We start from the raw sequence: 288,358 nt of genomic DNA on the forward strand, positions 1-288,358 counted from the left end.
TAATGGAGAAGCGGACATAGGTGTTATGGGGCAAATGTACCGCGAGTGGAGTACAACTAGGCCACTCGTGGTTAATGTTTAATTTAACAGCCCACACTCTATGTTCGGTTTCTACACTCCAGGGCATTCACAGTTGATTTAATGAGACACAGTAGCGGCTGCATGAGCACTAGTTAAATAGCGCTACAGTGGACTAGTGACTCTGAACGATATAGAAGTGTAAATTTGTATGTAGAGCAGCACTTCCATACCTTATTGACTCAAATTAGGAGATATGCATCAGCCTGCCTTAGGTCCCCAATCTACAGTAGCCCACCTATAGACGTTCAGTTAGTAGATGACAGCAGGATTGTTCTCCATTAATTCTTTATTAGTTGTTAATCCATGATATAAGTACAAAAAGGACCAATAAAAACAGCAACGTTTGTCAAGCTCAGTATACAGTGCTTACTCCAAACATTTATACCATACATGTCACCCCCTCTGGTTCACACTTCACCAATCACAATAGGCATCTGTTAAACATCCACCCCCCACTTGGAAAACTACCAATGGGGTCATACCTGTAGGCAATTAACAAACTTGTGTACCTGCGTTTAATTATCAAGGTACCTTATCCACCAATGAACATCTCACCTCCCATGTCCACACACTGCTTGGCCTTTCCAATTATTGACTGCACATGTCTCAACAACTGTGCGTCATCTCTACTGCTCACGTCATCATAGCCACCCCCAGTAGCTCTTTTGCTAGTTTTCATTCAGGTCCGATCTACAAAGCCTCCGTACATCCTTCAGAGCGTATTGCTCCCTACTCCTCCCCTTGATCATGTAACTCCACTTGAGTCACATGATCGGCTCCTCCGCTCTCCACTGTTTATACCAGCCTGTCTCTGCAATTTCAGGAGTCATGTTACCTAGGTAACTGACGTCATAGATAATAAACCTGTATGTCGGACCATATAATCGAACAATACATTCTGTAAATAAATAAATCGCGACCTTCATGCCTGTCTGTGTAGAGCTTCTATAGAAATAGTCAAAACATACATTTCAGATCGCCAGCCGCATTAGGACATGTATGTGAGATGTTCAATGTTGTTCACCATTAACCCCTGCAGGAACAAAAGGGGGGAAAAATGAAAATCAATATAAAAGTAGCAACATACTACAGGTCAATACTAATGAAGAGTGATTGGTTTGATATTGAGCTTGATTTGCAGAAGTTTTTTAGAAGATTAAGAATAGAGATGGCCCGAACTATCCGACGGCGAACAGTTCCCGGCGAACATAGCTTGTTCGCGTTCGCCTCTGCCGGGCGAACACATGCGATGTTCGGTCCGCCCCCTATACATCATCATTGAGCAAACTTTGACCCTGTACCTCACAGTCAGCAGACACATTCCAGCCAATCAGCAGCATACCCTCCCTCCCAGACCCTCCCACCTCCTGCACAGCATCCATTTTAGATTCATTCTGAAGCTGCAGTCTTAGTGAGAGGAGGGAGACTGTAACTGCTGCTGATTTAATTGGGAAATCGATAGCTAGGCTAGTGAATTCAGTGTCCACTCCAGTCCTGAAAGACTCATCTGATCTCTGCTGTAAGGACAGCGTCCTGACAGCACCCCAAAAAGCCCTTTTTAGGGCTGCAACATTAGTCTGCTTTTTTTTTTTCCTTTATATACATATTGCAGTTGCCTGGCCTGCCTGTGTGTGAGGAGCTGCAGGCCCACAGACTGTAGTGTGCCCACTGCCAGTGCTCACCCCTGTCATTCCGTGTGGCACAGGACTTTGCTTAAAAAAAGGCACTTAATTTTTACACTTTAATCTAAGGTTAGTTGCCTGCCAGTGTGTGTCAGGCTGACTTCCACTGACTGTAGTGTGCCCACTGCCAGTGCCCACCACTCATACCGGCTGGCACAGGACTTTGCATAAAAAAGGCATTTAATTTTTACACTTTAGTGTAATTTCAGCTGCTTGCCTGCTGCTAGTGTGTGTCAGGCCGACTTCAACTGACTGTAGTGTGCCCACTGCCAGTGCCCACCCCTGTCATCCCGTGTGGCACAGGACTTTGCTTAAAAAAAAGGCACTTCATTTTTACACTTTAATCTAAGGTTAGTTGCCTGCCAGTGTGTGTCAGGCCGACTTCAACTAACTGTAGTGTGCCCACTGCCAGTGCCCACCCCTGTCATCCCGAGTGGCACAGGACTTTGCTTAAAAAATAGGCACTTAATTTTTACACTTTAATCTAAGGTTAGTTGCCTGCCAGTGTGTGTCAGGCTGACTTCCACTGACTGTAGTGTGCCCACTGCCAGTGCCCACCACTCATACCGGCTGGCACAGGACTTTGCTTAAAAAAGGCATTTAATTTTTACACTTTAATGTAATTTCAGCTGCTTGCCTGCTGCTAGTGTGTGTCAGGCCGACTTCAACTGACTGTAGTGTGCCCACTGCCAGTGCCCACCCCTGTCATACCGAGTGGCACAGGACTTTGCTTAAAAAATAGGCACTTAATTTTTACACTTTAATCTAAGGTTAGTTGCCTGCCAGTGTGTGTCAGGCTGACTTCCACTGACTGTAGTGTGCCCACTGCCAGTGCCCACCACTCATACCGGCTGGCACAGGACTTTGCATAAAAAAGGCATTTAATTTTTACACTTTAGTGTAATTTCAGCTGCTTGCCTGCTGCTAGTGTGTGTCAGGCCGACTTCAACTGACTGTAGTGTGCCCACTGCCAGTGCCAACCACTGATACCGGGTGGCACAGTAGCTTGCCGATAAATAAGGCATTTAATTTTTAGACAGTAGTCTAAATTCAGTTGCTTGCCTGCTGCCAGTGTGTGTCAGGCCCGCTTCCACTGACTGTAGTGTGCCCACTGCCAGTGCCAACCACTGATACCGGGTGGCACAGTAGCTTGCCGATAAATAAGGCATTTAATTTTTAGACAGTAGTCTAAATTCAGTTGCTTGCCTGCTGCCAGTGTGTGTCAGGCCCTCTTCCACTGACTGTAGTGTGCCCACTGCCAGTGCCAACCACTCATACCGGGTGGCACAGTAGCTTGCCGATAAATAAGGCATTTAATTTTTACACTTTAGTGTAATTTCAGTTGCTTGCCTGCTGCCAGTGTGTGTCAGGCCCGCTTCCACTGACTGTAGTGTGCCCACTGCCAGTGCCAACCACTGATACCGGGTGGCACAGTAGCTTGCCGATAAATAAGGCATTTAATTTTTAGACAGTAGTCTAAATTCAGTTGCTTGCCTGCTGCCAGTCAGTGTGTCAGGCCCTCTTCCACTGACTGTAGTGTGCCCACTGCCAGTGCCAACCACTCATACCGGGTGGCACAGTAGCTTGCCGATAAATAAGGCATTTAATTTTTACACTTTAGTGTAATTTCAGTTGCTTGCCTGCTGCCAGTGTGTGTCAGGCCCGCTTCTACTGACTGTAGTGTGCCCACTGCCAGTGCCAACCACTGATACCGGGTGGCACAGTAGCTTGCCGATAAATAAGGCATTTAATTTTTACACTTTAGTGTAATTTCAGTTGCTTGCCTGCTGCCAGTGTGTGTCAGGCCCGCTTCCACTGACTGTAGTGTGCCCACTGCCAGTGCCAACCACTCATACCGGGTGGCACAGTAGCTTGCCGATAAATAAGGCATTTAATTTTTAGACAGTAGTCTAAATTCAGTTGCTTGCCTGCTGCCAGTCAGTGTGTCAGGCCCTCTTCCACTGACTGTAGTGTGCCCACTGCCAGTGCCAACCACTCATACCGGGTGGCACAGTAGCTTGCCGATAAATAAGGCATTTAATTTTTACACTTTAGTGTAATTTCAGTTGCTTGCCTGCTGCCAGTGTGTGTCAGGCCCGCTTCTACTGACTGTAGTGTGCCCACTGCCAGTGCCAACCACTGATACCGGGTGGCACAGTAGCTTGCCGATAAATAAGGCATTTAATTTTTACACTTTAGTGTAATTTCAGTTGCTTGCCTGCTGCCAGTGTGTGTCAGGCCCGCTTCCACTGACTGTAGTGTGCCCACTGCCAGTGCCAACCACTGATACCGGGTGGCACAGTAGCTTGCCGATAAATAAGGCATTTAATTTTTAGACAGTAGTCTAAATTCAGTTGCTTGCCTGCTGCCAGTCAGTGTGTCAGGCCCTCTTCCACTGACTGTAGTGTGCCCACTGCCAGTGCCAACCACTCATACCGGGTGGCACAGTAGCTTGCCGATAAATAAGGCATTTAATTTTTACACTTTAGTGTAATTTCAGTTGCTTGCCTGCTGCCAGTGTGTGTCAGGCCCGCTTCTACTGACTGTAGTGTGCCCACTGCCAGTGCCAACCACTGATACCGGGTGGCACAGTAGCTTGCCGATAAATAAGGCATTTAATTTTTACACTTTAGTGTAATTTCAGTTGCTTGCCTGCTGCCAGTGTGTGTCAGGCCCGCTTCCACTGACTGTAGTGTGCCCACTGCCAGTGCCAACCACTGATACCGGGTGGCACAGTAGCTTGCCGATAAATAAGGCATTTAATTTTTAGACAGTAGTCTAAATTCAGTTGCTTGCCTGCTGCCAGTCAGTGTGTCAGGCCCTCTTCCACTGACTGTAGTGTGCCCACTGCCAGTGCCAACCACTCATACCGGGTGGCACAGTAGCTTGCCGATAAATAAGGCATTTAATTTTTACACTTTAGTGTAATTTCAGTTGCTTGCCTGCTGCCAGTGTGTGTCAGGCCCGCTTCTACTGACTGTAGTGTGCCCACTGCCAGTGCCAACCACTGATACCGGGTGGCACAGTAGCTTGCCGATAAATAAGGCATTTAATTTTTAGACAGTAGTCTAAATTCAGTTGCTTGCCTGCTGCCAGTGTGTGTCAGGCCCGCTTCCACTGACTGTAGTGTGCCCACTGCCAGTGCCAACCACTGATACCGGGTGGCACAGTAGCTTGTCGATAAATAAGGCATTTAATTTTTACACTTTAGTGTAATTTCAGTTGCTTGCCTGCTGCCAGTGTGTGTCAGGCCCGCTTCCACTGACTGTAGTGTGCCCACTGCCAGTGCCAACCACTGATACCGGGTGGCACAGTAGCTTGCCGATAAATAAGGCATTTAATTTTTAGACAGTAGTCTAAATTCAGTTGCTTGCCTGCTGCCAGTGTGTGTCAGGCCCTCTTCCACTGACTGTAGTGTGCCCACTGCCAGTGCCAACCATTCATACCGGGTGGCACAGTAGCTTGCCGATAAATAAGGCATTTAATTTTTACACTTTAGTGTAATTTCAGTTGCTTGCCTGCTGCCAGTGTGTGTCAGGCCCTCTTCCACTGACTGTAGTGTGCCCACTGCCAGTGCCAACCACTGATACCGGGTGGCACAGTAGCTTGCCGATAAATAAGGCATTTAATTTTTAGACAGTAGTCTAAATTCAGTTGCTTGCCTGCTGCCAGTGTGTGTCAGGCCCACTTCCACAGACTGTAGTGTGCCCACTGCCAGTGCCAACCACTCATACCGGGTGGCACAGTACCTAGCACGCGTAGTACCACTTATCTAAAAAAAAAATGACAGGCAGAGGCAGGCCACCCCGCAGGGGCCGTCGTGGTCGTGGTGCTGTGATTTCCACTGTCCCTGGAATAATGCCCAGTTTTCAGAGGCCACGTACCCTGAACCCGAAAAATTCAGAGGACGTAGTTGACTGGCTTAGACAGGACACCCAATCTTCAACAGCTTCCGCTAAGAACCTTGACGCACCATCCTCCTCCAACTCAGCTTCGGTCACCTGCTCTCAAGTTACCACGCACCCGCCCGTCGCCACTACCACCACAGCCACCACAGCCGCTTCACTTGATCCGTCAGAGGAGTTATTTACACATCAGTTGGATGCAATTAGTGATGCGCAACCATTATTGCCAGATGATGTAGATTACGGGGATATGTCTCAGTCAGGCAGGATTACACACATGGACGTACAGTGTGATGATGATGATGTTGTACCCGCTGCTGCTAACTTTGCTGAGGTGTCAGATACAAGTGAAGCGGTTGATGATGACGATGTGTCCACGGATGCCACGTGGGTGCCTGCTCGAAGAGAAGAAGAGGGGGAAAGTTCTGAAGGGGAGACAGAGAGAATGAGGAGACGAGTTGGAAGCAGGGGGAGGTCGTCGCAAGGAGTTAGTGGCACAGTCAGACAGCATGTATCGGCACCTGGGGTCAGCCAGACAGCACGCCAGTCAACGCATGCTGTTGCCACCACTAGAATGCCGTCATTGCAAAGCTCAGCAGTGTGGCATTTTTTTTGTGTGTCTGCCTCTGATAAAAGCAATGCCATTTGCAACCTGTGCCAAAAGAAACTGAGTCGTGGGAAGTCCAACACCCACCTTGGTACAACTGCTTTGCGAAGGCACATGATCTCACATCACAAACGCCTATGGGATCAACACATGAGTACAAGCAGCACACAAACTCAAAGCCACCATGCTCCTCCTGGTCCTGCATCTTCAGCCACGTCAACCACTGCTGTCCTCCCTGCCCCCTCTCAACCACCCGCCACTCCATCTCTCACCTTCAGCAGTTCCTGCTCATCTGCCCACAGTCAGGTGTCTGTCAAGGACATGTTTGAGCATAAGAAGCCAATGTCACAAAGTCACCCCCTTGCCCGGCGACTGACAGCTGGCTTGACGGAACTCTTAGCCCGCCAGCTTTTACCATACCAGCTGGTAGAGTCTGAGGCCTTCAAAAAATTTGTCGCTATTGGGACACCACAGTGGAAGGTACCCGGACGAAATTTTTTTTCAAAAAAGGCAATCCCAAACCTCTACCATGTCATTGAAAAGGAAGTCATGGCATCTCTGGCATACAGTGTTGGGGCAAGGGTCCATCTGACCACTGATACCTGGTCTGCAAAGCACGGTCAGGGCAGGTATATCACGTATACTGCGCATTGGGTCAACCTGCTGACGGCTGACAAGCATGGAATGCGTGGCTCTGCAGCGGAGTTGGTGACACCACCACGACTTGCAGGCAGACCTACTGCCACCTCCTCTACTCCTACTCCATCCTCTTTAATTTCCTCCTCGGCTGAGTCCTCTTCTGCTGCGGCGTCTGGCTGCACATCAACTGATTCCCCCCAGCTCCCCAGGGGCTATTCCACATCCCGGATACGACAGTGTAACGCTCTCTTGGGGTTGACTTGCCTGAAAGCAGAGAGCCACACAGGACCAGCACTCCTGTCCGCCCTGAACGCACAGGTGGATCAGTGGCTGACCCCGCACCAACTGGAGATCGGCAAAGTGGTGTGTGACAATGGAAGCAATCTGTTGGCGGCATTAAATTTGGGCAAGTTGTCACATGTGCCGTGCATGGCACATGTGTTGAATCTCATCGTACAACGTTTTGTGTCTAAGTACCCAGGCTTACAGGACGTCCTCAAGCAGGCCAGGAAGGTGTGTGGCCATTTCAGGCGTTCCTACACGGCCATGGCGCACTTTTCCGATATTCAGCGGCGAAACAACATGCCAGTGAGGCGCTTGATATGCGACAGCCCGACACGTTGGAATTCAACACTCCTAATGTTCGACCGCCTGCTCCAACAAGAAAAAGCCGTCAACGAGTATTTGTATGACCGGGGTGCTAGGACAGCCTCTGCGGAGCTGGGAATCTTTTTGCCACGTTACTGGACACTCATGCGCAATGCCTGTAGGCTTATGCGTCCTTTTGAGGAGGTGACAAACCTAGTCAGTCGCACCGAAGGCACCATCAGCGACCTCATCCCATTTGTTTTCTTCCTGGAGCGTGCCCTGCGAAGAGTTCTGGATCAGGCTGTAGATGAGCGTGAAGAGGAAGAGGAAGAGTTGTGGTCACCATCACCACCAGAAACAGCCTTGTCATCATCGCTTGCCGGACCTGCAGCAACGCTGGAAGAGGAGTATGAGGAAGAGGAGTCAGAGGAGGAATGTGGCGGCTTTGAGGAGGAGGAAGACCAACCACAGCAGGCACCCCAGGGTGCTCGTTGTTGTCACCTATCTGGGACCCATGGTGTTGTACGTGGCTGGGGGGAAGAACAGACCGTCAATGACATCAGTGAGGACGAGGAACGGGAAATGAGAAGCTCTGCATCCAACCTTGTTCAAATGGGGTCTTTCATGCTGTCATGTCTGTTGAGGGACCCACGTATAAAAAGGATAAAGGAGAACGATCTGTACTGGGTGACCACGCTACTAGACCCCCGGTATAAGCAGAAAGTGGCAGAAATGTTACCAAATTACCGAAAGTCGGAAAGGATGCAGCAGTTCAAAACCAAACTAAAAAATATGCTTTACACAGCTTATAAGGGAGATGTCACAGCACAACGGGAATCTAACAGGGGAAGAGGTGAGTGTAATCCTCCTCCTACCACGGCGGCAAGGACTGGACGATTTACAGATGTGTTGTTGATGGAGGACATGCGGAGCTTTTTCAGTCCTACTCATCGCCACAGCCCTTCGGGATCCAGCCTTAGAGAACGACTCGACCGACAGGTAGCAGACTACCTCGCCTTAACAGCAGATATCGACACTCTGAGGAGCAATGAACCCCTTCACTACTGGGTGTGCAGGCTTGACCTGTGGCCTGAGCTATCCCAGTTTGCGATAGAACTTCTGGCCTGCCCTGCTTCAAGTGTCCTGTCAGAAAGGAGCTTCAGTGCAGCAGGAGGCATTGTCACTGACAAGAGAAGTCGCCTCGGTCAAAAAAGTGTTGATTACCTCACCTTCATAAAGATGAATGAGGCATGGATCCCGAAGGGACTGACAGTGGGGGATACGTTTGACTAACAAAAGGCCTGATTACATGCCTTGGCCTCAAAATGGTCCCCACGCTGCTGTATTTAATGTCTGCATACCGGATGACTTTCGTGAATTCTCCACCACCAACTAGGGTTCAAGCCGTAATGTTTTAGTCACTTTTCTGCCTGGAAAACATAAATTTTTCCGGCCGCTGCTACAATAGCGTCTGCAACAGTGCCATTATTTTTCAGGCATGTGTACATGCCTAATTTTTCTGTCCTATGGTGCAGCACTGTGGCTGCAAAAACAAACCAAAAAAAAAAGGCACATACAAGTGTCAATTCCCCTTCGTGATCGTTACCTTGTTGTGGTGAAGGGGCTTGCGTATCACAATGAAGCAATCATCATCACCTCTATAAAAGTGTGTTGGCAATGTTGCCACACCCCAGATGATAAGGCCGTTGCTTCATTATGGTCAGACCAAAAGCGATCGGGTGGCCACGCTACTAGACCCCCGGTATAAGCAGAAAGTGGCAGAAATGTTACCAAATTACCAAAAGTCGGAAAGGATGCAGCAGTTCAAAACCAAACTAAAAAATATGCTTTACACAGCTTATAAGGGGGATGTCAATGGGGGATTCGACAATGGTTAATCAATTCGACCGGATAGGGTCCGTAACAGGGATTAAACTGATAGCAATAGTACTAGTTAAGACACCACTCATATAGGGTGTCACAGCACATTGCTCTGTGCACGCGCAGTGCCCCAATTTGGGAGTAAGAGGACCGACCAAGCTGCTTTTTCCATCTCCCGGTTCCTGAAATCAATTCAGTTTAGTGTATGAGAGTTTGGTCTGTCACTGTGAAGGCAGTCGAAGGTACCCGGCCTAAATTTTTTTTCATAAAAGGCAATTCCTGATATGGGACGTAACAGGGATTAAACTGATGAGAATAATACTACAGAAAATACCACTCATATCGGTGGAGGGAGCCAGCGTTTTTTTAACCATCTCCCCGTTCAAAAAATCTATTTAATAAATGGCCCCCAGATTGGGGATGTTAGAGGGATTAAACTGATGAGAATAGTACTACAGAAAATACCACTCATATCGGGTGTGACAGTAAATTGCACGGCGCAGATGCAGTCACCGTGGTTTAAAACAGAGTGGAGGGAGCCAGCGTTTTTTTAACCATCTCCCCGTTCGAAAAATCTATTCAATAAATGGCACCCAGATTGGGGACGTTAGAGGGATTAAACTGATGAGAATAGTACTACAGAAAATACCACTCATATCGGGTGTGACAGTAAATTGCACGGCGCAGACGCAGTCACCGTGGTTTAAAACAGAGTGGAGGGAGCCAGGTTTTTTTTAACCATCTCCCCGTTCGAAAAATCTATTCAATAAATGGCACCCAGATTGGGGACGTTAGAGGGATTAAACTGATGAGAATAGTACTACAGAAAATACCACTCATATCGGGTGTGACAGTAAATTGCACGGCGCAGACGCAGTCACCGTGGATTAAAACAGAGTGGAGGGAGCCAGCGTTTTTTTAACCATCTCCCCGTCCGAAAAATCTGTTTAATAAATGGCCCCCAGATTGGGGAGTCGGGGACGTTAGAGGGATTAAACTGATGAGAATAGTACTACAGAAAATACCACTCATATCGGGTGTGACAGTAAATTGCACGGCGCAGACGCAGTCACCGTGGATAAAAACAAAGGGGAGGGAGCCAGCGTTTTTTTAACCATCTCCCCGTTCGAAAAATCAATTCAATTGACCTTTCGGGGACCCTTGGTGTTGTACGTGGCTGGGTGGAGGAAGAAACCTTCAATGACATCACCGGGACGTGGCTAGCTTGGTATCCAACCTTGTGCAAATGGGGAGTTTGCGGTTGTGCAAATGAACTGTTTGCGGTGCATTAAAAGGGGAGTTTGGTCTGTCAATGTCTGTGATGCGGGCGTAACCCTTACACTACCTGATCGATACAACATCATACCTGATCGTATACACACACTGGATGTTTTAAAGCACGTTATTCCAAACAATTTAGGAATGTTAGTTGATTTATGCCCTTTATGGATTAAAACCCGACTCTGCGTCCACTACGTAATTTTCCATGGGAGTTTTGCCATAGATCCCCCTCCGGCATGCCACAGTCCAGGTGTTAGACCCCTTGAAACAACTTTCTCATCACTATTGTGGCCAGAAAGAGTCCCTGTGGGTTTTAAAATTCGCCTGTCTATTGAAGTCTATGGCGGTTCGCCCGGTTCGCCAGTTCGCGAACATTTGCGGAAGTTCGCGTTCGCTGTTCGCGAACTGAAAATTTTATGTTCGCGACATCACTAATTAAGAATGAAAAGTTTTTTTGCCTTAAAAACTGAAGAGGGGATTGACCCTGGTCCTGCAGGCAATGAAAACCCTTTGGGTCGTAAGAGATTGGGCCTCAGGACCAGAAGCAAATTTTCCCCACCTCAAAATAATCATGTAGTAGAAGCTTACATTGAATTGGTATCTAGACAGATTAATAAATTAAAAGAAGACAATGAAGAGTATTATTCATGCAATGTGACATCCCGGGAGAGGGAGGCTTTAAAGTCCCTGGAGTCGAATAAAAAGATTATGGTGAAACCAGCAGATAAAGGGGGTGCACAGGTTATTATGGACACAGATAAATATATTAGTGAGGTAGAGAGACAATTAGGGGATAGGGAGGTGTATGCAAAATTGATTGGTGATCCACATTTTGAGATTAAGCATAAACTATGGTACATCTTTGATAAAGCCTTGGAAGAGGGCATAGTTGATGGTGACATTATTGAATAGCATAGCAAAGGGTCCTACCACTACGCTAACTATGGTGTGAACAAGGTCTGAAGGTGATGTACTCCAGCTCACAGCCAGGCTTCCACACAAACGCCTAGCAGGACAACTAGTGCAATGTGAACCAAGCCAGACTGCAAGCTACACCCATATCAGACCATGTGATGGAGGTCACCAGGTGCAAAAGAGTGTTTAAATGCCAGGTAAAGGCACATTCACTACATATAAAACAAGACAAAAACACAGAAATATAGTGGCAATACTGGAGGAGCTGCTCAACCCCTAACACTGTAGCGTGTTTTTCATTGGGGGAGCAGCCCCACCGCATGTGGACCGCAGCAAACGACTATCCCCAGCAAAAAATGCATACGGTGGAGGATGTCGGCGCGGTCCACATGCACCACAAGGGCATCCTACACAAAACGGAGCATTGTGCGGATGTAAATACAATCATATAAATCACAGAAAAAATGCACCAAACGGATATGCCACTGACTATACTGGCTAGTCATAAATGCAGATATTAAAAGCTTTTACGCAAATATTTATATGGCTGCTGTAGAGAACTATCTGATGTACCAGACAATGTACATGGAGAGAATCCTGTGCTGGTGGCGCTTAATTGATGATATTTTTTTAATATGGACGGGTTCAGTTGAGGAATTAAATTATTTTCATGAACATCTGAATGGGAGCATCCCAGGATTGCAGTTTACTAGGACGATGTCTCGGGTGGAGCTGCAATTCTTGGATGTTAGAGTCTATGTTGAAGAAGGATGCATTAACACAGATCTGTATCAGAAACTGACTGACAGAAACAATCTGTTAGAATATTGCAGTAATCACCCACACAAAATAGTGGAATCATTACCATGGAGTCAATTGCTCAGAGTCAGGCGGATGGTCTCTGATGAATGGAGATTTGACCTTAGAGTTGAATAAATGTGCTAAATTTTTTTGGATAGGGAGTGTCCCTCCAGGATATTAATGAGGTCATGAAATAAAATGAAAAGAACCCATAGAGATAGTACGCTACACTCTCAGCCTAAAACGGGTACAGCACAGAGGATCCTGTTTGTTTCCACATTTGGTAATCATAGTGGTAAAATAACGAACATTCTAAAAAAAAGGAGTGGCACATATTACATAAGGGTCTACACACCATTCGTGAGTTTAAGTTAACTCCCTTGATGGTGTATAAAAAGAAAGATTGACTTGTAAAAACGGATATACAGTACAGACCAAAAGTTTGGACACACCTTCTCATTCAAAGTTTTCTTTGTTTTCATGACTATGAAGGCATCAAAACTATGAATTAACACATGTGGAATTATATACATAACAAACAAGTGGGAAACAACTGAAAATATGTCATATTCTAGGTTCTTCAAAGTAGCCATCTTTTGCTTTGATTACTGCTTTGCACACTCTTGGCATTCTCTTGATGAGCTTCAAGAGTTAGTCCCCTGAAATGGTCTTCCAACAGTCTTGAATGAGTTCCCAGAGATGCTTAGCCCTTGTTGGCCCTTTTGCCTTCACTCTGCAGTCCAGCTCACCCCAAACCATCTCGATTGGGTTCAGGTCCGGTGACTGTGGAGGCCAGGTCATCTGGCGCAGCACCCCATCACTCTCCTTCATGGTCAAATAGCCCTTACTTTCAAAGTTTTCCCAATTTTCGGCTGACTGACTGACCTTCATTTCTTAAAGTAATGATGGCCACTCGTTTTTCTTTACTTAGCTGCTTTTTTCTTGCCATAATACAAATTCTAACAGTCTATTCAGTAGGACTATCAGCTGTGTATCCACCTGACTTCTCCTCAACTGATGGTCCCAACCCCATTTATAAGGCAAGAAATCCCACTTATTAAACCTGACAGGGCACACCTATGAAGTGAAAACCATTTCAGGGGACTACCTCTTGAAGCTCATCAAGAGAATGCCAAGAGTGTGCAAAGCAGTAATCAAAGCAAAAGGTGGCTACTTTGAAGAACCTAGAATATGACATATTTTCAGTTGTTTCACACTTGTTTGTTATGTATATAATTCTACATGTGTTAATTCATAGCTTTGATGCCTTCAGTGTGAATCTACAATTTTCATAGTCATGAAAATAAAGAAAACTCTTTGAATGAGAAGGTGTGTCCAAACTTTTGGTCTGTACTGTAGGTAGTACACAGATGGAGAGGCAACAGGTTTTAGCTCCATGCAAAAATGGCAATTTCCCCTGTTTGGGATGTTGTAATTGCGGTAATATGTTGAAGGGTGACAGTTTTATGCATTCATATTCAGGACGTAAATTTAGGATCAGAGGATATTTTACATGTAGATCAATGGAGGTTATCTATATGATTCAATGCCCATGCAGGTTGATTTACATAGGAGAGACCACGATAGAGATCAGAGAAAGGATTAATAAACATAAAAGTACTATTAGGAAGAGAATGATGGATAAACCTGTAGCAAAACATTTTATTGAATGTGGCCACTCAATTAATCAACTACGATTCAGAATAATTGACTCTGTGGGAAAGCTGAGAAGAGGGGGGGATAGAGACATGATTCTGAGAAAAAAGGAATTTAAATGGATCTTTACACTAAGAGCACTCCAGCCGTTTGGTTTAAATATTGAGTTCAATGTGAGTGCTGTAGAATAATCTTCTTTAGTATTGACCTGTAGTATGTTGCTACTTTTATATTGATTTTCATTTTTTTCCATTTTGTTCCTGCAGGGGTTAATGTTTAACAACATTAAACATCTCACATACATGTCCTAATGCGGCTGGTGATCTGAAATGTATGAATTGACTATTTCTATAGAAGCTCTACATAGACAGGCATGAAGGTCACGATTTATTTATTTACAGAATGTATTGCTCGATTATATGGTCCGACATACAGGTTTATTATTTATGACGTCAGTTACCTAGGTAACATGACTCCTGAAATTGCAGTATAATTGCATGACTCCTGAAATTGGTATAAACAGTGAAGAGTGGAGGAGCCGATCATGTGACTCAAGTGGAGTCACATGATCAAGGGTAGGAGTAGGGAGCAATGCGCTCTGAAGGATGTACGGAGGCTTTGTAGAGCGGCCGATCGGACCTGAATGAAAACTAGTAAGAGAGCTAGTGGGGGTGGTTATGATGACGTGAGCAGTAGAGATGATGCACTGTTGTTGAGACATGTGCAGTCAATAATTGAAGAAGCCAAGCAGTGTGTGGACATGGGAGGTGAGATGTTCATTGGTGGATAAGGTGCCTTGATAATTGAACACAGGTGCACAAGTTTGTAAATTGCCTACAGCTATGACCCCATTGGTAGTTTTCCAAGTGGGGGGTGGATCTTTAACAGATGCCTACTGTGATTGGTGATGTGAGAACCAGAGGGGGTGACATGTATGGTATAAATGTTTGGAGTAAGCACTGTATTAGTGATGAGCGGGAGGTGCCATATTCGATTTTGGGATATTTCACGAATATTCGATTGAATATTCGTCTAAATCGAATATTTGTCATTATTCTATTTATCGCGATTAATATGCGATTTAATTATTCACGTATTGCAATTTTTTTTTTAAGTCTATAAGACAACTTTCCTATTGTTTGGCTATGGGTGTATTTTATAAATATTCGCTATATTGCTTTATATTCTTGTTTTAGAATATGCCGAATATTCAAAAAAAAAAGTTATAGCAATATAGTTAATATTCGTAAAATACACATATATAGATTGCAATTTAGCTAATATAGTGCTGTAATTTTTTTGTCTCTTCTGAACTTCAGATTTTGAAAAAATTTACACTATTAAAAAAAATACTATAGCACTATATTAGCTAAATTGCAGTCTATATGTGTATTTTAAGAATATTCGCTATATTGCTATATATTCTTGTTTTAGAATATGACGAATATTCTAAAAAACTAAGTTATAGCAATATAGTGAATATATTCGTTATTTAGAATATTCGTCTTTTTTTTTTCAATTTGTACTGTTATTCCACTTTGGCATACTCCTCCCTGACAAGCGTCCCTGTCACCATGGGAACGCCTGTGGGTTAGAATATATTGAGTTCACGATCTCAGGGAAAACTCAGATTCGATGGTATTTTCTAACCCACAGGTGTTTCCATGGTGACGGGGATGCTTGTCGGGGAGGAGTATGCAAACAACTGTACAGATTGGGAAAAAAAATACACTGCTCAAAAAAATAAAGGGAACACAAAAATAACACATCCTAGATCTGAGTTAATTAAATATTCTTCTGAAATACTTTGTTCTTTACATAGTTGAATGTGCTGACAACAAAATCACACAAAAATAAAAAAATGGAAATCAAATTTTTCAACCCATGGAGGTCTGGATTTGGAGTCACACTCTAAATTAAAGTGGAAAAACACACTACAGGCTGATCCAACTTTGATGTAATGTCCTTAAAACAAGTCAAAATGAGGCTCAGTAGTGTGTGTGGCCTCCACGTGCCTGTATGACCTCCCTACAATGCCTGTGCATGCTCCTGATGAGGTGGATCTCCTCCCAGACCTGGACTCAAGCATCTGCCAACTCCTGGACAGTCTGTGGTGCAACGTGACGTTGGTGGATAGAGCGAGACATGATGTCCCAGATGTGCTCAATTGGATTCAGGTCTGGGGAACGGGTGGGCCAGTCCATAGCATGAATGCCTTCAGCCTGCAGGAACTGCTGACACACTCCAGCCACATGAGGTCTAGCATTGTCTTGCATTGTCTTGCATTAGGAGGAACCCAGGGCCAACCGCACCAGCATATGGTCTCACAAGGGGTCTGAGGATCTCATCTCAGTACCTAATGGCAGTCAGGCTACCTCTGGCGAGCACATGGAGGGCTGTGCGGCACTCCAAAGAAATGCCACCCCACACCATTACTGACCCAATGCCAAACCGGTCATGCTGGAGGATGTTGCAGGCAGCAGAACGTTCTCCACGGCGTCTCAAGACTCTGTCACGTCTGTCACATGTGCTCAGTGTGAACCTGCTTTCATCTGTGAAGAGCACAGGGCGCCAGTGGCGAAGTTGCCAATCTTGGTGTTCTCTGGCAAATGCCAAACGTCCTGCACGGTGTTGGGCTGTAAGCACAACCCCCACCTGTGGACGTCGGGCCCTCATATCACCCTCATGGAGTCTGTTTCTGACCGTTTGAGCAGACACATGCACATTTGTGGCCTGCTGAAGGTCATTTTGCAGGGCTCTGGCAGTGCTCCTCCTGTTCCTCCTTGCACAAAGGCGGAGGTAGCGGTCCTGCTGCTGGGTTGTTGCAGTCCTACGGCTTCCTCCACGTCTCCTGATGTACTGGCCTGTCTCCTGGTAGCGCCTCCATGCTCTGGACACTATGCTGACAGACACAGCAAACCTTCTTGCCACAGCTCGCATTGATGTGCCATCCTGGATAAGCTGCACTACCTGAGCCATTTGTGTGGGTTGTAGACTCCGTCTCATGCTACCACTAGAGTGAACGCACCGCCAGCATTCAAAAGTGACCAAAACATCAGCCAGGAAGCATAGGAACTGAGAAGTGGTCTGTGGTCACCACCTGCAGAACCACTCCTTTATTGGGGGTGTCTTGCTAATTGCCTATAATTTCCACCTGTTGTCTATCCCATTTGCACAACAGCATGTGCAATTTATTGTCACTTAGTGTTGCTTCCTAAGTGGACAGTTTGATTTCACAGAAGTGTGATTGACTTGGAGTTACATTGTGTTGTTTAAGTGTTCCCTTTATTTTTTGGAGCAGTGTATATGCAAATATTCTAAATAACGAATATATTAGCTATTTTGCTATATATTAGTTTTTTTAGAATATTCGTAGATATTCCAATAAGAAGAATATATAGTTTGATAAACAAAATTGTGCCTAGACGGGCTTAGACTATTACCTCGGTCAGGCAGGCCAAGCAGGAATAAATATCAGTATGGCAACGGCCGGGTGCAATAATCTAAATCTTTATTTTTTATTTTTTATGATATTCGATTTATTATATTCGTTTATAGTTTCTATTTTTTAACTACTTTAGAATTAGACACTTACGCCACTTGCACACAACCGTATGCCCTTCGAGAAATATGGTCCATGAGCATACCATATGTCCCGGAGCGGCATATAACGATTGTCCTGCACTCATATGAACACAGGACTATAGGCCCACGGGCGGACGATGCAGAGAGTATCATGGTAACCTCTGCTGCTGTGCGCTCCCATGTGCACGATGTATGCTGCTCCGGGACCTATGGCATAAGTAAGTGTCCAAAGTAGCAAAAAAATATAAACTACCCCAAAAAATAACATTAAACTGTATCCGAACTATCTCTAATCCAAAAAACACTATAATTACCATAAACATGTGTAACTTCTGGATTTTGATGTAAATCTGAAGTGTTTATACACCTACTCCACACAATGCACTATGAGTCTGCTAAACAAAATTGCACTAATATTTTATTTTATTTTAAACATACAGTAATCTCTAAATGCCATAAACGAATGGCCAAGTTCCAGAAGGAGCTTCTAAAGGATCCATTGGCTCTCCATAAGCTGCTGTGGCGGGTTTCGAAGAAGGTTCGGAAGATGTATAAGAGGAACCATCAAATAATGAAAGATATAATGGATTCCCATGGCAAACTAACAAAGTAGCCCGAAAAGACAGTTATTGTTAAAATGTTGTAAATTGTTATTGTTAAAATGTTATTAAAAATATTTATCTGCCAAAGACTCGATGTGCCCGATCTTGAAAGTTCTAGCAGTCTAAGGAACGCGTTGTGTCGTGTGTAGCTAATTTTGTACTTCTTTTTCTTGTTGTTTAAAAAAATTATTATTTATTTAAACAAAAATTTTAGAAAGTCAAATAGTGTATTTTTTTTCATGTTAGCCCATTCCTGCTGCACACTTACAACATGATGCTATCAGAGGTGTCTTGGTTTATTTTTGGTGCTGTCCTGGTCTGGTGGGGGCCCATTCCTGGGAACAAATTCCTGCTGCACTTTTCGAACCTGCTGCTGGCTGTCGTGCTGAGTTAGTCCAATTACGGTTACTTACAAGACAATTAGTGCGTTGTGTTTAGTATGTGTTTAAACACTGCCTATTTACATCTAAATACAATAACTATAGATCTTTACGTTAATTATATTTTGGTTTTCTTAGTGATAGTTCGGATGGAGTATAATGTTATTTATTTGGTTAGTTAATAGTGTTTCGGTAGTTTACAGAGTATGTTGCATTTTTTTTATTTTCCTATTACACTAGTTTCTGTTGTCTCCTCATTTTTGCCACTTTTAACCACTTCACGTCCAGCCATTAAGAGTAGGCCTCAGCGGGACGTGACTTAATGCAGAGGGACAGTCTATTACGAACCAACAGACACCCTGCCCCCAGGCATAAACGTTTGTGAACCGGGGTACAAATGCTGCTCAGCAAAACAGGCAGCCATGTTAACTAAGGGCTGCTATTTTTCAGATTCATTACACATGTGCATTGCAGCTCCGGAGATGCAGGGTGGTGGGGGGATCGTGGGATGCTTGTGAATATGTTATGTGTACCAAATTATAGTAATGTGTGCACATATTTACCCTCCTGGTGGGGGGTGTAGACCACTTCTTCCTCCTCTTCTGGAGCTGGGGGGGCAGAATATGGTGGCTTGGAAGTTCCTGCCTTCTCCTCTGTCGCCTCTGTCTCGCGAACATCTTGGGGGGAAGTGGCCTCCACATTTTCTCCCTCCTCCTGCTTCTCACACTCCTCCTCCTCCTCCATGGGCACCTCCTCTGTTTTTTTTTTTGTGTGTGGTGGCGGACGGAGGGAACGGGTTGACCTGTAATAATGACACAATGTTAAGAATTTATACAAACAACTCTGAAATCATAACAAAGGTAAAGATCAAGAAATTCCTATAAAGAGGAATCTGCATGGGATTATGAATCATACCAATAGTGGATTTGCCTCATTTTGTTGGTAAAAAAAAAAGTGTTATAGATGGGTATAACTAGTCTAAGTTACAAGGTAGGATGAGGTAACTTGGGATTTGTTAGGATGGTGCCCTATAGGGTATTGTGACTGGGTAATTGAAGTTTAGGGAAACCAAACAACAGTTTGGAAATTAGATAAGGGGTTATTGGATGGTGTTATGTTGGGTATATAATTTTTTGTGGCTGCCAGTGTTAGACTGTCTGCCAAGCCGCATTTTAAAGATCTGCTGCCAACCTGCCCTCCCTCCCTGTTCATTTAGTTGTCACGGTAACTTTATAATTAGAAGGAGGCTTAAATTCTCCCCTTTAACTGTGACTTTGATGGTGACCGCCCCTTTAACAGTGACTTTGATGGTGACAGCCCCTTTAACAGTGATTTTCATGGTGACCGGCCCTTAAATAGTGACTTTCACAGTGACCGGCCCTTTAACTGTGAACTCCACAGAGCCCGTCAGTTGGCAGTTAGGATTTAAGTGAATGGCTGGCAGGCTTGTATTGGATAATACAGGTCATTTTTTGGGAATATTTCGGGAACGGTACGTCGTAGAGAACCGAGATCCCCGCAAGATTTTTGTTGAAATCGATGGTTGCTTTTTTGAGTTTTTACGGAACATACATACATACATACATACAGTCAGGTCCATAAATATTGGGACATCGACACAATTCTAAAATTTTGGGCTCTATACACCACCACAATGGATTTGAAATGAAACAAACAAGATGTGCTTTAACTGCAGACTGTCAGCTTTAATTTGAGGGCATTTACATCCAAATCAGGTGAACGGTGTAGGAATTACAACAGTTTGCATATGTGCCTCCCACTAGTTAAGGGACCAAAAGTAATGGGACAGAATAATAATCATAAATCAAACTTTCACTTTTTAATACATGGTTGCAAATCCTTTGCAGTCAATTACAGCCTGAAGTTTGGAACGCATATACATCACCAGACGCTGGGTTTCATCCCTGGTGATACTCTGCCAGGCCTGTACTGCAACTGTCTTCAGTTACTGCTTGTTCTTGGGGCATTTTCCCTTCACTTTTGTCTTCAGCAAGTGAAATGCATGCTCAATCGGATTCATGTCAGGTGATTGACTTGGCCATTGCATAACATTCCACTTCTTTCCCTTAAAAAACTCTTTGGTTGCTTTTGCAGTATGCTTTGAGTCATTGTCCATCTGCACTGTGAAGCGCCGTCCAATGAGTTCTGAAGCATTTGGCTGAATATGAGCAGATAATATGGCCCGAAACACTTCAGAATTCATCCTGCTGCTTTTGTCAGCAGTTACATCATCAATAAATACAAGAGAACCAGTTTCATTGGCAGCCTTATATGACCACACCATGACACTACCACCACCATGCTTCACTGATGAGGTGGTATGCTTAGGATTATGAGCAGTTCCTTTTCTTCTCCATACTCTTCTCTTCCCATCACTCTGGTACAAGTTGATCTTCGTCTCATCTGTCCATAGGATGTTGTTCCAGAACTGTGAAGGCTTTTTTAGATGTTGTTTGGCAAACTCTAATCTGGCCTTCCTGTTTTTGAGGCTCACAAATGGTTTCCATCTTGTGGTGAACCCTCTGTATTCACTCTGGTGAAGTCTTCTCTTGATTGTTGACTTTGACACACATACACCTACAGGAGGGAGAGTGTTCTTGATCTGGCCAACTGTTGTGAAGGGTGTTTTCTTCACCAGGAAAATAATTCTTCGGTCATCCACCACAGTTGTTTTCCGTGGTCTTCCGGGTCTTTTGGTGTTGCTGAACTCACCGGTGCGTTCCTTCTTTTTAAGAATGTTCCAAACGGTTGTTTTGGCCACGCCTAATGTTTTTGCTATCTCTCTGATGCGTTTGTTTTGTTTTTTCAGCCAAATGATGGCTTGCTTCACTGATAGTGAGAGCTCTTTGGATCTCATCTAGATAGTTGACAGCAACAGATTCCAAATGCAAATAGCACACTTGAAATGAACTCTGGACCTTTTATCTGCTCATTTTAATTGGGATAATGAGGGAATAACACACACCTGGCCATGGAACAGTTGAGAAGCCAATTGTCCCATTACTTTTGGTTTCTTAACAAGTGGGAGGCACATATGCAAACTGTTGTAATTCCTACACCGTTCACCTGATTTGGATGTAAATACCCTGAAATTAAAGCTGACAGTCTGCAGTTAAAGCACATCTTGTTTGTTTCATTTCAAATCCATTGTGGTGGTGTATAGAGCCAAAAATGTTAGAATTGTGTCGATGTCCCAATATTTATGGACCTGACTGTACATACATACACACATACATCCTTTTTTATATGTGTATATATATATATATATATATATATATAATTTTTGAATCCCATGCAAACTATGTGGGGGATGTTACGTAATGGTCGGGGACTTTGACCGGAATACTGAATGATGTTTGCAGTTTATGTAGATATAAACAAAAATACATATATATATTTATGTGTGTGTGAAAAATATTAAATCATCCGGTGACATCATACATCAGTACTGCGCTGTGTGTATAACAATATATATACAATCTCAGCGAAGTAGAGATGTATGATGTAACTGGAAAATTTTGTATATGTCACACCAGGTATTAAGTAATCATTTGAAAAGGGATGAAATACGGATGTAGTAGAGTTAACACACATGCTTTATGAGACGTGTTATGTAAACTTAATGCAATTAAATATTTTAAGATATTTTATAAAATGGCTTTTGTTTCAAGATTACGTGATGAGTTAAGAAATTTGAGTTAAGAGGTTGTGTGTTAACCATACTTCATCTGTATGGATTAGCAGCATAACTGAATATATACATTACTGTTGTAGAGAGAGATGCAAAATTCATGTAAGCATTGTACCTGGGCATAATCGCTGACTAAACTCTTCTACCCGATCTGGGTGTAGGCTTTTGATGTCAAAATACTTTTTTTGAATGGCCTTGTGGTCTTGCCCTATGCCACTTTTTAATTTTAATTCCGCCCGGACAGACCGTACAATGGCCTCTTTTTCAACCCTTTTCCGGGTCCAAGGATATTCCCGCTCAAGAAAGCGCTGAAAGATAAAGATGAAAGCATATAATCACAATTTTTTTGTTATACAAATATAAAAAAAAATATCCACTACAAAAAAGCAAAAAGTAGTTACGTCTTTAAAGGGGAAATATTAGATGTAAAGTTACCAATATAAGATCGGATTGTATTGCGATTATATGTATGTGAGGTCTGAGCAATCAGATATTGGCCAGCTAAGCTGCGATGTACCTGTCTATTTAAATGACGGTACGGTATTGGGTGTACAGCTGGTTCGCCTCCCATGGTGCACCCTGGGTAACGCTGAATGAACCAGCAAATGCAAAAAAAGCTCATGGACATAAATTTTTATATATATATATATTTATATATATATATATTGTGTGTATGGTATATAGTGTGTGGTATATATTGCATGGCAGGAAAATGGACATGCTATGTGCATGTGATAGATATTTATCTGTTGTCCATACATACATGTAACTGACATAGTGCTGCGAAGTAAGAAGAATACTCAGTGCACCAATCAGTAGTATCTACTATTGGGGGGGCGGGCGGCGGAGGAAAAAAAAATAAAAAAATTGTATCAATGTAGTTCTTTTTCACATAGACGAATATTTAGCAACACTCAATCTACATATAAATAATTTATACATAGATTGAGTGCTGCCGATTTTAATACAGGCAGACTGCCAAACTCCACTGGTAGCAAAACCGAAACCAAGGCACATGACATGTGACACGATTACGTCACTCATAAGATCGCGCTATCAATCATAACATTCCCGATTTTCGGCTAAAAATCGGGAATTCGAATAACAAGATTGATTCCACCCTGCTTCTTGCAATATAGCGAATATTCGAAAAAAATGATGTAGAATCGATCAAATTAGCTATTCTTTGTCTAATAGTTGTAACTTTTTTTCACTTCTGAACTTCAGATTTAAAAAAATTAAGACTATTAAAAAAATGATTATAGCACAATATTAGCTAAATTGCTCTATGTTTGTATTTTATGAATATTCGCTAAATTGCTATATATTCTTGTTTTAGAATATGATGAATATTCTAAAAAAATGAATATATAGCAATATAGCAAATATATTTGTTATTTAGAATATTCTGCATTTTTTTTTTTATATTTGTTTTTTATATGAAAAAATTATTCCTTCCAACTTAATTTGCTTGTGGGCCAATGACTCATTGGCCCACAAGCAAGAAGCAGTGAGGGATCATGTTTTCAGATGTTTAAAATTCACGAATATTCGATATAGCAAATATATAGCACTATATTCGAAATATTCGCGAATTCTCGAAGTTGCGATATTCGCAAAAAAATATTTGTTATTCGAATATTCGCGCTCAACACTTCACTGTATACTGAGCTTGACAAAGACTACACCGTAGTCGAAACATTCCTGTTTTTATTGGTCCTTTTTGTACTTATATCATGGATTAACAACTACAGTAATAAAGAATTAATGGAGAACATTGCTGCCATCATCTACTAACTGAACGATATAAAGTCTGCTACATTGTATTGCATATGTCATAATCAACTGTAGTTAACTATATCTTTTTTTCAACTGGGGTTTACTGACTAGCTGATAGGAAGTATCCCCACGGGATTGTGCTATGCATTGCATACCCCGGCGGTGTGAAGTACCTTCCTCTATACCCCAGTTGATATTCAGAGATTTATACACAATTTGTGATTTGGAGAAGGCTTTTGTTCTCCCCTTATCTTTTTTAAGAAATATACCCAATAAAGATTAGTGTTTTTATTCTGTAACGTCCTTTCTGGCAGTGATAGATGATGAGTATAGAACATAAACAGTACTATTGTTTATCACAGTGAATTGAGATATTTCTGGACCAATTTTTATTTAAAAAATATAACAATGCAGTGTGTTTTTATCATTGGCTACCATCTGTTTACCAAAGTATGATGCTGTCACTTTTACATTACTAATGCTGCCTTTTGTCTTGATGTTAAAGTGTTTAAACAGGGATACACAACTTTCAAAGGCAATTGGGGCACTTTCGATTCAGATCAAGTTTATTTTGACCCCAATCAAATCTGATGACTGTTTCAGACATAAAACACATTTACAGAAATCCTCTAATATCTGGTACCATTGGTAGCATATTGGGGTAAAATGTAATTTTTTATTCAATCTATTGGTGGGTGAGGTAGGTAAATAATAACTATTCTATCAATATTGTATCTTTTTTGTTTTGCTACTTTTGCATTTTAAAATCAAATTTTTACTAAGAATATATATTTTTAAATTTAGAATTGTTATTGTTGGCAAGACCAATAACGTTTTTATTTTTCTATTGAGTAGGCTTCTTTTTTGTATATGGGCTATAATTTTTATTGGTACCTATGACATTTTGTGTTACTTTTTGATTACTTTGACAACATTTTTGGGAGGTGAGGTACTAAAATGGCAATTTCATCATTTTTATTTATTTATTTGTTACAGTGTTAACCATGTGGAATAAGTAACAATATTTTTGTACATCTGGTCATTACAGATGTGATGAGATCAATAATGTGTTGTTTCTTATTTTCACTAGTAATAAAGAACTGAATGGGAGAAAAAGCATGTTTTTTTAAATAATTATTTACATTTTGTTAACTTTTTTCTTTTTTTTACTTAAGTTAAGTTATAATAGGCTAATTGTTGACATAATACCCTACAATGGTTATGGATTTAAGTGCATTTTACATGTCAAAACAAATCAATGTTAAATGTGTTATTACTTCAGGTCTGCAAATATGTAGCTGGATGATAAATGAAGCAGTCACCAAAGTGGCTTATGTACATTATTTTCCCAGCATTCAAAAACTGGTTATGTTTAGCAGAGATGTTTTCATTCTATTTATTTGCTACACTAGAGACAAGCGAACCACTTGAGATTCGGTTCGGTTCAGGTTTGACAAATTATTTTTAAAAAGTTCAGTTCGGACCCAAATTGATTCGGACCGAACCAAAGTGGCCCCAATTCCCCTTAAAATTTGTATATAACACCCTCTAGTCCCCCAGGACTTGTTATCTCTTTCTTTTTAATAAATAAATAAATTACTTTTCCCAAGCTCTCTAATGCAATAACAACAATATTAAATCATGTCTGAGTAACACTGACATACAGTCTTGTGAAAAAATTAGGACACCGTTTGAAAGCATGTGGTTTTTTGTAACATTTTTAATAAATGGTTATTTCATCTCCGTTTCAACAATACAGAGAGATTAAAGTAATCCGACTAAACAAAGAAAACTGAAGAAAAGTCTTTTCAAGATCTTCTGTAAATGTCATTCTACAAAAATGCCTATTCTAACTGAGGAAAAAGATAGGACACCCTTGCCCCTAATAGCGAGTGTTACCTCCTTTGGCTGAAATAACTGCAGTGAGACGGTTCTTGTAGCCATCTACCAGTCTTCGACATCGGTCTGAGGAAATTTTACCCCACTCCTCAATGCAGAACTTTTTCAGCTGTGAGATGTTTGAGGGGTTTCTTGCACGTACAGCCCTTTTCAAGTCACCCCACAGCATCTCAATGGGATTCAAATCTGGACTTTGACTTGGCCATTCCAGGACTCTCCATTTCTTCTTTTTTAGCCAATCTTTGGTTGATTTACTAGTATGTTTTGGGTCATTGTCATGTTGCATGGTCCAGTTCCGCTTCAGCTTTAATTTTCTAACTGATGGTCTCACATGTTCTTCAAGCACCTTCTGATACACAGTAGAATTCATCGTGGATTCTATGATGGTGAGCTGACCAGGTCCTGCTGCAGCAAAGCAGCCCCAAACCATGACACTTCCACCTCCATGCTTCACAGTTGGTATGAGGTTCTTTTCTTGGAATGCTGTGTTTGGTTTACGCCAAACATGTCCTCTGCTGTTGTGTCCAAATAATTCAATTTTGGACTCATCTGTCCAAAGAACATTATTCCAGAAGTCCTGGTCTTTGTCAACTTTATCGCTGGCAAATGTCAGTCTGGCCTCGATGTTTCTCTTGGAAAGCAAAGGTTTCCTCCTTGCACACCTCCCATGCAAGTTAAACTTGTACAGTCTCTTTCTGATTGTAGAGGCATGTACTTCTACATCAACAGTAGCCAGAGCCTGCTGTAGTTCTCGAGATGACACTTTAGGGTTTTTGGATACCTCTTTTAGCATCTTGCGGTCTGCTCTTGGGGTGAACTTGCTGGGGCGACCAGTCCTGGGCATGTTGGCAGTTGTTTTGAAAGCCCTCCACTTGTAGACTATCTTCCAGACAGTGGAATGGCTGATTTCAAAATCTTTTGAGATCTTTTTAAATCCCTTCCCAGACTCATAGGCTGCTACAATCTTTTTTCTGAAGTCCTCTGACAGCTCTTTTGCTCTCACCATGGTGCTCACTCTCACTTCAACAGTCAGGAGCACACCAAACTAAATGTCTGAGGTTTAAATAGGGCAAGCCTCATTCAACATGCAGAGTAACGATCTACTAATTATGTGCACCTGGTGTGATATACCTGTGTGAGATCTGAGCCAATTTAAGAGGGAATACATGTGAGGGTGTCCTATCTTTTTCCTCAGTTAGAATAGGCATTTTTGTAGAATGACATTTACAGAAGATCTTGAAAAGACTTTTCTTCAGTTTTCTTTGTTTAGTTGGATTACTTTAATCTCTCTGTATTGTTGAAACGGAGATGAAATAACCATTTATTAAAAATGTTACAAAAAACCACATGCTTTCAAAGGGTGTCCTAATTTTTTCACATGACTGTACATAGCTATTGTAACTTATCGAGGGCAGATGATGTTAAACCACTTAGGGACCCATGACGTACCGGTACGGCATGGTTCCAGAGTCCTTAACCCCTTAAGGACACAGCCTTATTTCACCTTAAGGACCAGGCCATTTTTTGCAAATCTGACCAGTGTCACTCTAAGTGCTGATAACTTTAAAACACTTTGACTTATCCAGGCCATTCTGAGATTTTTTTTTGTCACATATTTTACTTCATGACACTGGTAAAATGAAGTAAAAAAAATTCATTTTTATTTATAAAAAATACCAAATTTACCAAAAATTAGAAAAAATTTCAAATTTCAAAGTTTCAATTTCTCTACCTCTATAATACATAGTAATACCTACAAAAATAGTTATTACTTTTTATTCCCCATATGTCTACTTCATGTTTGGATCAATTTGGGAATGATATTTTATTTTGGGGGGATGTTACAAGGCTTAGAAGTTTAGAAGCAAATCTTGAAATTTTTCAGAAATTTTCAAAAACCCACTTTTTAGGGACCAGTTTAGGTCTGAAGTCACTTTGTGAGGCTTACATAATAGAAACCACCCAAAAATACCCCATTCTAGAAACTACACCCTTCAAGGTTTTCAAAACTGATTTTTACAAACGTTGTTAACCCTTTAGGTGTTCCACAAGAGTTAATGGCAAATGGTGAATTTAGATTTTTTGGAAAATTTTTCCATTTTAATAATTTTTTTCCAGTAACAAAGCAAGGGTTAACAGCCAAACAAAATGCTATATTTATTGCCTCGATTCTGTAGTTTGCAAAAACACCCCATATGTGGCCGTAAACTACTGTATTGGCACAGAGTAGGGCGTAGAGGGAAAGGTGCGCAAAATGGTTTTTGTAAGGCAGATTTTGCTGGACTGGTTAATTTACACCATGTCCCATTTGAAGCCCCCCCTGATGCACCCCTAGAGTAGAAACTCCATAAAAGTGACCCCCATCTAAGAAACTACACCCCTCAAGGTATTCAAAACTGATTTTACAACCTTTGTTAACCCTTTAGGTGTTGCACAAGATTTAATGGAAAATAGAGATACAATTTCAAAATTTCACTTTTTTGGCAGATTTTCCATTTTAATATTTTTTTTCCAGTTACAAAGCAAGGGTTAACAGCCAAACAAAACTTAATATTTATGGCTCTGATTCTGTAGTTTACAGAAACACCCCATATGTGGTCGTAAACTGCTGTACGAGCACACGGCAGGGCGCAGAAGGAAAGGAATGCCTTGCGGTTTTTGGAAGGCAGATTTTGCTGGACTGTTTTTTTTGACACCATGTCCCATTTGAAGCCCCCCTGATGCACCCCTAGAGTAGAAACTCCCAAAAATTTACCCCATTTTAGAAATTACGGGATAGGGTGGCAGTTTTGTTGGTACTAGTTTAGGGTACATATGATTTTTGGTTGCTCTATATTACACTTTTTGTGAGGCAAGGTAACAAGAAATAGCTTTTTTGGCACCGTTTTTTTTTTTTTTTTGTTATTTACAACATTCATCTGACAGGTTAGAGCATGTGGTATTATTATAGAGCAGGTTGTCACGGACGTGGCGATACCTAATATGTATACAATTTCTTTATTTATGTAAGTTTTACACAATGATTTCATTTTTGAAACAAAAAAAAATCATGTTTTAGTGTCTCCATAGTCTGAGAGCCATAGTTTTTTCAGTTTTTGGGCGACTATCATAGGTAGGATCTCATTTTTTGTGGGATGAGATGACGGTTTGATTGGCACTATTTTGGGGTGCATATGACTTTTTGATTGTTTGCTATTACACTTTTTGTGACGTAAGATGACAAAAAATGGCTTTTTTTACACCGTTTTTATTTTAAATTTTTTACGGTGGTCATCTGAGGGGTGGTCATGTGATATTTTTATAGAGCCGGTCGATACGGACGCGGCGATATCTAATATGTATACTTTTTTTTATTTATGTAAGTTTTACACAATGATTTAATTTTTGAAACAAAAAAAATCATGTTTTAGTGTTTCCATAGTCTAAGAGCCATAGTTTTTTCAGTTTTTGGGCGATTATCTTGGGTAGGGTATGATTTTTGCGGGATGAGATGACGGTTTGATTGGTACTATTTTGGCTACTACTTTTATTACCTTTTTTGGGAAGTAAGGTGGGCAAAATTTCAATTTCCTCATAGTTTTTATTTTTTTATTTTTATGGCGTTCACCGTGCGGGGAAAGTAACATGACCGTTTTATAGATCAGGTCGTTATGGATGCGGAGATACCTAATATGTGTAGTGTATTTTATTTTTTCAATTTTTATTCAGTGATAAATGTGTTTTTTTTTTATCTTTACTTTTTTCACATTTTTTTTTTTTTTTTTGACCCAGACCCACTTGGTTCTTGAAGTGTATTGTACTGTATTTTACTTACACTTTGTCTGAACAGATCTATGCTTTTAGCACAGATCTGTTCAGCACCATGGACAGCAGGATGCCTGAGAAGGCGTCCTGTTGCCATGGGAACCTTCCCCGTCTGCTCAGTTGTGGCCACAACTAAGCAGATAGGGAAGGGGAAGGAGGGGGGCTCCCTCCCTCTGTGGCCCCATCCTATCTGGGGGCTGCAAAGGCACAGCAGCTCCCCGATGGGAGAGGGAGGGAGCTCCCTGACCCTGACTGTTAACCTTTTCCATACAGCGGTCCGTACGGACCGCGATATGGAAAGGGTTAAATGGCTGACATCACAGCACAGATGTCAGCCGTTTATACCAGAGTGTCAGCAATGTGCTGACACTCTGGTATAACCACTGGACACCAATAAATACTCAAGAGGAGGCTGGCGGGGGATCGCGATCCCGCCTGCCGCACCGCCCGCCCGCCTCCCGCATGCAAACCCCTCTTGCACCACCCGCCGGCATAAAATCTTTTAGGGGTGCAGGGGGGGTGAAAAATCAATTTTCGGCATATAAAAGTTTCTGATCCCGCGGTCAGGGACCGCGGGGATCAGAAACTGCAGAAAGTGCAGCAACCGCAGGTCTGGATTGACCTGCGGTTTGTTGCGATCGCCGACACGCCTTTAGCCGAGGTGCCTGCTCAATGATTTGAGCAGGCACCTTGTTCCGATCACAGCCTGCCGGGCGGCAGTGATCGGAACAACACATGACGTACCGGTACGTCATGTGTCCTTAAGGACTCGGAAAACATGCCGTACCGGTACGTCATGTGTCCTTAAGGGGTTAAGGACCCATGACGTACCGGTACGTCATGGGTTTAAAACTCGATTGCGGCGCGGCGGGCGTTAATCGGAACAGGATGTCCGCTGAAATCATTCAGCGGGCATCCTGTCACAACGCCGGGGGGTCATGTGACCCCCCGTATCGGCGATCGCAGCAAACTGCAGGTCAATTCAGACCTGCGGTTTGCTGCGTTTCCGGTCCATTCGGGTCTCCGGTGACCCGATGAACCGGAAAAGGACTGTGATCGGTGGTGTGATTACACACCACCAATCACAGTCCAAGCATTTGGGAGAGGCGGTGCTGGCCGTGGTGCTGATGGCTACTGTCCATGGTGCTGATTGTTGCGGGGAGAGAGGCGGGAGATTCAAACTCCTGGCGCTCCTCTCTCCCCTCCTCTCTCCCTTCCTGTTGCTGCACCTGTACCATCCACATCAGCTCCTGCGATCCCCCCGTTGGCACCCTCCTGCACCCATCACCCTCCAGGTAGGTTAGGTTCAGTGAGGGAGAGGCACCATTAGGCAGGGATAGAAGGGAGATTTATTGTTTTTGGTGGTCTCTGGTGGTTGGGGTCCACAGAACTTAGCTGTGAGACCCTAGACCCACTGCTGCCACTTGCCCCCCCAGGCCCCCCACCACAACAGCCCCCCTCAGCCCCCCACCACCACTTTTTTATTTTTTTTTGCGTGCGTTGACTGTGGCCGGCACTCTTAGCGTCTGGCTACTGTAAGCGCATCGCCCGCCCCCCCGCTGTTTTTTTCTAACACACACTTGTCCATTTTTTGTTTTTACTTTTTAGTACGTGAACACCCGTGCCCCCACACAAACGCACATACAATAAAGTTTTAAACGCACGCACATACACACGCACACACACATACCCATGGCCCGCCGGATGTTCTCGGTGGAGGAGGCATACGCCCAGCTTGCCCCCGAACTCTGAGAGCCCCAGTGAGGATGAGGATGACCCCACGTTCCTCTTGTCATCCGCATCCTCCTCATCATCATCTGATGACGATGAGCCCCCAAGGCGGCGGAGACCCTGTAGCCCACCCTAGTACGAGCCGCCCTGGGGCTCGTACTGGTTTCCCGGCCCACCAAATAAGCCCACCGGAGCCCCCTGCCGGTGAACTTAGCTGGTGTCCCCCAGTGGATTTTGAGCCCGAGATTCCGGATTTTGTTTGCAATCCAGGAAGCAAGACTTTTTAAGGTTTTTTTCAGTTACCCATTTGTGAATTTGATGGTGGAGCCGACGAACCTGTACGCCCAACAGTTTGTTGCTCAGCACCCGGGCTCCTTTTTGGCTAGACCCGGTGGCTGGAGGCTGGTCAGTGCAGCCGAGATGAGGACATTTTGGGGCCTCGTGCTGCACATGGGTCTAGTGCAAAAACCCAGTGTCAGGCAATACTGGAGTGGGGACGTCCTCTACCAGACCCCACTCTACAGTATGGCCATGACACATCCCCGGTTTGAGGCCATCCAGAAATGTCTGCATTATTCAGATAATGCAGCATGTTTCCCCCTGAGGTGATCCTGCCTATGACCGTCTGTATAAGATACGGCCGGTCATCGATCACTTCGGGGCCAAATTTGCGCAGGCCTACATACCTGGAAGGGAGGTCGCGGTTGATGAGTCTCTTGTTGCGTTCAAAGCGAGACTCAGTTTCCGCCAATACATTCCCACTAAGCGGGCGAGGTATTGCGTGAAAATGTACAAAATTTGTGAGAGTACCTCAGGGTACACTTACAAATTTTGTGTGTAAGAGGGGCGAGATTCCCGTATTCAACCCCCAGAATGTCCGCCCACTCTGGGTGTTAGCGGGAAACTCGTGTGGGACCTTATGTACCCACTGCTAGATAAGGGTTACCACTTGTACGTGGATAACTTTTATACTAGCATTCCCTTGTTCAGGTCCCTTGCCGCCAGATCCAGGTCCGCTTGTGGGACCGTGCGGAAAAATCAGCGCGGCCTCCCTGCCCACCCCCTCCAGGTACCTATCCCCAGGGGTGAGACCCATGCCCTTACCAGTGGAAACCTGTTGCTGGTCAGGTATAAGGACAAGAGAGATGTCCTTATACTGTCCACAATCCACGGTAACAGCATCACCCCTGTCCCTGTGCGAGGTAGCGCGGCAACGGTCCTCAAGCCCGATTGTATCGCCGACTACAATCAGTATTTGGGAGGAGTTGATCTCTCTGATCAAGTCCTCAAGCCATATAATGCCATGCGCAAAACCCGGGCATGGTACAAAAAAGTTGCGGTCTACTTGGTACAGGTTGCCTTGTACAACGCTTTTGTACTATCCATAAGCACTGGCAGCACAGGGACATTCCTCCATTCTACGAGGCAGTCCTCAAGGACCATTTTTTCAGACCGGGAAAGAGCAGGCCGGAGTACCTCAGGAATTGGAGGCGCCCGAATCGTCCCTGGCCAACATTTTCCAGGTGTGGTCCCCCATACTGGAAAGAAGGGACGAACCCAAAAAAGATTCAGAGTGTGTCACAAGAGGGGGACACGGAAGGACACCACCACTCAATGTGACACTTGCCCCGATCATCCGGGCCTCTGCATTATCAATTGCTTCAGGGAGTATCACACTTCCATGGAGTACTACATTTTTATAATCCCCAACAGTCCCCTAGAGAACATAAAAAACTATGTCTCTCAGACTTTGGAGACACGGAAACAATTTTTTTCCCCAAAAATATTAGTTTTAGTGCAGGCATCCTCAAACTGCGGCCCTCCAGATGTTGTAAAACTATAACTCCCAGCATGCCAAGACAACCTACAGCTATCAGCAGGGCATGGTGGGAATTGTAGTTTTGCAACATCTGGAGGGCCGCAGTTTGAGGATGCCTGCTTAGTGCCTCCAAAGTCTGAGAGCCACACATATTGGGCATCACCGCATCCGTAAAAATCTTCTCTATAAAAATAACATTTAACCCCCCCCCCCGGATGAACAGCATTAAAAAAAAAAAAAAAGTGTAAAAAAAAGTCATTTTTTATCACCTAACATCACAAAAATTGTAATAGCGAGCGAACAAATTGTCATATGCACCCTCAATTAGTGCCAATAAAACCACCATCTCATCCCGCAAAAAATTAGCCCCTACATTAGATAGTCGCCCAACAAAAAAAGAAAATGTAGCTCCCAGGCTATTGAGATACTAAAATATTTTTTTTTGTTCCTAAAATGATAATATAGTGTAAAATCTAAATACATTTTAAAATGTAGACATATTAGGTATCGCCGCGTCCGTAAGAATCTGCCCTATAAAAATAAAATTTGACCAAACCCCTCGGATGAACAGCGTTAAAAATATAAAATAAAAACATTGCCACAACACCAATTTTTTGGCAAAATTTCCATTTGAATTCTTTTTTTCCGGTAATAAAGCAAGGGTTAACAGCCAAACAAAACTAAATATTCATTGCCCTGATTCTGTAGTTTGCAGAAACACCCCAAATGGCTATATAGCCACACGGCAGGGCATAGAACGAAGGGAACGCCATATGGTTACTGGAAGGCAGATTTTGATGGACTGTTTTTTTTTTTTACACCATGTCCCATTAGAAGCCCCCCCTGATGTAGCCTAGACTAGAAACTCCAAAAAGTGACCCCCATCTAAGAAACTACACCCCTCAAGGTATTCAAAAGTTACTTTACAAACTTTGTTAACCCTTTAGGTGTTCCACAAAACTAAATAGCGAATGTAGAAACAATTTTAGAATTGAAATGTTTTGTTACCTTGCCTCAAAAAAGTGTAATATAGAGCAACCAAAAATCATATTTACCCTAAAATAGTCCCAAAACAACAACCACCTTATCCCGTAGTTTCCTAGATGGGGTCACTTTTATGGAGTTTATACTCTAGGGGTGCAGCAGGGGGCTTGAAAGAGTACATGGTGTAAATAAACCAGTCCAGCAAAATCTGCCTTCCAAAAACCATATGTCCTGCCGTTTAGCCAAATAGTACAGGGTGGGCCATTTATATGGATACACCTTAATAAAATGGGAATGGTTGGTGATATTAACTTCCTGTTTGTGGCACATTAGTATATGTGAGGGGGGAAACTTTTCAAGATGGGTGGTGACCATGGTGGCCATTTTGAAGTTGGACATTTTGAATCCAACTTTTGTTTTTTCAATAGGAAGAGGGTCATGTGACACATCAAACTTATTGGGAATTTCACAAGAAAAACAATGGTGTGCTTGGTTTTAACGTAACTTTATTTTTTCATGAGTAATTTACAAGCTTCTGACCACTTATAAAATGTGTTCAATGTGCTGCCCATTGTGTTGGATTGTCAATGCAACCCTCTTCTCCCACTCTTCACACACTGATAGCAACACCGCAGGAGAAATGCTAGCACAGGCTTCCAGTATCCGTAGTTTCAGGAGCTGCACATCTCGTATCTTCACAGCATAGACGATTGCCTTCAGATGATACGAGATGTGCAGCACCTGAAACTACGGATACTGGAAGCCTGTGCTAGCATTTCTCCTGCGGTGTTGCTATCAGTGTGTGAAGAGTGGGAGAAGAGGGTTGCATTGACAATCCAACACAATGGGCAGCACATTGAACACATTTTATAAGTGGTCAGAAACTTCTAAATAACTCATAAAAGAATAAAGTTACGTTAAAACCAAGCAAACCATTGTTTTTCTTATGAAATTCCCAATAAGTTTGATGTGTCACATGACCCTCTTCCTATTGAAAAAACTAAAGTTGGATTCAAAATGGCCAACTTCAAAATGGCCACCATGGTCACCACCCATCTTGAAAAGTTTCCCCCCTCACATATACTAATGTGCCACAAACAGGAAGTCAATATCACCAACCATTCCCATTTTATTAAGGTGTATCCATATAAATGGCCCACCCTGTAGTTTACGACCACATATGGGGTGTTTCTGCAAACTACAGAATCAGGGCAACCCATATTGAGTTTTGTTTGGCTGTTAACCCATTTTTTCCAGTAATAAAGTAAGGATTAAAATGGAAAATTTTCCAAAAAATAGAAACTTCTAAATTGTTTCTCCATCTGCCATTAATCTTGTGGAACACCTAAAGGGTTAACAAAGTTTGTAAATCCAGTTTTGAATACCTTGAGGGGTGTACTTTCTTAGATGGAGTCACTTTTTTGGAATTTCTATTCTAGGGGTGCAACGGGGGGCTTGAAATGGGACATGGTATAAACAAAACCAGTCCTGCAAAATCTGCCTTGCAAAAACCATATGGCGTTCCCCTCCTTCTATGTCCTCCCATTTGGCCAAACAGTAGTTTACGACCACATATGGGGTGTTTCCGCAAACTACAGAATCAGGGCAACCCATATTGAGTTTTGTTTGGCAGTTAACCCTTGCTTTGTTCCTGGAAAAAATGGATTATATTGGAAAATTTTCCAAAAAATCGAAATTCTTAAATTTTATGTCCATTTGCAATGAAGTCTTGTAGAAGACCTAAAGGGTTAACAAAGTTTGTAAAATCAGTTTTGAATACCTTGAGGGGTGTAGTTTCTAAAATGGGGTCATTTTTGGTTGTTTTCTATTATGTAAGCCTCACAAAGTGACTACAGACCTGAACTGGTCCATAAAAAGTGGGATTTGGAAAATTTCGGAAAAATTTACAAATTTGCTTCTAAACTTCTAAGCTATGTAACATCCCCAAAAATTAAAATGACATTCCCAAAATGATACAAACATGAAGTAGACATATGGGGAATGTAAAGTCATCACAATTTTTGGGGGTATTACTATGTATTACAGAAGTAGAGAAACTGAAACTTTGAAATTTGCTAATTTTTCCAAATTTTTGGTAAATATGGTATTTTTTTATGCAAAAAAATTATTTTTTTGGACCCAATTTTAGCAGTGTCATGAAGAACAATATGTGACTAAAAAACTATCTCAGAACGGCCTGGGTAAGTAAAAGCGTTTTAAAGTTATCAGCACTTAAAGTGACACTGGTCAAATTTTCAAAAAATGGCCAAGTCCTTAAAGTGAAATAGGGCTGAGTCCTTAAGGGGTTAAACACACACGGTGTTATGGGATAAAAAAGCTTTAAAAAGTGGCTTGAGGGACCAAGCTTCCAAAAATTATGTCTTGACGGGGTTAGAATACCTGCCCATACGACACGCACATGTTTTAATTGGGAGCAGCAGCGTTGCAGTGTGATTGTGGAAATGGTACGAATATAAAGGCATGTGGCCGCATTAGTAGCCTAAATTTGTTATTCCGCAAGAATAATGTTGTGCACAGCCCTGCGTATTGTAAGACACGTAATCACCTATATGCTCATTTAAATAATCTAAACAATCCCCCCCAATAAAAAAAAAATTGGAACTGTGTAGTCATAGAAATAAATGGTTTTAGCCCTAATATTACGTTATCACTCACTGATGTTTTGTCCGCTAACCTGGGTATTTTATACAGTGTTTAAAACTTAAATAAAAAAAGTAATAAACTATTTAGAGATGCCCTGACAAGGAGTTTGGAATTGTATTTCAGGTGTTCTGAGATTTCAAATGGTACATCGATGGTAAAACACGTGTTGTACAGTATTGCACTTATTCCACCCCCCTTCTCAAAAAAAGGATTTTTATTAAAATGGGAAATATTTTAAGTAATGTCCTTGCATGTAGCTACTTTTGAGGTTTTCAGCAGCTGCAGTTGTTCTAGGAGGCACACCCAGCATTCTCACTACTCAATCCCTGGCTGAAAGCTTTCCCTGCCTAAATATAGCCTTACCTAAAATGTCTTGTATTCTGGCAGTAGAATACAAGCTTGATTGTGACTTTTGACTGTCCCTGACTCCCTAAGATTGTTTTTTCTGGTAGACATGGTAAGACCCATCCACCCTCACTCACTGCCCAACACAGAATGATGTTCTGCTCATTCTGCAAGGGCACCTCACTGCCTGCTGCAGCACTGATTGGCTCATCCAGGCTATCTGTCGGCCTGTGGGCTAATAAGGACAAGCCCTCCCCTCCACTTCCTCTTAGGATCATGTGAGCAACCTTTTTCTTCGTCCCTAGTGCATTTTACTGGATTAGTCCAAAACGAACCTGAAATAGCTTGAGTTCGTCTGCCAGGTGAAATTTTGAAAAGTTCATAACGAACCCAGTTCATTACTAAAGAAGTGTTTTACTTCCTAAATAAAAGTTTATTTGCATTCTCTGTGAACAGAATGTAGCCTGGATTTAATGGGTCCATTACACTGCCTAATGTTCAAGCAGTGTGAGCGCAGTTGGATGAACACACAGGCCGATTCAAATTTTGAATGTGGAAGGAACAATTGCTACTACCGATGTTCCTCCCTCATTCTCCTCTATTTATTATCTGCAGTACATACTTGCCGATAATGAGACATCCCGGCTGATCGTCACCTTGATTATATGAGCTAAGTGTTGAGAACAAGCTTTCATATGAAGGCTTGTTCCCGATAATTGGCCTGAAAATTGTACAGTCTAATAGGGCTAGGATAATAAACAATGATGGTCTTCTACTGTGGCACCTGTAGAACTGATAATTAAATTTATGTTAGAAAAATTAGGGAAGCCTGATGTAAAATTATTGGAGCGTTAAGCCCCATTCACATTTAGAGAGCAGGATAAGCATTTGTAATCTCAATGTTGAAGTGGGGCTCTGGAAATAGCCAATCATCCTTTTCCAGCTCCTTTTGACAGCCAAAATTGACAGTAAACTTGGCTTTTAGAAAAAGTGTTTTTTCAGATCAATAGCTGATTAGTAATTGATCAAGATTTTATCAAGTTATATTGTTTTCTTTTAGATACAGAAGAATAATGTAGGATGAACATTGACTATGAAATGTTTTTTTTTATTTTTTGTAAAATAAATTAAGTGCATCATACACAAAGCATGCCCTGGGTGTGACCTATTGTACACCAACATTCTGTTGTAAGACTGTATTACATATACCTTTTTCAAGTCAGTGTTTTGGACAGTGATTTCCATTAGTGACTGGGCCAAAACATGGAGAACAGACTATGCAGAGATAAGATATAATGGAAACATTTACACATGCCGCTCTACAGAGCACTAGTGAGACCTCATTTGGAGTATTGTGCTCAGTACTGGAGACCATATCTCCAGAAGGATATCGATACTTTGGAGAGAGTTCAGAGAAGAGCTACTAAACTGGTACATGGATTGCAGGATAAAACTTACCAGGAAAGATTAAAGGACATTAACATGTATAGCTTGGAAGAAAGACGAGACACAGGGGATATGATAGAAACTTTTAAATACATAAAGGGAATCAACAAGGTAAAAGAGGAGAGAATATTTAAAAGAAGAAAAATTGCTACAAGAGGACATAGTTTTAAATTAGAGGGGAAAAGGTTTAAAAGTAATATCAGGAAGTATTACTTTACTGAGAGAGTAGTGGATGCATGGAATAGCCTTCCTGCAGAAGTGGTAGCTGCAAATACAGCGAAGGAGTTTAAGCATGCATGGGATAGGCATAAGGCCATCCTTCATATAAGATAGGGCCATAGTATTCAGTATATTGGGCAGACTAGATGGGCCGAATGGTTCTTATCTGCCGACACATTCTATATTTCTATGTTTTATGTTCTGTGGTTAGACCTGCACCTTTTTTGGGCTAACAGTAACTGATAGAAATCACTGACTGAACACTGACTGTGTGAATAAGGCCTCAAAGTTGTGTTGAATAAGCCATGCTCCTTCGCTTCATTGCACCATCCCTTTCAAGAGGCAATATTCAGAAGCAAGATTAGTTTTGTGAGCCCAAATTTAAGTCTAAAGCAAGTTTTAAGGTAACAGTCAAGGCCTGCTAGATACTTTATATTTCATAAAGGATAAACTATACAGTGCCTAAGTACCAGTGCCACCCAATGTATACAATTCAGTATTTAAATAACAGTGCTACACAACAGTTACAAGCCAGCAGTATTTACCAGCAGTCTGAAATAAGGAACAACCATTATGGCAACATGGGAAGTTTAATATCTGCAGGAAAATTTGCAAAGTTTGTGGTGATTAACAGCATTTGGTACTAGGAAATATGTGGTATCACCTTTAGAAGGGGTGTGTATTATGTGTATCTACAGAAAAAGAATGGAAGTACTTTTTAACTGCCATTCGCTGTACATGTTTGTTGGTTGTCAGCATGTAAACAAATGTTGCCTGTCATTCTACATGTAAGTCTTAAATTATTTATTTTTTTGCATGGACATAAGTATTCAGAGCCTTTGCTATGGAACTTAAAATTTTATGATGAATGACGTTCCAGCACTGCAAAGTAATTGTTGTGTCGCTTGTCTCTTTATTCGTGGTAGCAAAATTACAGCATGTGGATCAAACCTCACACTCCAACACCAGTTTACGCATTTCAGACATTTAGTCCTTAGTCATAACTGATGAAAAATGCAGAGCTCTATAGTTTAAATAGGTGGCTTCCACTTCCTCTCATCAAATCAAGAGAGGAGGAATGAACCATATGGGGGAAGGGTGGAAAACCACCTAGCTAATTGGGCCGGGCATTAGTCATTTTATCTTAGTACAAAAGAATCACACAAGAAATGTTAAAACCATATAACTTCCCAGATAAGACCGTGCAGTTGTTATTACCTAATACATAATTATCAAATTTGTCTAGAAAGCATACAAGATATCCTTTGGGCTTGAATCTCAGGAAAGAATTAATGTATGTTTATTAAGTGATATTCCATTTTGCCAGAAAATAATTTTTTGGTTTTGGTTTTGTTCTATCTGTGCTTAATTAATGATCTATGCCATTTATATTGTGTTTGTCACAATATGTACTATAGAAATCATGGTTTTAGCCTTTTCCCCCTCTCATTTATCCCTTTGTTCAGACTGTGCATTTTTTGCATCTATAGATAATATATGATGCTTTCTACACAAATTTGATAATTATGTATTAAGTAATAACAACTGCACAGTCTTATCTGGGAGGTTATATGGTTTTAGCATTTCTTGTGTGATTCTTTTGTACTAAGATAAAATGACTAATGCCCAGCCCAATTAGTTAGGTGGTTTCCCACCCTTCCCCCATATGGTTCACTCCTCCTCTCTTGATTTGATGAGAGAAAGTCGAAGCCACCTATTTAAACTACAGAGCTCTGCGTTTTTCATCAGTTATGACTAAGGACTAAGTGTCTGAAATGCGTAAACTGGTGTTGGAGTGTGAGGTTTGATCCGCATGCTGTAATTTTGCTACCACAAATAAAGAGACAAGCGACACAACAATTACTTTGCAGTGCTGGAACTTCATTTATCATTGTTTTGCTACCAAAGGACTTACTTACCTGTTCCTTGCACCAGGGGCTTAATAAATGTACTAAAAGTGAGCTGAAATTTTACTATGAACTTTACATTTAGCCTGAAAGGCCTTAATGACCAAGACAGAATTTTGAAATCTGTCATGTGTGACTTTATTAGAGAATAGCTCATTAAAGGTATTACACATCCAAGTACAGTGCATTTAGAAACTCTTTAGACCCTTTCACTTTTTTCAACTTTTTTCACATTTTGTTATGTTTCCTTGTGCTAAAATAATGAAAAGAAGTTAAATTTCTTTCTCAATCATTCTGCATTCAAAATCTCATAATAAAAAAGTGAAAACAGAATAAACTAAAATGTCACATGGATGTAAGTATTCAGACCTTTTGTTATGACACTCGGAATTTAGCTCTGGTGTGACCCATTTCACTTGATCATCTTTGAGATATTTTTACACCTTGATTAGAATCCACCTGTGGTAAATTTAGTTGATTGGACATGATTTGGAGAGACACAACCCTGTTTGTATAAGATCTAACAGCTGATAATGCATATCAGAGCACAAACCAAACCATGCGGAGCAAACAATTGCCTGTTGAATTCAAAGACAGGATTGTGTGAAGGGACATGTCTGGAGAAGGGTACAGAAAAAAATTCTGCTACACTGAAAGTTCCCAAGAGCACAGTCCATAATTTTTTAATGAAAGAAGTTTGCAACCACCAGGGCTCTTCCTAAAACTGGCCACCCCACCAAAATAAGTAAATGGGTGAGAAGGGCCTTGGTAAGAGAGGTGACCAAGAACCCAATAGCTAAGCTCCAAAGATCCTGTGTGCAGATGTAATAAATGTCCAGAGTGGTCTGGACCTCAGACTGGGTCAAAGATTCCAAGAATACAATGGCCCTAAGACAACAAAAGCCATTACTTGAACCTAACTGAACATATCTGGAGAAGCCTGAAAATGGCTGTCCACCGACTGCTTCCATTCAACCTGACAGAGCTTGAGAGGATCTGCTCAGTGGAATGGTAGAAGAGCTCCAAATCCAGGTCTTTAAACCTTGTTGCATGATACCAAGAAGATAAAAAGTTGCAATCACTGCCAAAGGTGTTTTAACTAAGTATTGAGTAAAGGTTCTGAATACTTATGTCAATGTAAGTGAAGACTTTCAATATGTAAACACCCCATTGAGACCTTTCAAACTATTAATTCAAAATATAGACTTACGTTAAGCCCACCACCACAAATACCAACAACAATCTTGTACTGCTGGGGCTGTCTGGTTGTCAGCAGAACAGACTGGCAAATGTTAAGGTCTCAACCCTGGCAGCTGTGATGCACTCAGATAACTCTTGACTGTTAGTAGCATCTGTGGGTCTCTCTTCACTCAACTTTTAGCAAATGGCAGATTTTAGTAAAGCCCAACATTTAATGACCCAATCTGGCTAAGCACAAAGCAGCCCACATTTTGTTAATGAATCACTAAAGTGCACAAGATATGCAATTTGGAGGCATTATCTAGTTTGGAAATGAGTCTATAAAGGGAAATCTTCTTCATTTTGCTGTTCAAGATTTCTTCACTGAAGGGATGATTTATCTATTTATTTATTTTTTTTCAAATGCCTTAACCCCTTAAGGACTCAGCCCTATTTCACCTTAAGGACTTGGCCATTTTTTGCAAATCTGACCAGTGTCACTTTAAGTGCTGATAACTTTAAAACGCTTTGACTTACCCAGGCCGTTCTGAGATTGTTTTATCGTCACATATTGTACTTCATGACACTGTTAAAATTGGGTGAAAAAAGTAAATTTTTTTGCATAAAAAAATACCATAATTACCAAAAATTTGGAAAAATTCGCAAATTTCAAAGTTTCAGTTTCTCTACTTCTGTAATACATAGTAATAGCCCCAAAAAATGTAATGACTTTACATTCCCCATATGTCTACTTCATGTTTGTAGCATTTTGGGAATGATATTTTATTTTTTGGGGATGTTACAAGGCTTAGAAGTTTAGAAGCAAATTTTGCAATTTTTCAGGAATCTTCAAAATCCCACTTTTTATGGACCAGTTCAGGTTTGAAGTCACTTTGTGAGGCTTACATAATAGAAACCACCCAAAAATGACCCCATTCTAGAAACTACACCCCTCAAGGTTTTCAAAACTGTTTTTACAAACTTTGTTAACCCTTTAGGTCTTCCACAAGACTTCATGGCAAAGGGACATAAATTTTAAGAATTTTGATTTTTTGGAAATTTTTCCAATATAATCAATTTTTTCCTGGAAAGAACAAGGGTTAACTGCCAAACAAAACTCAAAATGGGTTGCCCTGATTCTGTAGTTTGCAGAAACACCCCATATGTGGTCGTAAACTACTGTTTGGCCAAACGGGAGGACATAGAACGAGGGGAACACCATATGGGTTTTGGACGGCAGATTTTGCAGGACTGGTTTTGTTTATACCATGTCCCATTTGAAGCTCCCTGTTGCACCCCTAGAATAAAAACTTCAAAAAAGTGACTCCATCTAAGAAAGTACACCCCTCAAGGTATGCAAAACTGGGTTTACAAACTTTGTTAACCCTTTAGGTGTTCCACAAGAGTTAATGGCAGATGGAGAAACAATTTAGAAATGTCTATTTTTTGGAAAATTTTCCATTTTAACCCTTACTTTATTACTGTAAAAAATGGGTTAACAGCCAAACAAAACTCAAAATGGGTTGCCCTGATTCTGTAGTTTGCAGAAACACCCCATATGTGGTCGTAAACTACTATTTGGCTAAACGGCAGGACATAGAAGAAGGGGAATGTCATATGGTTTTTGGAAGGCAGATTTTGCTGGACTGGTTTATTTACACCATGTATCCTTTCAAGCCCCCTGATGCACCCCTAGAGTAGAAACTCCATAAAAGTGACCCCATCTAGGAGACTACGGGATAAGGTGGTTGTTGTTATGGGACTATTTTAGGGGTAAATATGATTTTTGGTTGCTCTATATTACTCTTTTTTGAGGCAAGGTAACAAAAAAATTAAATTCAAAAATTGTTTCTACATTCGCTATTTAGTTTTGTGGAACACTTAAAGGGTTAACATAGTTTGTAAAGTAACTTTTGAATACCTTGAGGGGTGTAGTTTCTTAGATGGGGTCACTTTTTTGGAGTTTCTAGTCTTGGCTACATCAGCGTGGGCTTCTAATGGGACATGGTGTCAAAAAAAAAAAACAGTCCATCAAAATCTGCCTTCCAGAAACCATATGGAGTTCCCTTCGTTCTATGCCCTGCCGTGCGGCTATATAGCCATTTACGACCATATATGTGGTGTTTCTGCAAGTGGCAGGGGGGGGGGGTCTGGAGTCTGAAAGATGGAACACAGAAAGTTTTAGATAAAAGTTCTTTTTTTTTTTTTTTCCTAAACTAACTTTTCCCTTCTTTCCCTGCCTAACGGTGCCTCTCCCTCACTGACCCTAACCTACCTGGATGGCGATGGGTGCAGGAGGGTGATGGATGATGATTAGGGGGGCGCAGGAGCTGGTGCTGGACGGTGCTGCCGGGTGCTTGTGCAGAACAGGAAGAGGAGGGGAGAGAGGAGCGCAGGAAGTTTGAATCTCGCGCCTCTCTCCCCTGCACCAATCAGCACCCTGGACAGCGGCGTTCAGCACCAGGGCCAGCACCGCCTCTCCAAATCTTCGGACAGCGATTGGTGGTGTATAATTACACCACCGATCACAGTCTTTTTCCGGTTCATCAATGGACCGGAAACGCAGAAAACAGCAGGTCTGAATTCACCTGCGGTTTTCTGCGATCGCCGATACGGGGGGGTCAAATTACCCCCCGCGCGTTGTTACAGGATGCCGGCTGAATGATTTCAGCTGGCATCCCGTTCCGATTGACCCCCGCGGCGCCGGAATCCCGATTTAAAGTTAGGACGTACCGGTACGCCCTGAGTCCTTAAGGACTCGGCAAATAGGGCGTACCGGTACGCCCTACGTCCTCAAGGGGTTAAATGTCCAGGATTAACTACTCTTCAATACAATAACATTTCTTGTGAACTTCAGCAGTCAATTTATACCACCACCACCACCATCACCTTCCATCCATCTCTCTAATTATACTGCAACTAACTGCCAGTACCTATATTTTCCCTTTTTCATTGTTTTATTTTGTGAATAAAAAAGAATAAAATAATAATACAAAAAGCATAAAAGGTTCCTTTAACAATGACCACGGCATATTACTTCTTTAGATAATATGGTGCCAAAATATATGCATAGCAGCAACAAAAGAAAAAAAAATACAAAATACTATTCTTGATGTAGGTACTTTAAGAAGCAGCTGAAAATTTAATAGCCTGTTTTCCATTGTACATTTCCCTCACAATTCAATCAAATGTCACTTAGCAGCAATTCCTAAAGTACACTTAATATTTTCATTAAAATCAATAAAACCAAGATATGACAAGGGTACAGGTGGATGCAAGCAATTAAACTCCTCCTGCCTATATTGTCAGGCAGCACTTTAACTAAAGAAACCTATTCAACACCTGTCCCTTCTCTTTTTGAATGGCAGCTAACAGAAATCCACTTAGCCAGCCTTTGTCTGCTTATTTCCCTGACAGATAATGTGAAGAAGTAGGCAGTTATGAGGCCAGTAATTCAGAATTAATTTTCCCTTCACCAGTGATGTGCACAACTGACTGTGATAATGGCTCCTGAACAGAAATCAGGGGGTAAACAAGACAATTTGAGATGATGGGCTTGAAATAAATGCCCTTCAAATGTATGTTCTTTTTGCAGCTCCAAATAAATAGCATTGTGCCTGTCCCCAGTGCTAGTTTGAAGAGTTAATCATTAAAGCATTAATGAGAGCTATTTGCTTGTATATTTCAGTTACAAAACAGGCATGTGAAGACAAAATGTGAAATTGTGTAAAATGACAAAGAAAATGTGTAAGAGGTATGCGCGGAATACAATGTTGAATAAGGTAATAACATACTTCCTGTATCTGTGGTAAATAGACTGTTTATGTGCTTAGCCCTGAAAAATCAACATAGAAAATAATTAGTCAATGTGTCACGATAGGTAGGGATGAGTGCAGCCCTAAACTCTAGCCACACCTTTATCCCTATCTACTTGCACGATCCGTCCTAACAGCGTACAACTGGGTGGAAGTCCCTAGCTTACAGACGTGCAGGGGCCTAAGAAAAGGAACAACACAGAGTGTACACAACAGTGAGACAGATCACACAGAAGCGAGGCTTCCAGGCCGGCACAGAATAGCAATAGAGCAAAGGGCCCAGGTAAAGGATAGGAGGGTACAAAAGCACACAATAAACTATAATGCCAAGTGAATACAACCCGAGGTCAAAAGCCATGAGGTCGCGTCAGTACCAGGGCTAACACCAGGTCAGGGTCAATTACAAGCCAAGGTCAGGAGCCAAAAGATTGCATCAATACAGGGGGTAGAACCAGGTCAGAGTCAAGTACAAGCTGAGGTCGAAAGGTAGAAGTCACACAAACAGGAAACACTTTATAAAGTAAGACCAATCATAGGCAACCTGTGGCCAGCAGATTACCTGTTTAAATAGGTCCACTAGGTGGGTCATGTGACGTGACCAGCTGTTCCTGTTAGCCAGGCCCCTGCTGTATGCGCCGGAATCGGTGAAAACACAGATGCCAGCACATCAACCTCTTCTATGCCGCGGTCAGCGCTGACAGCGACATAGAAGGAGTTTTCTGCGGGTGAGAAGGCAGCCTGATGCCGTTCAGAGGCTGCCCAATGCCTTGCATGACATCGGGACCTGCCTTCTATGAGTGCCCAGGAGATCCAGACTAAGGCTGGGTCTCCTAGGCAATCTGTTAGTGTATTATTCTGTGTAATACACTAACAGGCAATGCATTACAATACAGATGTATTGTAATGCATTGCAGAGGAGATCAGACTCCCAAAAGTTAAAGTCAGAAAGAAAGTTAAAAAAAAAGAGTAAAAAATTGTGTTTTTAATTTAAATAAATAACGTTTCAAGTAAAAAAATAAATGAAACTCCCCTTTTCCCCTGATTTTATAATAAAAAATAGAAAAAAAAAATAGAAAAAAAACACACATATTAGGTATTACTACATCCGTAATAACCGGCTCTATAAATATATCACATGATCCACCCCGTCTGATAAACACAATAAAATTTTTTTAAAAAAGTGTCAAAAAACCCATTTTTGCCACCTTACATCACAAAAAGTGCAACATCAAGCGATCCAAAAGGCGTATGCCCCCCAAAACAGTACCAATCAAACCATCACCTCATCCCACAGAAAATGAAACCCTACTTAAGACAATCGGTCAAAAAATAAAAAATCTATCACTTTTAAGACAATGGAGACACTAAAATATGATTTTTTTTTTGCTTCAAAACTGCTATTATTGTGCTACAGTGAAATAAATAAAGAAAAAGTAGACGTATTAGGTATTGCTGAATCTTTAACAACCTGTTCTATAAAAATGTTACATGACCTGACCTCTCAGGTGAACACCGTAAAAAAAAAAAAAAAAAAGCTATTTTTTGTCACCTTACATCACAAAAATTGCAACACCAAGCAATCAAAAAGGCGTATGCCCCCCAAAATAGTACCATCACCTCATCCCGCAAAAAAGGAGATCCTAGCTAAGACAATCGGTCAAAAAATAAAAAATCTATGGCAGTCAGACTATCGATACACTAAAACATCATTTAAAAAAAATATGCTATTATTGTGTAAAACTTAAATAAATAAGAAAAAGTATACATATTAGGTATTTCCAAGTCCATAATGATCTGCTCTATAAAAATGTCACATGACCTAACCCCTCAGGTGAACACTGTAAAAATAAATAAAGACTGTGCCAAAATTACACATTTTTTGGTCACCTTGCCCCATAAAGTGTAATAATGAATGACCAAAAAATCATATGTGCACAAAAATGATACCAATGAAAACTTCAACTCTTCCTGCAAAAAAAGAGCCCCTGCACAAGACGATCGGCAGAAAAATAAAAAAATAAGGAGTTCAGAAAATGTAGATACAAAAACATTTTTTTTTCAAAAATGCTTTATTATGTAAAACTGAAACAAAGAAAGAAAGTTAACATATTTGATATCATTGCGTCCCTAACAGTCTTCTCTATAAAAATAGCACATGATCTACCCTGTCAGATGAACGTTGTAAAAAATACGAAGTAAAACGGTGCCAAAACAGCCATTTTTTGTTTACCTTTCCTCACAAAAAACATAATATAGAGCAATTAAAAATCATATGTTCCCCAAAATAGTTCCAATAAAACTGGCTCCTTTCCCCTAGTTTCCAAAATGGGGTCACTTTTTGGGAGTTTCTACTGTAAGGGTGCATCAGGGGGGCTTAAAATGGGACATGGCATCTGAAAACCAGTCCAGCAAAATCTGCCTTCCAAAAACCATATGGTGTTCCTTTTCTTCTGAGCCCTGCCGTGTGCCCTTACATCAGTTTACGACCACATGTGGGGTGTTTCAACCACAGAATCAGGATAAAAAATATTGAGTTTTGTTTGGCTGTTAAAAAATGGATTAAAATAAAAAATCTCTCATTTCATTCTTGTGGAACACCTAAGGGGTTAACAAAGTTTGTAAAATCAGTTTTGAGTAGCTGGAGGGGTGTAGCATCTACAATGGGGTCATTTATGGGGGTTTTCCACTATGTAAGCCCCCGCAAAGTGACTTCAGAACTGAACTGATCCTTAAAAAGTGGGTTTTGAAAATTTTCTTAAAAATGTTAAGCATTGCTTTTAAGATTCTAAGTCTTATAACGTCCTAAAAAAATAAAAATTACATTTACAAAATGATGCCAACATAAAGTAGACATATGGGGAATGTTAAGTAATAAATATTTTATGAGGTATCACTTTCTGTTTTAAAAGCAGAGAAATAGAAATTTTGAAAATTGAAAATTTTTCTAAATTTTGGGTAAATTTGTGATTTTTTTCATAAATAAAGGTGAAATATATTGATTCAAATTTATGACTATCATGAAGTACAATGTGTCACGAGAAAACTATCTCAGAATGACTTGGATAAATAAAAGTGTTCCAAAGTTATTACCACATAAAGTGACAAATGTCGGATTTGCAAAAAATGGCCTGGGCAGGAAGGTGAAAACTGGCCCGGAGTAGAAAGGGTTAAGGCCTAATAGAACTGTTTATCCATCAAACAATGTGGACATGCCAATAACAGTTAAATTAGACTGGTTGTTTATCCAAATTTGAGAATCAAAGTGTTATACAATTGTTTATGTATCAAACTAGGTGGACACCCCAAGAACAGTAAAATTAGAAATCTTATTCACCCCAATGGGAGCATCAAGGCGTAAGAAAATTGTTTATATATTAAACAAGGTGGACACCCCAATAACAGTAGAATTAGACAGGTTACTCTTCCCCCACCCCCGATTTGATGGGATGTAATGGAATTGTTTATCTATTAAGCAAGGTGGACTCCATTCAATTAGATAGCTCTGTGCCCTACATTGGGATTGATGCAAACTGCTCTGTCTCCTATGAATCCCATTAGTTTCAGATTACACTCCCTGCACTATTCCTGCCCTGTCCCTGCAGTCTCCCTATGCTCTCCCTATGCTTTCCGTACAGTGTATAAAAACTCTCCCTACGATCTCCCTACACTGTCCCTGCATTGTCCCTGTTCTCTTCATATCCAATATTCTACAATTAAAGGCTTTCTTGACCACTGTCTCTAGCGCTTGTCACGTCTCTCCCCAAGCTCAGCTCACAGTGAAATGGCGGAGACTACACAGGATGAGGCTTTTAAAGGGCTAGCTGTGGATTGGCTGTCTGTACGGCATTATGGGTGATTTCACATTCCCAGGCTTCTTACTTTCACTTCGTAACCGCCATTTTAGGAAAAAAAAGATTCATTACCACAATTCTAGGAAGTCCGAGGAAATTTTTCCTAAGTTTGAATTCCACTTCAGATGCTTCGCGGAACACTAGAAGGCATATTAGTGATCTATTTGTTATATATGGATCTCTTGCTCTTTATTCTTGTGATACTGCTGTTGATTACTTATATTTGCCCACATGTTCCGTGCTATTTTTCTTTTCTTTTTTTTATCCAGGGGAAGGGGGAACCAGCAGTCTGGTTTATTGTTTTGGAGCAGCACCCATACAAGCAGACAATGTGAGTTTATTGCCCATTTAGAATCACACAACCTGTATCTAAATGAGTGAATTTTGACACTGAGAAGTGTTGAAAAGTTGGCACTCTATAGGGTAGATGCAGGGGAGGGTCATAGTATGGAAGATCAGAAAAGTAAAGTAGCTAGCTTGGTAACAGAAAGCGCAGAGGGAAGAGTGCAAGGGAGGCTAGCCCTGATATGACACACCCGAACAAGTTTGCAAGATTGTTAAAAAAGCTCTGAACCCACACTGACTGCAAATATGCCACAATATAACTGACACTCTTCCACAATTATGATTTCCTGGTGGGAGTATGTAAATGTAATATAAATTCATAAGTAGGTACTTGCCACAAGGTTCTGTAAGGACGGGTAAATCCGGACCAGACTGTCCTCACTTCTCCGCACTCCCAGCGTGTACTTCCAGGCTATCACGATGAGACACTCGCAATGTATCTTCAGGCTTCCTACTACTCACATGCGCAGCTCCAGCCGGCCGCTCGCACGTGTGGGAGTAAGCCGTGTTGTTGAACTCCAAGGAGAAGATTCTTCGGTGTGACGTCGCACTCTGCAGGTTATGGATACATCCTAGGTCCACTCTTACTACCAGCGCGTTTAGAAATTCTCACATTTCTTCCTCAGGGAAATGTGGCTTCCTCCCACGCGCGCGAGCGGCCGGCCGGAGCGGCGCATGTGAGCAGTAGGAAGCCTGAAGATACATCGCGAGTGTCTCATCGTGATAGCCTGGAAGTACATGCTGGGAGAGCGGAGAAGTGAGGACAGTCTGGTCAGGATTTACCTGTCCTTACAGCACCTTGTGGCAAGTACCTATTGTGATTTTATATTACATTTACATACTCCCACCAGGAAATAGCTCATCATTGTGGAAGTGTGTTGGTTATATTGTGACATATTATTTGCAGTCAGTGCAGGTTCAGAGCTTTTTTAACAGTGACTTTACACATCTACTGGCGTATAGGCAATAACCTGTGAGAACCCAGCAGCGGCGATAGCATAATACAGCAATTTAGTAGGGTCCTATTCCTTGGCGGCAGCGCAGGTATTTCTCTTGATTTATTCAGTTTATTACGTTTGCAAGATTGGCAGATGCCCCCTCATCTGCCAATCTTGCAAACTTAATGAAATGAATAAATCAAGAGAAATACCCGCACTGCCGCAAAGGAATAAGACCCTACAGCACTGCTGCAGCAAGACACTTCCTCTGCCAGTCAGGAGGATGTCCGCTCCAGTAAGCAGGTCACCAGGAGAGCAGGGCAGGCATGACAGGTGCTGGTAGCAGGAGACTTAATTATTAGGGGTACACTATTGCGTGGCATTATGGGTGCTCCCTCATTCCCTGGCTTCTTACTTTCACTTTGCAACAAGTGCAACAGCCATATTAGAAAAAATGAAATTCATTACCACGAAGCGTGAGAAATTCAGATCCTTGGCCAATTAAATTTTTCCGGAAATTCAGATCAAATTCCACTTCTTTTGCTTTGATTCCCTCAACATTAGTAATAATATTACAGGTTATATTTATGTTATATTTATTAGATTACTGGAGAAGGGTTGTTGATCCAGGGAGTTATTCTGACTGCCTGATTGGAGTTGATAAGGAATGGTCTCCTTGGACTTTATCCAACTCCTTTAATCCCTTAGTGACTAGCCTGTTTTGGGCCTTCCTTTTTTCATCGTCGCGTTCCAAGAGCCATAATTTTTTTATTTTTCTGTCCACATAGCTTTATGAGGGCTTGTTTTTTGTGGGACAAGTTGTAGTTTTTAATGGCACCATTTTGGGGTACACATAACTTTCTGATTAACTTTTATTAACTCTTTCTGCGAGGGAGATGGGAAAAACAGCAATACTGCCACTGGGTTTTTACGTTATTAATTTTATGCTGTTCATTTTTTGGTATATTTTACATAATATCTTTATTCTCTGGGTAACTATGATTACAGTGATTCCAAATACATATATTTATTTTCAGTTTTAGTACTTTTTTCAATAAAACCCCTTTTTTTTTTTTAAGAAAAAAATTATTTTGCATTGCCACTTCCCAAGACCCATAACTTTTTATTTTTCTTTCTATGGAGTTGCGTGAGGGCTTGATTTTTGCAGGACAACTTGTATTTTTCATTGGTATCATTTAGGAGTAAATAGCGCTTTTTGATCGCTTGTTATTAAGTTTTTTATCAAGCAATTCTGTCATTTTGTATATATATATTTTTTTGATACGGCGTTCACCGTAGGGGATAATTACATGATATTTATGTAGTCCGGGTCATTATGGATTCGGCAATACCAAACATATGGTGGAGATATTTTTGTTGCATTTTTTTTCATTGAAAAGCGAATTTTCAATGGGAAAAAGCGTAATTTTTTTATGGGAAAAAAGCATAATTTTTTTTTATTGGGATTTTTTTTATAGTACCCCACAAGGGGACTATAACAGACAACATTCTGATTGATTTTAAAATGTAATGCATTATACCTATAGTGCATTGCATTTTAATATCAGTGCTATTCTTTAATTGACCAGCAGGCTGCGTCAGAAAGGCCTGATGTAAATTACTACACAAGACCACAGACAGCCTTCACACACATCGGCACCCCGCGGTCGTATTTGTGGGGTGCCGATGGAAGACAGAGGGAGTTCGCTCCCTCTGTCAGCACTTTACATGCGGCGGGCGCCATTGCCCGTGCTATGTAAAGTGTTAAACAGCCCATATCAGCACTCCTGTCGGTCTGGGCTGTTAAAACTGGGCCCCTGCTCCCTGCTGCACAGGGAACCCATGCAGCGCTTCAACTGGGACGCCGTAAAAAAGCGGCGGCCCAGCCTAAGGCCCCTTAGTGACTGCTGTAAAAAGGCGTATGGGGGGTTAATTCCAAGACAACAATAGTAATGTAAAATTTACAGCAACATTTATGGCTATTGGTAAACAGAAGCTAGGCGGTGGTAACAAACAGCCTGTGTAATAATAGACTGTACTGTGTGATTGTTTTTGTTGTGATTTCTTTTAAGCCTAAATATTATCAGTTTTTGGTGGTAGATATCTTCATCCCTGTCTTCCGACAGTTACTATTTTGAGCTATTCATCCAAATCACATTTATATTGTACGTATATGTATTATTTTAATTTATTAGTAAGTATGTGTACAGAATGGGGCTATTCAACATGACAAGTATCCAGCTAAACTGTTATGAATAAGACAATCTCACAATTGTAACTAATAATGACTTGAGTGCTTTTCTTATTTGATTTGAATGATAGACCTTGGACTTAAGATTCAGATGCTTTCATAGAAAAGAACAAAAATAAGTCTTACATTGCACTCAGCAGTCTGTTATAGAATAAGCCTATAAAACACCAGTTTAAAAGTATGTATTAAATTACTTTTAGTGTTTAATGGATCAAACCTTTACTAAGCACAAGCGAGCATTAACATCACAGCAAATAGGCTGAAAGAGTTCATGCATTTGATGCTGTCATAGCTTTGAAACTGGAAAAAAAAATTGACAGTGTCTTAACAAGTCTTTGATTTAAGGCCTTCAAAGTGATTTGGCAATTTACTCTTTCATTCCTGCTATTTAAAATCTGCATAATAGTAAATCAGAATTCTTCAAGAAAAGTATGGATGTATATTTTAACTTCTGCAAATAGAAATTAGGCTGTAACGCTTAAAATGTGCATTCATCTGCACCTAGCAATGGTGTTTACTACGGATGAGCGAATTCGGGAAATTGTATTTTACAGTAGAAATTAATTTATGAAGTAATAACTTCAGCTCATCTGAGCCAATGCATTCTTATACTGTACTGCGAACTGTACAGTATTTAAATGAAGTATTATGCGAATCAACTTCTGCTGTTTCATCCGAAGTCGATTCGCTCATCCCTAGTGTTAACACGCGGTGGCAACAAACAAAAAAATGCCATTTCCATATTCTGTGTTCTCACAAATGGTGCCATGGAATACAATTGATAATATTTAAGTATGTGCCATCCCCACAATGCTGTTCTCTGGGGCTATCTCTATCCCTCCTACCTCCCTCCTCTCATGACTCTGTGACCAAGGTCCGAGTTCAGGTCGTCAGTAGAGATGAGCGAATTTCTAAAAAATTAGATTTGGCTGGTTCGCCAAATTTTCCGAAACAAGTTGCTTTGATACGAATATATTTGCGACAAACGGCTATTTTCGGGCTGCATAAAGCCTTTATATGGGTGTAGAACACTGTGCCTTGCAGTAACGCGCATAGGGAGTGTGCTGGGGTAGTGAAATAATACTGTCAGTCAGTATGACATGCAGATGACAGGCGTCGCTATTAGAATCACTGCACACTTCACTTATTTGGGCAGTCACGGGGCCAAAACTGACCAAATAACTCAAGTATTAACTCAGCATTACAGGTCCATGTTAGTGTCAAGAAGAAGCGCACTCCTTTTACACTCTCGTCAGCTGATTCCACATAGATGTCTACAGAACCTGTTCTATTAAATGCTTATACAAGTAGAGCCCCCCCGACAGAGTGGAGAGGGTGTTAGCAGTAAGTTTGTGTTGAAGTCACTGATTATTTTGCCCTTCCTCCGATCCGTGAGAACAATAACCCACAAAAAACGGATCCTGTCTGGGGAGCATACGCCTTCACTCAGTCAGCATTTGGTCAGTAATTCATCAGTATTGGTAATGCCCAAAAAATAGTAGTGGATCTAAGACAGAGATGACACGTGAACCAAATATTTGCATGTCTTCTGTGTTTTCAACACACTCCTGATTTTGACTACCGAATCATAAGCCAATTCTGATGGGACCATACAGGCCTTACAGCTGCTACACAGACAGGATCCGTTGTGCGTCTAATTTTTCCTTCCTTCTGACAGATCAAAAGAAGTGTCAAATAAATGATGATATCAGCCAGGCTGAAAGCCAAAATATTGGACCAGTCATAAAGTGGGGAAGGGTCGGAACAGCATGAGAAGTCCACAGAGTGGACCTATGACATAGTGGTGAGGTGGAAGCAGCATAAGGAGACCACAGAGTGGCCCAATGACAGGGTCTGGATTTGGCAGCACTATGAGGAGACCACCGAGTAGCACAATTGCATAGTCTGGAGGTGGCGGCAGTATGAGGAGGCCACCGAGTGGCACAATGACCGAGTCTGGAGGTGGCGGCAACAGGAGAAACTCCTGCTTTTGGCTACCAAATCATAAGCCAATTATGATGTGACCATACAGGCCTTACAGCTGCTACACAGACAGGACTCGTTGTGCGTCTCATTTTTCCTTCCTTCTGACAAATCAGAAGAATGGTCAAATAAATGGTGATTTCAAGAAGGCCAAACAAGGACAATAGCGACCCCGTCATAGAGTGGGGAGGGTGGTAACAGCATGAGAAGTCCACAGAGTGGCCCTATGACATAGTGGTGAGGTGGAAGCAGCATGAGGAGACCACCAAGTGGCTGTAACAGATGTAGTAGGGGAGAACACCAAAAGACAACAATAAAGGCGAAAGACACTAGGCCTCACCGCTAGAGAAGGAAAAGGGTCACCACCTATAAAACCCTGCTCCTGGCCCTAGCTCCTATCCATATGGGCACCTCTCGATGGTAGAGATGCCCATACACAGTAACCTAGAAAACCCTGGTGACCCTCGGATGCCCTAAAGGTAATGACAGGGCAGAGACAACCTGTTCCTTCCCTGGTGAAGGAACCAGCATCTTGCTGAGGCCTAGTAAACAACCGGAGGGGGGGGGGATACAAAACATAACAAGCAGAACACTTAACTTCTGAGGATGATTGATGAACAGGACTTTAACAAGAACCACAGTACCCCCCTTCTACGGGTGACCTCCGGGCACCCAGGACCGACCTTATCAGGATGAGCTCTGTGGAATGCTCTCACCAGACGATTAGCATTAACATCGGTCGCTGGAACCCACATCTTCTCCTCTGGTCCGTACCCTCTCCAATGAACGAGATACTGGAGAAATCTCCGGAGAACTCGGGAGTCCACAATCCTGCTGATCTGAAATTCTAAATTGTTGTCCACCATGACAGGAACGGGACGGCTCAACAGGTTCGACACATTTCTTTAACAACGATTTATGAAATACGTTATGGATTTTCAAAGCCTGAGGAAGTTCAAGATGGAAGGCTACAGGGTTAACAATGGGAGTGATCTTATATGGACCAATAAATCTTGGGCCTAACTTCCAAGAAGGTACCTTAAGTTTAATGTTTCTTGTTGACAACCACACAGAATCACCCACTCTCAGGTCCAGACCACTCATACGTCTCCTGTCAGCAGCATGCTTATACCTGTTGCCTATCTTTTTCAGATTATTTATCATTTTCCTCAGGAATGCCAGAATTTTGAGCACCAAAAAATTTACCAAACTGTTGATGGAACCCATATGTCATAAAAAAGGGAGACTTATCAGTGGATTCTTGTCTAGGGTTATTTATAGCAAACTCAGCTAACGGCAAAAAAGAAGACCACTCTTCCTGATTCTCTGAAACAAAACATCTCAAGTAAGTCTCCAGATTCTGATTAGTGCGCTCCGTCTGTCCGTTTGCCTGAGAATAAAAAGCCAAAGATAAGGACAATTGTACACCCAGATGAGTACAGAGTGCTTTCCAGAATCTGGAAATAAACTGAGTCCCTCTATTGGACACCACATCAGAGGGAATGCCATGTAGTTTCACAATGTTATCGACAAACACCTGTGCAAGAGTTTTGGCATTGGGTAGACTAGCAGGGTTGAGCGAACCCGAACTGTAAAGTTCGGGTTCGTACCGAACTTTAGGATTTTGGGACCCTGGACCCGAACATTTCCGTAAAAGTTTGGGTTTGGGTTCGGTGTTCGCCGCTTTCTTGGCGCTTTTTGAAAAGCTGCACAGCAGCAAATCAACAAGCGTCATACTACTTGCCCCAAGAGGCCATCACAGCCATGCCTACTAATGGCATGGCTGTGATTGGACAGAGCAGCATGTGACCCAGGCTCTATATAAGCTTGAGTCACGTAGCGCTGCACGTCACTCTGCTGTTACAAGTGTAGGGAGAGGAGGCTGCTGGACTTGTGATTTCAGGGAGAGCATAGGAGAGAATCTAACTCAGTGATCTACAGACAAATAGTTGTGTGGGTGCAGGGCACTATTGTTTTACCCTGCCCATTGACCAAAAAATACAAACTTTTAGAATTCTGTTAGTTAGGTGGTTGGTGGAGGTGGCGGGTATTTTATGCATGCTCAGTGCACCAGCACTGCATCTGAGCTTTTTGGACATTGCAAATCACCATTTTTTTCGGACAAACTACAACATCTGTATTAGTCAGTGTGCAATTTAAGGTAGAAATACACCCATAATTTTTTGGGGTTTTAAAAACATTATTTTTTCAAAAAACTGTATTTTCCAGAACTGCAAGTGTTAAATTCAAGTATAATATCTACAGCTTTCATATTCTGTTAGCAAAAAAATACTTTTTTGGGGCAATCTACAACATCTTTATTAGTCAGTGTGCAATTTAAGGTGGAAATACACCCATCATTTTCTGGGGTTTGAAAAACACACTTTTTTTCTCCAAAAAACAGTATTTTCCAGATCAGCAAGTGTTAAATTCAAGTTAAATATCTACAGCTTTCACATTCTGTTAGCAAAAAAAGACTTTTTTGGGGCAATCTACAACATCTGTATTAGTCAGTGTGCAATTTAAGCTAGAAATACACCCATCATTTTCTGAGGTTTGAAAAACACACAATTTTTTTTTCAAAAAACAGTATTTTCCAGATCTGCAAGTGTCAAATTCAAGTTTAATATATACAGCTTTCATATTCTGTTAGCAAAAAAAGACTTTTTGGGCAATCTACAGCGTCTGTATTAGTCAGTGTGCAATTTAAGGTAGAAATACACCCATCATTTTCTGGGGTTTGAAAAACACACTCTTTTGACAAAAAACACTATTTTCAGGCCTTGCAGCATCAGCACGTGTGAAATTACAGGCTTATATACTGCTGTCAAATTCAGTTTTTAAACAAACACTCATTTGGGCACAAAAAATTTAGTTGGCAGCCTTTGATGCAGATGTCATTGTGAGATACACCCTTAATACATTTGGGTTACATTCAGAGATTTTAAATACCGCCATTTGGTGCACCAATATTGAATTCAGGCCTACACTGGTTCAGGCCCTGTGAGATACCTCCTCTACATATAGGGGTTTGAATTAGGCATTTGAAATACAGCCATTTGAAATACAGCCATTTTGTGCAAAGAAATCTTTACTTCAGGCCTACACTGATTCAGGGCGTGTGTTATCCCCCCTAAAGATACAGGGGTTTGAATTAGGCATTTGAAATACAGCCATTTGAAATACAGCCTTTTTGTGCAAAGATATATCGACTTCAGGCCTACACTGATTCAGGGTGTATGTGATCCCCCCTATACATACAGGGGTTTGATTCAGCCATTTGAAATACAGACATTTGAAATACAACCATTTTTTGCAAAGAAATCTTTACTTCAGGCCTACACTGGTTCCGGACGTGTGTGATCCCCCCTATACCTACAGGGGTTTGAATTAGGCATTTGAAATACAGCCATTTAAAATGCAGCCTTTTTGTGCAAAGATATATTTACTTCAGGCTTACACTGGTTCCTGGCGTGTGTGATCCCCCCTATACATACAGGGGTTTGAATTAGGCATTTGAAATACAGCCATTTGAAATATAGCCTTTTTGTGCAAAGATATATTTACTTCAGGCCTACACAGGTTCAGACCATGTGAGAAACCCCCCTACATACAGGGGTTTGAATCAGGCATTTGAAATACAGCCATTTAAAATACAGCCTTTTTGTGCAAAGATATATTTACTTCAGGCCTACACTGGTTCAGGGCGTGTGTGATCCCCCCTATACATACAGGGGTTTGAATTAGGTATTTGAAATACAGCCATTTGAAATACAGCCATTTTGTGCAAAGAAATCTTTACTTCAGGCCTACACTGATTCAGGGCGTGTGTGATACCCCCTATACATACAGGGGTTTGATTCAGCCATTTGAAATATAGCCATTTGAAATACAGCCATTTTGTGCAAAGAAATCTTTACTTCAGACCTACACTGATTCAGGGCGTGTGTGATCCCCCCTGTACATACAGGGGTTTGAATTAGGCATTTGAAATACAGCCATTTGAAATACAGCCATTTTGTGCAAAGATATATTTACTGCAGGCCTACAGAGGTTTGGGCCCTCTGAGATACTACCTCTACATACAGGGGTTTGAATTGGGCATTTCAAATACAGCCATTTGGGGCAAAAAAATCTTTTATTGAGGCTGTGGCGAAACCAACCTCCCCACTGTGTTTTGGAGGGGGCTCTTTGCCAGCCTCCTGCCCCAGGATTATGGCCCATGCTAACTTTGAAGGAGAAGACTTCCATGGAATTCGGGAACCCCTGCTCGGATCTGGGTGATTTTTGGATATGTTGTTCACCCAGATCAGAGCTATCCATGGATGTATACATTATGGGGATGTGTGGGGTTTTGAGGTGTTTTCTGTGTGTTGGGAAAAATTTGTGTTTTCTGTCTGGTAGTGATTAAGTTAGCCCATTACGTTTGGTAATTGTATTTTGTGGATTGCGTCTCAGACAATGCCAGTGTGTTAGTTAATTGCGTCTCAGACAATGCTCATTGTATTTTGTTGATTGCATTACAGACAGAGGGAAGGGGATTTTGTGTGCAATTGCTGGGAGGGTTTCAATACTGTAAATGCATGTGATTGGCTAAAATATAGAGTTGAGCGAACACCTGGATGTTCGGGTTCGAGAAGTTCGGCCGAACTTCCCGGAAATGTTCGGGTTCGGGATCCAAACCAAACCCGAACTTCGTCCCGAACCCGAACCCCATTGAAGTCAATGGGGACCCGAACTTTTCGGCACTAAAAAGACTGTAAAACAGCCCAGGAAAGGGCTAGAGGGCTGCAAAAGGCAGAAAAATGTAGTTAAATCCCCTGCAAACAAATGTGGATAGGGAAATTAATTAAAATAAAATAAATAAAAATTAACCAATATCAATTGGAGAGAGGTCCCATAGCAGAGAATCAGGCTTCATGTCAGAGAATCAGTCTTTATGTCATAGCAGAGAATCAGGCTTCACGTCACCCAAAACTGGAACAGTCCATTGTCATATATTTAGGCCCCAGCACCCAGACAGAGGAGAGAGGTTAGAGAGGTCCCATAGCAGAGAATCTGGCTTCATGTCAGCAGAGAATCAGTCTTCATGTCATAGCAGAGAATCAGGCTTCACGTCACCCACCACTGGAACAGTCCAATGTCACATATTTAGGCCCAGGCACCCAGGCAGAGGAGAGAGGTCCCATAGCAGAGAATCTGGCTTCATGTCATAGCAGAGAATCAGGCTTCATGTCACCCACCACTGGAACAGGCCACTGTCAGATATTTTTAGGCCCCGGCACCCAGACAGAGGAGAGAGGTCCCATAACAGAGATTCAGTCTTCATGTCAGCAGAGAATCAGTCTTCATGTCATAGCAGAGAATCAGGCTTCATGTCACCCACCACTGGAACAGGCCACTGTCACATATTTTTAGGCCCCGTCACCCAGACAGAGGAGAGGTTCATTCAACTTTGGGTTGCCCCGCAATATAATGGTAAAATGAAAATAAAAATAGGATTAAATGAGGAAGTGCCCTGGAGTACAATAATATATTGTTAAGGGGAGGTAGTTAATGTCTAATCTGCACAAGGGATGGAAAGGTCCTGTGGGATCCATGCCTGGTTAATTTTTATGAACGTCAGCTTGTCCACATTGGCTGTAGACAGGCGGCTGCGTTTGTCTGTAATGACGCCCCCTGCCGTGCTGAATACATGTTCAGACAAAACGCTGGCCGCCGGGCAGGCCAGCACCTCCAAGGCATAAAAGGCTAGCTCTGGCCACGTGGACAATTTGGAGACCCAGAAGTTGAATGGGGCCGAACCATCAGTCAGTACATGGAGGGGTGTGCACAGGTACTGTTCCACCATGTTAGTGAAATGTTGCCTCCTGCTAACACGTTCAGTATCAGGTGGTGGTGCAGTTAGCTGTGGCGTGGTAACAAAACTTTTCCACATCTCTGCCATGCTAACCCTGCCCTCAGAGGAGCTGGCCGTGACACAGCTGCGTTGGCGACCTCTTGCTCCTCCTCTGCCTTCGCCTTGGGCTTCCACTTGTTCCCCTGTGACATTTGGGAATGCTCTCAGTAGCGCGTCTACCAACGTGCGCTTGTACTCGCGCATCTTACTATCACGCTCCAGTGCATGAAGTAAGGTGGGCACATTGTCTTTGTACCGTGGATCCAGCAGGGTGGCAACCCAGTAGTCCGCACACGTTAAAATGTGGGCAACTCTGCTGTCGTTGCGCAGGCACTGCAGCATGTAGTCGCTCATGTGTGCCAGGCTGCCCAGAGGTAAGGACAAGCTGTCCTCTGTGGGAGGCGTATCGTCATCGTCCTGCGTTTCCCCCCAGCCACGCACCAGTGATGGGCCCGAGCTGCGTTGGGTGCCAGCCCGCTGTGAACCTTCTTCATCCTCATCCTCCTCCACCTCCTCCTCATCCTCGTCCTCCTCGACCTCCAGTAGTGGGCCCTGTCTCGCCACATTTGTACCTGGCCTCTGCTGTTGCAAAAAACCTCCCTCTGAGTCACTTTGAAGAGACTGGCCTGAAAGTGCTAAAAATGACCCCTCTTCCTCCTCCTCCTCCTCCTGGGCCACCTCCTCTTCCATCATCGCCCTAAGTGTTTTCTCAAGGAGACATAGAAGTGGTATTGTAACGCTGATAACGGCGTCATCGCCACTGGCCATGTTGGTGGAGTACTCGAAACAGCGCAACAGGGCACACAGGTCTCGCATGGAGGCCCAGTCATTGGTGGTGAAGTGGGGCTGATCCGCAGTGCGACTGACCCGTGCGTGCTGCAGCTGAAACTCCACTATGGCCTGCTGCTGCTCGCACAGTCTGTCCAGCATGTGCAAGGTGGAGTTCCACCTGGTGGGCACGTCGCATATGAGGCGGTGAGCGGGAAGGCCGAAGTTACGCTGTAGCGCAGACAGGCGAGCAGCGGCAGGATGTGAACGCCGGAAGTGCGAACAGACGGCGCGCACTTTATGCAGCAGCTCTGACATGTCGGGGTAGTTGTGAATGAACTTGTGCACCACCAAATTCAGCACATGCGCCAGGCAAGGGATGTGTGTCAAACCGGCTAGTCCCAGAGCTGCAACGAGATTTCGCCCATTATCGCACACCACCAGGCCAGGCTTGAGGCTCACCGGCAGCAACCACTCGTCGGTCTGTTGTTCTATACCCCCCCACAACTCCTGTGCGGTGTGGGGCCTGTCCCCCAAACATATGAGTTTCAGAACGGCCTGCTGACGTTTACCCCGGGCTGTGCTGAAGTTGGTGGTGAAGGTGTGTGGCTGACTGGATGAGCAGGTGGAAGAAGAGTAGGAGGAAGCTGAGTAGGAGGAGGAGGAGACAGGAGGCAAAGAATGTTGCCCTGCGATCCTTGGCGGCGGAAGGACGTGCGCCAAACAGCTCTCCGCCTGGGGCCCAGCCGCCACTACATTTACCCAGTGTGCAGTTAGGGAGATATAGCGTCCCTGGCCGTGCTTACTGGTCCACGTATCTGTGGTTAGGTGGACCTTGCCACAGATGGCGTTGCGCAGTGCACACTTGATTTTATCGGACACTTGTTTGTGCAGGGAAGGCATGGCTCTCTTGGAGAAGTAGTGCCGGCTGGGAACAACATACTGTGGGACAGCAAGCGACATGAGCTGTTTGAAGCTGTCTGTGTCCACCAGCCTAAATGACAGCATTTCATAGGCCAGTAGTTTATAAATGCTGGCATTCAGGGCCAGGGATCGAGGGTGGCTAGGTGGGAATTTACGCTTTCTCTCAAATGTTTGTGAGATGGAGAGCTGAACGCTGCTGTGTGACATGGTTGAGATGCTTGGTGACGCAGGTGGTGGTGTTGGTGGTAAATCCCATGTTTGCTGGGCGGCAGGTGCCAACGTTCCTCCAGAGGCGGAGGAAGAGGCCGAGGTGGCGGCAGCAGCAGAAGAGGCCGAGGCGGCAGCAGCAGAAGAGGTAGCAGGGGGAGCCTGAGTGACTTCCTTGTTTTTAAGGTGTTTACTCCACTGCAGTTCATGCTTTGCATGCAGGTGCCTGGTCATGCAGGTTGTGCTAAGGTTCAGAACATTAATGCCTCGCTTCAGGCTTTGATGGCACAGCGTGCAAACCACTCGGGTCTTGTCGTCAGCACATTGTTTGAAGAAGTGCCATGCCAGGGAACTCCTTGAAGCCGCCTTTGGGGTGCTCGGTCCCAGATGGCAGCGGTCAGTAGCAGGCGGAGTCTCTTGGCGGCGGGTGTTCTGATTTTGCCCACTGCTCCCTCTTTGTCTTTTGCTACGCTGTTGGCTCGGTCTCACCACTGCCTCTTCCTCCGAACTCTGAAAGTCAGTGGCACGACCTTCATTCCATGTGGGGTCTAGGACCTCATCATCCCCTGAATAGTCTTCCACCCAGTCTTGATCCCTGACCTCCTGTTCAGTCTGCACACTGCAGAAAGACGCAGCAGTTGGCACCTGTGTTTCGTCATCATCAGAGACGTGCTGAGGTGGTATTCCCATGTCCTCATCATCAGGAAACATAAGTGGTTGTGCGTTAGTGCATTGTATCTCTTCCACCCCTGGTGAAGGGCTAGGTGGATGCCCTTGGGAAACCCTGCCAGCAGAGTCTTCAAACAGCATAAGAGACTGCTGCATAACTTGAGGCTCACACCACCACGACCATGTCCGCGTCCGCGTCCCTTACTAGATGTTTTCCTCATTGTTACCGTTCACCACAATAAGAAAAATATTATTCGGGCCAATGTATTGAATTCAAATTCAGGCCTTTTTTTTACAGACACCTAACACTATCTGGCTATCTATTTAGGTACCGTATTACACTAATACAGGCACACCAGTAATGACAGATTTAGCTGAATATAAATTTGAGGCCTATTATTTAGGCGCTGGGTGACAGGTATACGTTTAATCACAGAATTAGACTTGGATCTGCACTGTAGCGTGTGTGTGAAGTTCTTGATAATTACCCTATCAGCACCTTGAATCTAACATACCCTTTTAGGGATAGATTTAAAGTAGGCCTGATACAGCAGAAACCACTAATTTTGAGAATTGCAAAATTGGGAATTGTTTTTCAACCCAGAACAAAAACTGTGCTTTGACGGACACTAAAAATAACTTGACCAGCTAAAACAGTAATGACAGATTTGGATGAATATAAATGTGAGGCCTATTTTTTAGGCGCTGGGTGACAGGTATACGTTTAATCACAGAATTAGACTTGGATCTGCACTGTAGCGTGTGTGTGAAGTTCTTGAGAATTACCCTATCAGCACCTTGAATCTAATATACCCTTTTAGGGATAGATTTAAAGTAGGCCTGATACAGCAGAAACCACTAATTTTGAGAATTGCAAAATTGGGAATTGTTTTTCAACCCAGAACAAAAACTGTGCTTTGACGGACACTAAAAATAACTTGACCAGCTAAAACAGTAATGACAGATTTGGATGAATATAAATGTGAGGCCTATTTTTTAGGCGCTGGTTGACAGGTATACGTTTAATCACAGAATTAGACTTGGATCTGCACTGTAGCGTGTGTGTGAAGTTCTTGAGAATTACCCTATCAGCACCTTGAATCTAATATATTCTTTTAGGGATAGATTTAAAGTAGGCCTGATACAGCAGAAACCACTAATTTTGAGAATTGCAAAATTGGGAATAGTTTTTCAACCCAGAACAAAAACTGTGCTTTGACGGACACTAAATAACTTGACCAGCTAAAGCAGTAATGACAGATTTGGATGAATATAAATGTGAGGCCTATTTTTTAGGCGCTGGGTGACAGGCTTAACTTGCCCCTGATGTAGTATATGGCCAAAAAATAACCACACTATTGATGGTTAAATGCACTTGATGACAGCTTGACCCTGATGTAGGCTATAGCAAAAAATAACCACACTATTGATGGTTAAATGCACTTGGGTGACAGGCTCAGCTTGCCCCTGATGTAGTATATGGCCAAAAAATAACCACACTATTGATGGTTAAATGCGCTTGATGAAAGCTTGACCCTGATGTAGGATATAGCAAAAAATAACCACACTATTGATGGTTAAATGCACTTGGGTGACAGGCTCAGCTTGCCCCTGATGTAGTATATGGCAAAAAATAACCACACTATTGATGGTTAAATGCACTTGATGAAAGCTTGACCCTGATGTAGGATATAGCAAAAAATAACCACACTATTGATGGTTAAATGTACTTGGTGGCAGCTTGTGCTGGCGCACCACAAGCCACAAAATGGCCGCCGATCACCCCAGAAAAAAGTGACTGAAAAACGCTCTGGGCAGCCTAAAAACACTGAGCAATTGAATAGCAGCAGTTCAATGATCCACAGCTGTAGATCGATCACTGAATGAAGTCTTTTGGAGGAGTTAATCACTGCCTAATCTCACCCTAACGTCGCAGCTGCAACCTCTCCCTACACTTGTATCAGCAGAGTGACGTGCAGCGCTACGTGACCCAAGCTTATATAGAGGCTGGGTCACATGCTGCACTGGCCAATCACAGCCATGCCAATAGTAGGCATGGCTGTGATGGCCTCTTGGGGCAAGTAGTATGATGCTTGTTGATTGGCTGCTTTGCAGCCTTTCAAAAAGCGCCAAGAAAGCGCTGAAGACCGAACTCGAACCCAGACTTTTATGAAAATGTTCGGGTTCGGGTCTGTGTCACGGACACCCCAAAATTCGGTACGAACCCGAACTGTACAGTTCGGGTTCGCTCATCCCTATTTATGATTTGAGAGGTTGTTGGATATAGGCTGTATGAATAGAAAGAAAGCTGAAAATAATGGAGGATATGTCATGATGTGCAAAAATGGTCCAGATGAAAGAGTTTAATAGAATGGACCAATGAGGTTTTCTTATATCATAAAGCTGTGGTAACCCGAGAGGGGAAACATAGGAAATAAGTGGTTTGATTGGGAGAGGATTTATTTTATTTAGCATATGTGAAAGCTATTGTTTGTATTGAAGTATTTTAATATGATTTGATTGAGTAATGGCTCCCGCAACTTGGGAAGCTGGGCTATTTAAAGGGCCCTACTGTGGACATGCGCAGTTGTCGCCCCTGAGGAAGCCAGAGAGCGAAACCCGGGTCGGGCAGGAACGTTACGGATTTTATCATTGTGACATGCCTATTGTCTACCATTGTTTGTGAGTAGAATAAAACCTTTTTATACTAACTACTAAGAGGGTACTTCACTATATGCCGGTTATCTAACCCTGAAGAGGAGGCGGTCTGAGGAGGATCGAACCCTTTGAGAGAGGAAGATAGAGGCTAATACCCTGATTCATTCACCTGTGTATCGGATGACAAAATCTCAAGCAGCGCGGTTTCAAACTTTTATTATATGATTATCCAGTGTGAACTACCCACCACACTACACTGAAACCAGCAGCGCAAGTAACTGTCCGTGTTTTGGGACACAGGACTGACATTTTCTATTTTATTTTATGATGAACAGCAAGGCTTTTGGAGATACTTTTATAACCCTTTCCAGCTTTATGCAAGTCAGCAATTCTTAATCGTAGGTCTTCTGAGAGCTCTTTTGTGTGAGGCATCATTCACATCAGACAATGCTTCTTGTGAAAAGCAAACCCAGAACTGGTGTGTGTTTTTTATAGGGAAGGGCAGCTGTAACCAACACCTCCAATCTCATCTCATTGATTGGACTCCAGTTGGCTGACACCTCACCCCAATTAGCTCTTAGAGATGTCATTAGTCCAGGGGTTCACATACTTTTTCCACCTGCACTGTGAATGCTTACATGGTGTGTTCAATAAAAACATGTTAACATTTAATTCTTTGTGTTATTAGTTTAAGCAGACTGTGATTGTCTATTGTTGTGACTTAGATGAAGATCAGATCACATTTTATGACCAATTTGTGCAGCAATCCATATCATTCCAAAGGATTCACATAATTTTTCTTGTAACTGTATATATATATACAGTACAGACCAAAAGTTTGGACACACCTTCTCATTCAAAGAGTTTTCTTTATTTTCATGACTATGAAGGCATCGAAACTATGAATTAACACATGTGGAATTATATACATAACAAACAAGTGTGAAACAACTGAAAATATGTCATATTCTAGGTTCTTCAAAGTAGCCACCTTTTGCTTTGATTACTGCTTTGCACACTCTTGGCATTCTTTTTTTTTTTTTTTTTTTTTTTTGATTTTCAAAAAAGTTTTATTTGTAAGAGCAAGAATACAAATAACAGAGGTGCGTAGGAGAGTTATGACAGGTCTCCATGCACCACATAAAAGATAAATAAAATACAGATCACAAGCATTATGATGTAATTAGATCACAAGATGAGTATAAGACATTACGACGTTTATTTTTATTATTAGTATTATTCCAATAATAATATTTCAATAATAGGTAATTACTGTTCTGGTAAAAGGACTATATTCCAAGAGAGGTGTCTCAACCCTGGACCAATTTCTCGAGCCAATGCGACTACTTTCCCACGTAATTGTGTGAATGTGTTTATGTTTTACCGAATGGGGAAGAAAATGTGATAAATGAGAGAGTCCCCACTACCTCTGAGCGACCGGTATCTATTCCTTCCTGAAACCTCTATACGTTTCCCAAGCCAGCCAGACGGATTTAAATTTATGAATGGATCTACATTCCCAGTTAGATATTTCCTCAAGCCTATATATCTGGTCCACTCTAGAACACCATTTTTCAATCGACGGGACTTCTGGTGACAGCCAATTAAGTGGGATCAGGAATCTAGCTGCATTAATCAGTTGTTTATATAAGCCTATGTTTAAGGTTTTAGTGGCTGTAGGAAATAAATTTAACAAAGCTATCTCCGGTTGAGGAGCCAGGGAGGAGGAGCACACTTTGTTACATAACCTAAATATCTTTTCCCACCATTCCTTTAAGGGCGGACACTCCCACCAAATATGTATGAAAGAACCTCTAGCTTTTAAACATCTCCAACAGGTGTCGGATGCTGATGCAGAGTACAGACATGTTTTGTCCGGTGTTTTATACCACCTGGCCATTACTTTAAAGCAGTTTTCTTGGATTCTAACACATCTTGAAGCTCTGTGTGGAGATATCAGTATCTTATCTATTTCTTGTCTGGAGAATGTTTTGTTTAAGTCTCTTTCCCAAAGTCTAATGTACGCCGGGGTAAAGAAAGCCTTTGGCACTCTTAGTTTCTCGTATAGCTGGGAGATTATTTTGGTTGGATATTGTGCACTATCTAAAAGGTTCTCTAGCCAGACTGGTGAACGGGAGAAATCTTTATTATTTATATTTTGTTGAAGATACGATTTTAGGAAAAGTAGAGGGGAGGTATTTGTGTGGTTATATTCGAGCTTGGTTTTCAGGTCTGTTATGGAATAGGAGTTAGAGTCGCTCACTATGTCCCTAACATAAATTGTGGATTTTTTAAGTGAACCCCTCACGCTATCCATTAAGGCCTTAGGTGCCGTGTTCATAATATCTCTAATTTGCATGGTTATGGAAGGGAAGGGTATGCAATGTTGTGAATCTTTAAGCCACTTCCATCCCGAAAATGTGGCCCTCATTAGTGAGGATGCTAGTGGGGGTAAAAATTGAACAGTTCTGTGGCCTAATAAGAAAGCCCTAAAGTTGCCACCCAATAGATCTTTTTCCATAGAGACCCAGGATTTGCCGGGGGGTTCCCTCAACCAATCTATCGCTCTGGCCAGAAGGACTGCTTTACCGTAAATTTCAGGGTCTGGGAGGGCAATACCGCCCCATTTTTTTGCTCTGTTCAAGGACTTGTAAGACAATCTAGGTTTTTTATTAAACCAAATAAATGAGCTAAACAGGGTTCTCACTTTTTTATAAAATAGCGAAGGGACCTGTATAGGAAGAGTTTGTTGTAGGTATGTTAGTTTCGGAAGGATTAATGAGGCTAAAATATTTTTTCTCCCAAACCATGAAAGTATTGGCAATTCCAAGTTTTTAATTATCTTAGTTATTTCCAATAGCAGAGGGTCATAATTCAGAGCAAACCATTGCGAAGGGTCTGTGCTAATTTTAATTCCTAAATAAGTCAAGAAAGGAGCTGACCAGTTAAAAGGGGATGCCTGTGCTAGTTTTTGTTTTGTAGAGGATGATAAGCCCGAGGATATGATAAATGATTTGCTATGGTTTACTTTAAAATTGGAGCAAATTCCATAGTTCTCCAGATGTTGATAGATATTAGGCAGTGCGGTTTTTGGATTGCTGATCATAATAAGCATATCATCCGCGAAAGCTGCTATTTTATGTTCCTGGTCTCCGAGTGATATTCCTTTGATAGTAGAGTCGTTTCTGATAGTTTGAAGAAGGGGCTCAAGAGTCAGGACAAATAGCAAGGGGGACAATGGGCAACCTTGTCTAGTACCATTTTTTATTTTAAACGGGTGTGATATTGTACTATTAACTGAGACAGAAGCGGAAGCATTAATGTACATGGCATCTATTGCGTGTAAAAAGGCATGTGGAAAGTTCTGTGTTATAAGGACTTGCTTCATGAAGGACCAGTTGACTCTGTCAAAGGCTTTTTCGGCGTCCGTGCTGAGAAGTGCCACTTGTAATGATTTCTTTTTTGCATAATGTAAAATATTTAGGACTCTAGCCGTATTATCCTTTCCTTCTCTGCCTTTGACAAAGCCAACTTGGTCCCTATGAATAAGTGAGGGGAGAATTTTCGCTAATCTATTGGCTAATAGCTTTGCTAAAAATTTAAGGTCCATGTTAAGGAGCGAAATGGGCCTAAAATTTTGGCATTGAGTGTGGTCTTTGCCTTCCTTTGGGATAAGGATAATATTAGCTTTTGTCATATCGGTCGAAAGGGGAGTGTTCCTTAGAGATTCGTTGTAAATTGGCAGCATATATGGGATCAAAGTGTCGAGAAAGGCTAAATAATAAGGGGTCGTGAGCCCGTCTGGACCTGGGCTTTTCCCTTTGGGTGAATTTTTTATAATTTCTAACAATTCCTCTTTGGTAAATGGGGTTTGAAGGGATATTCTATTTTCTTCTGAAAGTTTTGAGAGTGAAAGGTCTTTCAAAAACGCCTCACATGGATTCTTATCCGGAGTATCGTTTGTATTTTTTTGGGGGGGATCTAAGTCATATAAGGCCTCATAGTAATTTCTAAATTGAGATGCGATTTTTGAAGGATCAAAGATCCAAGATCCTGATGCCCCTTTTAATTTGTGGACATAGTTATCTAATTTCCTTTTTTTTATTCTCTGTGTGACAAACTTTGAGGCTTTATCGCCATGCGCAAATATCTTCTGTTGTGAGTGCAGAAAGTATTTAGCCGAGGCTGTGTTTAATAAGTTTTTGAGAGAAGTTCTAAGTTTGCTAAGTTCTTCTAGGTGGGTATTGAGAAGCGAGCTTTTATGTAAACCTTCTATCTTTCTAATTTGTTCATAAAGCAAGTCTAGTTGTTTTTCTTTTTTCTTTTTACGGTAAGAGCTGAGATTTATACATTGACCCCTAATGAAAGCCTTGTGGGCGTCCCACAAAGTCTGAGGCAAGATGTCTTGAGTATTATTTAGAGTAAAATATTCCTCTAGTAAGAGATGAAGACGTCCTTTTGTCTCTGGGGTCTCCAATAGGGATTCATTCAGTCGCCAGGATTTGTTAAAATCTCTTTGTTGAGGTGCCAGTATTGATAAATAAATCGGAGCATGGTCTGACAATAGGATAGATCCCACTTCTGCTTCAGAACATAGGCCAATGTGGTTTTTAGTAATAAATAGGTAGTCCAAGCGTTTATATGAATTATGGGCATAAGAATAAAAGGTATATTCCAAAGCTTCTGGGTATAGTGTTCGCCATGTGTCTATGAAATGTGAGTTCCAAAGACAGTTTGATAAAGAGCTAAGGGCTTTTTGAGAATGTACCGACTTACGTGAAGAGGAGTCTAGAAATGGGTTTATTGCTACATTAAAGTCGCCCCCCAGTATAGTGATACCTTCTTGAAAGGGAGTGGCTAAGGACAAAACTTTTTTGAGCCAAATTGTTTGTTTAATGTTCGGTGCATAAACATTAATGAATGTGTATGACTGTGGTCCTATTTTCCCTTTTATCATTAAGTATCTCCCTTCCGGATCAATAATCTGGTCGCTAAAGAGAAAGGGGATATTCCTTTTAAAGCCTATGCTTACTCCTTTTGAGTTAGAGGAGGGGGATCCGCAGTGGTACCAATGAGGGTATTGAGAAAATGAAAGGTTAGGGAGTTTGTTTGTCTTTAGATGGGTCTCTTGAAGGAATAAGACATTAGCTCTGTCTCTCCTCAACACCCCGAATATCTGGCGCCTCTTGGATGGTGAGTTAAAGCCATGAACGTTATATGATGCTATCCGTAAGTCCGCCATTGGGGGAGTGGAGGAGAGCCCGAGCCGTCTAAATAAGCAAAAGTATGGTGTAATGTGTGAAACATCTTACGATAGTTTACTGACCAGATTGTAGTATTAAGGAAGACATGGAGTCGTTTGTCTCTCTCTTGGAATTTTCCTTGTGATCTAGGATCATACATAACACAATAAACAACGTAAATAACATGAACCAAATAATAAACAGGATCAATGATCACTTTAAAGGGGGGGAAAGAGATTCCACTCATTTAGGAATCCTTCCCTACTTAGTATAATGTATCTGGTGGTAGGGGCTAATCCATAAATATATAGACAGCCCCCTCCCCAGGTACCCGACCGTATGCAAATAAATAATCAGAATTCTTAGAAGGATAGTATTCGCAAACTGCCTGATAATACATTAACAGATAGTAGAAACACCCTCTGGCAAAAAACTTGGGTATTACGCCTACCAATAAAAGTATCCTGAATTGGGAGCAGGGGAGGCAGGTAGGTTGTGAGAGTATTATGTAATTAATATAGCTGCAGGATATAGGGAGGGGGGAGAGGGACAAGGGAAGGAGGATTGAAGTAAATAGTTGCAGACGACCTTAGGTGAGTCTACATCAGGAAATATATCTGCGAACATGCGTTATATACTAGCCAGACAAACTGAAATTGTACCGCAACCTAGGGGTTAACATAGAAAACAAACATGTTTATTTGTCTTATAGCGGGATTAACTATGGGCCAAGGGCCTACCACAAAAGTTGAATATACGGAGGCTACGGGTCAACAAATGAAGCAAAAATTTTCTAAGTAATACTACCAGTCCCCTAGAACGTAGATGGATGGCACATCAAGGGACAGGAATCTCGGATTTTCCTCAAGGAGTATGCGGTTCCCGGTCAAAAATAGTCCGCGTTGATCCTCCTGGGTGTCAGAGGGGAGTTCTTCCTCTTCTGGCGTTGTGCTTTGGGTGTTCTTCTGGTTTCAAATGGTGCTGAGTATTGGATCGGCGGGAGCGCTGCAAGGTCTTGTATGCTGTCCCAGTTCTCGATCTTCAGAGGTTGCATCTCTAGATACTCAAACAGCAGGCCCAGATCTGCATGCGATTGGATGTTGAACCTGCGACCTTCTATGGCAAATGAAAGACCGAACGGAAAGGACCAGCGGTATGGAACTTTCTGAGCCCTCAGCCAATCCGTCAAAGGTTTGAGGGTCTTCCGTTTCTTTAAGGTCACTGGAGCTAGGTCTTGATATATGTTAATGATAGCTCCATTGTAGTTTAATTCTGTGGCATTGCGGGATTTAAAGAGGACCGCTTCTTTATCTTTATAGTTGAGGAAACGGCAAATTACGTCTCTTGGCGGTTCTGAGGCGTTAGGTTGAGGCCTCAGGGCTCTATGGGCCCTCTCTAGGATGATTTGCGATGGGTATTCCGGGCCTACGATGTCGGAGCAGATAGCTAGGATTGCTGCTGGGATCTCTGAGGCCGTAACGGTTTCTGGCACTCCTCGAAACCGGAGGTTGTTCCTCCTGCCGCGGTTTTCTTGGTCTTCAAGTGCTGTGTGTACCGCGTTCATATGGTCTTGGCATTTCTTGAAGCTCTCTGATGCCGCCATTTGCCACTCTTGCATGGAGGTTTGGGCTGTTTCCAGATTTTCCACTCTGCCTCCGATGTGTCTCATTTCTTGCCTGAGGGAGGCCAATTCATGTGCGACTGGTTCCAGGGCTTTCGCTAACGTCTTCTTCAGGAACTTCCTGGATATCGGTAGGCTTTGAGACCCTCTCGCCTCTTCATTTTCGCTGTCAGCCTCAGACGCTTCTTGCTCGCTCATGGCATCAACAGCTTGCGGAGCAGGCGCCATTTTGGATTCTCTCGCGGCGCATATCACCGCCGCTTTCTTTATGAATTTATCCATGTCACCCTCTCCAGACGTGGATTTTTGGTGGCGGGTAGCTTCCCCAGCTTTGGGGTTTCCGATTTTCACCATGGTATGTCGGGTATGCTAGCGTAGGCTATGTAGGGAGAGACTCGATGTGACGGAGCTCAAGCACTTGCGACCATTCCCTTCCGGCGCTAGCTCCGCCCCCCTCTTGGCATTCTTTTGATGAGCTTCAAGAGGTAGTCCCCTGCAATGGTCTTCCAACAGTCTTGAAGGAGTTCCCAGAGATGCTTAGCACTTGTTGGCCCTTTTGCCTTCACTCTGTGGTCCAGCTCACCCCAAACCATCTCGATTGGGTTCAGGTCCGGTGACTGTGGAGGCCAGGTCATCTGGCGCAGCACCCCATCATTCTCCTTCATGGTCAAATAGCCCTTACTTTCAAAGTTTTCCCAATTTTTCGGCAGACTGACTGACCTTCATTTCTTAAAGTAGTGATGGCCACTCGTTTTTCTTTACTTAGCTGCTTTTTTCTTGCCATAATACAAATTCTAACAGTCTATTCAGTAGGACTATCAGCTGTGTATCCACCTGACTTCTCCTCAACGCCACTGATGGTCCCAACCCCATTTATAAGGCAAGAAATCCCACTTATTAAATCTGACAGGGCACACCTGTGAAGTGAAAACTATTTCAGGGGACTACCTCTTGAAGCTCATCAAGAGAATGCCAAGAGTGTGCAAAGCAGTAATCAAAGCAAAGGTGGCTACTTTGAAGAACCTAGACTATGACATATTTTCAGTTGTTTCACACTTGTTTGTTATGTATATAATTCACCATGTGTTAATTTATAGTTTTGATGCCTTCAGTGTGAATCTACAATTTTCATAGTCATGAGAATAAAGAAAACTCTTTGAATGAGAAGGTGTGTCCAAACTTTTGGTCTGTACTGTATATGTTAGATGAAAATGTATGGTAAAATCAACTCCCAAGGATGGATGAATAAAAGAGGAGGCTTTACACATGTATCTACAATTGACACATCCAAGACATGGAAAACATCCAAGTCCAGGACGCGTCAAAGTAGATTGTCTGAGGACTTTTTTTGTCCCTTAAACTCTTGGACTTTCTGTAGGAAAACAATGGTGGAGAATCAAATTCAGGAACTCCCCTGATGGAACCAGCAAGAACTGGCCAGTGTCGTCTAATAATATGACTGATGCTAGTGCTAGCCTCAGTGTATGTAGACACAAACGGAATCCTAGACACCATGTTTTTAGTCGATGGGTTGGACAGGATTCTCTGCCTGTCCATCCCTATCACTGTATTGCGATATTCTTCAATAGTTTTATGTGGATAACCACGTTCTTTTAACTTATGTAACATGTCATCTAGCGTGTTTCTGGAGTCAAGATCATCAGAGACAATTCTCTTAACTCGCAACATTTGCGAGTACAGAAGAGAACGTATCATTCTTTTAGGATGACAGCTGCTGTACAGAATGGTTGGATTTTTATCAGTTGGTTTGACATACAATTTTGTACAAAAAGTGCCATTCGAATACAGTACTACTCTATGCTCTGTCCTGTGATTGGTAGTAATGTAATTTTTACTCTGTTATTTACAAAAATGTACAGGTATTAATTAATTATTCTTTTTCTCTTCTCTCTTTACTCACGCAGATATACCATGGTGGATGGCCAAAGGTGCGTGACGAATGAACATGGACTTGCGCAATCATCCAACTACAATCCCCGAACTCCACTAGATGTCCATTTCAGTGTCAATTTCACAATCGCCTATGGTGCTATATATCTTCAGTCTCCTGAGTATGAATGAGTTGAGGAGATCCCTTATTTTGTTACAAGGTCAATGGGGTGGATAACATATGGGAAAGCTGTGATGTTGGCTTTGCCCATGTGATGTCCCCTATATATGTGTCAACTGTTGGTGCCTGGCGGCGATTTGCATTCGACACTGTAGATCTGAATAGTAACGATTTGTTTGTTGTATGCATGCACACCTTATTGGTCAACGTTTGGCACAGGTCATGACGCAGCTCTATACGCGTCTGACCTGGCTTTACCTTTTCCAAGATGGCGGTTTGTACTGGGCGCTTGCAGGTACTAACTTATCGCGAGGCTTTGTTATGACACTGACAGGACATGACGATCTAGCCATAAGCGTGTTTATTTTCGGCGCATGCGCACGCACACTTGACTGTGCGCGTGTTTGTCTGTCGGATGACGTGCCTATTGGACGCATGCGCATCCGGGATTCCAGGACGCGGACTTTGGCAATGGAGTCACATCGGGAATGTATGAGTTGCTTTGTTAGGCGCTTGTATCCATGCCTACAATCATGTGACCTGGCCACTCCCCATGATAGATGTGTGGTAACAGCCCTCTATTTTAACCAGTTGTTATCTGGGTGATTACACATGTGCACTTTATACATATGAATTTTGTATTTATTGGCATAATGAATTCCTGATATATAATTGTATCACGGCTCTATTTGATGATTATGCACTGTGTTCACAAGATTTGTATATGCATATATGTATACTATGTTTTTTGTATGATACTTGTACAGGCATGGGCTAATGCCAATTATGTTTGATGATGTCACTTCCTCACACTAAAAGTATGTTCATTTTGCATTGTTACATTGCTTGGGAAAGGCTTCATGTTGGAGCCGAAACGTCGCGTCACTACTGGGTGAATAAACAGTTTTCTTTTTTTCACCACACTGGAGTGCTGCTCTATTTTCATTTTATATATATATATAATATAGTAAATATATATAATATAATGAAGAAAATCCGCAGCACTCCTTGAAAAATAAAATGTGCTCTTTATTCACACATATCAAGTGTTGACACTATATGTGTGAATAAAGAGCACATTTTATTTTTCAAGGAGTGCTGCTGATTTTCTTCATTGTCTTCCGTCCTGAATCGAGGGACCACCGCAGGCACCCTATATCAGTTTTGAAGGGAGTGCTGCCAGATTTTCTTCATGGATATATATATATATATTCAAATTACCCCCTCTTTCCTTAAAATAATAATACTTAACCAATAATAAAAATAAACATCATGGGCATCTCCATTTGCGAAAATGCCGATACAATTAGGGTACTTTCACACTAGCGGCAGGACGGATCTGACAGGTTGTTCACCCTGTCGGATCCATCCTGCCGCTATTTCGCTGTGCCGCCGGACTGCCACTCTGTCCCTATTGACTATAATGGGGACGGGGCGGAGCTAAGGCGCAGCACGACAGTGCAACGGCGAAAGGCCGCTGCACTAAAAGTACTGCATGTCTGACTTTTTAGTCCAGCGGCCTCTCACCGTGCACTGCCATGCTGCGCCTGAGCTCCGCCCCGTCCCCATTATAGTCAATGGGGACGGAGCGGCAGTCCAGCGGCACGGCAAAATAGCGGCAGGACGGATCAGACAGCCTGTCGGTATCCGTCACTGCCGCTAGTGTGAAAGTAGCCTTAACTTCAGCCCTCACACAGCCTGTACACAAAACTAATAAAAAGTTATAGGGGTCAGAATTATGGTGATCATTTTTTTTTTGTCAAAGGGTTTTCATTTTTTGTCAGTATTAAAACGCAAGAAAAATTTGACAAGTGTGGTATCATTGTAACTGTACTGACCTGGAGAATGAAGATAACAGGTCAATTTTACTGCATAGTGAACAGTGTAAAAAAAAAAAAATCTTTAACAGAATTGCGTTTTTCCCCAATTTCTACCCCATTTGGATTTTTTTGCTGCTTCCCACTACATTGTAATGCAACCATAAATGGTACCATTAGAAAGTACAACTTGTCCAGCAAAAAATAAGCCCTCATTAGGCTATGTAAGCGGAAAAAAAGTTAGGACTATGGGAAGGCGGGGAGTGAAAAACAAAAATGGAAAAATCTCAGGGTCTTCTAAGGGTTAACACTGTCAACCTTGCTTTTACTCACAGCTATATATGTCAGTGTCATTCAAAAATTATTAAAAAAGGAGACCTTGAAGTGTCAGATACCAATTTCACTTTTTGATTAAGTTTGGCCACAAATCAAATTTTTTTTGAAAAATTCAACAAATCAGAAATCAAAATTTCTAAAAGTTCACTTATCTCTAATACAGTACTACTCAAGGGTCAAAAAAGTTGTGGGGTTGCTTAAGAAATACAGGTGAAACTCGAAAAATTGAAATATCGTGCAAAAGTCCATTTATTTCAGTAATGCAAATAAAAGGAATTGCATTAATGCAGCTTAAAATTAGAATTTTGTGAAAAGGTTCAATATTCTAGGCTCAAAGTGTCACACTAGTCAGCTAAGTAATCCATACCCCCTGAGCAAAGGGTTCCTGAGATTGTGACTTTGGGGTTCCATAAGCTGTAAGCCATAATCATCCAAATTATAACAAATAAAGGTTTTGAATGTAATGAGTCTATCTCATATATTAGTTTCACCTTTAAGTTGCATTACTGAAATAAATGAACTTTGCACGATATTCTAATTTTTTAAGTTTCACACTGTATAGCATTCAACTTGAATGCCATTCTTTGTGAATGAAATGATGTCATTTAACTGGCACAATTGCATTTTTCCTATGGACAAAATAATATACTGTAATTTAGACAGTAAAAACAATGACACCCCTATAGTAAATTTCTTTTATCTGTCTTTCCCAATTATTAATCCTAGACTAAACATAATTTCATTGTTATGATCTCTATTTTAATATTATTCATTAGGTACTCTTTCATATAAAAACAGTCTACTGGAGAAAATATTTTTTTCACTCCACACATGAAGAAAACTGGCTCCTGAGGCCGATGAGTAGATCTGCCATGTGTGTTCCTTTTAGAAAGTCTATGAAGTTGGATATTTTCACTTTTTGCTAGATTAAATACTGTGTTCATCTCACTTACATGTAGTAAATCTACTGCCAGTTTTGACTTCCAAATGAAGTTGCACAATGAATGTATTTAATATATGTTAATTGTTAACCCTTCTATTCAAATCATTTTGCTGTTAAAGAATTGTGTTTTATTCACTGGAATGTGGGTGTAAAACTGCTTGAGGAAGAATGCATCACCCACGCAACATAGGATTAGATTACTGTGATTATACCAATATGTTGGATAGTAGTTGAAAATTGTGTGTTAGCTTTCCATATATATCTATTCTTTTGAGCGTAAAAATATTATCTGCTTATTGCAAATGCAGGAAAACAGTTATTTTCCTTACATTCAGATTCTCAATAGGTTCTAAGGGATTACAGAAGAAAACAATAACACATGCAGATGTTTGCTATGAGAAGTAAATTGTAGGCTATTAGAAAAAAGGGAGCAGACTTTTCGGGGATTCGGGAATACTGTATTTAAGTAGGCACAGGCTTTTTTGCATAAAATCTACTCTTCTATGACATAAGTGAATTTAGGAGACATCGGGAGAAATTTATTCAAAACTGGTGCTAAGGAAAACAAACTTAGTTGCTCATAGCAGCCAATCAGATTTCAGATTTCATTTTTCGGCGCTCAGTTGGAATATGAAAGGTGGAAGCTGATTGGTTGCTATGGGCAACTAAGTCAGTTTTCCTTAACACCAGTTTTGATGTATGTTTATGCATAAAAATTGGGAGCTGCTGTAAAAGTCTGCTGCAGAAAAGTTCCTGCCCAGTATAGAGAATGAGATAAAGAAACCAATTCCCACTTAATATGTATGCTAAACGTTATTATTTCTAAACTCTCAGATGAGTTTTGGACTAAGACATTCCCATGAATCCATAACCACACAGCTCTATTTGGGCTCTTACTGGAAATACACCTTCTCCTACTGTATGTCAATGTCCTCTGGCAGCTTACAGCCTCGTGCATATGGCATATTAAAAACTTCATACAGCCGGCAGAGGATAGGGCCATTAAATGTGCCTTCATATCACCCAAGAAATAAGCATAAACACTCATTTGTCAGTTGAACGGATGTATCACGCAGCACCTAAAATTTGTCATGTGCCTCTGACAATATGCAAAGTGAATAGAAGATTAATTGCAATAACAATTGCTCACACCCCTTTTTAATTTTACTTTCTACCACGCGCTGATTGACTTGTATATAGAGCGCTGACCAGACTGTCTATGGTCGATTGGTGCTCATTTAGTACCTGGTATTGGGCTGCATACGAAGACCCTTAGATGTAGGACAAGTATGGGGGTAAATGTAACTGTGTTCACTTAGTGTTTATGTGCATGTAATTGATATGATAGGGTTGATGCGAACACAAACTGTAAAGTTTGGGTTCGTATACCGAACTTTAGGATTTTTGGACTCCGGACCCGAACCCAAACTTTCAGTAAAAGTTCAGGTTTGGTTTGGTGTTTGGTGAGTTAATGGCACTTTTTGAAAGGCTGCAGAGCAGCATGTGACCCAGCCTCTAAATAAGCTGGAGTCACGAAGCGCTGCACGTCACTCTGCTCTGATTAGTGTAGGGACAAAATCTGAAGTGCTTGTTAACTCAGCGATCTACCTAGGTTTTGTTTTGTGGGTGCAGTGAACAATCTTTTTACACAATCTTTTTACCCTGCCCTGAGCCCAGCGACCCAGAAAAATAACTTTTATCTGTCTGTTAGTTAGGTGGGTGGCGGAGGCCATTTTATGCAAGTTCTGTCTACAGCACAGCATATGTACATTTGTGACATAGAAGCTTGAAATACTGCAATTATATTCTGGGTTTGAAAAATCACCAATTTTTGGCAAGACCCTACATCTGTGGCATTTGCAGCATTTTTCTGTGTGCAATTTAAGCTTGAAATACTGCAATAATTTTCTTGGTTTTAAAAAACACCCTTTTTGGGCAAAATAATAAATTTACAGCCCTTGCTGCATCTGTCAGTGTGAAATACAAGCGTTATATACTGCTGTCATAGTTTCTGTTATTAAAAAACCACCCATTTAGAGCAGAATACTAATTTTGGCGGCATTTGATGCATCTGTCATTGTTAAATACAAGCTTGAAATACAGCAATAATTTTCTAGGGTTTAAAAAAGCACCCCTTTTTGGCAATACCCTCCATCTGGGGCTATGCAGGTTTTGTCAGTGTGCTATTTAAGCTTGAAATACAGCAATATTTTCTGGGTTTTAAAAAACAACCTTTTTGGGCAAAATCCAAAATTTTACAGCCCTTTGCTACATCTGTCAGTGTGAAAGTACAAGCGTTATAAACAGCTGTCATATTCTGTATTAAAAAAACACCCAGTATGGCAAAATCCAAATTTTTTCTGAATCTGTCATTGTTACATACAAGCTTGAAATACTGCAATAATTTTCTGGGTTTAAAAAAGCACCCCTTTTTGGCAATACCCTCCATCTGGGGCCTGTGAAGCATTAGTCAATGTGAAATTTAAGCTTGAAATACTGCAATAATTTTCTTGTTTTAAAAAACACCCTTTTTGGGCAAAGACTAAGTTTTACAGCCCTTGCTGCATCTGTCAGTGTGAAATACAAGCGTTAGATACTGGTTTATTGAAAAACAACCCATTTTGGGCCAAATTCAAAATTTGCGGCCTTGGCTGCATCTGTCAGTGTGAGATACAAGCTTGAAATACTTCAATAATTTTTCTGGTTTACAAGAACAAACCGCATTTTTGGCAATAATCCCGTACATCTGGGGCCTATGCTGCTTTGTTAGTGTGACATACAATCTAGGAAATACTGCAATAATATTCTGGGTTTAAAAAACACCCATTTTGGGCAAAATACTAAATTTGCGGCCTTGGCTGCATCTGTCAGTGTGAAATACACGCGTTAGATACTGGTGTTCTATTTTGTTATAAAAAAAAAACATTTTGGGCAAGATACAAAATTTGCAGAGAATGAGGAGAGCGTCGAATAAGGGACGCGGCCCAGGTCGTGGTGCTACTGGTGAAGCTCCTGTTGCAGGGAGAGGAAGTGGTCGATCTGTGCCAGCTACACTCACAACTGAAACACCTTCCTCAGGTGCAAGTAGGCGACAAAACCTTTAGCGTTATTTGGTCGGGCCTAATGCGGCTCTACGAATGGTGAGGCCAGATCAAGTACAGGCGATAGTAGATTGGGTTGCTGACAGTGCCTCCAGTTCCTTCACATTGTCTCCCACCCAGTCTCCTGCTGAAAGAACAGAGTAAGCACCTTCAGCCGATGTCCATCAGTTTTTCACATCACCCCCTTGCAAATCAGCCAAGTAGTCTGAGCCCCAAGTCATGCAGCAGTCTCTTCTGCTTTTTGATGACTCTGCTAGCAGGGTTTCCCAGGGCCATCCACATAGCCCTGCCCCAGAAGTGGAAGATATTGAGTGCACCGATGCCCAACCACTTATGTTTCAGAATGAGTACATGGGAGGACCACCGCAGCACGTCTCGGATGATGACGAAACACAGGTGCCAACTGCTGTGGCTTTCTGCAGTGTGCAGACCGAAAAGGAGGGCAAGGGTGGAGACTGGTTGGAAGATGATGTAGAGGATGATGAGGTCCTCGACTCCACATGGATTCAAGGTCATGCGAGTGACCTGTGTAGTTTGGAGGAAGAGGCGGTGGTCGCACAGAGTCATCAACACAGTAGAAGAGGGAGCAGGGTGCAAAAGCGGAGCGGCCGTCCCCTAGACAGTATGCCTGCTACCGCCCAACGCAGCAAGGGACCGAGCACACCAAAGCCAGCTCCAAGGAGTTCCCTGGCATGGCAGTTCTTCAGATAATGTGCTGACGACAAGACACGAGTGGTTTGCACGCTGTGCAATCAGAGCCTGAAGCAAGGCATAAACGTTCTCAACCTGAGCACAACCTGCATGACCAGGCATCTAAGTTGAAAGCACGAGCTGCAGTGGAGTAGACACCTCAAAAACCAAGAAAGGTCTCTGGCTCCTTCTGCTTCCTCTTCTGCTGCAGTCTCGGCCTCTTCATCCACCTCTGGAGTAACAGTGGCACCTGCCATCACGCAAACAGAGGATCTGCCAGCAACACCACCACCTGGGTCACTAAGCATCTCCACAACGTTCCGCGGAAGCGTTCAGCTCTCCATCTTGCAAACACTGGAGCAAAAGAGGAAGTACCGCCCTACCCACCCGCTATTCCTGGCCCTGAATGCTAGCATTTCAAAATTACTGGCCTTTGAAATGCTGTCATTCCGTCTGGTGGAGACGGAGAGCTTTAAAAGCCTTATGGCGGTGGCTGTCCCACAGTACGTCGTGCCCAGCTGCCACTACTTTTCCAGGTGAGCCATCCCTTCCCTGTACACCCAAGTGGGGGACAAAATCAGGTGTGCACTGCGCAACGCCATCTGTGGCAAGGTCCACCTAACTACGGATACGTGGACCAGTGGACACAGTCAGGGATGTTAAATCTCCCTAACAACACACTAGGTAAATGCAGTGGTGGCTGGTCCTGGGCGGATAGCAGTTTGGCACATGTCCTTCCACCACCGAGGATTGCAGGGCGCTTCTCTTTGCCTCCTGTTGCTTCCTCCTCCTACTCCGCTTCCTCATCCTCTACCAGCTCCTCATCCGGTCAGCGTAACACCTTCACCACCAACTTCAGCACAGCCAGGGGTAAACGACAGCAGGCAGTTTTAAAACTTATCTGTTTGGGGGAAAAAAAATCACACCGCGCAGGAGCTGTGGACGTGCATGGAACAACAGACCGATGAGTGGTTGGTGCCAGTGAGCCTTAAGCCCGGCCTGGTGGAGTGCGATAATCGGCAAAAATCTCGTAGCAGCTCTGGAACGTTTGATGCACATGCCTTGTCTAGCGCATGTGCTGAATTTGGTGATGCAGAGGTTCCTTAAAAATTACCCCGATATGTCTGAGCTGCTGCAGAAAGTGCGGGCTGTGTGTGCCCGCTTTCGGCTTTCTCACCCTGCTGCTGCTCACCTGTCAGCGCTGCAGCGTAACTTCGGCCTTTCCGCTCACCGCCTCATATGCGATGTGCCCACAAGGTGGAACTCCACCTTGCACATGCTGGCCAGACTGTGTGAGCAGCAGGAGGCGATAGTGGAGTTTCAGCTGCCGCATGCACTGGTGAGTCGCTCTGCAGAACAGCACCACTTCACCACCAATGACTGGGCCTCCATGCAAGACCTGTGTTCCATGTTGCGCTGTTTCACCGTTCTCAGCGTTACTATCCCACTACTATGCCTCCTTCAAAAAACGCTTTTGGCGATGATGGAAGAGGATGTGGCACAGGAGGAGGAGGAGGAAGAGGGATCATTTCATAGGGTTTCAGGCCAGTTATTCACAAGTGGCTCAGAGGGTGGGTTCCTGCACCCACAAACACCAGGTACGCAATTGTCCAGCCAGGGCACAGTTCTGGAGGATGACGAGGTGGAGGATGAGGAGATGGAGGTGGAGGAACCGTGTTCACAGCAGGGTGGCACCTAAACCAGCCCATGGCCATCACTGGTGTGGAGCTGGGGGGAAACAGAGGACGCAGACGATACACCTCCCACAGAGGACATCTTGTCGTTGCCTCTGGGCAGCCTGGCACACATGAGTAATTATATGCTGCAGTGTCTCCACAACAACCACCGAGTTGCCCACTTTCCCAACTTGTGCTGATTACTGGGTGGCCACGCTGCTGAATCCCCGTTACAACGTACCATCCTTAATTCCGTCACTGGAGCGTGATCGTAAGATGCGCGAGTACAAGTGCACGCTGGTAGACGTGCTGCTGATAGCATTCCCACCTGACAGCGGGGGCACAGTGAAAGCACAAGGCGAAGACAGAGGAGGAGAAAGAGGTCGCCAGCGCAGCTGGGACACCACCAGCAAGTCAGAAGGCAGGGTTAGCATGGCCGAAATGTGGAAAAGCTTTGTCAGCACGCCACGACAACCAGCACCACCAGCTGATATGGAACGTCTTAGCAGGAGGCAGCATTTCAGCAACATGGTGGAGCAGTATGTGTGCACACGCCTACACGTACTGAATGATGGGTCTGCCCCTTCAAATTCTGTGTCTCCAAATTGGGCACATGGCCTGAGCTTGCCCTCTATGCCTTGGAGGTGCTGGCCTCCCTGCAGCCAGTGTATTATCTGAGCGTGTGTTTAGCACGGCATGAGGCGTCATCACAGACAAGAGCAGCCGTCTGTCCACAGCCAATGTGGACAAGCTCATGTTCATTAAAATGAACCAGGTATGGATCCCACAGGACTTGTCCGTACCTTGTGCAGAGTAGACATGTATACCGGCCTTAAACAGCCATTGTTATAAAATACTACAGCGCAATTGCTCATTGTTGTATTTTGGATATTTCCCACTCTTTTGGAGTGTACCCTAATAAATAAATAAATGTTGGCTACCTCGTCCTCTTCCTCCGCCACTTCCACCTACACCGCTACGTCCACCGCCTCCTCAACCTCCTACTCCATATGGACCTCAACCTCATACATCCAGATAAATTTTTTTTATTTGTACGTGTTATATTTTATGTCATTTCACTAATTAGTCTGTTACATTTTCAGGTGAAATTCACCAATTTTTGGCTGTAATATACCCCTGCTCTACCTAGTAGACAGGTAAATAAATTTCACTACTTTTTCTGTTATATTGTTGGGTGACATTCACCAATTTTTGGCTGTAATATACCCCTGCTCTACCTAGTAGACAGGTAAATAAATTTCACTAATTTTTCTGTTACATTATTTGGTGACATTTTACCATTTTTGCCGTGAATAAAACCCTGCTCTGCATAGGTAACAGGGACCGAAATTTTTTAAAATCATCTGTTCCATTGGTGGGTGACATTAACCCATTTCTGGCGATGAAAAACCCCTGCTCTGCATAGGTGACAGGGACTTAAATTTCTAAAATTTGTCTTTATTGGCCCTTTCATTTGATCCTTCTGCTTTAATAACTTGTCCCACATTTTCACTCGATCACATTGCAGCCATTGACCTCCCTTGTATGTGGTCTCCCTTTCTCATGCTCCTTCTCCGGCGTGGAACCCTGACTTGCCGCTAACCGTGATCAACATGGTAGGTGCAGAAAAGAACATCGAAAGTTGATAGAGAAGATATCCAATTGGATTGTGGACATCACGGGGACGTGCGACATGGTGGAGCAGTATGTGTGCACACGCCTACACATACTGACTGATGGGTCTGCCCCCTTCAACTTCTGGGTCTACAAATTGGGCATATGGCCTGAGCTTTCCCTTTACGCCTTAAAGGTGCTGGCCTGCCCTGCAACCAGTGTATTGTCTGAACGTTTGTTTAGCATGGCTGGAGGGGGTTATCACAGGTTATATTTCCCAATGTTTTGGGTAGTACTCTAATTAAAAAAAATAAAAATTAAAAATAAAACCAAAAAGCAGTGTAGGCTACCTCCTCATCCTCCACCGCCGCTTCCACCTACACCGCCACATCCACTGCCTCCTCAACCTCCTACTCCATATGAACCTTGTTCTCCAAGATCAAGATTATAATTTTTATTTTTAGGTATTTTATGATATTTGAAGTCATATCCCTATCCACATTTGCTTGCAGGGCACTTGCCATCCTCTTAACTACATTTTGCTGCCATTTGCAGCCCTCTAGCCGTTTCCATGGCTTTTTTTACAGCCATTTTACTGCTCGAAAGTTCGGGTCCCCATTGACTTCAATGGGGTTTGGGTTCGGGGTCAAGTTCGGGTCTCGAACTCAAACTTTTTGGTGAAGTTCGGCCGAACCCGTCGAACCCGAACATCCAGGTGTCTGCTCAACTCTAGAAATGAATACAATTCATTTTCTGAAAATCTCTATTCAATTTGGCATTAACGATTTTTAATCAATTTATAAAACCCTAATAAAATTTTCTGTTCTAAAATATGAATACTTGGATACTTTTTATACACATAAAATAATGTTAGTATCCTCAGGCGATATTGGGGAATACTTTTGTCCGACCCCGATTTAAATGATCTCATCCCCCCACAACCACTTGCGACCTACAGAAGAGGTAGATCAATTAGGGACAGACTGTTACATAGCCACTACAGTACTCCACAAAGAAAAGGTACCTGGTTAGATTGAAAACCACCCCGGACCTTTAAATGTGGAAATGACTGCATTTGCTGTACACTAATTCTTAAATCAACTACCTTCAGAAGTGTATCGACAAGTAGGACCTACCAAATGCCTGATTTTGCAAATTGCAAGACTCAATATGTAATCCATCTATGTACTTGTGAATGCCCCCTTAATTATGTGGGTAAGACTAAGCGGGAGCTGAAAAGGAGGGTGGGAGATCCTATTGGGGATATCAACCATCAGCGTGACAAACTCATCCCACGCCACATCTCAGAATACCATAATGGAGACTATAAGACCCTCAAATTCCAAGTAATCAAAGTAATTTGTAAGTCTCCTAGAGGTGGCGATTGGGATAAAAGGATCCTGTGTAAAGAGGCACAGTGGATACACCATCTTAGAACTGTGGATCCACTGGGCCTCAATGAACAAATTTATTTTGCTTGTTTTCTTTAAGACCTCCCTCAATTTTTTTTTGAGTTTTCACTTCTTTTGTCATTCCTGTTATTGTACTTATCCTGTTGTTTACTTATCTGACCAAAATTGGCCATTTATGTACGACTAAATCATAGAGGGGACCCAAGAGTAGGGTTGAGTGAACCCAAACTGTAAAGTTCGGGTTCGTACCGAACTTTAGGATTTTTGGACCCCGGACCCGAACATTTTCGTAAAAGTTCGGATTCGGGTTCGGCGTTCGCCGCTTTCTTGGTGCTTTTTGAAAGGCTGCACAGCAGCCAATCAACAAGCGTCATACTACTTGCCCCAAGAGGCCATCACAGCCATGCCTACTAATTGCATGGCTGTGATTGGCCAGAGCAACATGTGACCCAGGCTCTATATAAGCTTGAGTCATGTAGCGCTGCACGTCACTCTCACTGCTGTTACAAATGTAGGGAGAGGATGCTGCTGGACTTGTGATTTCATGGAGAGCATAGGAGAGATTCTAACTCAAAGACCTACAGACAAATAGTTGTGTGGGTGCAGAGCACTATCGTTTTACCCTGCCTTGAGCTTATTGACCAAAAATACTAACTTTTAGAATTCTGTTAGTTAGGTGGGTAAGTTATGCATGCCCAGTGCACCAGCACTGCATCTGAGCTTTTGGGACATTGCAAATCAGCATTTTTTGGGGGCAAACTACAACATGTGTATTAGTCAGTGTGCAATTTAAGCTAGAAATACACCCATCATTTTCTGGGGTTTTAAAAACACACTTTTTGTTTCAAAAAACAGTATTCTCCAGATCTGCAAGTGTTAAATTCAAGTTTAATATATACAGTATTCATATTCTGTTAGCAAAAAAAGACTTTTTGGGCAATATACAACATCTGTATTAGTCAGTGTGCAATTTAACTTAGAAATACACCCATCATTTTCTGGGGTTTGAAAAACACACTTATTTGACAAAAAACACTATTTTCAGGCCTTGCAGCATCAGCACGTGTGAAATTACAGGCTTATATACTGCTGTCAAATTCTGTTGTTAAACAAACAGTCGTTTGGGCTCCAAAAATTTTGTTGGCAGCCTTTGATGCAGATGTCATTGTGAGATACACCCTTAATACATTTGGGTTACATTCAGAGATTTTAAATACAGCCATTTGGTGCAATAATATTGAATTCAGGCCTAAAGAGGTTCAGGCCCTGTGAGATACCACCTCTACATACAGGGGTTTGAATTAGGCATTTGAAATACAGCCATTTGAAATACAGCCTTTTTGTGCAAAGATATATTTACTTCAGGCCTACACTGGTTCAGACCGTGTGAGATACCCCCCTACATACAGGGGTTTGAATCAGGCATTTGAAATACAGCCATTTGAAATACAGCCTTTTTGTGCAAAGATATATTTACTTCAGGCCTACACAGGCTCAGACTGTGTGAGATACCCCCTTACATACAGGGGTTTGAATCAGGTATTTGAAATACAGCCATTTGAAATACTGCCTTTTTGTGCAAAGATATATTTACTTCAGGCCTACACTGGTTCAGGCCCTGTGTGATCCCCCCTAGATGCAGGGGTTTGAATTAGGCATTTGAAATACAGCCATTTGAAATACTGCCTTTTTGTGCAAAGATATATTTACTTCAGGCCTACATAGATTCAGACCGTGTGAGATACCCCCCTACATACAGGGGTTTGAATTAGGCATTTGAAATACAGCCATTTGAAATACTGCCTTTTTGTGCAAAGATATATTTACTTCAGGCCTACACAGGTTCAGACCGTGTGAGATACCCCCCTACATACAGGGGTTTGAATCAGGCATTTGAAATACAGCCATTTGAAATACAGCCTTTTTGTGCAAAGATATATTTACTTCAGGCCTACACAGGTTCAGACCATGTGAGATCCCCTCTATACCTACAGGGGTTTGAATTAGGCATTTGAAATACAGCCATTTGAAATACAGCCTTTTTGTGCAAAGATATATTTACTTCAGGCCTACACAGGTTCAGACCGTGTGAGATACCCCCCTACATACAGGGGTTTTAATCAGGCATTTGAAATACAGCCATTTGAAATACTGCCTTTTTGTGCAAAGATATATTTACTTCAGGCCTACACAGGTTCAGACTGTGTGAGATACCCCCCTACATACAGGGGTTTGAATCAGTCATTTAAAATACAGCCATTTGGTGCAAATAAATCTTTAATTCAGGTCTACACAGATTCAGGGCGTGTGTGATCCCCCTATTCATACAGGGGTTTGATTCAGCCATTTGAAATACAGCCTTTTTGCGCAAAGATATATTTACTTCAGGCCTACAGAGGTTCAGGCCCTCTGAGATACTACATATACAAACTGAAAAGACTAGCGTGGTATTAGCAGGAGGTGCTCAAACCCACATGCAGTCGTGCATATATATAGGGGAGCAAATCCTGCACTTGTGGCCCGTTGCTAATGGCAATCCCCAGCAAAATGCATACGGTGGAGGATGCCCGCGGCGAACCACAAGTACCACAATAGACATCCTACACAAGGTAACAAGTGCGGATGTGATAATTAACATAACAATATAACAAAATAATAGCAAAGACAGGTGCATGCTGCAATCTTACTAAACCCTCAAACTGATTTTAAAATTGAGAGATTAGTCAACATATCCTACGGTGTAGGACATGTCTAAGCCCGGGCACCACGCCAAGGTTTCTCAAGTAGCCCGGGACCTAACACTCTCCTAACTGAGCCGTATGGGCAATACCAGGAGCCAGTGGGCAAATTACAGGAGCATGAGGCCGACTCACAAACAACTCACCAGTTACCTCCAGCATAAGACCATGCTTGCAGTGGGAGGAGGGAGGAGTCTGCGAGTCCCACTCAAGACTGGCTGATAAAGCCCAGGCTTCACAGGTGCACCTAAATGTGAGCTGTAGATGGAAAACAGGCACATTTAAATTGGAGTTTATACACCTCCAGGGATCTCTATATATACAAACTGAAAAGACTAGCGTGGTATTAGCAGGAGGTGCTCAAACCCACATGCAGTCATGCATATATATAGGGGAGCAAATCCTGCACTTGTGGCCCGTTGCTAATGGCAATTCGCAGCAAAATGCATACGGTGGAGGATGCCCGCGGTGAACCACAAGTACCACAATAGACATCCTACACAAGGTAACAAGTGCGGATGTGATAATTAATATAACAATATAACAAAATAATAGCAAAGACAGGTGCACGCTGCAATCTTACTAAACCCTCAAACTGATTTTAAAATTGAGAGATTAGTCAACATATCCTACGGTGTAGGACATGTCTAAGCCCGGGCACCACGCCAAGGTTTCTCAAGTAGCCCGGGACCTAACACTCTCCTAACTGAGCCGTATGGGCAATACCAGGAGCCAGTGGGTAAATTACAGGTGCATGAGGCCGACTCACAAACAATATATATGGCAATCCCCAGCAAGTGCAGGATTTGCTCCCCTATATATATGCACGACTGCATGTGGGTTTAAACACCTCCTGCTAATACCACGCTAGTCTTTTCAGTTTGTATATATAGAGATCCCTGGAGGTGTATAAACTCCAATTTAAATGTGGCTATTTTCCATCTACAGGTCACATTTAGGTGCACCTGTGAAGCCTGGGCTTTATCAGCCAGTCTTGAGTGGGACTCGCAGACTCCTCCCTCCTCCCATTGCAAGCATGGTCTTATGCTGGAGGTAACTGGTGAGTTGTTTGTGAGTCGGCCTCATGCACCTGTAATTTGCCCACTGGCTCCTGGTATTGCCCATACGGCTCAGTTAGGAGAGTGTTAGGTCCCGGGCTACTTGAGAAACCTTGGCGTGGTGCCCGGGCTTAGACATGTCCTACACCGTAGGATATGTTGACTAATCTCTCAATTTTAAAATCAGTTTGAGGGTTTAGTAAGATTGCAGCGTGCACCTGTCTTTGCTATTATTCCTCTGAGATACTACCTCTACATACAGGGGTTTGAATTAGGCATTTGAAATACAGTCATTTGAAATACATCCTTTTTGTGGAAAGATATATTTACTTCAGGCCTACACTGGTTCAGACCGTGTGAGATACCCCCCTACATACAGGGGTTTGAATCAGGCATTTTAAATACAGCCATTTGAAATACAGCCTTTTTGTGCAAAGATATATTAACTTCAGGCCTTCAGAGGTTCAGGCCCTCTGAGATCCCCCTATACACTGCGTGCAGAATTATTAGGCAAATGAGTATTTTGACCACATCATCCTCTTTATGCATGTTGTCTTACTCCAAGCTGTATAGGCTCGAAAGCCTACTACCAATTAAGCATATTAGGTGATGTGCATCTCTGTAATGAGAAGGGGTGTGGTCTAATGACATCAACACCCTTTATTAGGTGTGCATAATTATTAGGCAACTTCCTTTCCTTTGGCAAAATGGGGTCAAAAGAAGGACTTGACAGGCTCAGGAAAAGTCAAAATAGTGAGATATCTTGCAGAGGGATGCAGCAACTCTTAAAATTGCAAAGCTTCTGAAGCGTGATCATCGAACAATCAAGCGGTTTTATTCAAATAGTCAACAGGGTCGCAAGAAGCCGTGTGGAAAAACCAAGAGGCGCAAAATAACTGCCCATGAACTGAGAAAAGTCAAGCGTGCAGCTGCCAAGATGCAATTGCCACCAGTTTGGCCATATTTCAGAGCTGCAACATCACTGGAGTGCCCAAAAGCTCAAGGTGTGCAATACTCAGAGACATGGCCAAGGAAAGAAAGGCTGAAAAGACCACGCACCACTGAACAAGATCACACAAGCTGAAAACGTCAAGACTGGGCCAAGAAATATCTCAGACTGATTTTTTCTAAGGTTTTTATGGACTGATGAAATGAGAGTGAGTCTTGATGGCCAGATGGATGGGGCCCGTGGCTGGATTGGTAAATGGCAGAGAGCTCCAGTCCGACTCAGACGCCAGCAAGGTGGAGGTGGAGTACTGGTTTGGGCTGGTAATCATCAAAGTAGATGAGCTTGTGGGGCCTTTTCGGGTTGAGGAGTGGAGTCAAGCTCAACTCTCTCAGTTCCTACTGCCAGTTTCTGGAAGACACCTTCTTCAAGCCGTGGTACAGGAAGAAGTCTGCATCCTTCAAGAAAAACATGATTTTCAATGCAGGACAATGCTCCATCACACGCGTCCAAGTACTCCACAGCGTGGCTGGCAAGAAAGGGTATAAAAGAAGAAAATCTAATGACATGGGCCTCCTTGTTCACCTGATCTGAACCCATTGAGAACCTGTGTCCATCATCAAATGTGAGATTTACAAGGAGGAAAACAGTACAACCTCTCTGAACTTTGCAGTGTGTCGTGGGAGGCTCTGTGGTCTGCTGCAAGCACGCAATGTTGATGGGTGAACAGATCAAAACACTGACAGAATTCCATGGATGGCAGGGCTTTTTGAGTGTCTTGCAAAGAAAGGTGGCTATATTGGTCACTGATTTGTTTTGTTTTGTTTTTGAATGTCAGAAATGTATTTTGTGAATGTTTGAGATGATATATTGGGTTTTCACTAGTAAAAATAAATAATTGAAATGGGTATATATTTGTTTTTTGTTAAGTGTGCCTAATAATTATGCACAGTAATAGTCACCTGCACACACAGATATCCCCCTAAAAATAGCTAAACCTAAAAAACAAACTAAAAACTACTTCCAAAAATATTCAGGCGTTTGATATTAAATGAGGTATTAATTTTTGGGTTCATTGAGAACATGGTTGTTGTTCAATAATAAAATTAATCCTCAAAAATACAACTTGCCTAATAATTCTGCACTCCCTGTACATACAGGGGTTTGAATTAGGCATTTGAAATACAGACCATTTTAACTACCCGCCTTTCTGTGCAAATATGTATTTACTTCAGGCCTTCAGAGGTTCAGGCCCTCTGAGATACTACCTCTACAGTACAGGGGTTTTGAAGTAGGCATTTAGAAACATAGAAACATAGAAACATAGAATGTGTCCGGCAGATAAGAACCATTTGGCCCATCTAGTCTGCCCATATATCTGAATCCTATGAATAGTCCCTGGCCCTATCTTATATGAAAGATAAGCCTTTATGCCTAGCCCATGCATGCTTAAACCCCTTCACTGTATTTGCAGCTACCAGCTTCTGCAGGAAGGCTATTCCATGCATCCACTAATCTCTCAGTAAAGTAATACTTTTCCCTTATATTACTTTAAACCTTTTGCCCCCTCTAATTTAAAACTGTGTCCTCTTGTGGTAGTTTTTCCTTCTTTTAAATATGCTCTCCTCCTTTACCGAGTTGATTCCCTTTATGTATTTAAAAGTTTCTATCATATCCCCTCTGTCTCTTCTTTCTTCCAAGCTATACATATTAAGGTCCTTTAACCTTTCCTGGTAAGTTTTATCCTGCAATCCATGTACCAGTTTAGTAGCTCTTCTCTGAACTCTCTCTACAGTATCTATATCCTTCTGGAGATATGGCCTCCAGTACTGCGCACAATACTCCAAGTGAGGTCTCACCAGTGTTCTGTACAGCGGCATAAGCACATCACTCTTTCTACTGCTTATACCTCTCCTTATACATCCAAGCATTCTGCTGGCATTTCGTGCTGCTCTATTCCATTGTCTTCCCACCTTTAAGTCTTCTGAAATAATTACTCCTAAATCCCTTTCCTCAGATACTGAGGTCAGGACTGTGTCAAATATTCTATATTCTGCCCTTGGGTTTTTATGCCCCAGGTGCATTATCTTGCACTTTTAATACAGCCATTTGAAATACAGCCATTTTTGTGCAAATAAATCTTTAATTCAGGCCCACACTAATCAGGCCTACACTAAAGCTCCCCAGAAACAGGGATCCCAATCTAGGATCCAAGCCTCGGCTGAGGCCCGGATCACCTTCTCAGCCTGAGTCATCTTCCTCAGCTTGTTGACAAGCAAGCAGCCATCTCCAGAAACTAAAGATCTCCAGGAAGAAGCCGATCAATACCCTGCCAGCAGTCCTGTGAGTACTTATCCAAAGACCAGGAGAAGCCAAATACCTCATCAGCTAGTCAGCGCAAATCAAGCAGACCAAAGACAGAGCAGAAGATAGATACCTGCCAGATTTCTACTAGGCGTATGTATAAGTAGCAGAATACATATAGATTCCTGCCACATATTGCCACTACCTGCTGGGACCCCCAGACTATTGCTGTACCTGTATGGATCAAAAGCTGCAAGCCACTAAGTAAACACAAGTTGGACCCTATTATCTGTGTGGATTTCAATTATTCCTCAAGTACTCCTGCTAACCACACTCAATTATTGCATGTGAGCCAGGATACAGGAGTCCAGCCGTACCAAGGTAGGGAGACACCGTTGACATTACACAGAGACATTTTCCCCCTCTGGCATTCCTCACTTGGTACGTGAGCTATAAGCATCTTAAAAGCCCCTGTTACAGTACCTGCGTAAGCTGGAATTGGCGTCACGAAGCTAAAAAACTATTAATATTGCGCCAGGGTGCATCTGTCCCAATCCGCTTAACTGGCATATTTTGGCGTCAGCTATGAATCAGGATCGGATTGAATTGTGTGCCATCCCTGTCCAACAGAAACCGGATCCAATTCCTGTGTTAAAATGGATCCCATCGCATATTTCACAGTATTGCAAGAGCTGCAGTTTGTCCAAAAACCTGAAAATTGACTTTATTGCCTTGTTGCTGTGCAAGAAAGCACCATGCGGTGCCCGTATTCGCAAGATGGCGCCGCCTCTCCATGCTTGTCGGAGGCGGGAAAAGACAAGAACGCCCTCTCAAGAGAGCGAAGATGCCAAATACGCGCCCCTGGAAGCGGGAAAACGAAAGACTGCCCACCATGAACTTTGTATTGTGAACCAAGGGAGTGCAGACTCCTCCCTCTGGGCTCCACCCTCACCTCCTGCATGCACCATAACGGAAAAGAAGATGGCCGCCAACCCGGAAACCAAGATGGCCGCCAATGCTGAGTCTGCTCCCGCGGAGGATGCCGCTGATACAGCCGCCCATGCTTCGGACCAGCCTGCACCGCAGACGGTGATTGGACCCCACGATGACCACCAGGAGGCACCGGATCCGGCCGCGACATCAGGTAGGAGCAGACGCGCTCCCTGAGGCCCAGGCCCGGTCTGTACCTGCCCCTGCACGGCTCCATGAGGGTCCCGATACCCCAAACAGGCCTAGGCCTGCTCCGCCAAGGACACTTTCTGGTGCGGCGGAGGCGGCCGGAACTTCCACTCCGCCGCCCAGTGCTGCTACTGCTGCCAGAGCGGGACGTCTCAATCCTGAAGTCCCCATAGTGAGCCCTGAAATCCCTGTGGCTCCAACTCTACAGGTGGGGCAAATAAATAACTCTGTCCTGACTTTCAATCCTAGAGTGCAACCTTACATTCTGCCCTGGAAGCTGCCACAGGCACTCTCAGTTTGCCTACCAGAGTCTCTTCAGCCGGAGGTTTTGTCCACCTCTGCACCGGCAAGGGATCCCGGCTTGCAGCATGTCACAGCTGCATTCACCAGGCTGACTGCTCAGCCAATTCCTAAAGACACCACAAGAGGTCAGTGGTGCACCATTACAACTGCTGAGAGCACCCAGGTTAAGAAAGAACTTTTGTATCCTCAAATATGGGACCCAGGAGGATGTTTTCCAGACTTTCCTGTGAGGAAAACTACCCATTATAGCAATTAACCACTACCTTGTTTGGATTACAAGTGACTTATGGACTTTTTGCTCCTGTCCACAGTCAAGCATCTCAAGTAAAATGACTCAAGTCATATTTGAGTGTATTATTGCATTGATATTTGCATAATGTTTTTGCACTATTGTACCAGTTTACAAATCTGTAAACATTTAAGATAACCTGCCCATTGTGTGTATTCTTATCCTAGGTGCCGCAATGTGAATTTATGCACTGTTTACAATGATTGCACTTAACCATTGCACTTAACAAAAATGTAGCAACTTACTTAAAGTGTGCCTTTTTACAGCTCTTGTTCTCTCCCCCCTTATACGGACTGTCTTTATAGGGACGCTGAATACTAATGGCCTACACCCGGTGATATATACCCATAGATACCCAGGGTAGGACCAAGTGGTAAGTCCAGGCAGGTCCAGATTACAGGTACCCCTGCTGCTTCGGGATTCGTTAGAAGCCCTAGGCTGCTCCTTCCCGCTTGTTAAATGTTCAGGATTGTTCCCATTCTGAGGTGTCTCATTTCCAGGAGCGCACGGGATTAGAGGCCCTCCTCCTGTGACTTGCCAGAAGATACGGAGACGATAAATACCTCCCCTTCTGAGCCTTTTGCCTAAGGTAAGGCGCCTCAAGCCTTTGAGCCATACTTTAGTCATTATAGTGACCGTGCTTCAAGCCAAATTTCTTCAGGCTATGGTGCAGGGAAGGGAATACAGGATAAAGCCACCGTTTCATTTGCGGGCTTTGCATTACACAATGGTGGAATTACGGAGTAAAGACACCCCCATACTTTCTTTGATGTCTACCGAGCTCAGGACATACGAAGTCAGTCAGTAATGTTTGCTTTGTGCAGTATTTAGGTTACCTGGTTATACCAAGAGAAGGAAACTGTGTTGGACACCTTACTCTAGCGGGCAGGAACCTTGAGAAAGCCGTTTCATGTTTTGTCTACGTATGTCATTATGTGTAAATTCACGCAGCACTTTGTATTTATTGGGTACCCAGAGCTGATTCCTCCTCACCCTCCTAAGCATAAGCCGAGGACGGCTTCACTTAAAGTAAGCGGGTATGTAACATCCTGGAGTATGTCACTAAACTCTTTCTCCCTGTTACAACATGTCAGGTGCATATGTATTGTCATCTTGTGTAGTCTAACATTGCATTTTCCATTATATGTACACTGCTCAAAAAAATAAAGGGAACACAAAAATAACACATCCTAGATCTGAGTTAATTAAATATTCTTCTGAAATACTTTGTTCTTTACATAGTTGAATGTGCTGACAACAAAATCACACAAAAATAAAAAAATGGAAATCAAATTTTTCAACCCATGGAGGTCTGGATTTGGAGTCACACTCTAAATTAAAGTGGAAAAACACACTACAGGCTGATCCAACTTTGATGTAATGTCCTTAAAACAAGTCAAAATGAGGCTCAGTAGTGTGTGTGGCCTCCACGTGCCTGTATGACCTCCCTACAATGCCTGTGCATGCTCCTGATGAGGTGGCAGACGGTCTCCTGAGGGATCTCCTCCCAGACCTGGACTAAAGCATCTGCAAACTCCTGGACAGTCTGTGGTGCAACGTGACGTTGGTGGATAGAGTGAGACATAAAGTCCCAGATGTGCTCAATTGGATTCAGGTCTGGGGAGCGGGCGGACCAGTCCATAGCATCAATGCCTTCGTCTTGCAGGAACTGCTGACACACTCCAGCCACATGAGGTCTAGCATTGTCTTGAATTAGGAGGAACCCAGGGCCAACCGCACCAGCATATGGTTTCACAAGGGGTCTGAGGATCTCATCTCGGTACTTAATGGCAGTCAGGCTACCTCTGGCGAGCACATGGAGGGCTGTGCGGCCCTCCAAAGAAATGCCACCCCACACCATTACAGACCCAATGCCAAACCGGTCATGCTGGAGGATGTTGCAGGCAGCAGAACGTTCTCCACGGCGTCTCCAGACTCTGTCACGTCTGGCAGTGCTCCTCCTGTTCCTCCTTGCACAAAGGCAGAGGTAGCGGTCCTTCTGCTGGGTTGTTGCCATCCTACGGCCTCCTCCACGTCTCCTGATGTACTGGCCTGTCTCCTGGTAGCGCCTCCATGCTCTGGACACTACGCTGACAGACACAGCAAACCTTCTTGCCACAGCTCGCATTGATGTGCTATCCTGGATAAGCTGCACTACCTGAGCCACTTGTGTGGGTTGTAGACTCCATCTCATGCTACCACTAGAGAGAAAGCACCGCCAGCATTCAAAAGTGACCAAAACATCAGCCAGGAAGCATAGGAACTGAGAAGTGGTCTGTGGTTACCACCTTCAGAACCACTCCTTTATTGGGGGTGTCTTGCTAATTGCCTATAATTTCCACCTGTTGTCTATCCCATTTGCACAACAGCATGTGAAATTGATTGTCACTCAGTGTTGCTTCCTAAGTGGACAGTTTGATTTCACAGAAGTGTAATTGACTTGGAGTTACATTGTGTTGTTTAAGTGTTCCCTTTATTTTTTTGAGCAGTGTATTTTCTATGCCTGTTTCATATATTATGCTGTAATTTCCATGTACACCAGCAGGTGGCAACAATGTGTTTAGTTCAGTTTAGCATAGCTAGACTGGAATAGTTCATTCCTGTGTTTAGCTCCCCCTCTTCTAGGAGCAGAAGTGGGCTGGTCCCACGCCCTGCAGCAAGGGAGGGAAGAAACCAGTTAGATCCAGTGTGTACCAGCCACCCTCTTAGGGAAGGCTGTGTTGGTAGGAGCTCCCAGAAACAGGGATCCCAACCTAGGATCCAAGCCTCGGCTGAGGCCCAGGATCACCCTTCCCAGCCTGAGTCATCCCCCTCAGCTGGTTGACAAGCAAGCAGTCATCTCCAGAGCTAAAGATCTCCAGGAAGAAGCCATCATACCCTGCGAGCTGTCCTGTGAGTACTTATCCAAAGACCAGGAGAAGCCAAATACCTCATCAGCTAGTCAGGCACAAATCAAGCAGACCAAAGACAGAGCAGAAGATAGATACCTGCCAGATTCTACTAGGTGTATGAATAAGAAGCAGAATACATATAGATTCCTGCCACATATTGCCACTACCTGCTGGGAGCCCAGACTATTGCTGTACCTGTATGGATCAAAGCTGCAAGCCACTAAGTAAACACAAGTTGGATCCTATTATCTGTGTGGATTTCAATTATTCCTCAAGTACTCCTGCTAACCACACTCAATTTATTGCATGTGAGCCAGGATACAGGAGTCCAGCCGTACCAAGGTAGGAGACACCGTTGACATTACACAGAGACGTTATCCCCCTCTGGCATTCCTCACTTGGTACGTGAGCTATAACATCTTAAAGGGCCCTGTTACAGTACCTGCGCAAGCTGCAATTGGCGTCACTAACTAAAAACTATTAATATTGCGCCAGTGTGCATCTGTTCCAATCCGGATTACTGCAGATGATGTGGAGGACGATGAGGTCCTTGACCCCACATGGAATCAATGTCATGCGAGTGACCAATGTAGTCCGGAGGAAGAGGCGGTGGTCGCACAGAGCCACCAGCACAGCAGAAGAGGGAGCAGGGTGCAAAAGCGATAGCGGCCGTCCTCTAGACAGTACGCCTCCTACTGCCCACCGCAGCAAGGGCCGAGCACACCAAAGCCAGCTCCAAGGAGTTCCCTGGCGTGGCAGTTCTTCAGACAATGTGCTGACGACAAGACACGAGTAGTTTGCACGCTGTGCAATCAGAGCCTGAAGCGAGGCATAAATGTTCTCAACCTGAGCACAACCTGCATGACCAGGCATTTAAGTGCAAAGCACGAGCTTCAGTGGAGTAGACACCTCAAAAACCAAGAAAGTTCTCTGGCTCCTCCTGCTTCCTCTTCTGCTGCAGTCGCGGCCTCTTCATCCACCTCTGGAGTGACAGTGCCACCTGGCACCCCACAAACAAAGGATCTGCCAGCAACACCAACACCTGGGTCACCAAGCATCTCCACAATGTCACACGGAAGCTTTCAGCTCTCATCTCCCAAACGCTGGAGAGGAAGAGGAAGTACCCCCCTACCCACCTGCGATCCATAGCCCTGAATGCCAGCATTTCTAAATTACTTGCCTTTGAAATGCTGTCATTCCGTCTGGTGGAGACGGATAGTTTTAAAGGCCTTATGGTGGTGGCTGTCCCACAGTATGTCGTGCCCAGCCGCCACTACTTTTCAAGGCGAGCCATCCCTTCCCTTCACAACCAAGTAGGGGACAGAATCAGGTGTGCACTGCGCAACGCCATATGTGGCAAGGTGCACCTGACTACGGATACGTGGAGCAGTAAGCACGGTCAGGGCCGTTATATCTCCATAACAGCACACTGGGTAAATGCAGTGGCGGCTGGGCCTGAGGCGGATAGCAGTTTGGCGCATGTCCTTCCACCACCGAGGATTGCAGGGCGCTTCAGTTTGCCTACTGTTGCTGCCTCCTCCTACTCCGCTTCCTCATCCTCTACCAGCTCCTCATCCGGTCAGTGTAACACCTACACCACCAACTTCAGCTCAGCCAGGGGTAATCGACAGCAGGCAGTTTTAAAACTTATCTGTTTGGGGGACAAACCCCACACCGCGCAGGAGCGGTGGACGTGCTTTGAACAAAAGACCGATGAGTGGTTTGTGCCAGTCAGCCTCAAGCACGGCCTGGTGGTGTGCGATAATTGGTGAAATCTCGTAGCAGCTCTGGGACTAGCCGGTTTGACACACATCTCTTGCTTGGCGCATGTGCTGAGTTTGGTGGTGCAGAGATTCCTTAAAAATTACCCCGACATGTCAGAGCTGCTGTATAAAGTGCGGGCCGTCTGTGCGCGCTTTCGGCGTTCTCACCCTGTCAGCGCTGCAGCGTAACTTCGGCCTTCCTGCTCACCGCCTCATATGCGACGTGCCCACAAGGTGGAACTCCACCTTGCACATGCTGGTCAGACTGTGCGAGCAGCAGCAGGCGATACTGGAGTTTCAGCTGCAGCACGCAAGGGTGATTCGCTCGGCGGAACAGCACCACTTCACCACCAATGACTGGGCCTCCATGCGAGACCTGTGTTCCTTGTTGCGCTGTTTCGAGTACTCCACCAACATGGCTAGTGTCGATAACACCGTTCTCAGCGTTACTATCCCACTTCTATGCCTCCTTGAAAAAACGCTCCTGGCGATGATGGAAGAGGATGTGGCACAGGAGGAGGAGGAGGAGGAGGAAGAGGGATCATTTCGTAGGGTTTCCGGCCAGTCATTCCCAAGTAGTTCCGAGGGTGGGTTTCTGCACCCACAAACCCAAGGTACACAATTGTCCAGCCAGGGCACAGTTCTGGAGGATGAGGAGGTGGAGGATGAGGGGGAGGAGATGCAGGAGGAGGAACCATGTTCACAGCAGGGTGGCACCCAGACCAGCTCATGGCCATCACTAGTGCGTGGATGGGGGGATACAGAGGACACAGACGATACACCTCCCACAGAGGACAGCTTTTCGTTGACTCTGGGCAGCCTGGCACACATGAGTGATTATATGCTGCAGTGTCTCAGCAACAACCGCCGAGTTGCCCACATTAATGAACTCCTATAAATGCACAGCACGCCAGTGGTGATGTTCATATAAAAGTTTATTAAACATATATGCAAAAAAATACAGTACATTAATTAATCATACAGGGTTAAAACCCAGAAGGGAACTACAGACAAGTGTGGATGAAAATTCCCCCCATAGCCGGTATATACAGTATATCAATGCATAATTATTGTAACAAGTTGCCACTGCCTGTGTGGTGCACCGGAAACCATATCAAGCATACTAGAAATATCAAAAAATCAATCAAGAAACTCCCAAGTGAGTCACCTCAGTGGAGGCACCACCTCATCCCAGGTTAGGGTTACCAGCCTGGGAAACTGAGGAGACCCTGGAGCATAAATAGTATGCAGTACGGTTAAAGCACCGGTGAACCCACAAGCAGCATTAAAGGCATATAAAGTACATAACAATGAAATAACCAACCTGGCTAGGGGAGCGGCCCGACGACCGTTTCGCTCTCTGGCTTTATCACAGGGCACATTTATCACGAGTTGCCCACATTCTAACTTGTGCTGAATACTGGGTGGCCACGCTGCTGGATCCCTGTTACAAGGACAACGTACCATCCTTAATTCGTCACTGGAGCGTGATCGTAAGATGCGCGAGTACAAGCGCACGCTGGTGGCATTCCCACCTAACAGCGGGGGCACAGTGGAAGCACAAGTCGAAGGCAGAGGACGAGGAAGAGGTTGCCAACGCAGCTGGGGCACCGCCAGAACCTCAGAAGGCAGGGTTAGCATGGTCAACATGCAGGGGCGGACTGAGAACCCTCAGGGCCCCCGGGCAAAATAAATCAAGGGCCCCCTTACAGGCCCCACCCATGTTCTGCTGCAAGCCCCACCCTTGTCCCGCCTCCAGCCACACCCTACACAATCTTTAATAAGATTTCAAAGTTAAAGTGACACAAAAGGCACCCAGACCACTTCAGCTCATTGAAGTGGTCTGGGTACAGTGTCCCTTTTGCAAATCGAGCTGCAATGTTCTAGAGAAACTGCATTGTTTACGTTTCAGCAATAAGTCAGCCTCTAGTGCAGCGGTTCTCAACCTAGGGGTCGCAACCCCTTTGGGGGTCGATCGGCCGTTTCCGGGGGGTCGCCTGAGGCTCCCTATTGTGGGTCGCCCTCACAATGGCAGCGGCCCCTTATCCTCGCGCACAGGAAGTGATGTCCTATCACTGCCTGTGCTTGAAGGAGCCTGACGTCTGAAGGAGGCCGTCTGTCTGCTGAGGTCCAAGTTTTTTCGTTAATGACACCGCCGCTGAGCACCACTGCCACCAATGATTTAATTGAGCCTGGCTAATTTTATTTTAATTATTTGGCTGAGCAAGGCTTAATTTATTTGGGGGGACATGAAGCACCGCTGATTTATTTATTTGGGGGACCCTGAGCACTTCTGATTTATTTATTTGGGGGACCCTGAGCACCGCTGATTTATTTATTTGGGGGACCCTGAGCACCATTGATTTATTTATTTGGGGGAAACCTGATGCACCACTGATTTATTTATTTGGGGGTACCCTGAGCACCGCTGATTTATTTATTTGGGGGGGACTTGAAGCACCACTGAGTTATTTATTTGAGGGGTACTGTGCGCACTACTGATTTATTTTTTAGGGGGTATTTGTTGTTTATTATTTATTTTAAAGTTATTTATTTGGTTTACAAATATTTTGTATTTATGCTAAAGTTCTGTGGTTATGAATGAATACTTGTGTATTTGAATTAACATTTGGTGTATTGGTGTCTGTGCGTGTTTTTGGTGGGTCATCATAACAGTAGCAAAATTAGTTATGAGGTAGCAAAGAAAAAAAATTTAATGGTTGGGGGTCACCACAACATGAGGAACTGTATTAAGGGGTCACGGCTTTAGAAAGGTTGAGAACCACTGCTCTAGTGGCTGGCAGCCACCTGAGGGCTTCCTGGATTAAAACAGACCTTTGGTCTGGTATCTGACGCTGGACGTCCTCACACTCTGCATGATGACCTCCAGGGTCAGATTTTTCCCCATAGGAAAGCATTGATTCAATGCTTTTGTATGGGGTGATCTAATCTCAGCGTCCATTAGTGAGCCTCTGTTAGAAGCAGTGTGGGCATAACTACTGTGAAGGGGGCACATATCTGGGCATAACTACTGTGAAAGGGGGGAGGGCCCTTCACAGTAGTTATTAATCCCTTTCAGCAGTCCCCCCTTCCGTGAATGGGGGACTGCTGAAAGGGGTTAATAACTACTGTAAAGGGCCTAGCCGTCTGGGCAACCCCACAGATCATCCCCCCACCCACCTTGTACTTGTTCCACTGATCTGCTACTTACGGGCTACATGGGCATGAGTTCAGTCACTTCGGTGCGCAATCCCATCCTGAGGCGCGTGATCCCGCGAGACCCGTGACCTACAGCGGCAGGTCTTGCGGGATCACGCGCTGCAGGACGGGATTGGCCACCGAAGTGACTCAACTCATTCCCGCGCAGCCCACAAGAAGCGGAACAATTACAAGAGGGGTGGGGAATAGCCAAATAAAAAAATATTTTGAACCAAAAGGTGTTATGGGGGATCTGTGGATGACACACTGTTATGGGGGCTCTGTGGATGACACACTGTTATGGGGGCTCTGTGGATGACACACTGTTGTGGGGGGGGGCTCTGTGGATGACACACTGTTGTGGGAGGGGGCTCTGTGGATGACACACTGTTGTGGGGGGGCTCTGTGGATGACACACTGTTGTGGGGGGGCTCTGTGGATGACACACTGTTGTGGGGGGGGCTCTGTGGATGACACACTGTTGTGGGGGGGGCTCTGTGGATGACACACTGTTATGGGGGGGCTCTGTGGATGACACACTGTTGTGGGGGGGGCTCTGTGGATGACACAGTGTTGTGGGGGGGTATGTGGATGACACATATATAGCAGCATATACAGTGTCATCCACAGATCCCCCATAACAGTGTCCCGAGTGAGTGAATGATCCCCAATACACTGCGCATGCGCGAAAAAGACGTAGAGGTTAACAAAATGCAAACAAAACAAAGGTTAACAAGATGCAAATATCTAGACCTCTTCAGCACCTCTGTGACGTTTAATTGACAGTATTATGTCTATATCGTGGAAAATAGTTTTAAGGAAATGAAATAAAGATTTTAAATTTTATATTAGTCAGCAGTTCAAGCTAGACGTAATGCAAAACTATCTCCCACGATATAGACATAATACTGTCAAGTAAACGGAACACCGGCATCTGGTGCTGTAATGGCAGCGGGGCCCGGTACAGTCACTGTATTCTGTTTACACTGGGCCCCGCTCACTGTAATACTAATATTCCGATATGAACAACTTGAAATTCTCTGCGATCCTCTTCCTCTCTGTACTCACAAACTCAGTAGCAGGCCGGGCGGCAGCGCAACTCACTGACGTCACGCGCCTGCTCCTCCCACTTTATGAATGAAGCAGGAGGAGCAGTTGCGCTGCCGCCCGGCCTGCTACTGAGTTTTAGAGATGGGAAGTTCGGATCTTTTTTCATGAATCGGATCTTCGGTTCACTTCCTGAGCCGGCAGAAGCAAGTGAACTGAAGATCAATGCGCATGCTCAGCTCATCGGATCTTCGGTTCACTTGCTGAGTCGGCTCTCAAGTGAACCGAAGGTCTGGAGGACTCGCTCATGGCAAACACAACTCTGCTGCAGTGGAGCAGACTGATGTAACTACACTGTATAGTTATTGCAGGGATTTAGATAATGGTCTAAGAGTTTATAAAATAATCAAATGAGTCAGAGACTCATTTGATTCTTTGAGTTAAAATAATCCTGTCACCGAGTCCCTGCCAGGCTTCCTGCTCTGCTACATTGCTGCAAGCACCCTGTACACACACAGCTCTGCTACATTGCTGCAAGCACCCTGTACACACACAGCTCTGCTACATTGCTGCAAGCACCCTGTACACACACAGCTCTGCTACATTGCTGCAAGTACCCTGTACACACACAGCTCTGCTACATTGCTGCAAGCACCCTGTACACACACAGCTCTGCTACATTGCTGCAAGCACACTGTACACACACAGCTCTGCTACATTGCTGCAAGCACCCTGTACACACACAGCTCTGCTACATTGCTGCAAGCACCCTGTACACACACAGCTCTGCTACATTGCTGCAAGCACCCTGTACACACACAGCACTGCTACATTGCTGCAAGCACCCTGTACACACACAGCTCTGCTACATTGCTGCAAGCACCCTGTACACACACAGCTCTGCTACATTGCTGCAAGCACCCTGTACACACACAGCTCTGCTACATTGCTTCAAGCACCCTGTACACACACAGCTCTGCTACATTGCTGCAAGCACCCTGTACATACACAGCTCTGCTACATGCAATACTATACCACCCCCCCGGACGGACTTGTCAGGAGACAGGGAGCCGCAGAGCAGGAAGCCTGGCAGGGACTCGGTGACACAATCTCTGACTCATTCGATTCTTTTAACTAATAAACTCAGACGATTCTCTGAGTCCCTGCGACTCCCCCTGTGCTGTGAGTCAGTGCTGGACTGCTGGTCGCCTCTGATTGGTTAGAGGGCGGGGAGGGGCGGGGCTAGCTTCCACTGTCGGCTCCTATTACACTGCCTGCTGCTGCCTCTGCTACTGAGGCTGTGAGTACAGAGAGGGAGAGGATCGCAGGGGATTTCACTAGTACAGTGAGCGGGGCCCGGTGTTATGTTATTCTGGGGCGGGCCCCCATCCCGGCCGGGCCCTCGGACCATGTCCGAAGTGCCCGACCGGTCAGTCCGCCCCTGCCGACATGTGGAAAAGCTTTGTCAGCACGCCACAACAACCGGGACCACCAGCTGATATGGAACGTCTTAGGCTACTTTCACACTAGCGTTCGGGGCTCCGCTTGTGAGCTCCATTTGAAGGGGCTCACAAGCGGCCCCGAACGCATCCGTACTGCCCTAATGCATTCTGAGTGGATGCGGATCCGCTCAGAATGCATCAGTCTGGCAGCGTTCAGCCTCCGCTCAGCAAGCGGACACCTGAACGCTGCTTGCAGCGTTCGGGTGTCCGCCTGGCCGTGCGAAGGCAAACGGATCCGTCCAGACTTACAATGTAAGTCAATGGGGACGGATCCGTTTGAATTTGACACTATATGGCTCAATTTTCAAACGGATCCGTCCCCCATTGACTTTCAATGTAAAGTCTGGACGGATCCGTCTGAAGCTACTTTCACACTTAGAATTTTTTCTACAATATAATGCAGACGGATCCGTTCTGAACGGATCCCAAGTCTGCATTATATAAGCGGATCCGTCTGGGCAGACCCCAGACGGATCCTCTCTGAACGCTACTGTGAAAGTAGCCTTAGCAGGAGGCAGCATTTCACCAACATGGTGGAGCAGTATGTGTGCACACGCCTACACATACTGACTGATGGTTCTGCCCCCTTCAACTACTGGGTCTCCAAATTGGGCACATGGCCTGAGTTTGCCCTTTAAGCCTTGGAGGTGCTGGCCTGCCCTGCAGCCAGTGTATTATCTGAACGTGTATTTAGCATGGCAGGAGGCATCATCACAGACAAGCGCAGCCGCCTGTCCACAGCCAACGTGGACAAGCTCACGTTCATTAAAATGAACCAGGCTTGGATCCCACAAGACTTGTCTGTACCTTGAGCAGAATAGACATTTATACCACCATCAAACATACATTCTTGTACTCAAGTCAAGTGCAATGATTCTTTGTTTTCTTTTTTTTTATTTGTCACAATATTTTGGGGGCTACCTACCCCAATAAAAAATATAAAAAAAACATTGTTGGCTACCTCCTCCTCCTCCATTGCTGCCTCCACCTACAACACCACATTCACCGCCTCCTCAACCTCCGACTCCATATCCACCTCCTTCTCTGAGTTGCAGGTTAATAATTTGTAATTTTCTGTTATTTTATTTCATTTTAAGTTATTTCCCTATCCACATTTGTTTGCAGAGCAGTTGCCATGTTCTTAAGCACATTTTACTGCCTTTTACATCCCTCTAGCCTTTTCAAGGACTATTTTATAGCCATTTTAATGCAAAAAAATGCAAACTTTAGTGCCCTAAATTGAAAAAATTCTTTTTTTCAATTGTCGGGTGACATTTTACCATTTTTGGCGTATACAAACCCCTGCTGTGCCTGGGTGACAGGGGCCTAAATCTCTCAAAATCCTCTGTTCTATTGCTGGATGACATGAACCCCCTTTTGCCATGAATGAACCCCTGCTGTGCCTGGGTGACAGGGGCCTAAATCTCTCAAAATCCTCTGTTCTATTGCTGGGTGACATGAACCCCCTTTTGCCGTGAATAAACCCCTGCTGTGCCTGGGTGACAGGGGCCTAAATCTCTCAAAATCCTCTGTTCTATTGCTGGATGACATGAACCCCCTTTTGCCATGAATGAACCCCTGCTGTGCCTGGGTGACAGGGGCCTAAATCTCTCAAAATCCTCTGTTCTATTGCTGGATGACATGAACCCCCTTTTGCCATGAATGAACCCCTGCTGTGCCTGGGTGACAGGGGCCTAAATCTCTCAAAATCCTCTGTTCTATTGCTGGATGACATGAACCCCCTTTTGCCATGAATGAACCCCTGCTGTGCCTGGGTGACAGGGGCCTAAATCTCTCAAAATCCTCTGTTCTATTGCTGGGTGACATGAAACCCCTTTTGCCGTGAATGAACCCCTGCTGTGCCTGGGTGACAGGACCCTAAATCTCTAAAAATCCTCTGTTGTATTGCTGGGTGACATAAGCCCCCTTTTTGCCATGAATGAACCCCTGCTGTGCCTGGGTGACATGGGCCTAAATCTCTCAAAATCCTCTGTTCTTTTGCTGAGTGACATGAACCCCCTTTTGCCGTGAATGAACCCCTGCTGTACCTGGGTGACTGGGGCCTAAATCTCTCAAAATCCTCTGTTCTTTTGCTGAGTGACATGAACCCCCTTTTGCCGTGAATGAACCCCTGCTGTGCCTGGGTGACAGGGGCCTAAATCTCTCAAAATCCTCTGTTCTATTGCTGGGTGACAAGAACCCCCTTTTGCCGTGAATGAACCCCTGCTGAGCCTGGGTGACAGGGGCCTAAATCTCTCAAAATCCTCTGTTCTTTTGCTGAGTGACATGAACCCCCTTTTGCCGTGAATGAACCCCTGCTGTGCCTGGGTGACAGGGGCCTAAATCTCTCAAAATCCTCTGTTCTATTGCTGGGTGACAAGAACCCCCTTTTGCCGTGAATGAACCCCTGCTGAGCCTGGGTGACAGGGGCCTAAATCTCTCAAAATGCTATGTTCTATTGCTGGGTGACATGAACCACCTTTTGCCGTGAATGAATCCCTGCTGTGCCTCGGTGACAGGGGCCTAAATCTCTCAAAATCCTCTATTCTATTGCTGGGTGACATGAACCCCCTTTTGCCATGAATGAACCCCTGCTGTGCCTGGGTGACATGGGCCTAAATCTCTCAAAATCCTCTGTTCTATTACTGGGTGACATGAACCACCTTTTGCCGTGAATGATACCCTTCTGTGCCTGGGTGACAGGGGCCTAAATCTCTCAAAATCCTCTGTTCTATTGCTGGGTGACATGAACCCCCTTTTGCCGTGAATGACCCCCTGCTGTGCCTGGGTGACAGGGGCCTAAATCTCTCAAAATCCTCTGTTGTATTGCTGGGTGTCAAGAACCCCCTTTTGCCGTGAATGTACCCCTGCTGTGCCTGGGTGACAGGGGCCTAAATCTCTCAAAATCCTCTGTTGTATTGCTGGGTGACATGAACCCCCTTTTGCCGTGAATGAACCCCTGCTCTGCATTGCTGACAGGGGCCTCGTTCTCTCAAAATCCTCTGTTGTATTGCTGGGTGACATGAACCCCCTTTTGCCGTGAATTAACCCCTGCTCTGCATTGCTGACAAGGAACTAAATTTAGTGAAAACATCTGTTACTGATCGGAAGATGCACGACTACAAGCACACGCTGATGATGGCATTCCCACCTGATAGCGGGGGCACAGTGGAAGCACAAGGCGAAGGCAGAGGAGGAGGAAGAGGTGGCCAACGCAGCTGGGGCACCGCCAGCACCTGAGAAGGCAGGGTTAGCATGGCCCAAATGTGGAAAAGCTTTGTCAGCGTTGGAGGTGCTGACCTGCCCTACAGCCAGTGTATAAGTGTGAACGTGTGTTTAGTACCACAGAGAGCATTATCACAGGCCGCAGCCAATGTGGACAAGCTTACGTTTATTCAAATGAACCAGGCATGGATCCCACAGGTCTTGTCCGTAGCTTGTGCAGAATAGACATTTATACCAGCCTCAACCATCCATTCTTGTTCTCAAGTGCACTTATACTTTGTTTTATTTTGTTATATGTCCCAATATTTTGGGGGATACCCCAATTTAAAAATAAAAAATAACACAAATCAGTGTTGGCTACCTATTCCTCCTTCACCGCCGCTTCCACCTACATCGCCACGTCAACCTACACCGCCACATCCACCCATCCACCGCCTCCTCAACCTCCTACTCCTAGATCCAGATTGTTATTTTTATTTTTTTCTGTATTTTATGTTATTTTAAAGGGGTTCTGCACATTCATTTAACTGATGATCTATCCTCTGGATAGATCATCAGCTTCTGATCGGCGGGGGTCCGACACCCGGGACCCCCGCCGATCAGCTATTTGAGATGGCAGCGCCGCTCCAGCAGCGCCGCTCCAGCAGCGCCGCTCCAGCAGCGCCGCGGCCTTCTCACTGTTTACCGCTGACGTCACGACTAGTATCAACTAGCGTGGGCACGGCTGAACTCCGTTGAAGTGAACAGAGTTTAGCCCCGCCCACGCTAGTTGATACTAGTCATGACGTCAGTGGGCCGGCGGTAAACAGTGAGAAGGCTGCGGCGCTGCTGGAGCGCCACTGCCTTCTCAAACAGCTGATCAGCAGGGGGTCCCGGGTGTCGGACCCCCACATATCAGAAGCTGATGATCTATCCAGAGGATAGATCATCAGTTTAATGAAAGTACAGAACCCCTTTAAGTCATTTCCCTATCCACATTTGTTTGCAGAACAGTTGCCATGCTCTTAAGCACATTTTGATGCCTTTTGCAGCCCTCTAGCCCTTTCCAGGACTATTTTAGAGCAATTTTAGTGCCCAAAAGTTCGAGTCCCCATTGACTTCAATGGGGTTCGGGTTCATGGTCAAGTTCGGGTCAAGTTCGGGTCCCGAACCCGAACTTTTCTGAACATCCAGGTGTCCGCTCAACTCTACCCAAGAGTGATGGCATAATTTTCCAGTCATGGTTCTATTATGGCAACCTTTTTCTTATATTTGTGGGCACTCTGGCATATTCACCTTCCTGTCTCCAGTTATATCTAAGCAAGATTTGATATCCACATGTGCAACGCAGGTGATACAACATCTAGACCTAGCTTGCGTTCCACTTCGTATCCGACGGTGTGTTCCACCGACCGGATATGTGTCTCATCTACCTGAAGTAGTATTATTCCCGGTGTAATGTTACATTACCCTACTTCGTGAGATTTCCCTACCTCCTAACTTCCGGTCGCACCGGAAATGACGTGAGGAGGCGTGCCGGAGTTGTGCTGATCTGCGCATGCGCAAAACGACAGTTTAGGGAAAATCTCACAGCGGAGTTGAGCTGCACACCGGGACACTGCGCATGCGCCGGAGAGCCTCAGTAGGGAAATATAACGGCCCTGTGCGCAAGCGTGGCTAAGAGTTAGGAGGTAGGGAAATCTCACGAAGTAGGGTAATGTAACATTACACCGGCAGCAGCGCGTTATCTAGCGTGCTGAATAAGACAGCCCATATTCCCTCTTACAACATATCTTTAGAGGTAAGTTCAGCGCAGCATTTGGGCATCTATTATTCTATTTCAGTATTATTTCTCCACACATCAGCACATTATGTTTACCTATGGAACGCATTTGAAGTTTGGTGGAGTCACAAACCCCACCCGGCAGGATACGCCCCCATGAGCGGGAACACCATTTTCAAACATCTCAGATATATATGGGGCCAGTTTTGGACATGTTAGTGCACCTGACTCATCCTGGTTGCCACCATTTACACCTTATCTGTTGAACTTTTTTCCCCTGAAGAACCGATGATTATCTTCAATGGGGAAACGCGTCGGGACCAACGATTTCAATTTTTTTATGGCATTTCCAGGGTCACTCAGGGTTTAGCCACCGATAAGTGGGATTGCCCCTTTCAGGGCGGGTGCTCCGCTTTTAGGCAGGGATAGCCTAAAAGGGACACCCTGGGACAGTTCATCTCCCGACTTTAACATCTACTGTGGTGACTTTAACCAGTGGGCGTGCCATCAGAACAAACCACAGGAACCGTGAGTAAATCCACATAGTCCACCCTATTATTATGTGCCCAGGAAGTGCCTCAGTATCTGCTTTTGTATCTGGCTACACTTTAATTGTGGGCTTACATTATACTTTATGTTTGTTATTCTATGCAGGGGTATTCGGGATTTTTATATTTATATTAAAAGTTATGTTTTGGAGGGTTTTTTCCGTGTAAGCTAAATTAATTATCTCATTCTGACCACCATATTTCTCAATGTATTTACAGGAAATAAAATAAAATTAGGCACTCCTTGAGGTTTGTTTGAAGTATGTGACGTTTCGGTCCTACTTTGACCTTTTTCAAACACTAAATGACAAAATACAAGAATTCATCAGAGTATGAGAGAATTACGGGAATTGAGAAAACAAGATTATACAACATCAGTCTGTGATATTATAGATATATATACTGTATATAGGATGGCCTAGTAGAGTCAAAATAAGTTTTACAGAGCATATGATATTAAGTTGTATTCCGAGCACTACTGAAGGAGAGTATAAGCGGCAAATGCTGAAATCCTCCTGTAGGGGCTACATTGTCTTATATACATCACATTATGGATAGGTACAAATGAAAATAAAGCTTGTCAAACACAGCAATAGCCAAAAATTGGGAAAGACGACAATGACAAAAACAAAAAATAGGGCAAAGCGTGTAAATATGACAGACATTTGTTTCGGGCTGATCCTACAATAATACGTGATAAGGTATTAATTAGAGATGAGTGAATTTCCCAAACATTCGATTTGGCAAGTTCACCTAATTTTTGGAAAAAATTCGGTTAGATCCGAATTTATTCGCTGCGAATCTCGGTAAAAAAAACTATTTCCTGGCTGCAGAGAACCTTTAGAGTGGTAAAGATCACTGTGCCTTGTAGTAACACGCATAGGGAGTCTGCTGTGGTAGTGAAATAATACTGTGAGTCAGTATGACATGCAGATGACAGGTGTCGCTCTTAGAATCACTGCACACTTTACTAATTTGGGCAGTCACGGGGCCAAAACTGACCAAATATCTCAAGTATGAACTCAGCCTTACAGGTCGATGTTAGTGCCAAGAAGAAGCACACTCCTTTTACACCGTCATCAGTTGATTCCACATAGATGTCTACAGAACCTGTTCTTTTAAACGCTTATACAAGTAGAGACCCCCGACAGAGTGGAGAGGGTGTCAGAAGTAAGTTTGTGTTGACGTCACTAATTATTTTTCTCTTCCTCTGATCCGTCAGAACAATAACCCCCAAAAAATGGATCCTGTTTGTTAAGCATCCGCCTTCACTCAGTCAGCATTTGGTCTAATGATCGAGCATGCTCGGTCGAACACCAGTTTGGCTCGAGCATCTTGATGCTCGGCACATGGCGGTATTCGGCTGAATACAGCATGTGCTCGAGCGCAATGCTCGAGTCTCTGCCCCGCACGTTTCTTGGCCGCTATGCAGCCGATAAACGTGCAGGTAAGTACTGCCCTCACTGTAATGCCGTAGCCATGTTGGCTGCTGGCATTACAGTGATTGGCTGGCTGGAACGCGTCATCGGGTGCTAGATAACACCCGATGACGCATGTTAAGCTCATTCTTACTCAAGGAGAGCTGTGTTGAGGAAGGGACAGACAGTGTAGGGAGTGATTTAAGAATATTTTTACCACCAAAACTTTTCAGAGACCCAAAAGTCCTCTTAAGGACTATTGTGTGTGGCAGCAGCAATCTATATTTTTAGCGCAACCTGTGCTAAATTGCAAAAACTTTACAGACCCAAAAGTCCTATTGTGTATGGCAGCAATATCTATTTTTAGCGCTTCCTGCGCTAAATAGTGTACAATAGTTAGGCCGCTGCAGACAGCGACATTAGCTGCGCCACATTTCCAGTGTAAAGTGTGCGCATCCAAAAAATATCTGTGACATCCAGTGTACTTTTTCCATAGACGGTGTCCGCTGCGGACAGTGACATTAGCTGCGCCACATCTCCTGTGTAACGTGTGCGCATCCAAAAAATATCTGTGATACAACAGGTCCATAAATATTGGAACATCAACATAATTCTAACGTTTTTGGCTCTATATACACCCACAATGGTTTTTAAATGAAACAAACAAGATATGCTTTACCTGCAGACTGTCAGCTTTAATTTGAGGGTATTTACATCCAAATCAGGGGAACGGTGTAGGAATTACAACAGTTTGCATATGTGCCTCCCACTTGTCAAAGAACCAAAAGTAATGGGACAATTGGCTTCTCGGCTGTTCCATGGCCAGGTGTGTCTTATTCCCTCATTATCCCAATTACAATGAGCAGATGAAAGGTTCAGAGTTCATTTCAAGTGTGCTATTTGCATTTGGAATCTGTTGCTGTCAACTCTCAAGATGAGATCCAAATATCTGTCACTATCAGTGAGGCAAGCCATCATTAGGCTGAAAAAACACAAAAATCCCATCAGAGAGATAGCAAAAACATTACGCCTGGCCAAAACAACTGTTTGGAATATTCTTAAAAAGAAGGAAGCACCGGTGAGCTCAGCAACACCAAAAGACCCGGAAGACCACGGAAAACAACTGTGGTGGATAACCGAAGAATTCTTTCCCTGGTGAAGAAAACACCCTTCACAACAGTTGGCCAGATCAAGAACACTCTCCAGGAGGTAGGTGTATGTGTGTCAAAGTCAACAATCAAGAGAAGACTTCACCAGAGTGAATACAGAGGGTTCACCACAAGATGTAAACCATTGATGAGCCTCAAAAACTGGAAGACCAGATTAGAGTTTGCCAAACGACATCTAAAAAAGCCTTCACAGTTCTGGAACAACATCCTATGGACAGATGAGACCGAGATCAATTTATACCAGAGTGATGGGAAGAGAAGAGTATGGAGAAGGAAAGGAACTGCTCATGATCCTAATCATACCACCTCATCAGTGAAGCATGGTGGTGGTAGTGTCATGGTGAGGGCATGTATGGCTGCCAATGGAACTGGTTCTCTTGTTTTTATTGATGATGTGACTGCTGACAAAAGCAGCAGGATGAATTCTAAAATGATTTGGGCAATATTATCTGCTCATATTCAGCCAAATGCTTCAGAACTCATTGGACGGCGCTTCACAGTGCAGATGGACAATGACCCAAAGCATACTGCAAAAGCAACCAAAGAGTTTTTTAAGGGAAAGAAGTGGAATGTTATGCAATGGCCAAGTCAATCACCTGACCTGAATCGGATTGAGCATACATTTCACTTGCTGAAGACAAAAGTGAAGGGAAAATGCCCCAAGAACAAGCAGGAACTGAAGACAGTTGCAGTACAGGCCTGGCAGAGCATCAGCAGGGATGAAACCCAGCGTATGGTGATTTCTATGCATTCCAGATTCAGGCTGTAATTGACTGCAAAGGATTGGCAACCAAGTATTAAAAAGTGAAAGTTTGATATATGATTATTATTATGTCCCATTACTTTTGGTTACTTAACAAGTGGGAGGCACATATGCAAACTGTTGTAATTCCTACACCGTTCACCTGATTTGGATGTAAATACCCTCAAATTAAAGCTGACAGTCTGCAGTTAAAGCACATCTTGTTTGTTTCATTTCAAATCCATTGTGGTAGTGTATAGAGCCAAAAATGTTAGAATTGAGTCCATGTCCCAATATCTATGGACCTGACTGCATACAGTGTACTTTGTCAATAGACGGTGTCCACTTCTGACAGTGACATTACCAGGGCCATATCTGCAGTGTAACGTGTGCGCTTCAAAAATTTATCAGTGACATACAGTGTCCTTTTTTCTCAGACGGTGTCTGCTGCAAACAGTGACATTATCTGCACCACATCTCCAGTGTAAAGTGTGCGCATCCAAAAAATATCTGTGACATCCTTAACTGTGAAAATAAAGAATTTAATTTTTTTTCCAGAAAAAGTTTCAATTTCACAAGAAGTAACAGGACAAAATGCACCCCACATTTTGTTACCCATTTCCCCCCGAATACACCAACACCCCATATGTGCTCAAAAAATTATGTATGGCAGCACAGCAGGCTTCAGAGTGGAAGGAGCACCATATGGCGGTTAGGAGAGAGGATTTAGCTGGAATGGTAATTGGGAGCTATGTCACACATATGAAGACACCCTGAGATGGCCCTATAGTGGAAACCCCCAAAAGTTAGCCCATTCCAGAAACTACTCGCCTGTACGAACATTTTAAGTGGTGGAAAGGGTACATTTTTACCAAACAGGTATCTCACAGAAGGCAGAAATAATAGAGAGAATTTCAAAGCACACATTTGTAAAAATGAAAAATTACTAGCAGACCGCAATTTTTCACTTTCACAAGGGGTTAAAGGAGAAAATGCACCCTAGTATATGTTCCCCATTTTCTCCCCATTTTGCGAACACCCCATATGTGCTCGTAGCCTGCTGTATTGGCGCACAGCAGGCCTCTACAGGCAAAGTGCAAAATATGTTTTTTGCAGGCCTGAATTGGCAGACATGGATTTTAGCTGCCATGTCACATTTAAAAAGTTTCCTGAGGTCCCCAAAAATGAAAAACCCCAAGAAGTGACCCCATTTTGGAAACAGCACTCCCGTACGGACATTTTAAGTGCTGGAAAGGGTACTTTTTACCAAACAGGTGTTTCACAGAAGGCAGAAATACTAGAGAGAGTATTTCAAAGCACACATTTGTAAAAATGAAAAATTACTAGCAGACCCCAATTTTTCACTTTCACAAGGGGTTAAAGGAGAAAATGCACCACAGTATATGTTCCCCATTTTGCAAACAACCCATATGTGCTCGTAGCCTGCTGTTTTGGTGCACAGCAGGCTTCTACAGGCAAAGTGCAAAATATGTTTTTTGCAGGCCTGAATCGTCAGACATGGATTTTAGCTGCCATGTCGCATTTAAAAAATTTCCTGAGGTCCCCAGAAATGAAAAACCCCAAGAAGTGACCCCATTTCGGAAACAGCACCCCCGTATGAACATTTTAAATGGTGGAAAGGGTACTTTTTACCAAATCGGTGTTTCACAGAAAATAATATTTAATGGTTGTAAAAAGAGTCTGGTTTCTTAAAGAATTGGAGTAGGAACCTGCGCTGGTTGCGGTGTGGTCAAGGGTTAAAAAAGATATGCATGTAAAGTGCTCTGAGTTGGTACCTGTTTTAAGAGGACGATCCCTGACGAAGGAGCCCGAGTGGCTCAGAAATGTGTAGGATAGTTTTTGTCCCCTGAAGGCATCCATACAGAGTGCGGTGACGTCATACGCCAAAATTCCCGGACTTCAAACTGGTGGTTCCCTCGCACGAGTGATTCGCTGCCGGCCGGAGCATCACTCATGCTAGAAGGTTGAACCTGAAGCCATCTGGACACCAGCTTCCCTGCAATAACAAGGAGGATACTCCATGGATACATCGTCCTCAGGTACCAACTCAGAGCACTTTACATGCATATCTTTTTTAACCCTTGACCACACCGCAACCAGCGCAGGTTCCTACTCTGAGTCTTTAAGAAACCAGACTCTTTTTATATACGTGTGTTTAAACTTTAGCAGTCAAAGCAGCAGACTGTGTTAGTGAACCTAGCAGTGATTCCCTCACGGGTAAGGAGTGTCAAGTGGTCACGGTAGCGTGAGTAGGCAGATACACTTTATACTATTTAATGGTTGTTGGAAAGTGGATATTCAAGCGAGGTGGACTAAATCAGATATAAAGTGGAAATATTTCAGGGAGCATAAAAATTTATATTTCATGGAAGAATGGTAGATTCTGAAGCAGTCCTGCATGCACAGGCCAGTTTTATCAGGGCAGCTTTCACATTGGTAAATGATGTCTTTCCTTATCCTTCTTTTGTGACACACCCTGCATCTTTTTTGGGTCTTGCTGTCTGGGGGACTTGACCTGGAAAATGTTGCCCTGGTACAACTCGGACACCATGACTTCCTTAAGTACTGTGACCCTCCCCGGCCTGGGTTTGAAAAATTAGGGCCTTGATTACCACCTCTTGGAACTAAAGGAAAGTTCCTGTGTGGCCTGCAGATTGAAATAAGATGTATGATCGGTGCTCAGTGGTTGGAAAATGCACGTATGCTGATGGTGCGTTCGTGCAAAAATCTAAACTGACACTAACTGAAATTGATATACAGTATATATATATATATATATATAACACTAACTACCACTAACTGCAGTTATTTTTTCACACACAATAAAATGTGGAAAAAAAAAACAACTCAAAAATGTGTAGATGCTAAGGAGCACACTACTGATTGGAGCTCTGCAGCACGCATGCACGCACACAGATCGCGTGTGTGTGCAAAAACTGTAGTATAAAACTTTACTACACTGGCTAAAAATTTAACTTATATCTACAGTCAGGTCCATAAATATTAGAACATCGACACAATTCCAAGATTTTTGGCTCTATACACCACCACAATGGATTTGAAATGAAACGAACTAGATGTGCTTTAACTGCAGACTGTCAGCTTTAATTTGAGGGTATTTACATCCAAATCAGGTGAACGGTGTAGGAATTACAACAGTTTGCATATGTGCCTCCCAATTGTTAAGGGACCAAAAGTAATGGGACAGAATAATAATCATAAATCAAACTTTCACTTTTTTATACTTGGTTGCAAATCCTTTGCATTTAATTACAGCCTGAAGTCTGGAATGCATCGACATCACCAGACGCTAGGTTTCATCCCTGGTGATGCTCTGCCAGGCATCTTCTGCAACTGTCTTTAGTTACTGCTTGTTCTTGGAGCATTTTCCCTTCAGTTTTGTCTTCAGCAAGTGAAATGTATGCTCAATCCGATTCAGGTCAGATGATTGACTTGGCCATTGCATAACATTCCACTTCTTTCCCTTAAAAAACTCTTTGGTTGCTCTTGCAGTATGCTTTGGGTCATTGTCCATCTGCACTGTGAAGCGACGTCCAATGAGTTCTGAAGCATTTGGCTGAATATGAGCAGATAATATTGCCCAAAACACTTCAGAATTAATTCTGCTGCTTTGTCAGCAGTCACATCATCAATAAGATGAACAAGAGAACCAGTTCCATTGGGTGCCATACATGCCCACGTCATGACACTACCACCACAATGCTTCACTGATGAGGTCGTATGCTTAGGATCATTCATGAGCAGTTCCTTTCCTTCTCCATAATCTTCTCTTCCCATCACTCTGGTACAAGTTGATCTTGGTCTCATCTGTCCATAGGATGTTGTTCCAGAACTGTGAAGGCTTTTTTAGATGTCGTTTGGCAAACTCTAATCTGGCCTTCCTGTTTTTGAGGCTCACCAATGGTTTACATCTTGTGGTGAACCCTCTGTATTCACTCTGGTGAAGTCTTCTCTTGATTGTTGACTTTGACACACATACAACTACCTTCTGGAGAGTGTTCTTGATCTGGCCAACTGTTGTGAAGGGTGTTTTCTTCACCAGGGAAAGAATTATTCGATCATCCACCAAAGTTGTTTTCCGTGGTCTTCCGGGTCCTTTGGTGTTGCTGAGCTCACCGTTGTGTTCCTTCCTTTTAAGAATGTTCCAAACAGTTGTTTTGGCCACGCCTAATGTTTTTGCTATCTCTCTAATGGGTTTGTTTTGTTTTTTCAGCCTAATGATGGCTTGCTTCACTGATAGTGATAGCTCTTTGGATGTCATCTTGAGAGTTGACAGCAACAGATTCCAAATGCAAATAGCACACTTAAAAAGAATGCTGGACCTTTTATTTGCTCATTGTAATTGGGATAATGAGAGAATAACACACACCTGGCCATGGAACAGCTGATAAGCCAATTGCCCCATTACTTTTGGTCCCTTAACAAGTGGGAGGCACATATGCAAACTGTAATTCCTACACCATTCACCTGATTTGGATGTAAATACACGCAAAATTAAAGCTGACTGTTTGCAGTTAAAGCACATCTAGTTCAAATCCATTGTGGTGGTGTATAGAGCCAAAAATCTTAGAATTGTGTTGATGTCCCAATATTTATGGATCTGAATGTATATATATATATAGAAATATAGAACTCTATATATATTTATATAAAGACCCAACTACCAGTTCTTTTTTAACCAAAAAAATTAAAATAAATTGGCAAAAAAATCACCCCAAATAATCCACAGGTGTTGATCGGGCAGGTACGCACTTGGCGGTCACAGCTCGCACGCAGAAAAAACGATGCAGAGCTGGAAAATGGCAAAAAAATAAAAATAAGATACCCAAAAAAGTGCACGGACAAAATGGCATCCGTAAAAAAAAGGATGGGGGGGACGGGGGGTGGAAAGGGACAGGGACAGAGATGGAGGGATCTAGAACAGCTGCAAATAAAAAAAAATATATATGTGCAGCTATTTCTTCTTTCTAGCATCAAAGGGGTTAAATTTGCAGTGGTGGTGCACTACAAGTCCCAGCAAGCCACAGCAGCACTGAATGGCACAGAACCTCTCTGCAAGCAGTCACCAGCTAGAATGGCTGCTTGCAGGGAAGTTCTGCCTCTTCCTGTGCACCTAATAGCGCTGCCATTGGCTGGAGCGTTGTTCCAGCCAATCGCAGTGCTGGCAGGGGAAAATACTGGTGTCCCCTGCCTCAAAACACTGGTGTCCCCTGCCTCACCTCGGATGTGACTGGTGCTGACCAGTTCAGCACCGACTACTGTCCACTGACCTCCTCCCGACCCTCCCCGCAGCTTCTGACAGCTTCCTGTGCTGCGATGTGATCGACACATTGATCAGCCAATCGCAGCCCTTGGAGCTGCAGAGGGGTGGATTGGCACCATGCTGCTCTTTCCTGGCATGGCTGCCTGCTGGTAAGAGCAGCCATGGTGCAGCAATTCCACCTCGATCTTCCCCCAGAGCCCCGCAGACCTCATGAAGTACATGTACGTCATGGGTCTTTAACCGCCTCCGGACCGCCTAACGCAGGATCGCGTTCCGGAGGCAGCAGCCCTGCGCAGAGTCACGCATATATGCGTCATCTCGCGAGACGCGAGATTTCCTGTGAATGCGCGCACACAGGTGTGCGCGCGTTCACAGGATCGGAAGGTAAGCGAGTGGATCTCCAGCCTGCCAGCGGCGATCGTTCGCTGGCAGGCTGGAGATGCAATTTTTTTTAACCCCTAACAGGTATATTAGACGCTGTTTTGATAACAGTGTCTAATATACCTGCTACCTGGTCCTCTGGTGGTCCCTTTTGTTTGGATCGACCACCAGAGGACACAGGTAGCTCAGTAAAGTAGCACCAAACACCACTAAACTACACTACACCCCCCCTGTCACTTATTAACCCCTTATGAACCCCTGATCACCCCATATAGACTCCCTGATCACCCCCCTGTCATTGATCACCCCCCTGTCATTGATCACCCCCCTGTAAGGCTCCATTCAGATGTCCGTATGATTTTTACGGATCCACTGATACATGGATCGGATCCGCAAAACACATACAGGCATCTGAATGGAGCCTTACAGGGGGGTGATCACCCCATATAGACTCCCTGATCACCCCCCTGTCATTGATCACCCCCCTGTCATTGATCACCGCCCTGTAAGGCTCCATTCAGATGTCCGTATGATTTTTACGGAACCACTGATACATGGATCGGATCCGCAAAACACATACAGGCGTCTGAATGGAGCCTTACAGGGAGGTGATCACCCCATATAGACTCCCTGATCACCCCCCTGTCATTGATCACCCCCTTGTAAGGCTCCATTCAGACGTCCGTATGATTTTTACGGATCCACTGATACATGGATCGGATCCGCAAAACACATACGGACGTCTGAATGGAGCCTTACAGGGGGGTGATCAATGACAGGGGGGTGATCACCCCATATAGACTCCCTGATCACCCCCCTGTCATTGATCCCCCCCCTGTCATTGATCACCCCCCTGTAAGGCTGCATTCAGATGTCCGTATGATTTTTACGGATCCACTGATACATGGATCGGATCCGCAAAACACATACGGACATCTGAATGGAGCCTTATAGGGGGGTGATCAATGACAGGGGGGTGATCACCCCATATAGACTCCCTGATCACCCCCCTGTCATTGATCACCCCCCTGTCATTGATCACCCCCCTGTAAGGCTGCATTCAGATGTCCGTATGATTTTTACGGATCCACTGATACATGGATCGGATCCGCAAAACACATACGGACATCTGAATGGAGCCTTAAAGGGGGGTGATCAATGACAGGGGGGTGATCACCCCATATAGACTCCCTGATCACCCCCCTGTCATTGATCACCCCCCTGTCATTGATCACCCCCCTGTCATTGATCACCCCCCTGTAAGGCTCCATTCAGACATTTTTTTGGCCCAAGTTAGCGGAAATTTTAAAGACATTTATATTCCAGACTTCTTCTCACGCTTTAGGGCCCCTAGAATGCCAGGGCAGTATAAATACCCCACATGTGACCCCATTTCGGAAAGAAGACACCCCAAGGTATTTGCCGAGGGGCATATTGAGTCCATGAAAGATTTACATTTGTCCCAAGTTAGCGGAAAGGGAGACTTTGTGGGAAAAAAATAAAATAAATCAATTTACGCTAACTTGTGCCAAAAAAAAAAAAAATTCTATGAACTCGCCATGCCCCTGTCACAGCTGAGGATGGGGGAAATCCTCAGCCGTGTGGAGCCAGGTGATGTTATGGCTGCTTGACCAAGAAGACAGGATTAGGGAGCAGGTCACCTCCTAAACGCATCCCTAACCTGACCCTGACTCCTAGCTACATGAGCCAACCTTGATGGTAGGAGGGCTCATGCTCCGGAACCTAGGAGTCCCTGCTAGCCCTCAAGATGGCCCTAAGCTAGGAGCTGAGTAAGACAACCCACTCCTCCTAAGCACGGAGGAGCAGGAGTCTCAACGGCCAAGCTGCTGGAAAAGGGGAAACATAAACAGCCTATGTATATGGCAGGTGCTGCACTAGTTCCAGCCACCTGCCACAGCCCTGCTGACTGGATCCGTGTGCAGGAAAGCTAAAGTCCACAAATAGCAGACAGACGTCAGCACAAACTCATCCACACACCGGAACCCAGATACATGGCAGCACTAAATAGTACAGGAAAACATAAACTATGACCACAGTGGTGGCTCTCACAGGCGGATGGAAAACACAGGAGGCTGCTTCAGCTAGCAAGACTGAAGCAACCTACTGAGCCCGGCTAGAGAGAGGGTCTATATAGGCCCAAGTGGCCACACCCAAGGGTTGGACACACCCAGTGACATCACACACACACTGGGAAGAAAATTAACCCTTCCAGTACCACAGAAGGGAAAGACACATAAATGGGAAGTGCACACAATACATACAACGTGCATAACATACACACACCTAACATAAAGGTAGCTAGGTGTGACCGCATGCCAGGGCAGCAAGCTGCCTAGCGACGCTCAGGCTGCTCTACTGCAAAATACAACACTGGTTGCCCGCGGCAACCACAAGTGAGGCCACAGACAAGCGGCCCTCACCCGTGGTTGAACACCCATACAAAACCGCAGGCAACTGCATGCGGTAAAGGAGTCACGGTCATGGGCATGGCCGTGACACTCCCACCCCTCAAAGCCCCCCCACCAAAAAAAAAGGAAACTGGTGAGGAACTCACACAAGGGGATGGGAGAAGGAGACGTCCACTCTCAGGACATGGTTCCCAGGAGGTCACTGTCAGCTGCATCCTCTCCCAGCTCACACTAGCCAGTCCGACGAGGCCTGCAGCCCGCACCAGCGACAAGGGAATGGAACCACAGAGAGTGGACGAGGGGACTCTCCACTCACGTCCCCACTCTAGTCACTGCCAGCAGACCCTCCTAACCAGCACACAGCCGGACCACTTACGGAGTGCTGCCAGCAAACGACCAGAGATGGGAACATGGAGAGGGACGAGGGATCACTAACACAGACACGGAAGGTAAGGTGGCGGGGAATACCACCAACCGTGCTGTAAACAGTGATCCCCCCGGGACGCTCTCCCTCCGGAGAACGCGCATGCAGGCCACAAGGGGATGGCACTGCATGCTGCACCCTCTTCCGAAGGCGTGCAGCCCTACACCAAAAAACACCAAGGTGAGGGGATAAAAATATCAGGGGACGCCAAACGAACACGGTGAGAAAGTGGCGGGGAATAAGCCACTCACCGTGCCGTCAGCGGCGAAACCCCCAGAACGCTCTCCCTCCGAAGAGCGCGCATGCACCCCATCAGCAGACGGCAGTACATGCTACACCCTCTTTCGAGGGAGCATACTCCCACCCCTCAAAGCCCCTCCCAACAACAAAAGGGGAAAGTTGGTGAGGCATAAGAAACAATCGGAGGGGGGGAGGGGAAAGACAAACAAAAGGGGACACCAACACGGACAACGGTGAGCAAGGAATGGCGGGGAATGCCACTCACCGAGCCGTAAATGGTGAAAGCCCCATAACGCTCTCCCTCCGGAGAACGCGCATGCACCCCATCCGCAGATAGCGGTGCATGCTTTACCCTCTTTCGAGGGAACACCACGCGAGAAGCCTCTGTGGTCATACTGTCACGGCTGAGGATGGGGGAAATCCTCAGCCGTGTGGAGCCAGGTGATGTTATGGCTGCTTGACCAAGAAGACAGGATTAGGGAGCAGGTCACCTCCTAAACGCATCCCTAACCTGACCCTGACTCCTAGCTACATGAGCCAACCTTGATGGTAGGAGGGCTCATGCTCCGGAACCTAGGAGTCCCTGCTAGCCCTCAAGATGGCCCTAAGCTAGGAGCTGAGTAAGACAACCCACTCCTCCTAAGCACGGAGGAGCAGGAGTCTCAACGGCCAAGCTGCTGGAAAAGGGGAAACATAAACAGCCTATGTATATGGCAGGTGCTGCACTAGTTCCAGCCACCTGCCACAGCCCTGCTGACTGGATCCGTGTGCAGGAAAGCTGAAGTCCACAAATAGCAGACAGACGTCAGCACAAACTCATCCACACATCGGAACCCAGATACATGGCAGCACTAAATAGCACAGGAAAACATAAACATAAACTATGACCACAGTGGTGGCTCTCACAGGCAGATGGGAAACACAGGAGGCTGCTTCAGCTAGCAAGACTGAAGCAACCTACTGAGCCCGGCTAGAGAGAGGGTCTATATAGGCCCAAGTGGCCACACCCAAGGGTTGGACACACCCAGTGACATCACACACACACTGGGAAAGAAATTAACCCTTCCAGTACCACAGAAGGGAAAGACACATAAATGGGAAGTGCACACAATACATACAACGTGCATAACATACACACACCTAACATAAAGGTAGCTAGGTGTGACCACATGCCAGGGCAGCAAGCTTGAACACCCATACAAAGCCGCAGGCAACTGCATGCGGTAAAGGAGTCACGGTCATGGGCATGGCCGTGACAGCCCCTCATTGAATACCTTGGGGTGTCTTCTTTCCAAAATGGGGTCACATGTGGGGTATTTATACTGCCCTGGCTTTTTAGGGGCCCTAAAGCGTGAGAAGAAGTCTGGGATCCAAATGTCTAAAAATGCCCTCATAAAAGGAATGTGGGCCCCTTTGCACACCTAGGCTGCAAAAAAGTGTCACACATCTGGTATCCCCATACTCAGGAGAAGTTGGGCAATGTGTTTTGGGGTGTCATTTTACATATACCCATGCTGGGTGAGATAAATATCTTGGTCAAATGCCAACTTTGTATAAAAAATGGGAAAAGTTGTCTTTTGCCGAGATATTTCTCTCACCCAGCATGAGTATATGTAAAAAGACACCCCAAAACCCACCCCTTTGCCCACCTAGGCTGCAAAAAAGTGTCACACATCTGGTATCTCCGTACTCGGGAGAAGTTGGGCAATGTGTTTTGGGGTGTCTTTTTACATATACCCATGCTGGGTGAGAGAAATATCTTGGCAAAAGACAACTTTTCCCATTTTTTTATACAAAGTTGGCATTTGACCGAGATATTTATCTCACCCAGCATGGGTATATGTAAAATGACACCCCAAAACACATTGCCCAACTTCTCCTGAGTACGGGGATACCAGATGTGTGACACTTTTTTGCAGCCTAGGTGGGCAAAGGGGCCCACATTCCAAAGAGCACCTTTCGGATTTCACAGGTCATTTACCTACTTACCACACATTAGGGCCCCTAGAATGCCAGGGCAGTATAACTACCCCACAAGTGACCCCATTTTGGAAAGAAGACACCCCCAGGTATTTCGTGATGGGCATAGTGAGTTCATGGAAGTTTTTATTTTTTGTCACAAGTTAGTGGAATATGAGACTTTGTAAGAAAAAATAAAATAAAAAAAAAATCATCATTTTCGGCTAACTTGTGACAAAAATAAAAAGTTCTATGAACTCACTATGCCCATCAGCGAATACCTTAGGGTGTCTACTTTCCGAAATGGGGTCAATTGTGGGGTGTTTGTACTGTCTGGCCATTGTAGAACCTCAGGAAACATGACAGGTGCTCAGAAAGTCAGAGCTGATTCAAAAAGCGGAAATTCACATTTTTGTACCATAGTTTGTAAACGCTATAACTTTTACCCAAACCATTTTTTTTTACCCAAACATTTTTTTTTTATTAAAGACATGTAGAACAATAAATTTAGAGAAAAATTTATATATGGATCTCGTTTTTTTTGCAAAATTTTACAACTGAAAGTGAAAAATGTCATTTTTTTGCAAAAAAATCATTACATTTTGATTAATAACAAAAAAAGTAAAAATGTCAGCAGCAATGAAATACCACCAAATGAAAGCTCTATTAGTGAGAAGAAAAGGAGGTATAATTCATTTGGGTGGTAAGTTGCATGACCGAGCAATAAACGGTGAAAGTAGGGTAGGTCAGAAGTGTAAAAAGTGGCCTGGTCATTAAGGGTGTTTAAGCTAGGGGGTCTGAGGTGGTTAAGTCCCGTCAAGATATGAAGTACATGTACGTCATGGGTCCTTAAGGGGTTAAGAACCAGGGTAAGTAAATCCAGGTAGAATTCTATGTGTGCCTCAGGTATATTAGCCTCTTGTACCAAAAGTTTAGTTGCTCTAATCTCTTTACCATGTTCTATGGACGTGTAGTGACTGCTGATGTCCCAAGTAACAAGTTTTTTCTGAGAGTGGACCTATTTGTTCTATTAATTGGAGAAATGATGCAGTGTCTAGAAGGAATTACCTGGTGTCTTTGATAAGTGGAGTAAGATACTTCTCTAAGAGGATAGATAGAGGAGATAGAATGGAATCCGTGGATGCCACTATGGGTCGTCGCGGTGGTTTCTCCAAAGTCTTATGGATTTTTGGTAATATGTAGATAACTGGAATAATGGGGTGAGGATTAGTTACAAATGACATTCATTGTTCATCAATTATACCCTTCGTGAGGTGTTGTGTGAGGGTTGCCTTGATCTTATTGGAAATTGTTATGGTAGGATTACAATCGAGTTTGTTGTACACAGTATTGTCGTCTAGTTGTCTACGAATCTCCGCAATATAATCTGTCCAGTCCATAACAACGATCGCACCTCCTTTATCCGCCGGTTTGATAATAAGAATCTGGTTTTTGGTCAATGTGGGGAGTGCTTGCCTCTCAACATTGCTGAGATGTATTTACACCATACAGCAGGCATAAATACATTGTTATACCTGCTTCCCTTCAATAACAAAAGCTGACTGCCTGCAGCCACCACAAGTGGGAGCACAGTGAATATGAATCAATACATTTACCATTTACTGGAGTAGAAATAATTAGGAACATTTATCAAACTGGTGTAAAGTGGAACTGGCTTAGTTGCCCATGGCAACCAATCAGATTCCACCTTTCATTATCCAAAAGAGCTGTCCAAAATCAAAGGAGGAATCTGATTATTTGCTATGGGCAACTAAGCCAGTTCTACTTTACATCAGTTTGATAAATGACCCCCAATATCTTTCTATTTGTCATGAAAAAAAAAGGGAGTTCAGCATTGGGCACACAATCCCCTCAGGCCCTGTAGCAGTTGTGTTGTCTGCCTCCATTGAAGGAATGCCACTGCCTGCTAGCCACAATTTCCATTAGTGGCGTTGGAAGTGAGTGTGAGTGGCCCAGCATATTTATCATCTACGCTAGTTAGCCTACCAGAAAGGGATAAAGGCTACTGCAAAGCTCTGCAGGGGAAGGGAGCATAGGAGAATAGGAGTTATAATAGCAGGGATAGTGGCAGTAGCATTCACTCTGTTGCCTCCCTGGGCCATGCAGTGATGGGAAGGGTGCACATTTCATCCCTTCAGGGGTTTTCATGCCTTATGACAATTGAGGTGCCCTTGATGTTAGAGGTTTTGAGGTGCAAGGCAGGGTATGTTGATGCTGCTATGGATTTTGGTGCAGTGGAGCGTTACAGGAAGTAATTATGAGTCAGTTGTGCTGCAGAACAGTTTTTTACTGAAGAATTCATATGCAAACATATTAGGACAGTTCATAACATACACAGAATAGCAGTTGGTATACAACATGCATTTTCCACAGATGTTACAGGTAGTGAGCGAATTGAAGTGAAACAAATTGACTCCGTTCTGAATTTCAAGAAAAATTTGATTAGCTACGAAGCCGAATTTCCTCGCGCTTCGTGGTAACAAATAATTTTTTCCTGAAATAGAGGTAAAAAAAAACTCTGCTGCTGGCGTAGAGGGCCATCACAGCCATCTTGATTGAAGAAACTGCGTAAAATCTTGCGCCCTGTGACGTGTGATGTCACCACATCAGCATACTGGCTGGGCACAGTAACAACATCAGTAATGACATTGCTACGCCCGGCCAGCATGAGGATGTGGTGACGTCATCACATCACCGCACAAGATTTTGCGCGGTTTCTTCAATCAAGATGGCTGCGACAGCCTCTCTGCCAGTAAATGGATGAGGTGAGTATGTACTTTTTTTAAACCATGATTAACCCCTGAAAGGCATCAATGTTAATGTCAGATGATGCAATCAGTGATGAACGCAGCATCTCAGTGGTTCAACGACAGGGGGCCGTGATCACCGTTCCCCATCATTGCACCAGCTACATACAGCCACCAGCTACATGCGGCCAAATCGATTTTTTGATAACTTCGCTCATCTCTAGTTAAAGGTTTCATGGATGCACAGGTAGTTAATAAACCAACATGTCTGTTTAGCGCAATCCTCCTCACACTGCTCTTCTCTAGCTGACTTGTACTAAAACATCAAGGCGTAATACTTCGAGGCAAGGTGTAATACGTCTTGTAAAGCAATGGAACCAACAGGATGGACTCTAAGTGTCAGACTACGCTCTGCACCTTTTTTCAACATGTTGCAAGTCCACATTTTTACTGTGTGATGTTGACAATGTACTCTCACAGGTGATCAAACTGTGATGTGTGTCTATGCACTGAAGGCAAACTCCTGAACCCATGGCAATGGAGACTTACTAGTCTTGGTATTACAGAAATTCTCCAATGATTTTGATGCTACACTCCTTTCTTTTATCAGGCCGGCTTCTCCAGTGGATCGAGTTCTCTTTCTAGCCTAGCTCTGGCTGGTTCCTTTTCCAAAATTGCTCCCACGTCAGCTGCATGTGTACTCTTCTATACTCTGCACTGGACTGCACTGAACTAGAATGTTCGTCCTCTCTTTATAGAGATGGTGACACCAACCCAATTTAGAGCTGGCTGTAGATATGGCCTATTAATACAGAGTGCATACAAAATACAGCAAATGCATATGTCATGCAGTAAAATACATTTTGTGCTCTGCAGTATAACACTGTCCTGCAGTGGGATGCTGCACTACCAGTAAGTGGCATGGCTTAAAATGCACCAAAGTAGACCAAAAATGTGCCAAACTTTTGTTGCAAAATTCAAGTATGAACTAAGCCAACTAATAGGTGGTATAAACTTAGACTAGACAGTCTGATGGTGCCTCCAATTAATCATCCATCATCAGCTTAAAAGTTTATGCTATCTAAAAATGTAGTAAATTAGCCCTATAGATTTCTATATAGAAGATACACTCACCTAAAGAATTATTAGGAACACCTGTTCTATTTCTCATTAATGCAATTATCTAGTCAACCAATCACATGGCAGTTGCTTCAATGCATTTAGGGGTGTGCTCCTGGTCAAGACAATCTCCTGAAATCCAAACTGAATGTCAGAATGGGAAAGAAAGGTGATTTAAGCAATTTTGAGCGTGGCATGGTTGTTGGTGCCAGACGGGCCGGTCTGAGTATTTCACAATCTGCTCAGTTACTGGGATTTTCACGCACAACCATTTCTAGGGTTTACAAAGAATGGTGTGAAAAGGGAAAAACATCCAGTATGCGGCAGTCCTGTGGGCAAAAATGCCTTGTGGATGCTAGAGGTCAGAGGAGAATGGGCCGACTGATTCAAGCTGATAGAAGAGCAACGTTGACTGAAATAACCACTCGTTACAACCGAGGTATGCAGCAAAGCATTTGTAAAGCCACAACACGCACAACCTTGAGGCGGATGGGCTACAACAGCAGAAGACCCCACCGGGTACCACTCATCTCCACTACAAATAGGAAAAAGAGGCTACAATTTGCACAAGCTCACCAAAATTGGACTGTTGAAGACTGGAAAAATGTTGCCTGCTCTGATGAGTCTCGATTTCTGTTGAGACATTCAAACGGTAGAGTCCGAATTTGGCGTAAACAGAATGAGAACATGTATCGATCATGCCTTGTTACCACTGTGCAGGCTGGTGGTGGTGGTGTAATGGTGTGGGGGATGTTTTCTGGGAACACTTTAGGCACCTTAGTGCCAATTGGGCATCGTTTAAATGCCACGGGCTACCTGAGCATTGTTTCTGACCATGTCCATCCCTTCATGACCACCATGTACCCATCCTCTGATGGCTACTTCCAGCAGGATAATGCACCATGTCACAAAGCTCGAATCATTTCAAATTGGTTTCTTGAACATGACAATGAGTTCACTGTACTAAAATGGCCCCCCCAGTCACCAGATCTTAACCCAATAGAGCATCTTTGGGATGTGGTGGAACGGGAGCTTCATGCCCTGGATGAGCATCCCTCAAATCTCCATCAACTGCAAGATGCTATCCTATCAATATGGGCTAACATTTCTAAAGAATGCTATTAGCACCTTATTGAATCAATGCCACGTAGAATTAAGGCAGTTCTGAAGGCAAAAGGGGGTCCAACACTGTATTAGTATGGTGTTCCTAATAATTCTTTAGGTGAGTGTATATGAGAATTGATACCAAACTAAAGGATTCACTTTTTATTAATTTTGGTACCATTATCACATGCAGTTCATGTACATGTTTAATGAGCTGATTGAAAAATATGTACTAACTGAAGACGATTTAAATAAACACTCCAGTGTAGTGCCTTAATTACACTTTAGATTGTAATGCAATTTTTGGCTGTTTAAACTATGATTTAGTAGGAGCTAATTACAAATGAATTTCTACTCTGTAATTAATAAAAACAAAATTGTAATTAGACAGCTGCTCTGGATCAGGATGACAATTAGTGGTTTCTGACACACAATGATTAGCCTTGGCAGATCCTCAAAAATTTCATTTTAGATAGTGGGAGGTGTAGATGTGATAGCCAATACTTTGTTGCAAAACTCTACAGTGAACTAGGAAAAGCACAAACGTTCATGCCAAAGTTAAGAAAATTAAATGGGGGTTAAAGGGTTGTCCGAGTTAATTCCAAAGTTGCTCCATGTCAGTAAATGCTATAAAAAAAAAATCATCCTATACTCACCTGTTATTTCTCCTCCAATCTCTGTGCTGCAGCTCTGGTACTTCTCCTAGTGTTTTTTATACATGGCTACAGCATTAACAAAGAGATATAGGGCATGTGACCACTGCAGCTAAGGCTACTTTCACACTAGCATTTCTATTTTAAGGTATTGAGATCTGCCATAGGGTCTCAATACCCGAAAAAAATGCTTCCGTTTTGTCCCCATTCATTGTCAATGGGGATAAAACGTAACTCAACGGAATTCTCCAAAATGCATTCCGTTCCGTTTGGTTGCATTCCCATAACGGAGAGCAAACCGCAGCAAGACAGTCATGACCCACAATGTAAGTCAATGGGGAGGGATCCGTTTTCTCGGACACAATTTGACACAATAGAAAACGGATCCATCCCCCAATGACTTTCAATGGAGTTTATGACAGATCCATCTTGGCTATGTTAAAGATAATACAACCGGATCCGTTCATAACGGATGCAGATGGTTGTATTATTAGTAATGGAAGCATTTTTGCTGAGCCCTTCCGGATCCAGCAAAAATGCTGGTGTGAAAGTAGCCTAACCTAGAGAGAACCTAGTAGAAAAATGTGTTTTTCTTAACAATATATATGCATTGCCTAAGAGGCACCTGTTTGCAAAGTACGGGTGCACAGTATTGAAGGCCAGACGATGCCCCTCTGGGTTGCTGGGAGAGATATTCAAATGAGCCTTTCTAAACCTATCTGATGCCAGCAGACATGATCATTTGCATATATTTTACCTATAAATCCAGAGGAGCGTTGTCTAGGCTACAAAAGTTGTTATGCGTATCAACTGGTCTCTGTAATAGAAATAGTACCCACCCAGAGGTTCCTCCTAAGGCCTTGCAACTAAAAATGTCATCTGCTTTTTTTTCTGATTAAGGGCCTTTGTCCTGAAAGAACTACTTGCAGATATGAGGCTGACTTAGATATTTTTTTTCTATTGACACATAAGCATGTTTAAAAGACATGAAGGCATCCCTGCCAATTTGCTGTGTGAAAATAATATCATTCTTATATTTCTGCTGTATTCTTCTTACTGTGTGCCTCCTTGCTGTGTAGCAGCAAATAGTTGTAATTATATCTCTCTACTGTTCACCTGCACATACATCACATATCTAGCAAAAACAGACAACATATTTAGCCATTTTATTTCACCATTTTGATTCAACATCATATGAACCAGAAAAACCTCCAAAATAGCAGTCAACTGAAAGTTAGACAAATGAATTACAATATCCCACAAAACTTATATATCTCTCAATGAAACATGCAAGCTAGTTTTCTTTTTAGAAGAACAATAGAACCAGAATGCCTCATTAGGGAGACCAAACAATATGCATGAGAATTGTCTGCCTGGCAACATTACTCTTGGTTTCTAGGAAACCGCATATCTGAATGGATATATTTTGAATGGAAATAAGACCAAGCAACTCAAACATGTGCAAAAACATAGGAGCTGGGGTGCATAAAAATAACAGCAGGCACATTGGACTGATGAGTCAAAATTTTAAATATTTGTCTGTAGAAGACAATTTGTTTGCTGAGAGTGGTAAAAGAATAAGGGTCTGCAGGCAACAGTGAAGCATGGTGGAGGTTCCTTGCAAGTTCGGGGCTGCTTTTTTAGCAAATAGAGTTAGGATATGGTCAAGATTAGTGGTCTCCTCAATGCTAAGAAATAAAGAACACATACTTATCCATCATGCAGTACCATAATGGAGGTGTCTGGCTCCAAATTCTGCAGCAGGACAACAACCTCTAACATACAGCCAATGTCATTATGAACCATCTTCAGCATAAAAAAGAACAAGGATTCCTAGAAGTGATGATTTGTCTTCTATAGAGGCCTGATCTCAACATCATCAAGTCTGTCTGGGATTACATGAAAAACAAGCAACATCTGTTCTCCCTGGTGAGTTCCTTCAGATGCTGCATGCAAGTGTATCTAGAAGAGCATTGAATGCAAAGGGTGGTCAAAAATATATCAATTTGATTTAGAGTTCTATTTTGTTCATTCGCCTTATGTTTTGTTAATATTATTTTTCTTTTATTTAACCAAGAACAATAGGACAGTGTTTGCTTTCTATCAATGTTTTTGTTTGAAAAATATTTTAATACTGATAGGACACTTGTCATTTTAAAGACCCTTAGGTGCTCAAGAAAGTCTACAGTAGCACAAAGTGACATTACAGAACCAAACAGTTCATTTGTTACTATTAGCCTTACAAATTCTCCTAATTTACTAATTACTAATTTACTAATTTAATAGACATGCAGATCTAAGGTATGGGACACAAAAGTGTTGCAAACCAATGGATAAAAGAAGAACCAGCATCTGCAAAGACATAAATGCTTCTATATCACTAAGGGCAAATTTTGCTCCCATGGCTGTACCCATTGTTTCTAGGGTTGTTGTCCTGCTCTAAAAAAAAAAATCGATATATTCCACTACAAATTATTTATTTCTTCTTGAGTAAACTGGCATTTCTTGAGATGACAAAATGGCTGGTATCCCTTCCCTTCTTAGTATTTAGTATTTTTTAAACATATTTCTTAATCCTTAAGCAGAAAGAGAATTTTGTCTACCCAGAAAAAAATGTGAATATAGGGAAAAAAGGATCAAAAGGATCTTGCTCTATCTGAGGCTTGCTGTACCAAGTGGCTGCTGATTAAGTGAAGTTTAAAGAACCGGACTTCTGGTGCTGAGTGTGATTTCTTGGGAGTGATTGCAGGTGGCTGAGTGGGGTTTGAAGCAGAGATCCTTGAAAGTTAAGTACTTGCATTTTAGTACTTCCATTTAAAACCCTTTTTTTCTTTGTTGTGTACTGCCATTTAAATCTATTTTTTTCTATGCTTGGTTAAGGGGAGTGGCTGGGGCAACCAGGTGATATTAATTAATCAATTAAACCACTGAACTCTCTAAGAGCTTGCTCTATTTGAGGCTTGCTGTACCAAGTGGCTGCTGATTAAGTGGAGTTTAAAGAACCAGAGTTTAAGACAAGGAGCAAGAAAATAAGGTATGATATAATTTCCTTGTTTGTTGTTGGCTTGATTCTAGCTAGTCCTCCAACTACAGCAGACAGGGTCTAATTCTAACTCATATTTACTGTTTTCCTACTTTACTGTTCATCCCCATTTAAACATGTGCTCCATGGACAATGCCACTAAGTGTGTGTCCTGTGCAATGTATGCATGTCTTAAAGAGCCATTCGAGGGTGAATACATTTGCACTAGATGCAATCATGTTGCATATTTGGAAGCCCAGATCTTGGATCTAAATAAGCAGCTTGAAATACTTAGGGGCATTTCAAAACTGGAGAGAGGCTTATAGCTCACTGTGCAGACACTGACTGGGGTCAGTAAAATGGAGGTGGGAGGAGAAGGGCAAGATCAGGAATATCAGGTGAGCAGTTGGGTTAATGTATGAAGAAGGGGTAGAGGGAAACGTGTCAAGGAGGCTAGTCCTGAGCTAGCATGCCCTAGTAAATATGCCTGTTAGGCTGATATTAGGGATGAAAGACCAGGGCCAGTAACACTGCAGCAGGGCATTTCTCCTAGAAACCAGGAGGATGACCGCTGCATGAAGGATGGGAAAAGGAGTGCAGCAAAGGTCAGGTATATGCTGGTGGTAGGGGACTCTATTATTAGGCAGACAGACAGGGTCATATGTCGCCGAGACCGTGAATGCCGAACAGTGTGTTGTCTGCCGGGTGCTCGCGTTCGGCATATTGCGGATCGGTTTGCCAGATTGCTGGATGGTGCTGGGGAAGACCCAGCGGTCATGGTACACATTGGCACCAATGACAAAGTCAGTAGGAGAAGGAAGGTCCTTAAAAACTATTTCAGGGAACTAGGTGAGAAGCTCAAGTCCAGGACTTACAAGGTAGTGTTTTCAGAAATACTACCAGTGCCGCGAGCGTCACCAGAGAGACAACGGGAGATGAGGGAGTTAAACAAGTGGCTCAGAAGCTGGTGCAGGATGGAAGGGTTTGGGTTCATGGAGAACTGGGACGACTTCTCGGTCGGTTACAGGCTCTACAGTAGGGACGGGCTGCACCTTAATGGGGAGGGTGCAACTGCCCTGGGGGAAAAATGGTTAGACGGCTGGAGGAGCTTTTAAACTAGAGGAAAATAGGGAGAAGACTGGGCATAACTATGCATTTATGAAAAATAGAACTGCTGGTAACAAGAACCTGTTACATATAAACATCAACCAAGGTAACCAAAAAATCCCGGATATACACTTTACAGGTAATAGTAAGTTAAAATTTATTTTCACAAATGCCAGAAGTCTAGCTAGAAAAATGGGGGAGCTGGAGGCTATGGTACTAGAAGACCACATAGATGTAGTTGGTGTGGCTGAGACATGGTTGGACTCTTCGCATGACTGTGCTGTTAATATTGAGGGTTTTACACTATTTAGGAAAAAATCGGGTCAATAGAAAATGTGGTGGTGTGTGCCTATATGTGAGGAGTGATCTGAAGACAAGTGTGAAAGAGGCAATTGTGGGTGCGGATGGTGAGGATGTGGAAACCTTATGGGTGGAAGTTCAAAGGGATATAAACACTGAAAAAATAATATTTATTGTAATATATAGACCCCCTAACATCACAGAAGAGATAGAAACGCAACTGTATAACCAAATAGAGCGGGCGGCACAGGCTGATACAGTGGTCATAATGGAAGATTTTAACTTCCCAGATATTGATTGGGGTCATGGTTCTGCCTTAACCGCAAAGGAGAGAAAATTCCTCAACTTGCTGCAGGACCACTTTATGGGCTAGTTTGTAGCAGCTCCTTCTAGGGGTGATGCTCTGTTAGATCTGGTAATTTCTAATGATGCAGACCTTATTGGTAATGTTACTTTTCGAGAAACACTAGGCAATAGTGACTACAATATAATTATATTTCTCCTAAACTATAAAAAGAAAACTCTGTCAGGCAAAGCAAAGACGCTGAATTTCAAAAAGGAGAATTTGCCTGCGTTGAGGGCAGCATTTCAGGGCATAGACTGGGAGCAGCTACTGTCACATAATATTACTGAGGATAAATGGGAGAGCTTTAAATCCACATTGAGTAATTGCACTAAAATTTTTATCCCTTTACGTAATAAGTATAAACGGCTAAAATCCCCCATGGCTTACAGCTACTGTAAAAAGGGCAATAAAAGACAAAAAGAGGGCATTTAAAAAATACAAATCTGAGGGGTCAGTTGTAGCATTTCAAGATTACAAAGGGCATAATAAAATCTGTAAAAAGGAGATAAAATTTGCAAAGATTCAAAACGAACAGCAGGTAGCAAAAGAAAGCAAAACAAATCCCAAAAAGTGTTTAAAATGTATAAATGCTAAAAAACCTAGGTCTGAGCAGGTAGGTCCCTAACTAATGGTAAAGGGGGGGTAGTCACTAAAGATAAGGAAATAATTTTTTTTAGCTCTGTATAAACAAAAGAAGAGAAAGGAGCTGATATCTGTGGCACTGGGGCTGTTAGTACGCCCAGTGATATACCTAATTGGCTAAATGTAGATATGGTTAGGGATGAGCGAACCCGAACTGTTTAGTTAGGGTTCGTACCGAATTTTGGGGTGTCCGTGACACGGACCCGAACCCGAACATTTTCGTAAAAGTCTGGGTTGGGGTTCGGTGTTCGGCGCTTTCTTGGCGCTTTTTGAAAGGCTGCAAAGCAGCCAATCAACAAGCGTCATACTACTTGCCCCAAGAGGCCATCACAGCCTTGCCTACTATTGGCATGGCTGTGATTGGCCAGTGCAGCATGTGACCCAGCCTCTATATAAGCTTGGGTCACGTAGCGCTGCACGTCACTCTGCTGATTTAAGCATAGGGAGAGGTTGCTGCTGCGACGTTAGGGGCGAGATTAGGCAGATTAACTCCTCCAAAAGACTTAATTCAGTGATCGATCTCCAGCTGTGGATCATTGAAGTGCTGATATTCAATTGCTCACTTTTTTTAGGCTGCCCAGAGCGTTTTTATATCACTTTTTTCTGGGGTGATCGGCGGCCATTTTGTGGCTTGTGATGCGCCAGCACAAGCTATCACCAAGTGCATTTAACCATCAATAGTGTGGTTATTTTGTGCTATATCCTACATCAGGTGCAGGCTGAGCCTGTGTCACCCAAGTGCATTTAACCATCAACAGTGTGGATATTTTTTGGCCATATACTACATCAGGTGCAGGCTGAGCCTGTGTCACCCAAGTGCATTTAACCATCAACAGTGTGGTTATTTTTTGGCCATATACTACATCAGGTGCAGGCTGAGCCTGTGTCACCCAAGTGCATTTAACCATCAACAGTGTGGATATTTTTTGGCCATATACTACATCAGGTGCAGGCTGAGCCTGTGTCACCCAAGTGCATTTAACCATCAACAGTGTGGTTATTTTTTGGCCATATACTACATCAGGTGCAGGCTGAGCCTGTGTCACCCAAGTGCATTTAACCATCAACAGTGTGGTTATTTTTTGGCCATATACTACATCAGGTGCAGGCTGAGCCTGTGTCACCCAAGTGCATTTAACCATCAATAGTGTGGTTATTTTTTGGCCATATACTACATCGGGGCAAATTGAGCCTGTCACCCAGCGCCTAAAAAATAGGCCTGACATTTATATTCAACCAAATCTGTACTGTTTTAGCTGGTCAAGTTATATTTAGTGACCGTAAAAGCACAGTTTTTGTTCTGGGTTGAAAAACTATTCCCAAATTTGCCATTCTCAAAATTAGTAGTTTCTGTTATATCAGGCCTACTTTAAATCTATCCCAAAAAGGATATCTTAGATTCAAGGTGCTGATAGTGTCATTCTGAAAAACTTACACACACGCTACCGTGCAGATACAAGTCTAGTTCTGTGATTAAAGGTATATCTGTCCCACAGCGTGTAAAAAATAGGCCTGACATTTATATTCAACCAAATCTGTACTGCTTTAGCTGGTCAAATTATTTGTAGTGACCGTAAAAGCACAGTTTTTGTTCTGGGTTGAAAAACTATTCCCAAATTTGCCATTCTCATAAATATAATCACAGCTAAGACGATATCCCGTCAGAGGGAATGATAACCACAGGTGGTGTATATGTAATAAATGTAATCACAGGAAGCAACCTGTTTAAAACGTAGCCTTTAATCTAATATCAACATAAAATAAGAAACTCCCACAGACACACATAGAAACGAACAAAAAAAAAAAGAAGAAAGATATATCCTTGATGACATAAGAGATAATACTGCAATCGTCCAGTGGCACGGGTCAATGATAGACGAAGTGGACAGTCATGGATACTGATCTGTCCCTAAAGCTGACCCTAGACTTGATAGCCCTGCCTAAAGACGGAATAGCCGTCCTGATAAGGACGATCCCGTACACAGGAACCTCCTTATGATACCTGGATAGACCCTATAATCCCGGTGAGTCTCTATTAAGGGGCCTGCTCTAGGCGCACAGAAAAAAACAAACAAAACGAATATAGATTGACAGTATAGGGAGCAATGAACCACCCACACTCATGGATGCTGCGTCTTGTGGGTGGACAGTTGCTCACACAGATATGTCATATAAGGTACACAGACAACCACAGGTGTGATCATCTGTGAGTATGCATCATCAAGTAGGCAATATCGGTGCGTGCCCCCCACACATCAGAAATGTGTGATGTTCATACGTCAATAATCGCCGTTCACATTTGTACAAGCAAGTGTATAGTTGAGATGTGTATACACTCTAGGCACCAGGACCACTGCCTGTAGTGGCATGCAATCATGTGCCAGTGTCCCAACGCGTTTCACCCTAATTGATTTTCGGGTTCCTCAGGGGACATATATAAGTACAATGCTCTTTTTGGCATCAATAAGAGGTAACGGAGCAGTCAGCAGAGTCCTCAATCATGATGACACGATTAGACCAGATCATTTACTGGTCTCATTAAGTTCAGTTAATAGATAGCTTTTAAGCGGTCAGATACAAGGACCATATTAGAGGACCATGGGGACATTACCTGAGTATGTCACTTGCCTTAGTGTGTATAGAGCACGAGTTGCAGATTACCACACAGATATACAGGCTCATGCAAATATAGTTCCCACATAGGTAAACAGAGTAACGACCTATAGAGGCGGCCACATATGTGTGATAACATATATGAACAGCATGGCAAACAAGTAACAGGTACTACTTGCGTGTCCGGATGCAGTCTAATAGGCCCCAGGCTGTCTATGGAGTTAGTAGGTTCTCTGTCACTCCATCCATAGCCCGTGTGTACACTGTTTAGGGCAGAAGAAATCATAGTTAACAGCCAGATAAGGCCATGCACACCAACCTTTAGTAAGTAGGAAGAGAAGCCCTCCGTGGAACTCACAGGTAAGGGTGCCTCACTGGTCCTGCGTGTGAGGTCGCCATGCAGGGAAGCCTGTCTGGTTTAAATAGCCCACGCTTAGTGAGTAATGTTGGGGGTGAGCCTATGACTCAGTCGCGCCTCTAGTGGGCGTGTCTGTCATACTGAGTAGCTGAGGCCACCCCCACACCTGCTATGTATTATGTGCCGATGCCGCCCCATTACACCCACAGGGGCTGTACCCTGCTGCTATGGGCGGACCTAATCCTACTCGTGTCCTACAATGTGCAGCCGGCATACCGGACGTCGCTATTGACGTCACTGGCCGCACTCGGTCACATGGCCCAGCAGACGTCGCGTCATCAGCATAGTGTCAGGACGCTGCCTGATGACGTTGCCAGTCACCTCCGATCACATGGCTCGGCAAGTACAGTTTAAAGCAATCAAATGCTTGTGATACACGGATCATATTGTGATCAAAAATCGGGTCCAGTAGGATGAATAAAACATCGTTGTGATACAATTGTGAGGACCCAATGTGAATACCTGGGCCGTGATTAAGGGTATAAGACAATTTGTGCAGTATAAATGCACAGACCATGAACCGGTATGATATACATGAATAGAATGGGGACAATACATAGGACAGGTATTGACACGGTACCCATACATAGGAGGCGATGATATTCATGGGACAAGAATCCTGCAGGCTTAATAAAGCTATTTATAAGATCTATTGTTATATCATAGTGAATAGAGTTAATAATCTATATATATGTGAATTGATTTGTACATGGGATAGAATAAAAAAGCATACCAGTAATGGGGATGGCCACATATCCTCCCCTCAAATTATTACCGTGCTATGATATATATATCGACCCCATATTAGATAGTATATGGCTGACTAAAGAAAGCAGGAGTAATCGATATTTTCATTCAGTCCTGCAGGCGACATAGTATTTAATCTGTGTATCCATTTTGACTCTTTCTGTCTCAGGATAATGTCAATGTCTCCTCCTCTGATGGAGTGTTTTATTGTCTCCACCATGGAGAAGTTAATTGCTTTCGGGTCTCCTCCATGTTTAAGAACCACATGCCTGGACAAGGGCTTATCACGCTTATGGCGGATGTCACCGATGTGTTCCAGGATCCTCTTTTTGAATGCTCTGCATGTTTTACCAATGTATTTGAGGTTACATTTACACTGGGCCATGTAGACCACACCTGTTGTGTTGCAATTTGCAAAACCACGGGTCATATATGTATGGTTCTGTTCGGCATTCGTAAAGGACTGGCCTACTGCTATGAAGGAACAGGCCTTACATTTACCACACCTATAGGTCCCATTTCTCCTGTCCGCTAGCCAGGTGCATGGAGGGGGGGTTGGTTCAAAGTGGCTGTGTACCAGCTGATCCCCTATGCTACGACCCCGTCTAAAGGTGATTGAGGGGTGTTCTGGAAGAAGGTCGGTCAAGTCAGGATCAGATTTAATCAACGACCAGTAACGTCCGATGATCTGACGCACTTGATTGGACTCAGTGTCGTATGTGCCTATGATTCTAATGACATCTTCTGATTTCTTACCCTTCCCTACAGAGTGGATTAATGCTGATCTATCAAGGGACCCAGCATGACTCCAGGCTTCATAAAGACAATCCTCCGAGTATCCCCTCTGTTTGAACCGATGAAACAGAGTGCTGGCTTGTTTATCAAACTCAGTTGAGTCGGAGCAGTTCCTGCGTATCCGCAGAAACTGTCCTTTAGGGATACCCTTTTTGAGCGGTTTGGGGTGGAAACTCTCCCACCTCAATAAACTGTTGGTGGAGGTTGATTTGCGGAACAAGGTAGTTGTTAAAGTATTGTTCATGTTCTTACTAATCTGTAGGTCGAGAAAATTTATTGATCTAGATTGTAATTCATAGGTAAAAAATAAGCCGATATGGTTAATATTAAGATCCTTCATGAACCCATCAAAGTCTTCTGGGGTACCTGACCAGAATAACAGGATGTCATCGATGAACCTTGACCAAGATATTATATGGCGGGTCCATCGTTGCATCCCTTCCGTGAAGACAATGGTGTCCTCCCACCAGCCCAGGAGCAAATTGGCGTAGGTAGGCGCACAGGGGCTCCCCATCGCCGTGCCCCTGAGCTGGTGGTAGAATCGACCATTGAACACAAAGTAGTTGTGTTTTAAAATGAAATCTAGAAGTCTGATCACAAATTGGTTGTGATCCTTGAGGTCAGTTGATCTGGTATCTAAAAAATATTTGACTGCCGCCAGGCCCTTGTTGTGTGGGATTGAGGTGTATAGAGCCTCCACATCAATGGACGCCAACCAGACACCCGGATCCAATGAGATGCCATCTATCCGTTTCAGCACATCATTTGTGTCACGGAGATATGAGGGTAGAGACATTACAAATGGACGCAGGATCTTGTCAATATAGGTACCTGCGTGCTCAGTCAGGCCCCCTATCCCAGATACGATTGGACGACCCTTGAGGGGGACCGTGCCCTTATGAATCTTAGGGAGACAATAGAAGGTGGATCAAAAAGAGGATCCTGGAACACATCGGTGACATCCGCCATAAGCGTGATAAGCCCTTGTCCAGGCATGTGGTTCTTAAACATGGAGGAGACCCGAAAGCAATTAACTTCTCCATGGTGGAGACAATAAAACACTCCATCAGAGGAGGAGACATTGACATTATCCTGAGACAGAAAGAGTCAAAATGGATACACAGATTAAATACTATGTCGCCTGCAGGACTGAATGAAAATATCGATTACTCCTGCTTTCTTTAGTCAGCCATATACTATCTAATATGGGGTCGATATATATATCATAGCACGGTAATAATTTGAGGGGAGGATATGTGGCCATCCCCATTACTGGTATGCTTTTTTATTCTATCCCATGTACAAATCAATTCACATATATATAGATTATTAACTCTATTCACTATGATATAACAATAGATCTTATAAATAGCTTTATTAAGCCTGCAGGATTCTTGTCCCATGAATATCATCGCCTCCTATGTATGGGTACCGTGTCAATACCTGTCCTATGTATTGTCCCCATTCTATTCATGTATATCATACCGGTTCATGGTCTGTGCATTTATACTGCACAAATTGTCTTATACCCTTAATCACGGCCCAGGTATTCACATTGGGTCCTCACAATTGTATCACAACGATGTTTTATTCATCCTACTGGACCCGATTTTTGATCACAATATGATCCGTGTATCACAAGCATTTGATTGCTTTAAACTGTACTTGCCGAGCCATGTGATCGGAGGTGACTGGCAACGTCATCAGGCAGCGTCCTGACACTATGCTGATGACGCGACGTCTGCTGGGCCATGTGACCGAGTGCGGCCAGTGACGTCAATAGCGATGTCCGGTATGCCGGCTGCACATTGTAGGACACGAGTAGGATTAGGTCCGCCCATAGCAGCAGGGTACAGCCCCTGTGGGTGTAATGGGGCGGCATCGGCACATAATACATAGCAGGTGTGGGGGTGGCCTCAGCTACTCAGTATGACAGACACGCCCACTAGAGGCGCGACTGAGTCATAGGCTCACCCCCAACATTACTCACTAAGCGTGGGCTATTTAAACCAGACAGGCTTCCCTGCATGGCGACCTCACACGCAGGACCAGTGAGGCACCCTTACCTGTGAGTTCCACGGAGGGCTTCTCTTCCTACTTACTAAAGGTTGGTGTGCATGGCCTTATCTGGCTGTTAACTATGATTTCTTCTGCCCTAAACAGTGTACACACGGGCTATGGATGGAGTGACAGAGAACCTACTAACTCCATAGACAGCCTGGGGCCTATTAGACTGCATCCGGACACGCAAGTAGTACCTGTTACTTGTTTGCCATGCTGTTCATATATGTTATCACACATATGTGGCCGCCTCTATAGGTCGTTACTCTGTTTACCTATGTGGGAACTATATTTGCATGAGCCTGTATATCTGTGTGGTAATCTGCAACTCGTGCTCTATACACACTAAGGCAAGTGACATACTCAGGTAATGTCCCCATGGTCCTCTAATATGGTCCTTGTATCTGACCGCTTAAAAGCTATCTATTAACTGAACTTAATGAGACCAGTAAATGATCTGGTCTAATCGTGTCATCATGATTGAGGACTCTGCTGACTGCTCCGTTACCTCTTATTGATGCCAAAAAGAGCATTGTACTTATATATGTCCCCTGAGGAACCCGAAAATCAATTAGGGTGAAACGCGTTGGGACACTGGCACATGATTGCATACCACTACAGGCAGTGGTCCTGGTGCCTAGAGTGTATACACATCTCAACTATACACTTGCTTGTACAAATGTGAACGGCGATTATCGGCGTATGAACATCACACATTTCTGATGTGTGGGGGGCACGCACCGATATTGCCTACTTGATGATGCATACTCACAGATGATCACACCTGTGGTTGTCTGTGTACCTTATATGACATATCTGTGTGAGCAACTGTCCACCCACAAGACGCAGCATCCATGAGTGTGGGTGGTTCATTGCTCCCTATACTGTCAATCTATATTCGTTTTGTTTGTTTTTTTCTGTGCGCCTAGAGCAGGCCCCTTAATAGAGACTCACCGGGATTATAGGGTCTATCCAGGTATCATAAGGAGGTTCCTGTGTACGGGATCGTCCTTATCAGGACGGCTATTCCGTCTTTAGGCAGGGCTATCAAGTCTAGGGTCAGCTTTAGGGACAGATCAGTATCCATGACTGTCCACTTCGTCTATCATTGACCCGTGCCACTGGACGATTGCAGTATTATCTCTTATGTCATCAAGGATATATCTTTCTTTTTTTTTTTTTTGTTCGTTTCTATGTGTGTCTGTGGGAGTTTCTTATTTTATGTTGATATTAGATTAAAGGCTACGTTTTAAACAGGTTGCTTCCTGTGATTACATTCTCATAAATAATCAGTTTCTGCTATATCAGGCCTACTTTAAATCTATCCCAAAAAGGATATCTTAGATTCAAGGTTTTGATAGTGTCATTCTGAAAAACTTAACACACGCTACCGTGCAGATACAAGTCTAATTCTGTGATTAAAGATATATCTGTCACACAGCGCGTAAAAAATAGGCCTGACATTTCTATTCAACCAAATCTGTACTGTTTTAGCTGGTCAAATTATCTGTAGTGACCGTAAAAGCACAGTTTTTGTTCTGGGTTGAAAAACTATTCCCAAATTTACCATTCTCATAAATAAGTAGTTTCTGCTATATCAGGCCTACTTTAAATCTATCCCAAAAAGGATATCTTTGATTCAAGGTGCTAATAGTGTCATTCTGAAAAACTTAACACACACGCTACCGTGCAGATAAAAGTCTAATTCTGTGATTAAAGGTATATCTGTCACACAGCGCGTAAAAAATAGGCCTCACATTTATATTCAACCAAATCTGTCATTACTTGTGTGCCTGTATTAGTGTAATACGGTACCTAAATAGACAGCCAGACAGTGTTAGGTGTCTGTAAAAAAAAGGCCTGAATTTTAATTCAATACATTGGCCCGAATAATATTTTTCTTATTGTGGTGAACGGTAACAATGAGGAAAACAACTAGTAAGGGACGCGGACGTGGACATGGTCGTGGTGGTGTTAGTGGACCCTCTGGTGCTGGGAGAGGACGTGGCTGTTCTGCCACAGCCACACGTCCTAGTGTACCAACTACCTCAGGTCCCAGTAGCCGCCAGAATTTACAGGGATATTTGGTGGGGCCCAATGCCGTTCTAAGGATGGTAAGGCCTGAGCAGGTACAGGCATTAGTCAATTGGGTCGCCGACAGTGCATCCAGCACGTTCACATTATCTCCCACCCAGTCTTCTGTAGAAAGCGCACAGATGGCGCATGAAAACCAAGCCCATCAGTCTGTCACATCACCCCCATGCATATCAGGGAAACTGTCTGAGCCTCAAGTTATGCAGCAGTCTCTTATGCTGTTTGAAGACTCTGCTGCCAGGGTTTCCCAAGGGCATCCACCTAGCCCTTCCCCAGGGGTAGAAGAGATAGAATGCACTAACGCACAACCACTTATGTTTCCTGATGATGAGGACATGGGAATACTACCTCAGCACGTCTCTGATGATGACGAAACACAGGTGCCAACTGCTGCGTCTGCAGTGTGCAGACTGAACAGGAGGTCAGGGATCAAGACTGGGTGGAAGACGATGCAGGGGACGATGAGGTCCTAGAAATGAAGGTCGTGCCACTGACTTTCACAGTTCAGAGGAAGAGGCAGTGGTGAGACCGAGCCAACAGCGTAGCAAAAGAGGGAGCAGTGGGCAAAATCAGAACACCCGCCGCCAAGAGACTTCGCCTGCTACTGACCGCCGCCATCTGGGACCGAGCACCCCAAAGGCAGCTTCAAGGAGTTCCCTGGCATGGCACTTCTTCAAACAATGTGCTGACGACAAGACCCGAGTGGTTTGCACGCTGTGCCATCAGAGCCTGAAGCGAGGCATTAACGTTCTGAACCTTAGCACAACCTGCATGACCAGGCACCTGCATGCATGAACTCCAGTGGAGTAAACACCTTAAAAACAAAGAAGTCACTCAGGCTTTCCCTGCTACCTCTTCTGCTGCTGCCGCCTCGGCCTCTTCTGCTGCTGCCGCCGCCTCGGCCTCTTCCTCCGCCTCTGGAGGAACGTTGGCACCTGCCGCCCAGCAAACATGGGATGTACCACCAACACCACCACCTGCGTCACCAAGCATCTCAACCATGTCACACGGCAGCGTTCAGCTCTCCATCTCACAAACATTTGAGAGAAAGCGTAAATTCCCACCTAGCCACCCTCGATCCCTGGCCCTGAATGCCAGCATTTCTAAACTACTGGCCTATGAAAGGCTGTCATTTAGGCTGGTGGACACACACAGCTACAAACAGCTCATGTCGCTTGCTGTCCCACAGTATGTTGTTCCCAGCCGGCACTACTTCTCCAAGAGAGCCGTGCCTTCCCTGCACAACCAAGTGTCCGATAAAATCAAGTGTGCACTGCGCAACGCCATCTGTGGCAAGGTCCACCTAACCACAGATACGTGGACCAGTAAGCACGGCCAGGGACGCTATATCTCCCTAACTGCACACTGGGTAAATGTAGTGGCGGCTGGGCCCCAGACGGAGAGCTGTTTGTTGCACGTCCTTCCGCCGCCAAGGATCGCAGGGCAACATTCTTTGCCTCCTGTCTCCTCCTCCTCCTACTCAGCTTCCTCCTCCTCTTTTTCCACCTGCTCATCCAGTCAGCCACACACCTTCACCACCAACTTCAGCACAGCCCGGGGTAAACGTCAGCAGGCCGTTCTGAAACTCATATGTTTGGGGGACAGGCCTTACACCGCACAGGAGTTGTGGCGGGGTATAGAACAACAGACCAACGAGTGGTTGCTGCCGGTGAGCCTCAAGCCCGGCCTGGTGGTGTGCGATAATGGGCGAAATCTCATTGCAGCTCTGGGACTAGCCGGTTTGACACACATCCCTTGCCTGGCGCATGTGCTGAATTTGGTGGTGCAGAAGTTCATTCGCAACTACCCCGACATGTCAGAGCTGCTGCATAAAGTGCGGGCCGTCTGTTCGCGCTTCTGGCGTTCACACCCTGCCGCTGCTCGCCTGTCTGCGCTACAGCGTAACTTCGGCCTTCCCGCTCACCGCCTCATATGCGACGTGCCCACCAGGTGGAACTCCACCTTGCACATGCTGGACAGACTGTGCGAGCAGCAGCAGGCCATAGTGGAGTTTCAGCTGCAGCACGCACGGGTCAGTCGCACTGCGGATCAGCCCCACTTCACCACCAATGACTGGGCCTCCATGCGAGACCTGTGTGCCCTGTTGCGCTGTTTCGAGTACTCCACCAACATGGCCAGTGGCGATGACGCCGTTATCAGCGTTACAATACCACTTCTATGTCTCCTTGAGAAAACACTTAGGGCGATGATGGAAGAGGAGGTGGCCCAGGAGGAAGAGGAGGAAGAGGGGTCATTTTTAGCACTTTCAGGCCAGTCTCTTCGAAGTGACTCAGAGGGAGTTTTTTTGCAACAGCAGAGGCCAGGTACAAATGTGGCCAGACAGGGCCCACTACTGGAGGACGAGGAGGACGAGGATGAGGAGGAGGTGGAGGAGGATGAGGATGAAGCATGGCCCATCACTGGTGCATGGCTGGGGGGAAACACAGGACGATGACGATACGCCTCCCACAGAGGACAGCTTGTCCTTACCTCTGGGCAGCCTGGCACACATGAGCGACTACATGCTGCAGTGCCTGCGCAACGACAGCAGAGTTGCCCACATTTTATTGTGTGCGGACTACTGGGTTGCCACCCTGCTGGATCCCCGGTACAAAGACAATGTGCCCACCTTTCTTCCTACACTGGAGCGTGATAGGAAGATGCGCGAGTACAAGCGCACGTTGGTAGACGCGCACGTTGGAAGCCCAAGGCGAAAGCAGAGGAGGAGCAAGAGGTCGCCAACGCAGCTGTGTCACGGCCAGCTCCTCTGAGGGCAGGGTTAGCATGGCAGAGATGTGGAAAAGTTTTGTCACCACGCCACAGCTAACTGCACCACCACCTGATACGGAACGTGTTAGCAGGAGGCAACATTTCACTAACATGGTGGAACAGTACCTGTGCACACCCCTCCAAATACTGACTGATGGTTCGGCCCCATTCAACTTCTGGGTCTCCAAATTGTCCACGTGGCCAGAGCTAGCCTTTTATGCCTTGGAGGTCCTGGCCTGCCCGGCGGCCAGCGTTTTGTCTGAACGTGTATTCAGCACGGCAGGGGGCGTCATTACAGACAAACGCAGCCGCCTGTCTACAGCCAATGTGGACAAGCTGACGTTCATAAAAATGAACCAGGCATGGATCCCACAGGACCTGTCCATCCCTTGTGCAGATTAGATATTAACTACCTCCCCTTAACAATATATTATTCTACTCAAGGGCACTTCCTCATTCAATCCTATTTTTATTTTCATTTTACCATTATATTGCGGGGCAACCCAAAGTTGAATGAACCTCTCCTCTGTCTGGGTGCCGGGGCCTAAATGTGTGACAGTGGCCTGTTCCAGTGGTGGGTGACGTGAAGCCTGATTCTCTGCTATGACATGAAGACTGATTCTGTGCTGACATAAGGCCAGATTCTCTGTTACGGGACCTCTCTCCTCTGTCTGGGTGCCGGGGCCTAAATATGTGACAGTGGCCTGTTCCAGTGGTGGGTGACGTGAAGCCTGATTCTCTGCTATGACATGAAGACTGATTCTGTGCTGACATGAAGCCAGATTCTCTGCTATGGCATGAAGAGACTGATTCTCTGCTGACATGAAGCCAGATTCTTTACTATGGCATGAAGAGACTGATTCTCTGCTGACGTGAAGCCAGATTCTCTGCTATGGGACCTCTGTCCAATTGATATTGGTTAATTTTTTTATTTTTTATATTTTTTTTTATTCATTTCCCTATCCACATTTGTTTGCAGGGGATTTACCTACATGTTGCTACCTTTTGCAGCCCTCTAGCTCTTTCCTGGGCTGTTTTACAGCCTTTTTAGTGCCCAAAAGTTCGGGTCCCCATTGACTACAATGGGGTTCGGGACGAAGTTCGGGTCGGGTTCGGATCCCGAACCCGAACATTTCCGGGAAGTTCGGCCGAACTTCTCGAACCCGAACATCCAGGTGTTCGCTCAACTCTAGATATGGTCCAAGAGACGTTAAATAGGGTAAATGTGAACAAGGCTCTGGGTCCAGATGGATTACACCCAAGAGTGCTTAAAGAGCTCAGTTCAGTCATTGCTGTACCCCTGTTTATAATTTTTAAAGATTCTCTAGGTACTAGTACAGTGCCAAGTAGTTGGCGCAAGGCAAACGTGGATCCCATATTCAGAAAAGGATTAAGGTCCTCCACAGGTAATTATAGACCAGTTAGTTTAACTTCTGTTGTGGGAAAAATGTTTGAAGGACTCTTTAGGGACTATATACAGGAGTATGTGACTATAAATAATATTATAAGTGATAACCAGCATGGATTTACCAGCATGGATTTGTTTTTATGAGAAGGTGATTAGTAGACTGGACAGGGGGGTGGCTGTGGATGTAGTTTTTCTGGATTTTGCAAAGGCTTTTGATACTGTCCCTCATAGACGCTTAAAGGGAGTCTGTCACCACATTTGAGCATATTAGACTGATCAAATAGCGTTATATGTGCCACCCAGAACTTAAAAGCGGTACCTTTATTGTATCTAATGGAGTTTTCTTTCAGCCAAAAATAAACTTTTAAGATTCTGTAAATGCGCCCTCTCAAGTGCCCAGGGCGGCGTCTCAATCGTCCGAGCCCCAGGCAGCACCTCCTCAACGGCTCATAACCCCACCCTCCGTGTGACTCTGCCCGCCCGTTTACTCTCCTCCTCTCTCCTTTTCCACTGCGCTTCGAATTCGACCCAGTCCGATAAACAGCATTAAAAAAAATATATAAATAACTGTCAAAAAAAGCCATTTTTGTCACCTTACATCACAAAAAGTGCAACGCCAAGTGATCAAAAAGGCGTATGTCCCACAAAATGGTACCAATAAAACCGTCACCTCATCCCACAAAAAATGAGCCCCTACATAAGAAAATCTCTCAAAAAATAAAAAAAAATATAGCTCTCAGAACATGGAGACACTAAAGCATAATTTTTTTGGTGGCTTCAAAAATGCTATTATTGTGTTAAAGTGAAATAAATAAAAAAAAGTATACATATTAGGTATTTCCGCGTCCGTAACAACCATCTCTATAAAAATATCACATGACCTAACCCCTCGGGTGAACACCGTAAATAAATAAAATAAAAAACTGTGTCAAAACAAGCAATTTTTGTCACCTTACATCACAAAAAGTGCAACAGCAAGTGATCAAAAAGTCATATGTCCCACAAAATGGTACCAATAAAACCATCACCTCATCCCACAAAAAATGAGCCCCTACATAAGAAAATCTCTCAAATATAAAAAAAACTATAGCTCTCAGAACATGGACACATTAAAACATAATTTTTTTGGTTTCAAAAATGCTATTATTGTGTAAAACTTAAATAATAAGAAAAAGTATACATATTAGGTATCGCCACATCCGTAATGATCTGCTCTATAAAAATGTCACTTGACCGAACCCCTCAGGTGAACGCTGTAAAAATAAATAAATAAAAACTGTGCTAAAACAACCAATTTTTTGGTCACCTTGTGTCACGTCTGTGACAGGTCCCAGAAGGTCTGAAAGATTATCTATGCATTAGTGATCTGACAGCCTCTTTTGGTTTCACTTTGTCTGTGTGTTGCTGGTATGTCCACACCTCCTGTTCAGGTGTGGATCATGTGACCTCTACCACACCCTATTTAGTCTGACTTTTCCCATCTCTCCTTGCTTGGGATAGCTTAATTTGGTCTTGGAAGAGCTGGAGTGTGGTTCGTGTTGAAGTCCTGTTCATCCTTCATCCTCTGAAGTTAAGTGTTCCGCTTGTCATGTTTTGTATTCCCACCTTCCCCCGGTTGTTTACTAGGCCTCAGTGAGACGCTAGTTCCTTCACCAGGGAAGGAACAGGTGGTCTCTGCCCTGTCATTATCTTTAGGGCATCTGAGGGTCACCAGGGTTTTCTAGGTTCCCGTGTATGAATATCTCTACCATCGAGAGGTGCCCATACAGATAGGAGTTAGGGCCAGGAGCAGGGTTTTATAGGTGGTGACCCTTTTCCTTCCCTAGCGGTGAGGCCTAGTGTCTTTCCCCTTCCTTCTTGATTGTCTTTTGGTGTTCTCCCCTACTACATCCGTGACACCTTGCCCCATAAAGTGTTAAAATGAATGATCAAAAAATCATATGTACTTAAAAATAGTACCAATAAAACTGGCTCCTTATCCCCTAGTTTCCAAAATGGGGTCACTTGTTGGGAGTTTCTACTGTAAGGGTGCATCAGGGGGGCATCAAATGGGACATGGCATCAAAAAAACATGTGGCGTTCCTTTTCTTCTGCGCCCTGCCGTGTGCCTATACAGCAGTTTATGACCACATGTGGGGTGTTTCTGTAAACCGCAGAATCTGGGTAATAAATATTGAGTTTTGTTTGGCTGTTAACCATCGATGTGTTAAAGAAAAAATTGGATTAAAATGGAAAATCTGCCAAAAAAGTGAAATTTTAAAATTTGATCTCCATTTTCCTTTAATTCTTGTGGAACGCCTAAAGGATTAACAAAGTTTGTAAAATCGGTTTTAAGTAACTTGAGGGGTATAGTTTCTACAATGGGGTCATTTATGGGGGTATCCACTATGTAGGCCCCACAAAGGGACTTCAGACCTGAACTGGTCCTTAAAAAGTGGGTTTTGGCAATTTTCTTAAGAATTTTAAGAATTGCTTCTAAACTTCTAAGCCTTCCAACGTCCTAAAAAAATAAAATGACATTTCCAAAATGATGCCAACATAAAGTAGACATATGGGGAATGTTAAGTAATAAATACTTTATGAGGTATCACTTTCTGTTTTAAAAGCAGAGAAATAGAAATTTAGAAAATTGCAAATTTTTCTAAATTTTTGTTAAATTTGGGATTTTTTTTATAAATAAAGGTGAAATACATTGACTCAAATTTATGACTATCATGAAGTACAATGTGTCACGAGAAAACAATCTCTGAATGACTTGGATAAGTAAAGGCGTTCCAAAGTTTTTACCACATAAAGTAAGATATGTCAGATTTGCAAGGGCACAGTTCAGGGCCTAATCCTATAATACTAGAATTCTGCCCTTCTGCTCTCAGGGAATAGTGTCTCAGAAGTCGAGGCAAATTCCTGTTGATATAAATATTTACAGAATAGATGGGGAAAGTGGGGAGGGGGTGTAGATTCTGGCAATCTGCATAATTTATGTAAAGAAAAGTAGATTATATTTGTATTTGGAGTGAGTTTATCCAAATGAAGTGTGCAAATCATGTTGGGTTATATGACAGTCACATACAGCATATCTTTCATCTTAATGTAGATGACTTAATGCTGTACATGAAATAACTGGACAGCAAGTGTTACAAAGCAAATTGCTTTGACAATGCTGCAACCGTTGTAAATGTTGAAGGGACTGGCCAGCAGGTCAATAACTGCCAATCATGCAGATAGAAAAAGCGGCTTGTTGAGCCTGTGATTTCAACATAGGCTGCAATTATCTAGTACTATTCCTGTACCTCAGCAGCTCTTCTGATTAAACCTGCCTCCCTTTTAAATCTCTTTCAGAGTGCGATTCACACACTAATTAGTTGCCTGCTCTCCACTGAGATGTCAGACCCTCAGTCAATTTATCTCTATTTCAGCCTGCTTAGAGTGACTTCCCCAGTTATCAAAATTTAATCATGCCTGCAAAAATGTTGAAAAGTGGTCATTAGAGGCAAAAGGCCACAGGATACAATATTCATTTTTCTCTATCTTGCAGTCATCCAGCTGGCATCTATAATGGATATCCTGGGGGCTGTGAGAACACGTTGATTTATGCAACCTCGCTCTTGCTTTCACTGCGGTGCACCAGGCAGCTTTAAAGAACAGGCTTTAACAAGGTCTGAGGTGGGAGGACATTAATCATGGTAGCATTGTATGTGGAAAAGGGTGCTGTGTAGTCAGAAGAACCCCCTACAGCAAGTCAGTTAGGTTTTTGTACCACCTTCTCAGTGATAAAGGAGAGTTTGACAATTGATTAGACCTCTCGGTAACCTTGCAGTCCTATGAAATGATGAGAAGGAGATAGCAGAAGAAAGAGAGGGGAATTAGAAACAGAATGATTTCCTGGCTGACAGCCTGAAATGTGCAATAACTTTATGATTTCGACTGAAATCAGTCCCAACTCAGAACCTGTTTGAAAAGATTAAAAAAGCCTATTCAGTCACACAGCAGCCAGTACCAATCACTGAGTTCTTCAGCTGATATTCTGTTCTACTTGTATACGGAGCTCCAGGGTAGCCTCTGTGGGTGCAATTGCTCATAGGAAAATGCTAGTTGTCATTCTTAACCTCTTCGTTGACAGCACACAGCCTTATGAAAATATTACAGATCACTAATATAATTTTTTTCGTTTAACATCAATCTTATAAAACTTATACAGAGGAATAAAGATAAACCCTAGTATTTATAATGTCATCAAAACAACATAATAGTATTAGAATTGTAATTAGAATAGAGTATAACTAGTGATATAAACACTTTCTAAAATGCTAAAGTATTTCTTATCTATTCAGGCAAACATAATGGCATTAAGTTGCACACAAGGCACATTAAAATCACAGGATTACTACAACGTGGCCTTAGTGCTTTCTTAAGGAAGACAAGGGTGAAGGCGACCTTCCAACCATTGTAGCAAGTTAGACATAGTCCAATTTCTTATAATGGTTGCAAAGATTCCCATCTTTTGTGACTCATGGTCAATTATTACCGTGTAGGTTGGTTTATTGTTACACAGATGGCCTATCCTTTAAGGACTTATCAAACCCCTATAATGACCCCCCCCCCCAATGCTAGGTTCCCTGGTATATATTATACTTACCTGCTCACCGGCAACTGCATCACTCTGGATGTCTGTATGGCCGCTGCAATGCTAGGGAGTCTCGTCTCTGTCGTGGCCTGCTATTGGCTGCTCCCCCCATCACCGGATGTTTTGACCCAAGCAATGGAGAGATGGGGTGGCCATGTAGGGATCCGTAGAGACACAGGTGCTGGGGAGCAGGTAAGTATAATGTATACGAGGGGCCCATGCACTGAGAGGTTTATTATAGGGGTTGGATAACTCCTTTAAGAAAGATCATAAATATCTGATAAGTGGGAGTTTGAATCCCTGCACCCTTACTGATCAGTTGATCATGAGTAGCTCCAGTGCTGGAAGTAGGAACCAAAAGCACACAGATCAGTCCATTGTGTTTTGGATGGAGCTGGATACATTTCAGTGGTAACAGAGCTGCAGTAACCAGCTATGTAGTTTGAGTACTTTTTTCCGGAACAGAAGCTGCTCCTGCAAGCTATACTTTATATTTTAATGCAAGTCTGTAGCAGATGTCAGTCTATAAATTTACAGGGATTGTTTCAAGTGGTCCTGCTGTCCATAAACATGAACGAGCTGTGAATTTAGCCTTATTGGAAAAAAAGGAAAAATTACCTTTAGAGTAATTTATTTTTAAAGCAGTTTTTTTTTATTCATCCATCATTGTTTTCCAGGAGCTACAACATTTGCATTTTTACATTGACATAGCTATATGAGGGCTTGTATTTTTGTTGCTGTTTTCAAAAAGAACTTGTGTTTTTCAATGGCTACCATTTTTGGATGCACATAATTTATTGATTATTTTTTATTAGAAATGGACAATTCAAACGTTATTTTTTGTTTTATTAATTTTGTGGCATTCATAGTTTCATAAAAAAAGTGTTATTTTTATTGTTGCCATTACATAGATACAAGTTAATAAAAAAAATATATATTTATTTTGTGTCACTGTCGGCATAATTTGAGAGGTACAGAGGAGGAGGAAAAAAAAGAGTATTAATCAAAGAGCTTTTTGGATACAAATCAAAAGGCTCTTAGAGTAACCGCAGGGCGCCAATAGGAAGGAGAGATGATCACTGTGAAAAAAGCGAGGGGTAGTGGGAGGCTGCCAGTAGTGACTGTATATGTAGAGATCACTGCTACATAAATACATATAGTGGGAGAAGAAAAGAAGAAAATGCAACAGTCACAGGGAGAGGCACCATCCACTGATAGTCACTAGAGTCAATATGAAGGAACAGATAAAAGCATAGGAATAAAATAAGTGCCCAAGTGTTGGACAAGCTGTAGTCTCATTGGAACCAATTTGCTGTACAAAGACTTTTGGATAGCATTTTTTCCACTAATTGAGGGGCACAACATAAATTCTGGAGTTATCTTACAACTCTCATCGTGTAGCATACGATGGATTAATATGTTACTCTGGATCAATAATGTTTTACCAAATGTAAAAAGTTTTTATGTTCTCTCATTTAAAAAAAAATATTCTAAACAAATGTTTTTTATCCCATATTCTGACAAAAAAAAAATTATTACATTTTATGGGAAATAGAATTAATTAAAAAAGTACTGTATGATAATTTATAACACTATCACCACGGGGTACAGAAACTGAAGAAAATAAACGGTGATCCTTAATAAAACATAACTTTTAATCGGTCAGATTAATAATAATCCCTTAGAATGTATAAAAACAAAAAATAATATTCAAATAATCAGAGTACTCGATAAAACTCCAACATAAACGTGCACGGTGGCACTGAAAAAATAACCAATAGTCCTAGCAGATAATAAGGTTCATCCGGAGTTCGTAGAATCACAGCGGATAGTATGATCCTGTAAAATAAAGCAATAACCGGACAGGTGCAGAGGGGGGCTCTAGATCCCTAGACAACCCTAAGGTACGGGTGCTGTGCTGGCCCTAACATCCTAGCCACAGAGCACCCATCCTGAAAAGAACGACCCCGTCCGGCACCTTGCCCTCATGCTATTTGGACCTAGAGTGCCCTAGTGCAGCTAGTCCGTACATGCATGTTTCAATTTTACTCTCACCAGGGTAAACATAAAGTGGAAAAAAAAAAAACATATCCAGAAGGGCAAAAATTAAGTCAATGTACAAATGGATTCTAGTACACAATGTAAATAAATGCCAGATAGTTCAGGCTATTTCAATAGAAGCGGTAGCCCAAAATGTAAGCTCCACTCCTAGATGCTGGGCCCATACAAGTAACATGTGATGTGGGGCACTTGCCATAATGTGGGGGAACCTTATGATGAAAAGGAGACCGCCAGTCCGGTAGGCCGGTGCATCTGTTGAGGCAGTAAGATAACCTGTCTGCCAACAGCCGCCCGCCGGAAATTTTAATTCAGACCCGGTCTCATAACGAGGCCTGAGACGCAGCGCGGTGATGTCAGAAGTGATTGCTGGCGCTATCCGCGCATGCGCGGCAAGGGCTCGATACCTAGAGTGACTGCCTGGGGTGGAGTTTGTTGATGATGCGTTCAGATACATTGCGCGTCATCAAACGGGGCCACAATGCGCGCCACTGACGTAAGATGGTTCAATAGCTTGTGACCTAGTTGCGACTTGTTGCCAGGAAACCGGGACATGCTACCAGCAATGCGCAACCGAGCGGTCCTGAATATAGGACAACGCTACATATAGGGGCATTAGATGGTAAATAGATTAAGGAGACCAAAACCTAAAGTAGGTAGTACACAGAAGTAAACACACAATTATAACAATGAATCTAGTGAGATGAAAAGGTAATTGTAATCATTGCATGCCTATTCAAAAAGTGATCATACACAATTGCTGGTAATAGCCTCAAATGAAACAGCTGAAGCACCGCTGTTCATTCAAGCCTAATGGGGACACTGTGCGTAGTGTATGAATCCACCGGGCCTCATGTTGCAATAGAGTACGGTCCCAGTCACCTCCACATATGGGTGCTAGGACAACTTCAATATCGATGGCTTTAATACATTTGGGGTTGCCAGAGTGGTGATCATTCACGTGGCGGGACACAGCCGTGTCCCTCCTATTATTAATGTCCCCTAAATGTTCCACAATGCGTCTACGCAGTTCCCGCTTTGTTTTGCTTACATTATCCATACGGCAGTCACACGTGATTTTATAAATGACTCCCCGAGTGCGGCAGTTGATAAAATCCTTAATACGAAAGGAACGTTGTAGGTTGACACTGTGAAAAATTTGGCCTGTCTGTATTGTATTGCAGGCGACACAACCATTACATCGAAAGCTACCCATGGGTTTACGATGTAGCCAAGACCCACCCTTTGGTGCTGGATTGTAGTGGCTGTGTACCAAAATATCACGCAAGCTATTTCCTCGCCTGAAAGTAATCTGTGGGTAGTCATGAATAGAGATGGACTTGCGTTACAGATTCGCGGTTCGCCGAACATGCGAACATATGGAGATATTCGCCGGCGCCATATTTTTTTACATTGTGAGAACTTTGACCCATGACACATCCATCAGGTGGTACAGGACAGCCAATTAAGACGTTTCAGCACATGGACATACCCCCTACCTTATAAATAGACCTGATCTGGCTGCCATTTTACATTCTGTCTTTTGTCAGTGTAGGGAGCGGTTGCTGTGTGGAGCAGGGACAGGAGGTTAGAGTTTTAATAGTGACACAAATCGCTAGCTAATAGGTCAACAAAAGTCCTTTTAAGGACTGGTATAGGTGTGCTATTGATTGGTGTGCAGTACAGAGGGGTGTAATATACTTATAATATACTTTCTAATATAGAAAGCATATTATAGTGGATTTGTATAGTGCAGCATTGTGACTGGTGATCGGTTCTGCAGCGATACTACAACTACAAAGAGTGACAAACACAATTAGAAAAAAGTATTATAACTGGTGTGATAGACCAGTGGCCCCTAAAACCACATATTGAAGCGGGGTGTTACCTAAGAATATACTACTCAAATTGTGTATTTGTGTGCTGCAGAAATTTATCCGCTTTCACTGTGTTACCTCTGCTACACACAGTGATAGAATTTAAACTGGTGTGATTATAGACCAGTTGACACCAAAATGACATATTGAAGCAGGGTGTTATATACCTTCTTCCACATACACTGTGCTTCTCTATAGACTTTTGTCACCGGGTCATTAAAAAAATGACAGGCAGAGGAAGAGGCAGGCCCTTTAGCAGGGGTGGTAGGGGTAGGGCAGGAGCATCAGCCCGGAGCCAAAGTGGGAAGTTGCAGAAGGTGCGTTCAATTTCGTCAAAGGACGCACCAGACTTGGTTGAGTGGCTCACTCAGCCTTCCACTTCTGTACCCTCCTAATCCTCTCTATCTGCACCCTCCTCACTCTCTGCTGTGTGTACCCCCAAAGACACCACCACCAACACCACCACCACCATATACCCTCCACTTGAGTCACAGGAATTATTTTCAGATCCATCACATTTCAGATGCGCAGCCATTCTTGGCATCGGATCAGGAAGAGGAGGTAGCAAGTGCAACAGCACTCAGCAGTCTGACAACAGTACCCAGATCAGCCCAAGGAGGTTGGTCCCCGATTTTGCTGCCTACTCCGAGATCTCTAATGTTAGTGGTGGGGAAGGTGACGTCGATGATGACGTGTCTATGAACGTAACGTGGGTACCCACAAGAGAGGAAGAGGAGGGGAGTTCAGAGGGAGAGATGGACCAGCAGATAGGGAGGAGAAGCAGGCCGAACTTACATTGCACAGGAGGGACAAACCAGACTACTAATGTATCAGGAGCGAGCCATCAACGATGTACGGTCACATCTGGTGCTCCCAGGACGCCGGCACATGGCTCCGCAGTGTGGGCTTTTTTTAATGTGTCAGCGGCTGACAATAGTGTTGCCATCTGCAGCCTTTGCAGTCAACGCATAAGTCGCTGTAAGCCCAACACTCACCTAGGGACGACCGCCTTAAGAAGGCACCAGGCCTCACATCACCGAGCTCAGTGGGAGCAACGCCGTCAGAACCCAGAAAGCCACACTCCAGGCTCTCACCATCCAGCCTCTTCTCCTTCTCCTCTCTCCTCCCAATTGTCCTCCACTCCACCCTCCATCATGCCGTCCTCACATTTGTCAGGAAAAAGGCAGGCTTCCGTGGCCCAAATGTTAGAGCGTAAAAAAATGACGCCGGATAACCCTCTTGCCCAACGGTTGACCGCTGGCTTGTCGGAACTGATACCCCCCCAACTACTGCCTTATAAACTTGAGGACTCGGAGGCCTTTCGAAAATTTGTGACCATTGGAACACCACATCGGAAGGTCCCAGGAAGGAAATATTTCTCGCAGAGGGCATCCCAGAGCTATATGGTCACGTAACGTTCAGTGGCAAGTGAATGCATTTCTGGCACACAGTGTCGGTGCCAAGATACATCTTACCACAGTCACGTGGTCTAGCAAACACGGGCAGGGAAGGTATATAACTTTTACTGCCCATTGGGTGAACCCGTGGCACCCGTGTAGATTTGGTTTTACTGCCAAGGATTGCATGCAGGCCTGCCTCTTCTTCTCCTCCTCCTACTCCATCCTCCCTCTCCTTCTCAGCTGACTCCTCCTTTTCCGCTGCTACCGTCTCTTCCGCTGCACCAACCAAGATCCCCAGAACCTATTTGACATGCCAGGTTAGACTTTGCCATGCTGTGCCGCTTCTGTTGTGCCTGGAAGCCAAGAGCCACACCGGTCCTGCACTCCTTTCAGCTTTGCGTTCACAGGCAGATCAGTGGCTAACACCGGTCAATTTGACAGTTGGTAATGTGGTGTGCGACAATGGTGCCAATCTTCTGAGCGCGCTGAAACAGGGCAAAATGACACACGTGCCGTGCGTGGCACACGTCCTGAACTTGGTCATGCAGCGTTTCATTGTAAAATACCCCGGGGTCCAGGACGTCTTGCGGCAGGCCAGGAAAATTGAGGCCATCTCAGAAGATCTTACAAGGCCATGGCTCGCCTTGCTGAAATCCAAGCGCGCGACACAACCTGCCTGTCACGACGTCTTATTTGTGACTGCCCGACGCGATGGAACTCAACCTTGTATATGCTCGATAGGCTGCTCCAGCAGAAACGTGCAGTTAACGTTACCTGTACTAACTCTGTGGCAGGACAGGTTCTGGGGCGCTTGGTTTTTTTTTCACCGTAGCCAGTGGCTGCTCATGCGTGACGCATGAAGACTTCTGCGGCCATTTGAAGAGATCACCAAAATGGTCAGTCGCAGCCAGGGCGCCATCAGTGACATCGTACCTTACGCCTTCTTTCTAAAGCGTGCATTGCGTTGTGTCATTGATCAAGCCGTCGAGGGCAGGAGCAGAAGATGAGGAAGTAGCAATGCTGGATGAATTCCCAGGGGGGCTACTCCATCTGAGAACAAGTCAACAACAGGATTCTGAAGAGGAGTCAGAGGAGGATGGTGCCGGGGAGAGGAGAGGATCAAGAAGAGCATGCTTTAAAACCTTTCTGGGATCCCTTGTGTTGTCCATGGGATGGGGGAGGAGAACGAAGCGACAATATCCTGGATGATGAGCAGGAGCCAGGCCACTACACCACTTCCAGTTTAGTAGCAAATGGGGGCCTTCATGCTCCAGTCTTTTAAGAGGCACCCCCCGTATAAAAGCATCAAGGGCAAGGACCAGTACTGGGTGGCCAACGTATTTAGACCCCAGTACAAACAAAAAATGGCGGGAAATGTTACCACCATCACAGAGGGCTGTCAGAATGCAGCACTCCAGGCCTTGCTTGGAGAAAAGCTGCATTCTGCTTTTTTAGGCGCTGGCAGAGGAAGCGTGGTTGTGTGGGTGCAGGGCACTATCGTTTTTACCCTGCCCTGAGGCCATTGACCAAAAAATACTAACTTTTAGAATTCTGTTAGTTAGGTGGGGGTGGCGGCGGCGGCCATTTTTTTGCATGCTCGTGCACCAGCACTGCATCTGAGCTTTTGGGACATTGCAATCACCATTTTTTTGGGGCAAACTACAACATCTGGATTAGTCAGTGTGCAATTTATGGTAGAAATACACCCATCATTTTCTTGGGTTTTAAAAACACACTATTTAAAAAAAAAACTGTATTTTCTAGATCTGCCAAGTGTTAAATTCAAGTTTAATATATACAGCTTTCATATTCTGTTAGGCAAAAAAATACTTTTTTGGCAATCTACAACATCTGGATTAGTCAGTGTGCAATTTAAGTTAGAAATACACCCATCATTTTCTGGGGTTCTAAAAACACACAATTTTTTCAAAAAACAGTATTTTCCAGATCTGCAAGTGTTAAATTCAAGTTAATATATACAGCTTTCATATTCTGTAGCAAAAAAATACTTTTTTGGCAATCTACAACATCTGTATAGTCCAGTGTGCAAATTAAGGTAGGAATATAGCCATCATTTTCTGGGGTGTAGACAACACACTTTTTTTTCTTCCAAAAAACTGTATTTTCCAGATCTGCAAGTGTTAAATTCAAGTTAATATATACAGCTTTCATATTCTGTTACCAAAAAAGACTTTTTTGGCAATCTACAACTAGAGATGTCGCGAACATAACATTTTCCATTCACGAATTTCCGCAAATGTTCGCGAACGGGCGAACCGGGCGAACCGCCATTGACTTCAATAGGCAGGCGAATTTTTAAACCCACAGGGACTCTTTCTGGCCACAATAGTGATGGAAAAGTTGTTTCAAGGGGACTAACACCTGGACTGTGGCATGCCGGAGGGGGATCCATGGCAAAACTCCCATGGAAAATTAGTTGACGCAGAGTCGGGTTTTAATCCATAAAGGGCATAAATCACCTAACATTCCTAAATTGTTTGGAATAACGTGCTTTAAAACATCCAGTGTGTGTATACGATCAGGTATGATGTTGTATCGATCAGGTAGTGTAAGGGTTACGCCCGCTTCACAGTGACAGACCAAACTCCCCATTTAACGCACCGCAAACAACCGCAAACAGTCCATTTGCACAACCGCAAACTCCCCATTCCACAAGGTTGGATACCAAGCTAGCCATGTCACCGTTCCTTGTCCTCACTGACGTCATTGAAGGTCTCTTCCTCCACCCAGCCACGTACAACACCAAGGGTCCCCGAAAGGTAACAACAAGCCCCCTGGCCTACAGCCATTGTGCATGAGCGTTCAGTAACGCGGCCAAAAAATACTCAGCTCTGCAGAGGCTGTCCTCTTTTTTTTTATTAAAAAAATCTGTTCTTACCAGTTTAATCTCTGTTTTGTCCCCTATCAGGGGCCGGTGTATAGGATAGATTTTAGGAACCGGGAGATGGAAAGAGATGCTTGGCTGGTCCTCTTACTTCCAATTTGGGGCACTGCGCGTGCGCCGTGCAATGTACTGTGCCACCCTATATGAGTGGTATGTTAAGTAGTACTATTCCTATCAGTTTAATCCCTGTTATGTCCCCTATCAGGGGCCGGTGTATGGAATAGATTTTAGGAACCGGGAGATGGAAAAAGATGCTTGGTTGGTCCTCTTAGTTCCAATTTGGGGCACTGCGCGTGCGCCGTGCAATGTACTGTGTCACCCTATATGAGTGGTGTGTTAAGTAGTCCTATTCTTATCAGTTCAATCCCTGTTACGTCCCCTATCAGAGTTGTCAATAGTTGACACACTCATGACATTAATTTTATTCCTCTATGCGTCAATCTTGGTGTAGTGATGACTGTGCTCGTGCGCACGTTTGGGAGATTGCAGGCGATGGCGGTTTTTAAAAGCCTATGGTCGTGCTGAGGTAGTTCAGTGACAGTTAAGTGACCCAGAAAACAATGATTCTGCAGTGTGGGCCCATTGCTGGCCTAGTAGGCTTTAATGATCACCTTAGATGATCACAAAGAAAATTAATGTTTTTTCTATGCAAAATTATCCAGCCGATCGCTTTTGGTCTGTTCACAATGAAGCAACGACCTTATCATCTGGGGTGTGCCAACATTGCCATTGCCAACACACTCATAGAGGTGATTGCTTCATTGTGATACGCAAGCCCCTTCACCACAACAAGGTAACGATCACGAAGGGGAATTGACACATGTATGTGCCTTTTTTTTGTTTTGTTTTTGCAGCCACAGTGCAGCACCAGAGGCCAGAAAAATTAGGCATGTACACATGCCTGAAAAATTAGGTATTGTAGCAGCGGCCGGAAAACATTGATGTTTTCCAGGCAGAAAGTGCACTAAAACATTGCGGCTTGAACCCTAGTTGGTGGCGGAGAAGTCACGCAAGTCATCCGGCATGCAGAGATTAAATATAGCAGCATGTGGACCATTTTTAGCCCAAGTCATCTCATCAGGCCTTGTTTAGTCAAATGCATCCCCCACTGTCAGTCCCTTCTGGATCCATGCCTCATTCATCTTCTCTTCTCAGTGAAAATACCTCCTGCTGCGCTGAAGGTCCTTTCTGACAGGACACTTGAAGCGGGGCAGGCCAGAAGTTCTATCGCAAATTTGGATAGCTCAGGCCACAGGTCAAGCCTGCACACCCAGTAGTCAAGGGGTTCATCGCTCCTCAGAGTGTCGATATCTGCAGTTAAAGAGAACCTTTCACCGATTATGACAATGTGAACTAAGTATACAGACATGGAGAGCGGCGCCCAGGGATCTCACTGCACTTACTATTATCCCCGGGCGCCTCTCCGTTCTCCCGCTATGCCCTCCGGTATCTTCGTTCACAAAGTTATAGTAGGCGGAGTCTGCCCTTGTTCTGCTGTAGCGCTGGCCAATCGCATTGCAGAGCTCACAGCCTGGGAGAAAATAACCTCCCAGGCTGTGAGCTCTGCGCTGCGATTGGCCAGCGCTACAGCAGAACAAGGGCTGACTCCGCCTACCATAACTTAGTGACTGAAATCTCTGCCTACTATAACTTAGTGACCGAAGATACCGGAGGGCATAGCGGGAGAACGGAGCGGCGCCCGGGGATAATAGTAAGTGCAGTGAGATCCCTGGACGCCGCTCTCCATGTCTGTATACTTAGTTCACATTGTCATAATCGGTGAAAGGTCCTCTTTAAGGCGAGGTAGTCTGCTACCTGGCGGTCGAGTCGTTCTCTGAGGGTGGACGCCGAAGGGCTGTGGCGATGCGTAGGACTTAAAAAGCTCTGCATGTCCTCCATCAACAACACGTCTGTAAAGCGTCCTGTCTTTGCCGGCATGGTCGTGGTAGGAGGAGGATTACTTTCACCTCTTCCCCTGTTAGATTCCCGTTGTGCTGTGACATCACCCTTATACGCTGTGTAAAGCATACTTTTTAACTTGTTTTGTAACTGCTGCATCCTTTCCGACTTCCGGTAACATTTCAGCCATTTTCTTCTTATACCGGGGGTCTAGTAGCGTGGCCACCCAGTACAGGTCGTTCTCCTTCAGCCTTTTTATACGAGTTCCCTCAACAGGCATGACAGCATGAAAGACCCCATTTGCACAAGGTTGGATGCCGAGCTACTCATGTCCCGTTCCTCGTCCTCACTGATCTAATTGAAGGTCTGTTCTTCCCCCCAGCCACATACAACACCACGGGTACCAGATAGGTGACAATGAGCATCCTGGGATGCCTACTGTGGTTGGTCTTCCTCCTCCTCAAAGCCACATTCCTCCTCTGACTCCTCTTCCTTAGACTCCTCTTCCAGCGTTGCCGCTGTGCTGTGACATCACCCTTATACGCTGTGTAAAGCATACTTTTTAACTTGTTTTGTAACTGCTGCATCCTTTCCGACTTCCGGTAACATTTCAGCCATTTTCTTCTTATACCGAGGGTCTAGTAGCGTGGCCACCCAGTACAGGTCGTTCTCCTTCAGCCTTTTTATACGAGTTCCCTGAACAGGCATGACAGCATGAAAGACCCCATTTGCACAAGGTTGGATGCCGAGCTACTCATGTCCCGTTCCTCGTCCTCACTGATCTAATTGAAGGTCTGTTCTTCCCCCCAGCCACATACAACACCACGGGTACCAGATAGGTGACAATGAGCATCCTGGGATGCCTACTGTGGTTGGTCTTCCTCCTCCTCAAAGCCACATTCCTCCTCTGACTCCTCTTCCTTAGACTCCTCTTCCAGCGTTGCCGCAGGTCCAGCAAGCAATGCTGATAAGGCTGTTTCTGGTGGTGATGGTGACCACAACTCTTCCTCTTCACGCTCATCTATGGCTTGATCCAGCACTCTTTGCAGGGCACGCTCCAGGAAGAAAACAAATGGGATGATGTCGCTGATGGTGCCTTCGGTGCGACTGACTAGGTTTGTCACCTCCTCAAAAGGACGCATGAGCCTACAGGCATTGCGCATGAGCGTCCAGTAACGTGGCAAAAAAATACACAGCTCCGCAGAGGCTGTCCTAGCACCCCGGTCATACAAATACTCGTTGGTGGCTTTTTCTTGTTGGAGCAGGCGGTCGAACATTAGGAGTGTTGATAAATGTTGTAAAAGAATGAAAGGGTAGGAAATCAGTGGCACTGCTGCTCTCAAATCACATATACCCCTTGCTCCAACAGAAAATCACAGACCAGCGGCTCAGCAATTAGACAGGTTGACGTGGTGCTCAGCGTTAATGCAAGTGGACACTTGATATTTTACAGGAATAGATGAAAAGAATCGCGGCACTCACCCCGGTCTTCAGAATATTTCAGTATTTTATTGCTTTACTTCATGGCAACAGGTTCACAGGCTGGGGAGCGGGATGGCTCTTTGGTGTGAATAGGCGGTGACGGCCGTTTTGCCCGTGTCTTGCGCTTCTTTGGACCGCTATGATGCACACGCGCACCGCCATACTTTTATGGGCGAGCCCCCGGTCATCACCAGGGTGACCAAAAGACGCTCCACAGGTGCGCAACTGTGTGTTAAAATGAATACAAAGAGAAGGACAAATTGTGCGCATACAATGCGATGCAAAACAAATGAGCAAACAGTATCAAATCGCGTCAACAAGTTAGCAAAAGGGAGACATGCAAGTAGGTACATGGGGACTTTACAAAAACACAGCCATATCATTTAAGCCGTGCGGGCCCATGGCATTAGCCCTGATGATCTATCGAGCCTCCCGCTGCAGCAGGAGGCGGTGGCGATCGCCACCCCTAGGGATGGGTCCCACGGCCTCAATGCCAGCAAAGGAGAGACTCGATGGATCACCATCATGGACAGCGCAGACATGGTCAATCAGGCGGGGAGAACCCCGACCTGTCCTAATGGAACTCAAGTGCTCCCGCACTCTTTCAAACAGGGGTCTTATGGTTTTGCCAATATAAAACCTGTGACAAGCACACGTTATGGCATAAACTATGTGAGATGTACGATAAGTGATAAAGTTTTTGACTTTATGTGTGACCCCCCCAAAAAATAGTATTTTTCTCTGTGAATTTTGAGGGCAGAATGAGCAGATACCGCATTTATAATTTCCCTGCGGTTTTCTACTCTGCAACCAATTAGTTTGTTTAGACTGCCTCAGCACACTGTGGACTAATCTATCTTTCAGAGTGTGGCATATTTTTTAAGTAACAAGGGGTCTTTTGGAAACAAAGTCCCCCAAAGAGGACTCGCCCCTCAAAAGATCCCAATTGTTCAACACGGCCTATCTCACTATGCCTGCTGCTGGGCTGAACTTGAACACAAATGCAAATCTGTCCTGATCATTATGCTCGACCTTATCACCAAGGAGATTCTGGCGCGCATGACGACCGGCCCGATGCAAACCATCGATAACGTCTCTCCGAGGGTAACCACTCTCCAACAACCTTTCCTTGAGTTGGTGGGCTTGCCTGAAATATCCCTCATCCGTACTGTTAATTCTACGTAGATGGATAAATTGTCCAAAAGGGACGGAAACATTCACCGCGGGGGAATGAAAACTGGTCTGGTGGAGCAGCGAGTTCGTTGTGGTGGGCTCACGAAAGCCTGTAGTGTGAAGAGTACCATTGTCTGTGGTGACTCTTACGTCCAAAATATCCAACAAATCATCACCGAAGTTGAGGGTGAACCTCATATTCATGTGGTTAGTGTCGTTTAAATGATGTACAAACTGCTTACACAACTCTTCGCTGCCCGACCAGACCAGGAATACGTCATCCACATAACGCAGGTAAAGGTGGATATATTTCAGGAAGGGGTTACCCAGTGAAAAGACGTAAGTCTCTTCGAATACCGCCAGATACAGGTTCGCGAAGGTACACGACACCGGTGTAGCCATCGCTGTACCTAGTATCTGGCTGTACCACTGTCGGTCAAATTGGAACACATTGTTGGTAAGTACCAGATCCAAGGATTCCTGTATGAACCTCGAGAAAATTGGACTCTTGTCAGAGCGGCTCAAAACCATGGCAATGGCCTTCAATCCCAAATCGTGGGCAATTCGTCTATAGACTCTTCACATATAAGGACACAAGGCGGAATTCCTCCCGTCACTCGAAATTGTCGATGACCGGGGGCTCGCCCATAAAAGTACGTCACCGCCTATTCACACCAAAGGGCCATCCCGCTCCCCAGCCTGCGAACCTGTTGCCATGAAGTAAAGCAATAGAATACTGAAATATTCTGAAGACCGAGGTGAGTGCCACGATTCTTTTCATCTATTCCTGTATTATATTAGGAGTGTTGAATTCCAACGTGTTGGGCTGTCGCAAATCAAGCGCCTCACTGGCATGTTGTTTCGCCGCTGAATATCGGAAAAGTGCGCCATGGCCGTGTAGGAACGCCTGAAATGGCCACACACCTTCCTGGCCTGCTTGAGGACGACCTGTTATGCACAAAGCGTTGTACGATCAGATTCAACACATGTGCCATGCACGACATATGTGTCAACTTGACCAAATTCAATGCCGCCAACAAATTGCTTCCGTTGTCACACACCACTTTGCCGATCTCCAGTTGGTGCGGGGTCAGCCACTGATCCACCTGTGCGTTCAGGGCGGACAGGAGTGCCGGTGTGACTCCCCAAGACGGCGTGACACTGTCATATCCGGGATGTGGAATAGCCCCTGGAGAGCTGGGGGGGTGCAGTTGATGTGGTGCAAGACGCAGCAGCAGATTAGGACTCAGCCGAGGAGGTTAGCGAAGAGGATGGAGTAGGAGAAGTAGAGGAGGTGGCAGCAGGCCTGCCTGCAAGTCGTGGCGATGTCACCAACTCCTCTGCAGAGCCACGCATTCCATGCTTGGAAGCCGTCAGCAGGTTTACCCAATGTGCAGTGTACGTGATATACCTGCCCTGACCATGCTTTGCAGACCAGGTCTCAGTGGTCAGATGGACCCTTGCCCCAACACTGTGTGCCAGACATGCCATGACTTCCTTTTCCACAATAGTGTACAGGTTGGGGATTGCCTTTTGTGAAAAAAAAAATTCGGCCGGGTACCTTCCACTGCAGTGTCCCAATAGCTACACCAGCTTGTATGGTAAAAGCTGGCGGGCTAAGAGTTCCGACAAGCCAGCTGTCAGACGCCGGGAAAGGGGGTGACTCTGTGACATTGGCTTCTTACGCTCAAACATTTCCTTGACAGACACCTGACTGTGGGCAGATGAGCAGGAACTGCTGAAGGTGAGAGGCGGAGTGGCGGGTGGTTGAGAGGGGGCAAGGAGGACAGCAGTGGTTGACGTGGCTGAAGATGCTGGACCAGGAGGAGGATGGTGGCTTTGAGTTTGTGTGCTGCTTGTACTCATCATGTGTTGATCCCATAGGCGTTTGTGATGATGTGCATTCGCAAAGCAGTTGTACCTAGGTGAGTGTTGGACTTCCCACGACTCCGTTTCTTTTGGCACAGGTTGCAAATGGCATCGCTGTTATCAGAGGCAGACACACAAAAAAAATGCCACACTGCTGAGCTTTTCAATGACGGCATTCTGGTGGTGGCAACAGCATACGTTGATTGGCGTGCTGTCTGGATGATTCCGGGTGCCGATACATGCTGTCTGACTGTGCCACTAGCTCCTTGCGACGACCTCCCCCTGCTTCCAACTCGTCTCCTCCTCCTCTCTGTCTCCCCATCTGAACTTTCGCCCTGTTCTTCTTCTCTTCGAGCGGGGCACCCACGTGACATCCACGGACACATCGTCATCATCAACCGCTTCACTTGTATCTGACAACTCAGCAAAGGAAGCAGCAGCGGGTACAACATCATCATCATCACACCGTACGTCCATGTTTGTAATGCTGCCTGACTGAGACATATCCCTGCTATCTACATCCTCTGGCAATAATGGTTGCGCATCACTCATTTCTTCCAACTGATGTGTAAATAACTCCTCTGACAGATCAAGTGAAGCGACTGTGGTGCTAGTGTTGGTGGTGGCGGCAGGCGGGCGAGTGGTAACTTGAGAGGTGCCCGAAGCTGAGCTGGAGGAGGATGGTGCGTCAAGGTTCCGAGCAGAAGCTGTAGAAGATTGGGTGTCCTGTGTTAGCCAGTCAACTATGTCTCAGAACTTTTCGAGTTCAGGGTACGTGGCCTCTGAACACTGGGCATTATTCTAGGGCCAAAGGAAATCACAGCACCACGACCACGACGGCCCCTGCGGGGTGGCCTGCCTCTGCCTGTCATTTTTTTTTTAGATTAGTGGTACTATGCGTGCAAGGTACTGTGCTACCCGATATGAGTGGTGGGCAGTGGGCACAGTACAGTCTGTGGGCCTGACACACACTGGCAGGCAACTGCAATTATATTACAGAGAAAAAATGGTATTCCTTTTTTATCTGCAAGCTACTGTGCCACCAGATATGAGTGGTGGGCACAGTACACTCTGTGGGCCTGACACACACTGGCAGGCAACTGCAATTATATTACAGCGAATTTTTTTTTTACTGTTTTATCTGCAAGCTACTGTGCCACCAGATATGAGTGGTGGGCACTGGCAGTGGACACAGTACACTCTGTGGGCCTGACACACACTGGCAGGCAACTGCAATTATATTACAGAGAAAAATTTGTTTTACTGTTTTATCTGAAAGCTACTGTGCCACCAGATATGAGTGGTGGGCACTGGCAGTGGGGACAGTACACTCTGTGGGCCTGACACACACTGGCAGGCAACTGCAATTATATTACAGAGAAAAAAAAAAAGCAGACTGATGTACTAGTCCTAAAAAGGGCTTTTTGGGGTGCTGTCAGGACGCTGTCCTTACAGCAGATCAGATGAGTCTTTGAGGACTGGAGTGGACACAGAACACTGGCCTAGCTAACGATTTCCCTATTAAATCAGCAGCAGCTGCACTCTCCCTGCTCTCGCTAACACTGCAGCTTCAGAATGAATCTAAGATGGATGCTGTCCTTGCTTTTTGATAGGAGGTTCGAGGGTCTGGAGGGAGGGTATGCTGATTGGCTGGAATGTGTCTGCTGACTGTGAGGTACAGGGTCAAAGTTTGCTCAATGATGACGTATAGGGGGCGGACCGAACATTGCATAACAAGCGATGTTCGCCGGGAACTGTTCGCCGGCGAATAGTTCGGGACATCTCTATCAACAACATCTGTATAAGTCAGTGTGCAATTTAAGCTAGAAATACACCCATCATTTTCTGGGGTTTGAAAAACACATCCTTTTGACAAAAAACACTATTTTCAGGCCTTGCAGCATTAGCACGTGTTAAATTACAGGCTTATATACTGCTGTCAAATTCAGTTTTTAAACAAACACTCATTTTGGCACAAATTTTTTTATTGGCAGCCTTTGATGCAGATGTCATTGTGAGATACACCCTTAATACATTTGGGTTACATTCAGAGATTTTAAATACCTACTTCAGGCCTACAGAGGTTCAGGCCCTCTGAGATACTACCTCTACATACAGGGGTTTGAATTAGGCATTTGAAATACAGCCATTTGAAATACAACCATTTTGTGCAAAGATATATTTACTGCAGGCCTAAAGAGGTTCAGGCTCTCTGAGATACTACCTCTACATACAGGGGTTTAAATTAGGCATTTGAAATACAGCTATTTGAAATACATCCATTTTGTGCAAAGATATATTTACTGCAGGCCTACAGAGGTTCAGGCCCTCTGAGATACTACCTCTGCATACAGGGGTTTGAATTAGGCATTTGAAATATGGCCATTTTGGGCAAAGATATATTTACTTCAGGCTTACAGAGGTTCAGGTCCTCTGAGATACTACCTCTACATACAGGGGTTTGAATTAGGCATTTGAAATACAGCCATTTGAAATATAGCCATTTCGTGCAAAGATATATTTACTTCAGGCCTTCAGAGGTTCAGGCCCTCTGAGATACTACCTCTACATACAGGGGTTTTAATTAGGCATTTGAAATACAGCCATTTTGGGCAAAAAATATATTTTATTGAGGCCTAGTCTGGTTTAGGCCATGTGAGATATACCCTTTACATACTGTTGTTCTATTCTACTATTAATTAAAGATCCTAAATTTTAAAAATATGAGGAGAGCGTCAAATAAGGGACATGGCCCAGGTGGTGGTGCTGCTGGTGGAGCTCCTGTTGCAGGGAGAGGACGTGGTCGATCTGTGAAACCCCTTCCTCAGGTGCGAGTAGGCAACAAAACCTGCAGCAGTATTTGGTCAGGCCTAATGCTGATCTACGAATGGTGAGGCCTGAACAAGTACAGGCGATAGTAGATTGGGTTGCTGACAGTGGATCCAGTTCCTTCACATTGTTTCCCACCCAGTGTCCTGCAGAAAGACCACAGTTGGCACCTGCAGCCGATGTCCATCAGTCTTTCACCTCCTGTCACGGATATTTACTTCAGGCCTACAGAGGTTCAGGTTCTCTGAGATTCTACCTCTACATACAAGGGTTTGAATTAGGCATTTGAAATACAGCCATTTGAAATACAGCCATTTTGTGCAAAGATATATTTACTTCAGGCCTACAGAGGGTAAGGTCCTCTGAGATACTATCTCTGCATACAGGGGTTTGAATTAGGCATTTGAATTACAGCCATTTAAAGTATAGCCTTTTTGTGCAAAGATATATTTACTGCAGGACTACAGAGGTTCAGGCCCTCTGAGATACTACCTCTACATACAGGGGTTTGAATTAAGCATTTGAAATACAGCCATTTTGTGCAAATATATATTTACTTCAGGCCTACAGAGGTTCAGGTCCTCTGAGATACTACCTCTACATACAAGGGCTTGAATTAGGCATTTGAAATTCAGCCATTTGAAATACAGCCATTTTGTGCAAACATATATTTACTTCAGGCCTACAGAGGTTCATGCCCTCTGAGATACTACCTCTACATACAGGAATTTGAATTAGGCTTTTGAAATACAGCCATTTGAAATACAGCCATTTTGTGCAAAGATATATTTACTTCAGATCCTCTGAGATACTACCTCTACATACAGGGTCTTGAATTAGGCATTTGAAATTCAGCCATTTGAAATAAAGCCATTTTGTGCAAACATATATTCACTTTAGAAAAAAGACGACTGAGGGGAGATCTAATTAATATGTATAAATATATCAGGGGTCAGTACAGAGATCTATCCCATCAGCTATTTATCCCCAGGACTGTGACTGTGACGAGGGGACATCCTCTGCGTCTGGAGGAAAGAAGGTTTGTACACAAACATAGAAGAGGATTCTTTACGGTAAGAATAGTGAGACTATGGAACTCTCTGCCTGAGGAGGTGGTGATGGTGAGTACAATAATGAATTCAAGAGGGGCCTGGACGTATTTCTGGAGCTTAATAATATTACAGGCTATAGCTACTAGAGAGGGGTCGTTGATCCAGGGAGTTATTCTGATTGCATGATTATAGTCGGGAAGGAATTTTTTATTCCCCTAAAGTGGAGAAAATTGGCTTCTACCTCACAGGGTTTTTTGCCTTCCTCTGGATCAACTTGCAGGATAACAGGCCAAACTGGATGGACAAATGTCTTTTTTCGGCCTTATGTACTATGTTACTATGTTACTATGTTACTATGTTACTTCAGGCCTACAGAGGTTCAGGCCCTCTGAGATACTACCTCTACATACAGGAATTTGAATTAGGCTTTTGAAATACAGCCATTTGAAATACAGCCATTTTGTGCAAAGATATATTTACTTCAGGCCTACAGAGGTTCAGGCCCTTTGAGATACTACCTCTACATACAGGGGTTTGAATTAGGCATTTGAAATACAGCCATTTGAAATACAGCCATTTTGTTCAAAGATATATTTACTGCAGGCCTCCACTGGTTCAGGCCCTGTGAGATACTACCTCTACATACAGGGGTTTGAATTTGGCATTTGAAATACAGCCATTTGAAATACAGCCATTTTGTGCAAAGATATATTTACTTCAGGCCTTCAGAGGTTCAGGCCCTCTGAGATACTACCTCTACATACAGGGGTTTTAATTAGGCATTTGAAATACAGCCATTTTGGGCAATTTTTTTTTTTTATTGAGGCCTAGTCTGGCTTAGGACGTGTGAGATACACCCTTTACATACTTTTGTTTTATTCTACTATTAATTAAACACCCATTTAGGGCAAGATCCTAAATTTAAAAAATATGAGGAGAGCGTCAAATAAGGCACGCGGCCAAGGTCGTGGTGCTGCTGGTGGAGCTCCTGTTGCAGGGAGAGGATGTGGTCGATCTGTGAAACCCCTTCCTCAGGTGCGAGTAGGCGACAAAACCTGCAGCGGTATTTGGTCGGGCCTAATGCTGATCTACGAATGGTGAGGCCTGAACAAGTATAGGCGAAAGTAGATTGGGTTGCTGACAGTGGATCCAGTTCCTTCACATTGTCTCCCACCCAGTCTCCTGCTGAAAGACCACAGTTGGCACCTGCAGCCGATGTCCATCAGTCTTTCACCTCACTGTCACGGATGGTGTTGCAGAAAACTGGAAGTCACAAATAATTATCAGACTAACTTGATCCCAAACTAAGGAACATATGGGTAAGCCCTATAACAGCCCTAGAGCTCACCCTTACTGTTCAGCCCATGCAAAGATCTCTATGATGGAGAATGGCATGCCCACGTGCCTCAACTATATGACACCTGAAAACCCTACAATAGTGAGGGGACACGACCACCGGCTCCGTGCACTTAATACGGAGGGAGTCAGGGTCACCTAGAATCAAGCCAGCAGAAAAGGACAAATAAAGGGAGCGACTTATCTGAGTTGCAGCTTCTAGCAGAGAGCACAATCCAGGAAGTAGTATAAACCGCAAAGTGAAGCAGTATGGGAGGGGATATAAAGGGAGGCGACCACTGCTAATAGATGACAGCTGGGAGAGGGAGGAGAGATGACAAAACAAAACCAAAACAAAAGAACATCATGCAAGATGTACTGAAGAACTTCTGTCAGAACTTCTCAGAGATCTGGCGGTGACAGTACCCCTCCCTCTACGAGTGGACTCCGGACACTCAGCGCCCACCTTCTCAGGATGGGACCTATGGAAAGCCCTGATAAGACGAGTGGCCTTAATGTCCGCCACTGGGACCCACATCCTCTCCTCAGGACCATAACCCTCCCAATGAACGAGGTACTGGAGAGAACCGCGGATAATACGAGAATCCACAATCCTAAAGACCTGAAATTCAAGATTACCATCAGCCAAAATCGGAGGAGGAGGCAAAGAGGAGGGTACATTGGGTTGGACATAAGGTTTTAATAGGGACTTGTGAAAAACATTATGGATCTTGCAAGTCTGAGGAAGATCAAGACGGAAAGCAACGGGATTGATGACGGACAAGATCTTGTAAGGCCCAATAAACTTAGGACCCAACTTCCAGGAGGGAACCTTCAATTTGATATTCTTCGTAGACAACCACACCAGATCACCCACATTCAGGTCCGGACCAGGCACACGTCTCTTATCCGCCACACGCTTATATCTCTCACTCATGCTCTTTAGATTACCCTAAATCTTTTGCCAAATAGATGACAAAGACGAGAAAAATCTCTCCTCATCAGGTAAACCAGAAAACCCCTCTCCAGAGAATGTCCCAAACTGCGGATGAAACCCATATGCACCAAAAAATGGTGACTTATCAGAGGACTCCTGGCGACGGTTAATTAAAGCAAACTCAGCAAGGGACAAAAAAAAACACCAATCCTCCTGATTCTCTGTCACAAAACAGCGCAGATATGTCTCCAGATTCTGATTGACGCGCTCGGTCTGGCCATTCGACTGCGGGTGAAAAGCAGAAGAGAATGACAACCGAACCCCCAAGCGAGAACAGAAAGCCTTCCAGAATCTGGAAACAATCTGCGTGCCCCTATCAGAGACTATGTCTGAAGGAATGCCACGCAATTTGACAATGTGGTCAACAAATGCTTGCGCCAGCGTTTTAGCATTGGGTAACCCAGGAAAAGGAATGAAATATGCCATTTTGCTAAAACGGTCCACCACCACCATAATCACAGTCTTCCCCGAGGAACGAGGCAGGTCCGTAATGAAGTTCATGAACAGACGTGTCCATGGACGGGAAGGAATGGTTAACGGGAGGAGAGGACCCGATGGCCGTGAATGAGGGACCTTGGCACGAACGCAGGTCTCGCAGGCTGCCACAAAACCCTCAACCGTCTTACGAAGAGCCGGCCACCAGAATCCCCGAGCAATGAGATCCACTGTGGCTCTACCCCCCGGGTGCCTAGCAAGGACAGTATTGTGGTGCTCCTTAAAAACCTTGTGTCGTAAAGCGAGAGGCACAAACAACCTCCCAGGAGGACAAAGATCAGGAGCCTCTGCCTGGGCTGCCTGAACCTCTGCCTTTAATTCAGGATAAAGAGCAGAGACGACCACCCCTTCAGCCAAAATGGGACCCGGGTCTTCAAAGTTCCCCCCTCCCGGAAAACAACGTGACAGAGCATCAGCCTTCACATTCTTAAGTTCTTAACAAAATTAAACCTTGAAAAGAACAAAGACCATCTGGCCTGTCTCGGGTTCAAACTCTTGGCTGACTCCAAGTAGGCCAGATTCTTATGGTCGGTAAACACGGTAATAGGGTGTCTGGCTCCCTCTAGCCAATGGCGCCATTCCTCAAAAGCTAACTTGATGGCCAACAACTCCCTATCTCCCACATCGTAATTTCTCTCAGCAGAGGAGAGTTTCTTCGAGAAAAAGGCACACGGTCGCCATTTGGCAGGAGAGGGACCCTTAGACAAGACCGCACCCACACCCACCTCAGAAGCGTCCACCTCAACAATGAAGGGCAGAGAGACATCAGGTTGTACCAAGATAGGAGCGGAAGCAAAACTTTCTTTGATACTAGAAAAGGCCTTACGCGCATCTACCGACCAGGAGGAAAAATCTACCCCCTTTTTAGTCATGTCAGTGAGTGGCTTAACAACAGAGGAATAATTCAAAATGAACTTCCTGTAATAATTGGCGAAACCCAAAAAGCGCATCAGCGCCTTCTGATTCTCAGGAAGCTCCCAATCAAGCACGGCGCTGACCTTCTCAGGGTCCATGCGAAAACCAGAAGCGGAGAGAAGAAAACCCAGAAATAGAATTTCTGGTACCGCAAACACACATTTTTCCAGTTTAGCGTAGGTGGTCCCTATGAGTTTTGAAATCAGGAGAAAAAATCTAAATGTCATCTAAATACACTAGTACAAATTTCCCCATTAAATGATAAAAAATGCTGTTTACAAAATGTTGGAAGACTGCTGGAGCATTCATCAAACCAAAAGGCATAACCAAATTCTCGAAATGGCCCTCAGGGGTATTGAAGGCCGTCTTCCATTCGTCCCTTCCCTGACACTGACCAAGTTGTATGCCCCTCTTAAATCCAACTTAGAAAAAACCTTAGCCCCAACAATCTGGTTAAACAGGTCCAAGATCAGAGGAAGCGGATAAGGGTCACGAATTGTGATACTATTCAGCTCCCTGAAATCCAGACATGGTCTTAAAGAACCATCTTTTTTCTTAACAAAAAAAAAACCAGCAGCAACAGGTGACTTCGAGGGTCGGATGTGTCCCTTTCTCAGGCTCTCAGAGATATACATGTAAGTACGCATAGCGACCCTTTCAGGTTCAGAGAGATTGTTAAACGAGATTTAGGCAGCTTGGCGCCTGGGATGAGATTAATAGGGCAATCGTACTCCCGGTTAGGGGGTTAGCTCCTGGACACCACTCTCTGAAAACACATCCGAAAATTCAGAGAGAAAAGATGGTACAGTCTTAGTAGAAACCTCTGAAAGAGACGTCGAGAGGCAATTCTCTCTGCAAAAGTCACTCCAACCATTTATTTGCCTCGCTTGCCAATCAATGGTGGGGTTATGTTTAGTGAGCCCCAACACTAGAGGAGTAGGTAATCCGCTTAGGACGAAACATGACACATCCTCAACATGAGCACCACCCACAGTCAAACGGATATTGTGAACTATGCCCTTTAACGATTTTTGAGAAAGTGGAGCGGAATCGATAGCAAAAACAGGTATATCCTTTCCCAAAGTGCATACCTGGAAACCATGTGTTATAGCAAATTGATTATCAATGAGATTGACAGCTGCTCCACTATCTACAAAAATCGCACAATTTTTTTTCTTGCTCTCTAGCGCCACCCTGACAGGTAGGACAAAACGGGAACTACAAGCAAATGGAAAACCTTCAATTTCCGCATCAACCTTGCCAATAGTAACAGATGGAACGTTTTTAGAGGACTTTTTTCTTTTTGTTTCTTTATTACCCTCAAAAAACTCCCTGAATCTCCTAGAGGGGCAAACATTTGCCAAATGATTTATACCTCCACAACAGAAACAAACCCTCCTCTGAGAGCTGAATCCTCTATTGTTAGAGGCAAGCAAACCCAGCTGCATGGGCTCCTGCTCAGAGGAAATTGAGAGAGACTGAGGCCCCTGCGCACTGAATGAGGCCGCCCCACTGTCCTTGGACTGAATATGACAGGAAGGAGTGATCTCTCCTCTCTCTCTAAGACGCCTGTCAATACGAACATCCCGAGACATGGCAGACTCCAAGGAGGTAGGTCTCTCAATCCCTCCGAAAGACCATAGCAAAATTGACTTCGGAGTGCAGCATCATTCCAACCAGAATCAGCTGCCCATCTCCGAAATTCTGAACAGTATATCTCTGCGGACTGTTTACCCTGGCAAAAAAGACGCAGTTTAGATTCAGCCAGAGCAATACGATCCGGATCATCATATATCTGACCCAGGGCTACAAAAAATTCATCCATCGATCGGAGGGGCCGTGCCCCCACCGGTGGCGGAAAGGCCCAAGACTGAGCGTTATCCCTGAGCAACGAGATGATGATCCCCACCCTCTGTTCCTCATCACCAGAGGAATGAGGAAGTAGGCGAAAATGGAGTTTGCAAGCCTCTCTAAAACGAACAAAATTCTCACTACCCCTGGAGAACGTATCCGGAAGCGAGATCTTAGGCTCATAACAAATTCCATGAATGCAAGCAGAAGCGGTCACCTGAAACTGAGAGACAGTTTTACGGAGATCAGCTACCTCCAGTGAAAGACCCTGTACGCGGTCAATCAAGGCTGAAACCGGATCCATGCTTTAAAACGGTTATGGTGGTTTATAATGTCACAGATGGTGTTGCAGAAAACTGGAAGTCACAAATAAACATCAGACTGACTTGATCCCAAACTAAGGAACATATGGGTAAGCCCTATAACAGCCCTAGAGCTCACCCTTACTGCTCAGCCCATGCAAAGATCTCTATGATAGATAATGGCATGCCCACGTGCCTCAACTATATGACACCTGAAAACCCTACAATAGTGAGGGGACACGACCACTGGCTCCCTGCACTTAATACGGAGGGAGTCAGGGTCACCTAGAATCAAGCCAGCAGAAAAGCACAAATAAAGGGAGCGACTTACCTGAGTTGCAGCTTCTAGCAGAGAGCACAATCCAGGAAGTAGTATAAACCGCAAAGTGAAGCAGTATGGGAGGGGATATAAAGGGAGGCGATCACTGCTAATAGATGACAGCTGCGAGAGGGAGGAGAGATGACAAAACAAAACCAAAACAAAAGAACATCATGTAAGATGTACTGAAGAACTTCTGTCAGAACTTCTCAGAGATCTGGCGGTGACACTCACCCCCTTGCAAATCAGCCAAGCAGTCTGAGCCCCAAGTCATGCAGCAGTCTCTTCTGCTTTTTGATGACTCTGTTAGCAGGGTTTCCCAGGGCCATCCACCTAGCCCTGCCCCAGAAGTGGAAGAGATTGAGTGCACCGATGCCCAACTACTTATTTTTCAAGATGAGTACATGGGAGGACCATTGCAGCACGTCTCGAATGAAGACGAAACCAGGGCCGTAGATAATTTTTTTTTCCTGGGGGGTGTTCAGCTTTCTCAAATTATAAGAGTCATCATCCACATCCACAGATATCTCCCCCCCCCATAACAGTGTCCCTGACAGTGTCCCTATTGTAAGACGGACCGCCGTTCCTTATGTAAGTGACTAAGTGAGCTACTTGTGCAAAGTATATGTACTACTACTATCTAATAATCTATCACTAACTTACTGGGACTGGGACTGTCAGGACTCCAGATAGGCTCCGGGCTGGCTCCCGCTCTTCAAACACTAAAACTAGGCGGCCGGCGGCAGCATAACGTGACGTCACTCACTACGTCACGCCGCAGGCGCATGCTCCTCCCACTTTATTAATGAAGGCGGAGCAGGCGCGTGACGTCGGAGTGAGTGACGTTACGTGGCCGGCCGCCGGGAGACAGAGTCACGGAGGCGGAGCACAGGAGCAGTGGGGGTGGACTGAATACACTGTCTACAGTATGTGTCTTTGTGTCATAGTTACCATCTGTGCGGTCGCTGGTTGGACACTAGTGCGGGGCTGGCAGGCGGCAGTGCAGGAGGCGGAGCACAGGGGTGTGATTAGGGTGTGCCCAGGCACACCCGACACACCTGTGCGCACGCCTATGCTGCCCGCCCTGCAGCCTCCATCACCTCTCTGTGTGCCGCACTGCCCGCTCCGCTATTGCAGGCAGCGGCAAGCCCGGGCCGTTCTCTGGCAGGTTAGGAGGACAGACATTCTGGGGGGGGTTGAACCCCCCTATCCCCCCCTTATCTACGCCCCTGGACGAAACACAGGTGCCAACTGCTAAGGCTTTCGAAAGTGTGCAGACCGACAAGGAAGTCAGGGGTGAAGACTGGGTGGAAGATGATGTGGAGGACAATGAGGTCCTCGACCCCACATGGAATCAAGGTCATGCGAGTGACCGATGTAGTTCGGAGGAAGAGGCGGTGGTCGCACAGAGCCACCAGCACAGCAGAAGAGGGAGCAGGGTGCAAAAGCGGAGCAGCCGTCCTCTAGACTGTACGCCTCCTACTGCCCACCGCAGCAAGGGACCGAGCACACCAAAGCCAGCTCCAAGGAGTTCTCTGGCGTGGCAGTTCTTCAGACAATGTGCTGACGACAAGACACGAGTGGTTTGCACGCTGTGCAATCAGAGCCTGAAGCGAAGCATAAATGTTCTCAACCTGAGCACAACCTGCATGATTAGGCATTTTAAAGTGCAAAGCACAAGCTGCAGTGGAGTAGACACCTCAAAAACCAAGAAAGGTCTCTGGCTCCTCCTGCTTCCTCTTCTGCTGCAGTCGCGGCCTCTTCATCCACCTCTGGAGTGACAGTGCCACCTGGCACCCCACAAACAGGATCTGCCAGCAACACCAACACCTGGGTCACCAAGCATCTCCACAATGTCACACGGAAGCGTTCAGCTCTCCATATTCCAAATGCTGGAGAGGAAAAGGAAGTACCCCCCTACCCACCCGCGATCCCTAGTCCTGAATGCCAGCATTTCTAAATTACTTGTCTTTGAAATGCTGTCATTCCGTCTGGTGGAGACGGATAGTTTTAAAGGCCTTATGGCGGTGGCTGTCCCACAGTACGTCGTGCCCAGCCGCCAATAATTTTCAAGGCCAGCCATCCCTTCCCTTCACAACCAAGTAGGGGCCAAAATCAGGTGTGCACTGCGCAACGCCATCTGTGGCAAGGTGCACCTCACTACGGATACGTGGACCAGTAAGCACGGTCAGGGCCGTTATATCTCCATAAGAGCACACTGGGTAAATGCAGTGGCGGCTGGGCCTGAGGCGGATAGCAGTTTGGCGCATGTCCTTCCACCACCGAGGATTGCAGGGCGCTTCAGTTTGCCTCCTGTTGCTTCCTCCTCATTCTACTCTTTTTCATCATCCTCTACCAGCTCCTCATCCGGTCAGCGTAACATCTTCACCACCAACTCAGCACAGCCTGGGGTAAACGACAGCAGGCAGTTTTAAAACTTATCTGTTTGGGGGACAAACCCCACACCGCGCAGGAGCTGTGGACGGGCCTTGAACAACAGACCGATGAGTGGTTTGTGCCAGTCAGCCTCAAGCCCGGCCTGGTGGTGTGCGATAATGGGCGAAATCTCGTAGCAGCAATGGGACTAGCCAGTTTGACGCACATTCCTTGCCTAGCGCATGTGCTAAATTTGGTGGTGCAGAGATTCCTTAAAAATTACCCCGACATGTCAGAGCTGCTGCTTAAAGTGTGGGCTGTCAGTGCGCGCTTTCAGCGTTCTCACCTTGCTGCTGCTCGCCTGTCAGCGCTGCAGCGTAACTTCGGCCTTCCCGCTCACCGCCTCATATGCGACGTGCCCACAAGGTGGAACTCCACCTTGCACATGCTGGCCAGACTGTGCGAGCAGCAGCAGGCGATAGTTGAGTTTCAGCTGCAGCACGCACGGGTGATTCGCTCGGCGGAACAGCACTACTTCACCACCAATGACTGGGCCTCCATGCGAGACCTGTGTTCCTTGTTGCGCTGTTTCGAGTACTCCACCAACATGGCCAGTGCCGATAATGCCGTTCTCAGCGTTACTATCCCACTTCTAAGCCTCCTTGAAAAAATGCTCCTGGCAATGATGGAAGAGGATGTGGCACAGGAGGAGGAGAAGGAAGAGGGATCATTTCGCAGGGTTTCCGGCCAGTCATTCCCAAGTGGCTCCAAGGGTGGGTTCCTGCATCCACAAACACAAGGTACACAATTGTCCAGCCAGGGCACAGTTCTGGAGGATGAGGAGGTGGAGGATGAGGAGGAGGAGATGCAGGAGGAGGAACCATGTTCACAGCAGGGTGGCACCCGGACCACCTCATGGCCATCACTGGTGCGTGGATGGGGGGATACAGAGGACACAGACGATACACCTCCCACAGAGGACAGCTTTTCGTTGCCTCTGGGCAGCCTGACACACATGAGCGATTACATGCTGCAGTGTCTCCGCAACGACGGCCGAGTTGCCCACATTCTAACTTGTGCTGATTACTGGGTGGCCACGCTGCTGGAACCCCATTACAAGGACAACGTACCATCCTTAATTCCGTCACTGGAGCGTGATCGTAAGATGCGCGAGTACATGCCGTGAATGAACCCCTGCTGTGCCTGGGTGACATGGGCCTCGTTCTCTCAAAATCCTCTGTTCTATTGCTGGTTGACATGAACCCCCTTTTGCCGTGAATGAACCCCTGCTCTGCATTGCTGACAGGGAACTAAATTTAGTGAAAACATCTGTTACTGATCGGAAGATGCGCGACTACAAGCGCACGCTGATGATGGAATTCCCACCTGACAGCAGGGGCACAGTGGAAGCACAAGGCGAAGGCAGAGGAGGAGGAAGAGGTCGCCAACGCAGCTTGGGCACCTCCAGCACCTGAGAAGGCAGGGTTAGCATGGCCAAAATGTGGAAAAGCTTTGTCAGCCTTGGAGGTGCTGACCTGCCCTGCAGCCAGTGTATAGTGTGAACGTGTGTTTAGCACAGCAGAGAGCATTATCACAGGCCGCATCCAATGTGGACAAGCTTACGTTTATTAAAATGAACCAGGCATGGATCCCACAGGACTTGTCCGTACCTTGTGCAGAATAGACATTTATACCAGCCTCAACCATCCATTCTTGCACTCAAGTGCATTTATTCTTTGTTTTATTTTGTTATATGTCCCAATATTTTGGGGGATACCCCAATTTAAAAATAAAAAATAACACAAATCAGTGTTGGCTACCTATTCCTCCTTCACCGCCGCTTCGACCTACACCGCCACGTCAACCTACACCACCACATCCACCCATCCACCGCCTTCTCAACCTCCTACTCCTAGATCCAGATTGTTATTTTTAATTTTTCTGTATTTTATGTTATTTTAAGTCATTTCCCTATCCACATTTGTTTGCAGAACAGTTGCCATGCTCTTAAGCACATTTTGATGCCTTTTGCAGCCCTCTAGCCCTTTCCAGGACTATTTTAGAGCCATTTTAGTGCCCAAAAGTTCGGGTTTCCTTTGACTTCAATGGGGTTCGGGTTGAAGTTCGGGTCAAGTTCGGCCGAACTCGTCGAACCCGAACATCCAGATGTCCGCTCAACTCTAGCCAACACTTACTTATGTATCCTGTGAATGCTTAATGTACCACCAGCAACATAATACAAAGTAATTTGCTATATGGGGAACGCCTGTCGGCTAATTTATGAGGCCTGTAATGGCTGACACTTAGTTCTGTATCCTGTGAATAGCTAATTTACCACCAGCAACAGAATACAAAGTTATTTGCTGTCAGGGGAACGCCTGTCGGCTAATTTTTGGGGCCTGTAATGGCCGACACTTACTTATGTATCCTGTGAATGCCTAATGTACCACCAGCAGCAGAATACAAAGTTATTTGCTGTCAGGGGAACGCCTGTCGGCTTATTTTTGGGGCCTGTAATGGCCGACACTCACTTTTGTATTCTGTGAATGCCTAATGTACCACCAGCAGCAGAATACAAAGTTATTTGCTGTCAGGGGAGCGCCCTCTCTGCTAATTTTAGAGGCCTGTAATGGCTGACACTTACTTCTGTATCCTGTGAATGCCTAATGTACCAACAGCAACAGAATACAAAGTTATTTGCTGTCAGGGGAACGCCTGTCGGCTAATTTTTGGGGCCTGTAATGGCTGACACTTACTTCTGTATCCTGTGAATGCCTAATTTTTAGAACTTGAATTTAAAATCAATGGGTCTGTAAACGTTCATCCCAATTGTGGTATGCGGACACATTTAACAGACGTGTAAATGGACCCTATATGTATTTGACATGTATTTACCGTCTGCTGTCAGTTCTGGCTGATTTAGGCCGAGCTATTACAATAAAACCGAGCAATATAAAAAAAAAAACACAATACACGTTACAACTGTACAAACGATTTATATAACTTAGTAGAAAAAATAAATAAAAAATGATGGCAACTTTTCCAAAAGCATGATCGTCTCATGCACCCCCTTCATGGCCTGGCGTTGCCTCTCCTCCATGGCCTTCAAGCACTCATGAACGGGCCGCATATCGTTGAGATGCGCCCTTTGCATTGTGGCCAATTTGGCCTTCAATGTCTTCATTCCTGTTCGAAAAAAAAAATAAAAAAATTACATTATTTGCAACTCTTATTAAACCTTTAATTGGAGGTGCATATGACTTTATGATCGCTTGCTTTTACACCTTTTTGTGAGAAAAGCTGTCCATAAAATTGCCTTTTTTAACAGTTTTACATTTTTGTTTAAAAAGGTGTCCAACTAAGGGGTTATTTGCTATGAAATTATTGATTTTATGTGGCAATTGTATAACGGTTGGGTCTCATTTTTAGCAGAATGCACTGACTGTTACTATTTTGGGGGGCATATGCCTATTTTGATAGCTTGGTGTTGCACTTTTAGTGATGTTAGGTTGAATAAATTCATATTTTCGTTGAATTGTTTATATTTCTTTTTATTTAAATTGTTCACCGAAGGCGTTATATCATAGGATATTTTTATAGAGACGGTCGATATGTAAGACGGCGGTACAAAATATGTCTGTTTGTCTATTGTTTACCTTTTTTTTTTCTTTAAAGTCTTTATACACATTGACGATTTAAATCTCAATACGTTAGTTAGTGATCTTTATGATCATTATATGGTTTATTAGTTAGTGATATTTCAGTACATTATAATTTTATTTTGTTTGTTAGTTAATGATAGTTCAATTGAGTTTAATATTATTTATTTGTAAAATCAATTGTTTTTATATAGATTAAAGAGTTATTGTCCAGTGTTCTTTTTTTGGATTACTAGAGTGTATGTTGTCGCCTCATTGTCGGCCCTTTTAATGTTTATTTACATGTTATGGATACATAATCATATTGCTATATAGGATGGTCCGGCCTCCACCTCCTCTTCATCCTTTACTTCCACAACCTCCACCGGTCGCCTTCTCCGAATGGAGGGAATAGGAACGTCTGTGATCACAAAATGTTCAGATTTTAGATAAACAACTCCAAAATCTTAAGAACATTTGATATAAAGATATTTCAATATGGAGGGATCTATATATAATTGCAGTGGCTGCCAGCTTTATGATGCATAACTCAATCCAAAATTAACAGTATAAAAAAAGACATCCCCTCCACAGTGTCTTGATGAAACAATAAGGCGAGAGGAGACCCATGGGATGGGATTATCTCCTCAGTGTATCATGGGATGATCTAATTCTCTACACCAGAGTCGGCTACTTCTTAATCCCATCACTAACACAATAGCACAAAGGGACTGTAACGGACCGTTTCAGCAGACAAGGGGTTAAAATCCGTTTAGGCGATATGCCGCTTTCTGAGAGACAGGCACAGCTACTGCAGGACACCAAACTCCCGAACTGGATACAAAATAGCACTCCAAACTGGAACCTCACGAATGGCTGCTAGCAGACGAACAGGAATCAGCTTACACTCTTGGCAATCAGTCTCTAACAGCATACAGCGGATCCCCCCAATAACGAGACAAGGCTCCGTGTTGAGGGTAAAGCAGTGGTCTGAGGTGCTGGCACACCCAGCCTGGTTTTTATTACAGTTGTTAGCAAATACAGGTCCGCCCACAGGGAGGTATAAAACAACCAAGCCCATCTGGTGTATACGCCCCTAGGGGACCAGAATGAAGACTGTGACATAGGACAGATATGCAGCACTGTAGGATACACAGAGACAATACATCCCCACAATGCATCATGGTTTCCTACTCTCTGCCCTGGAGACACCCGAGGCGTAATCCAATTATCTCTCAAGACAAAGAGAAATCACCAATACACATGTGGATATAACAGGACAGACATCACCATTTAAACACACAATGGGACAATGGCACAATAGAAACACACCCAGCATATTCCTCCCAAGCTGACAAGTTACACTTATTATAAATTGTTACAACTTTGTGAGTTTACATTGGCCATACATATAACTTACATCAATTTAAACAGTATAACTTGGGGACAAACCTATCCAAAATTCACTTGAATAGGTTCAGGGGTTTAAAAGTTAGTATGGGCCATAATCCTGAGGCAAGAGGCTGATAAACAGGCCTCTCCAAAACCCAGTGGCGAGGTTGGTTTCGCCACACATCCCCCCCCCACAGGGAAGACTAACCAGATACCTGACCTCATGCCGGTCGGTACCTGAGTTAGTCTGGCAGCCCACCCACAACCCAATACTGGACCTGTTGCATTTGGTAGCCTGTCTCTGTCCAGTGAGTCCACCAAGGTTATGTTGGAAGCTGGTACTCCCGGTCTCTGTGTTGCTCCCTGGCTTAGAGTCTGGTTGTTGGAGGGGGAGACCGACTGTCTCTACCCCCTGTGCTGTAGGTGCAGAGACCACTGTCCCATCTGCACTGTTGTGGGGGTTACTGTCTCCCCCTGGTGCGTTAAGCTGCCGCTGGGGAGAGGGGGTAACGAGCTCCTCTCCCATACATACTTCCAGCCGCTGGGGAGGGCTACCGACCGTCTCCGCTCCCAATACAGTGTCCTGCTGCTGGGTAAAGGAGACTGGGCTCTCTATTCCCTGCTGGACACTCTGCCGCTGGGGAATGGAGACTGGGCTCCCAATTCCCAAAAAATCACTCTGCTGCTGGGGGGCAGGAACAACTACCTCTGCCCCCTGTAACTCAGCCTGCCGCTGGGGAGGGAGGACGCTGCTCTCCTCTCCTTGCATTTCACACTGCCTTCCCGGCATATCACCCTGCTGCTGGGGGGCAGGAACAACTACCTCTGCCCCCTGTAACTCAGCCTGCCGCTGGGGAGGGAGGACGCTGCTCTCCTCTCCCTGCATTTCACCCTGCCTTCCCGGCATATCACTCTGCTGCTGGGGGGCAGGAACAACTACCTCTGCCCCCTGTAACTCAGCCTGCCGCTGGGGAGGGAGGACGCTGCTCTCCTCTCCCTGCACTCCACACTGCCGCTGGGGAATGGAGACTGGGCTCCCAATTCCCTGCAATTTACACTGCCGCTGGGGAATGGAGACTGGGCTCCCGATTCCCTGCTGGACACTCTGCCGCTGGGGAGGGGAGACTGAGCTCTCTCTGTCCCGCAACTGTAACTTCCGGTGGAGGTCCACCCAATGTGGCAGCTGACCGTCACCTTCTGCCCGGTATAGTAGGGTCTTGAACACTAGACTCCTCACGAACTTCATGTATTTCTCAGCTGGATTGGGTCCGAAGAAGTTCAGCCGCAACCACATCATACGGTCAAATTCCTCCACAGAGTATCTGTACTCCACTGCTGGTTCCATCCTGGTGCTTTTAGGGTCGCTGTACTGAGACATGCGTTGCCCTTAAGTTGTAAAATCCAAAGAAATGGTGTCTCCTGTAGCTGTCCTTCTGGCTGTAGGAACGATCCCGCTGCTTGCCACCAATGTAACGGACCGTTTCAGCAGACAAGGGGTTAAAATCCGTTTAGGCGATATGCCGCTTTCTGAGAGACAGGCACAGCTACTGCAGGACACCAAACTCCCGAACTGGATACAAAATAGCACTCCAAACTGGACCCTCACGAATGGCTGCTAGCAGACGAACAGGAATCAGCTTACACTCTTGGCAATCAGTCTCTAACAGCATACAGCGGATCCCCCCAATAACGAGACAAGGCTCCGTGTTGAGGGTCAAGCAGTGGTCTGAGGTGCTGGCACACCCAGCCTGGTTTTTATTATAGTTGTTTGCAAATACAGGTCCGCCCACAGGGAGGTATAAAACAACCAAGCCCATCTGGTGTATACGCCCCTAGGGGACCAGAATGAAGACTGTGACATAGGACAGATATGCAGCACTGTAGGATACACAGAGACAATACATCCCCACAATGCATCATGGTTTCCTCCTCTCTGCCCTGGAGACACCCGAGGCGTAATCCAATTATCTCTCAAGACAAAGAGAAATCACCAATACACATGTGGATATAACAGGACAGACATCACCATTTAAACACACAATGGGACAATGGCACAATAGAAACACACCCAGCATATTCCTCCCAAGCTGACAAGTTACACTTATTATAAATTGTTACAACTTTGTGAGTTTACATTGGCCATACATATAACTTACATCAATTTAAACAGTATAACTTGGGGACAAACCTATCCAAAATTCACTTGAATAGGTTCAGGGGTTTAAAAGTTAGTATGGGCCATAATCCTGAGGCAAGAGGCTGATAAACAGGCCTCTCCAAAACCCAGTGGCGAGGTTGGTTTCGCCACAGGGACAAATAAACCAACACGTTCATTTCGAGTCTCAGAGCAGAGTTAACCCTTATTGCGTTTATGGATTCACACCATGCTACTTTAATGGGGAATACGAAAAATGTGACCGATAAACTCAACCAAAGATTCATAGTTTATAGTTCCCTCTAACCAAAATAGGTCAGAGTGGGGGTCTCCATAGTCCTGTGTACAAAGCCTGTAGGAAGGAGGCTAGGCCTCAGGCTTCTACTGCAGACACAGTGATGGTTCAAATTTAGATGTGGGGAAACCAGCACTCACTCAAATGCACGCTGCACGGGAGAGGACGTCAATCCACAGTAATATGAACAAAGGATCCCAGCAGTCGCGTCTTTGTGAATCAAATGTCTTTTATTCCATAGACCAGGACCAGGTTTCGGCAATGTGCCTTCATCAACAGGTAATCCAAATACAAACTTAACAGACTATATATGCTCTACAGTCACCGCCCACAGGAGCAAAAGTCCATCCCATAAAGGGAATGGCCAGAAAGTAACAGGTGTAATCAATTTAATAATAGACAAACCAAAGCAGAGAAAAAAGCATCTAGATAGATATTTCATCTTACATTTGTAGATAATACTCTTGTATAACTTTCAAATTTTCAATACCTGAGAAATAAACAGCAAAATATTATAAATATATAACAAAATTATTATATTACAGATACATAACCTCATATTCCCTATTGAGGCCTCTAGGGTGCAATGTGTCCAATGTATGGATCCAAAAGGCTTCCCTCCGTAGCAACATCTTATTAATGTCACCCCCCCTCCGTGGTCTAATCACCTGCTCTATAACCTGGAATTTCAGTTGGGCAATAGAATGTCTGCACTTTTCAAAGTGGCTTGGAATGGGTAATAATAAATTTTTAGTTCTAATGGTCGATTTGTGTTTGTTAATTCTGTCCCTCACTGCCTGCATTGTCTGACCAATGTACAACAGACCACAAGGGCATTTAATCAGATAAACAACATTTGAAGACTCGCATGTAAAAAAAACCTTTTACTTCAAACGGATTCCCGGTGTGTGGATGATAAAATGTAGGGCCCTTTATGATGTGTGAACACTGGAGACAATGCAGGCAGGGGAACGTCCCTTTACGCGGTGTTGATAATACACTTTGACGTAACCGATGTTTAGTGCCCCCTAAATCCGCTTTCACTAGCATATCCCTGTAACTGGGGTTCTTCCTATTACAAATCAGGGGTAAACTTTTAAATTCTGAGACCTCTGGATAGGCCTTACCCAATAAATGCCAGTGTTTTCTTACAATATTGTCAATATATGCATTAAAGGGGTGAAATTTATGGATACAGGATCAGAGGCTGGGGGAAATGACTATTAGATTCAGAGAAAGAGGATATCCCTTAGATGTATTAACGAACAGTGGTGCTTGTCAAGTGAGGGTTAAACATAAGAAAAAGGATGATGCTAGATTAGCATTTATCCATAAATTTCACCCCTTTAATGCATATATTGACAATATTGTAAGAAAACACTGGCATTTATTGGGTAAGGCCTATCCAGAGGTCTCAGAATTTAAAAGTTTACCCCTGATTTGTAATAGGAAGAACCCCAGTTACAGGGATATGCTAGTGAAAGCGGATTTAGGGGGCACTAAACATCGGTTACGTCAAAGTGTATTATCAACACCGCGTAAAGGGACGTTCCCCTGCCTGCATTGTCTCCAGTGTTCACACATCATAAAGGGCCCTACATTTTATCATCCACACACCGGGAATCCGTTTGAAGTAAAAGGTTTTTTTACATGCGAGTCTTCAAATGTTGTTTATCTGATTAAATGCCCCTGTGGTCTGTTGTACATTGGTCAGACAATGCAGGCAGTGAGGGACAGAATTAACAAACACAAATCGACCATTAGAACTAAAAATTTATTATTACCCATTCCAAGCCACTTTGATAAGTGCAGACATTCTATTGCCCAACTGAAATTCCAGGTTATAGAGCAGGTGATTAGACCACGGAGGGGGGGTGACATTAATAAGATGTTGCTACGGAGGGAAGCCTTTTGGATCCATACATTGGACACATTGCACCCTAGAGGCCTCAATAGGGAATATGAGGTTATGTATCTGTAATATAATAATTTTGTTATATATTTATAATATTTTGCTGTTTATTTCTCAGGTATTGAAAATTTGAAAGTTATACAAGAGTATTATCTACAAATGTAAGATGAAATATCTATCTAGATGCTTTTTTCTCTGCTTTGGTTTGTCTATTATTAAATTGATTACACCTGTTACTTTCTGGCCATTCCCTTTATGGGATGGACTTTTGCTCCTGTGGGCGGTGACTGTAGAGCATATATAGTCTGTTAAGTTTGTATTTGGATTACCTGTTGATGAAGGCACATTGCCGAAACCTGGTCCTGGTCTATGGAATAAAAGACATTTGATTCACAAAGACGCGACTGCTGGGATCCTTTGTTCATATTACTGTGGATTGACGTCCTCTCCCGTGCAGCGTGCATTTGAGTGAGTGCTGGTTTCCCCACATCTAAATTTGAATTTTTTGGAACCGTGCACCACCATTTCCAAATGAGTTCTACAGCTTCTACATTGAGCTTTGATACTGCTGAAGCAGACAGGATCCTCTCACAGGTAACATCAACATCGGATTTTCTTAATATTCCTACAAGCGAATTGAAAAAACGTCATTTAGAGAGAGAACTTAGAAGACTGACCTCTTATGAACTTCATGCGGCCACACTAGCCGAATACTATAAAGTGAATAGAATTCCAAGAGGTCTCAGAGTGCATTTGTGTCCAACCTTCTTTGCTGAGGACAGTGAATATTGCAAGGACTTTGAACGTATCATTAATAAATGTTCATATGACTTGATCTTACTCACGATTAATCGCATTCAAAAGGCGATTGGTGACATCACTGAGCAAGTAGCAACTACGGAGCAACAGTTGCGAGATTCATTAACCTCTGAGGAATTTAATAAATTAAAAGAAACTGTCGACACTCACATTGCAACTTATAAAAGAGAGACAGAAGATAGGAAACGATCCAAGTTCCTACGAGATTGCGAGGATTATCACCTGAACAAGGTTTACAGATGGCAGGACACGTCATTTCGTCAGCGATCAGGTTTCAGAAGACCCGCGAGATCAGGATCTTTCACGTCAAGTTCTGGCAACGAATCAACAGGCGCACGCGAGATGCGCCCTTTTCAGAAAGGCAGACGGCGTCCGCGCGGCGGAGGAGACACAGGCGAGCAGGCCGCAAACACCGTCGGCATCGTATCGGAGACGGGACCGCATCAAGTACAGACTCGGTCTCAGGTAAGAGTCAATCTTTGATTATAAATTTATCGTCCCGATGTCTCAATAGCCAGCAAGTAGAGGCATTGCAAAAAGGCCTGTCGTTTAGTCCCTCACCCAGATTTGACAGTTTTCAAATGGACATAGATGTACAACAATTTCTTCGAAAAGTGAGGCTGAAAGCACATTTTGCGCAATCGTCTCTGCCTGTTCAACGCACTGACATTGTACCAGCTGATACATGCCTGCATTTGAAAGATCTGGGACTCAGTAATAAGTCCACATTCATGCCGCCGAAGACGTACCATCCGGTGGAGACATATGCACAATTAATACTTAAAGAAATAAGAGAGCATTGTGACAAGGTAAAGCATGGTGGACTATTCATGACTCCAAACATTACTATGGAAGAAAAAAGAGCGATCAGGGCTCTTATGGAGGACAATACTCTTATGATAAAACCTGCTGATAAGGGGGGTTCGATTGTGGTGATGGATAGGGAGAAATATATTAATGAAGTCTTGAGACAGCTGTCTGATGTTCAAACATACCAACTACTTGATAGAGATCCAGTTTGGAGAATTAAAGAGAAAATTGTCACCATGGTTAAGCATTTTGAAACAGCCGGTACGATCGACTCAGACATGAGTAGATTCTTGATTAAGCAATCCCCCATCACCCCGGTATTATACATTTTACCTAAAGTGCACAAGACCCTTATAGATCCCCCTGGACGCCCTATTGTGTCCTCAGTAGATTCTATTCTTAGTCCATTGGCCATAGTATTAGAAAAAGCCCTGACACCATTTGTTAGGAATACTAAATCTTTTCTATTAGATACTTCTCATTTTCTACGACTGATTAATGATTTGGGCCATGTTCCTGAGGATAGCCTCCTTGTGACTATCGACGTTGTGAGTCTTTACACGTCGATTAGCCACAGGGAGGGGATCCAGGCGGTATCTAAGATTTTGGAGACTAGTGAATACACTGCATCTTTACGTGATTTTTTTCTACATCTGTTGAACATTGTTCTGATAGAGAATTATTTTTTATTTGGGGATAATTATTATCTCCAGAAGCGTGGGACCGCGATGGGGTCAAACGTGGCCCCGCCCTATGCAAATATATTCATGGCTTCATTTGAGGAAACATATGTATATACCAATGAATTCTATATTGAGAACATTTTGATTTGGAAAAGGTTTATTGATGATATTTTTTGCGTATGGGCGGGGCCACGTGAGACCCTGGTGGCGTTTATGGATCATCTGAATTTAGCATGTGAAGGTCTACAGTTTACAATGACATGCGATAGAGATAAAGTCAGTTTTTTGGATACATTGGTTAAAAAAAACAAGGAAGGTGAATTATCCACTGACCTCTATAGGAAGGAAACGGATCGAAACAGTATTTTGCATTATTCGAGTGCACACCCCCCTTCCTTAAAAAGGTCTATACCTAAATCTCAATATCAGCGGGTAAGGCGGATTGTTACGGATCCGCTCTTACAGGATCAGAGGCTGGGGGAAATGACTATTAGATTCAGAGAAAGAGGATATCCCTTAGATGTATTAACGAACAGTGGTGCTTGTCAAGTGAGGGTTAAACATAAGAAAAAGGATGATGCTAGGATAGCATTTATCCATAAATTTCACCCCTTTAATGCATATATTGACAATATTGTAAGAAAACACTGGCATTTATTGGGTAAGGCCTATCCAGAGGTCTCAGAATTTAAAAGTTTACCCCTGATTTGTAATAGGAAGAACCCCAGTTACAGGGATATGCTAGTGAAAGCGGATTTAGGGGGCACTAAACATCGGTTACGTCAAAGTGTATTATCAACACCGCGTAAAGGGACGTTCCCCTGCCTGCATTGTCTCCAGTGTTCACACATCATAAAGGGCCCTACATTTTATCATCCACACACCGGGAATCCGTTTGAAGTAAAAGGTTTTTTTACATGCGAGTCTTCAAATGTTGTTTATCTGATTAAATGCCCTTGTGGTCTGTTGTACATTGGTCAGACAATGCAGGCAGTGAGGGACAGAATTAACAAACACAAATCGACCATTAGAACTAAAAAATTATTATTACCCATTCCAAGCCACTTTGAAAAGTGCAGACATTCTATTGCCCAACTGAAATTCCAGGTTATAGAGCAGGTGATTAGACCACGGAGGGGGGGTGACATTAATAAGATGTTGCTACGGAGGGAAGCCTTTTGGATCCATACATTGGACACATTGCACCCTAGAGGCCTCAATAGGGAATATGAGGTTATGTATCTGTAATATAATAATTTTGTTATATATTTATAATATTTTGCTGTTTATTTCTCAGGTATTGAAAATTTGAAAGTTATACAAGAGTATTATCTACAAATGTAAGATGAAATATCTATCTAGATGCTTTTTTCTCTGCTTTGGTTTGTCTATTATTAAATTGATTACACCTGTTACTTTCTGGCCATTCCCTTTATGGGATGGACTTTTGCTCCTGTGGGCGGTGACTGTAGAGCATATATAGTCTGTTAAGTTTGTATTTGGATTACCTGTTGATGAAGGCACATTGCCGAAACCTGGTCCTGGTCTATGGAATAAAAGACATTTGATTCACAAAGACGCGACTGCTGGGATCCTTTGTTCATATTACAGTGATGGTTCAGTCCGTCACTTGTCTGGCACAAAGCCAACAACACATCACATCACATCACCCAAAGAACATCATCCCCACAATGAAACATGGTGCTGGCAGCATCATGCTGTGGGGATGTTTTCGAGCAGACAGGACTGGGAAACTGGTCAGAGCTGAGGGAAAGATGGACAGGGATATTCTTGAGCTACACCTGTACCACTCTGTGCATGATTTGAGGGTAAGACGGAGGTTCAGCTTCCAGCAGGACAATGACCCCAAACACACTGCTAAAGCAACACTTGAGTGGTTTAAGGGGAAACATATAAATGTGTTGGAATTGCCTAGTCAAAGTCCAGATCTCAATCCAATAGAAAATCTGTGTTCAGACTTAAAGATTGCTGTTCCCAATCACTAGCGCAAACCATCAAATTTGAAGGAGCAGAATCGGTAATGGAAAGAGGAAAGGGGAAAAACGCCTGTGGCAAGTTGCTCATAGAGACTTATCCAAAGCGACTTGGAGCTGTGATTGCCACAAAAGGTGTCTCTACTAAGTATTGACTTTAGGGGGTGAATAGTTATGCACATTGACCTTTTCTGTTATTGTGTCCGATTAGTTGTTTGCTTTACAATTAACCTATTTAAAAGAAGGCCTAAGTTGTGGGCATGTTCTACAAATTACATGATGGAAATCCTCAAACAATCCATGTTAATTCCAGGGGGTAAGGCAACAAAAAAAAGAACGAACTCAAGGGGGGTGAATACTTTTGCTTAGCACTGTATACATTACAGAGTGTTGGCAAAACATACAAAAGTTATTTACGTATGTACCTGGGCATTTTTCATCCCATATTCTTTTAATGAAACGGGGCTGCCTTCTCTTCATGTCTGACCATTTCTTTATAATGGCCAGACGGCGGTGTTTGCGACCCATTTTCCTCCACATTTCATAGGCCAACTCCCGCACAATCCTTTATTTCTCGGCGTGGGATCGGGTGCGGTCGTAGCCCCGAACCAACATCTGCTGCAAGAGAAAAATGCAAGCATATAATCCCCATTTTTAACAACAATAGTATTGAAAATAATTTACTCAAGTAAACTGCAAAAAGTATTTAATGCTTTGAGGTGGAAATATTAGATTTAGGCCGCATGCACCGCCAGTATTTGCTGGTTGATTTAGAGCTACCCAGGGTGCATCCTGGGGAGGCGAACCAGCTGTACACCCCATACCGTACCGTCACTTCACTAGACAGGTACATCTCTGCTTAGCTTGACAATATCTGATAGCTCAGACCCCACCCACATACAGTCGTAATACAATCCCATCTTCTAACCGTAACAGTAAGGCCGCATGCACACAGGCGTGTTTTTTCAAAACTACGGACCGTACAAACCCGTCCTGACGTCCTGCAGAATGGACAAGTGCACGGCGTCATTGGTTGCTATGACGACGTGCGCTTCCAGGCCACCACCGCTGTACTGTGATACACTTGTATGATCTATACAAGTGTATTACTGTACAGTGGTGGCGGCAAGAAGCGCACGGCGTCATAGCGAGTTAGCATTAGCAACCAATGACGCTGTGCGCTCGGCCACTCTGCAGGATAACCTAACATAGTGGGTGTAATGTCACAGGAATGTCAATAATATCTAGTGAGACCTTATAAAATGTGAAGTTTGGTGCACTTAAGAAAAATTTGAATCGAAGAAGGTCGCACTGGCGATTTTTTAACCTCTTAAGGACATAGGGCGTACAGGTACGCCCTTGTGCCCTGGTACTTAAGGACACAGGGCGTACATGTACGCCCTGTGTATTTTCGATCACTGCCGTGCGGCTGGCAGTGATCGGAACCCGGTGCCTGCTCAAATCATTGAGCAGGCACCTAGGCTAAATGCGCGGGGGGGTCCCGTGACCCCCCCATGTCGGCGATCGCGGCAAACCGCAGGTCAATTCAGACCTGCGGTTTGCTGCGATTTCTGAAGTTTCTGGTCCCCGCAGTCCCTGACCGCGGGGATCAGAAACTTTATATGCCAAAAAAAAAGTTTTATTTACCCCCCCCTGCACCCCCGAATGATTTTTATGGTGGCGGGAGGTGCAGGGGGAGGGTTGCGGGCGGTGTGGGCGGTGCGGGAGGCGGGCGGTGCGGCAGGCGGGATCGCGATCCCCCGCCCGCCTCCCCTTGTATAATCGTTGGTGTCTAGTGGGGATACCAGGGTGCCAGCACATTGCTGGCACCCTGGTATAAACGGCTGACATCTGCGATGCGATGTCAGCCGTTTAACCCTTTCCATACAGCGGTCCGTACGGACCGCTGTATGGAAAAGGTTAACAGCGCAGGGAGCTCCCTCCCTCTCCCATCGGGGGGCTGCTGTGCCTTTGCAGCCCCCCAATGGGGAAGGAGAGAGCCCCCCGAGAGATCCCCTCCTTACCCTTCCCCGTCTGCGAAGTTCTGAGCAGTACTGAGCAGACGGGGAAGGTTCCCATGGCAACAGGACGCCTCTCAGGCGTCCTGCTGTCCATGGTGCTGAACAGATCTGTGCTGAAAGGCATAGATCTGTTCAGTGTAAGTAAAATACAGTACAGAACAATATATATTGTACTGTACTGTATTATACAGACATCAGACCCACTGGATCTTCAAGAACCAAGTGGGTCTGGGTAAAAAAAAAGTGAATAAAAGTGAAAAAAAAGTAAAAATCAAAAAACACATTTATCACTGATAAAAAATGAAAAAAATAAAATTCCCTACACATGTTTGGTATCGCCGCGTCCGTAACGACCTGATCTATAAAACGGTCATGTTACTTTACCCGAACGGTGAACACCATAAAAATAAAAAATAAAAAACTATGATGAAATTGAAATTTTGCCCACCTTACTTCCCAAAAAAGGTAATAAAAGTGATCAAAAAAGTCGCATGTACGCCAAAATTGTAACAATCAAACCGTCATCTCATCCCGCAAAAATCATACCCTACCCAAGATAATCGCCCAAAAACTGAAAAAACTATGGCTCTTAGACTATGGAAACACTAAAACATGATTTTTTTTGTTTCAAAAATGAAATCATTGTGTAAAACTTACATAAATAAAAAAAAAGTATACATATTAGGTATCGCCGCGTCCGTATCGCCCGGCTCTATAAAAATATCACATGATCTAACCCCTCAGATGACCACCGTAAAAAAATAAAAATAAAAACGGTGTAAAAAAAGCCATTTTTTGTCATCTTACGTCACAAAAAGTGTAATAGCAAGCAATCAAAAAGTCATATGCACCCCAAAATAGATGCCAATCAAACCGTCATCTCATCCCGCAAAAAATGAGACCCTACTTAAGATAATCGCCCAAAAACTGAAAAAACTATGGCTCTTAGACTATGGAGACACTAAAACATTTTTTTGGTTTTAAAAATGAAATCATTGTGTAAAACTTACATAAATAAAAAAAATTGTATACATATTAGGTATCTCCGCGTCCGTGACAACCTGCTCTATAAAATTACCACATGATCTAACCTGTCAGATGAATGTTGTAAATAACAAAAAAAAAACGGTGCCAAAAAAAGCTATTTCTTGTTACCTTGCCGCACAAAAAGTGTAATATAGAGCAACCAAAAATCATATGTACCCTAAACTAGTACCAACAAAACTGCCACCCTATCCCGTAGTTTCTAAAATGGGGTCACTTTTTTGGAGTTTCTACTCTAGGGGTGCATCAGGGGGGCTTCAAATGGGACATGGTGTCAAAAAAACCAGTCCAGCAAAATATGCCTTCCAAAAACCATATGGTGTTCCTTTCCTTCTGCGCCCTGCCGTGTGCCCGTACAGCTGTTTACGACCACATATGGGGTGTTTCTGTAAACTACAGAATTAGGGCCATAAATAATGAGTTTTGTTTGGCTGTTAACCCTTGCTTTGTAACTGGAAAAAAAATATTAAAATGGAAAATCTGCCAAAAAAGTGAAATTTTGAAATTGTATCTCTATTTTCCATTAAATCTTGTGCAACACCTAAAGGGTTAACAAAGTTTGTAAAATCAGTTTTGAATACCTTGAGGGGTGTAGTTTCTTAGATGGGGTCACTTTTATGGAGTTTATAATCTAGGGGTGCATCAGGGGGGCTTCAAATGGGACATGGTGCCAAAAAAACAGTCCAGCAAAATCAGCCCTCCAAAAACCAAACGGCGCACCTTTCACTCTACGCCCCGCTGTGTGCCCGTACAGTAGTTTACGGCCACATATGGGGTGTTTCTGTAAACAGCAGAGTCAGGGCAATAAAGATACAGTCTTGTTTGGCTGTTAACCCTTGATTTGTTAGTGGAAAAAATGGGTTAAAATGGAAAATTAGGCAAAAAAATGAAATTCTCAAATTTCATCGCCATTTGCCAATAACTCTTGTGCAACACCTAAAGGGTTAACGACGTATGTAAAATCAGTTTTGAATACCTTGAGGGGTGTATTTTCTTAGATGGGGTCACTTTTAGGGAGTTTCTCCTCTAGGGGTGCATCAGGGGGCTTCAAATGGGACATGGTGTAAATAAACCAGTCCATAAAAATCAGCCTTCCAAAAACCAAACGGCGCACCTTTCACTCTACGCCCCGCTGTGTGGCCGTACAGTAGTTTACGGCCACATATTGGGTGTTTCTGTAAATGGCAGAGTCAGGGCAATAAAGATACAGTCTTGTTTGGCTGTTAACCCTTGGTTTGTTAGTGGAAAAAATGGGTTAAAATGAAAAATTAGACAAAAAAATGAAATTCTCAAATTTCCTCCCTATTTGCCAATAACTCTTGTGCAACACCTAAAGGGTTAACAACGTATGCAAAATCAGTTTTGAATACCTTGAGGGGTGTAGTTTCTTAGATGGGGTCATTTTTGGGTGGTTTCTATAATGTAAGCCTCGCAAAGTGACTTGAGACCTGAACTGGTCCCTAGAAATTGAGTTTTTGTAAATTTCGGAAAAATTTCAAGATTTGCTTCTAAACTTCTAAGCCTTATAACATCCCCAAAAAATAAAATATCATTCCCAAAACAATTCAAACATGAAGTAGACATATGGGGAATGTAAAGTCATCACAATTTTTGGGGGTATTACTATGTATTACAGAAGTAGAGAAACTGAAACTTTGAAATTTGCTAATTTTTTTCAAATTTTTGTTAAATTAGGTATTTTTTGGTGCAAAAAAAATTTTTTTTTTGACTCCAATTTACCAGTGTCATGAAGTACAATATGTGACGAAAAAACAATCTCATAATGGCCTGGATAAGTCAAACCGTTTTAAAGTTATCAGCACTTAAAGGGACTCTGGTCAGATTTTCAAAAAATGGCCTGGTCCTAAGGTGTAAAAAGGCTGTGTCCTTAAGGGGTTAATAACACTCTTTATGCATTTAAAGCGATTGTTCAGACATGCAGGTGAAATGTAATCAAATACACTACTTTAATGTAAGATTACCTACAGTCACCAGGAGTTCTTCCTCTTCCTTGTTGAACTTCACTCCAACTATCGCATTCATCTATTTGCTAGTCGGTGCAAATCAGTTGCTGTAGGCTACGCCTTCAGAACGCATGTGCTCTTACGATTAATACTTTGCCGAAATTTCGCGTATAAAAAAAAATGCTTGTAGATCGTAAAATCGCTTAATAATTCTGGTATGTCAGTGTCCATGTTGTGGGACTATGTGTGCACAGTTACTAAGTATTTTGTGGCTGCAAATATGACCTGGAGGTTTCTCATGTTCGCATGCCATTAAAATTAATGGGACCCGCCGCGAACCTGAGGTTCGCGAATATTTGAGCGAGTTCGAGCGATCGCGTTCGCGAACCGTCCCATCTGATGTTCGTCCATCACTAGCCAGTGTGGTGACCTAGGTATTCTTGTATTCCCCTTGACATTCTTGATTGTGTTAGAATTTTAAACAGTCTATCCGAGTCAGATAACCAGGGTGAGGGAGAAGGACCTTTCACCTCCTTAGAGCATAAAAGCAAAAAGATGCCACCACTTGGGGAGGTTTCGTGTCTTGATGTCTTTCTTCAACTGGTAATTACTTTCACACTTGCGCTTGATCGGATCCGTTCTGAACGGATCCGATCATATTAATGCAGACGGAGGCTCCGTTCAGTACGGATTCGTCTGCATTAATAACTTAGAAAAATTTCTAAGTGCGAAAGTAGCCTGAGCGGATCCGTTCAGACTTTCAATGTAAAGTCAATGGGGGACGGATCCGCTTGAAGATTGAGCCATATGGTGTCATCTTCAAGCGGATCCGTTCCCATTGACTTACATTGTAAGTCTGGACGGATCCGCACGCCTCCGCACGGCCAGGCGGACACCCGAACGCTGCAAGCAGCGTTCAGCTGTCCGCCTGGCCGTGCGGAGGCGAGCGGAGCGGAGGCTGAACGCCACCAGACTGATGCAGTCTGAGCAGATCCGCATCCATTCAGACTGCATCAGGGCTGGACGGAAGCGTTCTGCTCCGCTCGTGAGCCCCTTCAAACGGAGCTCACGAGCGGACAGCAGAACGCTAGTGTGAAAGTAGCCTTATACTGACGATCTGTGTAAATTGTCTACCTCTGGTCTGTCGCTTCATTTCTCCCGTGATGAGCGAGAAGCTATCACCTCTCTCAAAAATGATTCCACAATTACAATCAAACCCTCTGACAAGGGAGGGAGTACAGTAATTATGAATACTGAGGATTATCACAAGATGTGTCGGCAATTGCTCAGTGATGGTTCAAATTATGACATACTTGCAACTAATCCAACGGAATCTTACCTGGTTGAATTGCAGGACATTCTAGTTGAGGCGAAAAAATTATTTCACAAGAGGAATTTGATTTCCTATTTCCAAAATTTCCAGTTGTCGCCACTCTTTATAGCCTTCCAAAGGTTCATAGGGATACTAATCCCCTAAAAGGGCAACTCATTGAGTCGGTAGTGAGGAGTATTGGCCAAAATCTGGGCAAATACATTGATCAGATACTCTTGCCCTTTGTTACATCATTACCCTCGCATACACCTGATAGTATGGATTTACTGAAGAGGATAGATGGCATCGTACTGGACAAAGGGTCAATTCTTGCCAGTATTGATGTCGAAGCCCTGTACTCATCTAATCCCCATGAGGCGGGACTTAAAGCTGTCAAATACTATCTAAGCATGAGGGAACAACAATTTAATGAACACAATCAGTTTGTCTTAAAACTTCTCAGGTATCTCCTCACCCATAATTTTTTCCTTTTTGATGGCAAGCTATACCACCAGCTCAGGGGCACCTCAATGGGATGTTCTTGTGCACCGTCCTATGCTAATTTGCTCCTGGGCTGGTGGGAAGCCACTACAGTGTTCACTGATATGCTGTCGTCATGTACCAGACCCATTTCTCTGAGGGCCAGGTACATTGATTACATGGGTCAGGGACTGATTCGGCCTTTGTGAACTTTGTGGAAGAGCTTAATCACAATCAAATTGGATTATGTTTTACATATGAGATGAATAGTAATAGCCTCCCCTTTCTTGACATCCTGATCTCTAAAAATAACTCGGACGAATTGGCTACGACTATTTACCGCAAACCTACATCAACTAACTCGGTTCTACATTGGAAGAGTAGCCACCCCCTACCTCTGAAAAGAGGGGCAATATTTTCGCCTGAGACGTAACTGCTCTAAAAAATCTGAGTTTATGGATCAGGCTTTGATCCTCCGGAACCGTTTTTTAGCGAGAGGATACCCAGATTCAGTACTAAGGCCAACGCATCAAACTGCCTTGTCATCTACACATACTGAAATATTAGTCCCTAGAACTAAACCGGGTGTAGAGCAGAAAATCCGGCTGATAGCTACTTTTGATGAGGCAGCTGGCCCAATGAGAGAAATTCTACAAAAACATTGGCCCATTCTGCTAATGGACCCGGATGATAAGGATAGTATTCATGACTACCCACAGATTACTTTCAAGTGAGGAAATAGCTTGCTTGACATTTTGGTACACAGCCACTACAATCCAGCACCAAAGGGTGGGTCTTGGCTACATTGTAAACCCATGGGTAGCTTTCGATGTAGTGATTGTGTCGCCTGCAATACAATACAGACAGGCAAAATTTTTCACAGTGTCAACCTACAACGTTCCTTTCCCATTAAGGATTTTATCAACTGCCGCACTCGGGGAGTCATTTATAAAATCACGTGTGACTGCCGTATGGATAATGTAAGCAAAACAAAGCGGGAACTGCGTAAACGCATTGTAAAACATTTAGGGGACATTAATAATAGGAGGGACACGGTTGTGTCCCGCCACGTGAATGATCACCACTCTGGCAACCCCAAATGCATTAAAGCCATCGGTATTGAAGTTGTCCCACCACCCATGCAAGGAGGTGACTGGGACTGTACTCTAATACAACATGAGGCTGGATTCATACACTACGGAAAGTGTCCCCATTGGGCTTGAATGAACAGCTGTGCTTCAGCTGTTTCATTTGAGGCTATTACCAGCAATTGTGTTTTATCACCTATTGAATAGGCATGCAATGGTTACAATTACCATTTTATCTCACTAGATTCACTGTTATAATTGTGTATTTACTTCTGTGTACTACCTACTTTAGGTTTTGGTCTCCTTAACCTATTTTCCTTTTGATATCTAAATGCCATCTAATGCCCCCTGAATGTAGCGCTGTCCTATATTCAGGACCGCGCGGTTGCACGTAGCATGTCCCGGTTGCCTAGCAACTAGTCGCAACTAGATCACAAGCTATTGAAGCGTCTTACGTTAGTGGCGCGCATTGTGGCCCCGTTTGATGGCACGCAATGTATCCGAACGCATCATCAACGAACTCCACCCCAGGCAGGAACTCTCGGTATTGAGCCCTTGACGCGCATGCGCGGATAGCGCCAGCAATCACGTCTGACGTCACCGCGCTGCGTCTCAGGCCTCGTTATGAGACCGGGTCTGAATTTTAATTCCGAGCGGGTGGCTGTTGGCAGACAGGTTATCTTACTTCCTTAACAGATGCACTGGCCCACTGTACTGGCAGTCTTCTTTTCATCATAACGTTCCCCCACATTATGGCAAGTTCCCCACATACAGTACTTGTATAGGCCCAGCATCTAGGAGTGGAGCTTACATTTTGGGCTACCACTTCTATTGAAATAGCCCGAATTATCTTTCTGGCATTTATTTACATTATGTACTAGAATCCATTTGTACATTGACTTAATATTTGCCCTTCTGGATATGTTTTTTTTTCCTTTCCAGTTCATGTTTCCCCAGATGAGAGTAAAATCGAAACATGCATGTAGGGACTAGCTGCACTAGGGCACTCTAGGGCCAAATTTCTTGAGGGCAAGGTCCGGACGGGGTCGTTCTTTTCAGGACGGGTGCTCCATGGCTAGGACGTTAGGGCTAGCACAGCACACGTACCTTAGGGTTGTCTAGGGATCTAGAGCCCCCCTCTGCACCTATCCGGTTCTTGCTTTATTTTACAGGATCATACTATCCGCTGTGATTCTACGAAGTCCGGATGAACCTTATTATCTGGTAGGACTATTGGTTATTTTTTCAGTGCCGCCGTGCACGTTTATGTTGGAGTTTTTTCGAGTACTCTGAATATTTGAATATTATTTTTTGTTTTGATACATTCTAAGGGATTATAATTAATCTGACTGATTAAAAGTTATGTTTTATTAAGGATTCTTTTCGGGAAACAGAATTAACACAAACCAGTAATTTTGGCATTTTTAACTTCATTTACCATGTGGGTTATATCACTTGATAAATTTATAGGATGAGTCATTATGGATGCAGTCGTACCAAATGTGTATAGGTTTTCTTTTCCATACTGAATACTCTTGTTTGATAAAAATGAAATTTTTGTTTTTACACTTTTTACTTTTTAAAAACATTTTCATTTTCTTAAAGGAAATCTGTCACCAGGATAATCGCTATTGAAGTAAATCCTTGGCCTAATAGCCTAATAGCACTTATTTCCGGATGTGCCTTTGTTTCAGCAATAAATGTTTTCTATCTTCTGAAAATCCTGTTTATTTGGTATGCGAATGAGCCAGTAAGGGGCCCAAGCACGTCTCCTGCCACAATGTGTCCACCCACCCCTTCCTACATCACATTCAAGCCATAACTCCGCCCCCCTTTTCCCTGCTCCCAGCATGAGGGCGGGCTTGGGACGCCCCTCTGGGAACACTGGATTTTCAGAAGATAGAAAACATCTATTGCCGAAACAAAGGCACATCTGGAATTAAGGTACTAAGTGCTATTAGGCCATGTATTTACTTCAATAGCGATTATCCTGGTGACAGATTTCTTTTAACATTTTTAATATATTTGTTAGTCCTAAAGGGCACTAACAAGCGATCCTTTATGTAGTGCAGTGTATTATGTTAGCCTACCTCCTGCAATGCCTAATAGGCTTTGGTTTTTTGCAGACCCAGAGGGAATCATAAGCACTCCACATTCACATTAAGGCAGTCTAAGGAATGTGCCTCCCAACCTCTGTGATGTCACAGTCACTATTCACCATGGCATCTGGTTAAATGGGCAGGAAAGGATCTAGTTCCTATCCTGGCCATTGCAATTGAAACCTGGCTGTATATTACAGCTATCTCCCATTGCCAATGGTGCAGTCACAACTTTTGTGTCCAATCCATCCCAGCGATGTAACTTTATGTTGATATGTATGAAGTTAGTCCTCTCCTCAACATACCAAGGCGTTAAAGGATTTTAAACTCCCTATTCAAAGAAAACAATTATTCTTTAGAACTTTTGGTTGCCGTTCATTTTTATTTTGTCAGCACTATGCCACTGATAATTACATTCAAAATATGTACTTCTGCAGCTGCACAGAGAGGGAAGACTTGTTATTTTACTGCTGCTTCTACTGCAGGAAGGATGTTATCTGAAAGTATAATAGTAGGAGGTGTAGAATTTAAGATGACAGTATAATAGCTCTATTGTTCTCTTGATAGGCCTTGATGCCCACAAAACAGTATTCTACTTTTCAATGTAATAATCTGATGTGTGATATTCTAATTGAGTCACTACGGGATGGGGGCGGGGGCTATCTCTGGCTGCATTGATGGTCTGATTGAGAAAGTACAATGAGGCTGTTTGCTGTACTAAAAGTTCAAACAAAGGAGGGTGTTAAAGAACCAAATATGGGAAGTAGAATACATGTGGTGACTTCAAAAAAATTATATCTAGAAAACCATCCACCCATTTAAAAAATAAAAATAAAAACACATACAATAGTCACATATAGACTGTTACTATGTGATACACAATGTTAATGGCAGTGTCCCTTTGATATATAATAAATAATTTCAAACACACAACATAAATACCACAAGGAAGCACAGTCTTCAATTATTGTATACATAAAATTAGAAAATATGTGTGTAAATAAAAGTATTGGAATAAGATCTCATATTTTAACAAAGTACAAGCACAAGGGCTGAAACTGATAAATGAGGCCATGTGTTTATTACAATCTATATAGCACATTTGACCAAATGCCATGGAAAACATTTATTTTCTACATGAACCACATAAATAACTAATTCCAAAACTGTCAAGCTATAAAGGTCAGACTGGCAGTTTTCAATGGTAACACTTCATTTGTCTATTCTATTCTTTATATATTAACATTTCATAGCAAATATTATTGAAAAAACTATAAATAGCACAAAGTAAATCATAGCGGTATTGTTTCTCATTATATTTAAACTATAATTTCCAATTATTTTATAACATTTACATTTAAAGCATAATGTTTTAATTTATAATATGTTTATAATGTATTTCAAATCTAATCTATATTATTATTATTATTATTATTATTAACCCCTTCAGTACACAGTCAGTTTTCACCTTATGGACTGAACCAAATTTAGCAAATCCGACGTGTCATTTTATGTGCTAATAACTTTGGGATGCTTTGACTTATCCAATCAATTCTGAGAATCTTCTCTCATTACACATTGTAGTTTACTTTCCGATAGTAGTGGGTCCATATGTATAAAAAAAAAAAAAAATTGAATTTCTCTGCTTTTAAGACAGAAAGTGTTACCTCATAAAATAGTAATTAATTAACATTCACCATATGTCTACTTTAAGTCTGCATCATTTTGTAAATGTAATTTTATTATTTTGGACATTAGAAGGCTTAGAATTTTAGAAGCAATATTTCAAAGTGTCCAGAAAATTCCTAAAAGGACCAATTCATGTCGTTTAAAGGACCAATTCAGCTCTGTAGTAACTTTGAGGGGCTTATATAAAAGAAACCTCACAATTTTAAAAACTACACCAATTAAATTATTCAGAACTGCATTCAGAAACTTTGTTAACCCTTTAGGTGTTCCACAGGGATTAAATAAAAAAAATATAATTTAAAGATTTCGCATTTTAGTTCATTTGTTGCTATAACACAGCAAAGGTTGACAGCAAAACAAACCTCAATATTAACCCCTTCCCGACCACGCGCCGTAATAGTACGGCGCAGCGGGACGTGAGTTGCCGCCCAGCGCCATACTATTAAGGCCTTCTGATTGGGTGGGTGCAGGAGCTGTGAAGACCGATCAGCTGCAGGAGACCGGCTGTACCTGTTAGCCGGACACATGCTGTATGCGCCGGCATCGGTGAAAACACCAATTCCAGCGCATTAACTCCTTCTATGCTGCGGTCAGCGCTGACCGCGACATAGAAGGAGTTTGCTGCAGGTGAGGGAGCCCATCGGGTCCCCATGCTGCTGAGGCAGGGATTTAATGGGTAAAAAGGCAGCCCAATGCTGTGCAGAGGCTGCCCAATGCCTAGCACAGCATCGGGACCTTCTTTCTACGGGTTCCCAGGCGAGCCAGCCCCAGGCTGGGTCTCCTAGGCAACCTGTTAGTGTATTACTCTGTGTAATACACTAACAGGCAATGCATTACAATACAGAAATATTGCAATGCATTGCAGAGGGGATCAGACCCCCGAAAGTAAAAAAAAAAAAAGGAGTTTTTAATTAAAAAAATAGTTTCAAGTAAAAAAAAAAAATGCTCCTTTTCCTCAGATTTTATAATAAAAAATTGAAAAAGAAAAAACACACATATTAGGTATCGCCGCGTCCGTAATGACCCGCTCTATAAATATATCATGTGATCCATCCTGTCCGATAAACACCATAAAAAAATAAAAATAAAAACTGTCAAAAAAAGCCAAGCGATCAAAAAGGCGCATGTCCTACAAAATGATACCAATAAAAGCGTCACCTTATCCCGCAAAAAATTAGTCCCTACATAAGAAAATTGCTAAAAAAAAAAAAAAAAACTATAGCTGTCAGAACATGAGACACTAAAACAGAATTTTTTTTTTTAAATATGTTATTGTGTTAAAGTGAAATAAATAAAAAAAAGTATACATATGAAGTATCGCCACATCAGGTGAACACTGTAAAAAATAAAAAATAAAAACAATATAAAAAAAAGCAATTTTTGTCACCTTACATCACAAAAATTGCAACACCAAACGATCAAAAAGGCGTATGACCCTTAAAATAGTACAAATCAAACCGTCACCTCATCCCACAACAAATGAGACCCTATCTAAGACAATTGGTCAAAAAAATAAAAAGCTATGGCTCTCAGACAATGGAGACACTAAAGTATGATTTTTTTTGCTTCAAAACTATTATTGTGAAAAAAGAGAAATAAAAAAAAAATGTAGACATATTAGGTATTGTCGCGTCCGTAACAACCTGCTCTATAAAAATTACCACATGATTAGTGTTGATTGAGAACAATAGTGCTCAGGTGCTCGGGCCGAACACATCGAGATGCTTGGGTGCTCTACCGAGCACCCGAGTATAATAGAAGTCAATGGGAGAACCCGAGCATTAAACCGGGCACCCCCTGCTCTAAAGAGGGGAGGGTGCCTGGTTCATAGGAAAAGGTCCGAAATTGATGGAAAAAACAATTAAATGGTTCGGGAACAGCATGGGGAGGATGTCTGGATGCATCTTGGACTCCCAGGTCGCTGCTGGGAACGATGTTGTCCGAGTAGTACGCCACTTTTACAGACTGACAATAATACGCACAAAACCGAAGATAAAAGCGATTTTAGAGGAAAAAGTGTTAGGAAACATGCTTTTCTGTATATTTACAAGGAAGAGGCACTCCGATACAACCTGTATATCGCATAAAGGAGGGCCTTATTCGCATTTTGGTACAATTATTCATGTAGTGGGGCTCCTACACTCATAAAGCTTATGCAGTAAGTGAAAGGGCTGCCAAAAATTACAGAGAACCGGCACTACAATACACCCTTTTTTACACATAAAAGAGGGCATCATACACAGCCTTGAAAAATTATGATTGATGGCCTGCTGATGACCCTCAAAAACATTTGGAGCAAGGGCCTGCTGATCTGACCCTCTAAAACATTATTGGTAAGGGCCTGCTGCCGCTTTGGTGACTCTAGATAACCTGGGGCCGATCGCACGTCCCTGTAACGGCGACGATCCATTTGGATGTCTGGCCTATCAACTTTCGATGTTATTGTCAACGCAAACCATGGTGACTACGGGTAACGGGGAAAAATGGTTCAATTCCGGAAAGGGAGCCTGAGAAACAGCTACGGCTACCACATCCAAGCAAGGCAGCATGCGCGCAAACTACCTATTAGGTATAATTAGGTGAGGGCCTGCAGGTGATCTGACCCTGTAAAAGATTTTAGGTGCGGGCCTGCTGGTGAGCTGACCCTGTAAAAGATTATAGGTGAAGGCCTGTTAGTGAGCTGACCCTGTAAAAAATGATATGTGAGAGACTGCTGGTGAGCTGACCCTGTAATAGATTATAGGTGCGGGCCTGCTGGTGAGCTGACCCTGTAAAAGATTTTAGGTGTGGGCCTGCTGGTGATCTGACCCTCTAAAAGGTTGTAGGCGAGGGCCAACAGGTGAGCTGACCCTCTAAAACAATATATGTGAGGGCCTTCAGGTGAGCTGACCCTGTAAAAGATTTGAGGTGCGGGCCTGCTGGTGAGCTGACCCTGTAAAAGAATTTAGGTGCAGGCCTGCTGGTGAGATGACCCTGTAAAAGATTGTAGGTGAAGGCCTGTAGGTGAGCTGACCCTGTAAAACATTATATGCGAGGGCCTGCTGGTGAGCTGACCCTCTAAAAAATTATATGTGAGGGCCTGCTGGTGAGCTGACCCTGCAAAACATTATTTGCGAGGGCCTGCTGGTGAGCTGACCCGCTAAAAAATGATATGCGAAAGGCCTGCTGGTGAGCTGACCCTTTAAAAAATTACATGCGAGGGCCTGCAGCTGAGCTGACCCTGTAAAACATTACATGTGAAGGGCATATATGCGAGGGCATTATATGCGACTAATAAGCATGTGTTGATATGATGGAAGAGGAGAAGGAGGATGAGAAAAGGAAGATTCAACCATATACCCTTGTTTGTGGTGGAAGGAGTGCATGGGAATACAGTGTATTCAATACATTATAAACAACACATTTAAAGTGCCTTTATGTTCATCAGCTTTCCTCTGGTGGAGTCGAGAAGTCATGGTCAATCCAGGCCTTGTTCATTTTTAAAAGAGTCAACCTGTCAGCATTTTTAGTTGACAGGCGGATACGCTTATCTGTTTTAATGCCACCAGCAGCACTAAATACTCGCTCAGACAAAACGCTGGCGGCAGGGCAGGCCAGCAGCTCCAAGGCATATAGAGCTCCAGTTCGTGCCACTTGTCCAGCTAGGACACCCAGTAGTTGCAAGCCACTAAGGGATCATTGAGAACGCTCACACGGTCTGCTATGTACTGCTTCACCATCTTCCCAAATTTTTCCCTCCTTGTGACAATAGGCCGCACATCAGGGTGAGGGTGCTGTCGGTGTGTCATGAAACTGTCCCAGGCTTTGGAGAGCATTGCTGTGCCTCTGTTGGAACTGCTGTGTGTTCCCCTTGTCTCCCCTCCTTTAACAAGGATCTTCTGGTATTGCACCGTTTTGCTTGTCCTCTCCACCAGAGGAATGAGAGATGAGAAGTTCTCTTGATAGTGGGGGTCGAGAAGGGTGAACAATCAGTAATCCGTGTTGTCTAAAATGCGTATAACGCGCAAGTCGCGGGAAAGGCAACCTAACATGAAGCCTGCCATGTGTGCCAGAGTATCAACAGGCAAGACTTTGCTGTCGTCATCAGGAGGATCACTCTCAATCTCCTCATCCTCTTCCTTCTCTTCTGCCCACCCACGCTGAACAGATGGAATTAAACTTCCATGGGTACTACCCTCTGTAGCGGTGGCAACCGTCTCCTGCTCCTCCTCCTACTACTCCTCCTCCTCTTCATCGTCCAATTCACGCTGAGAAGACGAACTGAGGGTGGTCTGACTATCACCCTGTGTAATGTCTTCCCCCATTTCCACCTCTTTCACATGCAAAGCGTCGTCCTTAATTGTGAGCAGCGAGCGTTTGAGTAGACACTGAAGTGGGATGGTTACGCTGATAATAGCGTTATCGCCGCTCATCATCTGTGTTGATTCCTCAAAGTTTCTTAAAACCTCACAGAGGTCAGACATCAATGCCCACTCCTCGCTTGTGAATAGCGGAAGATGACTGGAAAGGCGACGACCATATTGCAGCTGGTATTCCACTACTGCCCTCTGCTTCTCACCAAGCCTGGCCAACATGTGGAACGTGGAGTTCCAGCGTGTGCTCACGTCGCACAACAGACAGTGAGCTGGCAATTTCAAGCGCTGCTGCAGTGTTGACAGACCAGCTGAAGCTGTCGATGACTTGCGGAAATGTGCACACATGCGGCGCACCTTCACCTGTAGCTCAGGCAAATTGGGGTAGGTTTTGAGAAACCGCTGAACCACAGGGTTGAACACGTGGGCTAGGCATGGGATGTGTGTGAGCTTGCCGAGCTCCAAAGCCGCCACCAAGTTGTGGCCATTATCAGACACAACCATGCCTGGTTGTAGGTTGAGTGGCGAGAGCCACAGCTCATTCTGGTCTCTTATCCCCTGCCACAGCTCTGCGGCGGTGTGCTGTTTGTCCCTTAAGCATATTAGCTTCAGCTTGCCTGTTGCCGCTTCCCCACTGCAGTTCTACACTGCTTCCAGCTACCGACTGATGACTGACTCTGGTGCTAGAGTTGGAAGTGGAGGAGGAGGCGGAGGAGGAGAAGTGGGGTTTGGAGCCACTAACGTAGGTGCTGGCGGAAACCCTGATCGGCGTAGAGCCCGCAAACCTTGGCTTCGGTAGCACCTGTGCCATCCCAGGGAACGACTCGCTTCCAGCCTCCACAACATTCACCCAGTGTGCCGATAGGGAAATGTAGCATCCCTGGCCAAATGCACTTGTCCATGTGTCTGTGGTTAAGTGGACCTTCCCAGTAACTGCATTGGTCAGGGCATGTGTGATGTTACAGGACACATGTTGGTGTAAGCGGGCATGGCACACCTTGAAAAATAGTGGCGGCTGGGGACTGCGTAACGCGGGATGGCCACCAACATCAGGCTGCGGAAGGCCTCAGTGTCCACAAGCCTAAATGGCAACATTTCCAGGGCCAGTAATTTGGAAAGCTGCGAATTTAGTGCTATGGCCTGTGGCTGGGTGGCTGGGGATTTTCGCTTGCGTTCAAAAGCCTGGGGTAAGGACATTTGAACACTGTGCTGGGACACGGAAGTGGATGTGGTCGCTGATGGTGCTTGCGAAGGTCCAGAGGATTGGCCAGCACGTAACATAGGGGAAGAGGAGGCAGTGGTGTGACCCGCAGACACAGATTGTGGACCCAGGCGTTCGTCCCACTTATTGCGGAGCTTGGATGCGGCGGATCATGCTGGTTGTGGTGAGGTTGCTAGTATTCATACCCCGTCTCATTTTCGTATGGCATAGGTTGCAAACTACTATTCTTTTGTCGTCCGCACTTTCCTAAAAAAATCACCATACTGCAGAACATTTACCCCTTGGCAAGGGAGATTTCCGCAAGGGGGTTCTCCATGGAACAGTTGCAGGCCTGTATGGTGTGGCCCGCCTTCTCCCTTTTGCCACCCCACTGCCTCTTCCAGCCTGTTGTGGTGCTGCAGAATCCCCCTCCCTCTGTACTTCTGTCCTCGCTCAGCTTTTCACATTTCCAGGTTGGGTCAGTGACCTCATCGTCCACCACCTCCTCTTCCACTTTCTCACTCTGATCATCCTCCAGATTTTTTGACCTAACCACAACCTCAGTGATTGACAACTGTGTCTCATCCTCTTCAGCAATCTCTTTAGACAGTAAATGCGGTTGACTCATTGGCAACTGTGTCTCATCATCATCCACCTCATTAAACACTAATTGCCATTCCCCACTGTCATGTTCTTGTGACTGTGGATGCTCAAGAGGTTTGGATTCAGGGCACATGATCTCATGTCCCTCTTCAAGCGTGCTTAGCGAGAGGGCTAAATCAAGAAATGGCGATGAAAAGAGGTATTTGGAATATCCGAGTGTAGGATCCGAGTGTGTTTGGCCAGACTGCACATGATGGGAGGAAGGAGGATCAGGGTGAGGATTGTGTTGACCAGACTCTTGGCTACTGAGACTGGACTTGGTGGAAGACAGGGTGGTGCTTAACCGACTGGAAGCATTATCTGCTACAATCAAATCCACCTGGTCGTAATGGTCTGACTTCAAGAGTAGTGTCCTGCGCCGCCCTGCAAACTGGGACATGAAGCTAGGCATTGTGGATGATTGTTTTTCTTGTGCTCTGGCAGCAGGCACAGTTTCTCCGCGCCCAGGGCCACGGACTCCGTGTGCATCATCAGCATCACAGCCAGTTCCCCGTCCCTTACTGCTCGCCTTCTTCATTTTAAATATGATACATGCTTGAAAGTATGTCACACGTACAGTAGCGCAGGATTTAGAAGTGTATGCGCAAAAATTTTTACAAAGGTATTTGTGATTAGGAAACGTTATACAGGACAGGTACCACAGGTAATGTCACGGTTTGTAGTGTCTACGGAAAAAGGTACACTGGATGTCACTGATATTTTAGGTATGCGCACACTTTAAACCGGAGATGTGGCACAGATAATTTAACTGTCCGCAGCGGACACCATCTACAGAAAAAGTGCACTGGATGTCACTGATATTTTAGGGATGCACACACTTTAAACAGGAGATGTGGCACGGATAATTTAACTGTCCGCAGCGGACACCATCTACGGAAAAAGTGCACTGGATGTCACTGATATTTTAGCGATGCACACACTTTAAACAGGAGATGTAGCGCGGATATTTTAACTGTCCGCAGCGGCCTAATACGCGGTATTTAGCACAAGATGCGCTAAAAATATATATTGCTGCTGTCACACACAATAGTCCTTAATAGGACTTTTGGGTCTCTGAAAAGTTTTTTTATATAAAAATCTTCCTACACTGTCTGTCCCTTCCTATGCAGAGCTCTCCCTAACATTGAGCAATTTAGCAAAGGTTGCTCTATAAACATACACTGCCTGTCCAAAAAAAAGTCACCACCTGGATTTAACCCCTTAAAGACTCAGGGCGTACCGGTACGTCCTAACTTTAAATCGTTATACAGGCACCGCGGGGGTTAATCAGAACGGGATGCCGGCTGAAATCATTCAGCCGGCATCCTGTCACAACGCCAGGGGGGGTCATGTGACCCCCCCGTATCGGCGATCGCCGCAAACCACAGGTCAATTCAGACCTGCGGTTTGCTGCGCTTTCTGCAGTTTCTGATCCCCGCGGTCCGTACGGACCGCTGTATGGAAAAAGTTAACAGTAAGAGGGAGCTCCCTCCCTCTCCCATTGGGGGGCTGCTGTGCCTTTGCAGCCACCCGATGGAGAGGGAGAGAGCCCCCAGATAGCCCCCAGAGAGCCCTGTCCTTACCCTTCCCCGTCTGCGAAGTTCTGACCACTACTGAGCAGACTGGGAAGGTTCCCATGGCAACAGGACGCCGTCTCAGGCATCCTGCTGTCCATGGTGCTGAACAGATCTGTGCTAAAGGCATAGATCTGTTCAAAGTGTAAGTAAAATACAGTACAAAACACTATATGGTGTACTGTACTGTATTTTACAGACATCAGACCCATTGGATCTTCAAGAACCAAGTGGGTCTGGGTAAAAAAAAAAGGAAAAATCAAAAAACACATTTGTTACACATGTTTGGTATCGCCGCATCCGTAACGACCTGATCTATAAAACAGTCATGTTACTTTCCCTGCACGGTGAACGCCATAAAAATAAAAAAATAAAAACTATTAGGAAATTGAAATTTTGCCCACCTTACTTCCCAAAAAAGGTAATAAAAGTGATCAAAAAAGTCGCATGTACGCCAAAATAGTACCAATCAAACCGGCATCTCATCCCGCAAAAATCATACCCTACTCAAGATAATCGCCCAAAAACTGAAAAAACTATGGCTCTTAGTTTATGGAAACACTAAAACATGATTTTTTTTGTTTCAAAAATAAAATCATTGTGTAAAACTTAAATAAATAAAAGAAAAGTATACATATTAGGTATTGACGCGTCCGTATCGACTGGCTATATAAAAATATCACATGACCTAACCCCTCAGGTGACCACTGTAAAAAAATAAAAATAAAAACGGTGTAAAAAAAGCAATTTTTTGTCATCTTACGTCACAAAAAGTGTAATAGCAAGCGATCAAAAAGTCATATGCACCCCAACATAGTGCCAATCAAACCGTCATCTCATCCCGCAAAAAATGAGACCCTACTTAAGATAATCGCCCAAAAACTGTAAAAACTATGGCTCTTAGACTATGGAGACACTAAAACATTTTTTTTGTTTTAAAAATGAAATCATTGTGTAAAACTTACATAAATAAAAACAATTGTATACATATTAGGTATCACCGCGTCCGTGACAACCTGCTCTATAAAATTACCACATGATCTAACCTGTCAGATGAATGTTGTAAATAACAAAAAAAAAACGTGCCAAAAATTCTGTTTCTTGTTACCTTGCCGCACAAAAAAGTGTAATATAGAGCAACCAAAAATCATATGTACCCTAAACTAGTAGCAACAAAACTGCCACCCTATCCCGTAGTTTCTAAAATGGGGTCACTTTTTTGGAGTTTCTACTCTAGGGGTGCATCAGGGGGGCTTCAAATGGGACATGGTGTCAAAAAAAACAGTCCAGCAAAATCTGCCTTCCAAAAACCATATGGCATTCCTTTCCTTCTGCACCCTGCCATGTGACCGTACAGCAGTTTACGACCACATATGGGGTGTTTCTGTAAACTACAGAATCAGGGCCATAAATAATGAGTTTTGTTTGGCTGTTAACCGTTGCTTTGTAACTGGAAAAAAAATATTAAAATGGAAAATCTGCCAAAAAAGTGAAATTTTGAAATTGTATCTCTATTTTCCATTAAATCTTGTGCAACACTTAAAGGGTTAACAAAGTTTGTAAAATCAGTTTTGAATACCTTGAGGGGTTTAGTTTCTTAGATGGGGTCACTTTTATGGAGTTTCTACTCTAGGGGTGCATCAGGGGGGCTTCAAATGGGACATGGTGTCAAAAAACCAGTCCAGCAAAATCTGGCTTCCAAAAACCATACGGCGCACCTTTCCCTCTACGCCCTACTGTGTGCCTGTACAGTAGTTTACGGCCACTTATGGGGTGTTTCTGTAAACGAAAGAGTCAGGGCAATAAAGATACAGTCTTGTTTGGCTGTTAACCCTTGCTTTGTTAGTGGAAAAAATGGGTTAAAATGGAAAATTAGGCAAAAAAATGAAATTCTCAAATTTCATCCCCATTTGCCAATAACTCTTCTGCAACACCTAAAGGGTTAACGAAGTTTGTAAAATCAGTTTTGAATACCTTGAGGGGTGTAGTTTATAGAATGGGGTAATTTTTGGGTGGTTTCTATTATGTAAGCCTCGCAAAGTGACTTCAGACCTGTAGTGGTCCCTAAAAATTGGGTTTTTGTAAATTTCTGAAAAATTTCAAGATTTGCTTCTAAACTTCTAAGCCTTGCAACATCCCCAAAAAATTAAATATCATTCCCAAAATGCTACAAACATGAAGTAGACATATGGGGAATGTAAAGTCATCACAATTTTGGGGGGTATTACTATGTATTACAGAAGTAGAGAAACTGAAACTTTGAAATTTGCAAATTTTTCTACATTTTTGGTAAATATGGTATTTTTTTATGCAAAAAAATTTACTTTTTTGACCCAATTTTAGCAGTGTCATGAAGTACAATATGTGACGAAAAAACAATCTCAGAACGGCCTGGATAATTCAAAGCGTTTTAAAGTTATCAGCACTTAAAGTGACACTGGTCAGATTTGCAAAAAATGGCCAAGTCCTTAAGGTGAAATAGGGCTGAGTCCTTAAGGGGTTAACTAAGCAAATAGTTATGAGCCTCCTATTGGATAATTACTGCATGGGCGATTATCTTTCAGCTGGCAATAAGTTATTTAAACCCCAAAAGGTGCAATGAGTTGCTTCTCGTTTCTTAAACAACCATGTCGATAAAGACACATCTTGTGGTAGTGGAAAAGATGTTAGTCTGTTTGAGAAGGGTCAAATCATTGGCATGCATCAAGCAGAGAAAACATCTAAGGATATTGCAGAAACGACTAAAATTGGGTTAAAAAATGTCCAACGCATTATTAAAAACAGGAAGGATAATAGGGACCCATCGTATTCGAGGAAGAAATGTGGCGGGGAAAAAAATCCTGAATAATCGTGATCGGTGATCACTTAAACGTTTGGTGAAATCAAATCGAAAAAAAATCAACAGTAGAACTCAGGGCTATTTTTAATAGTGAAAGTAAGAGCCTTTCCACACGCACAATGCGAAGGAAACTCAAGGGATTGGGACTGAACAACTTTGTAGCCGTAAGAAAACCAGTAATCATCGAGGCAAACCAGAAAAAAAAATGCTTCGATTTGCAAGGGAGAATAAAGATTGGACTCTGGAGCAATGGAAGAAGGTCATTTGGTCTGATTAGTTAAGATTTACCCTGTTCCAGAGTGATGGGTGCATCAGGGTAAGAAGAGAGGCAGATGAAGTGATGCACCCATCATGCCTAGTGCCTACTGTACAAACCTGTGGGGGCAGTGCTATGATCTGGGCTTGCTGCAGTTGGTCAGGTCTAGGTTCAGCAACAGTATGTGCTCCAAGAATGAGGTCAGCTGACTACCTGAACATACTAAATGACCAGGTTATTCCATCAATGGATTTTCTCTTCCCTGATGGCACTGGCATATTCCAAGATGACAATGCCAGGATTCATCAGGCTCAAATTGTAAAAGAGTGGTTCAGGGAGCATGAGACATCATTTTCACACATGGATTGGCCACCACAGAGTCCAGAGCTTAACCCCATTGAGAATCTTTTTTTTTGGTGGCGACTTTTTTTTTTGGAAAGGCAGTTTATATTGCTGCTGTCACACGCAATAGTCCTTACAAGGACTTTTGGGTCTCTGAAATGTTTTTGTACAAAAAAAATATTCAATGACACTCCCTACACTCTTTCCCTTCCTATGCTCAGCTCTCCCTGACTACAAATAAGCTGAAAATTCATCATCGGGTGCTATATACCACCCGATGACGCGTTCTGGCCAGCCAATCACTGTAATGCCATGTTGGCTACAGGCATTACAGTGAGGGCAGTAACTACCTGCATGTTTATTGGCTGCGTAGCAGCCAAGAAACATGCGGGGAGGAGTTTTGAGCATGGCGCTCGAGCACATGCAGTACTACACATGACCTAACCCCTCAGGTGAACAAAAAAAAAAACAGTTCCAAAAAAGTATATTTTTTTTGCCTTATATCACAAAAATTGCAACACCAAGTGATCAAAAAAGTGTATGCCCCTCAATATAGTACCAATCAAACTGTCACCTCATCCCTCAAAAAAGGAGACCCTACCTAAGACAATCGCTCAAAAAATAAAAAATCTATTGCTCTCAGACTATAGAGACACTAAATGTTATCATTGTGTAAAACTTAAATAAGAAAAAGTATACATACATGTATTAGGTATTGCCACGCCCGTAACAATCTGCTCTATAAAAATGTCACATGATCTAACCCCTCAGGTAAATGCTGAAAAAATAAATAAAAGCTGTACCAAAATTGCCAATTTTTTGGTCACCTTGCCCCATAAAGTGTAATAATTAATGATCTAAAAATCATATGTACCCAAAAATGGTACCAGTAAAAACGTCAACTCTTCCTGCAAAAAAGCTAGCCCCTGCAATAGACGATCGGCAGAAAAAAATAAATAAATAAGGCATTCATAAATGAAGACACAAAAACTATATATTTTTTCAAAAATGCTTTATTATGTAAGACTTAAACAAACAAAAAAAGTAGACACATTTGATATCATTGCGTCCGTAACAACCTGCTCTATAAAAATAGCACATGATCTACCCTGTCAGATGAATGTTGTAAAAAAATAAAAATTGTGCCAAAGCAGCCATTTTTGGGTTTACCTTGCCTCACAAAAAATGTATTGTAGAGCAATTAAAAATCATATGTAGCCAAAATAGTACCAATAAAACTGGCACCTTATCCCCTAGTTTCCAAAATGGGGTCACTTTTTGGGAGTTTCTACTGTAAGGGTGCATCAGGGGGGCTTAAAATGGGACATGGCATGTAAAAACCAGTCCAGCAAAATCTGCCTTCCAAAAACTATATAGCGTTCCTTTCCTTCTGTTCCCTACTGTGTGCCCTTACATCAGTTTACGACCACATGTGGGGTGTTTCTGTAAGTCACAGAATCAGGGTAACAAATATTGAGTTTTGTTTGGCTGTTAACCGTCGATGTGTTAAAGAAAAAAATGGATTAAAATGGAAAATATGCAAAAAAAGGGAAATTTTACAATTTTATCTCAATTTTCCTTTAATTCTTGTGGAACACCTAAAGGGTTAAAAAAAGTTTGTAAAATCATTTTTGAGTAGCTTGAGGGGTGTAGTTTCTACAATGGGGTAATTTATGGGTGGTTTTCACTATGTAAGCTCCACAAAGTGACTTCAGACCTGAACTGGTCCTTAAAAAGTGGGTTTTGGAAATATTCTTTAAAATTTTTAAGAATTGATTCTAAAATTCTAAGCCTTCTAACTTCCTAAAAAAAAAAAAATGACATTTAAAAAATGATGCCAACATAAGGTAGACATATGGGGGATGTTAAGTAATAAATATTTTATGAGGTATCACTTTCTGTTTTAAAAGCAGAGAAATTGAAATTTTAAAAACTGCTAATTTTTCCAAATTTTGGGTATATTTTGGATTTTTTCATAATTAAAGGTGAAATATATTGACTCAAATTTATGACTATCATGAAGTACAATGTGTCACGAGAAAACATTCTGAGAATAACTTGGATAAATAAAATGACATGTCAGATTTGCAAAAAATGGCCTGGTCAGGAAGGTGAAAACTGGCCCAGGGTAGAAAGGGTTAATTAAACTGATTCTGCAGTTTACAGAAACACCCCATATGTGCTTGTAAACTGCTGTATGGGCACACTGCAGGGCTTGGAAGGGAAGGAGATCCATATAGTTTATTGAGGGCAGATTTTGCACCCCCAAAAAGTGACCTCATTTTGAAAACTACACCCCTCAAGGAATTTTTTCAAGGGTTGTATTGAGTATTTTGACCAAACAGGTGTTTCAGAGAATTTCGAGATATTTGTGAAAATGAAAAATTATTTAACACTAAAATGCTGCTTTATCCCCAAATTTTTCATTTTCACAAAAGAAAATGCACCACACAATTTGTTACCAATTTTCTCCTTAATACGGTCAACCCATATGTGTTCTTAAACTGCTGTATGGGCACACCGCAAAGTTTAAAAGAAAAGCAGCAGTACATGTCTTTTAGAAGCAGATTTTGTCAAAATGGTATTCAGGCACTATGGCACATTTCAAGAGACCCTGAAGTATCCGTAGAGTGTAAATTCCCCAAAATAACCCTCTTTTAGAAATTACACTCCACAATGGATTTTGTACAGTGTGCAGTGAGCACTTTGACCACAACAGGTGTTTCATAGAATATAAAAACATTTGGCTGTGAAAATGAAAATTTTTATTTTTTATAACGAAATGCTACTTTAGCCTCATTTTTTCATTTTGCATAGATGAGTCCCTTATACATTTCAAAGGAAAGGTACTAGTACCTGCCCAGCAAGGTATGAAATGCGAAAGTACCTCTGATTACAAAGGGAGTGACACCCAGATTAAATCCCCAGAATGCCCCCTGTCCCTGGAGTGGAAAAATATGATGGTTACCAGCATTACATGTTTATAACTATTACATCAGTTACTCTGATTAAGTCCCTAAGTTCCAGAGCTACTGTAGCATGTGGTACTGTAAGCAAGAATCAGAGAGGCCTCCCAGTGCTTGGGCAACCACTCAGAAAGGGTGACAGCAGGGCTCTCTGCAATGAGAGCATGTACAGGTACAAGGACGTGAGGAATGTCCTAGTACTGATCGCAATTGACGGGAACAGCAGCTCCCCTGCCTCTGTATGAGGTACTACTACCACTCCTCTGAAACCAGACTGCAGTCTGGATTGCAATACCAACATGGGAGTGGTTGATCTTTCAGATGTATCTACCACTGACTGCAATTTCTTTTTCTTTTTCTTGCACTAAAAAAGATCTGCTGTTTGCTAATGCTTGATAAAGACTGCATTGATCGGTTGAAACGTTGCAGAGGGGTCAATAAAGGGTCCATCGTTTTTCACTTTATCTTTGGAGTGATGCCTCATCGTTTGAATATATATTAATCCATTAGCCGTTGAGCCTGCGGCTGGGAGGATCTTGCACCCGCGCTATTGGACTAGCTGCTGTTGTGGAATTTTTTGTTTGCTCGCTATATATATATATATATATATATATATATAGAAAAGAAAAAGTCCAGTGGGAGCACCAGCCAGCATGTGGGTGCAAGGTCCAACGTAGGGTAACGGCAATCCCCAATGGTATAGAGAACAAAGAAGTAGGACTGCACTCCAAGATAGTGATAAAATCAGCAAGTGGTTTATTCACCCATAATATGGCAAGTCTTGCGACGTTTCGGCTCACAAGAGCCTTCCTCAAGCATGGTAACAGTGAAAGTGAGAGCATTATAAAGGCATTTACAAAGTGTCCAACCCATAAGGGTGTGGTTACAATCAATTACAATTGCAAACATACGATGCGTAGCAATACAAATAAAGTGCATGTGCATAAAGTGAGCAGTGGTATACAATTCATGACTAAGGGATGCCATCCCTACAAAGTGTATTAAAATGTATGCGATACTTCATCTAAGCTAAAATCACAATTATATAAGTGATAATATGATGAAGGTGGATCACAGAAGTCAAACCGTAGGAAGTAATGGGGCCCGCACATACCATGGCGTTCTTTGTGCGTCTCCAGGTCCTCATTGCGCATGACCACACTGACATCATCCGATGCATCACAGTGTAAAGGTCAAGCGCTCGCGCTCTGCCTGGGTCGACATGAGAGCGCCATTTTACATAAGGGAAAGACACCTAAAGGTTACGTACAGGTTATCTATTTAACTGTTGTTCACACGGAACAATCATATCTCCGACCGCTGCAGGGATCTCCTACATATATCAGCAAATGGACAGGGGTCCCGTCCAAATGGGCGGGACACCTGACCAAAGCGCCACTACAAGCACAATTGCCAAAAAAATAGCAGTCGTAGAGGGATGATCCCTCAATTGTACCAGCAACCTTATCTTATTAAAATATAATGACATATCTGGAGTAACGCATTAATAAAAGAACGCTGATGTCCACCTCGGGTCGCATAGCTTCCAAAGGGTCTGATTCTAGGATCCACATCCAATTTAGTGAAAATATAAAATCCTAAAAAGCAGAGAAAAAATATTTTAGTTTCAAAATAAATCTTTTTCATAATTGTAGATAAATCTTTCACGGTTATCAAGCACCAATATACAAAAATGAGAAAGACAAAGCGCAAACATGCCAAGGGACCAGGGGTCAGCCACAGATCCTAGGTCTCTCACCTGAACTCAATATTGAGACCCCTGGGATGCAGGCTATCCAGATCATATATCCAGCGTAACTCTCTTTTCTTCAAGAGTGTCAGGCGATCACCACCTCTTCTAGGAAGCCTGACCTGATCAATGATCCAGCATCTTAGATCACGCTCGGAGTGTCCGAGGGATCCAAAATGTCTGGACACTGGTAGGTCAGTACGTTTCTTCCTTATTGAATTCCTGTGGTTATTCAACCTTACTTTCAATTCTGTGGAAGTTTCCCCGACATATAATAGGTTACAGGGACAAGCCAACACATAAACTACATATGACGAGGAACAGTTTAGATGGAACTTTATCGGATACTCTTTGTTGGTAAGCGGGTGTGTGAAAGATCTAGTTTTACATATATATCGACAATTGACACAACCGAGACACGGATAACATCCAAGTCCCGGCTGTGTCAATGTCCGCTGTATGCTGGTTTTCTTTGGACCTGCATCCGCTCTGACCAAGTGGTCTTTAAGATTTTTGTTTTTACGGTACGATAAAAGGGGCGGAAGCTTAAACTCTGGTACATCTTTAATAGACCTGCTTAGGATACCCCAGTTGTCCTTCAGGATACGTCCTATCTCCATACTACATCCAGAATATGTGGACATAAATGGTATCCTCTGGTTTTTTTTAGAGGTGGTATGTGTTATTTCAGTATTCATGTGTAGGATTTTGTTCTTATGTGCATCTAATAATCTGCGAGGATAACCCCGCTCCCTAAACTTATCTGACATCGTATCCAGTGTAGTCTCCAACTCAGTGTGGTCTGAAACAATGCGTTTCGTACGGAGGAACTGCGAATGGGGGAGGTGTTTAACCAGGCTGCGTGGATGATTGCTTTCATAACGTAGGATAGTATTTCTATCTGTCGATTTGACATATAAGCCTGTGCCAACCATACCATCAATTAGCTTAACGTTCGTGTCTAGAAATGACAATTGCGTTTTAGAGTATGATATAGTATACTGAAGATCAGGATCTATATCATTCAAGGATCTATATCATTCAAATATGTGTGAAACTCCCTCAATTGTAGTTCAGTGCCCGACCACAGGAGGAAGACATCATCTATGTACCACCACCACACTGCAGATTTTGGATCCCTTGGACACTCCGAGCGTGATCTAAGATGCTGGATCATTGATCAGGTCAGGCTTCCTAGAAGAGGTGGTGATCGCCTGACACTCTTGAAGAAAAGAGAGTTACGCTGGATATATGATCTGGATAGCCTGCATCCCAGGGGTCTCAATATTGAGTTCAGGTGAGAGACCTAGGATCTGTGGCTGACCCCCGGTCCCTTGGCATGTTTGCGCTTTGTCTTTCTCATTTTTGTATATTGGTGCTTGATAATCGTGAAAGATTTATCTACAATTATGAAAAAGATTTATTTTGAAACTAAAATATTTTTTCTCTGCTTTTTAGGATTTTATATTTTCACTAAATTGGATGTGGATCCTAGAATCAGACCCTTTGGAAGCTATGCGACCCGAGGTGGACATCAGCGTTCTTTTATTAATGCGTTACTCCAGATATGTCATTATATTTTAATAAGATAAGGTTGTTGGTAGAATTGAGGGATCATCCCTCTACGACTGCTATTTTTTTGGCAATTGTGCTTGTAGTGGCGCTTTGGTCAGGTGTCCCGCCCATTTGGACGGGACCCCTGTCCATTTGCTGATATATGTAGGAGATCCCTGCAGCGGTCGGAGATATGATTGTTCCGTGTGGACAACAGTTAAATAGATAACCTGTACGTAACCTTTAGGTGTCTTTCCCTTATGTAAAATGGCGCTCTCATGTCGACCCAGGCAGAGCGCGAGCGCTTGACCTTTACACTGTGATGCATCGGATGATGTCAGTGTGGTCATGCGCAATGAGGACCTGGAGACGCACAAAGAACGCCATGGTATGTGCGGGCCCCATTACTTCCTACGGTTTGACTTCTGTGATCCACCTTCATCATATTATCACTTATATAATTGTGATTTTAGCTTAGATGAAGTATCGCATACATTTTAATACACTTTGTAGGGATGGCATCCCTTAGTCATGAATTGTATACCACTGCTCACTTTATGCACATGCACTTTATTTGTATTGCTACGCATCGTATGTTTGCAATTGTAATTGATTGTAACCACACCCTTATGGGTTGGACACTTTGTAAATGCCTTTATAATGCTCTCACTTTCACTGTTACCATGCTTGAGGAAGGCTCTTGTGAGCCGAAACGTCGCAAGACTTGCCATATTATGGGTGAATAAACCACTTGCTGATTTTATCACTATCTTGGAGTGCAGTCCTACTTCTTTGTTCTCTATACCATTGGGGATTGCCGTTACCCTACGTTGGACCTTGCACCCACATGCTGGCTGGTGCTCCCACTGGACTTTTTCTTCTCTCCAATATCGGCATTGTGAGTGAGCACATCCGGAGAATTTACCATGTCAAACACGGAAACACCCAATGGTGGCACCTATACTGCTGAGGAGGTCGACCGCATCATGCGGGGGATTGAGGGTGATGCCTCATTTCTACAGGCTCCAACTGCCAAGGAACTCAAACGCAAGTATGTCGCGTTATCTAGGCGACTTATAGCAATGAAATTGCATATGGCCACATTGGGACAGTACTATAAAGATAAAAGAATCCAGAGGGGAATGCGTTCAAATTTACGCCCAAATCTGTTTCCGAATAATGATCTGTTTTGTAAACGTTTTGAAACACTATCAAACAGATATTCGCTTGATTATATTTTATTAAACATTGAGTTTCTTCAAACAGAAGTCGCTTCACTCTCTGATGATCTGGTGGAGGTTGAACGGACATTATGTATACAAATACCTGCTGATGACCTCGCACTATATAAAGAGGAAGTCAAAAATCAGCTTAATAAGTTTCAGATGGAACTGGAGGAGGGGAAAAGAAACAAATGGTCACGTGATGCAGATGACTATAAGCGAGGTGACATATATACATGGCAAACTGATCAGCCATCTACGAGTTTTAATCGTGACAATAAGTCAAGGAGAAGGTTTACACAACTCCCTATAGATGAAGATAAAGCTTTTTTAGGGGTGGACTCGGACATAAAGAAAAGAAAAGATCCAGAACCAGGAGAGGAGGTCGCCGGTACAGAAGACAAGGGAAAACAACGTTACAACAGAACCAGACAACAATCAACAAAGACGCCATCACAGAGAAAGAGACAATAGTCTTTAATTTATCATCAGTCGAATTAACAGATGCCCAGCTAAGTGTTTTATCCAAGGGGCTTTCTTTTTGCCCGAGCACTAAGGTAAACTGGTTTGATCTAGAGATGGATTTGAATGATTTTTTTCGTTTGATTAAATTGAAAGTGTTCTTTAAGGGACGTTTTGCAAATACACAAATATGCTCCAGCGAATTCTCACTCAAAGGATTGAATTTAACTAACAAAAGTGCTTTTTTTCCTAATATAGATGAACCTGCGGTTGAGGCCTACATCTCTGCAGTTCAGAGAGACGTCAGAATGCTGAAATCCACATCAGGGGATGAGGCACGATTATGCAATCCTAATCTGACCACTGCAGAGATTGAGGCCCTTTCCGAACTCAAGAACAACCCCCTATTGACCATTAAGCCGGCTGATAAGGGCGGCGGGGTAGTTGTTCTTGACACATACAAATACATCAGAGAAACTGAACGACAATTGAATGATATAAATGTATATAGTGTATTGCAGAGCGATCCGAAATTTCGCATTATGAACATAATCAACAAGAGTCTTTCCGATGCGGTGGCCGGGGGTATCATAGATGAGGGATTGAGGGAGTATTTGACGGTGGGATCCCCCATCACTCCTGTAATATATGTACTACCTAAAGTCCACAAAAGTCTTGTGGACCCCCCCGGTCGCCCCATCGTATCTGGTTCTGATTCTGTTTTCAGTAGAATATCCATCTTTCTTGATAGGATATTGAGGGATTTTTCAATGGCCGGAAAGTCTTACATTAAAGACACAGGCGATTTTCTACAACAACTGAGGTCAGTTGAAGCTGGTGACTTGCACGGTGTCACTCTCGTGTCCTTTGACGTTGTTTCCTTATACACGTCAATAGGGCATGAGAAGGGCATCTCTGCAGTCAATAAATACTTGGATGGTTTACCCATAACACAGAATGCAAAATGTTTTATAAATACCCTATTGAGATTGGTTCTTGAAAACAATTATTTCTTGTTTCAAGATATCTTCTTTAATCAGAAACGTGGCGTTGCGATGGGGTCCAATGTGGCCCCAACGTACGCAAATATTTATATGCGCCACATGGAGGAGGACTTTATCTATGTATCCCACCACTTTCAACAAGTTGTTAGATGGTGGCGGTACATAGATGATGTCTTCCTCCTGTGGTTGGGCACTGAACTACAATTGAGGGAGTTTCACACATATTTGAATGATATAGATCCTGATCTTCAGTATACTATATCATACTCTTAAACGCAATTGTCATTTCTAGACACGAACGTTAAGCTAATTGATGGTATGGTTGGCACAGGCTTATATGTCAAATCGACAGATAGAAATACTATCCTACGTTATGAAAGCAATCATCCACGCAGCCTGGTTAAACACCTCCCCCATTCGCAGTTCCTCCGTACGAAACGCATTGTTTCAGACCACACTGAGTTGGAGACTACACTGGATACGATGTCAGATAAGTTTAGGGAGCGGGGTTATCCTCGCAGATTATTAGATGCACATAAGAACAAAATCCTACACATGAATACTGAAATAACACATACCACCTCTAAAAAAAACCAGAGGATACCATTTATGTCCACATATTCTGGATGTAGAATGGAGATAGGACGTATCCTGAAGGACAACTGGGGTATCCTAAGCAGGTCTATTAAAGATGTACCAGAGTTTAAGCTTCCGCCCCTTTTATCGTACCGTAAAAACAAAAATCTTAAAGACCACTTGGTCAGAGCGGATGCAGGTCCAAAGAAAACCAGCATACAGCGGACATTGACACAGCCGGGACTTGGATGTTATCCGTGTCTCGGTTGTGTCAATTGTCGATATATATGTAAAACTAGATCTTTCACACACCCGCTTACCAACAAAGAGTATCCGATAAAGTTCCATCTAAACTGTTCCTCGTCATATGTAGTTTATGTGTTGGCTTGTCCCTGTAACCTATTATATGTCGGGGAAACTTCCACAGAATTGAAAGTAAGGTTGAATAACCACAGGAATTCAATAAGGAAGAAACGTACTGACCTACCAGTGTCCAGACATTTTGGATCCCTCGGACACTCCGAGCGTGATCTAAGATGCTGGATCATTGATCAGGTCAGGCGTCCTAGAAGAGGTGGTGATCGCCTGACACTCTTGAAGAAAAGAGAGTTACGCTGGATATATGATCTGGATAGCCTGCATCCCAGGGGTCTCAATATTGAGTTTAGGTGAGAGACCTAGGATCTGTGGCTGACCCCCGGTCCCTTGGCATGTTTGCGCTTTGTCTTTCTCATTTTTGTATATTGGTGCTTGATAACCATGAAAGATTTATCTACAATTATGAAATAGATTTATTTTGAAACTAAAATATTTTTTCTCTGCTTTTTAGGATTTTATATTTTCACTAAATTGGATGTGGATCCTAGAATCAGACCCTTTGGAAGCTATGCGACCCGAGGTGGACATCAGCGTTCTTTTATTAATGCGTTACTCCAGATATGTCATTATATTTTAATAAGATAAGGTTGTTGGTACAATTGAGGGATCATCCCTCTACGACTGCTATTTTTTTGGCAATTGTGCTTGTAGTGGCGCTTTGGTCAGGTGTCCCGCCCATTTGGACGGGACCCCTGTCCATTTGCTGATATATGTAGGAGATCCCTGCAGCGGTCGGAGATATGATTGTTCCGTGTGGACAACAGTTAAATAGATAACCTGTACGTAACCTTTAGGTGTCTTTCCCTTATGTAAAATGGCGCTCTCATGTCGACCCAGGCAGAGCGCGAGCGCTTGACCTTTACACTGTGATGCATCGGATGGTGTCAGTGTGGTCATGCGCAATGAGGACCTGGAGACGCACAAAGAACGCCATGGTATGTGCGGGCCCCATTACTTCCTACGGTTTGACTTCTGTGATCCACCTTCATCATATTATCACTTATATAATTGTGATTTTAGCTTAGATGAAGTATCGCATACATTTTAATACACTTTGTAGGGATGGCATCCCTTAGTCATGAATTGTATACCACTGCTCACTTTATGCACATGCACTTTATTTGTATTGCTACGCATCGTATGTTTGCAATTGTAATTGATTGTAACCACACCCTTATGGGTTGGACACTTTGTAAATGCCTTTATAATGCTCTCACTTTCACTGTTACCATGCTTGAGGAAGGCTCTTGTGAGCCGAAACGTCGCAAGACTTGCCATATTATGGGTGAATAAACCACTTGCTGATTTTATCACTATCTTGGAGTGCAGTCCTACTTCTTTGTTCTCTATATATATATATATATATATATATAAAGACGAAAAGCGGACAGCACTCCAGATAAAAAGCAATTGGTGTTTATTCACCCATGTGGAACGCAACGTTTCAGCTCATACAAGAGCCTTTCTCAAGCAATGAACACAGTGCATTATGGGGTATATATAGTCCAACCCCTATTACATCATAATAAAATCAATCAACAATTAATACAGAAATAAAGTGCAAATAGTGCTTGATAATTTGTGAATACATGTTAGATGTGCACCGCTCATATGCGGCCAACCCGCAATGACATTACAACATGTGTACAGTACGAAACAAACATATTATATCATAAAGTGCAATAAACAGTAAATGGATACATGTGCGCATCATTAACATCTTTTTTTATATATATATATATATATATATATATATATATATATATATATCCCAACTACTATTTATTTTTTTTACAAAAAAAAAGATTGCCAAAAGTGAGCACAGATAAAAATAAAAAAAAAGTTCCACAAAAATTGTGCAAAGGTGCTGATCAGTAACATGCTCTCTGATCAGCACCTGGTGGTTATAGCTCACACATAAAAAAAACTGGTGCAGGCCTGAAAAAAAACGCGATAAAAAAGCGGTCACGTATAGCTTGATGTTCATCAAAAACGGCCAGTGAAGACATGTGTTTGTATTCCATGTCCAGAAAAAGTCCTTCTACTTGGCTGGAAAACGATTCCCAAGTGCCCAGCTGGTTGTGGTTTTCTGTTCCCTATGCCCAAAACAAACCAGACTTAAGAAGAGTGGAGGGCTGCTTTAGCTGCTCATATCTTGGTAGCAGCTAGAGATAGTGGACTGGTCTTGTTTGAGAGCTGGCATTCCAAACAATACCAGCATCATAGCATTATATCTACAGATGAGCTAAGTTTTGAAAATTTTGATGCGGCTGCTTTGCCAAACTTCGCCAAGAAATTGATTTCCATCTCAGAATGACTTTACATAGGCAGATAGCTGTCACTCACTAACAGGACCACCTCCTTGATGCTACAGCCCAGAATAAACATCAATTCAAATAAATGAAATGCAGGTTTTACTGAATCTTTCCCCTGAAAACTATCATCTATCATCAATCTGCTCCTCTCTTCCTGCTCAATAACATACGTCCTGCAGATTGTACAGTATTTTAATGGTGACAGGTTCACTTTAAATATTGATGGTCTTTTCAAGAACTCTCTCTAAACCTTAGTGAAGTTGCTTAGGTGAGCATATAATCGATTTGTGCTTTTGCATAACAGCCAAGAGGCATAACTACAAGGGGAAGCAAGAGAGCAGCAGTCTCAACCAAAGTTGAGGCAGGTTGTGGCTTTCAAAATTCTTGTAGCTATGTTTTAGTCACAGATCACAGCTCTGCCCTAAAGGAGCTGCCAAGGAGCAAGTACTGGGGAAAATAAATAGCAGGAATGTGTCCCTAATAGGTACAGTGCTGACTATTATTGTTAAAAATAATAGGAATGTTTGTTGGGGAACGATGATAAGCCCAACCTTTTTTCCATGGCCAGGAAAAAAATCTAGGAAGAGCAATCCTTGATTCTTTTCCAGAGATGAAGAAGCTTTGTTTAGATCATGAATGCCCAATCTGTGGCCCTGGAGCTGTTTTAAAACTACAACTCCCACAATGTCCTGCTGTAGACCTATAGCTGTAGGCTGTCCAGGCATGCTGGGAGTTGAAGTTTTGCAACAGCTGGAGGTTTAGTTTATCAGACCCAGAGAAAGCGAGCATCCATCCTCTAACCTCTCTTGCCTTTTGTCTTGCCTTACCATCTCTCTCCCTTATCTCTTTCCTTTGTTTTTTCTTACCACAGTAATTATTTCCTTTCATATAAAATTTTCTCCCATTGACTAACATATGGAGGCTATCTAGTTGAATAGTACAACATTTTAAAACTAGACATGCATGTCCATTGGTCTATTTAAAACTAAACATACATGCTGATTGGTTGATTATGTAGCATTATTTTAATGGTTGTAGTTGTATATTTTAAATGTGGAGGGGAAAAAATTTAAACAGTAAACAAACTATGACTCTTCCAGAAAGAAAACCATCAAAGAAAGCCCCCAATTATTCCAAACAGCTGACTCAAACCCTGAAGTCTAAATATTTGCATTTAATTTAAACAGATAAATCTTTATGCTTTCCTTCTCCCCTCTAGACATCAAATATGAGTTGTAAATGATGGAAAAATTGTATGCAAAGGAACCTGTATGACAATGCTAGAATACCAATATCATTCCACTTTAGTGGAATACTGTATTTACAGTATGCAATTCATCCATTTATATTTTCCAGATAAGGGCTACCTAAAACTTTAATTCTCTCATTGCTTAGTACTCTAAGTGTATTACATTGCCCAATGTATATATTTATGATACATTATGATTTTATCAGCAAGTATTGTTCAGTATTGTCATATGGGTATTATGCAAATCCAAATATCATTCTAAGTACACATACTACACATACACGTACTATAGCACATACTATCCCAGTGATTGTGCAGAGAATGCAAGTGGTGTCATAGGGACACATTGACAAATGAGCTGCATGTACTGTGCTTTAGACCTTTTCAAATCAATATACAGTTGCAAGAAAAAGTATGTGAACCCTTTGGAATGATATGGATTTCTGCACAAATTGGTCATAAAATGTGGTAAGTCACAACAATAGACAATCACAGTCTGCTTAAACTAATAACACACAAAGAATTTAATGTTACCATGTTTTTATTGAACACACCATGTAAACATTCACAGTGCAGGTGGAAAAAGTATGTGAACCCTTGGATTTATTACTGGCTGAGCCTCCTTTGGCAGCAATAACTTCAACCAAACGTTTCCTGTAGTTGCAGATCTGACGTGCACAACGGTCAGGAGTAATTCTTGACCATTCCTCTTTACAGAACTGTTTCAGTTCAGCAATATTCTTGGGATGTCTGGTGTAAATCGCTTTCTTAAGGTCATGCCACAGCATCTCAATCGGGTTGAGGTCAGGACTCTGACTGGGCCACTCCAGAAGGCATATTTTCTTCTGTTTAAGCCATTCTGTTGTTGATTTACTTCTATGCTTTGGGTCAGTGTCCTGTTGCAACACCCATCTTCTGTTGAGCTTCAGCTGGTGGACAGATGGCCTTAAGTTCTCCTGCAAAATGTCTTGATAAATTTGCAAATTCATTTTTCCTTTAATGATAGCAATCCGTCCAGGCCCTGACGCAGCAAAGCAGCCCCAAACTATGATGCCCCCACCACCATACTTCACAGTTGGGATGTGATTTTGATGTTGGTGTGCTGTGCCTCTTTTTCTCCACACATAATGTTGTGTGTTTCTTCCAAACAACTCAACTTTGGTTTTATCTATCCACAGAATATTTTGCCAGTACTGCTGTGGAACATCCAGGTGCTCTTGTGCAAATTGTAAACGTGCAGCAATGTTTTTCTTGGACAGCAGTGGCTTCCTCTGTGGTATCCTCCCATGAAATCCATTCTTGTTTAGTGTTTTACGTATTGTAGATTCGCTAACAGGGATGTTAACATATGCCAGAGACTTTTGTAAGTCTTTAGCTGACACTCTAGGATTCTTCTTCACCTCATTGAGTAGTCTGCGCTGTGCACTTGCAGTCATTTTTACAGGACGGCCACTCCTAGGGAGAGTAGCAGCAGTGCTGAACTTTCTCCATTTATAGACAATTTGTCTTACCGTGGACTGATGAACAGCAAGGCTTTTGGAGATACTTTTATAACCCTTTCCAGCTTTATGCAAGTCAACAATTCTTAATCGTAGGTCTTCTGAGAGCTCTTTTGTGCGAGGCATCATTCACATGAGACAATGCTTCTTGTGAAAAGCAAACCCAGAACGGGTGTTTGTTTTTTATAGGGCAGGGCAGCTGTAACCAACACCTCCAATCTCATCTCATTGATTGAACTCCAGTTGGCTGACACCTCACTCCAATTAGCTCTTGCAGATGTCATTAGTCTAGGGGTTCACATACTTTTTCCACCTGCACTGTGAATGTTTACATGGTGTGTTCAATAAAAACATTGTAACATTAAAAATGTTTGTGTGTTATTAGTTTAAGCAGACTGTGATTGTCTATTGTTGTGACTTAGATGAAGATCAGATCACATTTTATGATCAATTTGTGCAGAAATCCATATAATTCCAAAGCGTTCACATACTTTTTCTTGCAACTGTATATAATGAAGGACGTATATATGTATGTATCTATATATATATATATATATATATATAAAGACCCATAACTGGGGCTACACAGTTATTTTGCATATTACTGTTTCCCAGGGAGCTTTGAACTTTGGATTGCTGTGTCGAGACTCTTAAATGAGGCTCCACAGTGTTTTCTGTAACTGGTCTCCCTAAGATCAGCTATTGTTTTGTTTGAGTAGTCTCCAAGGCATTGCTCCCGGTTAGCCAGAATCCTACTCCACACTGATGAGGGGCAACACCCGGAAATAGCTGTCTGTGGATGGATAACTGGCTTAGGTCTTCCCCGTCACATCCTTAAAGCTTGTAAAAGAGCGGGATCTTGACATAGGGGCCACTTAATATGGTGGATTTGGTGATCTCTGTAATGGGGACACCCCTTTGCTCGGTTTTCCTTCCTTTGAGGGTGGCTTTCACTGTGTTGAAGACCCATAACTGGGGCACCACAGTTATTTTGCATATATATATAGATAAAGAAGGACGTATATATGTATGTATGTGTGTATGTATGTTCCGCGATCACTCAAAAACGCAACCATCGATTTACCTGGAAATAAATCTTGTGGGGGTCTCAGCTCTCTAGGACGTACTGTTCCCGAGATATTCCCAAAAATGACCTGCATTATCCAACACAAGCCTGCAAGTCTTTCTCTTCATATCCCAACTGCCATACACAAGGTCACATGTCCCTTATCAGCTAAAAGAAGTTCCAAGGCCCTTAGTCTCCACATACACATTTTACTCCACGTTTCCATAACAACCCAGACATTTTTCTTTACTGCTGCAGGTCAGTTTTAAAAGGGCAGGGCGCTATGGATGACACTGTTAAGGGAGTGGAGTGCTGTGGAGGTCATAGTTCAGGGGGCAGGTAGGGTGACTATTCAGCCCTCAAAAGATGGACTTAAAAACTCAGTCCCCAGGTCCCGCTAAGCCAAGCCCCCTCCCACTCCGCAGCCTACAGGGATTGAAAAAATGAAGGTAAAAATAAACTTCTGTCAGCTGCAGGGGTGGGAGGGAGGGTGACTTTCTCCCTGCAGCTGACGCTCAGACAGCACAGTGCTGCTGTCTGAGCGTGAGCTGTTCAAAAGGACATCCCTGTGTGAGATATTCCCAAAAAATGCATTAGCCAATAGAAGCCTGGTCACATGACCCTTATCAGTTAATAGAATCTCGCAGGCCCTTAGTCTCCACATACACACAGTTTTACTCCAGGTTTCCATAACAACCCAGCCATTTTTCTTCACTGCTACAGGTCAGTTTTAAAGGGGCAGGGCGCTATGGATGACACTGTTAAGGGAGTGGAGTGCTGTGGAGGTCACAGTTCAAGGGACAGGTAGGGTGGCTATTCAGGCCAACCTCAAAAGAAGGACTTAAAAACTTCGTCCCCAGGTCCCGCTAAGCCACGCCCCCTTACACTCCGCAGCCAACGGGGATTAAACAAATTAAGGTAAAAATCAACTTCTGTCAGCTGCAGGGGTGGGAGGGAGGTTGACTTTCTCCCTGCAGCTGACGCTCACACACCACAGTGCTGCTGTCTGAGAGTGAGCTGTTCAAAAGGACATCCCTGTGTCTGTCCAGGTCCTGCGCCGGACAGAGGACAGGGAGTATGAAAGCTGGACTGTCCTGCCTAAAAATGGACCTCTGGCCACCCTAGGGGCAGGCTGCTGTGGAGGTCACAGTTAAGGGGACGGTCGGCTATGGAGGTCAGTGTTAAGTGGCAGATTTCTGTAGAGGCCATTGTTAAGGGGACGGGGTGTTGCGGAAATCACTGTTAAGTAAATGGGGTACTGTGGAGGTCACTTATAAAGGGGCGGCCGCTTTGGAGATCACTGTTAAAGGGGCAGGCTGCTGTGAAGGTCACTGTTAAAGGGGCGGGCTGCTGTGGAGTTCACTGATAAGGGGGTGGGATTCTGTGAAGGTCACTGTTAAAGGGGCGGGCGAGGTGGAGGTCTTTGTTAAGGGGATAGGGAACTGTGGAGGTCACAGTTAAGGGGGCGGTCCTCTATGGAGGTCAGTGTTAAGGGGTGGTGTGCTGTAGAGGTCACTGTTAAGGGGGAGGGGTATTGTAGAGGTCACATTTTAAGGGAACAGAGCTCTGTAGAGGTCATTGTTAAGGGGGTGGGTTATTGTGGAAATCACTGTTAACGAGACGGGGTACTGTGGAGGTCACTAATAAACGGGCGGCCACTGTGGAGGTCACTGTTAAAGGGGAGGGCGCTGTGGATGTTACTGTTACTGAGCACGATGACGTCAGAAGAGGCACGATCAAGTGGATGAGGCGAATTGTTTTTTGTTTGTTTTGCATTGTGTCTTAAGTGAAAAACTCCGGGTTCGAGTCAGGGTACCTGAACTCGCAAACTTCAGTGTGAACCCTAAATTTCCAGTTCGGATTCTCTTATCCCTACTTAGAGGTTATGATTCAGGATATATGTCTAAAGTTAGTTGGATGGAATAGAGAAAGTTTCTGTATATATCCATTAAACATAACACTAAATCCATAGACTGGTGAAGCGAGCAAAGTTAATTATCTTGCGACAATGGCATCTGTACAAGGGTGGGATGTATTGTATTAGGCATCAACAGTCAGTTTCTGAATTTGCTGTAAGCAGAACAATCAGCAAATTGTGATGACTAGATGATAGTGTCAGAGTATCTGTTTAACAGCAGGTCCTGTGAGTTTTATCTATTGTGCAGTGGTTAGTACCTACTAGTGATGGTCCAAGGAAGGACAGGATTATGAGTTCCCAAGGCTACTCAATGTGCATAGGGAGCAAATAAAAAAACTAGGCTGTCTCTTCTAATTTCACAAAGAGCACAAATTGCCCAAAAAAGTTAAAGCAATTTGTGATAAACAAGTTTGCCATGTATGGGGCTGCATAGCCACAGATCAGTCGGAGAGTATATACTGACCTATATCCACCACGTAAAGTGCCTATAAAGGGCTCATGAAGCAATAGAAATGGACCAGCATGCACTATGGAAAGAGGGCAGAAACAGTGTGATGACCTAGGCAATGTTCTTCTAGGAAATCTTGGGTCATGTCCATCAGGGGAGGATTGGTAACTCAAATTGGCCATGGAAAAAAATCTTCAAGTGACTTCATGTTGTAGAAAGATCTAAACGGACAGTAAGGAAGACAGCAAACAGCAAACAGCCTTAGCCACACTGGTGGCAGGTGACAACAGTTCAATTAATACAATTGAACATGGAGCCTATACAGTCGGCAGAGCTAATGCACATAAGTGAGGTCCAACTCAACAGTAATAAGAGCTCACACTTTAATACTGTGGTATTGATGAAACTGGAGAGTCATCTTAAAGAGAGCATTGTGATTCTGTACAGTTGTTGCAAAACTACATCTCCTAGAATGCCCTGACAGTCTCCAGCGATTAAGGCATGCTTGTAGTTGTTTTTGCTAAACATGGAGACTACGGTACCTGCTAACACAAAAAGTTAATGAGGTGCATAAAAGCAAGTGTACTAGGACATATTGCAATGAGCAGGACTGTGGTACGGTTACACGGACGCCAAATTATGCAGTGGGTCAGGATATGGGTATAATAGTCTATAGTTTTGTTCGTGATGCCAATTTCAGCGTTCGCAGGGTACTAACACAGGGCCTTTTAAGGTGTTTTAACTCACGTACCAGGTTAGGAATGCCAGAGTGGTGTAATGTCTCTGAGTGCTAGTGGTAATGGTGTCAACGGTGTCCCCTATCTGGGTACGGTTGGACTCCTGGATCCTGGCTAACTTGCAATAAAATGAGTGTAGTGCTAGTAGGAGTAATAGAGGAATTTTCAGCAGTAAATGAGATCCAGACCTTGGGTGAAGTTCAAACTTGTCTTTACTGGTAGTAATTTTCATCCGAACAAGGTACAGCATTAGTCTTTGGTCCCAGCAGGTATTGGCAATGTGTGGCAGGAATATATCTTCTGCTCTATCATGTACCTGGAGCTTTGCACGAAAGGACGTCTGGTTGTTAGCTCTGTAATGTGGCAGGAATTTAGTATCTGTGATTTCTATCTTCTGCTGTCTGGGGAATGACTAGCTGAGGAGGAATATGGCTTCTCCTGGGTCTCTGGATGGTACTCACAGCTATCTTCACAGGGTATGGTTCTTCCTGGAACTGGAGTTGTCTGCTTGCTTCTACCAGCTGAGGCTGCAAGGCTCAGGCTGGGCATGATGATCAATTGTCTCAGCCGAGACAAGATCCTAGCTTTGGATCCCTATATCTGGGTGCTCCTACATGCACACCCTACCCCTAGCAGGGGGTGGGTTACACACTAACTCTAACTTCCTTCCCTCCCCATGAGGCAGGATATGGGTGCAGCCGACTTTGCTCATAGAGGGGGGAGCTGAACTGGAATGTACTATTCCAGTCTAGAAACACTAAACTGGCTTAAGTCTCTGCTAACACATTGCTGCCACCTGCTAGTGAACATGGAAATTACAGCAATATATATTTAACAAGGCTTTCAATGCACATTGGTGAGAATATAATGTGAAATTACATCAGATGACAAGGCAAATACTCTTAACAGGTTGTAGCGGGGTAAATAAGTTTCAGAACACAACTCTGGGGTGTTACAATATGGATTTCATACAGTAGATAGGTCTCCCACTGGAGATCCCATCTATTAGCTAGAGAAAATAACTACTGTAAATAGCATTTATTGCTCTGGAGGATTGCTATCTAGGTGCAGTGTAATACATTTTTTTCTGATTAAAGGTGCTCTGGGCTCTCCTCCCCAGTATCAGAACTGTAAAACTTGTTGTCACTTGCCCTAAAACATAGTTGTATTATATAGATACTGTGATAGAACCAATGCTACTTCATAAATATTTTCCCAGACCCAAGCCTACGGAATTAATCTGGTAACAGAACTAAGCTCAGTACTAAGATACATTAACACATTGTACTGTAACTGAACTAACCTCTGTACACAGGTATTGTAACAAAACCAAGCTCACTACATAGATGTGCTAAAAGAAAGCTTAGTATGCTGATGGGGACAGCAATAAGCTCTGTACACAAATATAAAAAAAGAACCAAGTACGTACAAACAGATACACTAACAAAACCAAATTCAGTAAGTACATGTGTTAACAGAATCAGAATCAGTACATAGATACAGTAAAAGAACTAAGCAGCACATAAATAATAGTTTTATCATTACTAATCATTACTACTATTACTCTACAAGTACTGACTCATCAGCCCTCTTTGTCCTGCACAGTCATAATTGGCCCTTGAGTGGAATGCCAGAGGTGGATTACCATTAGGCCACCCACAGCTGGCCCAATAGTATAATGATGATATCCACCTACCAGGAATCCTTTTAGTAGAACCAATGGCCACATCGCCCCCCTTCCCCTCTCCCCAATATTGATGATACTCTGACATTTATCACCTGGCTAAACATTGTTGCAGACCAAGTATACCCTTTCATGGCAACAGTATTCCCTACTGACCATAGCCTCTTTGAGCAGGTTAAAATACCATACAACATTAGAAAAATTGTTCAGGAATGGTTTGAGGAACATGACAGAGAGTTTAAGGTATTCAATTGATCTCCAATTTCCCAAATCTCAATATGATAAAGCATTTGTGGGATGTGTTAGAAAAACAAGTTTGATCAATACAGGCCCCATCTTGCAACTAATTGAAGGGTCTGTTGTGTCTTGGTACTAGATACCACAGCACACCTTCAAAGATCTTGTAAAGTCCATTTGTCGACAGGGCAGAACAGTTTCGGCACCATAAGGGAAACCTATACAATATTAGGAAGGTAGCTTTAATTAAATGGCTAATCAGTGTATGCTTTAATTATTACATTTTAGATTTTACCCTTAACATGTAATATAACTAGTTGGCATTAGGTTAATTTGGTTGATTTCCAATTGTGTTCTTACATACAATTTATTGTTATAAGTGCACAGATATTGAATCACCTGCTAAGATTATTTTACTTTGAAGTAAACTTTCTGGTGTTAAGTAAATTAGCATTACTTCAGAGAACAAGCTAAGAAGATATTAATAAAACCCAATTGTTGCTAATTACTGATGCTGATTACACGTGGAGTGGTGATTTATACAGTTTTTTCCCCTTTGATTATACAGATTATATACCCCATTGATTATATAGCATACAACACTGCAAGAAACTGTATGGGATGATGAAAGCCACTTTCACTGGCTGTTCTTCTACTTCTAGCACTATTGAAACTTCATGTAAGAAGATTTTTAGCCTTATTACTGATGTATAAGCCATTCAAATGTAGAAGTTTCTCAGCCTTGCATCCTCAACTTTGTATTGTAATCGCTAACAATAGGCACTGTTAAGTCTCTCGCACATGACTGTATCTGTTTTGCCACTCATATTCCCAAAACAGACAAGAATAGGACAGGTTCTATTTTCAGCCCGGCTGCACAGATGCAGACAGCAAACATATGACATCTGTGTGCTGTCCGTTTTTTTTTTTGCAGACCCATAGAGATTAGTAGGTCAATGTGCGATTCACGGGAAACTGAAGGAGGTATAGGGAATTAAGTATATTACTACTAGAGTTGAGCGAACACCTGGATGTTCGGGTTCGAGAAGTTCGGCCGAACTTCCCGGAAATGTTCGGGTTCGGGATCCGAACCCGAACCGAACTTCGTCCCGAACCCGAACCCCATTGAAGTCAATGGGGACCCGAACTTTGGGGCACTAAAAAGGCTGTAAAACAGCCCAGGAAAGAGCTAGAGGACTGCAAAAGGCAGCAACATGTAGGTAAATCCCCTGCAAACAAATGTGGATAGGGAAATGAATTAAAATTAAAATAAAAAAAATAAAAATGACCCAATATCAATTGGACAGAGGTCCCATAGCAGAGAATCTGGCTTAACGTCAGCAGAGAATCAGTCTCTTCATGCCATAGCAAAGAATCTGGCTTCATGTCAGCAGAGAATCAGTCTCTTCATGCCATAGCAGAGAATCTGGCTTCATGTCACCCACCACTGGAAGAGGCCACTGTCACATATTTAGGCCCCGGCACCCAGACAGAGGAGAGCGGTCCCGTAACAGAGAATCTAGCCTTATGTCAGCGCAGAATCAGTCTTCATGTCATAGCAGAGAATCAGGCTTCACGTCACCCACCACTGGAACAGGCCACTGTCACACATTTAGGCCCAGGCACCCAGGCAGAGGAGAGAGGTCCCGTAACAGAGAATCTGGCCTTATGTCAGCACAGAATCTGTCTTCATGTCATAGCAGAGAATCAGGCTTCATGTCACCCACCACTGGAACAGGCCACTGTCACACATTTAGGCCCAGGCACCCAGGCAGAGGAGAGAGGTCCCGTAACAGAGAATCTGGCCTTATGTCAGCACAGAATCTGTCTTCATGTCATAGCAGAGAATCAGGCTTCACGTCACCCACCACTGGAACAGGCCACTGTCACACATTTAGGCCCAGGCACCCAGGCAGAGGAGAGAGGTCCCGTAACAGAGAATCTGGCCTTATGTCAGCGCAGAATCTGTCTTCATGTCATAGCAGAGAATCAGGCTTCATGTCACCCACCACTGGAACAGGCCACTGTCACATATTTAGGCCCAGGCACCCAGGCAGAGGAGAGAGGTCCCGTAACAGAGAATCTGGCCTTATGTCAGCGCAGAATCTGTCTTCATGTCATAGCAGAGAATCAGGCTTCACGTCACCCACCACTGGAACAGGCCACTGTCACATATTTAGGCCCAGGCACCCCGGCAGAGGAGAGAGGTCCCGTAACAGAGAATCTGGCCTTATGTCAGCGCAAAATCTGTCTTCATGTCATAGCAGAGAATCAGGCTTCACGTCACCCACCACTGGAACAGGCCACTGTCACACATTTAGGCCCAGGCAGAGGAGAGAGGTCCCGTAACAGAGAATCTGGCCTTATGTCAGCGCATAATCTATCTTCATGTCATAGCAGAGAATCAGGCTTCACGTCACCCACCACTGGAACAGGCCACTGTCACATATTTAGGCCCAGGCACCCAGGCAGAGGAGAGAGGTCCCGTAACAGAGAATCTGGCCTTATGTCAGCACAGAATCTGTCTTCATGTCAGAGCAGAGAATCAGGCTTCACGTCACCCACCACTGGAACAGGCCACTGTCACATATTTAGGCCCAGGCACCCAGGCAGAGGAGAGAGGTCCCGTAACAGAGAATCTGGCCTTATGTCAGCGCAGAATCTGTCTTTATGTCATAGCAGAGAATCAGGCTTCACGTCACCCACCACTGGAACAGGCCACTGTCACATATTTAGGCCCAGGCACCCAGGCAGAGGAGAGAGGTCCCGTAACAGAGAATCTGGCCTTATGTCAGCGCAGAATCTGTCTTCATGTCATAGCAGAGAATCAGGCTTCACGTCACCCACCACTGGAACAGGCCACTGTCACATATTTAGGCCCAGGCAGAGGAGAGAGGTCGCGTAACAGAGAATCTGGCTTCATGTCAGCACAGAATAAGTCTTCATGTCATAGCAGAGAATCAGGCTTCACGTCACCCACCACTGGAACAGGCCACTGTCAAACATTTAGGCCCCGGCACCCAGACAGAGGAGAGGTTCATTCAACTTTGGTTTGCCCCGCAATATAATGGTAAAATGAAATAAAAATAGGATTGAATGAGGAAGTGCCCTGGAGTACAATAATATATTGTTAAGGAGAGGTAGTTAATGTCTAATCTGCACAAGGGATGGACAGGTCCTGTGGGATCCATGCCTGGTTCATTTTTATGAACGTCAGCTTGTCCACATTGGCTGTAGACAGGCGGCTGCGTTTGTCTGTAATGACGCCCCCTGCCGTGCTGAATACACGTTCAGACAAAACGCTGGCCGCCGGGCAGGCCAGCACCTCCAAGGCATAAAAGGCTAGCTCTGGCCACGTGGACAATTTGGAGACCCAGAAGTTGAATGGGGCCGAACCATCAGTCAGTACGTGGAGGGGTGTGCACAGGTACTGTTCCACCATGTTAGTGAAATGTTGCCTCCTGCTAACACGTTCTGTATCAGGTGGTGGTGCACTTAGCTGTGGCGTGTTGACAAAACTTTTCCACATCTCTGCCATGCTAACCCTGCCCTCAGAGGAGCTGGGCGTGACACAGCTGCGTTGGCGACCTCTTGCTCCTCCTCTGCCTTCGCCTTGGGCTTCCACTGGTTCCCCTGTGACATTTGGGAATGCTCTCAGTAGCGCGTCTACCAACGTGCGCTTGTACTCGCGCATCTTCCTATCACGCTCCAGTGTAGGAAGTAAGGTGGGCACATTGTCTTTGTACCGGGGATCCAGCAGGGTGGCAACCCAGTAGTCCGCACACGTTAAAATGTGGGCAACTCTGCTGTCGTTGCGCAGGCACTGCAGCATGTAGTCTCTCATGTGTGCCAGGCTGCCCAGAGGTAAGGACAAGCTGTCCTCTGTGGGAGGCGTATCGTCATCGTCCTGTGTTTCCCCCCAGCCACGCACCAGTGATGGGCCCGAGCTGCTTTTGGTGCCACCCCGCTGTGAACATGCTTCATCCTCATCCTCATCCTCCTCATCCTCGTCCTCCTCGTCCTCCAGTAGTGGGCCCTGTCTGGCCACATTTGTACCTGGCCTCTGGTGTTGCAAAAAACCTCCCTCTGAGTCACTTCGAAGAGACTGGCCTGAAAGTGCTAAAAATGACCCCTCTTCCTTCTCTTCCTCCTGGGCCACCTCCTCTTCCATCATCGCCCTAAGTGTTTTCTCAAGGAGACATAGAAGTGGTATTGTAACGCTGATAACGGTGTCATCGCCACTGGCCATGTTGGTGGAGTACTCGAAACAATGCAACAGGGCACCCAGGTCTCGCATGGAGGCCCAGTCATTGGTGGTGAAGTGTGTCTGATCCGCAGTGCGACTGACCCGTGCGTGCTGCAGCTGAAACTCCACTATGGCCTGCTGCTGCTCGCACAGTCTGTCCAGCATATGCAAGGTGGAGTTCCACCTGGTGGGTACGTCGCATATGAGGCGGTGAGCGGGAAGGCCGAAGTTACGCTGTAGCGCAGACAGGCGAGCAGCGGCAGGGTGTGAACGCCAGAAGCGCGAACAGACGGCCCGCACTTTATGCAGCAGCTCTGACATGTCGGGGTAGTTGCGAATGAACTTCTGCACCACCAAATTCAGCAAATGCGCCAGGCAAGGGATGTGCGTCAAATCGGCTAGTCCCAGAGCTGCAACGAGATTTCGCCCATTATCGCACACCACCAGGCCGGGCTTGAGGCTCACCGGCAGCAACCACTCGTCGGTCTGTTGTTCTATACCCCGCCACAACTCCTGTGCGGTGTGGGGCCTGTCCCCCAAACATATGAGTTTCAGAATGGCCTGCTGACGTTTACCCCGGGCTGTGCTGAAGTTGGTGGTGAAGGTGTGTGGCTGACTGGATGAGCAGGTGGAAGAAGAGGAGGAGGAAGCTGAGTAGGAGGAGGAGGAGACAGGAGGCAAAGAATGTTGCCCTGCGATCCTTGGCGGCGGAAGGACGTGCGCCAAACGGCTCTCCGCCTGGGGCCCAGCCGCCACTACATTTACCCAGTGTGCAGTTAGGGAGATATAGCGTCCCTGGCCGTGCTTACTGGTCCACGTATCTGTGGTTAGGTGGACCTTGCCACAGATGGCGTTGCGCAGTGCACACTTGATTTTATCGGACACTTGTTTGTGCAGGGAAGGCATGGCTCTCTTGGAGAAGTAGTGGCGGCTGGGAACAACATACTGTCGGACAGCAAGTGACATGAGCTGTTTGAAGCTGTGTGTGTCCACCAGCCTAAATGACAGCATTTCATAGGCCAGTAGTTTAGAAATGCTGGCATTCAGGGCCAGGGATCGAGGGTGGAGGTGGGAATTTACGCTTTCTCAAAAATGTTTGTGAGATGGAGAGCTGAACGCTGCCGTGTGACATGGTTGAGATGCTTGGTGACGCAGGTGGTGGCGATGGTGGTACATCCCATGTTTGCTGGGCGGCAGGTGCCAACGTTCCTCCAGTGGCCGAGGAAGAGGCCGAGGCGGCAGCAGCAGAAGAGGTAGCAGGGGGAGCCTGAGTGACTTCCTTGTTTTTAAGGTGTTTACTCCACTGCAGTTCATGCTTTGCATGCAGGTGCCTGGTCATGCAGGTTGTGCTAAGGTTCAGAACGTTAATGCCTCGCTTCAGGCTCTGATGGCACAGCGTGCAAACCACTCGGGTCTTGTCGTCAGCACATTGTTTGAAGAAGTGCCATGCCAGGGAACTCCTTGAAGCTGCCTTTGGGGTGCTCGGTCCCAGATGGCGGCGGTCAGTAGCAGGCGGAGTCTCTTGGCGGCGGGTGTTCTGATTTTGCCCACTGCTCCCTCTTTTGCTACGCTGTTGGCTCGGTCTCACCACTGCCTCTTCCTCCGAACTGTGAAAGTCAGTGGCACGACCTTCATTCCATGTGGGGTCTAGGACCTCATCGTCCCCTGCATCGTCTTCCAACCAGTCTTGATCCCTGACCTCCTGTTCAGTCTGCACACTGCAGAAAGACGCAGCAGTTGGCACCTGTGTTTCGTCATCATCAGAGACGTGCTGAGGTGGTATTCCCATGTCCTCATCATCAGGAAAAATAAGTGGTTGTGCGTTAGTGCATTCTATCTCTTCCACCCCTGGGGAAGGGCTAGGTGGATGCCCTTGGGAAACCCTGGCAGCAGAGTCTTCAAACAACATAAGAGACTGCTGCATAACTTGAGGCTCAGACAGTTTCCCTGATATGCATGGGGGTGATGTGACAGACCGATGGGCTTGGTTTGCATGCGCCATCTGTGCGCTTTCTGCAGAAGACTGGGTGGGAGATAATGTGAACGTCCTGGATCCACTGTCGGCCACCCAATTGACCAATGCCTGTACCTGCTCAGGCCTTACCATCCTTAGAACGGCATTGGGCCCCACCAAATATCGCTGTAAATTCTGCTGGCTACTGGGACCTGAGGTAGTTGGTTCACTAGGACGTGTGGCTGTGGCAGAACGGCCACGTCCTCTCCCAGCACCATAGGGTCCACTAACACCACCACGACCATGTCCACGTCTGCGTCCGCGTCCCTTATTAGATGTTTTCCTCATTGTTCCCGTTCACATCAATTTTGAGAATGGCAAATTTGGGAATGCTTTTTCAACCCAGAACAAAAAGTCTGCTTTTACGGTCACTACAAATAACTTGACCAGATAAAACACTGCAGATTTGGTTGAATAGAGATGTGAGACCTGTTTTTTTTTGCGCTGTGTGACAGGTATAGGTTTAATCACAGAATCACACTTCTATCAGCACGCTAGCGTGTGTCTTAGGTTTTTGTGAATGACACTATCAATACCTTCAATGTAAGATTTTCTTTTTGGGATAGATTTCAAGTAGGCCTCAAATACCAGAAACTAGTTATTTTGAGAATGGAAAATTTGGGAATGCTTTTTCAACCCAGAACAAAAAGTCTGCTTTTACGGTCACTACAAATAACTTGACCAGATAAAACACTGCAGATTTGGTTGAATAGAGATGTGAGACCTGTTTTTTTTTTGCGCTGTGTGACAGGTATAGGTTTAATCACAGAATCACACTTCTATCAGCACGCTAGCGTGTGTCTTAGGTTTTTCTGAATGACACTATCAATACCTTCAATGTAAGATTTTCTTTTTGGGATAGATTTCAAGTAGGCCTCAAATACCAGAAACTAGTTATTTTGAGAATGGCAAATTTGGGAATGCTTTTTCAACCCAGAACAAAAAGTCTGCTTTTACGGTCACTACAAATAACTTGACCAGATAAAACACTGCAGATTTGGTTGAATAGAGATGTGAGACCTGTTTTTTTTTGCGCTGTGTGACAGGTATAGGTTTAATCACAGAATCACACTTCTATCAGCACGCTAGCGTGTGTCTTAGGTTTTTCTGAATGACACTATCAATACCTTCAATGTAAGATTTTCTTTTTGGGATAGATTTCAAGTAGGCCTCAAATACCAGAAACTAGTTATTTTGAGAATGGCAAATTTGGGAATGCTTTTTCAACCCAGAACAAAAAGTCTGCTTTTACGGTCACTACAAATAACTTGACAAGCTAAAACACTGCAGATTTGGTTGAATAGAGATGTGAGACCTGTTTTTTTTTGCGCTGTGTGACAGGTATAGGTTTAATCACAGAATCACACTTCTATCAGCACGCTAGCGTGTGTCTTAGGTATTTCTGAATGACACTATCAATACCTTCAATGTAAGATTTTCTTTTTGGGATAGATTTCAAGTAGGCCTCAAATACCAGAAACTAATTATTTTGAGAATGGCAAATTTGGGAATGCTTTTTCAACCCAGAACAAAAAGTCTGCTTTTACGGTCACTACAAATAACTTGACCAGTTAAAACACTGCAGATTTGGTTGAATAGAGATGTGAGACCTGTTTTTTTTTGCGCTGTGTGACAGGTATAGGTTTAATCACAGAATCACACTTCTATCAGCACGCTAGCGTGTGTCTTAGGTATTTCTGAATGACACTATCAATACCTTCAATGTAAGATTTTCTTTTTGGGATAGATTTCAAGTAGGCCTCAAATACCAGAAACTAGTTATTTTGAGAATGGCAAATTTGGGAATGCTTTTTCAACCCAGAACAAAAAGTCTGCTTTTACGGTCACTACAAATAACTTGACCAGATAAAACACTGCAGATTTGGTTGAATAGAGATGTGAGACCTGTTTTTTTTTTGCGCTGTGTGACAGGTATAGGTTTAATCACAGAATCACACTTCTATCAGCACGCTAGCGTGTGTCTTAGGTTTTTCTGAATGACACTATCAATACCTTCAATGTAAGATTTTCTTTTTGGGATAGATTTCAAGTAGGCCTCAAATACCAGAAACTAGTTATTTTGAGAATGGCAAATTTGGGAATGCTTTTTCAACCCAGAACAAAAAGTCTGCTTTTACGGTCACTACAAATAACTTGACCAGATAAAACACTGCAGATTTGGTTGAATAGAGATGTGAGACCTGTTTTTTTTTGCGCTGTGTGACAGGTATAGGTTTAATCACAGAATCACACTTCTATCAGCACGCTAGCGTGTGTCTTAGGTATTTCTGAATGACACTATCAATACCTTCAATGTAAGATTTTCTTTTTGGGATAGATTTCAAGTAGGCCTCAAATACCAGAAACTAATTATTTTGAGAATGGCAAATTTGGGAATGCTTTTTCAACCCAGAACAAAAAGTCTGCTTTTACGGTCACTACAAATAACTTGACCATATAAAACACTGCAGATTTGGTTGAATAGAGATGTGAGACCTGTTTTTTTTTGCGCTGTGTGACAGGTATAGGTTTAATCACAGAATCACACTTCTATCAGCACGCTAGCGTGTGTCTTAGGTTTTTCTGAATGACACTATCAATAGCTTCAATGTAAGATTTTCTTTTTGGGATAGATTTCAAGTAGGCCTCAAATACCAGAAACTAGTTATTTTGAGAATGGCAAATTTGGGAATGCTTTTTCAACCCAGAACAAAAAGTCTGCTTTTACGGTCACTACAAATAACTTGACCAGCTAAAACACTGCAGATTTGGTTGAATAGAGATGTGAGACCTGTTTTTTTTTGCGCTGTGTGACAGGTATAGGTTTAATCACAGAATCACACTTCTATCAGCACGCTAGCGTGTGTCTTAGGTTTTTGTGAATGACACTATCAATACCTTCAATGTAAGATTTTCTTTTTGGGATAGATTTCAAGTAGGCCTCAAATACCAGAAACTAGTTATTTTGAGAATGGAAAATTTGGGAATGCTTTTTCAACCCAGAACAAAAAGTCTGCTTTTACGTTCACTACAAATAACTTGACCAGATAAAACACTGCAGATTTGGTTGAATAGAGATGTGAGACCTGTTTTTTTTTGTGCTGTGTGACAGGTATAGGTTTAATCACAGAATCACACTTCTATCAGCACGCTAGCGTGTGTCTTAGGTTTTTCTGAATGACACTATCAATACCTTCAATGTAAGATTTTCTTTTTGGGATAGATTTCAAGTAGGCCTCAAATACCAGAAACTAGTTATTTTGAGAATGGCAAATTTGGGAATGCTTTTTCAACCCAGAACAAAAAGTCTGCTTTTACGGTCACTACAAATAACTTGACCAGATAAAACACTGCAGATTTGGTTGAATAGAGATGTGAGACCTGTTTTTTTTTGTGCTTTGTGACAGGTATAGGTTTAATCACAGAATCACACTTCTATCAGCACGCTAGCGTGTGTCTTAGGTATTTCTGAATGACACTATCAATACCTTCAATGTAAGATTTTCTTTTTGGGATAGATTTCAAGTAGGCCTCAAATACCAGAAACTAATTATTTTGAGAATGGCAAATTTGGGAATGCTTTTTCAACCCAGAACAAAAAGTCTGCTTTTACGGTCACTACAAATAACTTGACCAGATAAAACACTGCAGATTTGGTTGAATAGAGATGTGAGACCTGTTTTTTTTTGCGCTGTGTGACAGGTATAGGTTTAATCACAGAATCACACTTCTATCAGCACGCTAGCGTGTGTCTTAGGTATTTCTGAATGACACTATCAATACCTTCAATGTAAGATTTTCTTTTTGGGATAGATTTCAAGTAGGCCTCAAATACCAGAAACTAGTTATTTTGAGAATGGCAAATTTGGGAATGCTTTTTCAACCCAGAACAAAAAGTCTGCTTTTACGGTCACTACAAATAACTTGACCAGATAAAACACTGCAGATTTGGTTGAATAGAGATGTGAGACCTGTTTTTTTTTTTGCGCTGTGTGACAGGTATAGGTTTAATCACAGAATCACACTTCTATCAGCACGCTAGCGTGTGTCTTAGGTTTTTCTGAATGACACTATCAATACCTTCAATGTAAGATTTTCTTTTTGGGATAGATTTCAAGTAGGCCTCAAATACCAGAAACTAGTTATTTTGAGAATGGCAAATTTGGGAATGCTTTTTCAACCCAGAACAAAAAGTCTGCTTTTACGGTCACTACAAATAACTTGACCAGATAAAACACTGCAGATTTGGTTGAATAGAGATGTGAGACCTGTTTTTTTTTGCGCTGTGTGACAGGTATAGGTTTAATCACAGAATCACACTTCTATCAGCACGCTAGCGTGTGTCTTAGGTATTTCTGAATGACACTATCAATACCTTCAATGTAAGATTTTCTTTTTGGGATAGATTTCAAGTAGGCCTCAAATACCAGAAACTAATTATTTTGAGAATGGCAAATTTGGGAATGCTTTTTCAACCCAGAACAAAAAGTCTGCTTTTACGGTCACTACAAATAACTTGACCAGATAAAACACTGCAGATTTGGTTGAATAGAGATGTGAGACCTGTTTTATTTTGCGCTGTGTGACAGGTATAGGTTTAATCACAGAATCACACTTCTATCAGCACGCTAGCGTGTGTCTTAGGTTTTTGTGAATGACACTATCAATACCTTCAATGTAAGATTTTCTTTTTGGGATAGATTTCAAGTAGGCCTCAAATACCAGAAACTAGTTATTTTGAGAATGGAAAATTTGGGAATGCTTTTTCAACCCAGAACAAAAAGTCTGCTTTTACGGTCACTACAAATAACTTGACCAGATAAAACACTGCAGATTTGGTTGAATAGAGATGTGAGACCTGTTTTTTTTTGTGCTGTGTGACAGGTATAGGTTTAATCACAGAATCACACTTCTATCAGCACGCTAGCGTGTGTCTTAGGTTTTTCTGAATGACACTATCAATACCTTCAATGTAAGATTTTCTTTTTGGGATAGATTTCAAGTAGGCCTCAAATACCAGAAACTAGTTATTTTGAGAATGGCAAATTTGGGAATGCTTTTTCAACCCAGAACAAAAAGTCTGCTTTTACGGTCACTACAAATAACTTGACCAGATAAAACACTGCAGATTTGGTTGAATAGAGATGTGAGACCTGTTTTTTTTTGTGCTGTGTGACAGGTATAGGTTTAATCACAGAATCACACTTCTATCAGCACGCTAGCGTGTGTCTTAGGTTTTTCTGAATGACACTATCAATACCTTCAATGTAAGATTTTCTTTTTGGGATAGATTTCAAGTAGGCCTCAAATACCAGAAACTAGTTATTTTGAGAATGGCAAATTTGGGAATGCTTTTTCAACCCAGAAAAAAAAGTGTGCTTTTACGGTCAATACAAATAACTTGACCAGCTAAAACAGTACAGATTTGGTTGAATAGAAATGTCAGGTCTATTTTTTAGGCGCTGGGTGACAGGCTCAACTTGCCCCTGATGTAATATATGGCCAAAAAATAACCACACTGTTGATGGTTAAATGCACTTGGGTGACACAGGCTCAGCCTGCAGCTGATGTAGGATATAGCACAAAATAACCACACTATCGATGGTTAAATACACTTGGTGATAGCTCGTGCTGGCGCACCACAAGTCACAAAATGGCCGCCGATCACCCCAGAGAAAAAGTGATCTAAAAACGCTCTGGGCAGCCTCAAAAAAGTGAGCAAGTCAATAATAGCACTTCAATGATCCACAGCTGCAGATCGATCACAGAATGAAGTCTTTTGGAGGAGTTAATCTGCCTAATCTCGCCATAACGTCGCAGCTGCAACCTCTCCCTATACTGATCATAGCAGAGTGATGTGCGGCGCTACGTGACTCCAGCTTAAATAGAGGCTGGGTCACATGGTGCACTGGCCAATCACAGCCATGCCAATAGTAGGCATGGCTGTGATGGCCCTTTGGGCCAAGTAGTATGACGCTTGTTGATTGGCTGCTTTGCAGCCTTTCAAAAAGCGGCAAGAAAGCGCCGAACACCGAACCCCGACTTTTACGAAAATGTTCGGGTTCGGGTCCGTGTCACGGACACCCCAAAATTCGGTACGAACCCGAACTATACAGTTCGGGTTCGCTCATCCCTAATTACTACCAATTAGAGATGAGCAAATTCATTATTAACAAAAATGTATCTGCCAAATGAACCCAAGTTTTTGGCAATGAAGCCTATTGTTAATACTGGTGGGAGAAACCACAAAGGAAGAAGAAGACAGAGGATCACATGAAAAATTTGAGGAATTGAAAGACAGCCTCATCAGCCATTTAGGGGAGAAGAAGGCAGGGAGATCCCTATACTGACCGAGAAGTGCCATACTATGTTCAGCTTCAGAACTGAAAGGAGTGCGCTCAGCAGTGTCTCACAAAAAAAAATGATTATAGACACAAGAATCTAATATAGTGTAATAGCAACACTATACAGTGAAATAGATAAAATTGTGTAGATTTTAGGATATTTGTTCACGGAAAGGTTTGAGGGAGTGAGGGGCTGGTCACGCTGTGCGTAATACAGCTGCTTGCTACTGCGGCAGTTTAGCCTAGCAGTTCTGCAATTCAAAACCCCCTGTAATAAAAACGATTTTTTTTTTCTCTATATGAATGGAAAGACAGCTTTTTTTTTTCTTCAAAATCTCTAGAGTTCACATAGGCTTATTGCCAGCAAAGCACTCCAATAGCATTCTGCTGCAAACACTGAACGACTGCACAATTTTTTTCAGCGCATTATATCTGTGTTATTAAAAGAATTCCTTTATAGCAAAAGTATTTTATGGAAAAAACACAGTTTTTATACCCATGGTTTTAAATGCATAGGTAAAAAGACGTTTTATAAGAAACATATTGTTATATCCATGTTAATATATGCATTACTGCATCAGACATCTGTGTGTTTCAAAGAAATGTTGCTGTAAAAATGTCCCGTACCCAACAGCAGGAAGGCTGAGCATTGATCTCACTCCCTCTCCCTCCTATCATATGTGTAAAATGAAGTGTTACCCTGCTGTGATGGAGTTGATCAGCCTTGTCAAGAGTCGCTACACAGCTGATCACTTGCTAAGCAGCAAACATCCCGCTGGCTGTGTCCATGCCAACTCCAACTGGGCAAGGTGGTCTGCAATAATGGCAGAAACAATGTAGCCAAGCTTCCATTGGCGGGAAATAACACATAATTCTTGCATGGTGCCAATAATGAATTTACTGGTGCAACGTATTTTGAAAAAGTAAATGGTTTTTAGAGGGTGCTGACCATGTTCAGGAGACTGTCCTTGCATTTCAGCTATTCTTATATGGCAAGGAACTCCCTTCAGACTGGTCTGCCATTGCATCACTTGATACATGATGTTCCAACTAGCTGGAATTGCAACTTGCATATGCTAGAGCATTGTTTAAGCGGTGTAAAGTGGTGAATGATTTCATCATGCAGCAGGGAGCATGTCTTGTTTCAAGGTCAGCCAGTGGCTGCTCATCAGATGCCTGTTGCGTACTCAGGCCATTCGAAGATTTTGTCAAAAGGGACAACTGTGGTATCATCCTGTTCTTTATCTTGGAGCAGGCGCTAATGCTGCAGAAGAAGAACAGCTTAACTCATTTTGCTTCCCACCCTCTAGCTGTTGGTGACCCACATGGAGAAAGTCCCATAGAGGAGGAGGAGGATGAGGAGGCACCACTAGTGGAGGAGTCGGTGGTAGACGAAGAGCAGGAGGCTGATGATGAAACCTGCCATGATGACCAATCATCTCACTGGGGAGCAGAGTCAAAAATAACTAGGTCCTTGGACTAACTGGCCAGAATGGTAAGCTGTATGCTTGCTTGTTTACATAATGACAGCTGTATTCTTTCCTTTAAGCAATTTGATGATTACTGGATAGCAATGCTTTTAGATTTGTCACTGCAATGCAAAATGTTTTCCTGTTGCCAAAAGGGAGGCCAAATTACTTTATTACTAGGAAACATTGTGTAACCAGCTTGCAGCAGTTTAAAGTGAGCTGCCACCTGCCGCATGACTTTCTGGGCAGGCTCGCTCTTTGTTATTATGGTTTGGTGCTCTTGTCTATTTGGATCACCCTTTCCAAAAATAGAGATACGCAGCAAATAGTTATAAGACAGGCACTCAACCAATTGGAATCATATAGAAGTCTCATCCAGAATAAAAAAAATATATTATAAATAAAATAGTCAATGAAAATCAAAATGATAAAATAATAAAACTAAGTTCAATAGATTGCCTATAAAATAATGGAAGTCCAAATGGTACTGATCCGTGTTCTTTATTGATCATATGGCATATCACTTGGATTGTCACCGGAACAATAACAGGGATCAGTATCTCAGGTAAGATAAGAAAAAATAAAATAAAACAATGGTGACCCTCAGTGCACATATATATTCATAAATCGAGTTTGAATACCCTTCTAATATTTGCAGTAATAATTAGTGCATGTATAAGTTGGCAGAAACTATTAAATAAAATTGTGTTGAATTTCATGCAGATGATATAGGGTCCTGAGACAAACAGTATCTGGTATAAGGTCCTAAAAAGGGGGGTCAAAGTTGGTCCAACTTTGACATATGTGGTGGAGTTAAAGGAATTAAAGGAACTTCCAATTATTAATTTCTTCCCAAGGGGCGCTCTTTGTTGGCGCTATTCAATACAATAAAGTACAGTTAAGTACAATTGGGAGCGCATTTATTCCTTCATAATGTATTCTGTTATTTATTCCCCTCAATATTCACTGTTTTATTATATAGTCCCAGATGATGTTATAATCAACATACGATAGTGTTCACTGTTTAGTTGTGTATTGTTTAGTTGTACAATCCAATATGATGATATAATAATAAGGATAAGGGAGTAATAGTTTTGTTGAATCAGTCCGTACTCACTGTTTGAACAGGGTGGTATTCCACTAGTGGCGTCCCACGTAGCTATTGATAGTGTGTTCTTACCTACGCTCATGCAGTGTTTAACTTGGGAGATAAAGTATAACCGATAGGAGCGGGTACATATGGCTGGAGTGTATGGATAACGTGGGCGTCCCACGTGTATTTGGGATTTCTTTCGGCGTCATAGAAAGTAGTAAGTAGCGATCTGGATTAGTTAAGACTTAACTTTTACTTTTTCCATATAAAATAAATGGGATACATCCCTCAAAATAACAAAGAGCTGAATACACAATGCCGTTTTGCGATGCCCCACACTTTCGTTCGGCGTCCCACGTGTCTTTCAGATTTTGCTCGGCGTCCCACGTGTCTTTGGGAAATCATTCAGTATTCTATATCCACAATCACATGGTAGCTGTGTCTATCTCCAGTCGGCAGATAAATCTCAAGACTACATAACCTTTATATGTCCATTTGTTGTGAATTGCTTCACATCGGTTCAGAGAAAATCCTTGGATCCATAATTAATAACCAGCCTGTCCCTGCTCCAAAATCCAACCTCTCCCTACACTGGCAAAACACATAATGTAAAATGGCTGCCAGATCAGGTTCTGTAATGGGGGTTGGGGGTGTGTCCATGTGCTGAAACATCTCAATTGACTGTCCTGTCCCACTTGATGGATGTGTCATGGGTCAAAGTTCGACGCAATGCAAAAGAATATGGCGTGGGGCATTATTTTTTTTAAACGTTCTGTCTGTTAACACCCTCAACCATGCATTTACCCATAGCCGTATCTATCAGTATCACTGTGACATTATTTGCTATTGCTGTTATTGTGTTTAAGAGCTTAAAAGAGGAGGGGGGCGCATACATAGAAAACATTGGCAAGAATTGGAATTGGTCCCCCATGCCCGGCACCACTACTTACTAGTACTTCCCATTATCTCCCTGGCTCCTCTCTGCCCACCCCTTAACACCAACATATAAAAAAAAAATTACCATTCAATCTTATCAACCACCGCCCAGCCATTCAAGCACTGCAAGTCCAAATTCTTATCATCAAATAGTTATGGCCTTGTGGTCCGCCCGGCGGTCCAGTCGCAGTGAACTTTGCGCTTTTGCGATCTGCCGAACATGCGAACAAATGGCGATGTCCGCGCACGCCATATTCTTTTACATTGTGTCGAACTTTGACCCATGACACATCCACATCCACGGGCAAGCTGCCACCCTCTTCTCCCGATGATGACGAAGCCCCTAATTCACCCAGCTCCCAAGTGTTATGAGCTTCATCATCATCTAGTAGTGTCTGCACGTCACTGATGTCCTCCTCAACGGTCTCTGGGTCAGGAGCCTGACCACTCGCAACACCAGCTCCCACGCCACTGTCTTTATCACCACTTGCCCGCCTAGCGAAGGAAGCGGCAGATGTCTCCTCAACATCTTGGCTGGCCAGTAGCTGCTGACAGTCCTCTAGTAGCTCGTCCTCGCTGTATAGTGGAGCTGAGCCCACAGCATACAATACTTCTCTGGCTGAGGGAACAGAAAAGGACTGAGGCCGGTTGAGGACAGGTGAGGGCACAGGGCCTGCTCCTGGGCCATGCCAACTAAGGGTTGTGTCTGATAAACCCACCGACTCTTGGCTGTGGGTGTCTGATGTTACTTGGGATGAAGTGGAGGACCGAGTCAACCATTCAAAAACTGCTCGGTTGCTGGTCGATAGAGATGGCCTTGCGGTTCGCCTGGCAGTCGTTTCGCTGCGAACTTTACACGTTCACGATTCGCCGAACATGCGAACATATGGCGCCATATTATTTTGCATATGGCGCCATATTCTTTTGCATTGTGGCAAACTTTTACCCATGACACATCCATCAGGTGGAACAGGACAGCTAATTGAGACGTTTCAGGACATGGACACACCCCCACCCTATCAAAGAACCTGATCTGACAAAATCAACAGCAGCCTTAAATGATCGATGCTAAGGTACATTTATTGGAGGTATATTTTTACATGCGACAGTATAACGTTTCGGCAAGAAAGTTGCCTTCGTCAGATACAATGCCGCAGTCAGAGGAGGAAAGGAACAAGATGAAAGGACGCAGGTGAAGTGTGCATGAGCTGTGCATGCGTCCTTTCATCTTGTTCCTTTCCTCCTCTGACTGCGGCATTGTATCTGACGAAGGCAACTTTCTTGCCGAAACGTTATACTGTCGCATGTAAAAATATACCTCCAATAAATGTACCTTAGCATCGATCATTTAAGGCTGCTGTTGATTTTGTCATATCTACTGGGGTGGAACCCTACAGTCAGCCTCTATACAGGGTGCGCTAAATACAGATTCAACAAAGAACCTGATCTGGCAGCCATTTTACATTATGTGTTTTGCCAGTGTAGGGACAGGTTGCATTTTGGAGCAGGGACAGGCTGTTAGGAACTTAGGGACACCAAACGCTAGCTAATAGGGCCACAAAAGTCATTTTAAGAACTGGTAACGTTATGCTATCGATAGGTGTGATACACAGAGGGTGTGATATACTTATAATATACTTTCTAACATAGAAAATATATTATAGTGCATTTGTATGCTTCCAGAAAATACTGATTGAGGGCTGTGATCTATAAACTTCCACAAAATAGTGATTGAGGTTTTCCATATATCTGCATCCACAAAATTACTGCTTGAGGGTGATATACCAGCTTCAACTAACAACTGATTGAGGCCTTCCATATATCAGCTTCCACAAAATAGTGATAGAGGCTTTCCATATACCTGCGTCCACAAAATACAGATTGCGGGTTTTGATATACCTGCTTCAACTAACAACTGAATGAGGCCTGCAATACAGTATATCAGCTTCCACAAAATAGTTATAGAGGTTTTCCATATACCTGCATCCACAAAATTACTGTTGAGGGTGATATACCAGCTTCAACTAAGAACTGATTGAGGCCTGCCATATATCACCATCCACAAAATAGTATAGTTATATTAAACACTTACACACATCTGTTTACCATGCCCAAACAGACGGACTTGTGGAAAGGTTTAACAAAACTTTAAAGACCATGCTCAATAGAGCCGTGTCCAAAGATGGGAAGGACTGGGATCTTTTACTGCTGTATATATTATTCTCTGTGCGAGAAGTGCCCCAGGCCTCCACTGGGTTCTCGCCCTTTGAACTATTGTACGGCAGACATCCTCGAGGGTTGCTTGACGTAGCTAAAGAAGCATAAGAAGAAACAGCCCACCCCACACAAGAGTGTTATCGAATAGTATGCTTCAGCCTATCTTGATGATATTGTAGTGTTTAGCACGGACTGGGAGAGTCACTTTACCAAGGTGCAGGCGGTGGTAGACTTTCTCCGGAAAGCAGGGTGGACCGCCAACCCGAAGAAATGTACAATAGGGTTGGAAAAAGCTTGGCACCTGGGGTATGTAATTGGACGGGGAGTCATTAAACGCCAGGTAAATAAAATAGAAGCCATACAGAACTGGCCCAGACCCCTTACGACGAGGCAGGTAAAAGCTTTTTTAGGGTTAGTGGGATATTACCGGAGGTTTATTCCCAATTTTGCCACATTGTCTTCTCCATTAACAGCCCTCCTGAAAGGACGGAAGTCTGTGATGGTCCGCTGGAGTGTTCAGGCAGAGGAAGCCTTCAGGTCATTGAAATCGGTGTTGTGTGGGACCTCGGTCCTAGTTACACCCAACTTCAATAAAGAGTTTATTGTACAGACAGATGCCTCTGAAGTAGGTCTGGGTGCAGTATTGTCTCAGGAGGTTAACGGGGAGGAGAATCCCGTTAGTTTCCTGAGCGCAAACTAACGCCAGCCAAATCTAGGTATAGTGTAGTGGAGAATGAGTGTCTCACCATCAAATGGGCACTTTAAATCGCTACGCTATTATCTGCTGGGGAGGACGTTCCGCCTGGTGACCGATCACTCACCTCTCACGTGGATGAGTCAGGCGAAGAAGAGGACTGCTCGGGTCACCAGATGGTTCCTCTCCATGCAAAATTTTACGTTCACAGTGGAACACAAGTTGGGGACGCTGCATGGGAATGCGGACGCCCTGTCCAGAGTCCACTGTATGGCATGTGTTCACCCCCCACAGGTTTGAACAAAGGATGGAGGTATGTGAGGCGGTGACAGGAGTCATCTATGAGGGGCGATATGTGTCACCCAGAATGTTGCAGAAAGCATTCTAAAGCGGCTTGCTTAACAGGAATGTGCCACCAAGGTGCCCGGCCTTGGTGGAGTAAAAGCCCTAGTCTAGGTGTCCACTAAGTTAGCTGGTGGACACAGAAAATAGATAGTGTAGCTGGTTCAGCTAGTTCAGGGTGGGCTTTTACTGGGAACAGGCAATGTGTTGGGTGGGTGCCTGTTCCCCAGGTTCCAGTCCGGGACTTGAGGCATGCTCATGTCCAGGGATCCTATTTAATCCTGCTGCTGTATCTTAGGTGTGTCTCAGTCTGTAGGAAAGGCAGACAGTGTGAGGTAACACTGTCAGAGTGTACTACAACTGCTTGACCTGGCTGCGATCCGGATGTACTGGCTGTACTTTTTATGAAAAAGCCTAAATAAAGAGGACTTTTGTTGAACGTTTTGGTGTCCCTGCCTCTGAATACTGATCAAGTGAGTACAGTTCCCCACAGTACCTTCCCTGCCCGTGTTTGCTAGACCACGTGTCTGTGGTCAGATGTATCTTGGCGCTAGGGCCAGTTCTAGGTGAAATGGGGTCCTGGGGTGAAAAACAATAAGGGCCCCCCTCCCACATGACACTTGCTGACTTTAACGTCCCCCCCCCATCACTACAGAAATATCTTGTGTGACACTTTTTTGCAGCCTAGGTGCGCAAAGGGGCCCAAATTCCTTTTAGGAGGGCATTTTTAGACATTTGGATTCCAGACTTCTTCTCACGCTTTAGGGCCCCTAAAATGCCAGGACAGTATAAATACCCCACATGTGACCCCATTTTGGAAAGAAGACACTCCAAGGTATTCCATGAGGGAAATGGCGAGTTCATAGAGGATTTTTTTTTTTTAGCACAAGTTTGCGGAAATTGTTTTTTTTAAAGTTTTTTCTCACAAAGTCTCCCTTTCCGCTAACTTGGGACAAAAAGTTCAATCTTTCATGGACTCAATATGCCCCTCAGGGAATACCTTGGGGTGTCTTCTTTCCAAAATGGGATCATTTGTGGGGTGTTTGTACTGCCCTGGCATTTGAGGGTCTCCGCAATCATTACATGTATGGTCAGCATTAGTTTCTGCTATTCTCAAGTTTCTGCTATTCTCCTTATATTGAGCATACGGTAATGAGATTTTTTTTTTCCGTTCAGCCTCTGGGCTGAAAGAAAAAATGAACGGCACAGATTTCTTCATTCGCATTGATCAATGTGGATGAAAAAATCTCTGCCAAAAAAAAATAAAGGAGGGGAAAGGCGTCTGCCAGGACATAGGAGCTCCGCCCAACATCCAAACCCACTCAGCCCGTATGCCCTGGCAAACCCGATTTCTCCATTCACATCAATCGATGTGGATGAATAAATTATTGCCGGGATTTTATTATTTTATTATATACAAAGTGTTTGCCAAAGCATATGAAAACCGCCCCTCAGCTCATATACCTCGGCAAACGTATCTTTTTTACTGCAGAGGAGAAATCTCGTCTTTCAGCGCCGCATACACCGACTTTTGTGTAATCTGACAGCAGCGCAATGCTTCTGTCAGAATGCACATCAGTGCTGCAGCTCATTCATCGGTTGGTCCACCTATAAGGTAAAAAAAAAAAAACAGGCCGCAATGCAATAAATTTATTAACATTAACTTTATATAACATTTGAACAGAACATTAACTTTTATAAACTTTATTGAACTTTTAGAACAGAACATGAACTTTTTTGCTTAGCGGTGATTTTTTATTTTATTTTTTTGGTTTTTACTTTTATAGGACAAACCTCTCCTTCCCCATGGGACAATGTGCAAAGCGCAAATCACCCAGAGATGTGGCGAAGTACATTATGCACTTTGTCCCAGGTGAAAGGAGAGGTTTGCAGCAGCTGTGAGTGAAAGGGCCCTAAGAGCCCTGTGTGCCTGTCCTGTGTAACGCAATCCCTATGCTAAGTGTACCTGTGTGTGGTACTTCCGGAAGCACTCCCCTAAGCATAGGGCAGGGTGGTCAGGGCAGTCAGGACAGAAATAGCGGGTGTCACGCCTTATTCCACTCCTGCTACAGACACAACATCTTTTTCGGGGTGGCGCTTGGGTTGAGGTACCAGTAACGACATTGGGGAAATGTCGCTCGTGTAGACGGCTCACTACACTGGTGGATGGGGCCACGGAACCTCCTGGATACAGGAGGTTCTCGATGATCTCTTCCTGAAATTTGAGGAAGGATCCTGTTCTCCCAGCCTTACTGTAGAGAACAAAACTATTGTACAGAGCCAATTGAATTAAATATACAGACACCTTCCTTTACCAGTGTCTGGTGCGGCGGGACACTAAATAAGGAGCCAACATCTGATCATTGAAGTCCACCCCTCCCATGAGCAAATTATAGTCGTGGACTGAGAGGGGCTTTTCAATGACACTGGTTGCTCGTTCTATTTGGATTGTCGTGTCTGCGTGAATGGAGGAGAGCATGTAAACGTCATGCTTGTCTCTCCATTTCACCGCGAGCAGTTCTTCGTTACACAAGGCAGCCCTTTCCCCCCTTGCAAGATGGTACCCCTTGCCAAATAAGGGTGACACCAAGTCCCAGACTGTCTTCCCACTGCTCCCCAGGTAGTCAGGGCAACCGACCGGCTCCAGGGTCTGATCTTTACCCTCATAGACTCGAAATTTGTGCGTATAGCCTGTGGCCCTTTCACAGAGCTTATACAATTTGACCCCATACCGGGCGCGCTTGCTTGGGATGTATTGTTTGAAGCCAAGGCGCCCGGTAAAATGTATAAGGGACTCGTCTATGCAGATGTTTTTCTCAGGGGTATAAAAATCTGCAAATTTGGTGTTAAGGTGGTCTATGAGGGGCCGAATTTTGTGGAGCTGGTCAAAAGCTGGGTGGCCTTTGGGACGAGAGGTGCTGTTGTCGCTAAAGTGCAGGAAACGCAGGATGGTCTCAAATCGTGTCCTGGACATGGCAGCAGAGAACATGGGCATGTGATGAATTGGGTTCGTGGACCAATATGACCGCAATTCATTCTTTTTTGTCAGGCCCATGTTGAGGAGAAGGCCCAGAAAAGTTTTAAATTTGGAAACTTGGACGGGTTTCCACCGGAAAGACTGGGCATAAAAGCTTCCCGGGTTGGCGGCTATAAATTGAGTGGCATATCGATTTGTTTCTGCCACTACTAAGTCCAAGAGCTCCGCAGTCAAAAACAGCTTAAAAAACCCCAGTGCCGAGCCGATCTGAGCTGTCTCAACCCAAACTCCAGACTGGGCGGTGAAAGGGGGAACTACTGGTGCGGCTGAAGTTGGGGGCTGCCAATCAGGGTTTGCCAGCACCTCAGGGACTCTAGGGGATCTACGGGCCTGTCTGTGCGGTGGCTGCGACGGGGGAACTAATGCACGTGCCACCGTACCAGCTTCAACTGCCCTTCTGGTGCTCGCCACTTCACCATGTTCTACGGCAGTGCTGGTACTAGGTCCAGGATGGGCTGCGCTGCTGGTGTATGCCTCACCACGTAATCCGACAGCGCCAGCCCCACTCTGCTGCCCTTGAAGCAGATCCTGCGCAACCTGTGGTCTAGCAACACGCGGCTGGGTACGCCAGGTGGTATCAGGGACCTCAACCTCCTCGTCCGAACTTTGGGTCAGACTGCCACTGCTTTCTACAGGTTCGTATTCTGACCCGCTGGATTCGTCAGATGAGGGTTCCCATTCCTCATCCGACTGGGTCAGAATCCTGTAGCCCTCTTCAGAAGAATACCCCTTATTTGCCATTTGGTCAACTAAATTTAGGGGGTATTCCCTGAGACTACCCAAGAAAAAAAGCAAGCCTGTCTTACAAATGGGGGCTATCAAAACTGATTTTTTTTATCGCCGCAGCGCTTGTAAAGTGGTTGTGCAGTGATAAAAAAATAAATAATAATTTTGTCACCTGCGGCGGGGCGGGCGCGGGTGAACGCACGTGTGGGCGACAATCAGGCCTGGATCAGGCAAACACTGCGTTTTGGGTGGAGGGCGAACTAAGGTGACACTAATACTATTATAGATCTGACTGTGATCAGTTCTGATCACTTACAGATACTATTAAAGTACCAATGCTGATTAGCGATACGCTAATCAGCGAATCAGTGACTGCGGTGCGGTGGGCTGGTCGCTAACCGACGCTAACTACCTAACAAAGGGGCCTAAACTAACCTAAAACATAACCGTCAATACTAGTGGAAAAACAAATCACTTTTTTCCCTTTCACTAGTGATTGACAGGGGTGATCAAGGGGTGATCAAGGGGTTATTTGGGGTGATGGGGGGTAAACTGGGGCTAAGTGTAGTGTTTAGTGTGTTCTCACAGTGATGTGTGCTCCTCTGCTGGGACCAACCGACGAAAAGGACCAGCAGAGGAGCACAGAAGCCATTTAACACATTATATTTATAAATATAATGTGTTAACTGGCTGGTGATTCTATTTTTTGCAAATCACCAGCCTGCCAGCGATGATCATTGGCTGGCAGGCTGGTGACGAAATACTCCTTTAACTTTTGCCGGCCCGCAATGCACATGCGCGGGCCGGCTGTGAGCGTAATCTCACGTCTCGCGAGATGACGCGTAGGCGCGTCAAGGAGGAACAAAACGACCGCCTCCGGAACGCAATCCTGCGTTAGGCGGTCCGGAGGCGGTTAATATAGATGTTCTCTGTCCTCGTCTTCTCCTTTCAGACCTTAAGACCAGACCACCATTTTGTCGCCATTTTCCGTCTCTGCAGTTTGACAACAAAAAAATAAATCTTAGTTTACTAGTTTTCCATCATCCTCCCATCTTCTGGACAAATCATCCTACTACCCCCAATACTGTGCCACTGTGCTCCCCAATACTATACTGCAGAAACAGATAATACTAGTACCACACAGAGCTCCCCATATAAAATACCCCTTCTTTGTGGCCTCGGTAGAAGTCCCATAGTGGCCCATAATAATGTGCCAGTATCAAGTGCCTCTTTTCCACCCCCCATGTGCCAGTAACAAGTGCCTCTCCATGCCCCCCCATGTTCCAGTAACAAGTGCCTCTCCATGCCCCCCATGTGCCAGTAACAAGTGCCAAACCCCCCATGTGCCAGTATCAAGTGCCAACCCCCCCATGTACCAGTATCAAGTGCCAGACCCCCATGTGCCAGTATCTATTGCAAACCCCCCCATGTGCCAGTATCAAGTGCCAAACCCCCCATGTGCCAGTATCTATTGCAAACCCCCCCATGTGCCAGTATCTAGTGCCAAACCCCCCCATGTGCCAGTATCAAGTGCCAAACCCCCGCCCCATGTGCCAGTATCAAGTGCCAAACCCCCCATGTGCCAGTATCAAGTGCCAACCCCCCCATGTGCCAGTATCAAGTGCCAAACCCCCCCACCCCCATGTGCCAGTATCAAGTGCCTCCCGCTCCCCCCATGTGGCAGTAACAGATAGTAACAGATAGTCCGGTATTTAAAAAAAAAAAACTCTTATACTTACCTCCATCACACAGTGATGCGATGCAGGCCTCTTCCGTCCTGTGTCCCGCGCTGTACGGCTCAGGCGGCACGATGACGTCATCTCGCCGCCTGCACCAGCCTCTGATAGGCTGCAGGCTTTGTGCCGGCAGCCTTTCAGAGGAACAGGAAAGGGAGATGCCTCTCCCTCCCCTGCCTGACAGCACAGCCATCTGTATCGCTGTCCTGAGGATGGCGATACAGATGACTATGGTGATGAACGCTTCCACAATGGAAGTATTCATCTCCCTGTGACCTGCCGTTAGTTGCGGTCCGCTCCGGTGTCAGGTGGTGGGCTTGGGGGCCCCTAAGGACTCGGGTGCCTGGGGGAAATTCCCCCCTTGCTTATATGGAAGCGCCGGCCCTGCTTGGTGGCGACACTGTGTGCCAGAGATATATTCACTTGCCACTGAACGTGGCCATATAGCTCTGGGATGCCCTTCTGGGAGAAATATTTCCTTCCGGGGACCTTCCATTGCGGTGTGCCAATGGTCACACATTTTCTAAAGGCCTCCGAGTCCACCAGTTTATATGGCAGTAGTTGGCGGTTTAGCAGTTCTGACAAGCCAGCGGTCAGCCGTTGGGCAAGAGGGTTATCCGGTGTCATCAACTTTTTAAGCTTGAACATTTGGGCCACGGAAGCCTGCCTTCTGCCAGATGAACACGACGACGGCATGGTGGAAGGTGGAGTGGCTGGACAAATGGGAGGAGAGAGGAGAAGGAGAAGAGACAGGACGAGGAGCGCCTGGAGTGTGGCTTTGTGGGTTCTGACGGCGTTGCTCCTACTGGGCTGATGAGAGGCCAGGTGCCTTTTTAAGGAGGGTATCAAATAATTAGAAAAGGCTCCACCAGCAAACTACTGGAGCTCAGCCTTTCAGTTACCAGCTGAAAGAGAGGAATAAATCAATGATAATAATATAGGCTGGCTCACAGTATTTTTGCATAAAATTTATTAATACACTAAATAAATACAAACTGACTTGGTGTCAGTATCAGCATACAAACATAACAGAATGTGTAAATAGGTATAAAAGTGCGGAGCTCTCGCACAAACCTATATAACCGGAGTACTCCTAGGAATGAGACCTAATGGCTAGAGTTAGGCTGCAAGGGGTAATCTAATGAACCGCTCAAATGTCCATGATTATAGATACCGGTTTGCCAAATAGTTGGAACCAAAAGTTCAAGATTGTCCTTGTTGTAATTTCCCACAAGGGGGACTCTGTGTTTAAATGTCGTCTGACAAATAGTAACCACACTTTCTCCGATCTGTGGGGCTCCACTTACTTGTTCCTTGCGGAGCAAACTATCAGACCCACTCGCTCAGCGTCCCACGTGTCCAGCCAAGCAGTCGATCGCTGGTTTGTGACGTAGGCGCCTGCACCGTCAGGCCAGACGGAAGCTGGTATAGCTGAGCCGAGCTGGTGATTGCCTGAACTTGTCAGGCCAGGGAGAGTGAACACAGCAGGATTTACCTTGTGTTTGTGGCAGTGTCAGATGTAACAGCACAGTTTCAGTCCACTTGGTAGATTCTTGCTGAACAAATCTTTGCAGCGGTATATGTTTGAAGAAAAGTCCTCTTGCGTTTTTTGGAAAAAACCGCACCGGTAGCCTGGTCTCAATACACACTGGTCTCTTTTTCCACAAATCCGACCCATATTTTCCATCAAACCTTTCTATGTTAAAATCCAGTCATTTCAGCATGTGTCATATTTTAAATGTTATTATATTTTATTTTAACATGTAACTTACACATGTATAAATATAATGTATCAAGTAAGACACACACTGTGATACGTTTGTAGTCAAGCAATTGATTATACCATTAAAGGTGATGATTGCGGCTGAGCAGTTAGCTTAGTCCGCAATCTAACCCATATTTTATAATGAACCCAAACAGGGTATATAAAGCAACAACTTGTGTCTGTATCTAGCATTATACAACTATCTACTGAGGAAGGAACTTGTTTCCGAAACGCGTCTAGTGTGTATTGAGACCAGGCTACCGGTGCGGTTTTTTCCAAAAAACGCAAGAGGACTTTTCTTCAAACATATACCGCTGCAAAGATTTGTTCAGCAAGAATCTACCAAGTGGACTGAAACTGTGCTGTTACATCTGACACTGCCACAAACACAAGGTAAATCCTGCTGTGTTCACTCTCCCTGGCCTGACAAGTTCAGGCAATCACCAGCTCGGCTCAGCTATACCAGCTTCCGTCTGGCCTGACGGTGCAGGCGCCTACGTCACAAACCAGCGATCGACTGCTTGGCTGGACACGTGGGACGCTGAGCGAGCGGGTCTGATGGTTTGCTCCGCAAGGAACAAGTAAGTGGAGCCCCACAGATCGGAGAAAGTGTGGTTACTATCTGTCAGACGACATTTAAACACAGAGTCCCCCTTGTGGGAAATTACAACAAGGACAATCTTGAACTTTTGGTTCCAACTATTTGGCAAACCGGTATTTATAATCATGGACATTTGAGCGGTTCATTAGATTACCCCTTGCAGCCTAACTCTAGCCATTAGGTCTCATTCCTAGGAGTACTCCGGTTATATAGGTTTGTGCGAGAGCTCCGCACTTTTATACCTATTTACACATTCTGTTATGTTTGTATGCTGATACTGACACCAAGTCAGTTTGTATTTATTTAGTGTATTAATAAATTTTATGCAAAAATACTGTGAGCCAGCCTATATTATTATCATTGCCTTTTTAAGGAGGTTCGGTGTTGGGATTACCGTGACTTATGCGTTGACAGCACAGGCTGCAGATGGCAACACTATTGTCAGCAGCTGACACGTTAAAAAAAGCCCACGCTACGGAGCCATGTGCTGGCATCCTGGGAGCACCAGAAGTGACCGTCCATGGTGGATGGCTCGCTCCAGATACATTTGCAGTCTGCTTTTTGATTCCTGTGCCCTGCAAGCTCTGCCTGCTTCTCCTCCTTCTCCCCCCTCTCTGCTGCTCCGTCTCTCCCTCTGAACTCCCCTCCTCTTACTCTCTTGTGGGCACCCACGTGACGTCCATCGACACGTCATCATCGTCACCTACACCACTGACATTTGAGATCTCAGAGTAGGCAGCAACAGCGGGGACCTCCCTCCTTGGGCTGATCTGGGTACTGTCGCCAGACCGCTGGGTGGCGGCCGTTGCTACCTCCTCATCCGATGTCAAGAATGATTGCGCATCGGTAAGGTCTGGGAATGGTTGGGAAAATAATTCCTCTGACTCATGTAGAGGGTCTATGGTGGTGGTGGTGGTGGTGTCATTGGGGGTGCACATAGCAGAGAGTGAGGAGGGTGCAGATACAGAGGATTAGGAGGGTGCAGAAGCGGAAGGGTGAGTGAGTCACTTAACCAACTCCGGTGCGCCCTTTGAAGTAATCGCACGCGCCTTCTCCAACTTCCCACTTAGGCTCCGGCCTGGTGCACCTGCCCGACCCCTACCACCCCTGTGGAACTGCCTGGATCTTCCTCTGCCTGTTATTTTCTAAATGACCCTGTGCCTAAGTCCCTCGAGAAGAGCAGTATTTGTGGAAGCAGGTATATCGCAGGCCTCAATCAATATTTGGTGGAAACAGGTATATCGAACCCCTTAATCTGTATTTTGTGGAAGCAGGCATATTGCCGGCCTAAATCAATATTTGTGGAAACAGGTATATCAAACCACTTAGGCTACTTTCACACTAGCGTTCGGAGCGGATCCGTCTGATGTTTCATCAGACGGATCCGCTCCTATAATGCAGACGTTTGCATCCGTTCAGAACGGATCCGTCTGCATTATAACTTAGAAAATTTTCTAAGTCTGAAAGTAGCCTGAGCGGATTTGTTCAGACTTTACATTGAAAGTCAATGGGGAACGGATCCGCTTGAAGATTGAGCCATATGGTGTCATCTTCAAGCGGATCCGTCCCCATTGACTTGCATTATAAGTCTGGACGGATCCGCTCGCCTCCGCACGGCCAGGCGGACACCCGAACGCTGCAAGCAGCGTTCAGGTGTCCGCTCACTGAGCGGAGCGGAGGCTGAGCGCTGGCAGGCGGATGCATTCTCAGTGTATCCGCCTCCACTGAGAATGCATTAGAGCTGAACGGCTGCGTTCAGGACCGCTCGTGAGCCCCTTCAAACGGAGCTCACGAGCGGACACCTGAACGCAGGTGTGAAAGTAGCCTAAATCAGTATTTTGTGGAAGCAGGTATATCGCAGGCCTCAATCAGTATTTTGTTGAAGCAGTTATATCAAACCCTTTAATCAGTATATTGTGGAAGCAGATATATTGCAGGCCTCAATCAATATTTGGTGGAAACTGGTATATCGAACCCCTTAATCAGTATTTTGTGGAAGCAGGTATATCGCACCCCTCAATTAATATTTGGTGGAGGCAGGTATATCGAACTTCTTAATCAGTATTTTGTAGTGGAAGGTATATCACACCCCTCAATTATTTTTTTTTGCCACAACAGTTATATCACACCACCCTGCTTATTTGGGGCAACAGTTATATCGCAGCCCTCAATCAGTATTTTGTGGAAGAAGGTATATCACATCCCTCAATCAGTTCCTCTTGCACAATACAAATGCACTATATACTTTCTATGTTAGAAAGTATATTTTAGGTATATCACACCCCTCAATCAGTTTTTTTGGGCAACAGGTATATCACACCCGTTACAATTAGTTGTTCCAATAGCGTTTGTCCCACTATATAGCGGTATAGCAGTATCGCAGCAGAACCACACACAACTGCTGCACAATGCAAATGCACTATAATATACTTTCTGTTAGAAAGTATATTATAAGTATATCACACCCCTCAGTATATCACACCTATCGGTAGCACACCTATACCAGTCCTTAAAAGGACTTTTGTGGCCCTATTAGCTAGCATTTGGTGTCACTAAGAGCCTGTCCCTGCTCCACAAAGCAACCTCTCCCTACACTGGCAAAACACAGAATGTAAAAATGGCTGCTAGATCGGGTTCTTTGATAGGGTGGGGGTGTGTCCATGTCCTGAAACGTCTCAATTAGCTGTCCTGTTCCACCTGATGGATGTGTCATGGGTAAAAGTTCGCCACAATGCAAAATAATATGGCGCCATATGCAAAATAATATGGCGCCATATATTCGCATGTTCGGCGAATCGCGAACATGTAAAGTTCGCAGCGAAACGACTGCCAGGCGAACCGCAAGGCCATCTCTATCGACCAGCAACCGAGCAGTTCTTGAATGGTTGACTCGGTCCTCTACTTCATCCCAAGTGACATCAAACACCCACAGCCAAGAGTCGGTGGGTTTATCAGACACAACCCTTAGTTGGCATGGCCCAGGAGCAGGCCCTGTGCCCTCACCTGTCCTCAACCGGCCTCAGTCCTTTTCTGTTCCCTCAGCCAGAGAAGTATTGTATGCTGTGGGCTCAGCTCCACTATACAGCGAGGACGAGCTACTAGAGGACTGTCAGCAGCTACTGGCCAGCCAAGATGTTGAGGAGACATCTGCCGCTTCCTTCGCTAGGCGGGCAAGTGGTGATAAAGACAGTGGCGTGGGAGCTGGTGTTGTGAGTGGTCAGGCTCCTGACCCAGAGACCGTTGAGGAGGACATCAGTGACGTGCAGACACTACTAGATGATGATGAAGCTCATAACACTTGGGAACTGGGTGAATTAGGGGCTTCGTCATCATCGGGAGAAGAGGGTGGCAGCTTGCCCGTGAGTCAGCGGCGGAGCCAGCAAGTTGCTAGTGTGGCCGGTAGTCAGCAGGGTGGCAGCAGTGGGAGGTCAGGAGTCAAATGTGCCCAGGGTAGGCCACCCGCTTCGCAGGAGCCTACCTGCCCGGAAAGTACTATGACAGAAATGATCCCCCCCCTTCCCAGGCACACAGACCAGTATATTCAAGTCTCCATTAAATGTGCATTTTCCATATATAGTACTTGACAAATAAAGTCAATAACTTCATTCAACTTCATGCACATAATCATCCATTTTCCTACAGATGGTTTTGCACAATTCCGAAAAAACAGTGCCTAAATATATTTGTATTTAAAAAAGTCCCAACAGGAATTAATTCTGGACAGGCAGATAAGTAATACAAACAAAGTAAGGCAATGCAAAGGTAACAAATGTGCAAAGTAGCAATATGAGACCAAATACAGACCAGGAGCCTGGAGGGAACCCAACCCCGAAACGCGTTTCTCCTCACTTCCTCTTGGTACTGATACTCCTGCTCCTACTACTCATCAGTCATTCTGTCAGCAATCGATCACCAAAGTGATTGCCAAGAGACAATAGTATACGAGCCCTCATTTAACGGTGCAGAAGCTGAATATGCTCCTGGCCAAGTTGCTGGTGTTGCAGTCCCTCCCTTTCCAAGTGGTGGACTCTGCACCTTTCAGAGAGCTGATGGCTTATGCAGAGCCGAGGTGGAGAGTCCCAAGCCATAATTTCTTTGCCAAAAAGGCAGTACCAGCCCTGCACACACATGTAGAACAGAAGGTGGGCCAGTCCTTGAGTCTGTCGGTGTCTGCCAAAGTGCACGGCAGTGCCAACATGTGGAGCTGTAACTACAGTCAGGGACAATTCATGTCCTTTACGGCCCACTGTGTGAATGTGGTTCCTGTACAGCCACACCAGAAACTTGGCCAGGTGACGCCGCTTCTGCCTCCACGTTCTCACACCATTGGTCCTGCGACAATGTCCGCCTCTGACTCCTCATTCTCCACCGTTTCCTCAGCCTCCACTGCAGGGACAATTCACAGTGCCCTTCCAGCATACCACATGTGCAGGGCACGGCGGTGTCATGCTGTTCTGCACGTTGTTTGCCTGGGTGAATGGAGTCACAGAGGGGAGCAACTGCTCCATGTTCTTCATCAAGAAATTGAATCCTGGCTTTCTCCGCAACAACTCAAAATCGGAACTGTGGTGACCGACAACGGGAAGAACATGGTGTCTGCGCTGCGTCAAGGAGGACTGAGCCACTTGCCCTGCATTGCACACGTGTTAAATCTGGTTATCAAGCGGTTCCTGAAGACATCCTAAAAATGGTGAGGAAACTTTGCATGCACTTCAGCCACTTGTACACTGCAAAGCACACCCTCCTTAAGCTACAGCGGCAGAACAGCATCCCCCTACATAGGCTGATATGCGAAGTTTTCCCCCTTTGGGATTACACCCTCCATATGTTGGACCGACTATACAAACAGAGAAAGGCTATAAACGATTTCTTGATGATCCTAGCGGACAGGAGTACTCCCCTGTGCAAACTTCAATGTCAGCCAGTGGCAGCTCATGCGTGACACCTGCCGTTTGCTGAGGCCCTTTGAGGAGGCCACGTTATTTGTCAGTTGCCATGACTACGGGATGAACAACATCATTTCACTGCTTCATGTCCTGGAACAGATGCTGGTAAATCTGTCTGGTCAGGGGGCTGGAGACATGGCGCCTAGATCTCACGGCCACATGAGCCTTGTAGGGGCTGAACTAGAGGAGGAGGAGGACATTGGAGCACAAGCAATGTGTAGAGACATGGGTGGTATTTATACACAGGTGACAGGAGAGGAGGAGCAGGAGCAGCCAGAGGAGCTACAGGGCGATGAGGAAGACGAGGCAGAGGACACAGACACTCTGAGGCAGTATGCAGTGGAGTCCCTCCGAGTCACTTGCACAAATGGCCTGCTGGATGCTCACTTGCTTGCGTAGTGAAAGCTGAATTGTCAGCATTCGGCAGAGGGATGACTTCTGGCTCACCACCTTGTTGGACCCTCGCTACCGGTCCAAAATGGGGCCCTTTTTAAACCCGCTGAAAGGGAGGACAAACTGAACTACTACTAGAGACATCCTATGTAGTCAGTTGGCCGCTGCCTATCTGCGCCATCATCCATCCTCTCGCAAATCTGACCGGGGGGGCCCTCTGCTCTCCTGTTCTTCTGCCATGGCTGCTGTGTCAGGGTGGGGGGGTAGGAGCAGTACCATCTCCATCAGCAGTAACTTGAGTCTAGAGTCGCTGATGAGCAGCTATCTTCCCCCACCTAGTGAAGAAACTATTCACAAGCAGCAGCAGCTAGACCTGGAGCAGGCCTTGAACCAGCAGGTGGTGGCATACTTGGACAGTACCCTGCCAGCCTACATTGAAGATCCACTGGACAACTGGGCAGCCAAACTGGATTTGTGGCCGCAACTAGCAGAGTTTGCCCTGGAAAAGCTGTCCTGCCTGGCCAGTAGTGTGGCATCAGAGCAGGTGTTTAGTGCTGTGGGGGCCATAGTTACCCCAAGAAGAACTCACCTGTCCACCCAAAATGTGGAGAGTGTTTGTGAAGATGAATCAGGCGTGGATCAGTCAGGATTTCAACCCAACAATGCCTGATGCATCAGACTAGATCATCCATGATGCCACACCAACACTTTGACAAAAGAGACCGGTTTCTTCTGGCTACCTGCCTCAGCTACTATTCTGATGGTGCCACCCGCCTGATGCCACACATCTGATGCCAAGTGCTCCTTTTTTCACCCACCATCTTCAGCTGGTACTGGTACTGCCACCCACCTCTCCACTCTGTCAATGGGTCACTCTGTGGTCTCCTGAAACTGCCGCCACCTCACCACTCAGGTCTCCTGATACTGCTGCCACCTCCACACTGTCATTGTGCCATTCTGTGACCCTTCTTCTGATCTGTCAGAAGGAAGGAAAAGTGAGATGCACAACGGATCCTGTCTATTTAAGAGTTGTAAGGCCTGCATGACATGGTCCCTATTTTGCATCAGAATTGGCTTATGATTTGGTAGCCAAAAGCAGGAGTGGGTACAAAACCTAGAAGACATGGAAATATTCCATTCACGTGTCAACTTTGGATCCACTCCTGTTTTTTTTGGCTTTAGCAATACTGATGGATTACTGACAAATTGCTGACCGAGTGAAGGCAGATGCTCCACAGACAGGATCCGTTTTTTGGAGGTTATTGTTCTGACGGATCAGAGGAAGGGCAAATAATCAATGACGTCAACACAAACTTACTGCTGACACCCTCTCCAGGGGGGCTCTACTTGTAGTGGTGGTACGTGGCTCTCCTGAGGTGGATTTCCCTATTATGGGTATGTGATATCAGTGTGATTTCAGGTATGAGGTAAAGACTTAGTGGTGTATTTGAATACACACTCAGTGTTACTATTGGGTTCAGGCTCTTTATATGTATATTCTCCAGCAGATTTACTTGTTTGATCCAAGCAGTTCCATTTACTTTACTGGCCTGTTGTCATTTGATATGGAGAAACAACTTGAATAGATGTATGCACTTGCACTTTAGTACTTTGCTGGGTGTTATATACATATACAGTGGATATAAAAAGTCTACACACCCCTGTTAAAATGTAATGTTTCTGCAATGTAAAAAAAAATGAGAGAAAGATAAGTCATTTCAGAACTTTTTCCACCTTTAATGTGACCTATAAACTGTACAACTCAATTGAAAAACAAACTGAAATCATTTAGATAGAGGGAAGAAAAAATATAAAAATAAAATAATATGGTTGCATAAGTGTGCACACCCTTAAACTAATACTCTGTTGAAGCACCTTTTGATTTTATTACAGCACTCAGTCTTTTTGGGTATGAGTCTATCAGCATGGCACATTTTGACTTGGCAGGATTTGCCCACTTTTCTTTGCAAAAACACTCCAAATCTGTCAGATTGCGAGGGCATCTCCTGTGCACAGCCCTCTTCAGATCACCACACAGATTTTCAATTGGATTCAGGTCTGGGCACTGGCTGGACCATTCCAAAACTTTAATCTTCTTCTGGTGAAGCCATTCCTTTGTTGATTTGGATGTATGCATTGGGTCGTTGTCATGCTGAAAGATGAAGTTCCTCTTCATGTTCAGCTTTCTAGCAGAAGTCTGAAGGTTTTGTGCCAATATTGACTGGTATTTGGAACTGTTCATAATTCCCTCTAGCTTAACTAAGGATCCAGTTCCAGCTGAAGAAAAACAGCCCCAAAGCATGATGCTGCCACCACCATGCTTCACTGTGGGTATGGTGTTCTTTTAGTGATGTGCAGTGTTGTTTTTGCGCCAAACATATCTTTTGGAATTATGGCCAAAAAGTTCAACCTTGGTTTCATCAGACCATAACACCTTTTCCCAGATGCTTTTTGGAGACTTCAGATGTGTTTTTGCAAAATGTAGCGTGGCTTGGATTTTTTTCTTCGTAAGAAAATGCTTTCGTCTTGCCACTCTACCCCATAGCCCAGACATATGAAGAATACGGGAGATTGTTGTCACATGTACCACACAGCCAGTACTTGCCAGATATTCCTGCAGCTCCTTTAATGTTGTTGTAGGCCTCTTGGTAGCCTCCCAGACCTTCTTCTCGTCTTTTCAACAATTTTGGAGGGACATCCAGTTCTTGGTAATGTCACCGTTGTGCCATATTGTCTCCACTTGATGATGACTGTCTTCACTGTGTTCGATGGTATGTCTAATGCCTTGGAAATTATTTTGTACCCTTCTCCTGACTGATACCTTTTAACAATGAGATCCCTCTGATGCTTTGGAAGCTCTCAGTGGACCATGGCTTTTGCTGTGGGATGCTACTAAGAAAATTTCAGGAAAGACCAACTAGAGCAGCTGAACTTTATTTGGGGTTAATCAGAGGCACTTTAAATGATGACACGTGTATGATGACTCTATCTTAACATGATTTTGAATGTGATTGCTTAATTCTGAACACAGCTACATCCCCAGTTACACTTATGCAACCACATTATTATTATTTTTTTTTTGTTTTCTTCCCTCCACCTAAAAGATTTCAGTTTGTTTTTCAATTGAGTTGTACAGTTTATAGGTCACATTAAAGGTGGAAAAAGTTCTGAAATATTTTATCTTTGTTTCATTTTGTTACAGCACAGAAACCTGACATTTTAACAGGGGTGTGTAGACTTTTTATATCCACTGTATATATATTTATATATTTTTTGTACACATGTATTCATAAAATTGGGCCTGCCTACATGATTTTCTATATTTTCCTCTACACGTATACTCTGTTTATACCTTCTCAGGTGTTGTCCACTTTTTTTATCTGATGTATTAGGTCTTTTTTTTTATCTATGTAGATTGCATTTGTAGTCAGGACCTAAACGAGTGGAAGATGCCCAACCACCACCCCCCTACCTAATTGGCCTGAGGTGTGCCTTGGCCTCACTAGGTCGGTATGCCTGAAAAAGGGGGCAAAACCCACCAGTGAGGGAAGGATTGGCCTGAGGTGCTACTCTGCCAATGTACTGAATGCTTGGACCAGCTCCGCTTGTGGCTCCGGGATATACCGTACAAAGCACCCCGAGTGCCAGCGCCCCAAGTGTTTAATGATATGCACAGGGACTCCATGCTTGGACGCTGCGGATGCCGCACCGATGCGGAAAGAATGCCCCGAGAATTGAGCCGGATTCAATCCTACACTGGTCAACAGGATGCGAATATGTTTGATGAACTGGCTGGACGTCAGTGGACCAACAGGGAATGGAAGTAATGGGTCGGTGGGGCTGTGAAGACTAAGGGCCAGCAAGAGGTTGTCCAAGACTGTCACTGGACACCATGCGTTTGTGGTCTGGAAGAACTTAACTACATGGCCGGGACCTACCTGCCTTGTTTTGTTGTGAGGCAACTGCAAATGAGTTACTGCCCATCCTGACTAAATCTCCCTTGCGGAGAGCCACCGCCCCTTGTCTGGCCTGTGTCACTTCACCTGGTCTTAAAAACCCGTAAAACGCCAAGTACATCGCCGCCTTGATCACCAGGCTGGGAAGGACTCCGAATGGTGACAATGTGAGAACTTCCGACAGGCTACGAAACGTGTCCCCCTTAATAGGTCGACGGACCGACTTGACCGTGACCTGGCTTTTTTGAATGCCTCTGAGGGTGGCCTTGATCGGGTGAGCTGAAAATATAGAGGGTCTGTCTGGCTCTTGAAGTGCCAAAAAATGCTGCACCCCAGCCAAATATAGCCTAATGGTGTTGTAGGATAAAGCCAATACCGAATGACAATAAGACACGAAAGCCACCATATACTTGACCTGACCTGTGTCACCTCTAGGATATGCCAACTTAAAGTTCGAAAAAACCACCCACGCTCGGCGGTACGACCGCAACGTACTGGCCGACAAAGACTTGGTAATGAGTGAACTGGCGACCACCATCAGAGAGTCTAATCCAAGACCAGCAGCCGCCAGTCCGGTACCGGGGTGCCCACTGAGTCTGCTTCTGGGTTCTGTAAGAAAAAGCGAGAAAAATCAAAACGAGATAAAGCATCAGCTGCAACGTTGCTGACCCCGTCCAAAAACAGGCCATGAAAATGAAACCCCCGTTCCAGAGCTATCCAGGTCAATCTACGCATGAAAGACATGATGAGTAACGATTTAGATCTGCCCTTGTTAATGATCTCTGCGGTCGCCATGTTGTCAGTGTGGAAAACCACCGTGTGACCCGACCACCTATGCCCCCAGACTATAGCAGCTGCTATGATAGGATAGATCTCGAACAATGCCGACATCTGAGAAAACCCCGGCAACTGTAGCACGTGTGTGGGCCATGAGCTGGCGAACCAATGTGAGCGAAATATGGCCGCGAAACCTACCGAGGCAGCCGCGTCTAAAAATACGTGTGGAGAATCAGAAGTGGCCCTCGGAAAAAACATGGAAATGCCGTTCCACCCACTGAGAAATCTGTCCCACATGAACAGATCTGCTCGGGCGTTCGCATTAAGATGCACTGATGCGTCCAAATCACTGGTCTGTTGTAATAAGACTAGCAATCTTGAAATGAATGATCTACCCTGAGGAATGATCCTCATGGCAAAGTAGAACATGCCCAACAGAGACTGCAATTCTCTCTTGGTGCAAACCTGAGACATGAGCAAGGAACGGACACCTGATTTGATTCTGTCGAGTTTGTCTTGTGGCAGACTGGCTGACATGGCACGTGAATCCAGAGAGATCCCCAAGAACGTGACAACCTGCGCAGGCCCTTCTGTTTTGTGTTCGGCCACTGGAATGTTTAACTCCTTGAAGACCTGCAAGAGAACCTGCAAGTCAACAGGTGCCTGTGAGGGTTCTTCGATCAACAGAAAAACATCCAGGTAGTGAATGACATTCTGGCAACCCTGTTCCAACAAAATCCATTCCAGTGCCTGCGCTAACCCGTCAAACAGACTGGGGCTGCTCTAGGAACCAAACGTCAACTTGGTGGCGAAATAGTACGCATCTCTCCATTTGATGCCATGCCACTGCCAGAGAGATGGGCTAATGGGCAGCAGTTTGAACGCATCAGAGACATCTGCTTTGGACAGCCAAGCCCCCATGCCTGTCTGAAGAATGACCTGGATAGCCTGGTCTACGGAAGTATACTTCAAGGAAAATTCCTCGGACGGAATCAACGAGTTGAGACTAGGAACGTGGGAAGAATGTGGAGCAGACAAATCATAAATCAAACGAAATTTATTGGAATATTTTCCCTGCACCACCCCCACCGGGCTCACCCTCCAAGTGCAGAAAGGAGGGGACTGGAAAGGACAACGATGAAACCCTTGTCCAGCTCAACTGCCAAGAGTGAATCCACCAGACCAGCATGTTTAGAAGCCGACTGCAAGTTGGGGCATTCATGAGTCTGCTGGGGCAAGGTGATGAGCCCAGTGTGAAACCCCCGTGAAAACCCTTCCACCAGGAATGTACGGAACGGCTGAACCGGATGAAGCCGCAGCAGCTGGTCTAGTGCCTCCACATTCACCCGGCTCAGTCACCCCGGCTTCCATGTGCAGACCGTGACCGGATGTTCCCTAAAACATGTGGCACAGACATGCAGGAGCCTGCACTGGCTGAAGTTGCAGATGGCGTAGACCACTGCAAACAACACAACAAACACCACAAAACAACAAAAAAAAAAAAACAAGAAAGAAAAAGAGAAGAGAAAAAAAAAACAACCTGTTGACCCTACGACCTGCTGCCCGTAAGCTGACAACTAAAATGACGGAATCTAAGCCCCTCCCCTTCCCCCCCCAGCAGCGTGAAACGATTGAACGAAAAGCCTTCGAGGCTGACAGGGAGTATGATAGTCGTTTCCACTGACGTATGAAGCGAGCCCGAGTTTGTGTGAATCTGTGACGTGGCAGATTAATTAAAAACGAATACTGCGGGCTAACGAACCTACAGACGTGGTAGGTGATGTAAATAAGTATAGGATTTGTGGAAAACAGACCGTATGACGTATGACACTAGTCTACGAGATGAAACGGGGTGTGTATGTCGTGCGAGCGTGTAGCTGTATTGGCGGATGTACCTATGCTAGAGGTGTATGGATGAAGCTTGGTGGATAAAGGTTTTTTGTTTGTTTTTTTAATCCCAAAAAATTCTCTTTTTTTTTTTTTCTTTATTTGAACAACCCACTCTTTTTTTTTTTTTTTTTTACTTTATTTAACAATCCACTTGTACCCCTTTTTTTTTTTTTTCTTTATTTGAACAACCCACTCTTTTTTTTTTTCTTTTTTTATACTTTATTTAACAATCCACTTGTACCCTTTTTTTTTTTTTTTTTTCGTCAAACTGCCTGATGTGCGAACTATGTGTCTAAGGTATGTATGTAGTGTATGTGATGAGTGTCAAACATGTGCACAAGCAGCAACCTTGTAAGTAATCAACTCAGTAATGGCACCAGGACCCAGCTGCCAGAGTTTAACCTGCTGAGCCCAGATGACTCGCAGCCCCTGTATGAACTTAGATACAGGTTATGCTGAGACAGGCAATGAGCTCCAACTATGTGACAATGCTGCCCATTGGTGCCAAAACTTGAATTGCATGTGCCTGAACGCAGTGAGGAGAAGCGATCCTCCGGCACACTTCCCCCTCTCTACACACCCTCCTACCCTCCTCCACGTTGCCACGCTCCCCAAACAAACCAGTTATCTTGGAAAACGACCTGAACAGCTTGCAGACTGAAGGGAAAGGTACACCCGGCTTCTCTGAGATCCGACTCGTGCAGGACGCTTGCTGATGATGTCACACCCGGAAGTAGCAGACGTCCGAATGCCGACGTGCTGCCTGGGAGAGCCAGACTGCTTAAGACAGGTACCGGCCCCTCCCACAAATCCAGGCTAGCCTGCGGCCAGCCTTAACACTTATAACAAAGCATATCTTTTTTTATGTAATACCTGTTTAGTCTAAGTTCATTTTGCTATAGGTGTATATTGGTATAAGCGTTTAGTAGAACAGGTTCTGTAGAAATCTATGTGGAATCAGTGAATTGGTGTAAAAGGAGTGCGCTTTTTCACGCTATAGTAGGATCTTGGGCCTCTGCACAGTTCTTTATACCTGGTGCTAACATTGACCTGTAAGTTCACACTTGAGTTATTTGGTCAGTTTTGGCACCGTAACTGCCCAAATAAGTGAAGTGTGCAGTGATTCTAAGAGTAACGCCTGTCATCTACATGTCATACTGACTCACAATATTGTTTCAGTACCACAGCAGACTCCCTATGCGTGTTACTGCAAGGCACGGTGTTTTACACAACTATAAAGGCTCTCTACAGCCAGGAAAAAGCAGGTTTTTTTTAATGTGATTCGCCACTAAAAAATTCGGATCAAACCAAATTCTTTCGGAAAATTCGGCGACCTGGTCGAATCAAATTTTTTAGAAATTCACTAATCTCTAACTGCCACCATTCTGATGCTGCCACCCACCTGATGCCTCTACTGCCATTCATACAAAGGGGCTTCTTGGCCTACTGATATGTACATGTTACACTGGCTGCTGGCCCTTGCTATCACAATGCAGTCTGTTGGGTTCTGCTACTACTGTGAATTGCCGCCATCTTGTGCTGTATGCCACTGCTGTGGCCCCCTCCCCACTATGTAATAGGACACTATTGGCACTGTTACTGCCACTGCTGCCACCCTCCCTAATCTGTCATAGGGCCACTATTGTCACTGTTACTGCCACTGCTGCTGCTGTGACCCTCCCCAATCTGTCATAGGGCCACTATTGTCACTGGTACTGCCACTGCTGCTGTTGCCCCCCACTCTGTTGTAGGGCCACAACACTGTCACTATTACTGCTGCTGTTACCCTCTAAACTCTGTCATAGGGCCACTACTGTCATTACTACTGCCACTGCTGCTGCCACTCTCCCCACTCTGTCATGGGGCCACTATTGTAACTGCTACTGCCACTGCTGCTGTTGCCACCTTTCCCCACTCTGTCATGGGGCCACTATTGTCACTGTTACTGCCACTGATGCTGCTGCCCCCCCTCCTTCTGTCATGGGGCCACTATTGTTATTATTTCTTCCACCCTCCCCACTCTGTCATAGAACCACTATTGTCACTGGTACTGCTAGTGCTTCTGCTGCCCCCCCCCCCCCCCTGCTCTGTAATGGGGCGACTATTGTCACTGTTACTGCCACTGCTGCCACCCTCCTCACCCTGTCATGAGGCCACTTAAATATTTGTGTACTGCACAGTTACAGTATGTACATGACGATAAATTGTAGCAGTCTGTAGATCAACAGTCTCCTAAGCTTTCCCTGCACGCTCCCTGCAGTTTAACTTCCAAGCCTTGACACTGAGATTGGGCCACCAAGTGGCAAGAATATGATTAGGCAGATTGGCTTGGGTACACCTAATTGATCGTGATTTGTGACAAATAATTCAGAACAAATCAAATTTCTTGTTGAACTTTGGTGAAGCTGCTGATTCGAATTTTAAAAACTTTGCTCATCTCTAATTGTCATTACTACTATGAGCTTGTTATTGGTAATGTAGGTCTCTGTAAATGAACTGTAGTAATCTGCATAGTAAAAATAGCTTAGCATAAGGAATAATTGTATTGAAATGATGAGGTTCCTGTATCTTGTGCACATAGGTAACATTTCCATGTTGTTTTCAGGTTTATTACAGTATGCGCCTGAATCATGCTGTGATCAGTTCTGTCTCGTTAACCCTGGCTGTAATTTAGGATGAGCAACTGCTCACATAAAGAAAAACTACAGCTGCCTCTGTTTATTAGGCTACAGAAAGGTCTCTCTGACTAATGTCCCTGGATTAAATTAATATGGAATAATAAGAGTTGATTTATTGGTGCTCTGGAAGGATAAAACTGCTTCTGATTTCCAAAGAAACTATTCATCTGAGGTTTGTTGTAGCTTGTAAACTCTAGACAGTGATAGAATTAGTCATGTGGCATCTAAGTGTTAGCATGGTGTAGCAAACACACAAGCCATACTAAAAACATATAATAGCCTACATAAAATCCAAATTGTGCCATGAACCATACAATATCTTTAACCACTTCACATCTGGGCCATTTGCCCCCTTCCTGACCAGGCCTAATTTTGCAAATCTGACATATGTCACTTTATGTGGTAATAGCTTTGGAACACTTTTACTTATCCAAGCCATTCAGAGATTGCTTTCTCATGACACATTGTACTTCATGATAGTCATAAATTTGAGTCAATATATTTCATCTTTAATCATGAAAAAAAAAAAAACATTTACAAATAAATTTCAAAATTTCAATTTCTCTGCTTTTAAAACAGAAATATTTATTACTTAACATTCCCCATATGTCTACTTTATGTTGGCATGATTTTGTAAACGTCATTTTATTTTTTTAGGACGTTAGAAGGCTTAGAATTTTAGAAGCAATTCTCACTTTTTAAGGACCAGTTCAGGTCTGAAGTCACTTTGTGTGGGCTTACATAGTGGATTTTTTGGGCAGATTTTCCATTTTAATCAATTTTTTTCTTTAACACATCGAGGGTTAACAGCCAAGCAAAACTCAATATTTATTGCCCTGATTCTGTGGTTTACAGAAACACCCCACATGTGGTCGTAAACTGATCTAAGGGCACACGGCAGGGCGCAGAAGAAAAGGAGCGCCATATGATTTTTGGAAGGCAGATTTAGCTGACCTGGTTTTTAGATGCCATGTCCCATTTGAAGCCTCCCCTGATGCACCCTTACAGTAGAAAAAGTGACCCCATTTTGGAAACTAGGGGATAAGGTGCCAGTTTTATTGGTACTATTTTGGGGTACATATGATTTTTAATTGCTCTATATTATGTTTTTTGTGAGGCAAGGTAACCAAAAAATGGCTGTTTTGGCAGTGTTTTTATTTTTTTACAACATTCATCTGACAGTTTAGATCATGTGCTATTTTTATAGAGCAGGTTGTTACTGACACAATGTTATCAAATATGTCTACTTTGTTTGTTTAAATTTTACATAATAAAGCATTTTTGAAAAAAAAATTATTTTTGTGTCTCCATTTAAATTTTATTTTATTTTTTTCTGCTGATCGTCTTGTGCAGGGGCTCGTTTTTTGCAGGAAGAGTCGACATTTTTATTGCTGCCATTTTTGGGTACATATGATTTTTTGATCATTCACTATAATACTTTATGGAGCAAGGTGACCAAAAAATTGGTTGTTTTTTTGCACAGTTTTTATTTATTTATTTTTACAGTATTCACCTGAGGTTTAGTTCATGTGACATTTTTATAGAGCAGATCGTTATGGACATGGCAATACCTAATATGTATACTTTTACATATTTATTTAAGTTTTCCACAATAATAGCGTTTTTAAACCAAAAAAATGATGTTTTAGGCTGAGTTCACACGGGCGAGATTTCCGCGCGAGTGCAATGCTCTATATTGTGCATTTATTACGCAACGCAGGCCCCATAGAAGTGACTGGGGCTGAGTGAAAATCGCAAGCATCCGCAATCAAGTGCGGATGCGGTGCGATTTTCACGCATGGTTGCTAAGATGACAGTCTATTCACTGTATTATTTTTCCTTATAACATGGTTATAAGGGAAAAAAAATAGCATTCTTTAATACAGAATGCTTAATAGGTGGTCAATTGAGGGTTCAAAAATAAAAAATAATTAACTCACTTTCTCCTCTTGATCGCGTAGCTGCCGGTGTCTTCTTACTTCTTTAATCATGAGCTGCCGGCTAAAGGACCTGTGGTGACATCAGATCACATGGTCCAATCACATGATGGTCCAATCACATGATCCATCATTGCACCCGTGCAATAAAAACTGAACAACGGAATGCAATCACAGTCAAAACTGACTGCAATTGGGTACCTACTCGCGCGGGTTTGCCGCAATGCATCCGGACCTTATCCGGACACGCTCGTGTGAACTCAGCCTTAGTGTCTCCATAGTCTGAAAGGCATAGCTTTTTTATTTTTTGACCGATTGTCTTAGTTAGGGTCTAATTTTTTTGCGGGATGAGGTGACAGTTTTTATTGGTACTATTTTGGGGGGCATACGCCTTTTTGATCGCTTGGTGTTGCTCTTTATGTGATTTTAGGTGACAAAAAATTGCTTTTTTGGCACAGTTTTTTTTTATTTTTTTTTACGGTGTTCACCTAAGGGGTTAGGTAATGTTATAATTTTTTTTATCTGGTTGTTACGGATGCGGCGATACCTAATATGTATACTTTTTTATTTATTTCACTTTAACACAATAAAAGCATTTTTGAAATAAAAAAATGATGTTTTAATGTGTCCATGTTCTGAGAGCTATATTTTTTTTACTTTTTAAGCGATTTTCTTATATTGGGGCTCATTTTTTGCGGGATGAAGTGACGGTTTTATTGGTACCATTTTGTGGGACATACCCCTTTTTGATCACTTGGTGTAGCACTTTTTGTGATGTAAGGTGACAAAAATTGCTTTTTTTTAAACTGTTTTTTATTTTTTATTTTTTTATGGTGTTTATCGGACTGGGTGGATCATGTGCTATATTTATAGAGACGAACGTCACGTCACATCATTTTGTATTTTTTTTTCTATTTTTAACATTTTATTTTAATTCCTTTTATTTTATTTATTTTTTACATGTGAAACTTTTTTTTATTTTAACACTTTATTTTCATATTTTTTATTTTACACTTTGCGTCCCCCATAAGGTCATACAAGACCTCTGGGGGACATTTAACTTCACTTTTTTTTTCCCACTATTGATTTCTCCTATAACTGGGGCTGACATAGTAGCCCCAGTTACAGGGGAAATACACCCCTCAGAGAGGCTGTACAGCACTATACAACATTGTGCAGCCTCAGTGTAGGGCTGATCGAGGTATGTAGAAGACCCGATAGCTCCTGCACACTCCCGGCCCCGGCGTTCACATGACCGCCGGGCCGGGACAGGAAGCACATAGCACCATACAGCGATCTAGAAGGCAGGGACACCTGGGAACTGTCCCTGCCTTCTCTTTGGGTTGCCCTGCTGTCACTGACAGAGGGCAGCCCATTCTGCTGCTACACGATTAGCGTGCAGCTGCCATATCTGAATGGACGTTCAGAAACGTACATTCAGAGATAGAGATCCACCTCCCAGATGTTTATAGTCAACGGGCAGACGGGAGGTGGTTAAGAGTATGTTCACATGCACAACTTTTCAGGTATTACATCCAGATCTTAGCCTGTGGTGAGGCTGTAGTGAGAGCTTAAAATGTTCTTTGCACATTGCAATTGAAAATAAAACATGACTTACACTTTGCAGTTTTTTATCAGGCTCTTCTAGAATAATGCTTTAGGATCTGATATTCAGCTACTTTTCTTCAATTTAACTACAACTTTTGAATTTGTATTCCCATTGTGTTAGTGACAAAGTTCTCTGCCTCACTATAAGTGAGTGTGATCTTACCCTAAGTTCTCATGCAGACAAACATATTTTTTGTCCGCAAACAATTTGCATTCGATGTGGCCACAAAAGATGCGGACAGCTGTCCGTGTGCCATCTGCTTCTGTATGTTCGTTCTGGGTCACCTGCAAAAAAAAAGAGCATGTCCTATTCTTATCCATATTATGGACAAGGATAGGACTGTTCTATTTTGGGCCGGACTTTTGAAAATTTTGGAACACACCTGGCCGGTTTCCATGATTTGGGGAACAATAATTTGTGGACTGCAAAATAGGCTACGTTTTTGTGTGCAGGAGCCATAAGGCTAAATTTGACTGCTACAAGAACTTGTCTAAAAAATAAGCACAAATCTTTGCAATTTGATGCATTTATGGTTTCTCCAACTTGTTTCGCTTAGCATGAAGGAGTGGGCTTCATGAGAAAGAGGCCCAAGGTGTACAATTTTGCTCCAAAATTGAGCCATAATTCTGAACTTGTTCTCAAAGTCAGGCAATGAAAAGTTGCACCAGATGGCCCCTGTGATGAATCCGATGCAGGTCTAGACAGCCTATCTAAATTTACACTATCTATAGGTTTAATAAATCTCACCCAGTGTTTTTTATGAGGTATTGCTAAAATAATAGAAAATCTAAGCATCAAAACCTTGACGTGTTAATTTATATTTATTTCTATTAACATAGTGGCAACATATTCCCCAATGCTGTTCTCAGAATGTATCATGTACAACAGTACATTTATCTTATTGGCCTACAGTATGGTAACATATGGTGCATACACTTGGGATTTTCGGAAGGCACATAGAGTACAGATTTTTAAAGGGTTTTCAGAGACTTAAATTCAGATGACCTACCCAGAGTCCGTCTCTGATCGGTGGGGGTCCAACATTCATGACCCCCACCAACCACCTGTTTGAAAAGGCACTGGCGCTCCTGTGAACGCCACGACCTTTTCTCTAAAAACCGTCCATGGTAAAACAGTGTGCTTGATATCACAACTCAGCCCCATTCACTTCTATGGGGCTTGGCTGCTCCTAGGCCATGTGACTGATGAACATGTTGTCACTTGGCCTAGGGAAAGCCGTGAGAAGGCCATAGTGCTACTGCAAGTGCTAGTTCCTTCTCAAACAGTTGATTAACGGGGATCTGTCAGCGGGGTTGTGAGACCCCCATTGATCAGATACTGATGACCTACCTAGAGTATAGGTCGTCAGTATTTAAGTCTCGGAAAACCCCTTTAAATTAGCAGCATGTCAATTTATGTTGTGGATTAAGGCCAACAATCTCACCCTCTGCAATGCAAAAGGTGATATCTGTGGTAAAATGATGATTTCCACAACAAAATCCGTTGGTATGTATATTTGTGCTGCAGAATTCTGGCAAACACTCTGTGAATATTCTTTCTTATATTTTTAAGTATTTTTTACTCTCTCCATAGCCTTGATAATATAAAAAAACACATGCACAGCTCTGCAGCTCACACATTATACAAACACACCTTTGCTGCATGTACAGATACCCAACTGCAGCAAAAACATTATACACTCACTGTTCTGCAGAACGCATATACTATCAACACAGCACTGCTACATGCACATTTGATACACACAGCACTGACAAGCTTCAGTTAGTTGGGGCTTTTATCTCCTTAACTGCTTAGGCTCCATTCACACGTCCGCAAAATGGGTCCGCATCCGTTCCGCAATTTTGCGGAACGGGTGCGGACCCATTCATTCTCTATGGGGAAGGAATGGATGCGGACAGCACACAGTGTGCTGTCCGCATCCGCATTTGCGGAGCGCGGCCCCGATCTTTGGGTCCGCAGCTCCGCAAAAAGATAGAGCATGTCCTATTCTTGTCCGCAGCTGCGGACAAGAATAGGCATTTCTATAGGGGTGCCGGGCGGGTGTGTTGCGGATCCACAACACAGCACGGACATGTGAATGCAGCCTTACTAGAGACTTTTAGCATGGGAAGGGCTGTGTTTCTCTTAAGAGAAGCTAAGAAGTAAAACTCGAATTGTGCAGTTTCCATTATTTGTGGAAGTTTGATGCAGTTTTTATCTACAATGTGCTTATATTGTTTTTGTTTTTTTTGCAATATAATAAACACAGGGTGTTTTGTATTTCAAACTGTTGGTGCTTTACCATTGGTCTCATGTCACTCACTGCTTTCCTGTAAAGCAATTTAACTGATCTGGAGATGAAGTAACCATTAGCAACACAGTGAATGGATTAGGATTCCACCAAATTCTTTCAGGCATGGCATAAATTTTCCATGAAAAACTGAATTTGTTCCAAAAACGAATGTAAACCGAGGTAAATTTTTATGACTGATTAGACAAAAAGAGATCCATTGTATCAGTTTGCATCAGTTTGTTTAACAAAAAAAAAATATCGATCCAGTTTTATAATTTTACTTGGAAACTGGGCAAGTGATTTGTGACTGAATTTTTGGACAAGGGTTGTGTCAGTAGGAAGAAAGTCATGTTTCTTAATTTTTTATTTTTTTTAATAAACAGATTAGTAAGACTACTTTCACATCTGTGGATGGCAGTTTCAGCAGAGAATGCCGGGAATCAACTGGACAGAAACTGCTGTGTGCAGCGTTTTTTTCCCGGTGATTCCCGGCATATTTACCAGGTAGCAGACAGATCTCTGCTGGACTCCATTATAGCCTATGGGGTCCCGCTGGCAGGCGGCAGTATCCAGCAATGACAGATCCAGGGAACTCATAGTTCAGCTGTACAGTCGTGGCCAAAAGTTTTGAGAATTACATAAATATTGGAAATTGGAAAAGTTGCTGCTTAAGTTTTTATAATAGCAATTTGCATATACTCCAGAATGTTATGAAGAGTGATCAGATGAATTGCATAGTCCTTCTTTGCCATGAAAATTAACTTAATCCCAAAAAAACCTTTCCACTGCATTTCATTGCTGTCATTAAAGGACCTGCTGATCTCATTTCAGTAATCGTCTTGTTAACTCAGGTGAGAATGTTGACGAGCACAAGGCTGGAGATCATTATGTCAGGCTGATTGGGTTAAAATGGCAGACTTGACATGTTAAAAGGAGGGTGATGCTTGAAATCATTGTTCTTCAATTGTTAACCATGGTGACCTGCAAAGAAACGCGTGCAGCCATCATTGCGTTGCATAAAAATGGCTTCACAGGCAAGGATATTGTGACTACTAAGATTGCACCTCAATCAACAATTTATAGGATCATCAAGAACTTCAAGGAAAGAGGTTCAATTCCTGTTAAGAAGGCTTCAGGGCATCCAAGAAAGTCCAGCAAGCGCCAGGATCATCTCCTAAAGAGGATTCAGCCTCGGGATCGGAGTTCCACCAGTGCAGAGCTTGCTCAGGAATGGCAGTAGGCAGGTGTGAGCGCATCTGCACGCACAGCGAGGCGAAGACTTTTGGAAGATGGCCTAGTGTCAAGAAGGGCAGCAAAGAAGCCACTTCTCTCCAAAAAAAACATCAGGGACAGATTGATCTTCTGCAGAAAGTATGGTGAATGGACTGCTGAGGACTGGGGCAAAGTCATATTCTGCGATGAAGCCTCTTTCCGATTGTTTGGGGCATCTGGAAAAAGGCTTGTCCGGAGGAGAAAAGGTGAGCGCTACCATCAGTCCTGTGTCATGCCAACAGTAAAACATCCT

Source organism: Bufo bufo, chromosome 2 (assembly GCF_905171765.1).
Source record: "Bufo bufo chromosome 2, aBufBuf1.1, whole genome shotgun sequence".
Lineage (NCBI taxonomy): Eukaryota > Metazoa > Chordata > Amphibia > Anura > Bufonidae > Bufo > Bufo bufo.